Below are 288,358 nucleotides of genomic sequence, written 5' to 3'. Positions count from 1 at the left end.
CTCTAAGAAAGTAGAAAGCATCATTCTTCAGAATTGCTGGAATGACCAAGCCTTCACTCAAGTCCTATAAATGATAGTTTCATCCCCTCATTGGATTTAAGACATAAACACCTATGCAAAGAAAATTTATTCTAATGCCAGGCAGAAAAACATTTCCTAGATTTTCTCTTTCTAACAGTTTTTATTCAACTCACGGAAAGAAAATCTAGCTTTTGATTTATTTATTTTTTTGCCCCCAAAGAAGAGGATTTTGGGAAAAGTTTAATAGCGGGGAATAAGTTGTTCATGCATTTATTTAGATATAAACCCACATGTAACAGTATTGCGTCTTTCACTCCACTTGGTTTCCCACAATTCCACTAAACGTCAAGCAAAAATATCACAAAGGAACTCCTGCCAATGAGCTTTTTCAGTAATGATGCTTCAGTTACTATGCAGGAAGAGTCTCACATGGGAGAAATCGCTAATTTTCTTCTTTTCTTAGAGCACTCACTATTTTGATGGATAATTTCAAACAAATCTGATTTGCACGCAACTCTGAGTAGTAGCAAGTATGATCTCTTTTCCTCTAAACCTGGTCAGTTTTGGAACCTATACCAATTTTATTTAAAGGGGAACTATTTAGACTGTAAGCCGTGTCGATCTATTAAAAAAAATAATGTAATTCAAGTGCCATCTATTTTTTTCTCCATTTGTATCAAACTCATTTAAGAAGGCTTTTCTTCCCTTCCAAAAAAAATCCAAATCAAACCGGATCCATAGTTCTAGATAGTTTCTTTTTATTTACAGTTCATTTGAAGTTTGGCAGCAATACTTAGTACATTAACAGCATGATTTGCATTTCATATTAGAAACTAATCAGTTCTTTCTTTCTTTCTTTCTTTCTTTCTTTCTTTCTTTCTTTCTTTCTTTCTTTCTTTCTTTCTTTCTTTCTTTCTTCTTTCTTTTTCTTTTCTTTCTTTCTTTCTTTCCTTCCTTCCTTCCTTCCTTCCTTCCTTCCTTCTTTCTTTCTTTCTTGTCTCCCTTTTCCTTCCTTTCTTTCTCCTTTTTGTTCATTCTTTCTTTCTTTTTCTTTCTTTCTTTCTTTCTTTCTTTCTTTCTTTCCTTCCTTCCTTCCTTCCTTCTTTCTTTCTTTTTCTTTCTTTCTTTGTCTTCCTTTTCCTTCCTTTCTTTTTTTTCATTCTTTCTTTCTTTTTCTTTCTTTCTTTCTTTGTCTACCTTTTCCTTTCTTTCTTTTTCTTTTTCTTTCTTTCTTTCTTTCTTTCTTTCTTTCTTTCTTTCTTTCTTTCTTTCTTTCTTTCTTTCTTTCTTTCTTTCTTTCTTTCTTTCTTTCCTTTTCTTTTTCTTTCTTTCTTTTTTTCTTTCTTTCTTTCTTTCTTTCTTTTTCTCTTTCTCCCTCTTTCCCTCCCTCCCTCCCCTCCCTCTCTCTTTAAAAAACAAACTCATTTTCTGGGTATGTGAAATCAAATGACTGAAGTGGTCAACCAATACTTGCTAGGCTGCTGCCATCTAGCTGAGCTTTCTGTATATGAATGAGAAAGAAATAGAATGGGTCTGTGTTTATCCCTGAAATGTTCATTTGTTTAACCTTTGGTTGCATGCATATAGATACCGGGAGAATGGAATAAACGTGCAAGCACACGGCGCTCATATAGCAGTGTTTCTCGACCTTGGCAACTTGAAGATGCCTGAGCGTCAAGTCTCAGAATTCCCCAGTCAGAATTTCCAGAATTCCCTACCCCATCCACTGGCAAGGGAATTCTGGGAGTTGAAGTCCACATATCTTCAGCATGGCCGGATTGAGAAACACTAACCCGTGGAATGCAATGCATTCATCTTGTTTGCTGCAGTACAGAATGAATGCCTCAATAAAGGTCTTATTGGAACTTGGTAATATTTTGGTGTTTTTTTGGTCCTGTTCCCTAAGTCGGTTTTCAAAACTGCACACAGGTTCCCAGAGCTCTTTCAGAAGTTGTTACTGAATTATTTGTGAGGGGTCAGAAAGAGGAAAAGACATATATGTAGGATGCAGATATGTTGATTGTTCTTATGCTGCTGACCTTCACTGGCCTTGAACTAGCTAAGCAGGGTAAGAAATGAATAGTGCTATGCTATCCACCCAGCTATTGAAATACTTTGTATTGTTTGAGTATACATGAAAAACATTTGAAAGCCGATCTTCACTCTCAACTTTATTGTCGAAAATTATCTTCCTCTTCCTCTTCTTCTTCCTCCTCCTCTTCCATCCCCTCTTCTTTTTCTTCCTCCTCCTCCTCCTTATCCTCCTTCTCCTTCTCCTCCTCTTTTTCCTCCTCCTTCTCCCTCCTCCTCCTCCTCCTCCTCCTCCTCCTCCTCCTCCTCCTCCTCCTCTCCTCCTCTGCATCTCAACCAACCTTCCATTTTAAAGTCCTAAATTAGATTCTCCTTTTCACTTGTGTTTTATTAGTATATACCAAACATACCTTGTTCAGCCCCAAAGAGAATGAATCTATTGCTCTGGTTTTAAGGCAAGGAGTGAACCAGCCTCCCTGGGTTTATGGGATTATCAATTTCAGCATCAATAAGCTTTTCCAAAAGCAAATGACATGTATGTAAATGTTCTACAATAAACTGTCTCCACCCGTCTCTTGTATTCTTTGGAGGGGAGAGATTGGGGTAAACACAGTGCAGTGATGCTGCGCAATACATTTCTGCTGATGAATGCAGCCAATAATAACATAGTTTTATGTATCATTAATTCTTTTAGCCTCCCAAACAATAAGTTTTTCTGAGTACAGATAATGCAGTAATCACTCACAATTGCCAATAGAATTAGCAGCATTCAGCTGTGTAAAACAACATCTAGACTATGAGTTTTTAGCCTTTAAAAGGCAGCAAAAGGAAATAAATAATTCCCCCCTACTCCTTTAACATTCACATTAAATGCAAAGCTGCATCAAAGCCATGGGTTATTCTGGCCTTTAAACATTGGACAGTGTAACAAGCCAGTTCAAACCACTTTGGTGCAAAATAGCAGAGCTTGTATATTTTCGAACTGCTGCCCCTAATTTTCTACTAAAAAGAATGATAAACATAAACACTCTACTTTGAGAATGATAAACAATATAGTGTAGCTTTCTCCAATTGGGTGCCATCTAATGGTAGATTTCAAAACTCCCACCATTGTGAACAACATGTATCACTTTCACTGACTTCTACATCCTAGATGAACAGATACCTGGTACTAATTTCCAAATAGAGCAAAAGGCAAGTCAGCATTGTTATCAAAGCTTTTCAGCTACTTCAGTTTAGAGCAATATGCACTTGGCCAAGTACGAATCTGCATTCTGATTCAAAGAAGGGCTTTGCTGCAGTAAGACTACTATAATGTGCATTAAGAGAGTTTGCCCCCCCAAAAGGTCTGGATCGGGCAAATCCTTCATGATATTCAACCCAAATCATTTATTGGGGAGAAGAGCATTGCTAACAATAGGGCCACCAATCAATATGTGCCTTAAAGAGTTCTAGGGGTAGGAAAATCTTCTCTAGGAGCCACACTAGATTTCAGAGATTGAATAATGAATTTGATTTCTGAAACTAACACCAGAGACCAGGTAGAAAGATTTTCAAAAGTTAGAGTATCAGTAATTTGCTTACATGAGAGGCCCTGGTCAGGAATAGTAAATAAAAAGGGAACTCCCCGTAAGGAATAAGTGCATAAAAATCCTCTCAAACTGAAGCTGAAAGGGGAAAATCAGATTAGAATACATGTTACTTCGATAAACCTGATGAAATATTCCAGAAGGAAACTGAATTTGTCCTTTTTGCTGAAAATTCCAAATCTGGCCATATTTTGCCTATGAAAGTAGCTTCTTCAGAGGCTATCAGTTTCTTGTAATCACGTGTAATTCTTAACATTTTTTTTTAATGGTAGGGCTCTCTAGGGCTGGTGCAAATAGTCAGAATAACCTCAGGTTTATTTGCTGTTGGTTTCTAGGAATTTTATCTGTAGGAAGTTTATCTTAAAATAAACTTATCTTAAGTTTATCTTAAAAATTTTCTCAGTGAAATTCATACAGATCAGTATATTGAGTCAGAATTTTGTTCAGACCTTGGATACAGAAGGAAATTGAGTTTCTGAGCCTGTTCAGAGTTCAGAAAGATTGATGTTGCCTTAGTGTCTTCCTTGGCCCAATGGAGCCTTTTAGTTTGCCTGACTTTGAGATAAGCTAATCGTCTTTTATCATGTGATACAGATAAACTAGTATCAGATCTGGCTTGGAAATGGACTATGATTGAGGATTGCTATCTCTCTCACATGGACTTAGATGTCTGAAAATAGCCCAGTGTTGTTTCATGTAAACATATGTAATCTAAAACCATGAATATGTAAAAGGATATATAAAGACAGGTTCTTTATCTCCTAAAGTATGGAAGTTACATTTATAGATCAAGAACACCAGTTCTCAGCCTGCTGGATTTCATTTGGGTTCTCTGGAAAGCCAGGGTGGATCATTTATAAAACAATCCTCAGGAATAACACCCAGTTGTACAAAATTGTGTAAGGAGGGCCACATCTTGGCACTTAAATCTCCTGCTAGAATTACATGGTTTTAGGATGATTTGACTTTATCTTTAGCATTGTCTTTTCTAAATTCACCCAAATATTAGGAAAAAAGTGAGAAGGCACGTGGGGTGGCGGATATATTCAATAGAAATATTTCAGAGCATTTAGAATAGAATAACAGAGTTGGAAGCAGTGGTGGGATTCAGATTTTTTTACTACCAGTTCTGTGGGCATGGCTTGGTGGGTGTGGCTTGGTAGGCGTGGCAGGGGAAAGTTACTGCAAAATCCCCCTTCCCACCTCACCCCACTAACCTGCTTTCCAGCTCTGTTCTCCTGTGCAGGGCAACAAAAGAAGACCCAGCCGATCAGCTGGGACTCGGGAGGCAGAGAATAGATGGGGGCAGGGCCAGTCAGGAGTGGGATTTGCCTCTTCTCGGAACTACTCAACATTTCTGCTACCGGTTCTCCAGAACTGGTCAGAACCTGCTGAATACCACCTCTGGTTAGAAGGGACCTTGGAGGTCTTCTAGTCCAACCCCCTGTCTAGGCAGGAAACCCTACACCACTTCAGACAACATCTTTTTAAAAATATCCAGTGCTGGAGCATTCACAACTTCTGGAGGCAAGTTGTTCCACTGATTAATTTCTCTAACTGTCAGGAAATTTCTCCTTAGTTCTAAGTTGCTTCTCTCCTTGATTAATTAATTTTTAAGAAAATTTTACAGCTCAATAATTAGGAGAGTTATCTCCACAAACTAATTCCAGTCCTTGCTAGCCCAACTCTGCCTTGGCAAGTGTAGTCAGTCTTCCTGATGCCCGCTTTTTAGTCTTATATTTCCTTGCAGGAATACACCAGGGTCAAAATTAATCATTTCCTTATTTGTAGTTGCCCCTGTCTCCTGGAGTGCTATGAAGTCAAGATTAGAGAAGAACTTTGCCAGGTCCCCATCTATTAGTTTGTTCCTCCAGCCAGCAATATTCCAAGTCAGTAACTTAATATTAATTATTAATGGTAATATTAGTGAGGGTAATTGGGAGAGTATTGGAATTGGAACATGGGTTTTTCACTCATTCAGCAGCAGTAATATTACCCCACATTTAAAACTACAAAATGCTACTGAATTCCTGGAAGCCTGCCATTCAGCCAAATCAGCCATCATAGAGATAAACCAATTTTACATACCATTCAAAAGAGACAACTAAGAAGGAAACAAAAAGACCAGAATACATCCTCTCTAGCACCTTACCCCCAAATAAGCAAGGATTAACACCTCACAATCAATCAAGCAGAAAACAGTACCCTAATCAAAGAACTACCAGAAAACCATACTCCATCATCCTAGCAGGAAAAGCTACCCTATACTGCATAACAAGGGGCAGATCTCAGGTTCACTATCACTGATGGTGTTACCTAGTCAGGTAATGAAACATCTGGAAGCAAACAACCAAGAGAACACCAAGGATTCCACAAATAGGATAGTAAATAACATCACAAGCTGTAGCAGTGTTAAACCTTGTGCATGTTCAACTAACGGAGAGAAGATCCTCCCTATTGGTCAGAAAAAAATATTGAAGTGAAACTTCCTGAACTCATATAGTCTCCCTCTCGAAGTTAAAACCGTTGACTGTCTGGGTTCTCAATTATTTAAGGAGCCTACACAAATCAAGCGAAGACTTCTAACCAATGTACACTTTGATCTTGGTATACTTTATGTTGCAAGGAAAGTCTTCTAAATTCATTATTATTATTATTATATTTCTATGCAATGGAGATGGAGGATGGGAATATGGTAGAAGACAGAAAACATGAATGTCCATTGAGCCATCTCCCATAAGGGTGAATGAGTAGAAAGAGAAATGCCTCTGTTCTGCTTATTAATGTCTGGACGGCATAAAGCAGACAGAGTAACTCCACAAAGCATCCATACAAAGTCTTTTTATTAGTTCATCAGGCAGCCTATCAACTCACATTTATGATGAGGTTCTTCTTAACGTCCAATCCTCTGCATATCTGAATTGTGGTGTAGAAAGATAATAAAGTCTCAACCCCATGATGATTGAAGCGACTGCATGGTATGGTGGATTCAGGCAAGAGTGAGGGAGCCTCCCCCAACCCAACAAGGGTCAATTTAGTGACCAATCCAGATTACAGATGTGACCACATGACATGGACTACTGTAGAGTTGTAATTGCAGGAATATTCTTATCTGGATGGCAAACCTCAGGTAATCAATGTTTATAAAGCAAATACAACTCAGGCAAACAAAGTCACTAATGTAAAGGAGGATTAGAGAGAGGAAGTAAACATATGTTAGACTTTAACTAGAGATAATTAATTGTGTTAATTACTATGCTAAACAGTAACGAAAGTTAAGCAATAACCAAAGTTAACCAATGTTGGAGGATTACTAAAAATGTGTATAAATGCAAGACTAGACTCCAATAAAGTTCATCATGATTCATTTGATCATGATCAAACACCTCGACTGCCTCGTCATTACAACAGACTACATTTCCCAGGATGCCTTAACTACATTTACCATGATGCATTCCCTTAAGGGGACAGTTTACAATTCCTAACTAACTATCCCAAATCCCATTAACTCTAAACTATCTGGACAGCACAGCCTCAACTGGGCACATAAAATACAAAAAAAGAGGACCAGTCTTTCAGGGCAATTTGCAGAGGTGAATAATTTATTCAAAAGATGACCCCTTTGACCGAACAACGAATATTCTGGGATCAAACTTGTGTCAGAGATTCCTTGATATTCTATCATTTTTATAAGTCCAGATGCATCATTGATCTGCAAATTGCCTATCAGATTCAAATGACTTTCTTCTGTTGCTCTTTGTTAGACAGCATCTCAACTTCTTTCATGAACCGAAGGCATAATTCCTCCTGCCATGGTAAAGCTACACATTGAACTGCCACAGGAAGCCCAACAGCACCTTTGACTGCCTGAAAGAGATCGTGAAAAATCAAAAGCAGTCAGATAGCTCAGGTCCAAAAGGTTCAAGCTTTTTTTTTTTTTTTAATATTGCAAAGTGATCTTGAGCAAGTATCCTTGGAGTACACCTCCTGTCTCGGGTAAGTTTTCAAAGGACTGCAACCCTTAACTTCTCAGATTCTTAGTTGAGATTATTAATAAAACAGTTTGCAACATATGATTCTTTCTCTTGTATGCCTTGGAAGCCAATCATCCCAAAGAGGTAAAATATAAGAGATAAAAGACTTAAGTGCCTACATAGAAAAGTGAAAACCCACACTAACTGTTGACCATCTTTAGTTTGATGACCAGGATAGGTAAACTGTTAACCAAATATTTGCTGCCCCCCGCCCCTCAAATTCAGTAGATTTATTTAAAATGGATTTAAATCATTTTTATTTTTATTTGCCAAGATTTAATCCTGGCCTTGGGAGAAAATATAGAAAAATATCCTTCCCTAAAACATAATGGTTATAATCCTGGATTCTTAGATTAAGCCTTTCTCTCCTTCCAATTCTCAACTTGCTTGGTTTCTCCCCCTTTCGAAAACAAGAAGAGAATTTTCAATCCATATATTTTACAGCTGAAAATAGATTTGCTCCAAAAAAAAAAATCTCTTTAAAGCTTTCCTCTGAAATTGTTCAGGGTAATTGTTCTTTATCTAGATTGATAACATTTTTGCGACTCAGGATCGATATTTTATGCCCGTGATGGCGAACCTATAGCAAGCGTGCCATAGGTGGCACATGGAGCCATTTGTACGGGCATATATTACTTCCAAAACAGAAGTAGACCTTATCTTACCAAAGTTTGGAAATAACAATAATTTGAGCATATTGTCAGACAGTGACTTAATATTGCTGAAAAATACACTGACATAAAGCAGTGATGGCGAACCTTTTTGTTGTGGTGTGCGAGAAGCACACACATGTGTGTGCCGGCACCCACAATGCACCCGCTACCCTGCACATGCGTGCACAACACCCCATCCCTTTTCTGCACACGCATGCGCGCGTCTCCCAGCTGATTTTCGGCCATTTGAGGCCATTTTCACCCTCCTGGAGGCTCAAGAGAAGCCTCTGTACCCTTGGGAGGCCAAAAAACGTGCCTTCCGGAAATACCGGAAGTGCCAGAACAGGCCTGTTTTCGGCCTCCCGAGGCGGCAGAGGCTTTCCTTGAGCCTCCAGGAGGGTGAAAATGGCCTCAAACGGGCCGAAGATCAGCTGGGAGACGCGGGCATGCGCAGTACAGAAAAGGGGATGGGGGTGTTGTGCACGCATGTGCAGGGTGGCGGGGTTCATTGTGGTGCCGGCACACATGTGTGTGTGCTTTCGGCACACCACAACAAAAAGGTTCGCCATCACTGCTTTATGTCAGTGTATTTTTCAGCAATATTAAGTCACTGTCTGACAATATGCTCAAATTATTGTTATTTCCAAACTTCGGTAAGATAAGGTCTACTTCTGTTTTGGAAGTAATATAGTTCATCTACCCAGGCAAGAAAAAAATCTACAATCAGCGTGAATGTTTAGTGGTTGACAAGCGCTGGGAAAAAAACAGAAAATCCAGGCAGTTCAAATGAATATAAAGGCTTGTTGTAAGTTTAACTTGTCAACAAGAATCTGAACAGTCAAAGCAAATTGCTGTCTGATAAGAGTCAATGGAACTCAAGAAGGGCTGGGCTCTTGTGGGAATGAAGAGATTCAAAACTGATGATGCGTTTGACCCACTCCCACCTTCAACTCAGGCAGGTCAATCTTCTACAGTTGTAATATATGGTATTATATCTTTTCATGCCATAATGTCCTCATGTACATTATTTATCCATACTCATCCCTTTTTGGGAAGAATACTTATAAATAAGATGATATTAGATCATACATATTCTTAATTTAAACTCTATTGTTAGCAATTTTGGGTAGTAATAAATTAATTCATTAGAATTTAGTGAAGTTTAATTAACCTTTGAAACTCAACATTAAGAAAACTAAGATCATGGCATCCGGCCTTCTCAAGTTCTGGCAAATAGATGGAGAAGAAATGGAGATAGTGACAGATTTTATTTTCCTGGGCTCCAAGATCTCCGCAGATGGGGACTACAGACAAGAAATTAAAAGATGCTTGCTCCTGGGGAGGAAAGCTATGGCAAAGCCATAACTTTCTAGACAGCATACTAAAAAGCAGAGACATCACCCTGCCAACAAAAGACAAGAAACAAAAGTGCGTATAGTCAAGGGTATGGTTTTCCCAATTGCAATGTATGTCTGTGAAAGTTGTACCATAAGGAAGGCTGTTAGGAATGTAAGTCACCTAACAGTTATTTGGATATAAACCATTTTAATACTGTATCTTTAAGAGCATGCAAAAACTGTAATTGGGTGTGGTTCCGCAAATGGCCATAAGATGGAGCCAGAAACCTGGGTTGTTTACTCTCAGTGAGTTTCTGTTCCTTTCTGTTGGAGAGAGTTGCCTTCCTCCTAATGATTGTTACTGAACGTTGATGTAAGTCTGTTACTGAACTGTTTTTTGATACTGGCCTTTGATATTTGGATTGTCCCTGAACTGAACACTGACTGCCTTACCTGTGAATGACTTGAACTGCTTATCTTGGACTTTGCTTAAACATTTATTGGAAGTAAAAACCTACATTTACTGTACAGTGTATCTGTGTGCTGTTTGTGTGTTATTCTTTACCACTCTCACTACATCTCCGTGTATGCGCTCATTCTCCTAACGGGGAATTACCTCAACAAAGGCTGAGCGCCAAAGAATTGAGGCCTTTGAACTATGGTGCTGGAGAAGACTCCTGCAAGTCCCTTGGACTGCAAGGCGATCAAACCTGTCAGTCCTAGAGAAGATCAACCCTGACTGCTCTTTAGAAGGCCAGATCCTGAAGATGAAACTCAAATACTTTGGCCACCTAATGAGAAGGAAGGACTCACTGCAGAAGAACTTAATGCTGGGAACAATTGAGGGCAAAAGAAGAATGGGATGACAAAGAATGAGGTGGCTGGATGGAATCACTGAAGCAGTCTGTGTGAGTTTAAATGGACTCCAGGAGATGGTAGAGGACAGGAAGGCCTGGAGAAACATTGTCCATGGGGTTGCGAGGGTCAGACATGACTTCTCAACTAACAACAAAACAAGTTAACCTTATTTATTTATACAATGGTAACAGATAATTTTCAAAAACTAATATTAATTTTTTGGTGAAATCAAATGTCTTCATGATCTCAAATATTATCGATCCACAAGCATTTCTGTCATACCTCTCCTGAGTTCATACAAACCTGTTTCAGGATCCTATCCCAGTAGTCACCATAGATTCCCCGGTGCTGTGCCAGCTCTTCTTCATCTGCTTCTGTAACTGTGGTGACAGGTACAACTCCAGCAGGGAAATTCAAACCATTGTACAGCATGGTATTAGAGACAGCAGCTATGAAGGTGAACACAGAGAATAAAGAGTTAGGTGAAATTAGATATCTTCTCCCTTTCCCTTGGATCCCCCTTTCCAAACCCTTCTATCGGCAAAATTCAGTTATGTAATTCTATCTATGGTAGAATTGACCAACTTTCTAAAATTGGTCTGTTCCATTTTTTTCTTGGTTTTGAAAGTGCAATGATGCTAAAGTTAGCTATACTAGTCATGCCATGGACAGAAAATTTCGCCTGAAACCAGATTGGAATCTCTCAGTGAGAATTACATGTAAGCTGTATTCCTATATAAGAATATATAAGAAACTAGGGCGTTCAAAACCTTTGCTAGACCAATACTTGAATTCAGCTCTGCTGTCTGGAATCCGCACTGTATATCAGACATAAATACAACTGAGCGAGTTCAGAAGTATTTTACCAGAAGAGTACTACATTCCTCTGTTCACAACAGAATACCCTATATCATCAGACTTGAGATTTAGGCTTAGACAACCTTGAACTATGCCAGCTAAGATTAGACTTAAGCATAGTACATAAAATCATATGTTACAATGACTTACCAGTTAATGAATACTTCAGCTTTAACCACAACAACACAAGAGCACACAACAGATATAAACTTAATGTAAACCACTCCAAACTTGATTGCAGGAAGTACAATTTCAGCAATAGAGTGGTCAATGTCTGGAACTCACTACATGATTATGTTGTTACCTCCTCTAATCCCCACTCCTTTACCCTCCAACTAACCTCTATTAATCTCATCCCATTCTTTAGAGGTCTGTAAGGGGCGTGCATAAGTGCACAATCGTGCCTACTGTCCCTGTCCTATTGTCCCCAATTATTAGTTCCTATTTCATGTATTTAAACATATGTTTATTCTTATTTCTATTATATTGTAAGCATTTGACAAAATAAATAAATAAAATTATGAAAATTTCTAGAGCATTCTGACCATTAATATTTCTCTACTAAGAGAATAGCAAAACCACCATCTTTCGAAGCAACCCTAGTTCGTCTACCTGTGCAAAATTGTTGGTGGATCCTCCTGAAAGTTGATATTTTTTTAATGTAATGAACAAGTACACATTATGCCACAGTAAGGCTTACCAAGTATTTTTGAAGGATATCCAAGAAAGAAGGCGGGCCCCAGAACTGGGCACAGGACAACATCAAGCTTGTCTTTTTTCCAATGCTCAATAAACTTTTTCTGATAGACCTGAGCCCAAACAGCAATAGTCGTTAAAGTCCTGACAAAATCTAGGCTTGATAAACTGTAGCTGAGTAATTAAAAATGTGTTGAAAGCTAACAAAAGTTGTTGCCAGATAGGAAAAATACAATCAACATGATCTATCTTATTGGAAGGACAGAATAAGATTTGATTTTTAAATTTTATGATCACAACAAATGCTTTTACCATCAATTCATTATGGATCTCCCATAGGTCCTTCACATTCCTGAAAGACAAAAAATATGTAACATGTAAGCCAAACCTTCTTTAAATATAACAGATTGCAATTCTGCTGAATAATCAAGATGATCACATGTGTGTGCCTGAAACAAGACAATTCTGGGGCCATATAGAAGCAAGATAAGAAGAATATTGACACTTTTGAGCTCTGATGTTAGAGAAAACTCTTGAGGATACTGTGCACAGCCAAAAAACCAAGCCAATGTATCATCAAACTAATCAATCCAGAGTTCTCATTAGAGGTACAAATAACCAGGTTCAAATTATCGTATTTCAGACATGTTACAAGAAACCTAACCTTCTGGCAAATGCTATAATGCTGGGAAAAGTGGAGGGAAAAAGAGAAGAGGGTGATCAGATGAATGGTCTTCGTTACAATGACAATGGGTGCAATGTTGGAACTGCTGAAAGACCAAGTTAGGGACAGCTTGCTATGGAGAAAGTCTATCTACATGGCTGCTAGGAACTGAAAATGACTTGATGGCACACAACCAATGAGATAATCACATATTTTATCAATTATGTCACAGTTGGTGGAACATCAAAATCTTATCAAATAAAATCGCTTAATTGCTATTATCAAATGGCACATCACAATGCAAAAAAGTACCTGATTTTTTTAAAAAAAATTAATACTTGGGCACAGTGCATAAGTAATGAACTTAATCATATTAATCCTAAAAACTACACTGTTGAACTGCTATTTTTTTTTTCTTAATGCCAACTCTAAAGATCAATCCCTGTAAGAGATCAAAGGGGCCAAATATAAAGACACCAATTTTTTATAGTGTGTCAGCTAAAAGTCTCATTTTGGTAAATTTGTAGGAATATAATTTCGCCATTACCTCACTCCACACAATGCATCCAGGTGCCCAGCCAGTCGGGGAAACTTAAAAGAAAACAGCATTGAGTGAAAATCTAGATTTATTAGTACTATTGGATTTAGTTTACAAATTATACAGAATTTCAAAAAACGGAATCTCTGATCTGTAAGGTCTGGCGAAGATACACAATGTTATGTCTGTACAGTTGCAATTTCATTTCTAATTTAAAGAGACCATTATGGACAAGTCCTGAGGAGCAGGTATTCCAACCATACAGACCTGCTGGCTATCAGAGCACTAATCAAACTAGTGATATGGGCAAACAAGAGGCCATATAACTGTAGGGTTTCTGCAACAATTCAGAAACAGCCCAGGATTTCTTCAGCCTCATTATTTCTTCATTTGGGCAGATAAGCTGATAACTTGCACTGCAGCTCTGCATGAGAAATGTAGGCCATTTCCCATTAGTGAGAATTTATGCCTCCCTTCTGGTGTCTTACTTCTGTGTCAAGCTATAGCTCCCCACATACATGTCCATCATCCTTGTATGCCAGTCCAGCCGTCTCCCATTCACCCACCCACCCCTTATTAGTATGCAAGGGGGCAAAAATATGCTTCCTTTTTCTTGAACAATTAATCAGTGGAAGATAATCATTGGACAATGATTTGTCTGAAATGGCATAAGAGTTTCCTGCTTGAGCAGCGGGTAAGACTAGAAGTCCTCCAACTCTGTTATTCTGTACGGAGTGGAGATTTTCATCATTCTGGGATACGATACTGCCTGCCTGATTTGCACTCTGTTTCTCAGACGAATGGGTTTTCTGCATGCTCTCATCATTTTGAGGCTTGAGGTGATATAGACAATCATAAGGAGCTTCAAACTGTTTTGAGATAAAGTGGAATGGAAATGATAATGCAGAGATCCTGTGAAGGGCCTATAGCAGGGGTGTCAGACTGGCGGTCCATGGGTCAGACGTGTCCCACACAGGCCATTCCCACCCCAGCTCCGCGAATGGGGAAAACGTCACAAAACATCATGTGATGGCAATGTGAGTTTGACTCCCATGGCCTATAGAGAAATGCCTAAAGTCACAATGCACACAGAAGGGGTGTGGGGTTTGCATTGTAATTTCTCAATTCCATCCGTCTGAACCCTTTGACTCTCCCCCCCGCACCACATACACACCCAATGCTGCTGCTCACAATGCAAATATGTTTAAAGACACTTCTGTTTCAGTTTTTATACCCCCAAAATACAATAATTCTATCACAAATTTGATCCCATACACACCTAAAGATATCTAAGACTCACCCAGATCTTGACGAACTTGGCCAAAACTTTCTTCACCAACGTTGGGATTTTAAGGATTTTCACTTGTTCTTTCAAAGCTGGATCCACTATGTCTTTTTGACTGACAGGCAATAGAGAAGGAAAGCAAGATTGGAAATTCACTCTCTTTTTATATAAATGTATCTACCACAATCATTTAGCAAGAAGTGATGTTGACCATTTTACAGAGGAAATCGGAGACTAAAGCTATCAAGGGCTGTTTTAGAACAGACAAGTGGATCAGCAGTCTTTGCCCTTCTCCCCAACATTTTCTTAAAACATATGAATTTGTCATACTATGTGGAAATTGCATAGTCATGCAAGTACCGATATACTTTCCCCTTAATAAGAAAATGTTAATTCATTGATATCATAAAGCAAATGGTAATGATGATTATTATCACCTCCTGGAAAACAATGGCCTTATGTTAAAATGTTGTTTTAATGAAAACACAGTAATATTGAGCAGTGTCCTTATTTGCTATTCACTCTTTAAATGTTCTTTAGCATCCTCAATAAACTACTTACAACAAGGCCAGCAAACTTGAGCCTCCATCTCCAAAAGCACCTCTCAGATAAATTTCATCCATAAAATAATCCACAGAAGGTGGGTTGAAGGGAACTAGCTGCAAATAACAAAGGGGTTTTCAGTTAAACCTCAAAGGTGCCAAGTAAAAACAAGTCTAGATTAACTATTTTCCTGCATGCTGTTTGTCCACTCAATACAACTTTCTCTATACAAGCATACACACACAAAGGGCTCCTCCCAGTGGTTGTTAGTGCTATTCACCAGATCTTCAGCTGACAAGAAAAGACAACATAAAAACTGCCAGCTGGCTGATCTGTCTTCCTAGCCTGCCACTGTAAGGATGCCAGCAAATGCTGATGTCCAATTAAGAGCAAATTAAGGAAAGGGATTGGTGCTTTCCCTCTGTCAACAAGCCAACAGCTGTTGAGAAAGCACCCACCAGTTACTCTTCCTAATAGACTTGGATCTGGATCAGAGAAAAAGCAAGTATTTTTTTTAAAAAATAGACTAGGAAGAGTCTTCAAACTTGGCAAGTTCAAGACTTGTGGACTTCAGCTCCCAGAATTCCTGAGCTAATATGACTGGAGGAGGAATTCTGGGAGTTGAAATCCACAAATCTTAAAGCTCTCAAGTTTGAAGACCCCTGGACCAGAGGATGTAGTCAACTGTTAGAAGTTGCTCCAGGATTTGCCCAAACTTCTGGCAACGGATTGCAAGGCTGCGAAAAGTGTCAAGAGGAGGAGGGGAAACTGACACCACAAACAACCTAGAGAATAGCTCTCAGGTGTGGCGACAGAATAGAAGAAGACAACTGTATTCTTGCTAGATCTACAGTCCAGAGTGGGCATCAGGTTTCCCAGAGAGTGGATTCCCAAGATAGTGAGAACTGGAAGGGGTGGCAGATCATATCTCCCTTCCTTTCCCACCCCATTCAGTTGGGATGAGGAGAGATGGCTCTTGGCCACATCTGGTTTCTTAGCCCCTGAATCTCCCATTCTGAAAGCTGATATTGCAGGTCTCCAAGGCTTGAAGGGAAGGGCAGGAGAGATAGGGCACCTAAACCAGTGGCCCCCAACCTTTTTTGTGCCATGGCCCGGTACCGGCATCACAAAATGATCCGCGGCCTGGTACCGGCATCAGCACGCATGACAAGGCAAGGCGAGCCAAGCGACCAGCCAGCCAGCCGTCCCCCGCTTCTCCCCGCCACCTTCAACTCCTCCTTTGTACCTTTTTTGTGCTTTTTTGTGCTTTCTTAATCTCCTCTGCCATCGGGATGGCTCTTCGTTCGAAGCGCGCCCCCCCCTTCGATGAAACTAAGGCGCGAGGATTCCTTCAGGACCCAAACGCCGCTTTCCAACCGGAAAACCTCACCTGGAAGCACTTTCTCATCAAAACAAGATGGCGGCGCCCAGCAAACTGGCGGCCCGGTAGAAAATGATCCACGGACCGGTACCGGTCCGGGGCCCGGTGGTTGGGGACCCCTGACCTAAACCACCAGAACTAGTCTGAAAATCAGCTGAGTGGCTGTAAGAGGGAACACTGCACAATAACATGCAGAATATCCCACTTTAGCACGTGATTCCATTGGCAGCTTCCCCCCACACACACACACTCATTTTTAAATATGGGCTTTTGATGTTTTAGCTGCTTTTGAACATGGTTGTTCTACAGAAGGGCAGTAAGGATAGGTGTGGATTTCCTTGCTCCTATGGGAAAACTCCTTCCCCAATCACTTTGCAACTGCCCCCTTCCCACAGGAGCATTCAGCTGTAATATTAGACTTTTTCTAAAACAAGGGTTTAGTGCTCTTATGAAACAGCAATAAACCCCTGGTCAACATCAGCCTGTACAACTGCACCACGAAAGCCTACCAGCCCCACTGCTCAGTTGCTATTCATAATTAATTAGTAAGAGGCCAATTTTGGCCCAACCAAATGAATGGTCAGGAAAGTATACCATTCTGCACACACAACTAAAATGTGTAGTTTCTTGGCTGTTTTAGGGGCTAATTTAAGCTGAATATGACATTACTGTGACTCAGGTGATAAAATGAAGACAGCATCACCAGGATACAGCAGCCACTGGGTCATATTTATGCTGCACCTAGGTGGATGTAACATTCCAAGCCACATTGCCTTCCAATTTGTTCCCCTTCTATATTTCCTTTCGTCTTTATCAAACATCACTAAGGAGCAAAAGACATGTTGCCTTTCACTTAGCCATGCCAAAAGCCATCCCTCCATATAGAAGCTCACTGACTATTCTGTATCAAACTATTTTACATGCAAATAAGTTGTACAGTAAGCAGTAGTAGCAAAGATACACACTGTATGGCCAGCTTCCTGGAGAAGCTTCCTGGTTTTATGCAAAGCCCTTCTCATGCAGGGTGGGAGCAAGAAGTAGCCATCTGTGTCATAATACCCAATCCGTAGAGGTGTAGAGCTTGAATAAATCTAGAGAGGGGAAAAAAAATATCTCGGTTACTAACATTAATGGATTGAGAGCTATATCATCAACTCTGTGATGGCACTTTTGTTAATCACATTGTTGTAATTGTCACATTATTAGTAGAACCTGGCATCCAGAGGCTCACAGAGTTGCATGATCTCTGTTTTGGGTGGTGGGATACTTAGAACAATGGGCAAGACTTTTAAATATGTTTCAGCAAATTAAAAAGCATTGACCATGAGAGTAATTCTCAGGTGGCACTACATTCTTCTTAAATTAGGAAATTTAAGTGAAGTAATTTTAATCTAATTAAATATAATGTAATTTTAATGTAATTTTAATATGCAATTTTTCTGGAAGGTGTTGACAGGGTGATAAGCAAGTTGGCGCATATTACTAGCTTTGATGACAGTGCTCAATTAGCTGTAGTTTTGATTGAAACTTTCTGAAGAAATTTGGAAAATCTCACAATCTTTACAATGAATCCTGCTGTGAGCTAACTTTTTCGTAATGCACGTATACAGTATTAAGGAATTGATTTAATGTGTTTTATTAGCTGCCAGCTTTGTTACTGTGAAAATTAATAATGGAAGATATTGCTCTGGTTGAAGGAGCTTTGAAAAGCATGACAAAGAAGGATATATTTTCTCAAACTGGTGACTATTAGCTATATCAATATTTTTCCCAGGAGAAATTAAACAGACTTGTCCTTCACACACATGTACGTGTGTAGATATATAATCCCAAAATTGTTTTTTTTTTCTTTTTCTTTTTTTAATTTTGTTTTGTTTTGTTTTGGGGAGGTTTATTTTTAGTGTGGATAGGGTCCTATTCTTGTTATACATACATACATACATACATACATACATACATACATACATACATACATACGTGTGTGTGTGTGTGTTTGTGTGTGTGTGTGTATGTATGTATATATATATATGGTATTCAGCTTTGTTCGGGTATTTTCCCACGTCATTATAGTTGTGCTATAACCAAAACCCTAGCCACTATAGAAAACCCCAGCCACAGAATTATCAGAGAAGCCATAGAGATTGAAAAAAGACCTGAAAGCATGAATAGAAGAGATGATTCCACCAGACTGTCAATTATCTGGAAGCCTGCACTCACAAACAAAAAAATCTCCACATCACTTGCCAGGCAAACACCTGGGCACAAACAGATCCCCCCTGATACCTCCAGCTCAAACACACCCCAACCAGGCACCCAGGTGAAACCTAGTTTCCTAACAAATGATAGCCGTCTATTTACTCGGAGCCAAGCTGCACTAAAAGCCTCCAATACAGGAACACAATGTTGCCAGCCAATCAAGACACACAAAAAAGCCACAAAACAGACAGAAGATATTAGAAACACCAATCAAGCAGAACACAGCAAACTCCAAGACCAATAAACACAGACCAAGACTCCCAACCAATCAGGATGAAGAAAAAACCATTCTGGCACAGTAGTAGGCTAGCCCCAAATTTAAAACTGAAACAACTGTAAAAGTCTGACTCACAGACGAACACAATACAGAAGCCTGATGATGGCAGATGAGATTCTGCCGAAACGTTGCTACAACTTTAAAAGCACAACTATAATGATGTGGGAAAATACCTGAACAAAGCTGAATACCATACGTACATACATACATACATACATACATACATACATACATACACACATACACACACACACACACATCTCTCTCCCTTTTTTAAATTTACCTCTTCATTGAATGGCATAGGTGGCACAGTGGGATCCAGCTGGAACATGTAATCACATAAGAGAGCCTTCATACACAGAGCAAGGCTATCCACATCCTTTGCCATTGGTCCTATTGTTCCTAAAACTTGAGAAGATGAATATGTGTATGAAGTAATAGTAGACAGCTAATCCAATTTTGGATTTATTGCTCAAAAGTAAAATACGTGTCAAATTAAGACCATGACTTTGATGGTCATGGCTTTGTTTAAATTGCTCTACATTCATTCCTTCGAGAAAAATCATCTTATATTTCCACATTTCTTGTTAATATTTATATTTCAATTACTATCTACCTAATATCCATTGCTCTTCAGCTCAGTCACTTTTTACATTCATTCAGAATTGATCTCTCACCCCTTTCCCACTTTCCACAAAAAAATGATATTTACTTAACATAAGATGAAAAGGCTCCTTTACTCCAGAAACACTGTAAAACAGAGAAATACACATGTATAGCATACATTCACAAATAGCTTTTTGGAAGACCTTGTCAACTGAATCATCACTCGGTGACAAATATCAAGTGGGTGTTCTTGTACAAGACACATTTGCTTCTATTTGTTTCTATCTGTGTATGTCCTTTGTTTAGACTAGAGCAATGTTTCTCGGACTTGGCAACTTTTAAGATGTGTGGATTTCAACTCTCAGAATTCCCAACTAATGGGTTAATGTCCACTCATCTTGAAGTTTCCAATTTGAGAAACACCATTTAGAGAAATATAAATGGAAGGAGAAAGGAAGGAAGAATCGTTACATACTTGAATTACATGTTATAATATACTTCTAGGGCAAAAACATTATATTTCTGCAACTAAGTTTAGTGCTTGGTTTTCCTTAGAATGAAAGTATTTGCTAGAGAAATTCTCTCTCACATTTACACTGTAGGGTCCTAGCACCCTACAGGATGTTCCTTTCCTAGGTGAAAGTCTAAATCAAGGGTCTTCAAACTTGGCAAGTTTAAGACTTGTGGACTTCAACTCCCAGAATTCCTGAGCTAACATGACCGGGGAGGAGGAATTCTGGGAGTTGAAGTCCACAAATCTTAAAGCTGTCAAGCTTGAAGAAGTCTGGTCTAAATCACAGTACATAATATCATTAGTAAAATTTGTGAGCATTGATCAAGCTATTTCATAATTTCTCCAAGATCACCAATATCTCCAACAGGTTTTTCAACAGAAATTGAATGGCAGGGTTTTTTTAAAGAGATTTTGTAAACACAGCATTCCAACACCAGCAGATTATTCTGTTAGATGATTTCTGAGATCTTTTCCAGCTCTACAGTTCTGCATCTTATCGAAGTGTGATAATCAGTTGCATAGTCTATGATAACTTTAGTACTTACCTCAATCTACCTGCGGTTGGCTTCAGCCCACAGAGACCACAGAAGCTGGAGGGTAGACGGATACTTCCACCCAAATCTGATCCAAATCCCAAAATGGAGCCTCCTCCAGCAATTAGAGCCCCTTCCCCTCCAGATGAGCCCCCTGGAGTTCTCTTATGATCAAAAGGGTTCACAGTCTGCCCAAAAACTACATTGCTGCAGTCATAGCTGAAAGGTGATAGAAATACATAAGATTGTGGGAACAAATATTTAAAATATAGGAAATCTATAATCTTGTTCCTTCTGAAGATAGTTTTTAACTCACTTACAAAAATTAAAAAGTCTTCATCTCAGTAGAACTTCTCTTACTGTATCTGAGGTCCCTAATTCTGATATTCTAAATAATGTTCTACTCTAAAGTAGTCATATATCAAAAAGATTTAGCTGATTTTTCAGATTAACCAGAATATAATATATTTGAAGCAGAAAGCAAAAACCCTAAGGGTATTTGAGTAACTAAGGAGAGAGAAAAGTCTGAAGCCCCACATATCTACAAAAAGACAGCTTTTACAACACAACGTGTTCTGACAGCTGAACGTGAAAGTTTTTGGGTTCTGGTTTATTATTTATTATTACTATGGATACATAATAATGATGGGTACTTCTCTTAGGATCACTTTTAGTTAAGACTTAGATCTAGGCAAGGGACTGAGACATCATCCATAAATGCAATCATTACCGATTATTCAAATATAGCAAGACATGACCAATACAAGCCAAGTAAAACTGTGAACGAATAACAAACAGGTGTGTGTTTTTACAACTGCACAATTAGGAGATAAAGTTTATCAATACATAGCAGTGACCGGTAGCTATAAAAACTATTAGCACAAAAACTTACTTGAATAAAGATTGTGGCACATTGGTGAATACAAATGGATTTGCTCCCTGTTTCTTTAACACCTTGACCAACACACTGTCTTCTTCTTCCACATCAAGAAAATGAGAAAAGCCACATGTTGTCAAATGGCCCTAAAGGTGAAGGAAATATTAAGGAAACAGGTGTAGATCAGCTATTTATCTTAACACTTAATCAGTGGTGGGATTCAACATTTTTTACTACTGGTTCTGTGGACGTGGCTTGGTGGGCATGGCAGGAGAAGGATATTGTAAAATCTCCATTCCCACCCCGTTTCTGGGGGAAGGTTACTGCAAAATCCCATTCCCTCCCTACCCCACTAACCTGCTTTCCAGCTCCATTCTCCTGTGCAGGGCAACAAAAAAAGACCCAACCAATCATCTGGGACTCGGGAGGCAGATAATAGATGGGGATGGGGCCAGTCAGAGGAGGTACCATATATACTCGAGTATAAGCCGAGTTTTTCAGCCCATTTTTTGTGCTGAAAAAATCCCCCTCGGCTTATACTCGAGTCAGATTCCCCTCTGAAAAAAAAAATGGTGTGGAGTCGCTGCCGCCGGAGCAGCCCCAGTCCCGCCGCCTCGGGAAGGAAAGGCAAAGTGCCTTTTGCCTTTCCCTTCCCGGCTGGGGCTGTTGGGAGTGCGCTGCCGCTGCTACGGGAACAGTTTACTGCCATCGCCCTCTAAAGGGGGGCAACCGGACAGGGAATCCGAGGGCAGCGCTCGTTGCGTGCCGGAGGCGACAAGCCCCGCCGGGTGGACGTGTTTGCCCAGAGACCCCAGACGAAGCAGCGGCAAAGCTCCGCTGACATCCGTGGGCAGACAGGCGAACGCGGACCTTTTCCTCCAAGGGCGCCCGGCGCCTTTCTACCCACCCCGCCCGTCTCTTTCAAGCGGCGGCGACTGCAGGGCGGGGGTCATCCTGCGGGGACACCGGTGGGCGCGGAAAGAGGGGCGGGCGGGAGAAGCTCCTCTCCTGCCCCGCCCGGGGGTCTTCCCCTTCTCCTGATACAGGGAGCTCCGTGGCGCTGGGCGGGCGCCAAAGACGACGCCGCTCGGGGCGGTCGGAACCGTCCAGCGCGCCCGATCCAATGCTAGCGCAGCGGCTGCGCGCAGCTTCGCTCCAGCGGCGGCCTTCAAGCCGTGGCCTTTCCCTTCCCGAGGCGACGCGGACTGGGGCCACGCCGCGGCAGCGACTCCCAACAGCCCCAGCCGGGAAGGGAAGGCAGGCGGCAGCGACTCCCAATAGCCCCAGCCGGGAAGGGAAAGGCAGGCGGCAGCGATTCCCAACAGCCCCAGCCGGGAAGGGAAAGGCAGGCGGCAGCGACTCCCAACAGCCCCAGCCGGGAAGGGAAAGGCAGGCGGCAGCGACTCCCAACAGCCCCAGCTGGGAAGAGAAAGGCAGGCGGTAGTGACTCCCAACAGCCCCAGCCGGAAGGGAAAGGCAGGCGGCAGCGACTCCCAACAGCCCCAGCCGGGAAGGGAAAGGCAAAAGCGCTTTGCCTTTCCCTTCCCGAGGCGGCGGGCCTTGGGCCGCTCCGGCGGCAGCGACTCCCAACAGCCCAGCCGGGAAGGGAAAGGCAAAAGTGCTTTGCCTTTCCCTTCCCGAGGCGACATGAGATAGTGAGATCGCTTCCCAAATTAATTATTTTTATTTTTGAAATTTACCAGTAGCTGCTGCATTTCCCACCCTCGGCTTATACTCGAGTCAATAAGGTTTCCCAGTTTTTTGTGTAAAATTAGGTGCCTCGGCTTATATTCGGGTCGACTTATACTCGAGTATATACGGTATTTGCCAGTTCTCTGAATATTCAAAATTTCCGCTATCAGAACTGGTCAGAACCTGCTGAATACCACCTCTGCACCTAATAACAGCTTCTACCATCTTTCTTCTCCTCCTTTTCCTCTTCTGTTAGGATTTTTTAAAATACCCACTTTAAAAAAAACACACAACTTGAGCTTTCTATTTCAGTAACTAAATAAAATATTCGATGTAGTTTCGGTTTTCAACTCATTAAAGTTGAAGGTTTGGATTTTCAACTATTTAAAAAGAGAGCAAAAAATCATACCATTAAAAATCAGCAGCCAGGTGTGGCAATACAATTCTAGAGGCTCTGGATGGAGGCTGCAAAAATAGGACTATCTGGCTTGCTTTTCCAGTAGGCCACGGTCTCCTATCCCTTTCCACTATAAAAGGGCTATATACCATAAGCCAGGGGTCTCCAACCTCAGCAACTTTAAGACTAGTGGACTTCAACTTGAAGAATTCCTCAAGTTGAAGTCCACAAGTCTTCAAGTTGCTAAGGTTGGAGACCCCTGACATAAACAAATATATATCTTAAAAAGGTTTCTAGTGGTCTTCTCTTAGCAGCTGCTTCTTGTCTGCCATTTCTAGAAAACCAATGTATCACAGAAATGGAATCACCTTGTATGCAATGTGGTCCTTGATGCTGACAGGTACCCCATACAATAAACCTTTTTCCTTCTGGTTTTTCAGTTGCTGAAGAAATGGCTCACATTCTGGAATAAAATGGCGCACACAATTCACCTCCTTGGTGACTGTTAAAGCCTTTTTAGGAAAACAGTAGACAGACAAGTGGAGGGATATAATTAGAAGTGGAACAATGTGCTTGCCTCTGTTAATTACTCCCTATTCCTGATCCACAATTCCCAGAAGAAGAAGAAATCTGCCGCTGCATCTGCTGTTTCACTTTCATCAGTATCTTCTGTCGCTTTACTAAGATCAGTCTTTCCCCAAAAAACTATTCTTATAGTAAAAGACAAACCACGCATTCCAAATATTATTGTAATGTTTATTTTTTTTAAAAAATGGTGCAAGTATTTGTTCCCCACCCACCCCTTCCAGGAAGATAGAAGAGGAACAAATGCAAAATGCCATGGCAGCATGATCCCACTAGGGGGTACAAACTGACTTCCAAAAACATTTTACAACAAGTATTATTTTACTGGGTTTTTTTCTAATTTGGGGGGGCTGTTTTTATTCTGTAGAAAAAAATTCAATAAATAATTTTTAAAAATATGTCCGCCAAGACATAAACTTATATATACATGCATGCATACACACACACACGCGCACACACACACACACATTCATTTTTTAACAGGGTTTAATGTTCTGGCAAAACTATGCTTTTTTAAGAACATGCTGTAGATTATCAAGAGATTAAAGAGACTATACTTTGAGATATAATACTAAAATAACTTTTATTGTCCCTTTTTTCCATGAACACATTGGCATTCATAAAAAAAATTCTGATGCCTGTTTTCAAAAGAAATAAATATATAACCACACACATACGTGATATGTAATTATGGAAATTATATACACAAAATAAAATAAACTGGAGCAATATTTAACTAATTCTAGTACAATGTGCATACATATGTGCCTGCACGTATATACATACATACATATACATATACACACCCCATGCATTTTTAGTAGGGAATAAAGTAAAGGTCTGGAAAGTTTTCCAGACAGATGGGCATATTTAAAATTTGTGTGCATTTTTCACCAAATGCTAGCTATAGCCTTTTGTGGCATGTTAGGAAGTATCCATTTTCTATAGTTGTTATATTCAAAACCATTTTGTATCTCCACTTAATTATTTTTCGTTCCTATTTTTTACTATGTATTTTTAATCCCAACTGTATGCCACATTGAGTTGTCTGCAATTAGGAAGTTTCCAAATGAATAGGGAACATTGATCTCCTATATCAACTTTCAGCTTTTTCTTCATTTTCATTATTTCACATTATTTGGATTCAAAAATAAAGACAGGGCAGGAAGACTGAAGGATAGCCAATTGCTGCTGGGCATACTTTTTCCCTCTTAATTTATCTCAGGAGCATCTTCAAATCGTAGACATACAATGCTCAACACTGAGCAGGTAAAACCAGTATAAAATAGGCTAGAAAGAAATAGCCCACATAAAAAAGTATGTAAAATAAATACAATTAAAACTAAATGACATTCGCCAGTATTGGGCAACATAGACAGTGTTTTCTCTCATCAACATGAGGTCCTCCTCTGCCATGTTGAAGTGACAATTTATGCACTGTAGCATATATGAGATGGGCATATTGATGTATGTAAACAATATTTCTTTCTGTATCTATGTTCTTTGTCTCCACATATGTTTACCTTTTCCATGTAGGTGTAGAGGACAACATCTGGAGACAAAGTGTCTTCTTTCAGCTTTTCAACCAGTTCAACCAGAGGTAGAGAAAGGATGTCATCACTTGGTAACCCAGGGTTCTGTAATGAAAGAGCACAGTACAACACTTCCCAGAGATCTGATAGAGCAAATCTGAGAGATGGCAAAGGGATTAATTGGTTGTTGTTGGCAAGCTTCAGTTGGACACTGAAAAACTGAAGAAGCCTCTTCACTTTGAAAAAGGATGAGAAGCAAAACTTTTTCAAAGAAAAAAACCAAGACAGTCCAGTTGCCTTTTGGAAAAGCTCTTTTGAGACAACCATGACCTGGATGATTGAGAATCTTCATAGACATCAGAACTAATTACCTAATTTCATTGACATTGCATTAAAATTATACAAGGTAGATGCTTATTTTACAGATATGCATTGGATTTTTTTCCCCTTACAGCAGAGGCCTCCAATCTTGGCAACTTTTAAGCCTTGATTGGACTTCAACAAGTCTTAAAGTTGCCAAATTTGGGGATCCCTGCTTTACAGTTACCATTGCATGTCATTTTTAGATGGCTCTTGATTCAAGGTTTTCCTAGGTCTTGTCTGACATTTAAAGATCCAGGCTCTGCACCCCTGCTATAGAACATACTGTAGGTGCTGCAAATCATTTGAGACTTTTTTGTTCTACTTGACCCAAACTTTCATTTTGTGTCTGCTAAGATGATAAGCTATAAGTTGTGACAACAGAAAACCACAGACGGATCTCAGCCTTAATGTGGGCAGCAAAGCTGCCACTTAATTCAGTAGTAATCCTTTTGGTTAAAGTTGTATTTAAAAGAAAAGTTCATCCCATGGAAGTTTTCAGATGTCCTTCTCACCCATGTATAGTCATGAAATGAGAGAGAGAGATGGTGACCAAACTCAACCTTAATAACAAGAGCCAAACAACAAGGAAATAGCAGAAATCCGAATTTGGATGTAGTAAATATTAATCTGTAATTATTTACTAAAATTGTATCTTATCCATTAGCTTATTATTCCAACTCCCTGTAAACTCCTGAAGTCTGCAGGAAAAAATATCACATATACATTTAAATACACATGTACATAAACATTATATATAATAAGTAATAAGCAGGGGTGGGATTCTACCAGTTTGCACCTATTTGCTAGAACTGGTTGTTAACATTCTAAGCAGTTCGGAGAACCGGTTGTTAGAAGAAATTACTGGCTTAATCCTGTAAGGAAGGCAGGAAGGAAACATTCTGCTGCTGCTTATAGAAACTGCCTCTCCGTTAACCCTTATTACATTCTTGGCAGGACTAGACTTCCTGTCTCTGGAACTTCTCTGGAGTTTTTCCCCCTCCTTTGCTGGTACTTTGCTTGTGTGAAGTGACCATTCAAGGTTACAATGAACTGAAAAAAGTGACATGACTATTTTTCACACTTACGACTGTTGCAGCATCCCCACAGTCATGAGAGGCCAGGCGAGGAGATGCGTGCCTCGATGTGAGTGATATTGAGTGGGCCACGCCCAGCCAATAACATGACCACCAAGTCACACCCACCAACTAAGCCATGCCCACAGAACTGGTTGTTAAAAAATTTGAATCCCACCCCTGGTAATAAGTACTGTAATAAGTATTTATACAATAATAAGTACTTACACAAGTACAAGTAATACAAGTAATAAGTGCTTATGCAAAAACTTATACCATACAAGAAATAGTTAGGAAACATGTACCTGGCTTTTAAATGTCTGCACTGATTTTTCCATTTCTATAAAGCCACGATCCCTTTGCCTTCTTGTTTCTTCTATTTGTTTTTTAATTCTTTTCTGGCCTAACCATTTCAGTACGAAACAAGCTGCTGTTGAACCACAGATCAGAACCACGGCAGTATGAAGATAGATTTTATCCTGAGGCCAGGATTGCTCCAACCATTCTTGAAGTGTAGTGGAAGCTTCTCGCGGCATTCTGGAACCAAATCTATGGGCAATTTTTGGAGATTCTGAAATGCAGAGGAAAGCTCATACCGTCCCTGTCCTATTGTTTCTCTTATTCTTTTATTTTTCTTATATGTACCCATTTCATGTATTCACAACTATGTATACGCTTATACTTATTATCTTGTAAACAATTGGCAAATCAAATAAATAAATAAAAATAAATAAATAAAAATAAAATAAAATAAAATAAAATGAATCCATTACAAGAAGATATACAGCATTGGCTTCCTCAAGTTCTAACATGTTATAAGGAATGTCCTGTTTATGTTCGATTAAAATATCCCCATCCTTGCAACATTTTAAAGTATTTCAGGAGGATGCAAAATATCTCTCCGCTTTGTTGAGGAGATGCCTCTGGACAAAAGATGTGCCTTTACTGCATATGTATAATTTTAAGCTTAACCTGGAGCTCTGGAACAACCTCTGTGAATAACAATAATTAACAAGAATACCAAGAACAATATGGGTGAACTTTGGTTAGGAAAGCATAGATGTTCAAAAGTAGCCACAAAGAACTTAATAGTCTTCAGATAGAATGACAGGATAAGAAGTATCAATGTGGACAAATGTAGACAAAAAAGCTTCAAACTTTATTAGGACAGGGAAACGCTAATAACTGAAGAGAAAGGACCAGAAATTTAATCTAAAACTGAAATATATCAACCAACTGCTTATTTGGCGGGGAGAGGGGACTCAAAACGGAGACTCCAAAGAAAATCTCACCTAACCCTGAGATGAAAAGATGGTTACAGCTTTTTGGTAAACAATGGTTGTAGAGACCATCAGATTTCTGAGATAACATTCTGTGATCACCGAGCAGACTGTGTTTGACTGCTGGTATCATCCCTTCTAAGATTTTTTTAAAATGTCAAACATTTCATACTAAGGAAGTTGCTTACCTGGATGTTATCAGTCACTGCTTTCTGCCCCGTTTTCACTGCGTTTGTGAGCTCACCTCTTCCTTCGCATTGATCACCTTAAAACATCAAATAGATTGTATGGTTAGGGAGTAGTTAGAGATAAGCATGCTCGGGAGTCTGAATTAGGTCAAGAGTTTTGTCACAGTATGTGATAAAAAAAATCGTAAGATGAATTCAACTGAAATCTGAACTCCAAGGTCCCTTCCAACTCTGTAAAAGGGTAAGTTGTGGAATTAGAAGCTCAACATGGTGACCTGCATAGGTGTGTCCTCTCAGGGATATGACTTATTTAGAAATTGAAATCTGAAGCGATTATCTCTGCTTTTATATTTATTTGATATAATTCACCTATTTTTAGTGGTCATTCACCTAGTAATCTGATCTTTAAGATGTTTATTTTATTTTATTTGGGAAGGCACATCTCACGCATGCGCATGAACACCCCAGTCATCACATGAAAGAACCTGAACGATGCTCTTCGTTGTGATTGTAGAATCTATCATTAGATTCTACAATCATAGATTCTACAAGCATAGCACAAGCAAAATTCTCTGACACTTTATATCTTGTCTTAGAATGTCAAATTTTCAGTGTTTGTTTAAAACAGCCACCCATCTTACACTAAACTCCAGGTGGCTTCCAACCAACGGTTAAAACAGTATCATTGTACAATTAATACAGACATATAACTATTAAAACCACAAATAGTAAAAAAACTGGCACCTTAATTCTTTACTTAAATTAATATTTTATTGTGTTTGAGTGTGCACAATAATTATTCATACATTTCAGGTTTCTTTTCCAATACGCATCACTTTTTATCCCTTTAGTGTTTGGTCATTCACTCACCTTACAGCGCAGGCCTAGTAAGAAGCATGCAGAAAATACATTAGCATTGCTACAGAACCTGCATTATAAAAGCTAATTAACCCTACAAAGCTTCCAAGCCTAGACAAACATGACCAGGTGTAGTACCTGTTCAGGCCAACCTAAAATCAACACAAAGTAAAAAAATAACCAAATGTTCTTCTAAGCCCAATAAAAAGCCACCCACATTACATAATCCATGCTGTGCTAATACCTAACTATTTCAACCCTTGTCTTCTCAATGCCACCTCAACTTTGAAAATGTAGTTCAGCCCTGTGGTAGAAGCTCACCCTTTTTCCCTACACATAACACAGGGAAAAGTAAAAACCACACATTTCAGTTATCTTTTGTAAAGCTAAACACTAGCAAGATTCTTAGATACAACTTTCTTTTTTGAGGTTACCGTTCAGTAGAAGAGTTCAGCTAAGAAGACAGAATACATTGCATTTTTGCTGGCTCAGGTAACTGTGGGCTGGAGCCAATCAAATTTAACACTTCAACCACGCCCAGCTCTCTAAAAGGAGCCTATTGAACCAAGTTTGATAAGGTCATAACTATCAGTTATTCTGCTATCAGTATCTTGCTACATATAACAACACAGGTGTGTGCTTGTGGGGAGCAAGCACTTTGCAATACTGTGAATAGATGGTAGGAAAGCAAGGGAACCATGCTTCTTCCAGCCTGGGCAAAAATCAAAAGAATATTCAGTGAGAAATGTAAAGATTAACTGGAACATGAGCTTTAGGATTGAAGATCATTCACTTCACAGTCTAGCAGCCACAAATTATAATTTTAACTGTTAGCCAGCAGAAAACACAGTTGCCTGGAAGTTAGGAAAATCTGATACTTATAATCTTATTAAGCCACTGGACCTACTGGAGAGGTCCTGCCAGACATGGTATCCTAGTGTTTCTCAACCTTAGCAATTTTAAGATGTCTGGATTTGGACTCCCAGAATTTCTCAGCCACCAAGCTCTGAGAAACATTGCTGAGGTTGAGAAATACTAGGGTAGCCAATCAGAGCTAGGGCTTCTACTAGAAGGATATGAAATGTTTGACGGTGTCTACGCAACCCTTAAGAGCTTAAGGCAACTCAAGTTGGAGAACAGCAGTTTTGAATCGATGTTGGGGTGTGTGCATTGGCAGTGGGCTAGGAACGGGAGGAAGACTTTCAAGAAGAGATTGGACTGCCATTTGTCTTGGGTGTGGGGTTGTACTAGATGACCTACAAGGTCCCTTCCAACTCTGGTTATCTGTTATCTGTTATTTGTTCTGCTCTCAAGAAACAGGGACTTGTACATACTGACAAGGGGCCAAGCAGAATGTATGAATCTGTGCTAAGGCCAAAGTTGGGTTAAACGGTTATGGGAAAGTCTTTTATAGATGCCTGGTTCAAGAAGGTATCATGGGATGAAGCCATAGGCACAGGCCCCAAACCAGAGGTGGTATTCAGCAGGTTCTGACCAGTTCTGGAGAACCGGTAGCAGAAATTTTGAATAGTTTGGAGAATACTACCTATGCCTGGCCCATCCCCGTCTATTCTCTGCTTCCTGAGTCCAAGCTGATCGGCTGTTGCCCTGCACAGGAGAATGGAACTGGAAAGCAGGTTAGTGGGGTGGGGAGGGAACAGGGATTTTACAGTATCCTTCCCCTGCCATGCCCACAAAGCCACATCCACAGAACCAGTAGTAAAAAAATTTGAATCCCACCACTGCCCCAAACCCGTTTGTTTGTACCAAAAAATCTATCAAGAACAAACATAAGGTGGTTCTTTTTTTCTCCCCTTTTGATTGTACAAAGTAGGGAAGGATAATCATGCACTTCCTTTTTTTATGCTCCTTTTTGTCCATTTCCCTTTAGCATACACAGACCAGCCCTTGTCTTGTGTGCATTAAGAAATCAGCCATGATCATTAATGTCCATTATCTAGTTGGGAAATGCGGCATTATTTCACAATGTCAGAAAAATATTTGAAGTTGAGAAAAATATTTCTAGGCATTGTCTTTCTCGGTGTTAAGGCAGTGTGGGTGAAGGAACACTGAAATGAAAATGAATCATCATTCTGCACAGAAGCTTATTGTCTCTCCTTTCAAAGCAACTGTGTTTAATTTTGAGCTTTCAAGTGGCAGGGGGGAGGGGTATTCAAGAGAACAAAATCGGGGATGGAGGACCCTTTGCACCATTAGCTTTTTTAGTTTCAAAACCCTCGGAAGCACTTTAGCAGTGATCCACACATTTGCAATGTATTATTGAAAAAAAAGAGAAAAATTGCTGGTCTGTGACTGGTGGTCGCATCTCCTGCGACAACAAGAATCTCCATTCAAGTGAAAGAAAGAAAAGGAAAAAAAGAAAAAGAAAGGACAAACGTGTGCTTTGCACGCAGCTGACGCTTTACAGAAGAACGGTAGGAAACTGATGAAAAATCTTGTCAGTGGGCTACTGAGGAGGATCTGCCAAGTCGCAAAACCATCATTCCCTTTAGAACAGGGGTGTCAAATTGGATTTCATTGAGGGCTGCATCAGGATTGTGTTTGACCTGAGGGGATTGGGCGGGGCACGGCTGGGGTGGGTGTGACCAGCCCAACATCACTTGTGTCAGGAACACCTGTGGTGGTCCAGGCAGTGCTGATAGGATCCATTGTCTCCAGTGGAGGAAGGCTTGACTAGGAAGAGTGCCTAACCCTTAGTCTCCAGAGGAGCCTTGCCATCTGCTGGTGGCCAAGTGCTAAGGCAGGACTTCCCCCCCTCCCTTTCCTTTTCTTCTTTTTCCTTCCCTCTTCATTCTCCTTTCTTCTTCCTTCCTTTCTTTCCTTCTTTTTCCTTCCTTTCTCTCTTTCCTTCATTTAATTTGTCTTTCCTCTTTCTGTTTTTCCTTTCCTGTCCCTTCTTGGATGCTCAAAGGCAAAACATTTCTCCTTTTGTTATGTTTTGCTTTTAGTTTGTTTTGCTAGCCCTCTCCCCACACCCCCAGCCCAGCATGACCCTCCCGAGCTCCATTTTCACTAGCAGAGGCACTGTGGGCCAGTCATTCTCTGTTTCCATGGCTACCCCACAGGCCGGATCTAAGCACCCCATGGGCCAGATCCGGCCCGTGGGCCTTGAGTTTGACAGCCCTGCCTTAGAAGAACAGAAACTCAGAACAACAGGAAGGAGGAGCTTCTACAGAATTCCAGCCTCTAAAATGAACAAACACACTCAGCTTTCCAACACTGCTGATGTTATCGCTCTCAGAGACATGCAGAGTTGCTTCCAAGCTAGCCAAGAATCCTTGAGAGTGTGTGATAAATTGAGACACTGATATGCATGCCATCTAATTCTGAAGAGTTTCATGTGTATCATTACCCGAGTCTTTGGAGGGGATGACTAATGCTCCTTTCTTCCTCTCTGTTTCCCTCTGGGTTTGTTTGTTTGTTTATTGCCATCTTTGTTCTTTTGTCTTTGCTGTTTGTGTGTTTTGGGTTTTTTTTGCCTTTAGCACTGTTTCATGTTTTTTGTCTTTAAATGTTTTAACATTTGGGAGTCAGGCAGCATGGAAATGTAATAAATTAGTACTCATTATTATTATATGCTTTAAGTTAACAAAATGTCCAATAAACTTCCTCATATTCATACACTTCTTAGTGACTTGCTAAAGAGCAAAAATATGGTCTGTGTATTCCATGATCATCGTAAAGCCAAACTACACTTCCCAAAATGTGGTAACTGTCACCTCTGATCTTCTTTCAATCACAATCCAGGCACACTTAAATGAATCCCCCTTTTTGTGTTCAGTCTTACTATCTGTATTAGAGAAGGGGTCTCCAACCTTGGCAACTTTAAGACTTGTGGAGTTTGCTGGCTGAGGAATTCTGGGAGTTGAAATCCACAAATCTTAAAGTTGCCAAGGTTGGAGACCCCTATATTAGAGAACAATAATGGCACTCTTCCGATTGTCAGGCATGTGTGTGTCTTTATACACACATTAAACAAGTTTTGACATATACATTTATTAAATATATTAAACAAGTTGAACAGCCATAAAGGATTAGAGTTAGCAAACTACATCTATATTTAAGCATATACAGAGTTACCCTTGCAACCTTACCTTTTAAAAAAACCACAGCATTTATGATTTGCTTTTCACCATATTTTTCTTGAATGTTAATTCTAATACTATTTGTTTCAATACCATTCTTTGACACACCACTATTTTCCAAATGCTTCTCCCAGCATTTTCAATTTTCTGTACTTCTTCTTTTATAGCCCACCTCACCAACTTCCAAAGTAATATTTTATAGCCCAAACTTCTTTTATAGCCCACCTCACCAACTTCCAAAGTAATATTTTAATTCCATCTCGAGCTGAGAATCAACCTGCATTTCTCTGTCTACCACTTATTTTTAACCAAGCCTCATTCTCTTTGACTTATATTATTTACAACTGTATTTTCTCTACAGGCACGTGAATCTTTTATATTCATTTTAATATTGTTCTTATATTCATTTTTCCATCCTTCTACAATCTTTTTTTTATTTCATCACATCACCAAATATCCTTTTCCAAGCTTCCTTTAGCATACATCCACAAATGTTTGTGACATTCTATATTATAATTCTTTTCACCATGATTCAGGTAACTCCCAGATGATCCTTCCTTCTGTGTCCTTTCCATTCATTCTTTTGGGAGATTAATCTATCTGGCAATGTTTTTTCACATAGAACTAACACTTTCATTTCAGTTTTGCAAATAATTTTTGAGATTCAAAAATAGTATCAGTTACCACAGTGATATCCTAGATCACTGGTTTTAAATTGTTCCAGATTCATCTGTTCAGGTTTACAGAAAAGGTATTTTTGAATTGCACAATCAACTTATCTCATTCACAGAATTTTATAGTACAGAATTTGCTGACACCATCATTTCCCATGTATAGCTTACTCAAAGTCTCAATAGTTGATGAAGGAATGACAGAATAATTGTATGATACCTTTGATGAGATAGCATAATTCAGAGGTGTCTGTCTGAAAGATCATGTTGTCCATATGCTTTATTTAGCCCTAATTACAAAACATTGCTAGAAATTCTCTACTTTCTAAACTGTATCTTCTAATGTCTCCATATCTTGTCTTGCTGAACATTGGTGAAAACTGAGCTAACCCAGCAATAAACTGCATAAGTCAATAATAAAGTTTATTTAGAAAGGTCAATGTTCCTTGCAGGCTTCTTTCTGACAGGATCATATTTTTCTCTTTCCCCATCTCCCATGGGAAACTCTCTCCACTTCTTTCATGAACCGAAGACACAATTCTTCTTGCCATGGCAAGGCCACACACTGAACTGCTACAGGGAGCCCCACAGCATGTTTCACAGCCTATATGAGAAATGCAAACAATAAGATATTACTCAACATATTCATCAGTCTTCTCGACTGCAAATCAGTCCTTGAACTCAATGTGATTTGAAACTTAGAGGAAAGTGAGGAGAAATACCTTCTTCTATCTAATGGGAGACACTGATTCAGCACCCACTCATCACCATTGTCATTCAAAAGCATGCTTACAAGGGCTAGACTATTAGAGGTTTTGAGATGCACAACACCATCAGAAAATCTTAGAAAGTTTGCTTTCAGACAGTTTGCAGCCAGGGTGTGAAGCAGACTGCTTCCCCCCTGTCGCCCCTCCTTCCCTCTTCCCCAAATTGCACCAAATTGCTAATCCGGACTCCCTCTTTAAAAGGACAGTAACTTTGGACTTTCAATAAGTAGGGAAGTATTGTTATAACTGAACTCCTGTGAAGATTGGAAGCAATTTTATTTCCTGTGATAGAAGCAGAAGTATATTGAAGCCAGGAGCGAATGCTCAATACAAATCTGAGTCCACATAGTAAAAATATAAACTGTTCAAATTGCCAGTGCAAGACTATCGACGTGCCTCTTTCTCTTAAAAGCAACACACTTTGAAAGTGTGTTTAAATTAACTAGGAGGGGGCCAGAAATCCCATTCATCAAGGGAAAACAAAACAAAAAGTTTCCTGTTGCCTCCCAGTGAATTGTTCTGTTTATCTCTGCTGAAGAAGGGGCCAGAGATCCCCCCTTCAGCATCTTGGCATCTTTACTATCTCAAAAACTCAATCTACAAAACAAGAAAGAGAGTGTAAACCCTTGCTCACTGATAGTTTTCAAACAGCCAGGAAAAGAGACTTCCTGCCAGTTTATTAGAGGTTATACATCTATTCTCAGATATCAGCAACAGCTAAGCAAAGCAAAGCAAAGCAATAACCCTTTACTTACTAACTCGCAATACAACTTCATTACTTTCATTATCTCAAAAATCAATTTCTTTAAAATAATTAATTTTTATCAAATGATTAATTGATTTATTGTTTTTATTGATTAGTATGATTGAATGTTTTGGTGCATATAGTGTAATTACTGAATATCTGATTAGTAAAATCAGTGATTTAGTGAATTTAATTGACCAGTATGTTTAGTAATTACTGTAATAAATTAGGCTGTTTGTTGTTTAGCAAAATTATTTGATTAGAGTGATTTGAATAACCAATTGATTGATTGATTGATTTTAGTAATAAGTAACCTTACTTTTGATTTGTTCTCTAACATATCAATTAAAATTTATTAATTACCAACATTCATAAGTAACTGTCTACCTATCACATTAACTAGCTATTGTAATTGATTACTGTACTATTGCCATTGACCATGCCAGCCAAAAACACCAAAACAAAACAAAAGAAAAATATCTCTACCAATGACCTCCTAGACTCCTGCACATGTTTCAAATGTCTTGAAACTATCAATGAAAGTGAAATTTACATCAAATGCCACCTATACGATAATCTAGGCCACCCTGCCTGCTTAAACGCAAACAAAAGCCTAGCTGATACGGTTAAAAATTCAGATACATTATTTTATCTATGTCCATCATGTTCTCCTAAGCTAAACAAACTGAGTGCCCTACCTGACAGAGTTGAAAGCATAGAATCACTCATTCACTCAATAGAAGAACGCTTAGCAACATGTTTTGAAACAACTATACAAGCAAGCCTAATCTCTCTTGGAAAAAAGAATACAGCACAGATGAGTACCTATCAGCTCAAAATCAAATCCCACAACAACCACAACCACTACCTCAACTACAACCACAACTACAACCAAAAATAACCACCAAACCACAGCCACAAACAATTACTATCCCTTCAAATAATTTCACAAATAATATCTCCTTACTCATCAGAGACACCATGGAACGTGAACAGAAATGTCCAAATGCCATCTTATTTGGTCTTGAAGACACCAACGAATCAGACGACATCACCAAAGTTCATGATATCATAAGCAACTCAAATACAACAAAGATCTCTCCTGAAGATATCATTGAAATAACCAGAGATGGCCCTGGGTGCAAATACAATGACGGCTCTGTGGCCTCAAGATTTTGTAGAGTTGTATGCAAAAATGAGTCCAGCAAATGCATATTCATTCATACAATAAATGCCATTGCAAAAACCAATCCCAACCACAAAAAACTATGCTCAAGACCAGACTTATCCATACTGCAAAGAATCCGCTCCTGTGAACTCCGCACAGAACTCAAAAACTGTCTAGACAATGGAGAAAAGGACCTATACGTTGACTACAGAGCTGATTGCATCAAAAGAAAGTCACACAACCCACAACTCCACATCCAACCCCACCCTATCCAATCCAACATCACTCAAAACTAGGCACGCCCGCCCCTAACTACCTCTATTGCAACCACAACTGACCTTAAATGCAAGCTACTCAATGCAAGAAGCCTTGTAAATTATATACCTTAATTTCTCCTCTTATTAAATACGGCTAAATTCGACATTATATTTGTCTGTGAAACATGGCTCAATGCATCTCTCCCTAACTCCATTACCACAGTAAGAGACTATCACGTTTACCAATCGGATTGTGAAATCCGTAGAGGAGGTGGTATTGCTATCTTCTATAAAAACTCCCTACGTCTAAAAAACATCCAAGTTACCCAGGAGCTTGCTATTCCTGAAACCATTGTCTGTGAACTGTCCTTAAATATCACATTTCGGTCCTTACTATGTTACAGAGCCCCTGATTATGACATTGAACATGCAAACAAGCTAAATACACTACTAACATGGGCAGCATCCTGCCCACACGCTTTTATCTTTCTTGGTGACTTCAATCTACCTCATATTAATTGGACCCTTAACAAATGTACAACTGAACCCACACATGCAACCTTCTACAATGCAGTAACAAATCTGGGACTAGAACAACTAGTAACCAACAACACTAGACTTACAACTGCCTTGATCTCATCTTCTGCAATAGTTTGAATTCAATTTATGGAATACAAATTAAAGAACCCTTCCAACGGTGATCACAACATGATTGATTTTTGTCTCTATATACGTCCACACAAAAATCACCACAATGATGTAATCCCCAATTATAACTTCAAAAAAGGCAACTATGATCTTATAAACAACGATCTCTCATCCCTTGATTGGCAATTTCTATTCTCTGGATGCAATACTGTAGAAGACCATTACAACATATTTTTACTTGAAGTCAAAAGAGTCATCAAACTATACGTACTATTAACAACTCCCAAAACCAGAAAAAACAAATTACCCATAACAATAAGGAAGCTTCAATCCAAAAAGAAATCACTTCGGCAGAAAAACAAATCTGGTCACATTGCCAACTTCAAAAGCCGATACAAAAATTTATGCCACCAGATAAAAACTGAATGCACCAATTATCACATTAAACAAGAAGAAAACCTTCTACGCACCAATTCCACCTGTGCTCTCTACAATTTTGTAAACAACAAACTAAAAGACTCAAGGTCCATCCCACCCCTGAAAGGACCTAATGGTAAAGACTGCAACGATGACACTATTAAAGCCAACCTCTTTAACACATTCTTTGGCTCAGTATTTGTAAACAGCAATGGATCATGCCCAGTATTTCCTAGTCGAACCACAGACAACTACAATGATCTAATACATATCGATTTTACAGAAGACAATGTTGAAAAAGCACTACGCAATCTAAAACCATCTCTATCTATTGGACTGGACGGAATATGTGCCTACTTCTTAAAAAAGCTATCCACTGCCATAGCCGAACCTCTAAGCATAATCTTTGAAAAATCTTTCAGGACCAGCTCCTTGACAAAACTATGGTCACAAGCCACAGTCATCCCCATCTTCAAAAAGGGAGACCCCAGCCTAATTGAAAATTACAGACCAATCTCTTTATGATGCGTCATCTGCAAAGTCATGGAATCAATTATTAACCAATCCATCATCCTCCACTTAGAGACAAACAACCTACTCTCTAATAAACAATTTGGTTTCAGGAAAAAACTATCATGTAAGCAACTCTTACACTGCAAAAACTTATGGACTACACAACTCGATCAGGGCAAAGCAATAGACGCAATCTACATAGACTTCTGTAAAGCCTTTGATTCAGTGGTACTTGAGAAACTACTCCTAAAACTAAAATCTTATGGTGTCTCTGGACACCTGCATAACTGGATAGAAGCATTCCTGTCAAACAGACAACAAATGGTCAAAATTGGGAGCGTCCTATCAAATTCAGTATCTGTAAACAGTGGTGTCCCCCAAGGCAGTGTTCTAGGACCAATTCTTTTCATACTCTACATAAATGACCTCTGTAATCATATCAAGAACAACTGTGTTCTCTTCGCTGATGATGTAAAGCTATTCAACACCACAGACAATACTGCTACCCTTCAAAAAAACCTTGACTATGTATCAGAATGGTCAAACAAATGGCAACTTCAAATCTCAACAAATAAATGCTCTGTCTTACATACTGGCAAAAAAAATAAGAAAATAAAATACAGGCTGAATAGTCAAGACCTTGTTGGTGATCCAGCCTCTGTCAAGGATCTTGGAGTACTCATCTCTAATGACCTAAGTGCTAGAGCCCACTGTAACTACATAGCCAAAAAGGCGTTAAGAGTTGTTAACCTAATCTTACGTTGCTTTTTCTCTGGTAATATTACACTAATAACTAGAGCATACAAAACATTTGCTAGACCAATACTCGAATACAGCTCATCAGTCTGGAACCCACATTACGTATCTGATATTAACACAGTTGAGAAAGTCCAGAAATATTTAACAAGAAGAGTTCTCCACTCCTCTACTCGTTGCAGAATACCTTATGCCACCAGACTTGAAATTCTAGACCTAGAAAACTAGAACCTTCGGTCCAATCTAAGTATAGTATATAAAATCATACATTGCAATGTCCTACCTGTCAATGAATACTTCAGCTTTAACCATAACAACACAAGAGCAAACATTAGATACAAACCCAAGGTTAATCGCACCAAACTTGATTGCAGGAAATACAACTTCAGGAACAGAGTGGTCAATGTCTGGAATACTCTACCTGACTCTGTGGTTTCTTCCCCAAACCCCAAAAACTTTAACCTTACATTGTCTACTATTGACCTTACCCGTTTCCTATGAGGTTTGTAGGGGGTGTGCATAAGCGCACCAACGTGCCTACCGTCCCTGTCCTATTGTTTCTTTTATTTTATTTTATTTTTCTTATATGTATCCATGTATTCATAACTATGTTTTTACTTATACCTATTATCTTGTAAACAGTTGACAAAAATAAATAAATAAATAAATAAATAAAATAAATAAGTAACAACAACAGCAACAAACAAGGCAAAGGAACTGGCTGACTGATTATTGCTGCCAACAATGAATGGATGGATGGATGCATCTTTGTTGCAATCATCAACCAGAAAAATAGAAGAAAAGATGTGAATATGGAAACAATTATTTTTTAAATACAGTTTAGTAATCTTTAAATCATTACATCATTTGAGTCTGATAATAAAGTTGTACAGGCCTGAGCTAGAGGTATACCATAAAAAGAGTAACTTCTTCTCCAATGAGCATTTTCCATAGCAAAAAGGGCTCAAATGCAAATGCAGTCTTACAATATTATGGCCAACAATATTGTTATGTCAATGAACTCACCAGAATTCACAGCCTATTCAAAGCTATATTTTTGGCAGATTCAAAGCTTACAGGATCATACAAAGCTATAGCTCAAATTCCCTTAAAGGAGATAAAAGTCCTTTAAAACTCAGCAGGACCTATTTCATTTAAACAGTTTCATGCTCAAATTAGAAAAACTTGCCATGGCCCGATATCTGCAGAGATTCTCAGTCCTCCAGGTCATGGTTGTCCCAAAGGTGCTTTTTCAAGAGGCAACTGGACTTTCTGTTTTTTCTTTGAAGATGTTGCACTTCTTTGAAGATGTTTCACTTCTCATCCAAGAAGCTTCTTAAGCTCTTTTGCTTCTCATCCAAGAGCTGAAGAAACTTCTTGGATGAGAAGCGAAACATCATTGCTATGGCCAACTCGCCGTGGGACAATGAACCATGGGAGAAGAATTACACTAATATCCAAGCAATGAAGAGAAAAAGGAAGGACAGAATTAAATGTGAATGACAAAAATTTAAATATTTATTTATTTATTTTAAATAATTAAATTGAATTGTTAAATTGTCCCACGGCGAGATGGCCATGATGAGTTGCAGCAAGTTGGTTGTGATGAGTTGGCCCACTCTAGAATGAAATAACTGAATTTTTTCCAAGAGACTGTTCCCCAAATTTCTCCAAAGGAAACCAGTCACCAAATTTCACCGGTTTCAGAGGAGCAGCCAAGCAGGATCCATTCTGCTAAAGTTTTGTACTGCAAAGGGAAGATTTTGGTAATATCTTGACTGTCATGTATGGCAATTGCATTTCTTGCTATTAACTAACCTCCTTCATTCTCGTATCCCAGAAGTCTCCATAGTGCCCTTTGTAATGCTTCAGCTCTTCTTCATCTTTTTGTGTAACCGTTGTGACTGGTACAACCCCAGCAGGAAAATTCAAGACATTATATAGATGGGTATAAGTAGTAGCCACTGGAAAAGACACCATATATAAGTTATTTATTTCTAAACAGGATCAGGCCATTGTTTTGTGACTGTAACATATTCGTAGCATAACAGTACAATGCATTCTGCAGCCCACAAATGCTACCCAGTTTCATCCTCCACAAGCCAGGAAGCCAAATGGGGTGGATGCCACCAGCACCATCACAAGATGCTGGCAGTGATGCAGTTGCCCGAGAGGGCGGGAGGTTGTGGCTTTGATGAGAAAATCAGCAAATAAAATATGTTGAATATGTTTTCAAGAGTTGGCCAGCATCATTTGTAGCTTGTCCTGAAAGAGGGAGGATGGAAACATAACGTTTTCAGAAGCATTTTCCTTTTTATTAGAGTTGCAATCCACAACTGCTATATAACTACATGGATATAGTAACAAGAGAGCTATGCTTCAGGGTAATAGCTTTCTGGTGAGGAAATTGGAGCAATTTACAAGTGCAGGAAAAGATCTAGTGCTTGCAGAGAAATAGCATCATCATCTTCTCTTCAGGGATTTTTTTTTTTTTTTTTTGAGGAATAAGGAAATGAGCCTGAAATGTCACGGCTGCCAGATGCTTGTCTTGCATTATTTTATCATTCGATAAATCACCTGAAATGACCAGGGGTGGGATTCAATATTTTTAACAAGTGGTTCTGTGGGCGTGGCTTAGGTGGTGGGTGTGGCTTGGTGGTCATGTGGCTGGGTGGACATGGCTTGGTGGTCATGTTATTGGCTGGGTGTGGCCAACTCAACATCATTCACATCAAAGCATGCATCTCCTCGCCTGGCCTCTCATGACTGTGGGGATGCTGCAACAGTCATAAGTGTGAAAAATGGTCATAAGTTACTTTTTTCCATTGTACCTTTGAATGGTCACTCCACACAAGCAAAGTACCAGCAAAGGAGGGGGAAAAAACTCCAGAGAAGTTCCTGAGACAGGAAGTCTAGTTCTGCCAAGAATGTAATAAGAGTTAACGGAGAGGCAGTTTCTGTAAGCAACACCAGAATGTTTCCTTCCTGCCTTCCTTACAGGATTAGGCCAGTAATTTCTTCTAACAACTGGTTCTCCGAACTGCTTAGAATGTTAACAACAGGTTCTAGCGAATAGGTGCGAACCTGTAGAATCCCATCCTTGGAAATGACTCTAAGAACAGTTGCAAAATTGTTCTTGGTGGATACTTAGGGTTGTGCCACTTGGCAGCCATAAGTTGCTTGAGCCTCAAGGTAAATCCGGTGGAAAAAAGCTAGCTTAGCCTCATCTCTGAAACATAGCCTGTCCCTCCACCTTGGGAATGATCTATTTGGACTACAGTTACCATATGTTCTGACCTATGGGTTCTCTATCTATGCCAGAGTACCAAGTGCTTTCCTTTCTAAGGATAGGTCTCTGTGAAACATACTTTCTATTTATAGACCTTTTGTTGGTTCTATCTTCAATGTGAGACTTTCAACCTTCCCCTATCCCAGTCCGTCCAATGTTTGATGTTCATCATTCATGAATCTAGCATTTTGTTGATCCACTGGTGAACCCAGTTTCAAAAAGAAAGGCCTTGCAGCTCACCAGTGAACTCTAACAAAACTCTAAAGTGTATATTCAGCCCACATCACTGGAGTTATTCAATTGTGGAGTGTGAAGTCCCCACACGTGAATGTTGAACCTGTTTCCCAAATCACTGGTGTCTTTATGTGTGTATATAGGAAGTCAATGCAAGGCCTGGGATGTGCCTTATAGATCTAAGCAGGCTTTGGGGTTATGTAAAGAGGGCTTTCAGAAGCAAGCAGGCAACACAGTAGCTCAGACCTAAGAAGCAGCAACTATAATAAAAGAAAATACACAAAAATGGTGGGAAAAATGTTCTCACTATAATAGTGTCTTATCCAAATGCAATAAAGCACAGCAGATGAACCTCATGGCATCCCTTATGCTGGTAAAGATTAAAAGAACAGCCCTTCTTATGCACAGCAAGAAAAGATGGGTGGAAATTGTCTTCAGAACAGGCTGGGAACAAGGTTCTTACCCTTGAGAAATAGGAAATGGACTATCTGCTCCCAGGAGCAAACAGGAAATAAGGGTGAGCCCCAAAAGTAAGTTTACTCAGCTGCTCTACTTACCAATAGACATCCCTATCAACCAAGGTCATATCTAAGAAAGTAACATATAGCATGTATGTACATATGTATGCATTTTCTGATTTGCCTCATAATCTGAAGAACTAAATTGGTCAGTTCTGAATTGACTGTTGTGCTTCATTATTAATCTATCTACTCTCTTACTGCATTACTGCCAATATTATCTAGAAAGCAGTTCTATTTCCTTTACAGTGTTACCTGCTAGAGTCTGCTTTCTCACTTTTATTTTACTCTGATAGGAAGCTACGTTTGACTATATCTTTTGATCACCCAGCCAATATCCTCCCCTGTGACAGGTTCCTTAATTCATTCTACATGCTTTCCTGTAAAGGAGATTTGAGGGCACAGATGGAAACTGGACTTAATGAGCACCCAGTTCACCATTTTGGGGTGCTCTATATAGAACTATATCTTCCACATACAAGCCTTTTATATTCCCCTGTATCTATCTAATGCTCCTATCCCTTCTTATAGTTTATTTATTTATTTGTGTGTGTGTGTATACACATTGTTTTAACATCTTCTAGTTTTTCATTTTTTAAAAGACTGTGTTGTACCTTCTATGCTTTTAATTGACTGTACTCCACTCTCCTTATGTTTGTATATGACCATAATAAAGATTTGAATTGATTGAAACTTGTTTATTGGCATCTGGGGCCTCATCTAGCAGGGCCCTCCTCCCAATCAACTCAGGAGCTGGAGTGATCAAAAGAATGATGTCAGAGCTTCAGAAACAAGAAGCAGTTGCACACCTTGCAGGACTGTTTTTTTCACACCCCTGGAATCTAACCCTTCTTAGAACAGGCAAAAGAACAAAGGCACACAGAGAAAGTTATAGTGGGGGTAGGATTTGATACCAAATAGTTTGCCAGCGTATCCTAGATTAAAGGCTGGGCCCAAAGCAGGACAAAGCACAACATCCAGCTTCAACTTTCTCCATTCTGCAATGAATTCATCACGGTAAGCCTGGAAAAAAAAGAAAATACAATGGGGGGTGTGTGTGTATAAGAGCATAATGCTAGTAGCAGCACAAAGTGATCAATGTGTTCAATTTCAGCCTCTTTATCCGACTTAGTCCCTATAGCTTCTAAGCACTAGATCAATACTTTTATGGAAATGCCAGAAAAAAAATGCAGAATGGGGATCATGTACCATTGGATATAATCAGCACATTGTAGATACAATACCTTACTCTGAAGGATGACTTCTCCAGCAGCTTCATGTAGGTCAGGGGTATCAAACTCATGGTGTCACATTGTCATCACATGACATATCATGACTTTTTTTCCCTTCGCCAAACTGGGGTGGGCATGGCCAGCATATGATACATCTGGCCCATGAGCCATGAGTTTGTCACCCCTGATGTAGGTATTAAACAATAGGGGCAGCTACTCATCACCAGGGCACAAATAAATAGTTGCTGGATCTCTTTTTCCTTCCTACAGTTGACTGGAACTGTCCACTCAGGAAAAGGAACTACTGCAAAATAATACTTCTAATTCCAAATTTCACAGGCAGTTCAGAAAGGTTACCATGGTTGATGATCTTGAAATCTGTTCAGATGTTGATTGTCGCTAGGAGTACCATTTCCCCAGTCATTTCAATGCCCATCTACTAGCACAACCAAGGCAGTTTTCCTTCCATGCCCAACAACTAATGGAATGGAAATCAGATAACCTAGGTCTAGGACATTCTGCAGGTGATTTCCAACCCTCTTCTCAACAACGTCTCCTGCAAGGGGAGATTGGAGATGGGGCAATAATTGTTAAGGATGCCTGAGTCCAAAGAATGTATCTTAAGAATGGGAACAAACCAGAGCTTCCTTCAAGATTGCAGACAATGTTCTCCCCTATAAAGATAGAGAAGCATTGGCTTCCCTGTAGGATTCTTGCAATTTAGAGTAGAATGTTAAAAAGAAAACCACTGAAGTTTCTAGCTCCCAAAACTAAGGATAACAATTTGATGAGTGCCAAAGAAAGCTTCAGACTTAAGCATGTGCCACAAGCAGCAGTTAGAGACTGAAGGGTCCCTGAGACTTTATCTCTTTAATTTGTTTTCCCCAGGATTTACCTATCTCTGTTTTATCCAGCTAATACCTTTCATCAGTTTACTTTGGGATGAAATATATGTTCTTCCCACCAAATCAGGCCTCACATTCCAACTCTCAAAACAATTAAATTAGAAATATGTAGTCTCTCAAGACCGTTTGCAGGGTCACTTCAAGATTTCAAATGTGGACTCTGATTTAATCAGCAAAGGATTAAATGGCCCTTGGCACAATCTGAAATAATAACTATCAAATGCTGTGAATGATTAACGTGCATCATTTATCCAACTGCATGTTATCTGACACTCCCAGTATCAGAGGGTATTGCCAAATGCAGAGTTAGAAGTCATGCCGAGCCTTGATCTGAACAAATAAATCTCAGAAGCTCAACTAAATCTAAACTTGTGCAAATTAATTTTATGGTAATGCTAAAGAAGCCGACCCCAGTCTTCTACCCCTTTCAGAAGTAGATAGCCTATTTATTGTCTAGGATTATGGGAGTTGTAGTCCCACACATCTAAAGTGGCGAGATTCAAGAAGTCAGTCAACGTTCCTCAACACTGGAAAAACAGAAGGTTAAGATGGAAGACAAGTGCTGATAGATTATTGTATTGAGGGCACGTTATGAGTTAATAAATAGCAACAATGGATAATTATCTGAATGGTCTGGGCAAGCAGATGTTGAAATGTAATAATGCAATAGTAATTGGCATGTTCACTTCCACTTAATTAATCACTTTATACGTGCTTAGGAAAAAGTAGAAAGAGAAAAGCGTGGGACTTTACTGCAAGAAAGCCAATTAGCACTCTGCATGTGATGGAATGTGCAGTTAAATAAAGAGTCAGAGCAATGTTGGCAGTAGCGCTGCAGCTTCTCAGGGACAAGGCAGCACATTCCAGAGAAAGTCCCAAGACAAGAGACTGTGCAGTCCTAAACTGGATATGGGAGGGAAGGAAAAAGTTTGGTGTAGCCACAACCTAGAATCTTCCAGGGTATATCTATCAGGTCAGAAGGTTATAGCTTTAGTCTGGCAAGATTCTGGGTATTAGGTCAAATAAAAAATGTATTTGATTAGATCTCACTGTATTGGCTTTGGGTTTGGGTCTGACAGTATGAGATGAATTATCCAAGGAAGATGCCTGTATTACAAGAAGGGACAGCCAGTTAATTAAATTAGGATCTGGGATTATTGATATGATGGTAACATACTGTATTAAGTTAAATTTAATTAGAATTATCCCTAACGAAGAGGTATGAAATAGCTTTCCACTTGCAAAATAGTATACTTAGCTTAATGAAGTTTTTCTCAGAGTTAATCTAGGATCTTGTCCTTAGAGCTGAAATAAACCTGATCAGGGAAAGAGGAATATATCCTAATATCTTTGGATATTCAAATATAAGTTTTTCCCTATCTGATGAATAATCAGAGAGAGCTTACTGATAAAAAGACAATGTATTTTTATGAAGTTTTCACACACACACACACACAAAATGTGGCAATTTTTCTGTTACAGGTACCTGATGTACATTGTATTGATAAAAAGTGGAAGGCTTAGTTAAGTCCTGAGCTTCAACTTGTCCTATTATGTGGTACAATTGATGTCCCACAGGATATATGTGGTTACTGCCAATTAAATTGGATCCTGGAAATCCCAGTGCATAAGAAGAAATGTAGGACTTTGCGTCTCTGTCTTCTCATTTTTGGCATATTAAGAATAAAACCCACCTATTCACAAATCCTTTAGCCATGAAACTGTTGCTTTGCAAACAAGCTAAGCAATGATTGGAAAAGAAGTTGAGAAACTTCATATAGTGTTTCTCCATTTCACCCAATTAGATCATCATGTTTGACCACTTTAAAACTATCTGGTGACATGTGTTACAGGAAATAAGAATAGTCTCAATTGCATACTGATGTGCCATACAAAAACCATTAAGATGTTTGTTATAACTCTTGAGTTATAGTTGAATTCTAGAACTCTAGAATAATATATGAGGTAACTGTATAGGAAGATTGTGGAAGGTAAGGGGCTTCGCTAACTATTCTCTTCTATTTTTTCTGCTCAGTATTGAAAAGTACACAAATAAACCCAGGGCTGCTTTCATTTAAAAAGAAACAACTCTTTTGTTTGTTCTGGTTGGGAAATATCTGAGAGAGTTAGAACCTTTGGCCAAGTGACATAAACAAGCTGACTCACCATTCGATCCACATTGTTCTTCCAGAGTTTTTTGACTGACCTAGAATTTGCAGAAATCATGAAAATCAACATTAGCATACTAACAGTTGGAAGGGACCACAAAGATAATCTCATTCAACTCTTCATAACAGAAGAAAAAAAAACCCAACCAAATTATCCTGTCCAGCCTATTCATAAAAACACAGACTGCTATTCTTCTATTTCTTCTATTTAGGAAGCTTTTTCTTATAATGAAATGAAATCTAGATAGTTGCAACTTACATCTATCATTTCTGGTCCTAGTCTCCTTGGCAGTGATCATGTTCTCAACAATATATTTCTGTATACCTGAGCAGTGAGATCCTATCTCCCTCGGTCTCCTCTTCTTCAAATTAAGTTTCCCCACCGTCCTTGAATAGTCTTGATCACGTCTTGAAGTTCCTGCATTTTTGTCATCCTCCTCTGAACTTGTGCACCAATTGTTCAACATGTTGTTGCTCTTTGCTTAAGAGGGCAATCTATATTCTCACTGGAAGGGATTTTAATGGTTTGCCCCGTCCCCTAAATTTTGGGCAACAAGGACCAGTTCTGTGGAGAGAGGTTTTTCTGTGGACTGGAGGGAGTTTCATATGCTCTCTACATCCTGCAGATGGGGCTTTGCTTGTTGTGGCATACCATAAACCAGTGCTGGTCCATGGACCAGGGATGGGGACCCCTGCCTTAATCTCACTATAACAGCTCGCTTCTATAATAATTAATATTTAATATTTTAATTTAATTGTATTTAATTTAATAATTAAATACAAAATTGACAGACCTATAGGGAACTAGCCTTTTCATGGTCTTATTGCACAGAAAAAGTAGAAGTTGGGCTCAGCTTACAATCACAAGTGGGACTGGAGATTCCATGGGATTGTTAAGTGAGTCACTCTCAATTTTATGGCCTTTTTTTTTTTTTGCATGGCCATTAAACAAATCATGCAGTTGTTAAGCAAATTCAGCTTCCTTCATTGACTTTGCTTGTTGGAAGTCCCCTGGGATGGTCATAATTGACCAAGGAGTGCTTGGAATCATTGTAAAAGGCCTGCCAGTTAACAAGAGCCCAAGTTTTGATCATGTGATCACAAAGACACTGCAACAGTTGTAAGTGCAAGGACCAGTTATAAATTACCTTTTTCGGTAGTGTTGTAACTTTGAACAGTAGTTAAATTGTCATAAGCCAAGGACTGCCTACAGATAGGTATGAACAGCTATGAGAAGATGAAGCATGATACTCCATTGTTGGCTAAAAAAACAGCAGCAACTGACTGACAGTTCTCTGTGATGCACAGAATATAAACATGTCAATTTTAACAGTGTCTTGATGTCTAAATTAAATCTGAAGAAAATTAGGGCAGCACAAGACAATTTTAACTGGCTTTAGGATTGCTAGGAAAGATTGATTGCCTGAAAGTTGCAATTCCAACCTATTTGAAAGGCGTCAGTGGCAGGACATTGTTATAAAACCTCAAGTAATAATAGTAGATATTCATGATAGTAAGTGGTGGGATTCAATTTTTTTTTACTACCAGTTCTGTGGGTGTGGCTTGATGGGCATGGCAGGGGAAGGATACTGTAAAATCTCCAGTCAGAGGTAGTATTTGCTAGTTCTCTGAACTACTCAAAATTTCCGCTACCGGTTCTCCAGAACTGGTCAGAACCTGCTGAATACCACCTTTGATGATAGTGTTCTTGAAGGCACGATCCATGTTTACTTTTCCACCATAAATGTACAAATGAAATTGAAACTCCTTCAAGCCACTGAAACAAATACCTGAACCCAGTTCCCTAAGAACCTTGGAATGTCTCTCTTTCCACAACATGTTAATTTCCAGCAATGGAGTATCATGCTCCATCTTCTCATAGCTGTTTAGACCTATCTGTAGGCAGTTCTCGACTTGTGATGATTTAACTACAATTTAAAGTTACAACACTATTGAAAAAAGTAATTTACAATTGGTTCCCACACTTACAACCTTTGCAGTTTCCTTGTGGTCACATGATCAAAATTTGTAAATCCAAGCATCCTGATTGTTCCAAATAATTTAAATTAAAATTAAAATATTTTCCTAAGTCCAACTTTTGTGAAATGCAGGACAGTGGCCAATGTAATGCTGATCTCTGCTGGATAGAATGTAGCATGACTATTTTTCAAAGTTTAAATATTCATATTAATAACCGAAAGATAACTTAGAGCAAAGGTACCCTGTCCCATTTTGCTCTTCCTGCCCTATGAATGTCCCAGCTGTAAACCAGTTAAAGCAAATCTCAACTAAACTTGATGCCTTGGCAACAATTTGGAAAATATTGAGTCTAGATCAGTGGTGGGATTCAAATAATTTAATAACTGGTTCTCTGCCCTAATGATTTCTTCCAACAACCAGTTCACCAAACTGCTCAGAAAGTTAACAACCAGTTCTCCCAAAGTGGTGTGAACTGACTGAATCCCACCACTGGTCTAGATCTAAAGTTACCACTTGTGGTCACTGGGCAATTCTCCCACTTCCATTGTTTCTCAAGTTTTCATTTCAGGAATGAAATTTCCTCTGGGAGGGTCTTAGTGGACATACATTTTCACACATACCCATATGTTCTGTCTCACCTTTCTTCTTTCTCAAAAGATGAAAGAGTACAAACTCGCACAAACACAGGCAGGCAAGCTGGCTCGGACTTCACAGAGTTAATTCTTTGGAACTGATAACATCCTTGGCATTCCAACACGGTCTGCCTGCCAAGTCCGAACTGATAACAAGTAAAAAGCTACTTACAGAAAATTACAAGGCAGACCACAAAAATCATTCACAAAGAAAAACCTGAAGTAAGATCAAACTTTGTCCCGTACAAAGTTCCAGCTGATAACACACCCACTTTTATCCCCTGTGGGGTGTGGCTCAATGACTCAGCTCACTCTCTGACCCTCCCACGCCTCCTACATTGCTGCTCACGTTTCTTCCTACGATGCTGCTTAGGATCAAGCCAACATTCTTCCTCTTGACTCCCTGTCAAGGGCTGCTCCGATATGCCTTCCTCCTGATTAATCTCAGGCTGTTCCTCTCGGTTGTCTGATGAAACCTGAGGCATTATCAGGGAGGAAGGCATTGCCAGAGAGGAAGGTCCCTGGGAGGAAGGCATCTCCAGTTCCTCCTCCTCATCTTCCGAGTCCTCTTCCTCTAACAGCACAGGCTCGGGAATCGGAGCCACAACAATTTCATATACTTGTATTTTTTACATATAAGGGTGTATAGGAGGCGTAAGTAGCTTTTTACTTGTTATCAGTTTGGACTTGGCAGGCAGAGCATGTTGGAATGCCAAGGATGTTATCAGTTCCAAAGAATTAACTCTGTGAAGTCCAAGCCAGCTTGCCTGCCTGTGTTTGTGTGAGTTTGTACTCTTTCATCTTTTGAGAAAGAAGAAAGGTGAGACAGAACATGAAATATAGTAATGAAAAAATATAAAATATGCACATGTGCAGGAACAACAACCAGCTTTAAAAATAAAAAATTCTCTTCTTATATTACTAATACTTTTCCTGAATAACTTCTACTACAAATACTGTTATAAAAGGTCTTTCCTACTTGCATAGCAGTACACTACTGCATAGTGAAGTGCATCATGGAGAAACCTAAGTATGTGGTTTTAAGAGGTGACACTGATTGATGGCACACAGTAAATCCAAAGGCTGATATTGTGGGAACAACACCCATTAAAGGAACAAAACACCATAAAGCACTCTTACCCAACTCCAAGGAGGGCACGCAGATGTCTGGAGATTCGTGGGAACTAAAATAAAAACACTGCATTGGAAAACCACATATAGCAAGAGGTTATTCTACAGTATTAAACAAACCTACTGGCCTTTGAGGTTTACTAACTGTTTAGCAATTCTATGGCTCCTTCTCCTTAGTCTGTTTCTTCCTGATCTATTCTCTGGTTGCTGGCTTGGAACTATCTTAGTCAGTCTGTCAACTCATAAAACATTTTGTATACACGTTTTATAGTTGACAACAGAAAGAAGGGGGGGGATTTCAAAGAGCAGACAGCAGTGTGGAATCAAAAGTACATTCCATTCATATTTTCTTCAAAGGCTGAAGCTTCTGCTGCGCAAAAATCTAATTGGAGAGCATGATTGATGACTGTTAGCTATGGGCATTGTTCATTGGATGATATGTGGGGGGGAAGCAGGATCAAGGGTGACAGTGAATTACGTATCTCAGAGTTGGCTGCACCCTGGTAAATGCAGACGTAGAATGTTAACTTCAAATAAATCTTTTTTAGTTTTGGGAGTGTGGCTCGAGGCTCATGATTTAACTGGAGTAAGTACCAGAATCCTGACACAGTAATCTTTCCCCAAAAGACCAGGAGCCATTGGTCTTAGATCAGCCTTGACAATTTGAAGATGGGTGAACTTCAACTCCCAGAATTCTCTAGCCAATGATCTGGCTGGAGAATTCTGGGGGTTGAAATCCACACATCTTCAAGTTGCCAAGGTTGAGAAATACTGCCTTAAATCTTCCATCCATAAATGTACTCTGTTATTCCATGGAACCAATTAACACTCCTTCTAAATGTCTAGAAGGTGGAAGCAAATTAAGTTTACAAGCAGATTGGCTTGCTTCTGCTCTGATTTACTGCCATGTTCATCTTTCATGTGAAGGAAAACAGAGGGACAGCTTTGGAGCAGTCAATGATGATGGAGGGACACTGGCAAGACATCCCATCACTTAAGCCAGAGGAAACAACCCAGGAAATTAGAATGCAAGATAAGAAAGAAGTTTCTGCCATCTGTTCCTTAGCTCCAGTAGAAATCTGCCATTAGTTAGTAAAATGTTCCACCCAGTGGTGGGATTCATTTTTTTTTTTTTACTACCAGTTCTGTGGGCGTGGCTTGGCAGGGGAAGGATACTGTAAAATCTCCAGTCAGAGGTGGTATTTGCCGGTTCTCCAAACTACTCAAAATTTCCACTACCGGTTCTCCAGAATTGGTGAGAACCTGCTGACTATCACCTCTGCTTCCACCCTATTGTACAAATTACTCATCCCTTTCATCTGATTTGCCCATATCTTGTGACATTAGTCAGTCACTTGAAACAGCTGTGCCAAAAAAACGATATCTCCTTTCAGGAAGAAGAGGTACAGGTACTAGTCCTTAACAATCGATGGTCATAGTTGGGAACCAGAATTTCTGGCTGGGGTGTCATGGCTGATTTTATGACCCATTTTTGCCACAGTTGTAAAGCCAATCACTGCAGTTAAAGGAACCACTGAAATCATTAAGCAAACCTTGTTTTCCCCACTGAGTTTGTTCGGAAGCTGGCTGGGAAAGTTGCAAATGGTGATCATATGACTCTGGGATACTGTAAATGTCATAAAATACATGCCAGTTGTCAAACGTCTAAATTATGATAACGTCACAGTAGGGATGCTGCAACAGTCATAGAGATGGGGACCAGTCTTAAGTCACTTTTTTCAGGGCTGTTGCAACTTGGAATGGTCGCTAAATGAATGGTTCTAAGTCAAGAACTACCCGTTCATTCCCCCAGTAAAACCAGTGGGGTTTTAAAAAGTGTTAATTGTAGGTGCCAGCTGGCCTGTCATTTTTCACTGTTAGGCGAAGATTTTTCTCATAGTGGAGTGTCAGGCTGGAACTAATAGGTTCTATAACTGAGGAATTGAATAGAGGAGGGCGAATTCAGGATGATTTAGAACCGCAGAAAAGTTTTGGCAGGAAACAATTAAGATTTGTAGGCGTCCTATTTTCTCTGAGCTCCATTCTGCTTTCGACCCCATCATTTCATAGGGAATTGAATCATCAAAAAGCGACATGTGAAAACCTGAACATGGCTGTATCAGGGTCATTATTCTTAGATTACGATGTTCACCTTGGTTATTCCACTTTATAAAGAAGAGAGCTAGAGCTTGATTTCTGTTAACAAGATTGACTGAAGCAACCGAGCTCAAAATGGAAGTCATTTTGAGATAGCCTACGAAGGAGGCAATCCAATATACATTGGATTGCAATTCAGCTTTGACTTCAAAAAGAAAAGAAACATGATTTTCTCTAAAGATCCAGCCTCATTTCCCCAATTTAAATACAACAATAGCAAATGGATGGAAATGAGGAGGAAAATGCTCGTAAAAGCATTACAGTGAAAGAAGCAATCACATTTTCAGTTGCATATCAAGGGCTCTATTTCCAAGAACTTGAGCAGCCTTGCAGAATTATTCCTGGCAATGAAAAACATCTAAACCTTAGGTAGTTTTGAAACACTGACCAGAATATTAAAACAGTGCCTTTTTTTCTTTTTTTGCATCAGATCATAAAGAGTCCCATTTAACACTCTCATCTTCCTGAACTTTCCTACAAGAGAATCAATGTATTTTACTCATGAATTAAGCACCATGATGTTCAAAGGAAATAACCCTCAAATTAGAACCATTCTTCAGGGGTTACTTCTTCCAGCTGTATTGGTATTACAATTCCCAGAATTCCCAGTCAACTTAAATTCTAATCCCAACTCAAGTGGAAGATGAGAACGGCTGGTATATACAGTAAGTTTCACTTCTAGTCCTTTGGCTTGTCAGATACTTTACTCCTTCTGCATTTGTCAATCTTTTTTTTTATTGAAGTTCAGGAATCACCTTATTCTAGCAGAGAAGATATCAATGTATAATCCATTGGCTGCTTTATAGGCTTATCACATTTAGCCTAATTAAGAGAGCCTACGCTGTATTTTCCTCAGGCTTGCTAGAGGTCTCTGGGAGTTGAAGTCCAATGTATCTGAAGGACATCAATTTGGAAAAAGCTATTTCAGTGTTTCAATTCACTTCAGGCTATTAATTCCGGTCTACATCTATCTGATAGCCTTTGACTTCCCCTTGATCTTACAGGCTAAACATCACAGCAATTGATCTATCAATAGCAGCACCAGGGATTTTTGAATTGCATTTTGAGGGATTAGCCTACGAACTTGGGTAATGAGGTGTGGGATCCATTTTTTAACCGATCTACTTCAGTAGAACCTGGCTGGCATTGCTATAGTGTTTACCTTGAATCTAAATGGGATGATGGTGACCCAAAGTGATGGGGGAAAAAACCCTGAAATGTAACCCAGGAGACAGAAAAAGACACAGAAAAATCCCAGTGACAAGCTAACTTGGTTTGCCCCTCATAGGGAAGGACCAGAAAGAATCCTATACATTCTTACTAGGCTATTGTACACTCCACCTCCATCATTTTTTTGGTTATGGATAAAATGAGACTCATTCTGAAAATTAGTATTGTGTATTTGCGCAGACAGAAAAAAAGTGAGAACTCACCAAAGGCATTAAAAGGAGAGCCAGGAGTCTCTTCAGCAGGTCTGGCATTCTGTAACAACGAATCTGGTTTGTCCAAGTGGAATCCACAAATTCACCATCACTGAAATAGTACAAAGGGAAAGAAAGTTTAGTTTAGTTTAGTTTACTTTATTGTCATTGCACCTCGTACAACTAAATCAAACACCTGTCAGGATTCCGGCAGTTACTCCAATTAAATTATGAGCCTCAAGCCACACTCCCAAAACTAAAGAGGATTTATTTGAAGTTAACATTCTACGTCCGGCATTAACTTGGGCGAAGCCAACTCTGAGATATGTAATTCACTGTCACCCTTGATCCTGCTTTTCCTTCCTCTGGGTGTATCATCCAACGAAAAACCTCCATAGCCAAGAGTCATCAATCATGCTCTCCAATTAGATTTTTTTCACGGCAGAAGCTTCAGCCATCTAATCAGTCTTTGAAGAAAATATGAATGGAATGTACTTTCTATTCCACACTGTTGCCTGCTCTTTGAAACTCCCCTTCTTCTTTCTATTGTCAACTATAAAATGTGTATACAAAATGTTTTATCAGTTGACAACACCATCTTCAGTGTACATTATGACCATGAAAATAAACACAAACACACATCCTTCACACTCCACACATTGAACCGAAAACCCAAAAACCAGATTATTATAGAGAGTATAAGGAGGTAACAGGCCCGTCTTTTGGTATAAGGACACAAATTGGAAGATGGGAAGTTGGGAGGAAAAGAGCTATTCATCTATTAGTTCGGGTTCCCTCACAGGTAGAGTGTTGCACTCATGTCAGAAGCACCAAGATGCCTCCAGGTTGAAAAGATTAACTGGTGACATCATTGTTGTCTGGGGGATGCCCAGTTGGGGGCTCTTTTCATGTCCCTGGCAGGAGCTGAAGCAAAGGATGAGAGCTCACCCCACCCCACAGCAGCACTTGGGTCTCGAATGAGGGCTTGCTAACTTCCAACCCAATGTCCTAATTTAAGAGAAGTCATGTTGAGTAACCTTTGCTGCCACCTGTCACATGATTCTATGAAAAGTCAAATAGAAAAAGGAGAGAAACAAAAGATTCAGGCACTTCCTTTCCAGCAATCAGGTTACCAAATATTCATGGTATTGGACCTCTGTAAGCTTTATTTACTCTGCTCTTTACTGGCACTTGATTTCTAGAAAGGAAACAAAAATAAAAATACGGATTTCTATGAAATTTTAGTATTTAATCACTCACAATTTTTCCAATAATGTGGAACTTCCATCAGCATAGAGGCCTTTGGTAAACAGTTCATCCACCAAAAAATCAATGCGAGGTGGAGTGAATGGTATCAGCTGAGAGAGGAAAGGAAAAAAAATCCATATTTAACAGCACACAATAAACTTATACAAAGAGTTACTCTGCTTTTAAAAGTTGAGCAAACATGAAACTGTTTAGGGCTTACAATGACTTCTTCCCCCAAAATCTGCTAGAAGCCATGCGTTCAACCATAGAATGAATGAAGCCAATTACATATTGGAATACAGCACAGATGCACAGCCTAAAAGGGTCACGTCCTCAAACTATCAGATTGACCTGCAAAAATGTGGATGATTAAGCGGGAAGCAAAAAAGCAAGAGTTCACTTTATCTCTCCGCTGGCGTTTAACAGTCATCTGGACTTTTGCAGCCCAATATAGTGAGGCTCCAAAAGGTGCAATTGTGATTTTTAATATGACTGAAGAGAAAAATGATTGAATATACAGTATGGAAATTATCACACTGGTCAAGTTTGCTTCTAGATGACTCTAAATACAAACCAAGCCAAAACAAATGAGCAATTTCCTTCCATTAGCTGCTTTTGGAATGCCACTGGCAGCATGCCATTCAAATGCCAAGGCTATTGCTGCCACTCTCTTCACCCAAAAAGATCTTTAGTCCTAGTGTAAAGCTTACAGTATGCCCTGCCTCCTGTAGCAGCTTTTTGGTTTCCTGTACAGCTCTTCTCATGCTGGGAGATGGCTCGAAATAACCGTCTCCATCGTAGAATCCAATCCTAAGGGGGCAGGTATTCAAGTAAATCTGAAAAGACACAAATCTTCATTTAGTCCAATCACTAGGACAAGAAGAGAGCTATATATGTTTTTTAAGGCCTAACAGTGTTTCAAATCCAGGTATATAAGGAGCCTGTCTAAGATCTAATAAGCATTCAGAAAGGGCCAATCAGACTTTATAGGTAGTCCTTGGATTACAATGGCAATTGGGACAGGAATGTCCATTGCTAAGCAATGTGGTCATAAAGCATGACATAGGTAGCTTAGTGATAGCAATTCCAGCGAAGACCTTGTAGATCATTAAGTGAGAACCTTACGCAAATTTGACATGGGAGTAGGTGAGAATCCAGATGCACTTGCTTATGCAAGTGGAAACTGCATCCCAGGAAAGCAGGTGAGGCTATCAATAGGCAGGTTGGTGCTATGGTGTATGAGCAGATAGACACTATGGAGTGCAAGATCCAATGCTGCCCGGGAGCTCCTCAGGAGAAAAAGCATCAGAAGCAGAAGTGATTTGAAGCCTCCTGCTGGCTTCCCTATTGACTTTGCTTGTGGGAAGCCAGCAGGAAAGGTTGCAAATTGTGATCGTGTGACCATGGGGTGCTATAACCATTGTTATTATGAGCTAGTTGCCAAGTGCCTGAATCTTGATCATATGACTGCAGGGATACTGTGACAGCCACAATTTCAATAACTGGTCATAACTTCAAATGGTTGGTGAGGACTACCTGTGCATAGACAGAGGCCTGCACCTGTACCTGTATGTAGAAGTCAATAATTTGTTGTCTCCATGAAAGGGATGGGAGTAGCTGTCCCTGCAGCAGCCTGAAGTGGCCAATAGGACTTAGCCAGATCCCATCCTCTGTTCACAGCATTGATGAAGCAACCACAAGCACTGATAGCAATAGCACTTAGACTTATACCGGTATACCACTTCACAATGTTTTCCATCCCTCTCTTAGCAGTTTACAGAGTTCACATATTGCCCCCAACAATCTGGGTCCTCATTTTACCGACCTTGGAAGGATGGAAGGCTGAGTCAACCTTGAGACTGGCAAACTGCAGGCAGCCGGCAGCCAGCAGCAGTAGCCTGCAGTACTGCATTCTGACCACTGCGCCACCATGGCACTATGTGATTGCATTCTTTGCAAAAGTTGTGGGGAGAAGACTATTTTAAATTTGGAAAACTACAGACAACCCTAATCTTAGCTGTGGACTAGGAGAAAGACAAAGGCATAAAGAGATCATATCATATAACAGCTACAAGGAATTATTTGTGTTATGATTAGGGGGATGTGAGGGGGAATCCTTAACATCCCTGCTACTTCTACAAGTAAGTAATATCAAAGCTCATTTCAAATGCACAGGAGAAGAAGTTGTTAATATGAATACCAGTAAGCCTCCATGGGGAGCGTATTCTGTAAGTAGATCTTCACAACCAAATAGCTTAAATTATCCTGGTGGGAACACTTAGAGGAGGACTTCCAAAAATAATTAAAGTGCCTATGCAGTTACATATGGAAAAGGAGATCCTTGAAAAATTCTGGCCCAAACATACTAAGAACTATAATCAGACCCCACCCCTCACTCACACACTCATACACAGAGCCTGATTCATCCCTATATCCAGTTTGATTACCTTGTCATTAAAGGGAAGTGGGGGCACAGCTGGATCCAGACAAAACATCTCATCACACAGTAGGGCTTTCATGCACAAAACCAGGCTATCCACATCTTTTGCCATTGGTCCTGTCACAGAGATGACTGGAACAAAGAGAGAAAGGTCTCTGGTCTTGGTAAAGGAAGACAGAACATGGCTTTGAAGTAGAGTAAAGCCAAATAGATCCCCTGGGAATTGGCTTTCTAATAATGAGAGGATTTTGAACTTATTTAATAATTTACTCAAGTAGTTTGATTTATCCAAATAGTTTTTGAAAAGGAAAAATCACTATTTTTATTCATTTAGTTTCCTTGTCTTGTCATCCCATCCAACTGCACTTTAAAATTGTAAATTACTACATCCTTCTGAAATATATCTATAAATGTAAATGAACCTGAGATCTTATTGTACAACAATAAATCCTAAATCAGTGGGGAAACAAACAAACCAAAAAAAGACATTGCAGTGTGATGGAGGGAAGGAGAAAGCTTGAGTGCAATTTTGGATGGTTGATTGGTTAGCAGAAGACCTAAATATATATTCATCAAGGAACTTTGCCTTTTTCTCCATGAGCTGAATAACAAATACTTTATTAACTATAGATTTGCTCACCTGAGTTCATTCCAGCTACAGGAGTGGTAACACCTTTGACACTGCACAACAGCAAATGAAAAAAAGCAAATTAACTAGAGACAAAGCCAAATGAAAAAGAGACCCTATCATAAAATGCAGGTGATATGGTTAAAAGATACTATTGCTTCCTTTTTAGGAATTTGGACTAAAACTAATATCCCTATCCAAACAGATTTGAGCTTTTAAGACAGAATGGACTTTAGACCTTCCCAACTTGTAATATTTTCAGAGGCCCAGTCCTTTTTCTTTTAATCCAGGAGGGGGGTATTATTACAATTCTTCTCAATCCTGACCTAACCACCATCACCCAAGTCTTTTTCCAAATCCCCAGGAAATTGCTATATCTCCACGCACAAAGATCTACTTAGGTAAAGTAGTACTTCATTAGGGGGATAAAATTACCTTCCAATCACTTTGCTTCCAGACAGAAAGGATGAGGACCATTTGTGATATAAGATTTAAACTTTATATTGAGTCAGGGCTCAGAAGAGTTTATATCCAGTTTTTGGTTTCAGAATTTCTTGTAGGAAAAAATGCATTTAAATGGATTAATACTGTGCAAGATAATATAAGGGTCATTGATTCCAATCCTTTCCTTAAGAAGACTTCCTGGGAGCCCTCAGTATCCCTAATAGAGCTAACGTATCCTGGGCCATTTTTCTATCCCACCATCAATAAAAACCTGGCAAAAAAAGAGATCTAAAATGCCCACTTGATGATCCATGACTCAAGAACTGAGAAATGGAGAGTGAAGAAGTAAAAGAGGTGGTGACATCCATAAGTAGGAGACAGTATCTTCTTTTCCTGTGGGTTAAATGCCTACTATGCCAAGCAGCCAAAGAAATGGACTCCATCTTTCCAGTAAGAAAATACTGTGCATTGCATTTTTAAAAAAATGGAAAACCTCACACTATCCCCAATCTGGGCCATTCCAAATAGGTGGACTTTCAGAATTCCAGCCAATATGACCATTCCTGGAGATTCTAAAAACTGCTGTCCACACCGTTATACATACCCCAACTGGAAAAGAGAGGGGGGATTCTTGACAAGATTTTGAATGAAGCAAATGTTGAGAGTGAGGAAACAGAATTAAATACCAAAACTAACTAAGCAACAGTGAATGGTGAAATATACCCTTGTACACATTCTCTTCTACATATGTTCTATGATTACTTTTGCTTTTTCACACATAAATGTAAATCTGGTTCTTTGGCATACCTATTTTGGGAAAGTTGGGGAGGTATAAAACTGAGTACCTTAATCTCAATTCTGATTTCTCTAAACTTCCTACCCTGGCTGTTCAACTTAGCAGTGGTGACTGTCTCTTGAGGCTGAATCAGTTCTAGGGTTGATTTCCTGCTCCAGAGTAAACAAATCACTAACATTATCTGGTTTGGAATACATATTTGTGGGGTTTTGTAATATTCATCTATATCCTGATCGATGCAACATTTTCCCCCTGAAGTTTTTCAAGTGTTTAGAACATGAAAAGAGATTCATTATATTGCTGTTCTGTGGATGAGGCAGAAAGGCCATGGCTGGAATATGAATGAGCAGGCTGAATGCTTGTGTGGGTGAGATGATGGGAAATAAAAGAATAAATGAGAAAATGAAGGAATAAATAAAAGGAATAGACAGGGACAGAAGGCTATATTCTACTTTTCACTAGATTCATGACCAGTTTACCTGAAGAAACATGGCCTCATCCTTTATTTTAGCAACTCTTAATTCCTAACAAATGCCTTCCTATCTAGTGAGGGTTATATTAATAATCTAGACAGCTAATTTCCTATTGATTGCTGGAATGACAGTCACAACAGAGAACTTGTTTTGAACATGTACTTTTTTTTTGGCATACCATTCACCCTTCACTTGGTTGACAATACATGATATACAGTATTGTCAACTACTTGTGAAAGTTGTGAAGATAGCCAGTTTGGTCTAGTGGTTAAGGCACTAGGTTAGAAACCAGGAGCCTGTGAGTTCTAGACACATGTTAGCCATGAAAGCTGTCACTCTCTCTCAGCCTGACCCATCTCACAGGGTGGCTGTTGTGGGGAAAATAGGACGAGGAATTTTCTATGTACCTTTCCTTGAGTTATTTATAAAAATAACAAATCCAATAAATAAAAATAAAACTTACCTCACCCTATAGCCAGTTGGTTTGAATCCACAGATCCCACAAAAGCCACATGGCACCCGAATACTTGCAGCCACATCTGTCCCAATGCCAAGCACGGATCCTCCCCCTCCAATAAGAGCAGCTTCCCCTCCACTGGAGCCTCCAGAACTTTTCTTGTGGTTGAAAGGGTTCAAGGTTTGTCCAAAGACTGTATTGCCACAGTCAATGCTGCGTAGGAGGGGAAAGGACCCATAAGCAAATCGAAGGCATGCAGAAGGAATCGATTTTGCTTATGGTGGAGCTAAGACAAGAAATCCATGTGGCTCCCACTCTTCTGGAAAGCACTGAAGACATAATCATTTTACCAGGGTTAGGGTTAGGGTTAGGGTTAAGTAGAATGGAACTAAACATCTATAAGAGTTGGTTTTGCCTGACATGATTTTTTTATTTCTTTGAGTGCATCTCTTTTTATTCTTTGTTTCCCTTGTTCTAGCTTTTTACAGTATAAAGTGCCCAGGAATCAGGCTTTTGTTTTAAAAGACCTATTCATAAAACATAAATTAAAATATTCAAATGCAAATTTCCATTGCCTACGCTAGGTGAGAATTTATCATACTCAACATCAAATTGAGGAAGGCTTTTCAAACAGCTGAGCCATGCATGTCTGGAGTGAAATCTAGGACTTTCTGATAATTAAGTGACCAATTTCATTGATGAACAAAAATTTTGCCACTATAGTGGAAAACACCATACAGATTGGGCTAGATGCTACAAATGCTAATTTAAAGAGGCAGTCTGGTCTATATGGGATTTGGGATGCTGATTTTGCTGTCATATCACTCATGAAAAGCAGCCTCCTCTTCATATATTTTTATGCTGGCTGAAGTTTCTGAGAACTGCTATTTAATACATGATGGAGGGCACCAGATTGTACACAAATGTATTAGAACATAGTTTCTCCTTCTTCAGGAAGACAAAAACTGTTTTAATGATAACCAACGAAATATAGCTAAAATCTAGCAATCTTTTTTTTTCTGGAAAAACGGTTATGCAGTTCAAAAAAGGCTAATTTTTACATTTGACTATAGGATATCATTAAAGAGATAGAAGAACCATCAAAATGATGAGCCTATTTTAACAGATTAGAGTCAGTTCTTGCTTTTAAGAACTTAAGAACTACACCTCCTCCCCTCACCCCCCCCAAAATGACCAAATGCCTACTTTAATATGGCTTGTGATGTGTTGGTCTTTACAAATGGAATTGCCCCTTGTTTCTTAAGAACTTTGACAATTACAGAGTCATCATGCTCAGGAGAGTCCAGAAATTTCACCAAGCCAAGTGAATTGGGGTATCCCTTTAAAAAGAGAAATAAAGCAAATGTTGAGGTTTAGAATGAAAAAGCAGAGCAAGAAAACGTAACAAATAGCATATATTCCAAATCAATAGGGAATGCTATGAAATGTCAGTTTGATAAAAGTCTACCATATCTGGGCTGGATATCCTCTCGATGGAAACAGTAGAGTTTCATGTTTCTCGCTGATGTGATCTAGCTATCTTCTGGATTTTTGGACCTCAGACATGGTACCTCTAGGATTCTTCCTTTCCATATACGTGTCCTAATAACTGTTTTTGTTCCCCTGTCATATTCTCACGATACAGGTAGTGTTCAACTTAAAAGCACAATTGAGTGCAAAATTTATGTTGCTAAATTTTGCCCGATTTTACTTTTCTTGACCCAGCTGTTAAGTGAATCACTGTAGATGCTAAATTAAATAATATGGTTATTGGGTAAATCTGGCTTCCCCATTGACTTTGCTGATCAGGAGTTCACAAAAGGTGATCACATGACCTGGGACACTGCAAAAGCCAATAACTATGAGTCAGTGGCCAAGCATCTGATCATGTGACCATGGGGATGCTGCAATGGTCGTAAGTATGAAAAACCATCATAAGTCACTTTTTTTCAGTGCCATTGTAACTTCAAATCAATTGTGAAATGCTACCGGTTCGCCCCAGTTCGGCAGAACAGGTAGTAAAAAAAAAGTTCCAACAATCAGCTGAGACAAGAAAGAAGAGAAAAGCACGGGATTGGACCTCCCACCCACCCCTGCGCTTTCCTGTTCTTTATCCTCTCCACTGATTGGCACAGCAGAACCTCAGCTGGCGTTTGGAAAGTGCCAATCACCGAACCGGTAGGGAAACTGGTAGAATCCCCCCACTGCTTCAAATGGTCATTAAATGAATTGTTGTAAGTCGAAGACTACCTCTACTGTCTTCTGTTCAGATCCAAAGCAGCTTAAAGACATTCCAGTTTTTTCTGCCTCCTTTCAACACAATTTCTTGCTATGGATATTATATGGCATTCTTTGCTTGACCATTAAAGAGATAACCTGGTCAGGAATATGGAGTTTCCATGAGGCTTTTCATGAAAAAGCATTTAAAGACCATATTTTAGACCTGGATTTAGTGCCCTTTTTGAAAGAGTGCTAATCCTATGCTACACAGAAAATCAATTTAACTAGGAAAGATAGCAGGTTCTGCCAAATGTGTGTTATTTTCCTACTAGCAGGTGAGAAGGGAAATAAAGCCAGAATAACCCACCAAGGAGATGCTCCCTCAACGGTAATGTCTCCCCATTAAAAGAAAATAACAGAAATGGCTGAGAGCCTTGATACGTTATTGTAACAAAGGAAGTTACTACGGAAATGATCTGAAATCTGAGGGATGGAAATCAAAACCTGGTGGATGACTGCAAACAAAATTGACACGCTCACCATGATATTATCCTCCACAAGGACCATGACAAGCACCGTTCTATTCAAGTATTTAACCTGACATGAGCAGAACTATGTCAGGCTTGCCCTGTTCAATCTCTGGCAGTCCAATAAATATTCTGATTTTCAGCATGAAAATCTACAGTTGCCTTTTTAAAGTGTACTGGTCCAAATGCATGCTTTACAAGGCTCCTGGATCAGGAGTATTGATCAGGCCAGCATTTCTCAATCTTGACAACTTGAAGCTACTGGTATGTGGACTTCAACTCCCAGAGGTTCACAGTCAGCCTTGCTGGCTGAGGTATCTTGGGAGTTGAAGTCTACACATCTTCAAGTTGCCAAAGCTGAGGAACACTGGATCAGACAATCTTTCCTGATGCATTGGACTTCAGCAAGCACATGTAGCCTAAGGTGCTTATAGAACTTCTGCCAATTTTTGTGCTGAATGCATCAAGATGGAGAACGTAGCTAGGTATGCTGAGATGTTGAGGGGTGGGCTTAATTTGCTGATTTCCCCCCGCCCAACTTTGCCAATCTCATCTGAAGGCATAGAACTTAACCTCATGAAGCATCACCCTCGCCTCCCCAGTAGTTGATGAATAATTTCCCAAAATACCTTGCAAGCAACGTTTTCCTTGATGCTGACAGGGACCCCATACAGTAATCCTTTCTCTGTGTTTTTAATTTCTCGGAGCTGCTCTTCACACTCTGGGAGAAAGTCGGTCACGCAGTTGATCTCCCGGGTTACTGCTAAAGCCTTGGTGCAAAAAGAAGAAAAGCAGAAGAAGGAGGTGATCCAAGGACCATTGTGAATTTTTAGTTGTTCAGAAAAGAAATTCTATGGAAAATGTGCCCTTTTTTCCCCCTGGCTATACTTTGGTATAAGGCATGCAAATTAAATAAGGAATGGACAACCTACAGTTGGCAAGCTGTACAATACATATAACTCAGTTTCATAATATGGTCTTTTTTTGACAGACATCAAAAACTGAGCTACGTTATTTGGGCTGTAAACTGTAGAAAACAGTGGCATGAAAACAGCTGCATATATTTTATTTTAGGTTTAATGCAACAGCCCCTGCTAAAAAGGCTTCCCAGAAGTCCTGCCTTAATAAGTTTTGGAACTTCCCATCCCAACCAGTTTTTTGTTGGTGCTTTCCTTCCTAGAAAGGAAGAAGGAAAGAGGTTCAGCAGGCCAAGAACAGGATGCAAGATCCACCACGTGACTGATCTTTGGAGGGCAAGCAAAGGCTTAGACAAAGCAGAAAAAAAATAAGGCAGAGGAAAAATCCAACACTGTTGAAAAGAAAAAAAAGATACAGTAACCAGAATATAACAATAGCTAAAGCAATGTTTCTCAATTTCAGCAGCTTTTAAGATATGTGGACTTCAACTCCCAGAATTCCCCAGGCAGCCATTTTTGTCTAATATAATCTAACCTGGCTCCCCTGCAAAATTTAGTTTTAGATGCTACACATTTTTATTTTTTTTCCTTCTGTTTTTATCTCAACTTCTTATATACTATTTTTATCACAGATATATCATTTTACAGTATATCCTATGTTTATAATGTCTTTGTGCACTGTCCAGAATAATCAATATTCTAGGTAATATAAACACAATAAATAAATTCCCAGCATTCAAGTGTCTTTTTGATGCACTTATGCCTGTACCTTCCACCTGCCAAGCAGACAACTGCATTCATTCAGTCCTTGATCATCTCTCTAGAAGTCTCAAAGTCACACTGTTCCAAAAATGGAATTCCCTTGTAACTTAGCTGTTGGGAGTGGTAATAAATCTTCCACAGCTGAAAATAACTCCATGGATCACATAAATCAAAGGCCCAAGGCCTAGATTCAGGAGGGGGGGGTAGGAAAAGGATGAAAGTTCCTCTTAACTCTTGAATTGCTGAGTGAAATTTGCTTAATTGGGTGCAGGTTGCACAACTGGAGAGGGATTTGAAGCTGAATTGGGCTGAGCTTCATTTTTAATGTCTGGGTATAAGTGTGGACAAACAAATGCATATGTAAAATATTGCAGAAATTAATTTACTATTGTAAGCTTAGCCAGCTTTCCCTCAGTATTTGTAAATCAAATAAACTGGCTTCTACGTCATCTTCCTGAGTACCCTAATGCCCATGCTACCTTGAGTACCACAGTATCCATGTTCTCTTGACTGCTTCAGTTTCAGGGTCCCAATGCGTTTGAGGATTCTGTTTCCATGGAAAGTCATCTGTGGAGATTTATGCTGTTTTGGTGATAGAAGGCTTTACAAAATATGCACAAAGTTTGAGGGTCAGGCATGGGTTTACAAAAGTCAAGAGTAAGATGTAATGGTAATGGAATAAGTAATCATATATGGAAAAATGTAAGGAAATGTAAAAGGTGTCTTGATGTTGATAACAATGCATATAGCTTTATTTTATGTTTTTAAACTTTGGAATATCAATAAAATATTTTTTTTTAAAAGTCAAGAGTACCAGGTTTCCTGTTTCTCAATAGTTTTCATGAGGAACTGATGATGCCATGTCTTTTTCTACAAAGGGCAAAGTGACTCCTCTGTTTCATATGCAGATTAGCTCCCAGCATAGATTGACTTATAAAGACTTGGCTTAAACTCCTCACACACACACACACACACACACACACACACACACACCCCGTGAGACAAAAGAAGAGGTAATCTTTTGTCCATCATTTATGCCTTCAGGGTCCCTTAAAGCACCATTAGAACAATCAGCTGTGCTTTGTCAGATCTTTATACTGATTGCTTCTAGCTATCACTCACTACTTACAGCTGTCACTTACTATCACTTACAGCAGTGGCCCCCAACCTTTTTTGTGCCAGGGCCCAGTACCGGCATCACAAAATGATCCACAGCCCGGTACCGCCATCAGCACGCATGACAAGGCAAGGCGAGCCGAGCGACCGGCCAGCCAGCCGTCCCCTGCTTCTCTCCGCCACCTTCAACTCCTCCTTTGTACCTTTGTCGATGGGCTTTTGGACGGCTTCGGGACGGTTGCTCAGCTCGCCTTGCCTTGGGTGCTGAAAGAATCCTCGCGCCTTAGTTTCGTTCGAAGCTGCTCTCCCCCTTCGATGAAACTAAGGTGTGAGGATTCCTTCAGGACCCAAACGCCGCTTTCCAACCGGAAAAGCTCACCCGGAAGCACTTTCTCATCAAAACAAGATGGCGGCACCCAGCAAACTGGCGGCCCGGTAGAAAATGTTCCACGGACCGGTACCGGTCCAGGGCCCGGTGGTTGGGGACCCCTGACTTACAGAATGCAGAGTTAAAAGGGATTTAAAAATTTTAACTTATGCCCAAATCAGTAACAATATTTATGGGTGTGACGTGTCAGTGATTTGTATTGACCAAAGGATTTTGATGTTTGCAAGATAGAAAAGCAGGTTTTCTATAAGCAATGGAATTTAACATTCAAAGTCAACCTTACCTTTTCCATGTAGCTGTATAGAACACTTTCTGGAGACAAGGAGCCATCTTTTAACTTTGCAGTTAGTTCCACAAGAGAAAGAGATAGGATTGGAGCAGCCTTTATTCCTGGGTTCTACAGCAAGGAACAAACATACTGCTGACATATTATTGCAAAATAGATATATGTTAGACCAGTGATTTCTAAACTACATTCTGTAGATCAGGGCTGTCAAACTTGCGGCCCGCAAGCCAGATACATCACATGCTGGCCACGCCCATGCCCGGTTTAGCAAAGGGAGGAAAAGTCCCAATATGTCACATAACGTTGCCGTGACAACGCGAGTTTTGACACCCCTGCTGTAGATTATTGATGATGCATGGAGGTTTACCAGCTGACCCATCACCCACATTCCCCACCCATAATCCCCACATTCATTCACTGCCAATCAACTGGCCAGAGCTGCTCAATCTTCTGGATGCACTGCAAAGTTAACTGGCCAGCAAAAATGGTTCAGTGGTTGAAAACTGATTTGTTGAAGCATAACAGTAGCAAAGTAAATGCTAAAATTTAAAAAATGTACAAGAGTCAGCAATTGTTATTAGGGCATGGAGTATATTAAAAATGGAAGCAGTAAATAAATACTTAATTTTGATTTTCCTACAAATTGTATTTTAAAAATATTTTAAAAGGAAGGAAATGGGAAGGAGTGTAAAATTGCAACAATTATGATTCTTATTTGCTGAAAAAATGCGAACTTTCACCTTCTTAAAAATAAAAATGTAGGAGGAGAGCTTAATTGGATGGTTCCCATATTTCCCAAATGTTTATTTTGTGGTCACCCATAGCAGAGAGTTGAAGAAACACTTTGTTCAGTCATTTGTTTCTTTGTTCAGTTTACCTATTTTGAGGCTAACCACAGCAACATTGGTCAGCTTAAAATTTTAAAAAATAGCTTCAAATAGATTTTGGATCAGGATATTCCACCATGGATTAATGTGCAAATTTGCACCATTTATCTGAAAACCCATCTAGCCCTACCAAAGAAATACTTTCTGTTATTTAAGAACAGCCTTAAATTCAATTCTTCATGAGAGACTATGGAGGAAATTAACCACAACATCCATTGATTCTCATCTTCTCTGGTTCATAACTCTATTACATCAAAGTACTACAATGCAGATAAAGACTGTTGTAATGGTGATTTAACCACCACCACCCCTCCTTGTCTTCAGAGGAGACAAACAGAACTATATTCTTGCCTCTTATTGTTCAACATAAATATAAATGGTTGTTTATATAGTAATAAATAACTGTTTGATCTCATGCATTTAACCTTTTTTGAAAAATAGTAGATTCTTAAAGATCTTCATTTTGATATTCTAGTTTATTACTTTTTTTTTTGCAAAACTTCAATTAAGTTTTTTTCCTTTTGTTCAATTATGGTCAATTTTCGGACACTACCTGGACAAATTCCTGCAGTTTTATTGGCAAGGTTTTTCAGAAGTGGTTTGCCAGTGCCTGCTTTTCAGACTGAGAGAAAGGGACTGGCCAAGGTCATCCAGCTGGCTTTGTGCCTAAGGTGGGAGTAGAACTCATGGTTTCTAACCTGATGCCTTAATTACTACACCAATCTAGCTGTCCTCGATTAAAATTGTATTTCAATACATTAATGAATTATGTACATGCACTGTCATAAAGAGGAGTTTTTAAATAGCTTTGTTTCATAACTAATTATCCATCTTGACACAGCAAGGCAAAGATCCAGTTTTGCCTCCATTAGATCTCTGATTTCAGCACTCTACCTCTCCTGCCAAAAAATGAGGACAAGGACATTTTTTTGTGCAGTGTATGGCTTCCCCTACTCAACCCTTCCTTTTATTTCATGATAATACATACAACATTGACAGTATTTTTGTCCCGATCTTGTTATCAGTGTTGATGCTTAAGGCTTTAGACTGAATCCAGGGTGAGAATAAACAGATGAGAAGGATGCTAGGAGTTTGGAACAGGGTCCCTGGGAAAGAGCCAAGGTAAGAGATGATCTCACAAATCTAAGTTGAAAGTTATTGTTCTCCCACCTAAAGATGGCAGGTAAGTAAATGATCTGTTCACAAGAAAGTGTGCTTTCAACTTGTTATATCCAGTAGTTACGCAATTGTAATGGTATGTTGGGAGATAGAAGAAGGGACTTTTCCAAGTTTGTCGAAATGTAATGGCAATTTGCTCCAATGTGCAATTTGCTGTGCAAAAACAATGTGCTCTAACACTGGAGATTTTTAAGAGAGATTGGACAACCATTTGTCTGAAATAGTATAGAGTTTCCTGCTTGAGCAGGGTGTTGGCTAGAAGTCCTCCAAGGTCTCTGTTATTCTGTTAATTTCAGACTTGCTAGATTGTTGTCAGCCTTATGAGGTAATCCAAACATGAAGCACACCTAGAAGTACCTTTATAAGGCTATATTAACATAATCTTGCAAGTGTACTTGCAAGTGTAAAAGTTCTTTCCTTCCCCCTCTCCTTTACAATTCAAGAAACTAGGGAAGATCCCTTCTGATGTGTTTGGCACCCCCCCATTCCTTCTAAGGGGTCAGCTGCCTCTTATTAGACCATTGTCTAGTTTGAGACTCTTCCTTCCGTCTCCCAAGGCTATTCCCACATATCATTACACCAACTGGGATTCACTGACAATGTATAGCATTGGAATCCAGGCACAATGCTGCACCAAATCTTGTTTTCTGTAACCAGTTAAGATGCAGCCGCCTTCATCTCACGTTTGTGAAAATAAAAAGCATATTGCCTCTCATTGTTAGTCCTTCATTTTATGTTTACTCTCCATGCTGCATGTAATCTTATCAGGTTCCAATTTCAGACCCTCCAATTAGGATTTTGCCCCAACAACCAGCAACAGGTCTGCATGATATAAATATCTTGATAAAGAAAATTCCTGTTTATGCTGAAACATAATGAAGGGAACAAGAGTTCTTTCTAAACTAGGGATTGTTCTTCCTGAGTTCTATATTGTATTGTACAGTGAAGGCTTCACTGAAAGTCCTAACTCAGCATGGTATATTCTCTATCTCACTGTCTCTCTGTCTCACTCTCTCTCTCTGTCTCTCTCTCTGTCTCTCTCTCTCTGTCTCTCTCTCTCTCTCTCTCTCTCTCTCTCTCTCTCTCTCTCTCTCTCTCACACACACACACACACACACACACACATTTTGTGAAAGAAGGAAGACAAGAGGCTTGCTCTTTGTTCCCAGGCATACTGACCTCAGCATAATCCTGACATGTGTCAACAGTCATTGGCAAATGTTAAGCTCAAATATCCACTGGTTTTTATGGTGGATGATTTGTTACCCTCCTGCTAAAAAGTGGGCAGAGACAGCTGCGTTGAGAAGGCAGCTTAAATGCCAGGAGAGAAGGCAAAAGAGATCTTATGCCTTCTCCTGCCTCCCTCATGACACAAAGTATGTGTGAACATTAAGAGGCTCCTAGTGTTAAATAGGAAACACAGAGCAACAGGAGCCTTAGCCAAAAGATATGGAAAAGAAATTAACTATAGCACTGTACAAAATTTGCAGCATTGCAACCATTACTTTTAAAGATGAAAATAACTACCTTAAATATGAAATAGATCCTGGCAAGCAAGGTACCATAATACCACTATATATTATAAAATGTATATTAGCTTTTTCTTAAGCAAAACAGAAACCATAATGCAGAGATCATGGTTCAGTGAAATATTCGTGCATATGAATTTGCCTGTTATTTTCTAAAATTAGGAAAAAGAAGGAAATCTTATTTTCTTCAATCAAATGCCACAATACCTGCTGTTTAAACTGCTTTGCTGCCTTCTCCATTCGCTGAAACCCATGTTCTCGCTTGGTCTTGAATTCATCAAGTTTCTTCTGGACCCGTATCTGATTCATCCATTTGAACATCAGAAGGGCAGCCGCTGAGCCACAAAGCAAGCCTGAGACAAGGCGCCTGTCAACTTCAGCCTCTGGAAAGAGCTCCTTAACCTTCTCTAGAGCCATAGTGTGAGGTTTTTTCTCACTGTTCAGAATCCGAAAAGGCTGCTAAGACTGTGTTCCCTGGAGCTAATGGAAACGACAGAGAAAGGAAGTGGGTGGTGATTCTTAAGCCCACCCAGACGCTGTCAAGTCAAAGCAACTGACAGATAGAAGCCTGACGAATAAGGAATAAAGAACTTCCAGAAAAGTATCCCTGTAGAAGAATCTTTCAAGGGACAATTGTTGGCTTAGCTATCACAACATTCCGATGTACTATACAACATGTCACTTTAGCAATATAAGATGATCCATCTGTTCCTTTCTATATTCCACTAAATGTTACTGTGTCATGGCCCAGGGTGGGATACAAAAGCAACAAAGTCCCAAAAACAGGTGAAGTCTCTTTAATTCCTTCAACTTGGCTTCAAAGGTCCAATTATCATTGACTGGAGAAAAAACTCCCCCCAAAACAGTTGCAAAAAGGAAGAAATGCCATTCAAACTGAAATACATATAAATTATAAATAGAAAAAACAACACAAACCACACTGAAGCAATTAATGAGACAAGGCAGGATAAGGGCTTGAAGACATCCACAGATATCAAAATACACACACTGGGAAGGACGCCAGAACTCAGATAAGAACTGAAAGACTAGAATTATTTCACACTTTGCTTCCAGCACTTGGCCATGCGCAGTTTGTCCTTATAAAAAGTCCTCACAGCTGCAGCCCATGAAGGGGATCAGGGCCCTTTCCTCCCTCATAGACCATACCATTCACATTTCTCCCTTATCTGCTCCTCCCTGCGTGCCCTTGGATGAAGAGGGGATGGGCCTTGGTCTTCCTCTGGCTGCCCAGCTGGCCTGTGCCCTTCCCCAGTTTCCTTCACAACCTCCAGAGCCACACTCCCACTCCCTGTCAGCTGTTCCTCCTCTCTTTCAGAGTCAGAATCCAACAGGGGCATGATATACTGCATCCATCCATCCAAATCTGAATGAATAAAAAGTATCTGAAAAAAACAAAGTCATGTCGGCTGTTTGAGGGATACACACACACACACACACACACACACACACACACACAATGTGAACATCTATGCAGTCCTCAGGATGACCAGGAAACTATAATATTTTTTAGTCCTTGCTTTGTTGCAAATGCTTATGTTCTTTCTTCAGTTTGCCTTTCTTGGCATCTAACTTGCCTCTGCAAGAACTTGGAAACAGACAGTGTACTTGTGGCTGTTAATCTCAATCCACTTCATCCAAATCCACTTTAAGTTTTAGTTTCATCACCCCTCATTCCAATAACCAATTGTCACATTTCCAGCTTTGATGATTTTATCCACCACTTGTTCTATCACTCAAAAAAGGAAACATTTATTTCTTTTAAATCTTAGACCTTCTTCATATATCAGGTTGCAATGTCATTCTTTAAAAAAAAAGAAAAGCATTCATACTTGCTAGAAATAATGCCAATTAAAGTTAATGGTACATCCAAATAGGCATATGAAGGATTGCACCACAGTTTCATACTAGCTTAGCTTTTTTCCTTCTTTTCTTTTTGTAAAGAAAATCGAATGAAGGAGAGAAGTGATGCGGCTGAGAAAGCTGGAATTAAGATCCAAATTTATTTCTTTTCAAGAAGAAAGATATGAAAGATATGAAGATATGAAGAAAGATAGTTCTTTCTTTCTGTTTGTCACACACTGTGTCTGCTTTGAGGCCATTACAGCAAAAGCATGCACAAGGGAGAGTATTAAAAAAAACCTTCAATATGGTAGTCGCATCCATGTCATTAAAGCTCCACTTCTTTTATATGTAGAATAGAATTCTTTATTGGCCAAGTGTGATTGGACACACAAGGAATTTGTCTTGGTGTAAATGCTCTTAGTGTACATAAAAGAAAAAATACATTCGTCAAGAGTCAAGAATCATAAGGTAAGACACTTAATGATAGTCATAGGGTGCAATAAGCAATCAAATCATATTAGGAAACAGTCAATAAGAATCATAAGTATACAAGCGACAAAGAATCATAAGTATACAAGCGACAGTCATAGTCACAAGTGGGAGGGGACGGGTGATAAGGAATGATGAGAAGATTAACAGCAATAGTAGTGCAGACTTTGTAATAGTTGAACAGTGTTGAGGGAATTATTTGTTTAGCAGAGTGATGGTTTTCGGGAAAAAACTGTTCTTGTGTCTAGTTGTTGTGCTGTGCAGTGCTCTATAGCGTCATTTTGAGGGAAGGAGTTGAAACAGTTTATGTCCAGGATGTGAGGGGTCTCACATGTATGTGTGTCATACATAGGACATGCTGAGGGGGCACATAACTTTTTTGATCTGTCCTGCATGCCCCTCATTACAGAAAGTGTGCAGTCTCATGAAATGTTGGAAGTAATACATCAAACGTAAATCCTTCTGAATATGTGCAGCTTTTTTTCCACAAGAGAAGAGATCCATAGTTTAGATTTACTTTTGGGCAAAGGTCTGTAATACTGGAAACAGTTCTGAAGCTGTGCAAGGCTACACATTTTTAAAGTAGATAGTTATTTGCATTAAAAAAAAACCATAATAGTTGACTCACTTGCCAGATTACAATCTGTTAAGTAAACCAGAATACAATTCTTGGCTATAGAGCCAACTTTCCTCAAGTCCTTAACCAGTTTAACAGACTACATTTTTATTGAACAATTAATATTCCTACATTTGTTCCTCCTATAAATGCTAGCAAGGATACGATGAAAAAAAATATTGAAGAAATTCCACAAAACAGATCTGAAAAATTCTGGAAGGATTTGTATAAAGATTTAAGTAATTTTTCTCTGAGTAGACAATTCTTAGTTTTTGTGTTTTGGCAAATGACTCCAAAACTAAATGCAAATACCTAAGAAGTACTTGCTATTTTTTTTAAATACTAATTCTGTAGCATTTACATTTAAAGGCAAAAAGATGCCAGTATTTTTACTTTTCTCTCCATGTAGATGTAGTTCTGCCTAAAAGACCAGGTTAACTACAAATCATCATGAAGAAGATATATTCTATGTGATTCCAAAGAGATGACACTGACACTTACTTAGCTGTTTTTCCTGTTTGTTATGGATGTATGATGATTTTCCCAGGAAGGGGGAAAAAAACCTTTAAGGAGACTCATTATTCTTCGTGGTTCTGCATTGTAGCATTTGCTAACAATTACGCTGAAGATAAAATTTATCCAGTATTTGTCAGTATTAAAAATTTATCCAGTATTTGTCAGTACATTTGTTCTTCTAATCTCAGTTTTGAAAATTTCAGTTTCAAGTTGTTGTTTTTCCCCAACAGAAGAGGAAGGCTGAGGGAATATTCACTATCTCTGATATTAGAAATAAACAAAAGGATGCATTTAAGAAATTTGACATGGATAAATCAAGGTTGAAATTGCTTGCCGTATCCCTTGGTAACCATATTTTGTGTTGTGGATTCACTAATCCTCCAGTGAGGAAGAATATCACCAGTTGCCTACATTCCTTTCCCCACCCTAGAATTGAGGTTATATTTCATAAGCTATTTTCCATCTTCCCGCTCTTGTTGTTTTCAGTTCTCCCACTCCTAAATTCTTCTCTCTCCATTAATTAAATTCCATACCCCATTTCACTTATTCTCAGGCCTCAAGGGAAGTTTAATTCATTTCCATATCTGCATGGCTGAGGGATACTGCAGGTTGCAACATAGATAAAACTCTTTCCCTTGTTAAAGGGTTCCATGACCAGCCATGTCTTGGGAACTGTGAAAAAGTACTGGGACTATCAACCAAAGGAGCATATGTATAGGACCACCACTCCCCAAACTATAAAAAAATAATATGAAAAAGCAGAATTTTCAAAATGTCTAGTAAAACCCTCCAATTGTCAAAGAATTAAAGATGCCTCTTGGAAACCTGTGATGCTTTTTGTTTATTCTGCATAAAATGCTGTTTAAAGATTGCTGTATCCTGTTCCTGAAGAAGGCCTTTCCTTTCTGAGGAGTTATCATTACACCTACCAATTTTGGTCATTTTTCATCATTGGCTAATCTTCTGTAGCAATAAGAATACTTGACATTAAAAAAAATGAATGTCTACATATTTGACTTTGTGCTTCCCTTCATGTTCCAACATGCAAAACATTCTTTCAAAATGCTGTGAAAAAGTGGGCATGATTGCATCACTTAGCTGGGGCTTTGTGCTGGTGGGTTTTTTTTTTAAATTCAAAATGGAATCACTGTTATTAGCACTGGATGTAGTCCTTCTATAGATGCCACCTCTCAAAAGTGACCTCAACAGCATGACTTGAAGGGAAGAGTTGCACATGGCTTCTCATGCATTCAATTCTACCTGTGAACACATTGCTAGGATAGGACTATCCATATTCCAAGAAGTGATGAAATCATCTGCAAACAACCCACTGATTTTTTTTAACAAGGCTGGAAAGTATCCATCAGACACTCTATTCAGTTTTAAATACCTTCTCACCCAAGCAGGACCCCTGGTGGTACAATGGCTAAGTGCAGTAATGCAGGCAAACTCTGCCCACAGTTTAGCGTTTGATTCTGAGGGGCCTCAAAGTTGACTTCCATCCTTCAGAACTTGGTAAAACGAGGATCCAGATTGTTGGGGGCAATATGCAAGTAATTCCTATTAAAATTAAGGAAAAAGACCATTGTTCCTGCTAGAGAGGCCTGAGGCAGCAACTTCTCCATCACCAAAATCAGGGCTGGCATCATTTGAGAGGTAGGGATTCTTAACTTGGCTTCAACTTACCAAACTTCTGAAGGAATATTCACAGCAATTACCAGTGAAAGAGTGGTGCTTCCCACCCACCCCCCGCCCTTTTTTTCCCCCTTTTGGGAGAAGGTAGGAGTAGGAGAATGAGGTCTCTTAGGAAAATTATTACCATTTCTCTCTTAAAACAATCACCCCTGTGAAAAACAGACTCAGATCACTTCAATGATATCTGTCCTTTTTGCTGGAGAACTTCAGCTGGGCAATCATAGGATGTGAGGGCTGCAAACAGTCTGTCAACTTCAAACTGAACCTGGCTGCAGCCATCTTTGTGTTCCTCAGTTGCCACACAGAAGGGGAAGGAGGTTGAAATGCATTACTAGACACAACAAAGAGTTTTCTCATGAGAACCAAAATCGTCTCTACCAGCAACAGATAAGGTTGGAGAAGGAGGTCCTAAAGAGCCCTCCAATTAACCCAATTGGCCAATGTGACCTGTGACACTTGGGGATGGGGTTATTTCCTATTTTAATTATACTGAAACCATGGGAAAGGTTTAGATTTGGTTTTCCATTGAAGCTGTGCTGATATGGTGTACTCATTAAAGAAGATCTTTGAGAAAGAGCCAAGCCTCAGAGTTCTGATTTTCTTGGGTTTGTTGGTCAGAGCCTTGACACAGTCTATGAATTGTCCACATTTGCCTAAACCAGACTAGTCCTTTCTCCAATTTTAATCTATCAGTGTCTTTTCAAAGTCCACCAATGTTAGCTGTGGCATTTTTTGCCTCAGTTTCCACATGCAATGTATAATATAGAGAACTTGTGTATTTTGATCCACAATTTCAAACTAAAAATGAGGGTGTTCGTATAGCAATTCTTCTCCCTACCACAATCAAAACAAATCTCTGTGCATAGAAACCTGGTCAAAAATAGTAAAATTCTAGTCTAGTCTTTTCTTGAACATGGTAGTTTTTTCCTGGTGATTTCAAAAGCCAAACAAATGGGGAATATTAAAAAAACAAATGTGCATCCAACAATTATTAAAAATAGTATCATTTGGATACCAACTTGTCATCTAACTAAGCCCTATTGATAAATAGATTTCCTTTGATATATGCTCTTTTTCAATTCTTCAGATGAGTTATATTTAAAAATAATAATAAAGTCAAGCTCAGTTCCCAGTAACTTTGTGAATGCATAGATGTAATTTTCTTGCAACATTATGGAAATGGTTTGTCATTGCCCTTTACCAGAAAATAACTCACTTATAATGTCTCATCTAAATATTAACCAGGCTTTGTTCAACTTAGTTTTTAAGTCTAAATAAGGTCAACCACTTCTGCTATGTGTTAAAGTAAGGTATAATTTACCATACTTTACAAAGAATTTATAACGTGTTCCAGTTCTGACTGTGCCATGTTGAATTGTTTATTATTTTCCTTTTTTTTTTTTTTTTGCAGGAGACTATCCAGTCTGAAGAGAAACCATAAGCCTGGGCTACAGATTATGCTTTCAGTCTGTTCTTGCAGGTGAGGGTCTCTACTTCCTTCATGAACCGAAGGCACAGCTCCTCCTGCCAAGCCAAAGCCACACACTGGACGGCTACAGGGAGACCCACAGCATCCGTGACAGCCTGAAGATAGAGGGACGGTCAGAACAGGAAGAGTCAACTACATGATTTAACTTCCAGAAAGATAGCTTGTTTCTTTCCGCTACCATACAGACCTCTTTCAGCCGTTTATCCCAGGGGTCAGCATAATGACCTTGGTATTGTTTCAGCTCCTCTTCATCGGCCTGGGTGACAATAGTGACTGGCACAACCCCAGCAGGGAAGTTCAGGACATTGTATAAATTGGTATATGAAGTAGCAGCTGAAAAGAGCAGAACAAAAGTTAATCGAAGTTCTACAAATAGTCCAGGAAATATTCTTGTGGCCATGGACAACTACATGGTAATTAGCAACCTGAAATATTTCTAAAGATTAATTTGTTCAAAATTAATGACTAAATATTTAGTCATAAATATCCCCTTTATCATTCCTCTTCTCCAGTCATTGAAACTGAACCAGGTATTACTAAGCTTTGGTCTGGATTTGGGTTTTCCATTTGAAAACTAGATTTTTTTTTTTCCCCTCCAGCCAGACTGGTCCACAGTGAAGTAACTATATTTTAGGTCAGCAGTGCTTTGGGAGAAGATTAAAGCATGACTTGTTATATGCTTCTCAATGCTGAGAAGGAAAATTTAAATCAAGGCTATTTTTTAATTGTCTGGTGTTTCTGGGAGAAATTTTTCAATTTTGATATTTAAATTTTAACATTTAAATATGTAAGTGTAACTTGCAAAGCAATGCAGAGTATAAAGTGCAATAGAAACAACGAGATGGTAATTAGCAACCTGAAATATTTCTAAAGATTAATTTGTTCAAAATTAATGACTAAATATTTTTCTGGACCTTTGCAAGCACTTGGCAAATAGCTTTTTTAAGATGTAAGAGGCAAGATTTTCAGTGTTGTTTTCTGAAACCATAAATAAAAGCCATCAAAAGTAAATGGATATTATACCAAATAGTTTCCCGGGATAGCCTTCATTAAAAGCTGGTCCCAGGACTGGACAGAGGATGACGTCCAATTTCAGCTTCCTCCACTCCGCAATGAATTCTTCACGGTAAGCCTGTAGAGAACATTTTGGCAAGATGGACTAGACAAAACATTTCCTTTAATCTCCTCCAAACTCCCTTTAATTGCCTATGTAGTGAACAATTCTGAAGCAAGCTTTCTTTCATGAATGAAAGTAAATATACCTGTCCCAGGATAATGTTGCGGGATGCAATCTGGATCAATTACCAGGACCAAAGGTTTAGTTTTCCGAGCTTTTGGACTCATCTGGAGCCCATCCTCAGGGAATTTCTCTCTAGCACAATAGCCCAAAGCAGTGGTCCCCAACCACCGGGCCCTGGACCGGTACTGGTCCGTGGATCATTTTGTACCGGGCCGCCTATTTTGCTTGGGCGCCGCCATCTTGTTTCAACGGCGCTTGAGAAAGTGCTTCCAGGTGAGCTTGTCGGTCGTCGGTTGGAAAGCGGCGTTTGGGTGCTGAAGAAATCCTCGCGCCTTAGTTTCGTCGAAGGGGGGGGCGGCTTCGAACGAAGAGCTGTCCCGATGGCGGTGGAGTCTTGTGTTACTCAGGAGGAGATTAAGAAAGAGCCCGAAAAGCCCATCGACCGTGAGAAGGTACAAAGGAGGAGTTGAAGGTGGCGGGGAGAAGCAGGGGATGGCTGGCTGGCCGGTCGCTCGGCTCGCCTTGCCTTGGTCGTGTGTGCTGATGCTGGTACCGGTCCGTGGATCGGTCCATGGATTGTACCGGTCCGTGGTACAAAAAAGGTTGGGGACCACTGGCCCAAAGCACAATAGCCCAAAGCACACACTCTGTTACAGAGAAGTTCCCTGAGGATGGGCTCCAGCACAAGTCCAAAAGCTCAGAAGACTACACCTCTGGTCCCTGTGACCAACCCAGATTGGATCCTTCAAGCTTTCTTTAGACATAGCCCATTTGCTAGAATCTTTATTCTGAAAATAATAATTCTTGTCCGCAAGTCTATTAATTCCCCCAGGCAGTGGAACCAGGCTGTTTGTTTGAGAGCCTTGGCATGTATGTATCTCACAAGTCTTTTGTAGTTTTAATGAGGGGGGCTTAACCTGTGTTTTGTTGTTGCTTTGTTGCTAATGTTTCATATTGTATGCTTCATCACTCGATTTTATTGGATAGATGGGTGGCCTTATAAAATTGATAAATAAATAAATATTGGAGTTACTTGTTTGGGCATTGCATTTCAGTTTCTGTTTATAAAAGCTACTATACTGCGATTTGTTTAGATCTGCTCGGCATATTAGGCCTACATTAAAATCCATTTTGGTGCTGAGAAAATACTTCTAGCATCAAACATTTCTAGTGATCATGGACTAGAACTTTAGTTGACAGCTTAGGCATTAATAGGTAAAGTATTATGGCTCATGGGTGCAATACCAAGATCTCAAACTCACCGCCACTGCTGCATGTTGCTTCCAAAGGTTTTTGGCTGACCTACAAACATTTGAATAATTAATTAACAACTGATCCACGAAGAGTCCCAGTTAAAATGATGATTAAAATATATCTGCATGAGAGGAAATTTATGGGCTGGTTCGGGAGTGTCAAACTCACGTTGCCAGAGCAGCATCACATGATCTTTTTTCCCCATGACTAAAATGGGTGTGGACATGGCCAGCACGTAACACATCTGGCCTATGGGCCAGGAGTTAAATGGTGATTCTGTATCCAAGTGCAATCTAGCTACGAATTTAGGGACATTTTGGTGAACCCTCATTACGTATCTGATATTAGCACAATTGAGAAAGTCCAGAAATATTTCACAAGAAGAGTTCTCCACTCTTCTACTCGTTGCTAGAATACCTTATGCCACCAGACTTGAAATTCTAGAACTAGAAAACCTTGAATTACGCCGCCTTCGGTCTGACTTAAGCATGGTATATAAAATCATACATTGCAATGTCCTACCTGTCAATGAATACTTCAGCTTCAACCATAACAACACAAGAGCACACAATAGATACAAACTCAAAGTAAACCGCACCAAACTTGATTGCAGGAAATACGACTTCAGCAATAGAGTGGTCAATGTCTGGAATACTCTACCCGACTCTGTAGTCTCTTCCCCAAACCCCAAAAACTTTAACCTTAGACTGTCTACCATTGACCTCACCCTTTCCTAAGAGGTCTGTAGGGGCGTGCATAAGCGCACCAACGTGCCTACCGTCCCTGTCCTATTGTTTCTCTATTCTTTTATTTTTCTTATATGTACCCATTTCATGTATTCACAACTATGTATACACTTATACTTATTATCTTGGAAACAATTGACAAATCAAATCAAATAAATAAATAAATAAATAAATAAATTGAGACAATCATTGGATAATCCAAATCACTGACACTATCAATGCCATGATCCCTGTGCTTACTTTTGTAGTTTAGCCAAGTTGTAAAGTACAAATTGCAAAATCTAAAAATATAACCGGGCTTATTGTTTGCACTGTAAATTAACAGATAGTTAACAATTATCCAGATTTTCTGCTGTCCTTTCCGGCTGTGTTAATGCATGGTTTCACCACTGTTAACTACTTGTGTGTTTGAATTATTGAAATGAAAGGTACCATTCCTTATTGAGATATTTTGTTTAACTTTTATAAGAGTCTCTTTTCTCATAATATAGGAAGGACGTTTATTTTAAAATATAACAATCTTATGTAATATAAATGCACTCAACTATTAAGCTTGTCATATTGAAATTTGACCTGGTTTTAAATGGCTGACACTGTTTGGGAATGTTACTGGAAGGGAAAGTGTCAGAAGTCACGCTATGAGTGCTTCCACAGTAATTCAGAAGAGGTGCTTCAGAATGTATGGGAAAATAAGTGCTACACCTCTTTAAAGCACTGATATCATTTTTCAGGTTTCCCTATGAGCCTGAGAAGTGCTCCTATGCATTCTGAAAAGCCTCTTATTTTCAAAGCATAAATATGCCTAATTCATGATGCTTGATATTGCTTTCTTGAAGTCAAGCCATGGTTTATTGATTCTTTAAAAAAAACAAAAACCAGCATATTAAACTGTGACTGGTGGAGCACTTGGGGTCATGGGATTACATCTTTCTACTTCAAGATGATGAGGATGTATATTCTAGATCAGCATTGCTCAACTGGATGCTGCCATATATGTTGGACCCCAGTGTCTAGAAATACAATCAGCAGAAGAGAAACATAGGGGTCGTTCTATAGAGAGTAAGGAAGATGGCCTTACTGGAGATATGCATACCAAGGCAATAGATATGAAGCATTTTTAAGGCCAGAACTTCCAAATAAGGTTCAGAAGTGGTTCACATAGACACCTGCCTGACTGCTAAACTTCTTCCTCTTTCTTAAAGTTCAGTGAACTGCTTCCAAACTTTATTTGGATATTCTGGACTTTTCAAAATGCTTTATCCTGACAATGGAGCCTGCAGATCTCTGTAAAAGTCATCTTCTTTACTCTATACAATTCTTATTTTTATTTGGAATTCTACCATTTATAGCCCAACAGATCTGGAAGACACCAGAGTGGAGAATAGTACTATATGCACTAGATGCTGAAAATAATTTGAAGCTCTTATTCCTTACCCAACTCCACATAATGCATTGAGATCTCTGGCAATCCGGGGGTACTAAGGGAGAAAGACAAGTTTACTGATTTTTATTGCAGGTAATCATGTAAATTATTCCTTAAGGATGAATGAAATTAGCTAGCGAACATCCAACATAGACCCTCTGACTTGAATTAACACATTTGGATTACATGTCCATATCAGCAAATCTCTAACTTAGCAAGTTAAGTTAAGCAAGTTTCACCTTTTTGTCACTACGGGGTAAGAAGTAAGCCAAATACTCACCACTGGTTTTAAAATGAATGCCAAAATCCTTTTCAGTACAGTGGGAATACTGTAGCAGTTAATCTGGGATTTCAAAACTGGATCAACAATGTCCCCTTTGCTGGGAGATGAAAGGAAAAAAACACAAGTCTTTTTTCATAGTACACAAAAGTGCTCTCTATTAACCAATATTACTTAGATGGTAGCTCTTTTGATTAAATTCATAGAAATAAAGAAGTGGTAATTGTGAGCCAGTAACTCATAACTAGTATACAAAATCAGTCACTTTCACTGATTTTATACTATTCAACCTATGAATTCAGGTTCCTGAGAATTACATTTTTCAATTACATGCATCCAAATGAAAATATAGTAAAAGTTTAGACTATTTGTTCCTTAGATGTCCTTTCTATATCAACCTGCACCCTACCTGCATATCCCCTCTTACTGACTGAAACTCATCTCTTTTGAGGATGATTTTGTTTGCTTTATGTTATCACACTGGAATCTTAACATCACCCAGAATGTCATACAATCTCTTACAGCTGTTGTTGTTTATGACGGGAAAGATTATCTTAAATTTAGAATTTTAGAACTGCATGAAACATCATTTTATGTTGCTTTATTTCTTTTTATTGTGTGGTGGGTCTCTACAATAAAGCTCTAGAGTAGACAGTAAAAATACATATGGTTCTAATTTCTTAGTTTGGATGTTAAGATAGGTAAAGTAAGCTTGGTGATAAAGCACAAATTTTATCTGCAAAGTGCAGACAATATTGAAAAAAGTGCCAAGATGTACAACAGTTACAAGATTATGGAAAGATCTGTACCAGACACCTTAAAACAGTGATCCCCAACCTTTTTGACGCCGCGGCCCGGTACCGGCATCAGCTGGGCGCCGCGCCCGGTGCGCATCAGCTGGCGCCGCCATCTTTTTGATGAAAATGTGCTTCCGGTGAGCTTTCTACCCGGAAAAGCTCACCGGAAGCACTTTTTCATGAAAAAAAGATGGCGGCGCCCAGCAAGCCAGCGGCCCGGTAGGAGTTGTTCCACGGACCGGTGGTTGGGGACCCCTGCCTTAAAAGGCATATGGATATGGAAGTCAGTGCTGAGTGAGAGATTATCTACTTCAGTGTTTCCCAACCTAGCAACTTTAAGATCTGTAAACTTCAACTCCTAGAATTCCTGGGCCAGCATGCTGTCTGGGAAATTCTGGGAGTTGAAGTCCACCCATGTTAAAGTTGATAAGGTTGGGGAACACTGATCTAATGTATGATTAGGACAGATCTTAAAAGTTTTAATTTCATGTATTACATCTTTTGAAGCACAACTTTTGTAATTCGATTGTCTTATTACCACATTGGAACTTTTTGCAGGGTTGTGGCAGATTAAAATATAATAAATTTTCAATTAAATATGTTCATTTCAAAATAATGTTTGATCATAAAAACTTGACATTTTATTAAACTATTACTTTTCATTCAGATTTTTTTTCTACATTCAGACTAAGGGTTCTCAAAAAAAACAAAAAAAAACCTAGAAATTCTTATCATACTGAATTTTACATTGTTTTAGCATAGCGGTGCCCAGAATAGTCAGAGTTCAAGCCATGCTCATATTCCAAGATATCTACTTACAATTTAGCCAGTAAAGTTGCAGCTCCATCAGCAAAGATGCCTTTAGTGAAAAGCTCATCCACTACATAGTTAAGTCGAGGGGGGACAAAGGGGATGAGCTGCATAAAAAAGATACATTATAATAGTTGGTTAGTTGTTTTACCACGGACAGAATGATATGAGTGCTGTATACAGATAATTTAACTATCCTCCAGAAGTTTTAAGAACTACCTAAAAATGAATCCTTCTTTATAAAGAGTTGATAAACAGATCTGATAAACAGAAACAGATAATTCATATTATTTCTTCTTATTAAACTTGCTTGCATTAAAATGTGTAATGTAGACCAGGGGTCCCCAACCACCGGTCCGCGGACCGGTACCAGTCCGTGGAACAAGTCCTACCGGGCCGCTGGTTTGCTGGCGCCGCCATTTTTTGATGAAAAAGTGCTTCCGTGAGCTTTTCCGGTAGAAAGCTCACCGGAAGCACTTTTTCATCAAAAAGATGGCGGCGCCCAGCTAATGCCGGTACCGGGCCGCGCCATAAAAAAGGTTGGGGATACCGGGCCGCGGCATAAGAAAGGTTGGGGATCATTGATGTAGACCATCCGTTCGCATCATGATGCCTTCCAGACTGATTGTGAACTATGGTTTTCTAGTCAATATGGCTTTTTAGTCATGGTTTACTAAATAAGCTATGGGCCTATTCATGTTATACTAATTTAGCATATATGCAAGATTTAAATATTGATTTGGAAGTAAAAAAAAATTGAAGACTAGAAATTAATAAAGTATGTAGTGAGAATTAGTACTTTTATCAAGTCAACAATCCCAATGTCATAGTTGTTCACCATATAAAACAAACTTCCAGTTTGGTTTATATTAGGGCCACAACACATTTCTACATAGGAAGCTGTGCATACTCATTAAGACCCTAATATATACAATGTGGCAGAACTGTAGGTTTATACCTTAACACATATGATAACATATATGAATGGTAGGTAGTGATACTGTACAGATACTATGTAGACTATATTACCATGTTTAAAGGTGATTTAATGGCATTTCTTAAAAACTAAACTTTGTCAACTACTAATAGAGCACACATAGAGGGGATGTGGTGGCTCAATGGATAAAACACTGAGCTTGTCGATCAGAAAGGTCGGCAGATCGGCAGGTCAAATCCCTATCACCACGTAACGGAGTGAGCTCCCATTACTTGTCCCAGCTTCTGCCAACCTAGCAGTTCAAAAGCATGTAAAAAATGCAAGGAGAAAAATAGGGACCACTTTGGTGGGAAAGTAACAGCATTCCGGGTGCTTTCGGCATTTAGTCATGCCAGCCACATGACCATGGAGACGTCTTTGGACAGCGCTGGCTCTTCCGCTTTGTAACGGAGATGAGCACTACCCCCTAGAGCTGGAAATGACTAGCACGTATGTGCGAGGGGAACCTTTGCCTTTACCTTAATAGAGCACACAAACATGCACAAATATAAATGCTTATAAATATTGTCTAGTTTATATTTTTGTAGATTTGCAAAAATGCATAGCCAGGAAAGATAAAGATATTACCAGACTGAATAGATTCATTGATATAAATATGCCAATTATATTAAATTAAATTAAGTTGATTGATTTTAGTGGTCTATTTTCAGCATGAATATGCCTGGATCTAAAGCAATGTACTGGGAGCACGGGTATTCAGGCTTCCCATTTTACAGAAAATTGTGAGTAATGTGGGTCACAATGTTTTTCTGAGATATACATAAGGCACAAATGTCAGAAATATTTTAAACTAGAACATAAGTTAAAAAATAATAATAAATGCATATACTGTGTGTCCTGCAGCCTGAAGAAGATTTTTTGTTTCCTGAACAGCCCTTTTCATACTTGGGGAGGGCTGGAAATATCCATCATCTTTACAGTATCCAATCCGAAGGAGATTTGAACTGGTGTAAATCTGGAGAGAAGGAGAAAAGAAAAGGATTTGAAATAGCTATTTCACCGTCCCTAGGCTTGACCTGGCTGAATATTCTTGGATGAAAAGCAAAACATCTTCAAAGAAAAACCAGAAAGTCCAGTTGCCTCTTGAAAAAGAACCTTTGGGACAACCACGATCTGGATGACTACAAATCTCCATAGATACTTAAGAATTCTTTTACTACATTTACTTTACATTTTTAAGTTGTGTTTTAACAAAGGTTCCTAACAGTGTTTTTTCATTTACACAAATATCTTTTTGGACAGTAAGATCAAATATGGATGTTTGAAAGTTATTTTTCTTATAAGATTACAACTTAATTTGCATATATCCCTACATCATGGTTTTGTTTTTTTAACTTTTTAAAGACAAAAAGTTTTTACTTTGCTTTTGTTTTTATACTTAGCTTTTAAAAAAATAAAAATTGTTGGTTCATCATTATTTAAATTTAAAACTTATCTGTGATCATTAAATGATCTTTTTTGAATATCTGAAAAAGTTAAATAAGCTTGGTATCAAAAGTACTTACAGCAGTTGCTGACATAATTTGCCTCAGTGGAATAATTAAAAGCTCTATTGTTAACCAAAACAGAGAGGGATTTCATTACTTTTGAATGAAACAGTCAAGATGCTGGCAAATTTAAACTTGGGTATAATCACATGTTCATGTCTTCGTTTAAGCAAAAGGGGAAAATGTTAACGCAATTGGCCAGCAAAATGCAGGAGTGATGCTTGTGTAAGGCTGAGGAACAAGTATAATCCAAGTATAATCCATAATCCAATATCACACAGAAACTTAAAAATTATCAAGGGACAAGACAGAGATTTGGTCTCTGATTTGGCCTATGAAGGCCAAAACAAAGCAGGAGACAAGAATACAAGTTCACAATGCACAAGGGTAATGCAAAAGTTGCTTCCAACAATGGAAGGCCGTCTCTTGTGTAATTTAAATCCTTTCCCCACTTAGCCGATACAGGCTAAGCCTGTTCAGTAGTAGCTAATAATGAGACACTGAGTTTGCCTGCAGAGTCTGTACTTTACTTATAAGATACCTACTGTGCTGGGTGCAGGACCCTCAGACTAAGGGGCTCTGTGCTGCCTCACAGGAGCTGGCTTTGAGGCCATGACATATATGCTCTTAGTGGGAAACCATTTGCAAAAAGGGAATTCATTTATTATTGGATGAAATGGCTTTATCTATGGTGTTCAGTCTTTCTGATGTTCCCCTTCTTGGTTGCCCTCATTCATTCATTCATTCATTCACTTTTCACATTTGTATTACCTCTTCCCTGAATGGCATGGGTGGTACTGAAGGATCCAGGTGGAATAACTCATCACATAAGAGAGCTTTCATGCACAGAGCCAGACTATCCACATCTCTTGCCATTGGACCAATTGTTGCTGTCACTATAAAGGAAATATGATCTCCAGTGAAATGGTTTGAATGAAACAAATCCGGAAAAAGGTCCTTGCTGGTGACTAGGCATCCATCAATAACAGGCTAGATGGATAAATAATTTGACCAGATGTAATTCCCAAGGTTAACTTAATGGAGTCAGAAGTACAATTAATAGAAAGATATATTGGATTTCAGATTATTTATTTACTATATTTCTCTATTTCCTGTAGAATTGTATCCCACAGCAGTTTATAATTTTAAAAATAATAATAAAAGTAATACATTAAATTAACATAAAATAGAAGTGACCACACAGATCAAAAACAATAAAGGTGATCTCTCAAATATCCTGGTGCTATTTGTTTGGAACCTTGTATGTTATAAACAGAGTTTTGAACCTGGCTTGATAATTAATTGGCAGCCAATCAAATTGCTTCAACAGGGGGGAAAAATCAGTAATCTTCCCAGTGCATTCCCATCAGCTTCAGCCTCCAGACCAGTGGTGGGATTCAATTTATTTTACTACTGGTTCTGTGGGTGTGACTTGGTGGGTGTGGTGTGGTTTGGTGGGCATGGCTTGGTGGGTGTGGCAGGGGAATGTTAATGCAACATCTCCATTCTCACCCCATTCCAGGGGAAGGATACTGTAAAATCCCCATTCTCTCCCCACCTCCTAACCTGCTTTCCAGCTCCGTTCTCCTGTACAGGGCAACAAAAGAAGACCCAGCTGATCAGCTGGGACTCGGGAGGCAGAGAATAGATGGGGGTGGGGCCAATCAGAGGTGGTACTTGCTGGTTCTCCGAAGTACTCAAGATTTTCACTACCAGTTCTCCGAACTACTCAAAATTTCTGCTACCAGTTCTCCAGCACTGGTCAGAACCTGTTGAATACCACCTTTGCTCCAGACCAAGTGCAAGTTAATCTCTCATAAAGCACATTAAAGATATCTAACTGTAAGGTTACTATTGCATGAGTAACATAGCTGATTTGTTTCTATCCAGAAAAAGATGTGCAGTAATTGACTACCAGTTAAAGGTTCTCCTGGCCATAGAAGTCATTTGAGTCTGCAGTGATAATTATTATACTAAAAGTGCCACCAAATTCCATCTCTGTTCTTTCTGTCATCTTTAAAACAAAATTCCCAGACACCATAACTGGAAACGTCAAACTTCAGTCTGAGTTTATTGGCTCTCATAAATTCATTAGAAGCAATGCTATTAATTATCTTTCTTTAATGGCAGAAACCCAGTGATTTGATCCATTTTATCACTGAGAGATGTAACCAGGGTTTGACTGGAGCCTAAACAAGTTAATATAATGCATATGAAGCTATTTTAAAGAAGACACAGAAATTCCCAATAGTGCAGATTGTAGTCACTAAGTGTTTGTTGTTGCAAAACTAATTTTTGTCCATTTTGCACCAGTTGCTCTATGTCTGTCTGGACATAATTCAGAGTGTTGATTTTGACCATTCATGTCCTAAAAGCTTAGGAAAGCTTATAGTCGTATTGTTTGCTCACTTTGTAGACATGGCAGATTAACTCCAATAAGGCCTTTCAAAGGTCTTTGAAAACTCACTTCTTTTACATAACTTTTAATTAAGTAATTAACTGATTTAATTTATTTAATTAATAATTTAAAGAAGTTGTAATATTATTACATTTTGTAAGAATATGTAGATATTTGTCCATGCCCCATCTTGGTAGATTTTTTTCAACTAGAAAGGTCATGTATACATATTTAAATAATTCAATTTTTGGATAACTACTTATTACTTCAGAACAAATCGTGAGAGGGTTAGAAGCATCAGGCTAGAAACAAGGAAAGTTCCAATGCTGCCTTAAATACAGATATCAGTTGAATGACTTTGGGGTATTTTCTCTCTCAGAAGAAGGTAAGCAAATTCTAAAAATAAGCCCAAGAAAACTCATGGACTTCTCTAAGCAATTGGCAGGAGTCAAGGTTGACTTAAAAGTACCAAAACAAAAACAGAACCCACCCTTATTACTCACCTGACTTCATGCCTGCCACTGGACTAGCAAGACCCAGAGTGCTGGAAAATATATAAACAAGAAAAAATAATAAAGTGCTTGCTAGCAACACCGAAATAATCTATTCCTGAATTTTAAAGAAAGTTTCAAGAAAGGAGCTGAACTTCAGATAACAATTAAAGCTAATATAATCAAAACAACAAATGTGTTCATAACGAGGATTATAATTAAGGCAGCCCCAACTACAGGATGTGTATTCATCAGAATATTTATAAACAAAAAAGCCACTTGTGAATACAACTGCAAAAAAGCAATTTGGGAATGCATATTTTCATTTCTGCAGAAATGAAATGTTTCCTAAGAATGCTTTTAAACATGCGATCCAATCAATATTAGCATTCAGACATTGGGTTGTTTATCGGCCCCAAGAAGAATGTAGAACTGACCTTAACCGAGAGCCTGTTGGTTTGAGTCCACAAAGTCCACAGAAGCTGGAGGGCAGGCGAATGCTTCCAGCAACATCTGTCCCAAACCCCAAGAGGGATCCACCTCCTGCAATCAGTGCCCCTTCTCCTCCAGAAGACCCACCAGGACTTTTCTTGTGGTTCAAAGGATTCCTCGTTTGACCAAAGATTAAGTTACTGCAATCGTAGCTGACCAAAACAGAAAGTAGATTGGCAGTTAAACTTTTTATATCAGCATTGGGCCAGGATGATTAAGGGACTGGAGACTGAAACATATGAAGAACAGTTACAGGAACTGGGCATGGCTAGTCTAGTGAAGAGAAGGACCAGGGGAGACATGATAGCAGTCTTCCCATATTTGAGGGGCTGCCACAGGGAGGAAGGGATCAAGCTATTTTCTAAAGCGCCTGTAGGCCAGACAAGGAATAATGGATGGAAACTGAACAAGGAGAGATTTAACTTGGAAATAAGGAGAAACTTTCTGACAGTGAGAACAATCAACCAATGGAACAGCTTGCCCTCGGAAGTTGTGGGAGCACCATCACTTGCGACTTTCAAGAAGAGATTGGACTCCCATCTGTCAGAAATGTTGTAGGGGTTTGAACTAGATGGCCTACAAGGTCCCTTCCAACTCTGATTATCTGTTATCTGTTAAAGAGAGGTTGAGGAGAAAACTATATAATAACCAATCAAATAACAACTTGCACATTAGCACTGCAAATAGTGAGTGAGGACAGATACCAAATATGACACAAAGATTGGAATCTGGTGCCATACCAATGTTTTGAGACTACAAGTCCCAGAATTCTCAGGAAAAACAGTGACTGGGGATTATGGAATTGACAATCCCAGTTGTGGAATAGACAATATCCAGGCCTGATCCATGCTGAAACTGAGGTGATAGAATATTGAGATAGCAAAATTTAATGCTGTAAGTAGGGCCTGTCATTTTGAATGTTCCCTCAAATTAACTTACAGCCTCCTTGTTTCTGGTGCAGTAATAAATATTTTTCTTATTTGTTTTAAACTTTCTGCGAAAGAATCTTTTATGCTTGCTTAGTCTTTCTTCCATTAACCCACCACCCTAGATTCCTAGGTTATTAGTATTAATCAAGAAATTTCTAAAATAGAGGAAAAAAATACTTTATCATGCTCTGAGGAATATTAGTTTTCACAAATGGAATTGCTCCTTGTTTCTTCAAGACTTTTACTATCACGCTGTCATCAGCCTCTACTTTGTCAAGATATTGCACCAAGCCACAGGTAGAGATGTGTCCCTTGGGGAGAGAGAAAACACAACTTGCTTGATATAATGTTATGTTAGAGTATCTATATTATATATAACAAATGTGCTGATACATTATGCAGAACTTCAAGTTATGAGAACTTGTCCAGGAACAGGCTTTATTGATCAAATACCCCCCAAACCACAAGCAGCTATTTTCTCCTAATGCAAAGACAGTTAAAGCTGAAGAGAAAGAACTATACAAAAGCACCATATATGGAAAGTTCTCTTCTAAAGTCCTTTGCTAAGGTATCAGTTTTCATCTAATAGTTAGATTCCAACACCCTATGACATCTCCACCTTATGCAGAGTGCTATGCTATGCTGTGAAGAGAGCTATGCTTTTATGTAATGACAAATGACTTGTCACTAGTCATACATTTCTCATAAAAATAGCCTACTGTGCTTTAGAACCTGCATGCCTATCAGAACATAGAGACATCTGGCAAGCTCCATGACCAGCTGCTATTCCTTGCTTAGATACTTACGTTGGTATATATTGTGCGTGTGGATATTTTAAGAAGTATCCCATATATACATAAGAGCACAAACAACGTGCTAACTTTTATTGGGACACCCATCTTCATGTAAGGCTGGGGAGGTAGGAAGAGTGGAAGAATTGTGGAATTTAAACCTTAGGAAACATATATCTCTCAATCAAACATTAACTGCATGAGACTTCCTTCTTATCTGCAATGGAAGTACATCTAATGAAATGGTTTAACTTCATTTAATTGGTATTAAAGCTTTTGTTTTCATTTAATTGATATTAAAACTTTTATCTTCATTTAATTGATACTAAAGCTTCTGTCATAATATGTTTGTTTTTAAAGTGCTACAAATGTTTTATTGTTTTCCTGTAAAAGAATAACATGGCTGCTGTCTTGGAATAGTTGCATAGAAATGAAACAGGAAACTCAATTTCAGCCTTCAACATTTCTTTAACCTCTGTAGCAACTGGATTTTAGCTAAAGATGAGGAAATATTTTAAGCTACACCCCCTTCTTGATAGTTCTGACACTTTTTCAGCAGCAAGTATTTCAAAAGGTAAAGGATGATGAACCTTGTATCCAATCTGATCCTTAATGCTGACAGGAATTCCATACAACAAGCCTTTCTCTTTTTGCTTCTTCAGGTCCTGGACCTGTTCCTCACATCCATGAAGAAAATCTGTCACACAGTTCACCTCCTGGGTTACTTCAAGAGCCTGGTCCAGAGGGGGAAAGCATGACTTATTAAATAAATCAATGTTAAGCTGGAGTCAAACTTTGTATTCAGGAAAATCCAGGTGTTGATCCAGAGGACAGACGCAGTGATAGGATTAAAAAAATTTTACTACCTTTCTGTGGGCACGGCTTGGTGGGTGTGGCAGGAAAAGGATACTGCAAAAATCCCCATTCCCTCCCCACCCTACTAACCTGCTTTCCAGCTCCGTTCTCCTGTGCAAGGCAACAAAAAAAGACCCAGCTGATCAGCTGGGACTTGGGAGGCAGAGAATAGATGGGGGTGGGGCCAGTCAAAGGAAGTATTTGCCGGTTCTCCAAACTACTCAGAATTTCCGCTACCGGTTCTCTAGAACTGGTCAGAACATGCTGAATACCACCTCTGGACTGATGGATGTGTTTGTATGTTTGTGGGAGGGAGGAAGCATAAGTTAAAAACAGTGATAGGTGCTATGAATTACATGTAGCAAGATGCTACAGTAGCATCTAAATTTAGTTAAAAATTGACTATGGCCTTGGAAGAGAGGAAGAAGAGCCCCTACAAAGATAATTATCAGATAAGAGGAATTCGAGTCCAGGCCAAGAAAATACTGTAACCTGAGAATATGTCTCAGAAAAGACACCCCTAATTCACATCAAGATAAAGTGAAGGAGGAGAAAACACATTCAGACTTGCAAGATTTTGCTGTTACAATAAAAGTAATTCTGACCCATATGGCATTGGTTTAGAATTCTGGTCACCTTTTTCAACAGACATTGACTATCAATGAAATTGGAATGCATTACTGTCTCTCTTGAATCTACCAAAGTAAGCTAAGTAGCACCTGCTTAGATCTATATCTTGTTATCAGTTTGTTAGGCATATATTAATATAGGCAAACAATTTTCTTGTGGCTGATAGAAGTCATTGATTGTTAGATTGACTTTCTAGGGACCCCAGTGAATATAGCCAATGATCATTGCATGCTATTTTGGTGCTTTGGAGAAAGGTAAAGGGCTGAAAAAAAAGTGATCTGATTCCCCTTAAAATGCACCAGTGAAAAAAAACAATTGAGAAGCGGAATGTTGGCTTTAAAAAGTGAACCATGTTTCTTACATTTCTGTCTTAAGGCCTCGATTTTAACCTTCAAATTCTCTCCAAGTCTCAAACATTGCAAAAACATCTCCAAGTTCCCAAATGCCGATATTCTGGGGGCTGCAAAAAGGTTCTGGCAAGATTGTCCACCTTTGTGCTAACAACAGATCTAGAACAATGTTCTGCAATGAGTAGTGAAAACTATTGTCCTAAATAGTTATTTTAAAAAGTGAGATTGTTATTGGCACAAAGATGGTATGATTTGGCATTACCCACAATGGAGGAGTGGTTGATGAAAATAATGAAACTTTCTGAGATGGTCCAACTGACTTCTTTGATGAGAGAATAGTTTTCTTGTTGACTGAAAACCCTGTATGGAGTTTTTGCATAAAACAGAAAAATATGAATGTATGATTTATGGTTTTGCTAATGATACAGGTTATAGAAAGAAGAGTCCTGTTGAGCTCCTTAGAGCTAAATTTATAATTGTACTTATAACTGTTGTAAGGAAGATTAGAAACTACTTTTTTGTATTTTGTTTTCTGGTCTTTTTTTACTTTTTTCTTGCATGTTCAGCATGCTTTCAAGTTTTGTCTTTTTCTTTTCTTCTTCTTACTTTCTATTGGTTTGTATTAGATTTTATCTTTCTTTTAAAAACTTTTTTAAAAATCTCTACATATGTAAGCCTGGAAATATTCCAATAGCCCCTGTTGCACTTACCTTTTTAATATAGGTATACAGGACACTCTCTGAAGAAAGTTTTTCCTCCCTGAGTTTTTCTGCCAGTTCTGTTAGTGTCAGAGAGAGGATAAATTCAGATTGGATTCCAGGATTCTGCAAGTAGAGACGGCCATGTCATAAAGGAAAAGCAGGGGAACAGCCCTAGTTATGTCACAACTTATGTCACAAGCCAGAACAAAAAATATACTGCTATAGTTCTTCATAACAAATCAAGAACACAAACTTAAAGAACAGAATTAAAACCCACAGATTATATACAATATAACTGAATGCAGTTCAGAAAAGAATTCTTGGGATGTCAATTGAAAACTTTATTCCTTAATGACAGACAAATGGCAACTTCAAATCTCAACAAATAAATGCTCTGTCTTACATATTGGCAAAAAATATATATCAGAAAATAAAATACAAGCTGAATAGTCAAGACCTTGTTGATGATCCAAACTCTTTCAAGGATCTTGGAGTACTCATCTCTAATGATCTAACTGCTAGAGCCCACTGTAACTACATAGCCAAAAAGGCATTAAGAGTTGTTAACCTAATCCTATGTAGCTTTTTCTCTGGTAATATCACACTACTAACTAGAGCATACAAAACATTTGCTAGACCAATACTTGAATACAGCTCATCAGTCTGGAACCTGCATTACATATCTGATATTAATATAGTTGAGAAAGTCCAGAAGTATTTCACAAGAAGAGTTCTCCACTCCTCTACTCGTTGCAGAATACCTTTTGCCACCAGACTTGAAATTTTAGACCTAGAAAACCTAGAACTATGCTGCCTTCGGTCTGATCTAAGTATAGTACATAAAATTATATATTGCAATGTCCTACCTGTCAATGAATACTTCAGCTTCAACCATGACAATACAAGAGCACACAATAGATACAAACTCAAGATAAACTGCACCAAACTTGATTGCAGGAAATACGACTTCAGCAACAGAGTGGTCAATGTCTGGAATACTCTACCTGACTCTGTGGTTTCTTCCTCAAACCCCCAAAACTTTAACCTTAGACTGTCTACTATTGACCTCACCCCTTTCCTAAGAGGTCTGTAGGAGGCGTGCATAAGCGCACCAATGTGCCTACTGTCCTTGTCCTATTTTTTTTTTTCTTATATGTATCCATTTCATGTATTCATAACTATGTTTATACTTGTACCTGAAAATAAAAAAATAAAAAATAAATTAATCCACTTTTCAGCCTCAACCTCTACTTTTGCCCAGGTCTCCATCACATTGCAAAGTTTCATGCTTTTTAACAAGAGCGTTATTTTAAAATGTGAGCTACCTTGACTAGTTTTAGGTACTTTGCTTTTTGGATTTGGGTTTCAAAGTCCAAGGAAATATAATCTGTGCTTTGCATTATGTTGTTGCTTATCATGAAGTATGCCTGTTAAAGCATTGGCTTTAGTTGCTACAATGATTCAACAGAAAGCCATTTATAAATTCACATGCTTTTACTACAAGCACAATTGCTCTTGTTCATTTAACCCAGCAAACAGAAAACATAATAGCTTCCTTATCCTGGCTTATCTAAAGTCCTTGGTTGTTTTTTTTAGTATCTGTTTTCTGTTTATTCATAAACATTTTGAATACAGTGTATTGTCAGGGCATATCATTTACAGAAAAGCAAAGAAAGAACAAACAGGAATATTAACACATATACTAATAACAATAATAATAGCGTAACAGAATAGTTTTAACTAGATTTCTCTTTGTATTAGCTTATTTGTAATTCTGTATCCTACACATTTTGTAATGAGGTCTCCTCTTTCCTGTTCTCTTTTTTTAAAAAAACAAACAAACCCTGTTGTGTCCGGCGCAAGGAAGGAGACTCGGAGCCAGTGACTCAGTTCAGCTCATTTATTGGTCCCGAGATCGGCTAGCTGGAAAGGGGAAAAGCGGCGCTTTTTATTCTTTGGCGCGGCAGCAATGGCATGCTTTGAATCTCCCGCGATTAGTTTCCACCAATCGCGGGAGATTCGCGGCGGGCCAATCAGTGCGGCTCACTCGGCCAATCAGCTCGCCGCGCGTCTTGACCAATCGCTGCGCAGCATTTACGAGTATGTAAATGACTGTACAGAACACCCCTCCCCTCTTGGTATGGTCCTACGTAATGTAGTCCCGTAAGTAGGCGGGGCTTCGTATTTGTCTACTTGACCTGCGCAGGTTAGTTGGTGCTTTGTTCTCGGCCGGTTCGGTCGGGTTCTGTGTTGCTCTCTGTCTCGTCGATGGAACCGTCTGGAAGGGTGAGCCGGGCCTTTCGTCGCAGCTCCCTCCCGGTCTACCCGGGCTGGTTGAGTTGCGGTTGTTGCCGCTCCCGCCTGGTCTTTCTGGGCTGGTTGAGCTGGCTTGGCTGCTCCTTCCTGGTGAGGTTTCGAGCTGGCTGTTTGTTGGTGAGTATTCCCAGTTTCTTTCTGGTGTGGGTTGGTTCTTGGGGTCTTCCCTCCCCTCTTGGTTTGTGTTGGGGGTCCCCTTCTTTTTCTGGGTATGTGTTTGTGTCTGTTTGCGTGTCGGTTGTGTTTCCCATGGTTGTTCTTGACCTTAATTGGTCGATGTGTCGCTTCCATGCTCGTCCGTCGGTTGTTTGTAAACGGTACGAGCGGGGATCTGTCACTTGGGTTACGGTTGCTAGTATCCAAAGTGGGTCCCCGGTAAGGTTCCTTGCGTATACTGTGTCGCCTGGTTTAAATGTTCGGTCTTTGCTCGAAGAGTTTGGGGGATTTTCTGGGTTGTATGTGGGGTGCAGTCTGTCTAGTGGGGACCTTAATTTTCTCCCCATTAATAGTTCTGCCGGGCTTTTGTTAGTTGTTGTGTTCGGGGTTATGTGTTGTATCAGGAGCATTTTATTTATTTTTTCTTGGATTTCCCCGTTTTCTATTTTCTGGATTGTTTTTTTTTTTGTAAATTGAACCATCCATTCCACCCTCCCATTCGCCGCCGGATGTGCCGGCGCTGTCAACGCGTGTCGTATCCCCCGCTCCGCTAGGAATTTTTCGAATTCCAGCGAGGTAAATTGGGGCCCGTTGTCAGATACGAGGACGTCTGGGAGGCCGTGGGTTGCGAATAGTTTGCTGAGTTCTTTGGTGACGGCCTCCGTGGTGGTAGTTTTCATGTTGCCTACCTCCAACCAGTTGGAGTAAGCGTCTACCGTGATGAGGAAGGTGTGCCCTTTTGTGGGCCCAGCAAAATCTATGTGAATCCTGGACCATAGTCCCCTGGGGGTTTCCCATTCCAGGATTGGGGCAGCAGGAGGGCTGGGTCTGTTTTCCTGGCATCTGTTACACGCTGCCACCCAGGCCTCGATTTGTTTGTCCATCCCTGGCCACCAGGCGTAACTCCTGGCTAAGGCCTTTGTTCTAACGATGCCTGGGTGCCCCTCATGCAACAATTCCAAAACCTTTCCCTGTAGTTTTTCCGGAATAACAACCCGGTCCCCCCAAAGTAAACACCCTTTTTGCACTGACAGTTCCGTTTGTCAGTTTCAGAATGTCCTGAAGGTCTCGTTGTCATCTTTTTCGGGCCACCCCTTCTCTACCCAATGCAATACCCGCGCCAGACGTTTGTCTTTATTAGTTTCACGGGCAATGTCTGACGGGGTTATGGGTAGATCGGGCAGAGTCTCTATGCTGAGGGTGGTCATCGTGGGTGCTGGGTCAGTGTCGAAGTCTGGTAGCGGCGTGCGGCTCAGGGCGTCTGCGTGGGAGATGGTCTTACCGGGTCGGTGTGTGAGCCGGTAGCTGTAGGCGGCAAGGAATTCGGACCACCTTGTCATTCTAGGGGATAGAATGTTCGGGGTGGCCCTGTTCCCTGCCAGGATTCCCAGCAGCGGCCTGTGGTCGGTGATGATGGTGAAAGCTCGGCCGTAGATGTACTCGTGGAATCTTTTGACAGCGGCAACGATGGCCAGGGCCTCTTTGTCCAGCTGACTGTAGTTCCTTTCCGGTTTGGTGAGGGTTCGTGAGAAGAAAGCGATGGGTGCTTCCTTTCCGTCGGGGAGAGTGTGGCTGAGGACGGCTCCGACGCCAAAGGGTGATGCGTTGCATGTGACAGCTAGCGGCAGGGTCTCGTTGTATTGGATGAGGACGGCATCCGAGGTGAGCAGGTCCTTGGTTTTGTTGAAGGCGGCTTCCTTGCGTTTCCCCCAAGTCCACAAAGCCGCCTTGTCCAGGAGCCTATGCAAAGGCTCCGCCGCGGTCACCTTCTGGGGCAGGAAAACATTGTAAAAATTAAGCAGTCCTAGAAACGCCTGTAGCTCCGTTTTATTCTTCGGCCTGGGGGCTTCCTTGATCGCTCTGATTTTTTCCTCGGTTGGGTGAATTCCGTGCCAATCTAGGAGGTACCCCAGGAATTCGACCCTTTCGGTGTGTAACTGCCATTTTTCTTTTTTAACCTTCAGTCCCGCATTTTTGAATTTTGTTAGGACCTCCCTCAGGCGACCCTCTAGCTCTTTTTGGTTGGGTGCTGATACCAATACGTCGTCGAAGTAGGGCACCACCCCCTTGATGCCTTGCAGGAGTCTCCCCATGAGGCTCTGGAATATTCCAGGGGCCACGCTGACTCCAAACTGGAGCCTCTTACAATGGAAGCCCCCCCGGTGGGTTACTATGGTTTGCGCTTCGGCCGTTTCTGCGTCGACCAGTAGCTGCTGATAGGCTTGTGCCAGGTCGAGCTTCGCAAAGACCTTGCCTCCCCCCAGCGAGTGCAGGAGATGCTGCACTACTGGGACGGGGTAGGCGCTTTGTTGCAAGGCACAATTGAGGGTGGCTTTATAGTCCCCACAGATCCTTAACGATCCATCGGGCTTGACCAGGGTGACTATGGGGGTCTCCCACCGGGCATGGTCGATTGGCTCAAGGACCCCTTGTTTGACGAGTTTGTCTATTTGTTCATCGATTTTTGGCCGGAGTGCAAACGGTACTCGCCGTGGTTTTAGGCGGATGGGGGGAACGCTGGGGTCTAGGCTGAATGAGATAGGGGGCCCTCGTTACTTGCCTAGGATGCCCTCGAACACTTCCTGGAAGTCTCTCGCGAGCTGCTCTTCCCAGTCGGCCTCCCCGACGTGGTCGATTCCCGTCACCTCGATCCCGAGCGGTGCGAACCACTGCAGTCCCAAAAGGCTAAGGCGGTCTCGGTCCACAATCGTCAGGGGAAGCCTTGCTGTTCGCCCCTTGAAAGTCACCTCGAATTGGCCTGTTCCGACTACCGGTATACGATTCCCTTGGTAGTCCTTGAGGATCAGGCTCTGGCTTTCCAGCCCCTTCCTGTGGATGGCGGGCACCAGGCGCTTTATTTCCCGCCATGCAACCATGGAGAGGTAGGACCCGGAGTCCACCTCCATTTTGCATGTCTCGCCCTCGATGCCCACCTCCACATATACTTTTCGGGCGTCTGTGCTGGAGGAGTGGCCGATGACGACCGTCTGGTGGGTTTCCTCTCTCCGCCGGTTCCCGCCGTCTCGTCGGCCCCGTCCATCTCGGCTCCATCGGCTCTCAGCTTGGCGGTCTCTGGGCCTGGGGGGGTGCCGTCTCGTCTCCGGTTGCTGTCGTCTTGTCGCCGGGGGCTGTAGTTCTTCTTGAGTCGACAGACTTGGGCGATGTGGCCTCTTTTGTCGCAGTGCCGGCATATTGCATCGAAGAATCTGCTCGAGGGTGGTCGCCTCCACACCCGGCGCACGGTTGCCCCAACTTACGACTCCGTCGATCGCGCCGGTCCCGGTCCGCCTGGAGTCGATGCATGTTCTCTTCCCCGTCGGTGGTGTCAGAGGCAGAGTCGAGGTCGCCATGGTGTGTTGTGGTGTCTCGGCGGCTTGCTTCGGAGCGCGTCTCAGTTGCAGTGCCTGCCTCGGCGGTCGCGCTTCGGTCCCCGCCGTCGGATCTCCGCATTCGGGCCGCTGACTTCCTGGTGGCCTCGGCTGCGGTGGTGTCTGCGAGGACGTCGGCGAGGGCGATGTCGCCTTTTGCCATCAATCGGCTCTGGAGGACTGGGTCTCTGAGTCCCAGGACGACGCGGTCTCGGAGAGCCTCGTCCATGTCCGTAAAACCACACATGCCTCTGAGATTTCGCAGGGCGGCCACGAAATCTCCGATGCTCTCGCCCGCTCGCTGGTCTCGACGATAGAAGTCGTGCCGCCGGATGAGAGTGGGCACGTCGGGGGCATAGTGGTTTCGGAGTAATGGTGCGAGGTCGTCCCAGTCCATTGTCTTGAAGTCCTCTGGTTTCGCGAGGGCTTTAGCCATTTGGAACACTGCGGGCCCGCAGTGCGTGAGGAAAACAGCCCTTTTCTTCTGCCCGTTTGCATCCTTCAGGTTGCTACTTTCGAGGAACATCAGGAATCGGTCGGTATACGATTTCCAATCCTCAGTAGCCGGGTTAAAAGGTGCGGGCGGTGCGATGCTGGCCATCTCGTCGGTCTCGTTTCCTCCGGACACGTGTATGATGGGGATCAGGCTTGGGATCCCATCCTCGTTGCCAGTGTTGTATCCGGTGCAAGGAAGGAGACTCGGAGCCAGTGACTCAGTTCAGCTCATTTATTGGTCCCAAGATCGGCTAGCTGGAAAGGGGAAAAGCGGCGGCTTTTATTCTTTGGCCGCGGCGGCCGCGGCCAATGGCACCACTTTGAATCTCCCGCGATTAGTTTCCACCAATCGCGGGAGATTCGCGGCGGGCCAATCAGTGCGGCTCACTCGGCCAATCAGCTCGCCGCGCGTCTTGACCAATCGCCGCGCAGCGTTTACGAGTATGTAAATGACTGTACAGAACAAACCCAGTTCTCTTTCCATCATCTGTATAAATTCTTTGTCTTTTATTATGGATTGATTTAAACTCCATTTTACTCTTCTCTTTTGACCCTTCCAACTGATTTTGACTGGATTGTGATCGGCCCATTGTCCTTGACAGAGGCAATATAGGGATTGTTACTCCTTTGTAAGAATATAGATATACATATGAAACCTTGGTTGAGATTCAATTTATTTTGAGGTTGACGATGACCAAAATGAATCAAGCCTAGAAAACATTTACTAGCTTCTTAGAAACCACTGAATTTTTTTCTCAGATACTTACTCCATCGTTCTTCTAGGAGCTCAAGGTAGGTAGAACCCTATTTCAAATTTTCCTCACAATAAAAATTTCATGAAATGGGCTGTGTTAAGACAAAATGACTGGCCCAGAGTCACCCAGTGTTCTTCCATTGCTGACTTAGCCCTGGATCTTCCTGATCCTAGCCCACTTTATCACCCTGGCTCTCCTCCTAGGCTGGTCTCCAGAAAAGTTGTAGAACTATATATCTGATCAGATATAGGTGACTGTTCTTGGAAACAAAGTGTTCTCTCTCTCTCTCTCTCTCTCTCTCTGTGTGTGTGTGTGTGTGTGTGTGTGTGTGTGTGTGTGTGTGTGTGTTGTGAGAGAGAGAGACAGACAGACAGACAGTGAGACAGAGAGGCAAAATTAATTCTGTTGTAACTTAAATGCTTTGCAGATACTGATTCCTCTTTGAAATTATGATCTGAAAAGCCCACATACCCCATATGTTATAACTACTCAGTGACACACACACACAGAGAGAGAGAGAGAGAGAGAAATTGTGCATAAGCGCACAATCATGCCTACCGTCCCTATCCTATTGTCCCCAATTATTAGTTCCTATTTCTTATTTTTAAACTTATGTTTATTCTTATTTCTATTATATTGTAAGCATTTGACAAAATAAATAAAATAAAATAAATAAATAAAAATTCACATATAATTTCTGTACTTTATAATCATTACGGATGCAAAAATTAAAATTAAAAATAGCTTCCATGCTGCATTTTAGCTATTTCAAAGCAAATGAAGAGTGCACAATAAATACTACAGGGTTTGCCCATACAGAAAGTAGTGGATATGTGTTTTTTTAAAATTTAAGCTGTACATAAGGTTTCATCGATCCTCCCTTCCCATAAAATTACAGAAAGTATGACATGACAAAATTTAAGAAAAGATGCAACCTATCATTGGTAGTGACCCATACTTTGTAAAACAAGAAGGTCCATAAATTAGCAAAGCTGACCTAAGTTTCATCATTCACACTTGAGAATAATTCAAAGGTCTTTATAAAAGCAGCAACATTGACATTTGGAAGACCCTCCACAATACACAAACACCATCCTTCCCACCCCAAGAAGAACACACCTTCTGTTTAAGCTTCCAAGCCACTTTTTCCATTTGTTCCAGGCTGCCATTTCGCCAGCGTTGGGCTTCTTTCATTTTCCTCTGGATCTCTCTACGTATCACCCATTTCCATAACACAACCACTGTGACTGAGCCACAGGCAACAGCAAGTGCAATAGGTGGGTTGATTCCATCTTTGAGCAGAATGTCTCGTAGCTTCTCCTGCATCACGGTGAATCTTTCTCTGTGTCTTTGTAAGTATGGTCCTGTAGATAATGACAAGAGGTTGTATTGTTAAAGCATTGGCTATTAAACTATCTCAAGTTACTGGAGACCTCACAGTTGTACCTTGGACTCCTCCCAAGGTGTATTTAAAGGATGATTTATTTAAAGTGTTAGATAATCTTAATTAAGGCTTCAACTGATATCTTCAGAACAGCCTATTGGGTTCCCAAACTCAGCAGCTATAGCAAAAGTCTTTTTTTTTCTTGTTTTAGTAGAAAACCTAGTAGCAGCTGCCGTTCAGGTAGTTTTGATCTGTATATATGTGTGGCACATTCATGCAGTGTGAATCCACTCTTCCATTTATGTTCTGGGATTTGTGAGCTGGGGTAATCAGTTACTTGGATTATAGAGAGATTGGTAGTTGCCAGCAGCAAAATCAAAACGTTGCTCTGCCTTCACTGGAAAGCCTAAAGACTGGTGGTGCTTAGCATTTCAAAGCTTCAAATAAAATAGATAGTAAACTGAGAACACTAATCAAAGAGGTTGTTATATACTCACACCAGAGGTGGTATTCAGCAGATTCTAACCAGTTCTGGAGAACTGGTAGCGGAAATTTTAAGTAGTTCAAAGAACCAGCAAATACCAGCTCTGACTGGAGATTTTATAGTAACCTTTCCCTGCCACACCCACAGAACCAGTAGTAAAAAAAATTTGAATCCCACCACTGGCTCATACCCTTGTTTCTTGAACAGGAGATATGTATGGAGAAATAGCCCTTTCAGCCCTTTCTTTACTATCTTTGACTCACCACATTATGGATTTGGGACCTCAGGGACCACCAAACTCATAATTTTAAATCCCGGGGAACAGTGATGGGATTCAATTTTTTTTACTACCGGTTCAGTGGATGTGGCTTGATGGGCGTCGCAGGGGAAGTATACTGTAAAATTGCCAGTCACAGGTGGTATTTGCTGGTTCTCTGAACTACTCAAAATTTCCACTACCATTTCTCCAGAACTGGTCAGAACCTGCTGAATACCACCTCTGCCGAGGACTACTAATATGAATTTTGACTGACAGTGGCTTGCTGACGTTGGTGAGAGAGAGAGGGAGAAGGAGAGATCTGATATAACCTCTCTCTCTCCCTTTCTCTCTCTCTCTCTCTCTCTCTCTGTGTGTGTGTCACACACACACACACACACAAACACACAAAGGCAGGGATGGGATTCAACCATTTCTGTGGGCATGGCCTAATTTGTGGGTGTGGCTTGGTGGTCATGTGACTGGCTGGGGATGGCTTGTATGTAAATATTATAAATATTTATGTAAATATTGAATTTTTTATAAAAAAGAGCAACTTTTACCCAAAATCAGGCAAAGCAGGCAGGCAGATTGAGTTGCTCACAGAATCACAGATTCACTCAGAAATCTATCTTTCTGCCATCGGCTACCTGAGTCTGTCACATAAAATTTGCTTGCAAGCAAACTCATAAAATTAACTCACAACACGCAATGTATGTAAATATTGAATTTTTTTTATAAAAAAGAGCAACTTTTACCCGAAATCAGGCAAAGCAGGCAGGCAGATTAAGTTGCTCACAGAATCACAGATTCATTCAGAGATCTATCTTTCTGCCATCGGCTACCTGAGTCTGCACTGCTAATCTAGATCTCCCGGCACAGCAGAACAGCTGATGGTCAAGGGGGGAAAAAAGGGAAAATAGCAACTTAACAGGCAAGTTTGCCAGGTAAGTGGGTGGGGAGGGTTCCCACGGGCCATGTGGGTGGTACAGCCTTGTGTTCCCATGCAGCCTGGATTAATTGCTTGGGGTGGGGATGCTCTGGGGGTGACATTTCTCTGCGGACCACCAAAATTTTCTCATGGACCACCAGTGGGCCGCAGCCCACAGGTTGGCAACCACTGATTTGGGAGTACAGTATAACAGTTTACATTTTAATCATTGATGTCAACACTTCAAGGAGACCCCTGGAGCCATTTTCACCCCCTCCCCTTTAATTCAAAATGGCATTTACTAATTTCATTTATTTTTATGACACAACTCTACTGAGATTGTATTTGGTCTGTAGACTTATTCTCTCTCTGTCTGTCTCTGTCTCTTTGTCTCTCTCTCTCTCCCTCCCTCTCTCTCTCTCTCCCTCCCTCCCGCTTTATCTCTCTCTCTCTCACACACACACACACACACTTTTAATTAAGGATTTTAATTACAATAGAAAAATCTGATACAAATTAAAGGGAAGATAGAACAGGAGAACAGAAAGTGCAAAAGTGAAGAAAAAAAATAAAAAATAGAAAAGAAAAATAGAAAGAACATACGTAAAGAAATTACTTTCAACCTTCATCACAAGTATAAATGTTGTAACTTTTTATCCTCTCTTAGTTTACAACCAATGTTCTCATCTTCCTATACCCAATCCCTTATCTATAGACAAATCCATAAAGTTTCATCTTTTCAGTCCTAATGTCAACAGAAAGTTCATTAAGGTTGACCAAATATAACTGCATATCTTATTTTAATATTGATCAAATAAACCCACTTTACACCCCTTCCTTTTACTTCTAAGTCTTAAATTTAAAACAATCCAAGTGCCATAGAATTTGTTTTTTTAGTTTGTTCTTTCTCATAAGAGTCTTCAAAGCTTTAAAAAGCTTCTTTTGTAAACTCCATACAAAAAGTTATCCAATAGATGAGATAGTGTATGCAGCTTGACAATGCAGAGTGTCAAATCACCATTCACAAATCAAATCAAAACTGTATTACACTCAAAGACTAGTACAAAATCACCTAAGAATGGTAGGATTTTAATCTCCATATAAGAAATAAGAGTCTTTATATGGATAGTCCTTGACTTACAACCACAATTGAGACTGGAACTTCTGTTGCTAAATGATATGGCTGCTAAGTGAATTGTGCCTGATACTCCCACATTTTGCTATGGTACCACATGATAATCAAACATGGCTTTCCTTATCAAGTTTGCTTGTCAGAAACCTCCTGACAAGGTCATAAATGGTGATCAGGTGACCCTGGGACACTGCAACCATTATAAATACATACTGATTTCAAAGCCCCTGAATTTTGATCACTTGACTTTGGGAATGCTGCTACAATCATAGGTGCAAGACCATTTGCAAAATCACTTTTTCCACTGCCATGATAATTTTGAATGATCATTAAATGAATGGGCGTAAATTGAGGACCGCAAGTCTGTATCAGAAATTGTGGTCAAATATATAGCAACAGTATGTATATTTTAAGTTCTATATAGTATAGGCTAGACACAGTTCTCTTTTGTGATTTTAACATTGCGCCTTTTAACATTATCTGCCTTTCCATTTTGTCGTTGCTTAAAAGCTTAACATGAGATTCCTAACAGTTGTTCGTGTTGAGAATAGTTACTGACAGCGGTAGCCTATGCCAAGATGAAAGAATTCTTACAGCTTACATACTTGCAATTGCAAATTAACCTTCTCCAATGTACCATGTGAAAATATCATCTAGATTTGTTTGAACTTACTTCTTTTTCAGTTCAGCATTATCTTGGGTTCCTAGCTTTGTAATTGGCAGCAACTGCTGGTTCGACATTAGATTTTAGGTCTCAAAAATATCCTACAAAAATCTCCTGCATATTTGTATATTGGTTGGCTTTACCCTCAGAAACCACTGGGCAATGATTCAAGGTGATATTGTTGTATTGCCCTTGGCAAAGATTGTGAACCTTTAGTCAGGCAAATGTAAATGCAGGTTGCTAAGAAGCTATTCTGGGCCTTAAAAGTAATTTCAGAGGGTGATGCCAGCCATGAACACAAGTTCAAAAAAATCCACTTATGATTGTTTAAATCAGGGGTGTCCAACCTTGGCAACTTTAAGACTTGTGGACTTCAACTCCCAGAATTCCTCAGCCAGCTTTGCTGGCTGAGGAATTCTGGGAGTTGAAGTCCACAAGTCTTAAAGTTGCCAAGGTTGGACACCCCTGGTTGAAATTGATCACAAGTTTGCTCTTGCTCTCCATTCAAGTCTGCATTTCAGCACCAAGGTAATAAAAACTCTGGAACTTCTGCCTTAACCAGTTTGCTTCAAAGGAGTGTATCAAATCTTTACATGCCATGTCCAATTCATCTACTAAGGTGCTAAATTATATAATGCTTATTTTTATAATTGCTTTATAACTGAATAACAGAATATCAGAGCTGGAAGGGACCTTGGAGGTCTTCTAATCCACAGGTCGCCAACCTTTTGGACCTCAGGGACCACCAAACTCATAATTTTAAATACCGCGGACCACTAATATGAATCCAGCATGTCGTTCACTGAAGCGCCTGAACTCCCACTGATGGGATGGGTCCTTCAGGCACTTAGCTTGGCTTCCTATTTGTGCAACCTTAAATACTCAGTCATTTGGACCCGTTTCCCACAGAAAACAAAACACCGGGATCTCTCTTCTCTTTTTCTCTCTCACTCTTTCCCTCTCTCTCTCTTTCCCTCCCCCCTCTTTCTCCCTCTTTCTCTTTCTCTCTTTCCCTCCCTCTTTCTCTCTTTCCTTCCCTCTCTTGCTGTCAGCCTTCAAGATCTTCCTCCTTTCCTTTGCTTCTTTCTGGCTGCCATGAGTAACGGGGGGGGGTGGGGGGGTGGAAAGTGTTGAAAGAGTTAATAACTGATATTGTATAACCTGGGGTTTCTCATTCCTGCTTAGCTTTCTCTTCTCTGCGCAACTGCAACCCTTTATCTGAGTAAGCCAAGGTCAACTAATCATCACCACCTGGAGATGTCCGCATGATGTAGTTCACAACTTTTAATTGGAAGAATCGTTTGAACTGTTGGGGGGGGGAACATTTCACTCCCTTGATATATGTGATGTGCGTGCCTAATTACCCAGATTCAGAATTTTCTTGTTGTTACCAGTAACTTCCAGTAAAAGACATCTTTTCTCTAATTACAAGAGTCTAAGTATTTCTTTCCTGGATTTAGAACGGAGCAGCAGCTGACATTTGCTTTCTCACTTTCTCCCTCTTTCTCTCTCTCTCTTTCCCCTCTCTCTCTGTCCCCGGAGATGGGGGTGGGGGAAAGAAACCTCTGAACTGATGCTGGGTGGTTGGAATCTTATGTCCGGAGGCCGACGAATCATGTGCTGAAGACCAGATGGCTGGCAGGGAGGTGGGGCAACAGGGGTGATACCGGTGGCGGATGGACTGATATGTGCAGGAGATCGCAGCATCGGAGCCCTTCCTGGGTGTTCCCTGGCCTGCGAGAGAGTGGGGATGGGGGCAAAGGACCCTCTGAACTGGTGTTACCTCCTGCCTCCGAGGAGGTCAAGTGGCTGGCTGCCAGCGATGCCCTCAGGTAAAGATGTTACGAGGGAGAAGCTTGACCCCTCCCCTCAGGAGCCACAAAGCGGTCACCGCTCCTCTGGCACCCACCAAACCTCCTCCTTCCCGCTGGGCGTGTGAGCGCTTCTGGCAAGTAGGAAGAGAAGCACGGTGGGAGGAGGCTTGGCGGCTCCTGAGGGGAGGGGTTGAGACTCCCCTTCACAACATCTTCACCTGAGGGCATTGCTGGCAGCTGCTTCCTGAGGCTCAGGAGATCTGCACTCTTCCCGCTGCTGCTCATCCTCCTTGATGTGCTGAGGCAGGAGGCAGCAACCACGACACAGGTTTTCTAGGGAGATTGCAGGATTGCCCCACCTCCCTGCCAGCCATCTGGTCTTTAGCATGTGGTTCGTCAGCCTCCGGACATCAGATTCTCACCACCCAGCACCAGTTCAAAGGTTCCTTTCCCCCCCACCCCCTTGCAGGCCAGGAAACACACGGGAAGGGCTCCGATGCCACGATCTCCCACATGCTATCCTCCCTCCTCACGCGCATCAGTCCATCCACTGCCGGTATCACCCATCGCAGACCCAGATGCGCTGTGGCCCACCAGTTGGCAACCACTGTTCCAATCTAACCCCCTGCTGTGATGACCCAGAGTATCTCAGAAATATAACAAAAACCAAAATGTAAATAAAAGTCCTTTAATGCCTTCAACTTGGCTTCCCTGTTTAATTGTTCACAGTGGGGGATTAAACTATTTTCAAAATAACATTTCAAAGACAAGAAACACAGTTCAAATTCAAAGAGCCGATAATGAACCAAAAACCAAAAACAAACCTCACTGAATAAAGTTCCTCGACAGACCAGGATAGATAATTGCCAACTTCAGGAAGATAACCAAGTACAGTCTGTTGGAAGAATGCCAACCAAGATGAACCTTCTTTAGGAATAAAACACTAATTTGCCTCCAGCGTCTGTTAGCACACAGGTCCAAACTCTTATGCAAATCTCACACCTGCAACCCATGAAGAGGATCATGGCCCTGTCCTCCCAGTAGACGTTTTACCCTGATCCTCTCCTCTTGCGTGCCCTAGGATGGATAGGAGATGGGCCTGGATCCTCCTCTGACTGCTCAGCTGGCCTCTGCCCTTCCCCAGCCTCCTCCACCATCTCTGGAGCCACACTTCCACTCCGTTGGCTGTTCCTCCTCTTCCTCAGAGTCAGTCTCCACCAGGGGCATGACACCTCCTCACACAGGAAACTCTATACCATTTTGGACAAATAGCTATTCAATTTCTTCTTGAGTGAGGTTTCTAATGAGGTTTTCACTTAACTTCTGGTGGCAAGCTATTCCACTGGTTTATTGTTCTAATTCTCAGGAAAATTCTCCTTAGTTCAAGGTTGCTTCTCTCCTTCATTAGTTTCTATCCATTGCTTCTTATCCTCTCTTCAGGTGCTTTGGATAATAGGTTGACCCCCTCTTCTTTATGGCAATCCCTTAGAAAAACTGTGGTATAGTATTATATCTAATGCTCCCAAAAAGTTGGGAGATTCAGATAAAGACTTCTTAGTGTATTATGCAATGGCACACTATCAATTGAGAAGGATCAATGAAAAAATGTGATTTTTTTAGTAGTACTACAAATTCTTTTGGGATGTAATATTGGCAAAAGTACCATGCATTGCAACAGTTCGTCCAGTGATAATGCTGGCATTATGGGGAAATGTCAAGGCCTGCATGGAAGGAAGGGAGGATAGATATTATTTGGATGATTTGTCTTGGAAACAATGCATATAGTGTGGATTTATATGTTCAAATGGATCTCAAAGACAGGACCTGTTGTGGGTCTGTTTGTGCCCAGGTGTTTGCCTGGCTTGTGGTGTGGATCCACAAAACTTGATCCACTTGATCCACAAAAACACACTGAGACATAATAGAGACCCAGAAGATGAACAGACCTATGGAACAGCTGTCCTGCCCTACATAAGAGGTACTACAGACAAAATTAGTAAGATACTACATAGACATCACATCAAGACTGCCTTCAAAACAGACAGAAAAATAGCAGCCATCCTTAGAAACCCCAAAGATAAAATTGACTTGGAAAACCAAGGCATATACGAAGTCCCCTGTGCATCATGCCCGGCCACATACATTGGACAGACCAATAGAAGAATAAGTACCCGCCTGGAGGAACACAAAAATGCAGTCAAAAAGCTGGAACACACTTCTTCACTAGTCCAACACATGGAAGCCACAGGTCATAGCATCAACTTCAATGGCACCAAAACCCTAGCCACTATAGAAAACCCCAGCCACAGAATCATCAGAGAAGCCATAGAGATTGAAAAAAGACCAGAAAGCATGAATAGAAGAGATGATTCCACCAGACTGTCAATCATTTGGAAGCCTGCACTCACAAACAAAAAAATCTCCACACCACAAGCCAGGCAAACACCTGGGCACAAACAGATCCCCCTCATACCTCCAGCTCAAACACACCCCAACCAGACACCCAGATGAAACCTAGCTTCCTAACTAACGATAGCCGTCCATTTACCCGGAGCCAAGCTGCACTAAAGGCCTCCAATAAAGTAACACAATGTTGCCAGCCAATCAAGATACAAAAAGAGCCAAAAACAGACAGAAGATATTAGAAACACCAATCAAGCAGAACACAGCAAACTCCAAGACCAATAAACACAGACCAAGACTCCCAACCAATCAGGATGAAGAAAAAACCATTCTGGCACAGCAATAGGCTGCCCCAAATTTAAATCTGAAACCACTGTAAAAGTCTGACTCACAGATGAACACTATACAGAAGCCTGATGATGGCAGATGAGATTCTGCCGAAACATTGCTACAACTTTAAAAGCACAACTACTATGACGTGGGAAAATACCCGAACAAAGCTGAATGCCATACATGTAAGTACCCGCGAAAACTTAAGAATATATATATATACACACACATATATACTTGTTAACTGGGAGGAAACGTTATTGTTGTATAAACACTGGACATATCTTTTCTCTATATGGAAATAAATAGAGGCTCTGGAGAATTAAAACTGAGGAAATATAAAGGGACAGATGACAGATATTTGAAATTGCAATAAAAGCCATGTCATTGTTTCACAAAAAGTTATAATTCCAAAAAAAGAATGTTGTATTAGCAGCAATCGTATCAAACTGAGCGAATACATTTAGCTGAATTATAGTGAGCTTTAGGAAGCTAAAAACTGGTCCTGCAAAAAGAATGTGTGGACTTCAGCCTGTCTGAATCGATGCCAAGAGTTATTCATTTTCAAACTTAAAACCACTTGAAACTACTTGAAGATTAATATATTGCTAAGTTGTTGGATACCTGACAAACATACTCTCACCTCTGCTCAGGGAAGATTAGGGAAATTTTATTTTTAATAATACATTGCATTGGAATATCATACCCAAGTACACAATCAGATGTCTGACTTTTCTTTTCATTCATGTACGTAATTGCCAGGGAAAACCAATTCTTCAAATGTTTCCCACCTGCTCCATCCACAGACACTCTGATTCCAAAAGTAAGTTAAAGACTTTCTAATTTTAATTATTTTAGACCTGGTAATTTTTTTATATCTATTGGGCTGGAATGGCACTGAATATTTTAATGTAAAGTATTTAAAGGTGTGAAGCTCAACCCTATAATCATTGTTCCCCTTACATTTTCTCAACATATTCATCCATAGTAACCTCCCTTGGTTGTATAAACTAAATCAGTTCCCAGAGTCCATGGCTAGTACAGAAGAATTCCATTCTGCTTGCTGTGGTATCATATCATTGTTTCCTTGATTTTTCTCTGGTTAGCGTCTCCACTTCTTTCATGAACCGGAGACACAATTCTTCTTGCCATGGCAAAGCCACACACTGGATAGCCACAGGGAGTCCCACAGACTCTTTCACTGCCTACAAAGACAGAATAAAGAAAGCAGCTTTTTATATCAAATGTCAAATAGATAGTCACTTAATGACCGTCTGAAGTTACAACAGGCCTCCTGAAAGCTATTTACAGCCTGCTTTTGAACTTACAGCTGTTGCAGCACCCCTACAGACCTTAGCAGGGACACTACAGCACTTTCCCATCTCTCTTTCTCTCCCTCTCCCTCCCTTCTCTGTTGTGGTTAGCCGGCAGCAGGTGTGCAGACGGCTGAGAAGAGCGAGGACTCAAATGAGGGGCCAGGACCATTAGGGAGTGGACTGCTGCCTTCAGAGATTGTAGGGGCTGGCAGCAGTGATGTGGAGGTTCTCGAGGAGCCTGTGCCAAGTGCACGTGCACGCAGGATTGCTCGGAGGAAAGAGCAGCTGCAACAGTACGGGCGACTCGGGAATAAGGCTGCAAGGTAATGGCCTCTCTTTCAAGAAGATAAAAGCCAGCTGTGAAATTAACCTTCTTTGCAGAAGGCAAAGACATTTTGAACTCAGCCTCATGGACATTACAGTTGGTATTTGAAGACTCTTGTAAACTATTTCTTATCTGTTGTTTTTTGTCAGATTTGAAAAAACTTGGCAAGGCTCTTTCTGTTCTGACTCAGCCGGGTTCCCAGAGAGTAAACATAGACAAACTCAGTAACTCAAACTTTCACAGCTTTAATCTACAAATAAACTTCTTTGTAGATAAAAGATGGCTTGCAGCCAATTAGCCCAACCAGAAAAGCCTTGACAGAATTCTTCAGATAAGCCAGTATCTCTACACACAATGCTGGATCCTTAGAGCTTCTTAGAACGTTTTTTGCCTTCTACAGAGCAATAACCCTTTGAAACCAGGCTTATATTCCCTGGAGGGAGGGGCCATTAATTAGCATTCTTACTCCCGAGTCGCCTATGCTGCTCTTCTATGAATCATCCTGCACTCACTCGCACTTAGCACAGGCTCCTCAGGAACTGCGGCCGGCTAACCACAACACTTTCTTGTCGGAGCTTATTAGTTGGAAGCAGCCTTTTATCTGTGAAGAAACAGGATTTTTAGCTGAAACTTAAACAGATTATACTGCTGCCTTTGTCTTGTGTTTGCTTTCTTGGAATCAGGTTTGGGTCAGAACACTCTCCCATCTTCCCACACGCCTTTTAAAGATCTTGGAGCCTCATGCTGGGGAAAGAGGACAAGCCACATGGCTGCCCTTCAGAAGGAAATACCATTTTCACCTTTCCCACAATTCCTTGCGGTCACACAAAGGTGGTGTCTCAGGGTTGGAGAAGGCCAGGGCAGATCTCTAAGGCTCTTCACTATATCTAAAGCTCACCGTGCTCCATTTCATAACTTGCCTTTTTGTTTAACAGCTGCATCAGAGAGATCAGGGTGGGGGTTAAATGAGGCCATCTCGCTTCATGGCCATCATGACATGAGACCATATTGGACAGGCTCCACTATGGTCATATCTCGAGGATTACTTGTAAATGCTGCTGGGCAATGTCATGAGGCAATTCCATACCTCTGCAAAGAGTTTGTCCCCCAAATCATTGAAGTGTCCTTTGAAACTCTTTAGCTCCTCTTCATCCTCCTTTGTCACTGTTGTAACTGGTACTATTCCAGCAGGGAAGTCCAAGTAGTTATATAATATGGTATTACCAATGACCTCTGTACAGACAAAAAACAGAAGGGAAATTAAAGGGCTACTCAGCTCTCTTGAGCAAATTGCAGTGATTAACAGCACAAGGAAGACAGTACTTCATAATTCTAATCATACAGATCTCCTCCCCAATCTACATATGAGAAAATTATTTGGAAAAACTGAAGCCGATCTCAAGCAACTAACAACAGACACAGGTGGTTTCATGTTTACAGCTTTATGTTGACTTTAACTTGCCTCTCTTTAAAAAGACATTCAAAAACAGTTTTATACTGGAGGCTATAGGGATGCTGATGATCATCTGACTACCCAGAGACTCTACTGTTAAATTAGATTCCCAAAGTCTGAAGTCTCTTTAAGAAGAATTTTAGAAATATTGTTTGCCCTGTCACAAAGATTGTAGTTATGTATTCTCAAAAGAATGATGTGTACTGGTTTGTGAAGGCTGACTGAACGAAAGCTGCCATCCATCAGCCTTTAAATTGTCTCTTAACTGATGGAAAAGCAAGATCGAACATTATGATTCCATAAGGAATGATTTGGCCATCCCTAGATGAAGGTTTTTGTTTAAGTGACATTTTAAAAAGCAGCTATATATTTGACTCTTATGAATTGTTACTGAGATAAGATGCTTAACATCAACATGTAACATGCTATGTGAACTCTTTTGCTCATAAGCCAGGATAGAACTATGCTTGGAATGTGGCAAGATCCATAACAGGAGTATATTAGGGTTGTGCAGTGCTTCAGATTCAAAAGTGCAAGCTCTTTGGAAGAAGGCGGGGCCTCTTTGCTGACGGACCGTAGATCGTGACTCTCTGCGGCTATGGTCCGTGCTCTTTCATTGGAGAGCCCCGATCATTACGATTAGGGGATGAAGCTGCCTTGGAGGGGCAGCGGAGTAAGGGGAAGCCGCAAGCCAGGTTGAGGGGAGCCGCATCTCCCCTTCTGGGCTTGGTCTTTTTCCCCCCGAAGACGACTGCAGCGGTGGTTTAAAATGGCCACCCTGAAGAGGAGGACTCAGCTGGATTAAGCTTTGTACAGGAGGGAAGAAAGAGGTGGATAACATCTGAACCAGGACAATTGGGCGATACAACTAAACAAAAGTACCCCGGGATTAAGGTAACATGGAATTTTTAAGAAAAGAAAAGTGAGCGGCGAAATTACAAAGGGACAGGAAAAAAAATAAGAAAATATTCTTGACAGCTAAGCGGGGCTTTGAACCAGGAAAGGAAGAAGCTGGAACTAAAGATTTAACTAAATTAGACTAAAATATTTTGGCAATAAACAGGCACAAAATAAAGTTGGACTTAAGATTATCAAAAAAAAAAAAAAAAAGAATCTCAGAAAGTGAAAGCAGAACCAGAATAAAGAAAAAAGCAAGGAAAGACTGACTGTGGGATTGATTGATGTTTTTGGTAAAGACCCTGGGCTGGAATAATTGAGAACTTTAGAAAATTGAAAGAAGAAAGAAGGAAAGTAAAAGTGTTTTTTGGTGGACTTTAACGATCATAAAATACAAGAGTGTGTAATGATGATATCTCTGGGAATTAAAAATGGAACTTAAAAATATGAGAAAATTACTACAGGAAAGAGGCGAATCACTTTGTTCTGTGTTAGAAAAAATGGAAATGGCGATTGAAGAACAAGAAGAAAGAAATTCAGAGGAGGAGTCGACTCAAGGAGAAGACATCTTAAATAGACAATTAACACAAAGAACGCTACAAAGAAGTGGGGAAAGAAGGAAGGTTAAAAAGTTGAGACTTAAGAAGGCAATCAAAAGGGGGAATACCTGTGAAGTCGGGAAAGACAGAAAGACCCAGCAGAAAAGGGGAAAGGAAGATATTAAGAGAGGGATATAAACTGGAATGAGAAAAGATATGGGGAAAAGAGGGGGAGGAGAAGCAGTAAGAAACAGGTGCATGAAATAAAGAAATACAGAAACAGCAAAATGTTGAAAAGAAATTGTATTTTCAGAGATAATGGTTGATGAATTAAAAAGGGTATTCTGCAGGGTGACAAGAGGTAATAAAAATATTTCTGCAATTAAAAATATTTAGAAAATAGGGTAATAACTCTTATTAAAGATTAAGGGGGGAAAATATGCTGCGGAATCCAAATGAAAAGATGTAATGATTATTATTGCAACTTCTTAAAAATAATGGTTTATTGGGAATCAAGATGAGAGAATAAAGGTATATTTTAACCATTGAGGTGTCACACTCAAAGCAGTAAAAGGGGGAAACCTATACTTTAGTGTTAAAACTTGTATTAATTTAGAATTTATAAAAAGAATGTGTAATGGAAAGGGAATATGACAGACTAAAGAACCAACTAAATTAATAAGTTAATATAGACTATTAAAAGCAAGGAGAGCCATTGGCAACCATTATTATTTATTATTATTATTATTATTTATTATTATTTATTATTTATTATTATTATTATTATTATTATTATTATTATTATTATTATTATTATTATTATTATTATTATGCAAACACATATTGTTTATCTTTATATTTAAAATAAATATTAAAGGATTATATTTGAAATAATTGAAATGAAACAAAAAGATGTTTCAATTGAGATTATTGAAAGAGACTAGAATTAATGTATTTGTTTCTCTCCTTACTGAAAATTTGGAATGGAAAAGGTAATAATAGAATTAAGTATGCATATATGAACGTATAATTGCTGTCATATTTGTATGTAAAGGTGATGACCCGGAAATATGTTGTCCGCTAAAAAGAGATTTTTGTTTTTAATGTGAAAAACTGAATAAAATTTGTTAAAAAATAAAGCGCAAGCTCTTTAAAGCAGCCACCCCTTTTCCTAGGGACAGTACAGCCATAGAAAAGATGCATTTGGTCCAAAGAATTGCAAACAAGCACCATATTTGTTCCCCCCTGCCTTATCCCATGAATTTTTTTGCCCAACCTCAAAGCACATCATAGTCCTAGGATTTACTCAAATCTTGTTGAATAGGAGTAGGACGCTCCATGGGGATCTAAACAATACCAACAAGCTTTATAAAACTTGGTTTTCCAAGTTTTTTTTTTTTAAATTACCTTGTACTTTTCCAGCAAACCCGCTCTTAAAAGCAGGACCTATAGCAGGACATAGTAGCACATCCAGTTCCAGTCTTTTCCATTGTTCAGTGAATTCTCTGCAATATTCCTAATGATAAGAGATCAATTTACATATCAGAGCTATCTTTATTTTTCAATGTATAACCTTGGTATCCAGAAATACAGTGGCATATGGCAGGGGCAAGAAGGCAGATAGCGCAGCAAAGGTGGACTTCTGAGTTGCTATTCTCTTTGAGCAACTATTTTATGAATGAACAACATGAATCCCAGTCTCCTGGGAATGAAGCATGAATGTATTTTTCTTCTTCCAGCTCTTGAATCAGACTGTTTTAAAATGTAATCCTTAGATCTGAGCTGTTAATTAAGGATCTTAGAAGCAAAAATCCTACCTCACCCCAGGCTTCCCTTCTGAAAATACTCAAGAGTCAAAGGCTGCTCTTTTTCTTCCCATTCTTCCCAGTGAAAGGACAGTCCCTACACATTGCACTGGGCCACTGGGTAGAGAATCCCTTCTTCTTAAGTATTATCAATAACTCATCAGTGGATTTCCCTACAAGAAATCCTAAATTTAATAAAGAAGGAAACAACCTTGGTGTGAAACCCCAGAGAGATGAGTTTACTAGATGGCCTGACTTGCAATACAATAGTATTTTATGCTTTTTAAAAACAACAACAAAAAAGAATATTTTCCTGATTTAATGTTCAACTAGGAAACATATGTTACCAAATATGTATTTATCCAATACATTATTGACAATGCTAAACTGTACAAGTAGTGATTGTCTAATGACTGCTCTGTTTAGCAACTATTCAAAATAGCAACACCACTGAAAAAGTAAATTTATGATTGGGTCTGTTGGAAAAAGACAACTGGACTGTGATAAAGTCTCAATTTATATCAAAGAAATCTTGAATGATAAAGTCTCAATTTATAGCCAAGCCTTACATGGCAAACCGTTAGAATGTTGACTAAGTAAGACTCACATGTTAAGGAAGTATTGTAATCTGTCATTAGCAAAATATATCTGCAACATAATCACTTTTAAGGCTATTTTGGACAAATGTGTCTGGGACATTAGAAATGGGAAACTGAAAGTAGCAGATGGCAGATTTCATGTCATGACCCTGTCGGAGTCTGAATCCAAGGAGGAAGCCGAACAACTGACAGGGAGTGGGAGTGTGGCTCCGTTGGCTGTGGAGGGAATGGGAAGGGAAAAGTCTGGCTGGGCAGAGCAGGGAAGAGGTAGAACAAGGGAGAGGTAGAACAAGGGAGAGGGAATTCAGAGGAAGACCCAGGCCCACCTTCTCTTCATCCTAGGTCACGCAGGGAGGAATGGAGAAAAGAGCAATGTGGGCCGCATGGCTTACGGGTGAGGAAAGGGCCCTGATTCACTTCATGAGCCACAGCTGGGAACACAGTTTATAAGAAAAACAGGCTGCGTGCGACAGGCTGCTGGGAGCAAACGTGACTTTATCTTGTGCTATTGTTGCTTATCTGTGTTCCTGGTGTCTTCGCAACGTGTGAGTTTTGTGGTGCCTTCAAGTCTGAAATTCTTGCTCCTGCCATTCCAAACTAATTACTTCAGTTTGGCTTGATTGGACTTTAAGTTACAGTTTGTGTTGACCATGTTTTGGACTTAATTTTCTGCAGTCAAAAGGCTGTTCCTGGGAGAGTTTTTCTCCAGCCAGAAGGTAACCTGGACATTGGGGACAAAGTTGGAGATAATAAAGGGACTCTTATTGATTATCTGACTGTGTTGCCTTTGTGCCATGCCCCAGGTCATCACATTTCAGATGTATACGTTAGAATGTGCTGAGGAAAGGATATCAGCAGAAAAAGGGAAGTTATCTCGGTAATATTCCATACTACTGAAAGGAAGACAGAAAAAGGTATAAAAGAAAGGGGCAAATCTCAACCCGGGGTCACTGGTAGCTGCTCCTTGCTGGACCTAGCTATTATCCTTGGACCTCATTGCAATGGGTTATTGATGTAAGTAACGTTGTGTGTATTGATAGCTAATCATGTTCAAATTGCTCATGAAATAAACCTTTGATTCTAAAGTAAAATTTGTTTACTTGTATGATTGTTGCCTATTTTATTTGTCTCATTTTATGACAGTTCCTTGTACTTATAGCTGTTGCAGTGTCTCCAAGGTCACACGATCAAAATTCAGGTGCTTGGCAAACTGGCAGGCATTTATGACAGCCACAGTGTCCTGTGGTCACATGATTCCCATTTGTGCACTTCACATTTCACACAAGCAGAGTCAATGGGGCAGCCAGCAGTAAAATTGCAAGTCACAGCCATGTGATGTCTCATGTTAACCACCTGTGGTGATTCACTTATCAACCATAATAGGGATGATATAAGTCCAGCACAGCTATATGAAGTTTTGCTTAACTACTATGCCATTTAACGATAGTTTCTGGTCCCAGTAGTAAAGTGAAGACTATCTGTCTTTCTGTCACAGAAAATTTCATTGAGCAACAGTGTAACTACAGGAAAAATAGACAAGTCTGTGTAGCGGTAAGCAGGACATGAGAAATGGACAAGTTACAATCCCATCTTATATTTCAGCTTCTGCTCTTGCCCTGCAAAAAATATTCTGCAGGCACCACAAACCTTTGTACGCAAGCATCTGATATTCAACTTAAAACAATTATTTAAAGGACAGAATTGTTTCCCACATAGGTACTGTCAGAGCTGTTCTTCATTTTGAAATATCCACAAAGGGAGCATTCGTAACGAGGCCATCTTTTACTGATTTGGCATCCTCCGAATATATTGGATTTTAGTTTCCAACACCCCTATTCAAAAATGGCCAAAGGCTAGAGAGAAAGGGGTGGTATAGAAGTCTAACACAACTGGGAGGCATCAGACTATAGAAGAATGACCTCAAGACTTACTGGGTTTTGCGACTATGCAGTAGTTTTTAGTGAATGTTTTAAATCTATGGTCTGAAGCTGAAAAAGACCATGCTATTTTCTCGAATGCCTCAGAAACTATTTACACGTACAAGATTTTTATGCCATTTGCAAAGATTCCAAAAGAAAATTTACCTCAATTTCCAAGTGACATTTCCAGAGTTCTTTTATAGACCTAAAAAGTCAAAGAAAATAAATGAACTGCAGATGAATGGAATCGGCTGCCTATGTTCATAACTTTCCCCAACCTGGTGCTATACAGCTATGCTGACTTAATTCCTCTGAGCAGAATGGAATTGAAAGTCTAACTGGGCACAAGACTAGACAAACAATTTTGTGTATTAATGGCAGTAAAGTTATCACATTAATTTTGGCAAAATAAACCAATGGTTGCTGAGATCATTAATACGGAGATCAAGAAATATTTGTAAAAAGCATCATTAGAAAGAAAATGTAATTAAAAAAATCTCTTCTGGTAAACATAAATCTTCCGTGTGTGTGTGTGTGTAATTTTTTTTTTATTATTAGCCAAAATCAGTTCCTCCTGTAATTTGAAATTAGAAGGGGAATGACTGGAAAAAGTCATACTAAGAATGAATTAAGCAATATTCCCAACCCACAATGCTCTCCTTCAGCTCATATTTAGCCTATAAAGTCAAAAGGATGGTATTTGAAAGAAACAATATTCCAAAAAATATATGAAAGTTAAAAAAAAAAAAACATTTTAGGAAATGTCAAAGGAACCATGTATCTGATCCAAAACAGGTGCTGACTAGAATTGTTGGCTTCAACAGTTTATTATGGGTGGTAAAATTAATGGAATTGGATGATGGCAAAACTAACTAGTTTGAGTAAAGAAAATACTTTGTCTAGCTTTGTTTCCACATGGAAACAACTTTTGGACTTTTTGCTTGAGAGTGAAAGAAATGCTATATTAATTTTGGGATTTGATAATTAGAATTGTTTATGGAAATTATATAGTGCTTTACTGAATTTAAAATCAAAAGATTAATTAATTTTATATTTGTAACTGTATTGAAGAAAATTATTCTATTTTTATTTTCTTTCTCTTCCTTTTTCCTTTATCCCTTGTACTTTGCCCCTCCCTATTTTATTTCTAATTTTGTGTGTGTGTGTGTGTGTGTGTGTGTAATTCTTTGTAGAAATTTAATAAAGCACAATTAAAACAGTATATTATGGAGTCTTTATAATTTGAAGAACATGTTACTAGTATTCACTATAGCAGAGCATAATTAAAATGAATACACAGAAAACTACTGAAAAAGCAGGGTTAGTAAAATGAGCACTCCTGCAAGATTTTTCATGTTCCAAGTGCTAAACAATAGATTCAAAATAATGTTATTCTGTGACACCCCCTTTACAAGATTTAAGAAATGAAATGTAGTTTTAATTTTGGGATAGATGGGAGCAATCCATTCTAACATAGTCTCTAACACTGGTACTCTACCGTTATTACTGTAGTTCTTTGGGATCACATGCAAAACTCAACTCATAGATCCTTGTTTCAAACTACTGCTGGAAAACCTTACTTCAGATGCAATCATTTCTGCTTGGTTAAAAGCATACTGATCACTAATTTCATCCAAACAGGAACTATAAAATCAGGTAGCAAAAAATCAACCTGCTTATTACAAAGGCAATATTAAGAGATGAAGGCCTTAATCTCCCACCAAAAATATTTACCTTTCTTTAAAGTTGCTCAAAGCTCTTGACTGACGAATACTCTAAGGAAAAATAAATGGAAAATGCCATTTTGGGGGTTGATGTAAAAATAAGTGGTACAGACTTTTCAATATTATACTTCACCAAAAATTTAGAATGAAACACAACTAGCCCAAGAAGCAAAATCTACTTCTTGAGCCTTCCCTGGCTGGAGAACAACAGTCCCAACCCATTTGGAAGATATGGGCTCAGTTGTTTCAGCGTAGCCTGATATACCCTACATCATTTTAATATATAGTTATTGTATTAATTATGAGAATGCCAAAGCTGGAATATTCACAGTTGGTTTAGGGCAGGGGTCAGCAACCTGTGGCTCTGGAGCTGCATGTGGCTCTTTCATCCCTCTGCTGTGACTCCCTGTTGCTGATCGGCTCCACAATTGATAGGGCTTTTGGTTAAGGCAGGTAGAGGAAAAAGAACGTTGCGCTAGGAAGACACTCTATGGTGGGGAAACTGCCATAGAGTCTGGTCAGTTCCAGAACTGAACAAGGAGCTTCCAGTTAGGACCTTTGTGGCTCTTTAAGTGTTTAAGGTTGCCGACCCCTGATGTGACTAGTTGACAACTCTGTCATCCAAAATGTGGAGCAGGGAACTAGTGGATCAGCTATACCGAACTTAATTCTTACTAATAGGGATGAAATGTTTGAGGGAGTGAAAGTTATAGGAATTTTGTGCGAGAGTGCCATGTTACATTAGAACACACCAATAACACAGGCACAGATAACTGAATATAGGTTGGGAAACCCTGTTCCAGATTAAAAAAAGATAGTAAGAGATATTACTTACTTTGGGTCTTATAATCCAGGATAGGACTCTTCGCATCCAATAAGGAGTCTTTAGTAACAGCATGGTAATCCTTAGATATGGATCTACAGGTTCGTCTTCACTGAAAGGCAACCCAGACAATCAAAGCACATACATAAAATGCTACGATAATTTTCAAAATGGAAGTTATATTCAAACTTCAAGCATCAGCTATCACTACTGGCGTGTCTGTTTGCCATGTTCTGATTAACAATTCTGATTAATCTGTAAAAACCAAGAGAAAAATCCTACTAAATCAGGCGTATAGGTAGTCCTTGAGTCAAAACTGTTTGTTTAACAACAGTCTGGAATTACAAATGGTTTTGAAAAGGGTGCTTTATGGTCAATAAAGCTCTTCCAGCAATCACAAAATGTTGCACTGTCACCCTGCAATCTCATGATCATAATCTGTGTGCTTGGTAGAAGTGGAATTTATGTTGAATCTTACTTCTCTCCATTGTGAAAGCTATCCATTTATTCTAACCTTCATCCTAAACTATTTTTTAACCAATTACTCATTTATAGAAGGACCTCTTATTTCATTACCCCTAAATTTCCTGAACGGTTTTCAACGAAGCACTTTTATCAATCATAATATCCTACTGTTCTGTCAGATCCTAGTATAAATATAAGTTATAGAAGCTCAGTTCATCTATCACACTAACCCAAAATCAAACAAACTACTATATATTATGGGTTAAAAGGATGTGTAAATCCATCCAATCTCTATTAAATACCCAATCAACATGTTTGGTGGTGCTCTCCAAATCATTTTAGAGAGATAACAAGGGCAAGCCTTTTCTACAGAAAGAAACCCCTATCCAATCATTCTTCAACAATGTTTTCACTTCTGTACATTAATCATAACAACTATATTTCCATTTTTCTATGCAAGATAGACATTTAAATTAGCTCACTGTTAATTTTGACAGCTCCCAGGATCCATTTCCCCAACCAAAAAGGTTATTGCAATTATCTTCCAACCCCAGCTAAAAAAATGACTTCAATTACAAGCCACATAAAGTTGTCACACACTGAAATTAATTAAAGACTCATACTTCTTACTGGTTTCATGTCATTCTACTTTTAAAAGGCACATTCTAACAACTGATGTAATAGTTGGCCTGGGAAAAGATCCAGATTCTGGGTGGATTCACTTTGAACCACAGAAACTCACTGGCTCAAATAGGGACCAATCACTACTCCTGCTCAGCCCAACTTATCTCACAGGACTGTTGTTGGGCAGCAGAATGCGGGAGGAGCACTGTATATGTCACCTTGGAAACATGGAAGAGAAGTGGTATTCAGGTAGTCCTTGACTTACGGTCACAACTGAGCCCAAAATTTACACTGCTAAGCAAGATAGTTACGTGAATTTTGCGTTATTTTACTAACTTTCTTGCTGCAGTGGTTAAGTTAGTAATATGGTTGTTCAGTGAATCTGGCTTTTCTACTGACTTTGTTTGACAGAAGGTTGCAAAAGGTGATCAGATGACCACAGGACACTGCAATTGTGATAAACACATGCCAGCTGCCAAGCGTCCAAATTTTGATCATGTGACTACAGGGACGCTGCAAAGGTGGCCTACTTTCCTTGTATGATTGATTGATTACTTATTGTATCCTAAGACTATCCTTAAGTGTCATACCTTATGATTCTCGACACCTGACGAATGTATCTTTTCTTTTATGTATACTGAGAGTATTTACACCGAGACAAATTCCTTGTGTGTCCAATCACACTTGGCCAAAAAAAAGAATTCAATTCAATTCAATTCAAAGTGTGAAAAATGGTCCATTAGTCATTTATTTTCAGTGCCATTGTAACTTCAAACAGCCACTAAACGAGAGGTTGTAAGTTGAGGACCACTTGTATGTATCTAATAAATAAATAAAATGTTGCCAAAGACTTCCACCTACTGCACTCCTCTCTCTAGGCATCCATATTCTGGCATTCATTCAGATTTGTGTATACTTTTCTCTTATACTGGCGGCAATATTCCATTTGAGATTTCATTGCCCAATTTAAATCTCTCGCCTACATTGATGTGTTGCCCTGATACATTACTTTGGATTCTTGTATGACATTTATGTATCTTGTGCCCAGATTTTAATTTTAACCTGACAACAATCCTGGAATATTGGAACTAGAGGCACTAAATATTGAAATTTAAGATTAAATGGAGATTTGAAGCTGAATTTTCTCTATTTAAACACTGTAGTATGCTATTCTGTCTGTATTACTGCAGAAAGCTGTCTATTTATATATTTACATCCCTTCACCTAAATACATACATACAGGCAGGCAGGCAGGCATCATTTACCAATTGCCTGGTATAGCAATTGTTTGAAGTTACAAGAGTGAAAAAAGAAACCCACTTTTTGAACACTCTTCACAGTTACTATCATTGCAGGGACAGACGGTCTTGTGATCATCATTCACTGATGTACAACTGGCTTCCAACAAGCAGAATTAATAGATAAAGCAGGAGTAAAATTGCAAGTCAACATCACATGTCTCCCTCAATGATTGCCGTGTAACAAACGCAAAGAGACATCATACGCTCATCACGGTAATGTGATTTTTCCATTTAGCAATGGTGGCACTTAGTGATGGAATTGCCAGTTACAACTGTGGTCACTAAGTGAGGACTACCTGTAGTATCTTAGATCTATAATAAAAATAAAGCTTCCAGCAGAGTTAGGGATGTTGTTGTGTTTGAAACTGGGGGGAGGGGGTGTGAGCTAGAATATTCAAACAGCTGAAATTCACTACTCCCAAATGTTTCATTCATAGCAGCTTTCAGCATTACAGAAATTAAAGCCCTGTTTCTCCACCTATCAAAAATAATTGGAAACAGAAGAGAAAAAAGGAGAGGGGATCACATCCACAAAATAAGCCTTCTACTTCTCTTATTTCCTCACATAAACACTTCAGACTATAGAAAATGCAATACTTACAAAGACTGCAGTAAAGTGGCACCAGCATCACCAAAAAGTGATGCAGTAACTAAGTGGTTCATAAAATGGGCCATGTGCTGCGGCTCAAAGGGGACCAACTAAAAAGAAATGAAAGAACATTTACAATAAAAATAATGGGGGAAATACCGTATTTTTCGGAGTATAAAATGCTCTGGAATATAAGATGCACCTTAGTTTTGGGGGAGGAAAATAAAGGGGGGAAAAATTCTGCCTCTGCCTACCAGCATCCATTGGTATTCATCTGGCTAGCGTCCTGTCAGTGTGAGAGTTGAAGGCTGTTTGGAAACTGAAACAGTATTTGCTGTGTGAGCAAGGAGACAGCAAGGAGCCTGAGTGTGGCTTAGCTTAACTGTTCTGTATTAAAGCTGCATGCTGCTCTGAAACTAAAACTGAAACTCCTCTCCTCTGCTTGTGTTTTGCTTGTATTTAACCATGCTGGAAAACCTGCTTTTGGTATTGTATATTTACTTCATGTGTTATATATAAAGAGAAGTTATTGAATCCTGCTGAATCAGTTACTTGTGTGTGCTTTCTGGATGTGATTGCTGCTGCAAACTCTGACATGTCCTTGCAGCAAATAGCGAACAGCCAAGTCAGCTTCAGCCTATTATTGCAGCCTGATTCACAGAAGCAGCTGATTGGCGGGTGGATCGGCCTCCAGGGATTGCCATAGACCATCGCCGCCTCTGTTACGAACTAAGCAAACTCATTTGACAATAACTATGCTAGCTTGCTTCAGCAGCAGGCTTGTAATCCTACACTTCGGATTGGCCCACGGATAAGCGAATCATGATTGGCCAATTCTGGCTGATCTGATTGGCTGAAAACGGGCCGTCTCTGATTGGACGCTTTTAGAGCGGTTAGTTCAATTTCATTGGTTGTTGTGACAGCAGCCAGCTCTATAAAAGAGCTGCTGCTGCCCTAATCGTTGCTCTGTTCTGAAGTCACTATTAAAAAGAGTTGAACTGAGTCACTATCGATGTCTCGTCTCCGTTATTGCGCCCACTCCTCCAAACATAACAGCCTCCATGCCTCGTGTTTTTGGCCTCTGTGCCTCGCATTTTGGGCCTAGTGGGTGGGACTATATTTGGTGTATAAGATGCGCCCAAATTTTCATACTCTTGTGGGGGGGGGGGAGTGCATCTTATATTCCAAAAAATAAGGTATCTATAGCCAGAAACATGACTGAGAAAAAAAAAAATCCAATTCTCTAAATCAATGTTTTTTTCAAACTTGGCTATTTTAAGATGTGTAAAATTCCCTAGCATTCTAACAATGGGAGTTGTTCTATGCCTCTTAAAGTTGCCAAGTTCAAAAACATTGCTCTAAATTAACAAAATGATAAAAAAATGCATTCATTTGCATGTGATTCAATCTTACACTTGGGAAAAGGCTCACACAACTCTACTAAAAGTCAATGCAAATGGCAGTCTTGTGTAACTAACTACCAACCTGAGGGCCATCCCTAATATAAAGGCTCTCCTGCATTAAGCAAATCCAATCAATTTTTAAAAACTCTGTGTGGTGGACACCAAAACTAGCATATTAATTAATTAATAAGCAAATTACAGGGATGAAGGCAAAGTGATCCAGAATACAGTAATTAAATTCTAAAAAGCAAAATCAGCCCAGCTGCTTTTGGCATGAAACTCCAGCCTTTATTGGCAACAGGTAGTGCAGTGGAATTAGTAGGGAGGGAGGGAAAGCCCAGATTTACACTTAGGTGGAGTTTTGTTCTCTCTTTCTCTACTGTTGCACCCTCCACATAAATCTCTTATACCTACTAATGTTGCCTTCTGAAATAGACAACCCCTTGGTACGACATATACCTGCCTCTCCCCTAATAAGTATACATACCACATGGCCATTCATTTCCAGAAGCTTCTTGGTTTCCAGCACAGCTCGTGTCATGGAAGGGCTTGGCATACTATAGGAATTAGTCACATGATACCCTATTCTGAGGGGACCAGAGCTGGTATAAACCTAGAGCAACAGAAGAACAAGAGAAATTTTCCAAATAATTAATCATACGGTAGTAGATGCCTTAAAAGCAGGATACCACACTGGATAAATAAATGAGCACTAGATTAGCTACAGAAACATCCATTTCTCAATCACTCAAGTTCTTTATCTGCTGGCAAAAATATAGTCCACTGGCTTAACTCCAGAGGTTAGCAGCCAAGGGTGCTTAAGCCAATAAATTTCTTTAGCCAACAGTTCTGAAGCACAGGACCAAATCATGAAATGTTTTCCCAGGACATCAGTGCCTGAGCACACTAACACAGGTTCAAAGGGTAAAAAAAAAAACCAAAATAGTCCTTTAAATATCCTTTTCCCTGTGGGCAAACATACAGTGTGTTTTCGCAGCTGAGAGATGGTGCAGTTCACTATTATTTTCCTGAAGCTGAGAGACCAAAGGGACAGGCTGGATTGAATTTTGAGAGATAATCCTCAACATACGATGATAATTGAGCTCGGAATTATGGTCTTAATCATATGCTGGTTGTTAAGCGAGTCATCATGTGACCGCACTCAATTTTTACCATTTTTCTTTTGCAGTTGTTGGTGAAGAGAATCCAATTTGCTGGAAGTAATGTCGAGTTCCAGCAAAAAAATAATAATAATTGTAAACTGTAATCATGTGACTGCGGGACACTCAAAATGACCACACAGTAAATATGGGCCAAGCAAACAAAATGAAAATACATGAGCATGGGAGGGGGAGGAAGGCTGCCACTCAGTCACAAGTGCTATTTGGAGGTCCATTGTAATTTTGAATGGTTTCGAAGCAACAGATTTTAAGTCAAGGACAAGCTGTACACTTAGCCTGTGTATAGCCTACTTGATGTCTCTTTCTACCTGGTTTCTTTCCCAAGTATTACCAATGCTTATTTATTTTAAAATAATCACTTCTCTCAATGAAATGCAAAAAGGAGAGCAGTCTTCATTCCTCAGTGTTTATATATAATTTCTACTATCAATCACAAGTAAAATGGCATGATGTTCATTTTCTGGAGATCTGCTTATACCTGGAGTCCTCAAACTTGGCAACTTTAAGACTTGTGGACTTCAACTCCCAGAATTCTCCAGCCAGCATAGCTGGCTGGAGAATTCTGGAAGTTCAAGTCCACAAGTCTTAAAGTTGCCAAGCTTGGGGACCTCTGGCTTATACGTAGAAACAGCCCATGTTGTTAGTAGATTCCGAAAGGCAAAATGGAGGCCTTTTCTTGATGATACCTTTGTCTTGTCAGCCCTTTAATTCATATGAGGGGTTATTTTTCTGAGGTGATGCCATTACCACAGGAGCCCAGGCAAAGCCACAGCTTCTTTAAGGGAGTGGCAATGGCTGTGGCAAGGACACCCATGTTTTCTTCACAAAACCTGTTCTTCTTGGTTTGAAATTCTGTGCATGATCTTACTTGCTCGTTGAAAGAAAGAGGTGGCACCGTGGGATCCAGTTGGAACATTTTCTTGCACAAGACAGCTTTCAGGCAAAGAGCAAGGCTGTCAACATCCCGTGCCATTGGTCCCAAGCCAACAAAAGCTGAAAGAAATAAACAAGTAAACAGAAGGCATTTAAAGAGTAGCCTGTTAGGAGTTGGGAAAATTCTGAGAGGAAGGTTTCAACCACTGAAGCTCACCAAAAAGTGATTAACTCCTCAAGACCCAACTCATTCCCTACTTTTCAGAATGGATGACCTCCATTTGAACTCTTCATAACACCATAAAAGCAACTTTTCAATACAATAGTATCAGAAAACCGCTGCCTAGCATACGGCTCTTTCTCCTGTCTCCCAAGGTCAATTCCACATACAGAAGAATAATCCAATCTCACATATGCTATGGTACATTTGATATCCCTCAACAGTTATGAAGATCTCAGGCTGGCGAGAGAAAATGCTGTCGGCATGGCCCAATACTGGACAAATGTCATTCAGTTTTAATTCTATTTATTCTACATACTTTTTACATGTGCTTCATTCCTATGACCTATTGTATACCTATTTTATTTGCAGAGCATTGAATGTTACATGTCTCGAATTTGTAGGTACTTCTGACATGAATAAAGAACCATTAAACCAGCGTCATTGATCACACTTCTATATTATCTCTGGAGCAGACCGGGAGACCTTGATCTCTCGATGGCTTTGATCATGGTATCCTTTTAGAACAACTTTGAGGGCTGGGAGTGGAGGATACCCAGTGTTGTAGTGGCTCCCCTCCTTTCTCCAGATCCAATTCCAGTAGTCGTCAGGATGGGACAGATCTAGCCACAAATCCTGACTTCATGAAGCTTTCTGGATGAGATCATCTACCGTCAGGGAATTAAGTGTCATCTAGTGTCATCGCTAGTGCCATTGTCATCTAGTGTCATCTAGTGCCATTGCTAAGCAAGGCAGTTGTTAAGAGAGTTTTACCCCATTTTACGACCTTTTTGCCACAGTTGTTAAGCATATCATTGCAATTAAGTGAATGGTCCACCACAACAACCAGTGACTCACTTATTGACTGTCATAAAATCAAATCTTGCCATGGAGTGGGTTTAACCTGTGACTGGAATGACTTATGACCAAAATTTGGGTCTCAATTATGGTCACTAGTTAAGGACTTCCCTGTAATCCTTTGTTAGTCATCCAGAAGTCACAATTTGCAAGTTGGGCAGCCATATAAATCAATTAAATAAATAAAAAAATACCTTGGACCAGTGATGGCTAACCTTTTCCATGTCGCGTGCCAAAAGCACGCTGTGTGCCTGCATCCATGCAGCGCAGGGGTGGGATTCTACCAGTTCACACCTATTCGCTATTCGCAGTTCGGAGAACCGGTTGTTAGAAGAAATTACTGGCCTAATCCTGTAAGGAAGGCAGGAAGGAAACATTCTGGTGTTGCTTACAGAAACTGCCCCTCCGTTAACCCTTATTACGTTCTTGGCAGGGCTAGACTTCCTGTCTCAGGAACCTCTCTGGAGTTTTCTTTCCCTCATTTGCTGGTACTTTGCTTGTGTGGAGTGACCATTCAAAGTTACAATGGACCTGAAAAAAGTGACTTATGACCGTTTTTCACACTTACGACTGTTGCAGCATCCCCACAGTCATGAGAGGCCAGGCCAGGAGATGCGTGCCTTGATGTGATTATTGAGTTGGCCACACCCAGCCAATAACATGACCACCAAGCCATGTCCACCCAGTCACATGACCACCAAGCCACGCCCACCATCTAAGCCACGCCCACAGAACCAGTTAAAATTTGAATCCCACCCCTGTGCGCGCAACCCACCCCACCCCCTCTACACATGCGTGCGTATCCCCACACTGCACACCTCTGCGCATGCATGTGCGTCTTTCCCACGCATGCACGGCAGATACCCAATAATCACCTGGCTAGCGGTGGGAGGGTCCACGCACATGCACAGTGGGGCTCTTCCGGGCGACCTCTTGCACGCTGGCAGAAATGGCTGTACGTGCCATTTCCAGCACATGTGCCATAGGTTCGCCATAATGGCCCTAGACTAGGAAACAACTACCGTAGCTACATTCTCAAACCCTTTTCCGGTAAGTTCTTGTTACAATACCCCATTGCTAGTTTCAAAAACTTTTTCTTTTTAAAGAGTAAATGACAATAAAACATTCAGGTAATAGAGCATGGTTGTTACTGGCATTAAGTCATTAAGCTGAGTTCATACTTTTTGAAAAACTGCCAGCTGTACTGTAATTTACTTTGTAAATTGATGAAACTGTTTTTTGAAGAGAACAAGAATGTCAAAGAATAACTTTTCCACTTGAAACAAACTTCCCTTTTATCTAATCAATAATGGTATATTACCTCCTTTCTGACCAGCCACGGATGGAACAATTCCTTTTTTGCTAGAGAAACATCAAAAGAGTAGTTTTAGCAAAGCTGTCAAGATTCCCAATTTTCAATATCAATTCCTCTTTCTTTACATTCTAAAGGGGAACTCATTTCAGCACTTAACACAGATGACATGTTGAGAACGTTTCTGGTTTACCCAGTTGAACAGGGTTAGTTCATACGAACTGAAATAGCCAAGTTTCCAGCCAAGCCTATTAGACTAGCAATAGCACTTAGACTTACCTCACTAATTAAAACATAACCGATAAACATTTCAAGTTCACAACATTTTGCTTAGGGTACAGCAGGGTAAAACAGATGTTAAACAGAATTCAGTTGAAGTGGACATAAGATTGCAAATGTAAAAAGCAATTCAACAAAGGTTGAATGAACAAGATTTTACCTAGTCTGTGATCTGATTAATGTTTGCTGTTTGAATTAATTATTAGTTCTCCCATTCTTGGCAACTCTGATATACAGGTATAATCAGATCAGGAATCTGAGAGAAATAACCCACATATTTTAAACTCTGTATTTTAAGGGTTAGGGTTTGTATACAACCTAATTCTGTTGCTAGTGGTTTTTAAACCACAAATTCCGCAAAAGGCACTTGGGATACGAATGCTGCCTGCTATATCTGTCCCAATGCCCAGAATGGATCCTCCACTTTTAATAAGAGCTCCTTCCCCGCCTGACGATCCACCAGGGCTTTTAGTGGGATTCAAAGGATTCACTGTTGACCCAAAGATTGGATTACTGCAGTCATAACTGAAAAGATAAAGAATATTGTCAGCAAATCGTTTTGGAATAGTTCCAAATATTTTCCTAATAGTTCTTCCAGGTAGTGATTTAAGTATATGATTCAATTAGTCTTTTTACAAAATTATACTGTATCCCTTGCTTAATCTTAATCTGAAACAATGGTATTTACACTTTGCCTCTTAATAAGGATATTTTTCCCGTTTTTTCTCACAATCATTTAAAAAAAAAAACCACATTTCTTGAATTATGAAGAGGAAATGGTCATTATCATGAGCAACTATTAAGTCCTGAACAGCATTGTAAAGAGTTCAACTCTTCTACTTCTACTATTAAAAAAAATATGCTTCCTTAAGCTTTAACAATGATCACTTACACAGTGCTGCCCAAAGGTATGATGGTAGAGATAAGGGGTACTATTATCTGGGTAAAAATAACAGTCCTTTGGTCAATTTGAATCACCCACTTCAGTATCATACAGTACAGTCTAGTCAGTTGATGACAAACAAATTTATGCACAGCCAGTCATACCTATTTGCTTTGTCCTTGTTTTATCACCACCAACAGCCTCCATTTCAGTGCAAGAAGTGCAAACATGCAATCAATCTTTAAAATGTGTGCTAGGTGGACTGCAGTGCCTTGAACAATTGAATGCAGCTTACCCATTAGCCATTAGCCTCTTTGGAAACAGATTTGTGAGAAGCAAAGAAAGCTGTTGGGAGTGTTGAGGATAAAAATAAAGAATGCAGGGGAGGAAGGAGTATAAAAAAACAGGTGGGAAAGGAGAGGGGTAGACCGCAGAAATGGGAAATTTTTGAAGCAACCAGAGCAAAAAGTTGAGAACAGAGATGGTGTGTGTGCAAATGTGATAAAAGCCGAGAGATTAAGGAGAAAATATGGAGAGATGGGATGGGGATTCTACTAGGAATTTGAAGAAGCAAGTGGAGGCATTAAAAAGACCTCAATAAGGAAGGCATGGATCAGAAGAGGAAAATGACAAGAAAGTTAAGGAGAACAAGCTTCTTTCATTGGTCCACATGAACTGAAACAATTAACAGAACCTTTAAAGAAAGTGAGTCCCAGCAGTAAAGGGCGAAAAAAGAAAATGTAAGCTCAGACACACACCCCTTTAGTCAATTTCTAGAGATGTCCCCCTGATTTGGTAAATGCATGGGTCTTGACTGACAATATGGGGGTGGGCGGGAATATTGAAATTCTCCCATTTTGTTTTAACCCACAATGATGCTAAGCAAACTGTTGGATACCGGAGCTGAAATTTCTCTTATTAAATGTTTTTCTTTAGGTAAGCAAATCTCCATTGCAGACCTGTCTGACTCACAGATCTCTGACTGGCAGGATTCAAGCCCATCACAACCAATGTGGAACCCATATTAGTGTACAGGCCCCCTGGAAGCCCCCAGAAATAATACCCATTTCCAAAGGCTACTGAAACAGGGATCACAAAGATTACTAGCAACTTAAGCTGTTTTAATAGTCCCCTCTGGCCAATTTTAAAAAGAGATGGGAGAATTTACAGGCTAGAGATGTATTCATCCCAACCTCATTTTGTGGCATCTGCTGTCTAGGGCAGGGGTCCCCAACCACCGGGCCGTGGACCGGTACCGGTCCGTGGAACATTTCCTACCGGGCCGCCGGTTTGCTGGGCGCCGCCATCTTGTTTGACGAGAAAGTGCTTCCGGTGAGCTTTTCCGGTTGGAAAGCGGCGTTTGTCCTGAAGGAATCCTCGCGCCTTAGTTTCATTGAAGGGGGCTTCGAACGAAACTAAGGCGTGAGGATTCTTTCAGCACCCAAGGCAAGGCGAGCCGAGCGACCGTCCCAAGCGAAAGCCCATCGACAAAGGTGGAGTTGAAGGTGGCGGGGAGAAGCGGGGGACGGCTGGCTGGCCGGTCGCTCAGCTCGCCTTGCCTTGTCATGCGTGCTGATGCCAGTACCGGGCCGCAGATCATTTTGTGATGCCGGTACCGGGCCGTGGCACAAAAAAGGTTGGGGGCCACTGGTCTAGGGGATGCCTAGGGGAGGAATATGTAAGATGAGGCTGAAGCTGTCTTATCTAAAGGTGAAGCAGGGTGGACAAAAAGCCAGGAATCTTGTCCAAAAGATCTCTTTGGGAGACGGACAAGAAAGAATGAAATTGTTATAAAGTAATAAAAGAATATCACCTGAACCAGGCAAAACAAGTTGAGCCTCACTACATGGAAATGCTCCTCTCCCCTGAGCCCAAGTGCCATCAACAGGTACCAGGCTTGTAAATCAACAAGGCAAAAGTGGCTGCCAATTTGTGAATCAACAAAGGACTTATCGGGACAAAGGTGGCCCTGAAGCCCACCCACTCTTTGCCTTTGGATCCAAGATTTGGTGGCTTCCATCCCTCCAGCTAGAGCCTGGCAGCCTAGTTGAGAAGGACATGGGTAGGTGTAGGTGTAGCTGTGTAGGACTGCATGAGAGAGAAAGGGCAAACATATTGCTACTAAGAAAGTTTTACTTTTATTTTAAATTCACTGGGTCTCACTGTATTCCAAATAACCTGTTGTGCTTCAATGCTCATGTATGAACGTGACTTGAATATAGCTGTTGATCAGGACTGTGTGAGTGAGTGACCATAAGCCAAACCCAGGAGCGCATGTGGCAGCTTACTTGGTTAGCAGCAGAGGAAGAAGATGGCAAAGGTCAGCCAGGGGGTCAGGAGCCCAAAAGGGAGGGGGAAGACAGGGAAGGTGAGAAAGAGTTGAAACTCCTGGAACTGTAAATGCAGGTGAGCTGCCAAACGCCTGAACTTTGATTACAAGACCACAAGAGCACAGCAACAGCTGTAACTTCAAATGATTTTCTTAGTGGGAAACCCCTTCCTTCAGTGCCGCTGTAAATTCAAATGATTGCTTGAATCAATAGTCTTAAGTCAAGGATTACCTGTATATAAAAACCAAAACAAAAAACAATGGCAAAAATAATAATAATAATACATGATTTACTTCAACAGCGATTGGGGAATATTTGTTTTTACAAATGGAATTGCTCCTTGATGTTTCAACACCTGCACTATAACAGCGTCTTCTGCTGCTGGCTGGAAGAGACGCTTTGTAAAGCCCAAAGTACTGTCATAGCCCTGTGGTGAGGAAAAACGATAGAAAGATGAAAAGGAAATTTGAGTTCCCCATAGAAACATCAGATATCATTCAGTGATGCTGGGTTTAAGATGTTAAAAAACAGCAACAAATTGGCAATATATTTATTAGTTCCCCTGTGGAACATTTAAGATTATTATTATACAGAAGGTCTAAGGATAAATTCTTGATAAAAAATTCCTCCCTGAAATCCTGAACAGCAAAAGAACTGCCCAGAGAAAACTAGATCAATTAACAGTATACCATAACTGAATTTTACAACATCACGCTGAGCCAGTTTGGTTTTGATGTGATAGGGTTATATGATGCAAGACACTGTGGTTTTTAAACCATGGCTTCCAATTTAAATTATATGTCTCCACCCATTTCATGAAACCACAAGCTTTTAGGGATGGCAGATAAACAGCATGGTGGGGGGAGAAAACATGGGGCTTTGTTCTAACATATGACATTGGCTGCAAGGCCGCTATACAAAAGTGGAAAGAGAAACACATACCCACAATTGAAGATTAGTCTTTGGAATTAATGGAACTAGCTAGATTGAGAACTTGACTTCTTTAATTAGGAAAAATAACTTGACTAACTTTCTTGCAACTTGGAGGCCACCGTTAGATTTCTTACAAGACAAGGAGAAAAATCAGATTTTGACCTTGGGTTTTGAGGACGAGATTTCATTTGACTAGAAAAATATTGAGAATTCTTAATTTTATTCATATTTGTCAGTTTATTATAAGTTAGAAAAAAAATTAAGTGAAGAATATATTATGACTATTGTATTTTTTGTATGTTGAATATTAATTTTATAAGCCATTTTAAGTATTGGTATTATTCATTAGAGAGGGGCTATTGTATTATTATTTCTTTACTGGAAAAAGTCAAGAGGTCACTTATGTTATATATTTGTTTTATGGATTTTTGTTATTTTTAACTTGTTCTATTATCCCCCCTTTTATATTAGTTTGTATTTTAATGCTTTTTTTAAAAAAAATCTTTTTTTAAAAAAATCACAATTAAGCAAAACATTATGTAATACAATATGGTAACACAGTTGGTATCAGATAACTTTGTTTTAGCAGACAACAATCAATGTTAAGATTGCTGTGAAATATGCCTTAGCATAAGATAAATTTTATTTTGGTTATCACAGATCTAAACACATTTTCCTGCACATTTTTAAGATACAGCTGGTTTCCCACACAACATGGATTTTTGCTTATTTATTTGACTTAAAAGCTGCCTAAACTTTCAAGGTAACACTCACAAATTTAAACCCGCCCCTCCAAAGCCATACAAGAAACCAACAATCGGAATTAAAAACAACAACTTGTGCATTACAGTGTGCAGGCTCACATATCACCCTGCTCCAGGCCTTGTTACAAAGGGTTTAAACTGGACACAGTCACCTTAGAGGAGAAATGGGCAACATAAAAATGTAACAAATAAATAAATAAAATAAAGATTTTGTAAAAGAGAGCAGGGTTCAGCATTAAGTGACTTGAGCTATTAGATACAGGCAGATGAAAAGGTGATCTCATATTAACTAACATGTATACCAGGGGCGTCAAACTGGCGGCCCGGTGGGCCAGATGCATCACATGTGGGCCACGCACACCCCAGCTTTGCGAAGGGAAAAAACATCGCGATATGTCACTTGATGGCAACATGAGACAGCATGTTTGACACTTGTAATGTGTAGGCACCTGCTAGAAGCAATTCAAACCCAAAGCCAAGATGCTCTTTATTATATAATGTAATACAAGTTGCACATCCACCTGTTTTTTAGCCACAAAAGAGCTCTGCACATTCACCCAAGGCCCACCCCAGCTATACCTTGCAGTTAATGGAATCCTTTATGCTGATGGGAACTCCATAGAGCAAGCCCTTTTCCCCTTCGCTGTTCATATGCCGAAGCTGGGATTCATTCTCTGCTATGTAATCAGTTATGCAATTGACAACTGCAGTCACTTTCAGGGCCTAGAAAAAGCAGGGAAAGACAGTCTCTTTATTTCTCATGTAAAGCCTACCTTTGCAAAGAGGAGAGAAAAAAAAGGAAACTTGAAGGCAAGTCTATTTGGGCTACTAAACTACCTCATGTCTAAAAATAATTGCTTCCTCTACCTCTTTATTTTCTCCTACGAGTGGTATTACCCTTTTATTTTTCTCAAAAAGATAACTAAATCTCTTCTACATGGGAATTATTGTTCAATGTCAACAATTCTCATATCTAAAGATCTATTCGCCATGGGTGAATAGGTGGCAATATAAATTCAATAAACAAACAAACAAGCAAACAAATAAATGGTAAGACTGGATGGAGACAGCCCCAATGTAGAAGCTAAGTAGGTTCTGAATATTCCTGGGTAAAACTTTTAACCCAGCAGATATATATCAGTCCCAGAGGGTAAAAATAAATAAATAAAGACTATGATTCTTGCTTCACACTTCTCTCTTATGGTCAAGAGGCTGAGGAAAAATTGACTGAATGACTCTTTGAATCAGAGTCAGCTCTTAGTGCTTAATAGCTGGTTTTGGTAACAATATGGAATATTACTACTGTCTTCTTCTAAGGCACGGGTGTCGAACTCAAGGCCCGGGGTCCGGATCCAGTCCGTAGGGTGCTTAGATCTGGCCCGTGGGGCTGCCCTGGAAACAGAGAAGGACCAACCCGCCATGCATTTGCCAGAGAAAATGGAACTCAGGAAGCGGCCCTCCTGCGCTCAGTTTTCGCTGGCAGAAGGTTGCAGGAGGCCGTCACAGCTGAAAATGGAGCTCAGGAGCCCGTTTTCTCTGGCAGAACGCTCGGGCCAACACAAGTGGTGATGTTGAGCAGGCCACGCTCCCCCCAGCCCTCCCCAATGTCAAACAAAACCTGGATGCGGCCCTCAATGAAATTGAGTTTGATATCCCTGTTCTAGGGTATTTTTTCAACTTGCCAAACTAGCTTACAGCCCTAGGTTTTCCTGTTGGTCTCAAATACTAAATAAATACTAAACACTAAAACCAATTTTCACTCAGCTGAAGGACAGGTAGGTCCTATTGCTTCTTTGGATCTATTTCTGGTATAGGCCAATTTGTTCTTCCTTACTAGACGTTTCACTTCTATGTATTTATTATCAAATTATTTCTCGATTCATAGATTTAAGACTTGAAAAGATTATCTGATGTTGGCTTTTTGGGGAATCAAACTATATACACCTACCTTGGAGTATTAACCGCTGAACTCAATGGGTGGTTTTTTTTCCTGAATAATTAGTTGGAGAATCTGTTTATGAAGTTTCTTGCTACACTGACAAAATGCTTTCTATGCAAGAGAGATGAAATTTGCTAACACTATTGAGACTCTTATAACAGCAACAGGAAAGAAGATGCCATAGGAATATGTGACCCACAAGAAAAATGCAGATTCTTAAAACAATTTTCAAATCTACTTTAAAAAAAATGTTTATGGATCCTCAGGAAAAATTCAGCTTGAATCATAATAATCCTACCCTACACATATTTCTCATTTTTGTTAGCTTAGGGAATGATGCCTCACCTTATCCACATAGGTGTAGAAAACACTCTCAGGTGTGAGTGAACCATCCCCAAGTTGCTGACAGAGTTCAGGCAAACTCAGTGATAAAATAGGTTCTGGTTGATGATTTGGATTCTGAAAGAGAAAAAAATTCCCATATATAATAAAACACTGCTTCTTTTAGATACACCTATAATCTAAACATTTAGCATTTTTGCAATATAGCTGAAGGCTAGTCTAGTATAAACTAATCAGTCCTATAATTGATGCTCTGATCCATATTAAAAACAATGCTAAGCAGAGTCAACCTTATACATATAAAATCTGTGTTTCAGAAAAAATATTAATGTGACTCTTGCTCAGCCACATTTTTGAAAGTGATTAAACACAGGATAATTAGAAAAGTATTAATATATTACCATCAGCTTATCTATATGTTACTAAATCTCTTGTTATGGACTTGGGCGAAATGATGCACCATAGAGCAACTATTTTTGAAACATGGTATCTCAAATGAGTTAACTTACAGAATGTATCCAAAATCTAGGACCCATGATTCCCGAGGTATTAAAAATTGGGGAAGCTGTAATTGCTTACTGGTTGCTGGTGCAGTCACATGATCTTCATTTTCAATGTTCCATGACAGTTTCCCAGCCAGTCTCACAATCCTTTGCTCCCTCTCTCACCCAGCAGCAACTGCTTACTGTCTATTGGTAAGGGAGGGGAAAGGGAAAGGGACTCCATTTGTTTGATCCTGTGACTGTGGGGATTAAGGAGGTTTAAGGCGGCTCCATTTGTTTGGGGAATGTTTATAAAGATTCTCAGTCATCCAGGGCATGGTTGTCCCAAAGATTCTTTTTTTTCAAAAGACAACTGGATTTTGTTTTTCCTTGAAGATGTTTCATTTCTCATCCATGAAGCTTCTTCTCATCCAAGAAGATGGTTCTTAGATGAAAAGTGAAACATCTTCAAGGAAAAACAAAGTCCAGTTGCCTTTTGGGGAAAAAAAAAAACATCTTTGGGACATTTGTGGAGCTTCTACAGGTTCACAAGAACAATACCTGCTTTGCAGGCTGGCTCTGTCAGAAAGCCAATCCTATACTGGGCCCAGTACCTCTCTCAGAAGCTGCTAAGAATGGAAAAGTATGTTGGCCTCTGCTAGGTGAGAAAGAAGCTGGAGGCTTGCAAGCTCTAGCCGGCTACAACCAGTTGATCTGCCTTGGGAGGATGACTGGCTGCAGGGGCTCAGTGGGATAGGATGGGTGGGTGAATGATTGCAAGGGTGCTATAGCATCTATAACTTTAAAGCCAGGTCACAAGTAGCTTTGGGGGGCATTTGTCATAACTTCGAACAGTCGCTAAATGTCCTGTCTAAGAAAAAGTAAATACAGCAAATGTATCAAGAAATGGAGTCAATGATGATTACATGGATAAATATTCAGAGTAAAAATACATTTAAATAGTTCCATCAATAAAATCTACCCAGAATTATTAAGTGCAAGCTAATGGTTTTGGAGTTCTATAGCCAGCAAACCTACACATTTTCTTCCTCTCCTCCTGCCTGGAGCTAGATTATCATTTTGGAAGTTCCTCAAGACCTGGGAGTCCCAAGGAACCAGAGTCATGCTTTGATGGCTCCATTATGGTTGATCTTTTTACTCTCTCCATGCGGTTCATACAGTTCACATTTTTATATAGTGTTTTTCATGTTTACCATGACTTTCATATTTTTTTATAATGATTGGCTTTTATATTTGTTTTATTCATTTACTCATTCACCTAGACTTGCTTCCTGTGAGATGGGCAGCAGCCATAGAAGCATGATTAACGTATTTGTTAGAAGTAAATTTTACTTAATTCAATGGGATATACTTCTGGGAATATACATGTGGTTTCAACTTTTGATTGGGAGCTGCCCAGTTTTTTTAGAAGATGGGTGACTATATAAATGTTTAAATAAATCAATATGCTAGATTACACTGTTGAACGGGTTAACACAAGTCACTTCACAAGGGTTGCTTTCGGATTTCATTTTAATTATGAAGATGAAAACAGACAAATCCTTGACTGTGTGATGAAATACACAAGCGTGAGCAAGTTTCTAATTATGCATCCCGTGACTAATCAGCTAAACCAGAGGTCGCCAACCAGTGGGCCTTGAGAAAAATTTTGGTGGGCCAGAGAAATCTCACCCCAAGAGCACCCCCACAAAGCAATTAATCCAGGTTGCGCAGAAACACAAGGCTGCGCTGCCCACATGGCCCACAGGAACGCTCCCTACCCACTCACTCCTTACCCGGTAAACTTGCCTGCTAAATTGCTATTTTTCCTTTTTCCGACAATCATCTGTTCTGCTGTGCCGGGAGATTTAGATTACCTAGGAAGCAGGAAATGGTTGGATTTCTTGCTTTCTAGCTAGTCTTTAGATCTTTGGCTCTGCCTCCTTTAGGACTGAAGGTTTGCTTGCAAGCAAATTCAGTGCAGACTCACAGCAAGCAAATTTGAGACACTGAGCTAGCCGATGGCAGATAGATAGATTACTGAATGATTCTGTGAGCAACTCAATCTGCCTGCTTTGCCTGATTTTCGGTAAAAGTTGCTCTTTTTTAAATAAAAAATTCAATATTTACATGCATGGTGTGCTGTGAGTTAATTTTGTGAGTTTCTTGCTAGCAAATTTTATGACTTTATGTGACAGATTGAGTTAGCTAATGGCAGATAGATTTCTGAATGAATCTGTGATTCTGTGAGCAACTCAATCTGCCTGCCTGCTTTGCCTGATTTTGGGTAAAAGTTGCTCTTTTTTTGTAAAAAAAAATCAATATTTATATAAATATTTATAATATTTACATACAAGCCATTCCCAGCCAGTCACATGACCAAGCCACATCCACAAATTAGACCACGCCCACAGAACCGGTTAGTGGTCCCTGGGATCTAAAATTATGAGTTTGGTGGTCCCTGAGGTCCAAAAGGTTGGTGACCCCTGGGCTAAACCACAAAATAGAACTGTTTTATTAGACAAGGCCATTCTAATATATTTATTTTAATCTCATTTTAAGCATTGTTACCCACCCACCCGGTCATCAGTTTGAAATATGTGCCCATATAAATTGAACAAAAAATAAAAATGTACTTGTCAACCACGTGCATATCAAAACCTCCTAACTTCTCCACCTCACCTGCCTTTAATATTGTGATCTCCAGTAACACAGAATGTCAAACTGAATTCAGAGAGCAGACTTTAAATCTCCAGAATCCAGATACAATACTCGACTTCTCTTTCAGTTATTCGCTGCCCTCCGGGAGTCTTGCTAAAATAGTCTATATAGCATAAAGCCGCGGAGTGGCACACAAACCTGCTGACCCAGGTGGTTTTGTGTTAAATCTATTTGCCCTACTGAACCTTCCTGTGAGAAACAGAAATTGGAATTTGATCGAATCACGTTCGAATCTGATTGACTTATTATTTCAAGTCTGCACCGGTTGCATCAACCAGGATAGCCATCTTATTTCCAGATAGACGTGTTTTTTTTTTTTCCTTAAACGTGGAATGAAAAAAACAAACAAACCAAGGAGCTACGTTCCTTTAGAAAAGACTGCAAGCTTAGAAGGAAAGTAAACCTTTGGATAGATTGAAGTCTATCCCCATTTCGAAGCTTATCTCTCTTGCCTCTCCTACGGCTTTGAGCGTGGGGATGGTTCGCTCATTGCACAGACCTTCTCAAGCCAGCAGATCTGGGGGACACACACACACACACACAAAACAACCCACGGCTTCTTCCCTGACCTGTTCTTGGAAGCGCTGAACGGCTCTTTCCATTTGCTGGAAGGCGCCCTCCCGCCGGCTCCTGGCCTTCGCTATCTTGTCCTGGACCTGCCGCCTCCTCCGCCATTTCAGCAGCAGGAGAGTCGCTACCGAGCAACCCAGGAAAGTAGAAACAAGAGCAGCTACGCTCATGGCCATCGCCGAGAAGGAGAGGGGGTGGAAGTCCGCGGCTCTGCGGTCGCGTTTTGTACTCCGACTCCTCCCACTCGGCTCTGGGCAAAGATGTGAAGCGAAGGGCTTTTGTAATCGGACTCCGGCCCTCAGCAAAAGACGCCAAGGCTTCTTCGCAAGAGTTTCGTTCGGGATTCCACCCGAAGCGGCGTGTGTGTATTTTATTTTTTTCTTCATTTTGTCCCGACGCCTTTTCTTCTCGGAAATTAACATGTTAGTCACGCCCGTTCTTATGGCGAAAAACATGGTTTATGCAACACGGATAGTCCTCGACGTACCGTCACAATTGAGGGCAACGTTTCTGCACCGAAGTGAGACGTTTGTTAAGTGAATGTGGCCCCATTTCTACGACCTTTCTTGCCACCGTTGTTAAGTGAATCACTGCAGTTGTTAAGTTAGCAACACAAGTTAAATGAATCTTGGCTTCTCAGGTCACAAAAAGAAATCACAACACCCCTCCCCCAGGATACCCCAACCATCATAAATATGAGTCAATTGACAACCATCCAAATTTTGATCACATGACTATAGGGATGCTGCAATGGTTGTTAAGTGTGAAAGTGTTAAATCACTTTTTTCAGTGGCGTAACTTTGGTCACTAAATGAACTGTTGTAAGTTGAGGACTACTTGTACAGCTATTTCAGAAAATTTCACTATCCCTAGTTTGATAAAGGACCCACTTTTTCAAGCATCCAAAAATTGTAGGCGGGAACCTTCAGTTTCTTTCCTAACACAGCTGAATTATGATGACCAAATCCAGCTCCAACAACTGGAAAATCCATAAGAATTCAACTGGAGGTGGACGGGGAAGATTTATGATAGGGATGCTGATGTAGTCACAACTTTCCTAACATGTTTGCTCCCATCACCACTAGAACATTCTAAAAAGAAAGATTAAAAGTTTCCAGGTTTTCCATTTCATAACATTTCCAGATCTTTTTTTTTTTTTTAATGCTATGCTTATTAATGTTGAATGTGAGGCTGAAAAAAATAAAATCAATCACCGGGAGGCAGCAGAATTAGTAGTGTCTGTATCTGATGATATCTTAACTTTATTATGGGTTATCTGATAACTATAGGAATTTGGCCCCAATTATATGATCCAATGCTCTAGAGTACATTGCACTTTTAATATCAGATGGTAGATCACGCAGCCTGTTCTAAAGTTCTTTCAGTTCAATTATGAAGAAATCGTCTTTCCTGCAGTAGCCTAATCTTACCAGTTTCCTAAATTGACAAATATGGTTAGGGAGCTACAAAGAGAGAAAGTACATCGGTATTTAACTGTAGAATTAAACCTGCATAGCATAGAATAGCACAGACTTTCATATAAGTTCCTTAGAAAACAGACAGGCTCTTCACAACTTCTGAATGGGCTCTAAAACATTAGTGTGGAACAAGCATATATTTATACAGACAAGAAAGCAATTGGAAAAGAGTACCTATATAAACAGTAAGGCTGTGCAAGTCTTCCAATTCAAAAGCATAAAAATATTATTTGGGGGCACTGTGAATGTAGCACATTTTCCACTCTTTTAAGCCAAATAGAGCATTTCCAGATGTATCTGGCTGACTTCCTCAGCCATCATGCAATCACATTTTTTTTTAAAAAAAAATCAAATTTAGGAAGTGGCAGACAAGGCTTATGCCTGACCTCCACATGCTCTGTAATATGTTTTTACTTTTTTATCTGAAGCCCTGCACAATCCTAGTGATTAGCAATACAGCAGGGCACCTTCAAGAAGCTTTATGATGATTTATTCACCAAGGAGCAAAATTCCTTAATAAACCATGATCATCCACTGTAGGTTAAACTGGCATTAACCTATACTTATTTACCAGTTGAACTTCTTGAACTCAATAGGAGGTTGGGATTGATTTGTATATTCAATATATATAAAATAATACAATAAAGTGCTTTAACAAAGGCTATGTCTTTACCAAAATGGATTTTTTTTTTTTTTTAAAAAAAAGTACCTTAGGAGGGGTTTCATATTCTCTCTTCAATATATCCAGGTACAGCTGGAAATATTATCTGAAACCTTGAAGAGTACTACTTCTCAGTGCTGACCATTGATAGCCAATTGTGACCTTATTTATACATTTTGCTAAGCCATTGCTTTCCTTTAATCACTCTTTATGATGCATAAACCAGAGCAAAATAAAGCTTTTTATATTTCCTTGGAATATACAAAATATCCATGCTAGACATTCTTATTCAGAAGCCTCCACATCCCAATTTAAGGATTAGATTCCACATTAAACCAGGATTTTTCAGCAAACTTTCCATAAAGTATGAGTTTCACTGTACCAGAAGCCAAGACAACTTGATTATCAATGACAGCAAAGATACATTTTATTTTCCTTAGGTTTCCAGATCTGAAACATTGTTTCTGTTTCATGGAATTGTAACCATACAATCACTGTACATCAACAAACCAGATATTTGTTGGGAAGACTCCAGAAACATAGCATTCTTCCTTAAAATTATCCACTTGCCCTCTATGCTTGTTGATAGTAAGGAAAATTGATAAGATTACTTTATTTGGACTGCAAAATCCTGCCGAGCAGTAGGTGGCAGCAAAAATACAAATAAATAAACAAAAAACCCTTCCAAACATGCAAATTATAAATTAAGCCCATATCAAATTCAAATGATTAGCTCTGAGAAGCAATAGTTTAATCAATGGATATTTAGAAAATGGTAGTATAGGCAAGTCATTGACTTGCGACCAAAACCGCGCCCAAAATTTCCAGTGCTGAGCAAGGCCGTTGAATGAGTTTTCACCCCATTTTACAACCTTTCTGGTCAGTTAAGTGAATCACTGTTGTTGTTACCAACATGGTTGTTGAGTGACTTTTCCATTGACTTTGCTTGTCAGATGTCGCAAACGGTGATCACATGACCCCAGGACACTGCAACCATCATAAACACGTGCCAGTTGCCAAGTGTCCGAATTTTGTGACTACAGGGATTCTGCAACAGTCATAAGTGAGAAAAATGGTCATGTTGTTTTTTTCAGTGCTGTTGTAACTTTGAACAGCCACTAAATGAATGGTTGTAAATTGAGGCCTACCTTTCATACACTGTATATTTGATTATAGAGACAATGGGTGCACCACTGGAAAAACTAGAAAGGTTAGATTGGGAACCTTCTGGAGAATATGTTGGCACCAACTTGATGCAGATAATTGATCACTTTCCCAATATTTATTTTTCATATTGTGTTTGACATTTATGTTTAACGTTTTAAATGTGAAATGTATCTGTCATGCCCCTGATGGAGACTGACTCTGACCAGTCAGAGAAGGACCCAGGCCCGTCCCCTATCCATCCTAGGGCACGCAGGGAGGAGAGGATCAGGGTAAAACGTGGTCTACTCGGGAGGAGAGGACCAGGCTAAAATGTGGTCTACTCGGGAGGAGAGGGCCATGATCCTCTTCATGGGTTGCAGGTGTGAGATCTGCATAAGAGTTTGGACCTGCATGCTAACAGCTGGAGACAATTAGTGGTTTATTTCTAAAGAAGGTTTATCTTGGTTGGCGTTCTTCCAACAGACTGTCCCTGGTTATCTTCCTGAAATGGGCAATTACCTATCCTGGTCTGTTGTGGAACTTTATTCAATGCAGTTTGTTTTTGGTTTTTGCTTCATTATCGGCTCTTTGAATTTGAACTGTGTTTCTTTCCTTTGAAATGTTATTTTGAAAATAGTTTAATCCCCCACTGTGAACAATTAAACAGTGAAGCCAAGTCGAAGGCATTAAAGGACTTTTAGTTACGTTTTGGGTTTTGTTATATTTCTGATATACTCTGGGTCATTACAGTATCATACTATTATTTATGAAAACCTGATTCCCCAGACATCCAACAAAATGAAGTTGAGTAAGAAAGATAAGGCTTCACTTAGGCAAGAAAAACCAAACTCACGGGTATCGAATAGGTGGCACCTGCCTCAACAACAGTAACAGTTAAGATGGATCTAGGAGTTCTAGTGGACCATTGTTTAAGTATGAGCCAGCAATGTGCTAAAGCTGCCAAAAAAGCCAATGCAATCCTAAGCTGCATCAACAGAGGGGTAACATCAAATTCCCATGAAGTGTTAGTATTGCTTTATACTTCACTGATAAGACCATACTTGGTCTCCAGCTTTGGTCACCACAATACAAAAAAAGTTGTTGAGACTTTTGAGAGTGCAGAGAAGAGCAGCAAAGATGATTAGGGGACTGGAAACTAAACCATACAATGAATGATTGCGAGAACTGGGAATGTCTAGTCTAATGAAGAGGACTAAGGCTGACATGATAGCAGTCTTCCAATATTTGAGGGGCATGTCACAGAGAAGAGGGGTTCAACCTATTCTCTAAAGCACCTGAGGGCAAAACAAGAAATAATAGATGAATGTCCTAATTGTGCTTTTCAAAACGCAACTGGACTTTCTTGGGTTTGTTTTTTTTAATCTTTGAAAACATTTCACTTTTCATCCAAGAAGCTTCTTCAGTTCTGGAGTTCAATTCCATTCTGTTCAATTCAGGAAATGAAGAAGGTTCTTGAATGAGAAGCAAAACATTTTCAAATTTAAAAAAAAAAACACAAGGAAATAGTTGCCTCTTCAAAACACCTTTGGGACAACCATGACCCGGATGATTGAGCATCTCCATAGACATTTTAACAGCTGAAAGCTTATCAAAGAGACATCCATCATAAAATTAAGGAGAAACTTTCTCTCAGCGAGAAGAGTGGAAGAAGAGCTTGCCTCCAAAAGTTGTAAGTGCTCCATCACTAGAACTTTTATCAAAGAGACTGGACAGTCATTTGTTCAGAATGGTGTAGGGTCTCCTGCTTAAGCAGAGAATTGGACCAGAAGACCTCTAAAGTCCCTTCCAACTCTGTTATTCTGTCATTCTAATACACCTGGCAGAAATGTCTCTAATATAACCATTCCCAGTCTGGCAATCTCCACAGGACCAGGGGTTCACAACTCCCAAATTCAAAGATAGGATATGATGGTATAAAGTTTTCTGAAATTTGAAGCCCTCATACATCTGGATACTGCTCAGCTGGATTTTCTCTAATGTGTACAGTATACATTAGAGACTGTGATACAAGCACACAATTATTTATATAATTAGATGTATGTAAATATATAATTAGATGTATGTAAATGCAACTACTTCTTCTTCTTCTATTATTATTATTATTATTATTATTATTATTATTATTATTATTATTATTATTATTATTATTGCATGTAAACGGAATTTCATTCTGGTAAGACTACCCATGCAGATAAGTACTTCCTTGCAAAGAACAGGCATTGAATGACATGTAAAGGGCCCAGGCCTGTAACCTACAAAACAAAATATCTCTAGCTTTTTGTAAATTCAATTACATCTTTTGAAGAGATGTTTAATAATACACGGGAAATCCCTTTCTTCCTTTTTCACTTTCTTTCTTCAATCTAATTCATTCTGTGCAATTTGCAAAAATACATGGGTCCAAAGTTAGCTGTGAGGTGGGGCAGGATTAGTTCTCCAAGCCTACAATTTGAATAGAAAGAAAATGTGTTCTGGAACAGTCTCCGAAAATGGCTCAAGTCCTCTACTCTCACACTGATGCTGTGCTGGATATTTAGTAACTCCACTGCTCTCTCAACCACATACTCATTTTGGAGCTCAGACAGAGTGCATGTGGAATACACCACCTCTCCTCCTGGCTTAGCAGCAAGTACTCCAGCTCTGGAAAAAAGCAAGCAAGAAATTATTGTGTGGGATTTCTTTCAACTGTATTGAGGCACTTATTCAACAGAGGGAAGCATACAGCATATGCCAGCGCAAGAATGCACACTATATTTTGGGCCCTAGATATACACAGAATCAATTCTTTCTCTGCCTTGTTAATTGGTTATTAATTTACCGAGTTCCTAGAAATAACGCTTATAGGCACCGATCGACCCAGACACTTCCCGTGGAATCCTATCTGTCACACTTGCCTTTTTTGATTTGTGACTAGGTACACCAGCGTTCAACAATTTTGTGAATGTGAAACCTTATGCCAGCCCCACCTCATTTTCTCAAAACTCAAATCTGGCCTCCAACCAAAGAGAATAAAATCCTTGCCAGCTGTATTGTTTTCCCCTAGCCATCACATAATGAAAAAGCATAATTGAGTATTGTGGAATTTTCAAAGAATTTAGTTCAAGATTGAAGAATCCTGGCTATAAGAATATTAATGTAGTTGAAATTACAGATTCATAATGTTTTAGTTGTTTGGTCATTCTATCACTTCAAGCTCTTTGTCAATAGATAATAAATCACCAGGACTGTTTACTGCCTTTGATTTTTTTGAAGCTTGGGGTCTTCTTCAATGACCTTGCCTTACATTATATATCTCAAATATTTAATGTATAGCTTAATTATTATTTCTTCTATTGTAATTAATAATCTGATTTTACTTTATCTACTATTGATTCCTCTTGCCAAGGAAGGTATTCCGAACAACCTTCTCCAGCACCACAATTCAAAAACATAGATTTTTTTTTTGTTCTGCATTTATGACAGTCTAGAATAAAATAGCATTCTTTATTGGCCAAGTGTGATTGGACACACAAGGAATTTGTCTTGGTGCATAGCTTTGTCTAACTTTCACAGTTAACTTATGATTGGGAAGACTAGCCTTGATAACATGCATCATGGTTGACAGGGTCTCTATAAATATATATCTTGATTTGCCATAGTATTTTCTCCTAGGTAGCAGACATCTTTTTTTCCTTATGGTTACAAAAACCATCACTCTGCAGTTTGGACCCTAGGAAAATAATGTGTGTTACTACTTCTCTGCCTATTGGCAATGGGTTGACACTAACAGTTGACACAATTTTAGAATGTTGGTTTAAAAAAAAAGCCACTAAGCATCAGACTGGGTTTTTTATTCCAATCTTTCATCTTAAACGCATGATTTAGTCTTCCTCACTTCTAGCCACTAATGTAATATGATGAGCATATCTGGGGTTATTTATATTTATTCCAATAACTTTAATTTCAACTTCTGTTCTATTCTGGGAGCAATTCATTGGTTTATGAAAGTAAATCCTCTGAGCTTAAGCTGTTTGATATATCTTGGAACTGGAACACCACAAATTGTTCCCTGTTGGTAGACTTTACTTCTGGAAATTGCAACATCATCTTTGGAATTCCATGGCCCAGAGCAGGAAAGGAACAAAACATTTTTTAGCTGTCTGGAACATTTTTTTCTTAAATCATTTGTAGACAACACATCAAAATCACTCACATGAGCAGTTGCAGCTGGAGCATTGGCAACATCTGACGTTCCCCTTTTCTTGCATATGTGAATATATTGTTATCTTCTTCCAAGACTGACTTTCGATCATTTGTGCATGGCACGTCAACAAGTACCTAAATGGAACCAAACAAATATTCCCTCTGGTAAAATTCTCCACAGATTTCCTTCCATTAACGACATTATGTTAGACTTTTAATTCTATTCCCTTGCACAGTGGAAAGTCAAGCAAAGTTTTGAAGCTACTATTCCACCACTGTAGAAACTAATATATATACCGTATTTGCCGGCGTATAAGACGACTTTTTTGCCCTGAAAAACATGCCTCCAAGTGGGGGGTCGTCTTATACGCCGGCAATCATACGTTGTTGTCACTCGGTGCAAGAGCGACGGGGCGGAGCTCCGCAACTTGCGAAGCCCCTTCAAGCCCAGCCAGAGTCTCTCTTCCTCCTCCTCCCCCCACCCACCCACCCACCCTCCGCCCAGCTCGGGCGCTTGCGAGCCAATCTGGAGGTGGGGTGGGGGTGGAGCGGGAGGGTCTCTGGCGGGGCTGCTTTGCCCAGCCAGCCCCGAGCCGCGTAATGGCCCGGGGGTGGGGGAGAAGAAGGTGGTGGGAGTGGACTGTGGCGCCCCTCCTTCTGGGCAGCGGGGTGGGGCCGGCAATTTGCTCCTCCCGCTTCTCCCTCCCTCTTTGAAAGACCGGGAGGGCTGTGCTTGGGGCGGAGGGGGTGTTCTCGGGAAGTTCCTGATGGGATCCCGCTGGGCAGGGCCACCCGGCTCCCGAGCTGCTTTCCAGGGTCCCCTTGGGAAGAAAAGGGTCCGGTGGGCGGTGGAAGAAGGCGAGGACCTCCTCCCGCCCCCTGTCCCGTCCCGTCCCTCCTCTTGTCCCTCCTCCTCCCCGCTTAGAGAAAGATCCGCCTCCCGGCACCGAGCTGCCACCCAGCGCCGCATCTCCTGGCCAGCGCGCGCTGCGACTTGGGAACCGGCCAAGCGACTTTAAAACCGAGCGGAGGCCAGAGATAGCCGAGATTACCCTCACACACACACACACACACACACACAGAGAGAGAGAGAGAGAGAGAGAGAGAGAGAGAGAGAGATGACAGCTGTCCATCCCCCACCCTTGGAGTCCCGATGGCGCTTATGCAGGGGCTGCTTAAGGGAGGAGGCCTTTCACTTTTCCCCGGGAGGGGGCAGGCGCGTCACTTTCACTTGCATGCCTCCAAGTGGGGGGGTCATCTTAAACGGCGAGTATATAACAAACTCTATATTTTGAGTGGAAATGTTGGGGGCTCGTCTTATATGCCCAGTCGTCTTATACGCCGGCAAATATGGTGTGTGTGTGTGTGTGTGTGTGTGTGTGTGTGTGTGAAATATATATATTTCTTCCTTTGTTTTAGAGATTGAAAAGACAGGTTGTCAAGTTGGAATGGTTGGAAACTAATCAAAGAAAGAAGCAGCCTGGAATTAAGGAGAAACTTCCTAATAGTAAGGATAATTAATCAATGGAATTAGCTTGCCTTCAGAAATCGTGGGCACTCTATCACTGAAGGATTTTAAGAAGAGACTAGAAAAGCTACTTGTCTGAAATGGTATAGGATCTCCTGCTTGAGCAGGCAGTTGGACTAAAAGACCGCCAAAGTACTTTCCAGCTCATTTCATTCTATTCTATTCTATTCTATTCTATTCTATTCTATTCTGTTCTGTTCTGCTCTGTTCTGCTCTGCTCTGTTGTTTTGGAAAAAGTATGACAGGAATACTGACCATCTCTTGCAATTCTAGTTACAGCAGTAACTATTCTTAGATCCAATGTATGTAAGCAAATGCTCAAAACTCATTATGGTGCTATGGCTGCTGTGCTAGACCAAGACTGGGAAACCAAGGTTCACATTTCTAGTCTGCTACAAAAGCTTTCTGAATAAATTTGGAACAACCACCCCTGGTTCGTGGACTAGTACAGTCCATGGCCCCTTGAGAACCAGCCATGCAAGCGGCGGGCAAGCTTGTGAAGCTTCATTCATAAGGCAGCAGAGGTACATCCACAAACCACCCCCTCCCTCCTGAGGCCAGTCCGCAGAGCCAGAAAGGCTCTGCTGCTTTAAATGACAAAACCAACCAAGCAAATTCTATTCTGACAGAGCACTTCTTGAGCTAACCCAATGTTACGCCCTGTAGGGCTTTAAAGATACCGTCCAGCATTTGAATTCAGTGCCGAAGCTGACTGATAACCAATACCGTAAACTTAAAGTAGGTATTGCTTCAAACTGGAGGGATTGGTTCTGCTGCTGCATTTGAGGATATTACAATAGTTTCACAGGGAACTAAATCAAGACATGAGTTACAGGTAGTACTTGACTTACAACAGTCCATTTAGTGACCTTTCAAAGTTACAACAGCACTGAAAAAAGTGACTTATGACCATTTTTCACCTTATGGCGATTATAGCATCCCCATGGTCACATGATCAAAATTCAGATGCTTGGCAACTGACTCCCATTTATGATGGTTGCCGTGTCCCGGGGTCATGTGATACACTTTTGCAACTTTCTGACAAGCAGAGTCAATGCAGAAGCCAGTTTCACTTAACAACTGTGTTATTAATTTAACAAGTGCAGAGATTCACTTAACAAACGTGGCAGGAAGAGTTGTAAAAAGGGGCAATACTCACTTAGCTAATTTCTCACTTAGCAATATACATGTTGGGCTCAATTGTGGACATAAGGACCTCCTGTGGTGATTGCAGGGCATAAATCATCAAGGATAGATGATCAAGGATTATATTACAACATTCTTCAATGGATATTGTTAATTTTAAGATTAAAAACTCAAAAAACTGCTGTATCAATCTTGGTTATAAACTCCCTGTACTGCTGCTTACAGGGATAATTCTAGAGATAATCTAGTAAAGGGGCAAGGACTAGAAAGAAATGAAGAAATGAAATGAAAAAAAAAATCTTAATAGTTCTATTTGGCAAATGGAATCCCAGATTCTGATTTATTAAAAAAAATAAAGGTGTTTCAATTTCCAATAGCAAGAGTTAGAATAATTCTTACCTTATCATAAGTACCAGTTTCTGTATGACACCAGTTTCTTCCATCCAATGAAGTAACCCGCACTGTATTTTGGATTTCTTTGGGAAGATAGCTGCGAAGGACATTACGTAGCCGGACTGTGCGAGACATAGAGAGATCATTGGCTGTCAGCTCACCTATTTCAAGAAGAAAGAAGCTTCAACCAAGGGCACCATATCTCAGACTCTTTCAAAAACAAGATCGAAGTCTATACAGAAATGAAGCCTATCTTGCTATATGATGCGTGTGACCTCTGCCAAGTATCTATAGATCATTAGTAAATCATGTTACTTACAACAATACCTGGTCTGTAAAAGTGCCAGTGTCTTTCCACCTGGGGCTGCACAAAGGTCAAGGACTATGTTTCCAGGCTGTACATTGAGAGCCAAAACAGGTAAAATTGAGGCAGCATCCAGGAGATAGTAACCAAGAATTCCTATGATGTCTGGTCTACAAGTCAAAGAAATATATTAAGTGGAAATATACAAGAACCATTGCAAATGCATACTTATTAGCCCCAATTGGTTGAATATTCCTGTTGTAACTTGATTTGTTTATACAAGTTATTATTTCTGAAGATTTGTAAAGTATATGCTATGTTTTATTTACAAAAGTCCCAGGTAAATGTTAGAGAGCTGCTGTTGCTGAGATAAATGGACCAGAATATAAGTCAGGTTTCAAAGTAATTTACTTTTTTAGAAGTAACCCAGTATTTTAAGAATTTAAGGTATGTACTATATATATGCAATTGTATCTTGAAAAACAGTTTTATGCCACCTTTTTGTTTTGTATTTAAGTTTTTTCTGCTTGATTTTATACAAATCAAGTATAAGAATAAAAGGCCCTCCAAATATTAATAGATCAGCTTCCATCATATCTGATTACTGTCTATACTGGTTGGGGCAGAGAAGGGATAAATACATTCAAAAAGCATGTTCTTTTGTATTCTGAAAGATCAACACCTAATTTATTTTATTACATTAAAAAAACTCTTTGAAGCAAAACAGAAAGCTTAAGAAGAGCAGAAAATTGCTATTTCAGGAAAATTGTATAAGCATTCTAAAAATCCAAAAATTCATACCTAGCTTGACGAAAACGACTGATGTCTCCTTTGGGGAATGTGTAACATTTGATGTCATGATTGACATTAAGAAAATGCTGTTCTTGAGTCTTTGAAAGTTCCGTCTGAATTTGGGGAGATGAAGTTGGCACACTGTCATCTTCTTCAATGGAGGAATCTAAGTCCTCGGTGACTTTCTGAGATTCTTGGACAAAATCTACTGCACTCATATCTTCCAGACTCTGAATGACTTGTTCTACATCAGAGAAATTGTTGACTAGGGCCCCATATTTTTGCATTGACAGGAGACTGATGCGAATTGAGGGCCAGAGGCTGCCAAACTGTTCTCCATAATTCATGTCAAAGACCTGGAGAGCCACTCTGGTACTAGTTGTCCGAGTATCAGTGGCTGCCTATATACAACAATTAAAAAAAAATCATCCAATGGAAACATTTTATAGTTGTCACTGATAATGAAGCATAATTTTCAAACTGGGATTGTCTATTGAGTTCTCCCTCATGCACATACAGTAGACATATTTCAACATGCAATGCTCCACGATTGATAAATGTGAATGAAAACTGTAATCATGAAGCTAAGCCCACATCATTATTTTCTACTTACTTTGAACTAAGAAAAATCCAGATTATAAATTCCACGCATTCCCTCTTTATATGCAAGAACCCCTAGAAGAGGTTTTCTTCAGCAAGAAAGTATGTATGGGTAACTCTCAACTTACAACAGTTTGTTTAGTGACTGTTCAAGTTACAACTCGTGACTTATGACTGTTTTTCACACTTTATGATCACTGCAGCATCGCCATGGTTATGTGATCAAAATTCAGAGGCTTGGCAACTGTCTCATATTTACGATGGTTGTAGTGTCCTAAGATCATGTGACCACCTTTTGCAAGACAATGGGGAAACCAGATTGACTTAACTGTGTTATTATATGAAAATCTACAGTGATCCACTTAACTGTGGGAAGAAAGGTCATAAAATGGGGCAAAATTCACTTAACAAATGTTTTGCTCAGCCACAGAAATTTTGGGCTCAATTGTAGTCATAAATCAAGGACTATCTGAATTCAAGAGTCAAGTTCAGTCAGCTGGGTTAAACTATGTGTTAAATGAATATGTTTTAATAGCAACAATTGTGGAAATGATTTGTCACATTACATTCCACATATCTAAATCAAAACTCTTATTCCAAGATACACATCTCCTTTAATAAAGAATATCAATAAAAAGCCAAATTAAGATTGCTGATAAAAGACTATAATCTGGCTTTAAACACCACACATCTCAGTCTATTTAAATAAAATGATATAGGCTAGTTTTGTAACTTGATCCTAAAATTCCTTGGGACTTCCAAAAAATCATGCGTAGGGCTGGGCTTCAGGAGATACATTTGTTTAGACAGAATAATCAGCAAAACTACTCAGTCATCCTACTGTAATTTCAATGTAAAACCATCTCTCTCTTTTGGAAAAGCAGTTTTCCTTTAAATCATCAGGAGGAAGGACATGGTCCAGTATCTTAAGAAACGGAAAGCTTGAGATTAGCCTATAGTGGGTTTTTTCTACCTTGGCCACTTCTTAAGATATGTGGACTTGAACTCCCACCATTCCCTAGCTAGCCATGCAGGAGAATGCTGTGAATTGAAATTCACAGATCTTAAAGTGGCCAGGATTGAGAATCTAATACGACCAGGGACGGGTTAATTCTAATAAAGAGGGGAAAGAAAGGGTGGGAAGAGTCTCTCAGAGAAGACCGGGGAGACACCAGAAATCAGGTCGAGATAGTTCCGTGGGGTTACGAAGGGCTTGCCCTCCAATGGGGCTGGCATGTTGGGGAGACGGGGCGGGGAGACAGCGAACACAGGTGTGCGCGGGTGGCGCCCCGCTATCCCTCCTTCTCACCCACCCATTTCTTCTTGTAATGACGATGCCGGCGGGGCCCCGAGGGGTAAAAAAAGGCGTTCCGCAAATACCGCAGGAGTAACCGCTTCCCGTTTGCCTGGTGTGCAACCGCCATGCTCGACGACGGTATCATGAGCCGGCGGAGGGACGGTCCACCAACAACCCCTTCCCCCTCTGCCGTGAGTCACGCCGTTTTAAGCTCCCCTGGCTGATGTCGACGTGCAAAATCGTTCCGTCGCACGTAGGAGTAACAAAACCGGAAACCGAGCAGCTTGACATTTGGAAGGACAAGCGTCGAGTGGTTTTTTTAATGTGTTATGTTATTGGCAGCATGTCGGTGGGGAAGCCCAGAAAATTACACGCCTTCTTCCCACGGAGCTTCGTTTAGGGAAAGGAGTTACGTTTTATTCGGGTCGGTGAATGGCTGCTTAAGAATGCCTCGGCAGATCCAAAGACAAAATGCGTTTTTCCGGAACCCTTTCCCAAATGTCAGGCTCTTAGCAATTGTGTATTTATAAGTTAAGTGGACAAATTAGTTTCAACGCATAAATGGAGTATTGGCCATAAGACCATCTGTTTTTAGCTGATAATTACTATGTCGACCAAGATTTTCAGTAAGTCAGTTTAAGGTGTTTTCTGCCCCTTTCATCCATCTCTACTTTTGACCATTTTAGGGCTTTTTGCAAACTGTTGCAATTTCTGTGCATTGACAAAGGAGGTGATGCTATGTACATGGCAGAGACCAATCAAATAACAGGAAACGTCCCCCCCTAACATTTTCCTAGAAGTGGGGGGTCCACTTCCCCCTCCCATCCTCTCTCGGATTTTGAGCAGGAATTGACCAGCCTGCTTGTCTCCACAGACTGACATCAAGGAGACTATATGCAGGTAGCTTTTTTTTCCTTATTAAAATTTCCTCCCATTTGTGCCCAGATGTGGAGGTTGTATATTGCCTTGACAACATGCTCCCTCCCCAACACACACACTTGCGAGCATCAGTAACAGAGGAATACCAGATACTAAGAGGGTGCTCTATTTAGCAAACACTTTCCTGTCTCTTTAGTCTTTGGGATAGACTTTCAACCAACAAAATGATTGAAAAAGCTTTCCCTTCTCTAAGGCATCTTGACCTCATGTTAGTTGCTTTTCTAGCAGCAGTTTCCTCTTATTTTCTCTACATTTTCTGGATTCTTAAAATCTGAAAAATTCAGGAAATCTCTCTCTCTCCACACATACACAGTTAAAATTCTCCGTGATTTAAAATCTGAATATGCCATAATTTTAAACAAGGATGTGTAGTTATCACAACTGTTTTATTTTTTACAGTAAATGTTTAATGTGGAAATGTACAGAAACTATTAACACTGCAAATCGTCCACAGAATACAGAAGTACTACGATGTAGTAATAAAAAAAAAGGATCAATCTGTCACAGAAGCAGGTCACGTCTGTAAAGTGTTCATTGGATATTAAGTTGACATGATTGAATAAACATTTATTTCAGTTTGGAGAAGAGTTTGTGAGCTACCTGTAAACCAAGAAATGAACAAATGAAAACAAGAATTTAAGCAAAAAATATATTCTACTTCTTGCACAATATATTCTTACAGTTTACTTACAGAAGTTTATTTTATTTACAAACTGCTGATCCATAATTTTTCTAAAGACTAAGGGACAACAAAGTTTGACAATCATAACTTCATTTGATTCATATAATTATTATTTTACACAACTTTATATATAAAAGTCATGCTAAAATCAACTTACACAATGGTCTCTAGCTTCCAGGAAATCAAAGAGCTCCTCTGTACACTCTTCCAGTGTTTGAGATCTGGAGGATACTCGAGAATTACACTGCTCTAAACGTTCCATAGCTTTTGCACATTCTTCTATTTTTTCACACTCTTCCCTAACAATTGTTAAAGGATCCTGGAAGAAAAAGCATCACATACATAATTAATGCTCTTCTAAAGACATTACCAAATGAGTGAATCCAACTTACTCTTAAAGTTAGCATACCAAAGTCTATAATTATCAGGAGAGTTGATAATCATAAGAAACTTAAAAACTCTGGATTATAAATTGTAGCCATTCAGGGATGTATTATTTTTCCTCAAAGACTGTAACATCCAGGACATTTTGAATTTCTTTTTTAAAACACAGAATTTTGGTCCTTTCCCTACAAGAGCTAGCCATGTTTGGCAACTACTTTTCTGCCTTGTACTCAAGATGTTGGTGGTATCGTGCTGAAACCCATACTAGCAGTTTAAAGTCTACCGTTGTAGTTTAATTAAAGTAATGCCTTCTTTCCTAAGCAGCTAATAAGCCAGTTTTACCACTGTTTTGTCACTGGAATTGTGAGATGAATCCTAGTTAGAATCAGCTTAAAACTTAAATGGGGAATTTAACTGGTGCTGTCCCATCCGTAGTGGGCACTGTCCTTGAGGGCTATTCTATTTTGGTGCAAAGAGTATGGCTCTTTTGAAACAAGCTCTTCCAATATATCTATTGGTCTCTGAGCTGTTCCCCTTGTTTGTAGAGAGAAATCAGCAGCTGGGGTGGAGGCTGCATGGTAAAGCAGAACAGAGCGGGTCAGTTTCATGACATAGTCTCCCCACTGCATCTGTCAGTTCTGTTTGGGCTGCTTTTGACCACAGGTTTAGTGCACTTCTGTTCTATGTACCATAGAAGAATATGCTATCACAGTCACCTGTTCTAATCCTGACAGGTAATCTCAGGCTGAAAAATAGGTAAATAAAATGAATTCTGACGAATTGCTAAACCCCCAAATCTGTCTGTCAAAAATATTGCCAATTATGTTATGACAGGTGAATGGATATCCTGTTGACGGCATTGTTGAGGTGGCTTGAAGATAGGACTTTTCTGCAAAGAAATTGGGACACTACTCTTCAACTACACTCAGAGCAAAGGCAACTGATATTTCCGGTAGTAATAGGGAACAACAAAATCTGTATTGGTTGGGGTTCTGCTAACTCTCAAACAAAAGAGCAGTTTAACTGAGCCAGGAAAAGTTTTACAGTTTGGAAGCAAAGTCCATATTTAGTTTGTCCATCTTTACTCTTACTATAGGAATCCTAACATTCAAAAGAAATAATATATTAAAACAAGGTTGGGATATTCTAAATACAATAGTTCAGAATACTTTATTAAACAAAAATCAGATACAAAGATGGAATAGTAAGACATTCACTACATAACCACCAATTAGACACAGCATTTATCAGAATTGATCTGCCCAATTTCTATATTATCTTTTTGTTCCTGAATTATTGGTTTTAGTAAAAAGAACACATGCTATTGAGCAAATAAGTACATCAGATAGAAAGTTTGTTTTAGTTTCATTAAAGCAGCATAGAAAAGATGCCATAAGATTCTGCTAATATTCAAAATCAGACATTTCATTGCAGTATCACAAACACACTTGTTGTGATCAAGAAAAATAATTAATTTGTTGAAATTTACTTGTGAACCCAATAATCATTCCCACCACTATATACATTTCTACCATTTTTAAAATTTTCATCCAGACAGAATACTATAGATTCTTTTAAAACAACATTGTTGATTGAAATGTTATGAATTACTTCTTTTGCTCAATTATCCATAAAGTTACATACCACAAGTTCTTCTTCCTCCTCCTCCTCCTCCTGTACCGGGAAAAAAAGAATCATAATGGATTCATTAATATTCTCATATCTACATTGTATGAAATACATTGAATTAGAAAAAAAAATCAAAGACCAATTTCAATTACAGATAGTGCTTGACTTATAGCCATTTATTTAGTGACAGTTCAAAGATACCACAGCACTGAAAAAAAGTGGCTTATGACCATGTTTCACATTTAATCATTGCAGCATCCCCATGGTCAGGTGTTCAAAATTTGGACACTTGGCAACTGGCATGTATTTATGATGGTTGCAGTGTCCCAGGATCATATGATCACCTTTTGCGACCTTCTGACAAGCAAGTTCAATGGGGGAAGCCAGATTCATTTAATTGTGTTACTAACTTAACAACTGCAGTGATTCACTTAACAACTGTGGCAAGGAAAGTCATAAAATGGGGCAAAACTCACTTAACTGTCTTGCTTAGTAACAGAAATTTTGGGCTCACTTCTATGGTAGCCGTAAGTCAAGGATTATTTGTACTTAATTTCTTTTATGTAGCCTCTTTCATATGGCATCCTTTCAACATTTATTATTATCCTTTCAGCATTTATTATTTTATTTTGAAAGCACAGAAATATATATAGCATAAAAGGCAAGGAAAAACACAAAAATAATTAAAAAAAGAAAGTGGCAGAGAAGACCTAGAAACTATGTTACAAATAGAACTCCAAAAACTTTCAGCATTGATGAAAAGACTTCTTTGTCCCTTTATCAAAAAATATATGATGAAAACAGGTATTAATAATTCACTGCTAAAAAAAGAGTTGTAGAATTCTCCTTCCAATGTTTTATAATTCTTTCTGCCAGTCCTCAGGACTGAAATATCCACATAGAATTAATATTTAAAGCAATTTTTTTAAAAAAATTAAGCCAATCAGTCCTGGACTGGAATAGTAAGATTACTGTACTAGCCATGGAATATTACCAATTTCAGCCCATCATAAATAAATATTAATAATGTAGAACTCTTTACAAAAAGAGGGATGATCATAAAAGGTATGCATACCAGTGTCATATGCAGTAAGGTTTTTTTTAACTTATATTTTTACAAGATAAGAAAAGAAAAATATACAATTAACTTCTAGAACTGATAAAAGCTTAATTCATGGGAATAAAGAACAGAAGGGGATGTTATAAGCAAAAAAACAGAAGCCCCAGAGACATTCAAATAACACGCACAGACGTATTATTTAGTGTTTATATAATGGCCAATATTTTACACCTTAAAAAGAATAAGGAAGCGCAGCCCACCATATATAACTACACGGGTTTATTTTTCAACCAACACAAGCACTGGGATGGGAGTTGTAGTCTTCCAGATCTGCAAGGCAACCAGATGGCGAAATTTGCAGCAATAAAAAAATTATGTCGCTAACCACGGTTTTTCGAAATTCACACAAAGCACGTTACAGAGTATATCAATTGGTTAGTGATTATTATTTTTCCTGCGGCTCTGCTACTCGGGCTATATTATAAATACGCGTGCCTTCATACACATTCAAACGAAGGTCCATTATGTTACAGGTGTACTGGCACGTGTAAATGAATATACGACTCTAGTGGTAGCCACTGAATGACCTTCCGATGAAATTAAAAGCTCAGATCAAGAAAACTAGCAGGCCCAAAAATGAAACGATGCGGGGTCTGGGAAGCGAAGAACATGCAATTTTAAGATGTGAGAATAACCCCATTTCCGATGTCTCACTGTGGCGCGGCTCACCTCAGGGTCGTCGCGGCGGCCCTCAATTGCCTTTTCGTCCTCCCTACCCATTTCAGCAAGTCTTCCTCAACCCCGATTTAGCTCCGGAGAAGGACGCGCGAGGGTCATCCGCATGTCAGCGGAAATCCCGCCTATCCCCAGCAAACCTTCCGATGGGAGGTTTTTCATTCCAGCCGACCTTCTTAAGATGGCTCCTTGCTTCTCCCGACCATCATGTTCCCGTCGCAGCGTGCGAGCCATGTCGGGAGGACTATTTCCATCGCATGACGCTGGGGGGCGCTCGATCTAGTCAGAATGGCAGCATCACACGTCCGCCTAACAATGAGTGACCTCCCAAGATGGCGTCATTCCGGCGGTGTGTGGTTTCTGTGTTTGTTTTTTAAACACAGTGGACCCGCCGCCCGAAGAATATGGAGATCAAATCTGGGGAAGAAGTCGGCAGGGAGAATCCCCTCCGCCTGTTTGAGCTAAGTGGGGCGGTAGTCAGCTCCGTCATGGGACAAGTTGAAAAAGAAGTTTGGGGTAAGATGGAAGAGGGGCTCAGCGTATTTCTCTCCTCGTTGTGACCCACAGCCAAACAGATCTCTGCTATGAAATGGAGAATCTGTTGCCTAGTTGAAAGGGATCGGTAAGGGTGTTGAGATGCCCTTAAAAAGTTTCTTCAGCATGCACAATAATAAGCAATATACAGAGATGCTCCAACCACAATCGGGCAGGAAAATCCTGCAATCCTTCAAATATAGTACAATAAAGGAATAAATCTTGCTGGATAAGATGGGGAAGGATTCCAGAGTAAATTAGCAGGCAAACAGTGACAATATAAATGTCAGTTGTCATTACTGGCACATTGTCCCATAGGGTGGAAATCCCTATCCACTGAATTGGGTGATTTGGTTAGACTGGAAATCTAAAACCATATTTAGACAGGAGTTATAGTAATGAGATATTTTCAGATTCAGAGCTCCTAGCATCATGAGACAAAATGCAATGGATAAATCTTTCCTTTAAACCCTTTTCCTTGTTAAAAATAATATAAGAAGGAATGGAAACAATTAGAGGTTTATTTGAAAGAAATATACTGTTGTCTAAGTGATACAGAATAATAGAGAATAATGGAAGTAAAGATAAAATTATAATGTACTAGTATAATAGTTATATTCTAAGATTTACATTCACATGGTAGAAGAAAAGGTCCTGAAACATGTTAAAATGAATATGATTTGGTGGTTGCCTATACAATTTATTTATTTTTATTTTTATTTATTTATTTGATTTGCCAATTGTTTACAAGATAATAAGTATAAGTGTATACATAGTTGTGAATACATGAAATGGGTACATATAAGAAAAATAAAAGAAGAATAAGAGAAACAATAGGACAGGGACGGTAGGCACGTTGGTGCGCTTATGCACGCCCCTACAGACCTCTTAGGAAAGGGGTGAGGTCAATAGTAGACAGTCTAAGGTTAAAGTTTTTGGGGTTTGGGGAAGAAACTACAGAGTCGGGTAGAGTATTCCAGACATTGACCACTCTATATATGTGTGCATGTATGAGTGTATGTGTAAGTAAACTGGAGTAGGAGCAGCGTATCTGCTCTCTGGAGTTTCAGTCCTTCAAGCAATATCTAAATATCTTTGCACCCTCTGGTGCAAAGTAAACAATCTTATTTTTAATATAAATAAGACGAAGGAATTCATAGTGGATTACAGGAAGAGCAGTTCGGATATCCAGCCATTGTACATCGATGGTGTTTTGGTAGAACAGGTGGCAGAATGTAAGTTTCTAGGTATCACCCTGAAACAAGATCTAACATGGGCAAATATTTTAGCCCTAGAAAAAAAGGCTCATCAACGACTGTATTTTTTAAGACTTTTACGATCACAACAACTGCCAGAGAGTCTGTTGGTTGCCTTCTATCGAAGCTCTATAGAGAGCATTTTATCCTATTGCCTTTGTGTGTGGTTTAGGAGTTGTACAGAGGCGGAGAAAAGGGCACTCCAAAGAGTGATAAAAAGGGCACAAAAGATCAGCAGATGTTCTCTTCCCTCACTGGAGGATTTGTATAACATGGGATGTAGAAGGAAGATACAAAAGATCTTGAGAGACCCTTCACATCCAGGCCACTCGTTGTTTGAGATCCTACCATCAGGAAGACGATATAGAGTGCTGAAAGCTAGGACAAGTAGATTTAAACATAGCTTTTACCCAAGTGCTGTGATCAGGTTAAATGCAGAGTTATGAATCTGGTGGTCTTAACATATATATATCCTGGTTGTATAGTTTTTAACTGTTAATTGTTTTAATTTGTTTTACATTGTTATTTGTATATGTCCTTTGGTGTTGTTCAGTTGTATGTTGTGAAAGAGCACTTTATTTCGTTGTTCTCAGGTTCTGAGTACAATGACAATAAATTTATCTTTATCTTTATAAATATGCTTGTACCAATTCATTTAAACCACTTTCTTTGTCACTAAAATGCATTTTTATATTGCTTTCTCCCCACCAAAGAACTTCCAGGTCCTATACTCCAGGGTATCTTGCCTCTGCTGAACATATATTATCTGGAAAGAATTGAAGAGACTGCTGTGAAAAAAGGTCAGTTACAATGATTTCATATGGGAAGGAAGGTAACAAGGAAGGCCAAATGGTAACTAATAATAACCCTCGGAAATATACTTTTCACTTTCATGCATGGCAGAACTATTTTATTGATTAGCAGACATTTGTACTTATTATTTCTCCATTTTCCCAACATATCCAAAGTTGGATAATATATTTCTGGTTCTTAATAAAATGGACATGTATATCAGCCAGACACCAACTAAACCAGGATGAGATACTCACTTTTTGTAAAAGTTACAGTTTGTGCAAAATCATTTCATCAGAAGTTTTGAGCACAAACAATACTTTAAGAATCAGAATGTTATGAGTAGTTGCTTTCCTATAATCAGAACCATATTCAAATATATGGCTGCAAGGCCTCCATTGGCTAGTTATTAAAAACTTATATTTACCCTGTCTTAAGGGTTTACTCTGACCTCCTTTCATATGCTACAATTATATTTTATTACTACGTAGATATGATTGCTGAAACAATCATTGCAGAAGACCTTAGGTTTTTCCATGGGGATGAGGAATCTGGAATGTGTAGATATTTCAGAATTCAGTTCTGAATATCTCTGGCTAGACAATGTGTGTCTGCCTTCAGAATATTATTGACTTCTGCGATTGCCTGGATGAGTTCATGTAGTTTTCATGACAAAATCATTAGAAATTGTTTATGCTGCTTTCTTCCTAAGGCTGAGGGAAAGCCTGCCAGCTCTGTGTCTAAGGCAGGGCTTGAACTCTCAGCCTCATGATTTCTGGGCTAGTGCTGACTTCAGGTTGCAAGGCTTCGGCGGCAGCAGGAATCCGCTTCTCTGTGGGTCCCTGCTGCGCTCGCCGCTGAGGTACCCCTGATCCAACTGGATTTGGGGGTTGTCGTTGCCCCGAAGAGGCAGCGGAAGACAGAGGAGATCCGGGCAGGGGTCTGGGGATATCGCACCCCCCTTCCCCAGCCGGCTAGACTCCTTTTTCCTGAGGCAGTGGAGCGGCTGTCAGAAATGGCAGCCACAAAGGAATCTTCAACCGGATAAGACTGTGCAGGAGGAAGACAGAAGGAGAAGTTTTCTTGGCTGAACCGGGACATTAAGTTACTTTTAAAACACCCTGGAAACCTGACTTTTGGATTGATACATTTGTTTCCAAAAGAAGTTGTTACGGGCGGCGAAAGTGCTGAAGGAAAGTTCACTCCCCTTCCTTACGGAGAAAGCAAATGAGCACAGAAAAACCTGCTTCTTTAAGGTAAAAACAAGCTCTTTGTTATAAGTGGGAAGGAGAGGACTAAAAAAAAATCTTTAAAAACTTGTTGGAGGAGACGCTTTGAAGATTATAAGACCAACAACTAATTGTAATACGGCTTTTAAAATATATTTGGGATTTTGCCCCAGGAGGAAAAGTTGCAAAGAGAAGAAGAGGAAATAATTTCGGTCTGTTTGGATTGTTTGATAACTTTGACATTTGCAAATTACTTTAAGACTAAAAACATCTGGGTTGTTCTTAAAAATTTACAATGGCACCATCTGTGGATCAACTAAAAATGGAATATGAAAAATTAAAAGAAAGAGAACAAAATGGCAAGAATTCATTGGGAGCTGTCTTCCACTTTTTAGAAATGGCGGTTTCTATGTACCAGCAAATACTTGAGGAAGAAGGAGAAGGAGAAGAAGAAGAAGAAAAGGAAGCCATTTTTAATGGTCAAAAAAGTTCGATTAAGAAAGAAAATAGGAAGAGAGGAAGGAAAAATGAGAATTTAAGATTCAATAAAACAACCAAGAAAAAGAAAAATAAGGTGAAAAAAAGGTACAATGTTAGAAAGCAATTGAAAAGAGAATTACAACAGAGAGGGGAAGCTAAAAAGGTGGAGGTTAGGAGAGGGGGGGGCAAAAAGATCAGACTGGAGAAGAAAGGGAGGGAAAAAGGGAAAAAAAGCCACGGTCTGAAACAAGATATCTTTTTTAGAGATAAAAGATAAAGGACAGTATATAATTTAAGTAAGATTCTGCAAGAGTACATAAGATAGTATTGTAGTATTTGCATTTGAAATGGTCTATTGGAATATTATAAGATTTAACAAAATATTAAAATATTAAAATGTTTTATAATGATAGATTTCAATATTTAATAAAATATCAAAGAGAATGTGTAAAATGATTAATGCTTAGTTATACTATTAATTAGAATTAGAATTAGAATGGTAATTATATACTTAACTATATTATAAGTTTATTATTCTTTTTTTTCAAAATGCAATATGTAGAATCTAAGCAGAATCAGGATAGAAATTATGTATTATTTTAAGTGTTACTTTAGGGAAAGGCGTCACACCTTAAAAGTGATTACAGGGGAAATTCTTTGCTAAAGAGAAGAGATAAATAGATGATTGGAAAAGAACGGACAAAAGATACAAACAATGATTTTGAAATAAGATGAAATAAAGAAAATATAATTAAGAGAGTGAAAAGAAGGGAGAAGTTATATAGAAAATATAGAATGGTTAATAAGATATGAATGGTATATAAGGTGAGCATGAACCTGATTTAGGTCTGTAAAAAAAGATGTAACCCGGGGCTAAGCCACTTTTCAAAAGAAGTTTTATGTTTTATGTTTTGTGTTTTGGTTAGCTATGTTTTGATTGTGAATTAATAAAACCTTGGAAGAATAAAACTAAAGGGAGAGAAATTTGGAAAAGACATGTATAAATGATAATTAAGGAGGTTTTATCTTTTTATGTCTTGTTTTATGTTTTGTATTTTGTGTGTTTATGCTTGATTGAGAATTAATAAAACCTTGATAGAAAGAAATATAATTGAATAAAAGTGAAGGGAGAAACAATGAGAAATTTGGAAAAGATATAAAAACTTATATTTACCCTGTCTTAAGGGTTTACTCTGACCTCCTTTCATATGCTACAATTATATTTTATTACTACGTAGATATGATTGCTGAAACAATCATTGCAGAAGACCTTAGGTTTTTCCATGGGGATGAGGAATCTGGAATGTGTAGATATTTCAGAATTCAGTTCTGAATATCTCTGGCTAGACAATGTGTGTCTGCCTTCAGAATATTATTGACTTTTGCGATTGCCTGGATGAGTTCATGTAGTTTTCATGACAAAATTATTAGAAATTGTTTATGCTGCTTTCTTCCTAAGGCTGAGGGAAAGCCTGCCAGCTCTAGTGCTGCTTGAGTTATTAAGCTAAAACATATGAAATGCATCAGTTTGCCTATCTTTTTCTTAAGTGTGTTTTCTATAGATAATGAAAATAGGAGTTCAACATATCTGAATGGCAGCCAGTTAAGCATGTGATATACAATATTAAATATCAAATGATATAATAAAATAAGGAATATATGCAACTTTACAGCTTAAATGTTGAAGCAATATTTTAACACATTTTGGTGATTTCCTGTTTTGAGATAGATGCTTTTAACATCTATGGATTTTTAAAAGATATTTGTGTGTGTGTGTGTATGCGCGTGCATGCATAAATAATGTTACATTACAATTTTATGCATGTCTGGTCTGTTAAGACGTAAAACCCTTTGAGATCAATGGGATTTACTCTCAGATAAGTATATATAGGTCCAATCTTCATTTGTTTCAAAACACTATCAATAGATGCACAATTGTTTTTGTAAAACTAATGACAGTTATTAACATAATAGTTACTTTAAATGTGCTATATATTTCTGTAGGACTCTCAACTGAACCAATATGGTGCAAGCTATGGTTTGACATCATGAAAACAAGACCTTCTAGATTAGAGGTGGGTTAAAGATATAAACTGCAAAATTGATATAGCAAATGGGACTATGCTCTTACCTTCCTGGTTAACTTCACAGAATCTCCTGTACAGGGATCTCCCATAGCTGCTTTTGTTAAATTTTGCACTTCAGTCCTTCTGTACTTTTCAGATATTTGCTATGTTTTAACTTCCTCTTCTGTATATTGTCACAGAAATAGTAATTTCCAAATACTGTATTTGTTTATTGTCCAATGCCTGTCCCGTTAACCACACAATAGCAGAAAAAGGAATATAAACATTCAATCAAATGTGGTGCCTAACCAGCAAACAGGCTGAGTGAAGGACAAAGTTACCAAAACTCCCATGCTAAAGAATATGCAAATATAACTGCATCAAGGTTTCTATGGTGACATCAGGCTATCTTCAGAAGTAACATTTTTACGATTGACCTTTAGATTTCAAGGCTCCCCATAACTGTCATAAACTCAATTTTTTTTTATTTAGAGTTAACCTAATGCCATTTTTAAATTCTCTAACAATATTCTTTATATACTGCTATCATCCAGAGCCTTAGTTTCACTCCTGAGACCTCAGATAGCAGCATATAAATTAATCACGTTTCTTCCTCAAAGATGCAAACTTTGCAGTGGAATGCAGCTGATCTTTGAAAGGCAGGAGCTAAGAAAAAATAGTAAAACAAAAAAAACAAGAGCTTGTCCTAAATTATAATCACCATAATTGCAACAAGGAATCAATTATGTCTGTGGCAGACAAAATCTTTTTGGACATAAAATTTTAACGCTAGTTAGGGGCAAAAAAAAAAAGGAACAAGAGCCAAATCAATATGTCTGAACTAAATTCTAAGCTAAGAGTATATACTATCTTTGAAAGCGGGTTTTCCTCCCTTCTTTTCATATTTAGATCTAACAACCTTTTTCTTACACATCCTGGTAGACTTTCAGATATTCCGAGCCACATTCCCAAATAGGATAGAGGCCTTCCCAATTCTGCATCTGTCTAAAGATGACTTTGAAACTTCCTTCCACTCAGTCTTTTCACACAGGGTCCATTTTCCCAGTTAACTGCTCTGGCCCCAACGTTCCACAGGGTTTCCTTCAGTTGGTTATTGTTCTCCAGGGGCATCTTATCTACTCTGTTTGTTTATTCATACCTACCTACATATAATCTATATGGCCCCCCCATCTATTTGTTCTCCAGGAATGATGATACCATATCTACTTCATTCATTCATTTATACCAGGGGTGTCCAACCTTGGCAACTTTAAGACTTGTGGACTTCAACTCCCAGAATTCCTCAGCCAGCAAAGCTGGCTGAGGAATTCTGGGAGTTGAAGTCCACAAGTCTTAAAGTTGCCAAGGTTGGACACCCCTGATTTATACAATATATAAGGCTGTCCATCTCCTGAATGGTGCACAAAGATTAAAAACAATCACTACCATTTAACCACAAACTGAACTCCTGAGGCAAAAATTACAACCCAACAGGGCAGAGCCCACCTAGCTATATGGCTCAAACATTAAAGTTAGGTCTTTAATGCGATGTGTAATAAGGGAACAAGGCACTTCTGGGATCAAACCAGTCCCTTCTCTGAGGTTCTTCAGTTCTGAGCTATCCCATGCCTCTGGGTGAGCCGCAACTGAAACACTAGGTCCCTTTGCTGCCACCTCCTCTTTTCTATAAATCTGTTTCTTTCTTCTACACCAACTCTCTAGGGCAGTGATGGCTAACCTATGACACGCGTGTCACTTGTGACACGCCGAGGCACTTTGACTGACACGCCTGTTGGTGTGGGGAAAACCTGCACGTTTAGAGGCTGCCTGTGCTCTGCTCCAATCCCTGCTCCCTGCTTGTTGCGTGGAGTCGTGGTGTCACCGCTGCCGCAAGATCTTTGCAGCAGAGAACCAGTTTTAACCGCCATAAACTGAGGTTTGTCAGTTTCATTACCTCAGGAACGCTACAGGAGGAAAGGAGATCCATGAGGTTCACAGCCCTGTAAGGTGGCCTTCCGATCCCCACATCCTGCACCTGCAGCCCTGAGACCAGGGAGACGAGTTTCACAGCCCTGTGTGATCACCCCAGCCCAGTCCGTCATAAACCAAATTATTGATATTTCTTGAAGTGACACACGACCCGAGGAAGGCTACACTTTTTCCCGATTTTCGACACACCAAGCTGAAAAGGTTAGCCATCACTGCTCTAGGGAACCAAGAGAGGATTGTAAGGCAAATGTAGAGCCCATCCTGGGTCTGGCTAAATATTGAAAGGGAAAGCCAACAAAAACCATTGCTCAGCCAAGCTGAGGTGGGTGATAGAAGGCAACTGATCAGTCCCAGGATTTAAGCAAAACAACTTTATGAGAGCCCGTTCGGTGTCGGGGTGCCCGGAAACCAGGAGACCGTATGTTCTAGGCCTGCTTCAGACATGAAAGCCAACTGCTGATTCTGGGCCAGTCACTGTCTCTCAGCCCAACCCACCTCCCAGTTGTTGTTGAGAAAATAAGCAGGAGTAGTAGGCATGTTCGCAGCCTGGAGTTATACAGGTAGTCCTAGACGTACAGCCACAATCAAGCCCAAGATTTATGTTGATAAGCGAAAAAATTTTTGAGTGAGTTATGCTCCATTTTATGACTTTTCTTGCCACATTTTGTTCGGTGAATCACTGCAGTTGTTAAATTAGTAAAACACCGTTGTTAAGTGAATCTGGCTTCCCCATTGACTTTTGCTTGTCAGAAGGTCACAAAAGGGGATCATGGGAGCTCAGGACATTGCAACCGTCATAAATATGAACCAGTTGTCAAGCATCCGAATGTAAATCACATGACCATGGGGATGCTGCCACGGTCGTAAGTCCGAAAAATGGTCAGAAGTCACTTTCTTCAGTAACTTCAAATGGTCATTAAATAAGCTGTTATAACTTGAAGACTACCTGTATAATTTATATATACATGTGTGTGTGTGTATGCAAATAAACAAACAAACAAATAGAAAAGAAGAGAATACAAATATAACAATAAATTTCAATCTTGCCTGACCCTCATCCAAGACTCATCCAACTCCCTCACAAAAGGCACCAAAATTCTTCCCAAAATTGACAGTTCCTCCTTCTATTCCTCCTATTGGCTGTCACAGGTCAGGTGACTTGGCCTATAGATCATTGCTCTGCCCTGCAAATGCCTTATGAAAAACGAACAGGCCAAAACCATTCCAATGTTCTTGTGCACTCTATAAAGTTACAGTAGACTGCTAGGCAAAATAATTTGAACCAATTTAAATAAAAAAAAATGTACTTTCTGAACTGGTATCACTCAGTCCTATCCCCCCCGCCCTCCGAATAATATTTTAACAACATCTGCAAGATTATCTACATCCAGCTGCCCCTTGAGAACTTAAAATAATCTGCAGCAGTTAAAATCAATTTTTGAAAATAAAGATGAGCAGAACAATATCCGGATAAAATCAGCATGGGATTCTGGGTTCTTCATAGCATTTTAAAATTGCCAAAGAAGAAAGTGGGCATACTTCTCCTGCAAGGGCATTTCAAAAGGGTGGGATCACCAATCTGACTAGCCAACTTATCGCAATATATCCTAAGCAAACCTTTAAATTCTAAAATTTAATCTAATCAATTGTTCAAGTATGAACCCTAAAATACACCTCTGAAACAAGTTTGAAGTACACATTTCTAGAGTATACTTAGATATCAACAGCTTGTATTTATTTCCATATGATTGCAGAATATCAAGTGTTGGAGGAAGAAGTTCCTTGAAACTTTCTTCTCAAATGTGCTGCGTGGGATCTTGGATGTGTCATCGCATCAACGCTTGAGTGATCCTTATTTTTTGCCCCTGCTGTATACTTCACAGCACATATCTGAGCTTACTATTTACAATATGCTTGAGGGTATCTCAGAACTGATGGCTGAACACAATCGTTGTGTCCTTGAAAACCTGGCTGTCTCACTTAGAACTCTGACCTTCCGTCACCTCCTTTCCTCCAATCTGTCTACTAGACATCAGTTGAGTTTATTCCTTCATCGCCTAATTCATCACGGGGCAGTGAACTACTTATCTATGTACTCATGGCCTGATCCTGACCCAGCACTTCTAGCTCTCATTCTGAAAATGAGTGCTGGGATTTGGAATCCTGGTAGGACTTTAATGAATGCAGAATTTTGCCATCTGTGTAGAGAGAAATTGAGTGTACAGAGCCAAAAGCTGGATCAGGAATGTAGGCCTCCTTTGGGTTCAGACCAATTGTTTTCTACAGCAGCATCTGGCCAATTTAGCGATAATGAGCTGAGGAATATGAAAATCTTTCCCAGTGTGCCTCAAGAATTTCCTCTAGGCTTTGAAGATGCTGGAGAGTTATTCAGAACCAGCAATAAAAGCTTTAGTGAACCACCAGACTGCCAATTGGGTAGTAGTTCCTACAAAAGTCATAGGCCGCACAATGCTAGCTCAAAAGATTGTGATGCTGAAGTAGCATCTGTTAGCTTTTCCTCAGCAAATCCATCTCAAGGCAGCCTTCCTTTGGGAAAATCTCCGCAGAGGCGCAAAGCTGTAATAAAGAAGCACAGCATCCATAAAAAAACTAGCAATATCACCAGTGAGATGGAAGACCTGTATGACTTTGTCTTCACAATTGCAAAGGAAGAGGAGGAGATAGCATTCTACCACAAAATAAGGAATGTTGGCAAGGAAGAACATTGTGATAATGAATCCTCTCTCCCAGCAGAGGCTTCCAGCGTTACTGATACGGTTTCCTTAGGGGGAACTCGAACTATTGGGCTCACTCCTCTGAAGGCAATTAGCCATTTTCGAAGTGTATCCACATTGGAAATATTCTCTGTCCCACTGACCAAGAATACATGCCAGATGCTTGGGAACCTGTTGAGCTCTTGGATAGCTTTAGAAAAACTTATTCTTACTTTAAATGGTAAGTAATAAGCCAAAATCTTTGCCTGTAAATGTTAATCCTTTGTGTAGAAACTTCACAGACAGAAGTGGATAAACGGCAACCCCTTGGACTCATTAGAGGTCTGTTGCTATCCATTCTGTTCAGTCAGGATGTAATTTTTAATGTTTGACATCTGAATGGCCACAACTTCTTTTTTATGTGTTTTGCAATGTTCAAATATGAAAAACATTTGCTTTTAGAAAAGGAAGCACTGCTAGAGAAAATAAGAATACTCCTACTGAACAGGCCAAAAGCTTTCTTAATTGTTATTTTTTTTTCATAGTGGCAAACTAGGTAACTCTTGAGATACTTGATGGCAGGTTGGCAAAGATACGGGTAGTCCTCAACTTATGACCACAATTGAGCCATAAATTATTGTTGCTAAGTGAGACAGTTATTAAGTGAGTTTTGCCCCATTTTATGACCTTTCTTGCCCCAGTGAATCGCTGCATTTATTAAGTTAATAACCTGGTTGTTAAGTGAATCCGGTTTTCCCATTGGCTTTTCAGAAAGTTACAAAAGGTGCTCCGATGACTCTGGGACATTGCAACCATCATAAATATGAACCATTTGCCAAGCATCTGAATTTTGATCATGTGACCATGAGATGGTGCAATGGTCATAAGTGTGAAAAACAGTCAAATCACTTTTTTGAATTCCATTGTAACTTTGAACAGTCATTAAACAAATGGTTGTAAGTCTAGGGCTACTTGTATATCTGCCATTGTTCTCCAGCAACTGATATTTGGAATTCTACGGTACTACCACCAACCAAGAGGTAATATTCTGTTAACACAGAAAGGTCCAATAGGCCCTCTTTCAAGTTACCAATTTGTACCTGAGATTTGACCTGGTAAAAAAGCAGCAGTTGGGTAATTTGGACAGTATTCGATTTTGATCTGACTGCATACATTAAAAAAATGTTAAATTTTAAAAAATAAAGCCCAAATTCAAATACTCTATCAGATTTAGAGATTGCCTTGAATGTTGAGAGCAAATCTAAAATGCCCATTGTGCATAAACAAAAATATCTTAATGCAAACTTCAAAACAAAGTTTTCCATCTGCAATCTCATGTATCCTTACCATTTTAGAATATTTTAACCAAGATTCTTTGTCTTAATCCATATCTAAATACCAGGTGAATGAATTCTGATTCATGGACATACCATAAAAGCCACATGTATTATGACTCGGGAAACCCTGTTTGGTGTAGTGGTTAAGGAGCAGACTAGAAACCAGGAGACTGGAAGTTCGAGTCCTACCTGAGGCACAAAGTCAGCTGGTGACCTTGGGTCAATCACTCACTCTCTCAGCCTAGGAAGCCGGCAATGGCAAACCATTTCTGAAAATGTTGCCAAGAAGCCACAGGGTCTTATCCAGACAGTCACAAGGAGTCAACATTGACTCAGAGGCGCACATGCGCGCGCGCGCACACACACACACACACACACACACACACGACTTGGAGAAATTAAAGCAAATTTGACAAATTTTAAGAGTATATAATGTTGTACTCACTGACAAAACCTGCAATATTACATATACAAATGCAACTAATATTTGATTACTGGAGAAAAAAGCCAATTCTATTTCTGAGCTCTTCAGATATAATATAGTGTGGAAGACTAGAGCAAGTTTGATAGCCTATTCTGCCAATGTCTCAGAATATTGTATACTTATTTAAACCAAGTAGTAATTTTGCTATGCATGCATATTTTCAATTTCTCTTTTTTTCCTTTTAAAATTGTGCTTCAGGCTTAGGCTCTGGTATTTTCAGCATCCTTTCTGGGCTCCGAATTCTTTCTCAACACAACGATTATTGCCTCCGTGTGGTACGCATCAGTGATATGTTTGCTCATATTCCATGTATGAATCTTGTCCATTCTCTTTTGAGTGTTGTACCATTGCTTCAGATGCTTCTGGTCAGCTTTGATCTCAAAACTGCAGCCGAGTGGAATAGACTGGAAGAAGACATGGGCTCATCATCCTTAGTAGAAGAAATTCCAGGTACAATATAGATCTTCAGCTTCAACTAAACCACAGTAGCAGTGGTGGGATTCAAGTTTTTTTTACTACCAGTTCTTGGGCATGGCAGGGGAAGGATACTGTAAAATCTCTAGTCAGAGGTGGTATTTGGCAGTTCTCCTAAATACTCAAAATTTCAGCTACCGGTTCTCCAGAATTGGTCGGAACCTGCTGAATACCACCTCTGCACAGCAGGTTTCGTTTTAAACATGAGAATAATTAAGTCATATTTATTAGCTGCTCTATTTCAAATAATTCTTTGATTCTGGTTTGCCATCTTGCTAAAAGTCTTTTCTTGATAAAATGGGTGGATCCAACACTCATCAGTAGAGCATGTGCTTGTGTGCTGAAGATTTCAAATTCAGTCTCAAACTGAATATATATCTGCTTGTAAATATGTGTATATACAGTATATTCATCAAGGTTACCCCGAATTCAGAAATGGTTGCAGAATGAAACAAAAATTAAAGTGATTTGATCATAAGTTAGCAACCATTTAATTCATTTTGACAAGTAAGATTATTACATAACAAAAATATTTGTATTAATTCTGTTGAGAAATTGAAGTTTTTCAGTTTTCAAGAAATGCACAGAAGTTTCTTGTTATAGATAATGCCTGTACTTTAGGAAAAATATGGTATTTATGAATTCAGTGTATATGGAAAGTTGGAGTGAGCCTTCCCTTGCCCCTGACACTGTTCAGGCCATATAGTAGGAAGTGAGCTGCTATGACTGCTTCTTTTTCTGACACAGATTCCTTAACTGAGTTCTTCCTGATCAGTTAAACTATGATTTGCTTTGAATTCGCATGTTATAGACTGAGGAATTCCTCCAAATCGGTATCACAAACTAGGTTGATCTCAAGTTTGTAATTTTTGTTCAAACCATATTTGCCAGCTTCAATCTGTAAATAGTTCTCTTTTACTATATTGACTTTTCCCACCTAGTTACTTACTTGGAGCAGCTTGAGATCAGGTTTCCCAGAGAACCACTTCAAACAAGTCTTCTGGTGCCTGTACTGAAAGCTTCAGGGTCTCTCCAGAGTCTTTCTCTAGACAGCGTTGCAATTTCCTGTCCTCAAGAATTTTGGCTCCTCCTGCAAGCCCTCAAAGGTATGAGTGTAAGTTATTCACTTGCAATAAGCTAAAAAGTAACAGTGCTGTACACATTTAACAGGAATATTAACATCTTAAGCACTTTGTCAGCAGCGTAACCATGGCCAAAATTAAGCTATAAAAGATACTTGAAAAAAAATATTGGAACCACCTGCTTGTTACACATTACCGAAGAGGAAAGTTTTAATCAGTGAAAAATGTCAAGACTTAAGTTCTTATTTATCTTGGTAGAATATAACCCAAACCTGAAGAAACTAAGTTTTCATGATGTCAACCTTTCTGAACATTCAAAAGAAGTCCTCCTTATTCTACAGAGTCCAACTCTTCAAGGTACTAATAATTGCATTATTTTTTCCTATTCCAATTCTATAGCCGCTGTTGCATGTAATAAAAAAAATAATGGTGTTTTTGGAGACTTATCATTTATGTATGGGATAGCCTAAGTCATAAATTTGGCTAAGGTACTGAATTTGTTCATTTAAAGAAGATTCCCCCCAACTATTATCAGGGAAATAAAAAATTAGCAGGAATGAGTGAAGGCCTAATATCACTTCCCCCTGCTCTGTCTGCATGAATGGAAGCTGCTACTTCACGACAGCTGACATCCTTATGGAAGGGAAAAAAAATGACAAACAGCAGCTTCCCAGCCTCCTTTGTTCCTGGTGACAAACCCAGCTTCCCTGTGTCATATGCTATTGGCATACAAAGTTAATAGTCTAACAAGTTGTTTTTGTTGAACAAGTACAGTCGTTATTTAATATATCTTTCCGGCTTTTGTCCATTGTCCATTCAATTAGACTGACTTCACCTAATGAATCAAAGGAAGAAGGAACACCTACATTAAATTTAGGTTTTGGTTTTCCCACAGAAATCAGTTTTTCATTTTGTCGACTCTTTGAAAACTGTACAGCTGAGCTTCTGACTGAAATGATTACTGCCATGAAGAAGAACTCATCGTTAACAACCCTCAAAGTCCCTGGAAATAGGCTGGGTATGTAGTGGGAAATGTAGCAACTTTCTTGGAGTGCTTTCTTCCCTTTGTGGAGAATGAGCTAAGGCTCTGGCTCCTCTCAGATTTAGCTCTGGCTGTAAATTCCTGCCTGTGGTGATTCAGATGAGAACCTAGTAATAATTGTATACACCGTGTTGCCGGCGTATAAGACGACTTTTTGCCCTGAAAAACATGCCTCCAATTGGGGGTCGTCTTATATGCCAGGTCGCCTTATCGCCCGCAAATAGTAATTGGGAAGCACTGCGGCTGCCCGCGGCTGTTTGCCTTTTCAGAATCTAGACTTATGGTTCCAAGGTGCTTTCTTTCAAAAGGCAACTGGGCTTTCTTATTTTGCTAGTTTAACTTTTCATCCAAGAAACTTCTTCAGTTCTGACTGAATGGTGGAGGCTTGCAGTCATCTGGTCGTTAGCACTCTTTATGAGAGCCACTGAGGCCACTTGGAGGTTTATCTGTGTCCTGAGAGTCACATGAAACCTGTAGTCTGCATTTTTTTTCCTGGAAATTCATTCATACTCCTGCACTATTTGAAGGGTGGTCATCCCAAATTGCATAACTAAATGTCTATGGAGATTCTCAGTTGTGCAGGTGGACCACTGTATAATTTGAGAATATCCATAGACAAACCTAGCCTATTCTGTATTTCCTACTACTGGCTAAATTGTTCAGTGTACCTAGATTCCAACATGTTTGATTTATTTTATTGCTAATTTTGCAATAATTAGAGCAATTAGAGCAACTAAGTTTAGAAAGGGATGCACATATCTACAATTACAACTTTTGTGCTTGTAGCAAAATAAAATAAGGACTGATTGACTGACAATTATTCTATTTTTAAAAAGGAACAAAATTCTCAGGTAATCCTGTACAAGCAATAAGCAAGTAGCTGTGGGGAGCAGTTTTATCTTTGATGTGGTCAGTGTCTGCTTTGCTAGAGGTTTAGGATTCTTGTTTTAGTTTTGTTTTAAACATGAAAGCATTTCAAAGGGATTATGGCTCGATATTACAAGAACCGTTACATGTCAATTAAGGTTGTACAAAGACCAATTAATCCAGTGTTTCTCAACCTTGCTTAATTAAGATGTATGGACTTCCAAGTCCCAGAATTCTAGCATAGTTGGACCCATTTTTAAACCTCCTGACCGATATCAATTTCTGTGTCACAGTTCATTAATTTAAAATATTGCTAAACCACCTATCACGCCATGGGTCATTAGGAAGTGCATTTCATTTACAATTTGAAATGCAATAATGTACCAATAAAAATGATATGTTAAAGTTTTGTATATATTACCAACTATATACAAACTACCAAAAGTATTTGAGAAGTTCCACCATAAAATGTCAAATATTAAATATAAATGTTTTCAGTATGTATCTAAATTGAAATAAATCAACTCAAGCACTGCTGAAAACATATAATTTATGTTAGCATTTGACATTTATTTCCTTTTTCCCTTAGTGGAAAACTTTGGTTAAAAAATATAATTTATAAATAAACTTCCTGTTTGACACTCACATGATTACTATTATAGTGGAAAATAAAGCTCGACCTGCTCATTTTCTTTTTTAGTACAATTGTTGAAGGTACTTAATTCCTATAGCATAGTGAAGGACAGTTGGTCCCTAGAAGTTCAGCCAATTACTAAAGATTCTTTTTTAATGATTTCTTAGTGAGTTTTGTTCTTAAAAATATTTGTTAATTTACTCTGTATCCTTGGAGTGAGAAAAAAACCTTATAAATGGAAAGTAAATGGAAATTTCTTTCCAGGCAGTCATTTTTCTACCACTTTTCATATTCTTCCCCATTGGGAATCTTCATTAATGGATCTGTTTATATAATATGAAATGTACAAAATATTTCATCAGAGAATAGAATCTAGAAACATCCCAGAAGACGCTTGTCTGAAGGTTAATTTTTTATCCATGAAAAGGCATTTGGCATATTCCTATTATTTAGACTGTGTTCTACCGCATCCCCCTCGTACTTTGCTTTAAATTACATTTCCCCCTATTATTAGGGAATCATAGATTGATTGCACTGGCTGACATTTTTGCTGGAGATTCATCCTCTTCTATCAGTCATCTGGATGTAAGGTATGTATGTAAACAGAAGTAACTTCATGCAGTCCTATGTCAAAAAAGATAGCAATGAAATTAGTCTGAGAAGCAATGCTTTTTTCATTCAATTTTTCCCTTCCAGTAGCTGGTAGCTTCGATAGCTTTTTGCATTCAATAGCTAGCATCAATTTGCACAAAGAAATAACTGCAATTTCAGTCTGTGGATATGGTTGCAGTCATATTTCAGCACTTGACTGCTTCAAAACTCATCAAATTCAGTATCTGACCTGCTTTAAAGCAGAAATTACAACATGCAAGGAAGAACTTGCTGATGATGGCTGTCTCATGAGACTCTATTTCTTCCGGCTGAAATAGCAGGCCATGTGGTAAGGCACATGATTTTCTTGGTACCCATCAGTTTTAGTATTCAGCACATCTTCCAGAATGGAATACCGATGAGGACCGAGGTACCACTGTATTCCAACTTGTTTCCCTCCCAGTTGTTGGTCCTGATGCTCCTGAACCTCCAATTGCAATGCTGGGAAAGAACTGCCAAGCAGAAGGCGCCATCTTGCTGCCTTGGCTTAGGTTTGCTTAGCATCATCACTCTGTGGACTGAGCAGGAACTCTTGTCAATCTTGCTCAGTCTGCGCTGTAGTGACACCCAAGTGACTCTTGCTGCTGCGAAGCCAAAGGCAACGAGCTTATTATGCAGGATGCCTCTTGAGTCATGAGCCTAGAATTTTATGTTAAGTAGAATTATTATTTATATGTAATTTTTTAATGATATGCAGATGATTCTCTTACAGGGAACACAGGTTTTGCCATAAAGTCTTTAGGAACGAAGTCATGAACATATGCCAATGTCAAAAAAATATGCTTTCTTATATAATTGTGGATGGTAATCATTCAATTTTTATTCAGGAAAAAAGCTCGCTAACTACTTTGATGAATATTTCATGTTCTAAGTCATAAATTGCAATGAGGTACAGTAATACTATGTTATTTTCAATTCTAGCTCCAACTGTATTAAGCCTGATGGGCTTCTGGAATTTACCAAAAAGCTGGAAAGTTACACAGATGAACGCAGAGAATGTATCAAACTTACCAAACTCTGCCTCTATCAGAATTGGCTGGAGCAAGATGCTGTCACTGCTCAAGAAGCCCTTTCAAGACTAAAAGCTATATGTCATATAGTTAGTGATGCATGGGATTCATCACAGGCCTTTGCTGACTACATCAGCGTGATGTAAGAAGCACTGTAATGGAGAGTGTCTTCTAATAAATCTGCTTAACATTTTTTTATTGGGATGTTATTGGGGTATTTAAGCACCAGTTCTAAACAGGATTTCCCATATTGTTTTGTTTGTGTTCAGTTTTTTCTGATCTCTGTTTAGCATGAAGGATACAGTAAATGTTAGCGGAAATGTCTCATTTCCAAAATAACTTTTATAAAGTCAGTAAAGTATGAGATTAACAATTACTTTGAATCAAGATTTAACAACTCCATAATGGAAAACTTATTAGCTTAAAATTGAAACCTATCTTGTCTGCATATGGAAATATCTAGATCAGATCAAACTATTCTACCAAATGCACCACACAGTTTATGTTGCTCACATATTTTGTATTATAACGAGAATTTAAATGATACTTCTGCTTTCTGAAGTATGTTTACTATTTATGCAGACCTTATTGTTAAATAAAAAATATTATAGTGATAATCCTATTATTTGAATTAACTGCATATTGTTGGGCAATCTGAATATCCATCATTTTTTTTAATCCATGTCCTAGAAAATATCATTTCAAGCATCTCCTTGTAAAGATTTTTAATTTTTCAATATAACAACAGTAATTTGGTGAGTCCATTCTATCATAAATACAATGCTTTGGGATTCTTTTCTGGGTCATCAGTCTTTCCATACAAAGATTTCACAAACATTTATCTTTCTCAATATATGAAAATGGTTAAATAAAGAAAATGCTTTCCTGTCTTTGTAAAATAAAGACCTTAGTCTACCAGACATTACTATTATATTACAGCAAAAACAATTTTATGTACACATGTACACCATTTTGTTAGTTTCATCTCATATCCATACTGACATATGAAATACTGTACGTTTATTGCTTCTTGTGATATACTGTATATACTCAGTTGGAACAATATTCTTTCCCTTTATTTTACTTATTTATTTGTTGTAAAATATGACAATTTTTGATTTTAAAATTAAAGATGATCCTGACCTAAAAATTGTTCCTGTAATAGGTTTAAAACTGGATGATGCAATATTAGTCTGCAGCAAATACATTTTAAAAACTGATGTCACAATGATATGTGATAATGATTCTACTTTGAGCTTTTTCTCTGAAAGTGGTATTTGTTATCGATTTGGTGTTAAATAGTCCATCTGCCTAGCATAGACTTCACGATGGCAAGGCATTCTAGAGGTGAAAGATTATTAGTATCTCTTCTAGAATATTCTATACACATTTAGCAGATTGACAGTAAAAGCTCAAACATACTTTTTCAGAAAAAGAATATTTATGATGGTTGGTTGTAACCAAATATTTCAGCAAAGTATTTGTGAAGATAGTCTATAATATTTATGCAGATTGAGATGAAAAAAACATCCAATCCTAATGTTGCTGATATGGAGGTATCAAAAAATTCATCTTTTAAAGAAAGAGCTTATTGATCCAATGATTATGGTATCCCTCGTTGTTCTTCATGTGATTGATGATAGAAGGTGAAAGTGACTGCAGCATCCCAGGCAGTCTTCAGGACATTGTCCTTGAGGCCACGTTTCTCAGCACAGTGATGCCACTGAGATACATCAGAAGTGCAGTCAGATCCCTCCGGAGGAGGTCTGACTTGATGGCCGTTCACACAGCGACGACATTTGATCCTGTAATAAAAAGTGAATTTGTATTCACCACAGTTACAAGCCATGATTTCATGCTATTGTATTTGAGCTACAGGATTTGGTGTTTGGCAGATTTCCCATGCTAGGAACAATATAAATTAGGATTATTTAAATCAGGGGTCCCCAACCACCGGTCCGCGGAACAAGTCCTACCGGGCCGCTGGTTTGCTGGGCGCCGCCATCTTTTTTTGATGAAAAAGTGCTTCGGTGAGCTTTTCCGGGTAGAAAGCCATTTCTACCCGAAAAAGCTCACAGCATAACCCGCCATCTTTTTGATGAAAAAGTGCTTCTGGTGAGGTCACCGGAAGCACTTTTCATCAAAAAGATGGCGCCCAGCTGATGCCGGTACCGGGCCGCGGCATAAGAAAGGTTGGGGATCACTGATTTAAATGGATTTTTGTAGCAATAACTTCAGGTGGTGTGAATACAAAATAATCCTCTCTTTCAAAAGCCAACTATGGCTTTTGTATCTATGGCACCAACAAAACCAATATGTTCAATCAGTCAAAATCCACCAATTGCAAACCTTTATTATGTATGTAAAATATGTAAAATAGTAGACCATCAAACACTGTTTTTAAGATGGTTCAGTATACATTAAAATTCTCTACCCTTTAATTTTGTATAGCTGATTGGTACACAAGTATTGCCCCAACCAACCCAATTACCTTAATATTTATGCAGACTGAAAATTTCCCAGTCCTAGTCTACCTGAACTGTATATTACAAAACTTAGAATAAAAAAATAAAATAAAATATTGGCATCCGCAAATGTGGGTCTCTACATATTTGCTAACTGCAACACTGGCTGATTGTCAGAAACCTGCTCTTATCACTAATATTCAGACAGACTTAATATCTACATACAGCTTCCCTTAGTCTTTTTTTTCTAAAACAATACCAACATTTCCATCTATGTCTCCTAATTTTTGTCTACATGATTTAGCTATCTAAGCCCTTGTGAGACCTACTTGTCATGGGTATCACTTGTAGTGGTCTCATTGAGTGTGAATAGCTCTTTCAGTTCCCCCAGAGAGAAGTGTCTTTCCACATCTTGTTCTTCATCTACTACACAGCTGCTAAGTGCCTTCTTGTGTGTCTGTCGCTGGAAGATCTTTTCTTCAATTGTCCCTGTCTACAAAATAAAAATATATCTGGTGACAAGTTGTTGTGAGACCTGTTTGACTCTTAAAATCACTACACATTCCTTAACATGATTTTAACAATCTAGTTAGCTTCAGCGGAAGCTATCAGTCAAAGTTGACATTAGCAATTCTCTTTTTTCTTCTTCTTCCCAAACACATACAACAAAACTTTGGTCGATTCATAACAGATAGGATGTTCTGCAAATACTTTATTTAAATCTTGCTTTTGTCTGCCTAGAAGTCAGATCTTTAACATGTGAAGAAAAATAGCTTCTAAATACAGTCTTGTTACCCAAAAGTAGGCTGCTAGCAGGCCAGGATGGTGTTATTTTAGATGTATACATGCCTATACGTTTGGAGTATATGTGCAAAGAATTCTGAAAGTTGCAATCCCAGCCCTCATTTGGGTAGGGCTGATGTAACTAGCTAGATAAGGCCTTGGCAAAAGGCAAGATACACCCCTTATTATAAAAACTGTTGAAAGATTAGATCAGACTCCTAGAAAAAGATCGTGTTTTAATACATTGAAGGATAAGTTTACACTTTCCTTTCTTAAGCTACTAGTGTGAAACACTAATCATTCTGGGGGTTCTATTTGGTGAGATTCAAGAATGCTTACATAATTTACCTATGTTACCTTCTTTTGGACATGTTTGTTACGACAAGCAATTCTAGCACAATATCAACTTAGATGCTATAGTGCTGGGATGTCAAACTTGCAGCCATGATGTATCGTGACTTTTTTCCCCTTGGCTAAACCAGGTGTGGGTGTGGCCAGCATGTGACACATCCAGCCCTCAGGCCGCGAGTTTGGCAGCCCTGATATAATGAGTTGGGTGGTATATAAATTTGATGAATAATATTATATAAATGATAAGACATCTGCTACAAAGTTGTTTCTTCCCGGCAAAAAACTCAGGGTTTCATTTCATATGCTCCACAAGATACTAATGTCAACAGTGAGTTACATAGGTCAATCTTACTGAAAGTAATCGATAGATATAGCACGTTTTCTTTTGGCCATCTCTCCACACTCGAGCCATAGCTTGTTCATCATTGGCTGGATTCCAATCAGGATCAAACATCACAAGTCTGTTTGCTCCAATCAGATTTAAGCCACATCCCCCAGCTTTGCTACTTAGCATGAAAATGAATTCAGGACTCTATGAAACCAGGAAAAAAAAAAAAAACATTATCAAGCATGGGTCACAGTTAAATACATTATCTGTAGAACAGCAAATTTCAAAGTCACAAAATCGTATTGCTCCATGGGTGTATGCCTCTACAATGGTCCAAGCATGAAATTACCAAGAGATGAGTAAACAATTCAAGGTGCAGGCCCACCTGCCACTATGATAGCAACAATCTCCTCTAATTCTTAACAGAATTTCTGGTACTGCAATTAGGACTGTAATAATTGAAGCACACACTTTTATACAGGGGTGATGACTTTTTGCAAAGCACATTAAAACAAGTGTATTAACATATTACTGCTTTGTAGCTACATCCCTATGTCAAACTGAAAAACATCGCTTGCCAGTTAAAGACCGGGGCTTTTGTACTAAAAGCCTCCATGAACCTGATATTAGAAACTTCACTTACAGAAAGATTGTTGAAACGCTCCACTATCTTTGCTCTCTTTTTAATGGACATGGTACCATCCAGACGGACATACAAATACCTGATACAAAACAAGACATGAAACTTAATATATCTTATTGAAATAAAAATGAGTTTATCCCCTAATGAGTTTATCCCCTCCTCTCTCTCTCCATGATGCTTTTGTTGATTTCCCCATCGTTTCCCTTCCAATATATAAATTAGCCTCAGTCATTATACCTCCTACTTCTGCAGAGTTTCTCAAAAAGGTCCAGGGTCTGTGTGTAATTGGACACCAGGACTACTTTATCATCACTAGTGCTTCTAGTAACTGCCAGAATGTAGTCCAAAACCAGCATCTTTCCTGGAAGGAAACAAAATGAGTGTACGCATATTTTCCATAGGGCTGAGAAATCACCTGCTCCTGCAGACAGAGTACAGATTGATCTTGCCGTGATATTTACCTGAGAGCTGAGGCTCTAGAGACTTAATATGATAGCCAGATGGAAACAACTGCAGAGCTCCCACAAACCCTTCTTCCTCTTCTACACACTTTTCGTAGATCAAGGCAGGGTCTGCAGAAGAATTCAGGAGTCACTGAAACTGCTAAGCACCCCATTCAATGAGATAGAATCCTTTTAAGCTAGCCTTAAAACAACGGGGGAACCTCCATGCAATACTATGCCTTCTCTTAACAGATACGATCAGAACAAGGCACAATGAATAGGTTAACATACAATACTAAAATGTACAAAAGTGGGTTGCCTCTCTTTGAGAGAGATTGAGTAATTTTTTTACTTATCTAGATTCAGTGCTTTTGACCAGTTCCACACTGGCTAACAGTCCAAGCGTTACCAGTTATAAATCTACAACAGCCTTCCTCTAATGACTTCTAATGCTTTGATTTCTGCTGTAATTCCAAACTATCCAGACCTTTTTTTTTTTTTTTTTAAAAAAGAAGCATGTTTGACTCAGATTTTTAATGCATAAGCAGATTATGCAACTTATGAAGGCTGCTGAAGTAATGATGACATCAGACACAGTTATCCATAATGCAGATTAATTTTAAAATACAAATTTAGGCTCTATAAAATAGCTGCTAGAATATAGGTTAGAACTGCAGGGGAGCACGTTCCTTACTATAGCTATTTTTAATCCAGTAACATCATTTTCATTGCCTTCTACTACATATGTTTAATTTTGGACCCAAAATAATTATTTCAAGAATAAACAAATTTCAGTAATAAAGAATATATATATATATAGCTCTGGATTGAAGTGTTGGCTTCTTGTTGTTTGCTGAATTTGTTTTCTTGCAAATGTTTCATTACCAGATTTGGTATCATCACCAGTGCAAGAGAGAGGGGTTTGCTAGCTGTATATATATGCTAGCTTGCCCTACCAATCTTGGTGGGGATTTAGCTTCCTCCTGGGTGATTTTTTGATTAGAATATTGTTTGTCTGGAGCCATTTGTATGAATGCTAGGGAAGATGTATCCTAGACATCCTTGATTTGGGGTTGTATCTTTTAAGTGATATGTAGATGAGGCATATCTCTATATGTCTATTGCTGCTTGATTGGTCTCAATGGCAAACTTCCATAAATGTGTAGATTTGGTTTAATCTAAAACATTAACCATTTCCCAGTTGAAATCGTGATTCAATTTGTCTATTTGTTGAGGATTTCCATCATGTCTTCTGCCAGCCAGAAGACCTCCAAGGTCCTTTCCAGCTGTTATTCTGCTCTATTTGAATGATGGTTACATTCTGCCTGTCTGTCTTATATAGTAGCTGTTACATACACACATGGTATGTTGTAGATGACTCTTGTTTTTCTTCTTCTTTGGTATCTGGGTGTTTAAGTTTGCTTAAGATGTTTTGAAGGGATTTTGTTGGTCTGCAGGAAAACAAACAACCTCAGAAAATATCAAGAACCCAATAAACTGGTTTTGTAAATTTGTTTCCATGGAAATTGAAGTACCCAAAGTCACATACATAAGAGCAAAATCAGAGCACCAGAATTATGATCCTTGAAAGTTTTAGAGGCAAGAAGTATAGCTTGGAACAATTGCTCTGCACGGCCACTGCTCTAAAGAATGTGTCTTTGCACTCAAGACACTATTAATGTTTACCTTCTTGCTCACTATGCAAGTACAAACTCTTCAAATTTATATTCCAAAGCCTTCAAGGACAGATAGTTTCCTTGTTACTAATTTTGTCATATTCCAGGAATACGGGCCTGAGATGGGAATGGGAGGTTGCATAAATACACATAGACGTGATTGTCAGAATTACTTACGATTACAAAGCTTCTTCAGAGATGTGATTGACGAGAGAGACGAAACGTTCATCTTCCCTTCTTTCAGATCTTCTGCAGGCTTTGCTTGCATCAGAAAGTATTTGTATAACTCTGCTTGAAGGGGAGTTGGCCTGATGCAGAAGAGAAAAATAAATATTAGATCATTTTAAAGATAAGTCATGTCATATCTACAATAACATGACTTGAGTTTCAAGGGAAATATGATACATGATTAATTCAGCTCTAAATCTATCAGACTTTTTTTTTTTTTTACTATCCAAATCTAAATACTAAAAATATTTGCTAGTATTTGCTGCCCAAATGCTAGAAACTCAGTAGGGGAGAGGAACTTAGCTCTCAGTTGACTTTGGTTGGAAATCAGATAAGGCTTCCAGAATCCTATTTGCTCAGTTCTAGAACCTTAATGAAATGAATTCTACTTGTAACAAATATTCTCAACATTGCATCCATTTTGACTGTCTCATGAGGACTCTCATACAATGCCTATTTTTTCTGGGCACAGAGTATAGTTCTAAAGAAAAAAATAGTTTGCAATGTCCAAACAGTTTTATTTTCTATGAATATGGAAGGAAATTCTACAGGTATAGAAACTCCACGGGAAACCTATGGAGTTCAGAGCAACACTTTAAAACAAAGGATGGTGGTAAATGATGTTTTGCGGCATGTCAGTTTCCTGTTTAACTGGCTTTCTGAATTAATCTTATAAAAAGTTAATATGAGACATAAAGCCTTGTGGGTACCAAGAGTACTTTAGAAGGAACACACTGGGCACCCGAAGTTGAATTTATACTTCAAGAAAACACAATGAAGTCAGTAAATTAGTTAGCCAAATGATAGGCTCTTTGGTTTCAGCAGAGCTGTTCCAAGGATGAACAAGTCCAGATCAAATCCACTATATCTCATTTGTCTCAGTGTTCATAGTTACCACCCCGTCATTCATGACCACATGAGAAAATGTAGAGGCAGAATGGATATGAGATGAATGTTTCATGTTTAAAGTAGAACAGTTTTTTTAACTGATATAACTGCTTAACCATTGGGGAAAACATACTGCTTACACTCACTCTCTTGCAGTTTTTCCCAGTAGCTCATTTTGCTTCATATGGAAGAAAACGTCTATTAGATTTCAAGTCTAATCATTCTAAATATAATATTCACGGTAGCTTTGATTATGCTAATTCTGCAGAAATTATTGAAAGATTAACCAGACCTTATCAACCGCAAACTGTGACTGTTTTGCCAAAGTAGCATCAAATGTAGCATATAATACCAACCATATTTAATAACTGTACTTTGGTTGAGCTATACATTTAGCTTAAATTCTGTGCACCAATGAATCCCTCTTCTTTTTCCATTAAGCAAGAAACTTGTTTTATTATACATCTTGGCCTTTAATTTTATACCTGCAACACACCACCTGCTCAATTTTCACTGGCAAGTATTTGGAGAGAATATCTGAAGTTCTTCTTATTAGACATCTAGAAAGGAAAGACAAAGATAACCTTAATATTGTTAACACCATGGCCTAATCTCTTGACTAGATTTCACCAATACTTCTTCCTAATGCTAGTAGAAAGACCTTCATCCAGAATACTTAGCAATATTTTCAGGATTCCTTTTCTGGTAAATACATTGGATTTTCACAGAAGAATAAATGCTTTTCTCGATTGAATCTTGCTAACCAGCCACCATCAAATCAACTTTCTTGCTGCTTTGACCAAATATTCAAAAAAGAAAGTAAGAAAGGGCAACACAATACACGCAGTACAGGTATTCCTCGAATTACAACCTGTTGTGTAAGAACCATTCAGTTACAGTGGCCTCGGAAAGAGTTGCTTTTAGAGCCTGTAAAACACACCTGGCCATTATAAAGCATTGTGTTGTCCTCAGCATTTCGGGGGGTTAGCAACTGGCTCACATTAAAAGTTGTCAAGCACCCAAGAATCAGCTCTACTCCTGCAGCCCCACAAAGGATGCCCCTCCATACACAGAGAAGAAGTAAATCCTTTGGCAAGCTGCAGGAACGGAGCTGAAATCTTTTGAGATTTCAACTGTTTCTGTAGCCAGAATATTTTTCCTCTATGCATGGGTGGGAGCTGAATTTCTTTGATGAGCTACAGGAATATTTGGGAGTGACCGACTGCTGTATGGAACTGAAATCTTCCCAATAGGCAGCCCTTTTGCTTTGTCCACTTAACAACCACAACCGGGAATGCTGGGATCAGGACTATGCTTGTTAAGCAAAGCAGCCACATGGACAACTTGGTTAATGAGTGCTCTGCTTAATGAACGAGACTCCAGTCCCAACTGTGGTCCTAAGTCAAGGACTACCTGTATACCTGACTACTATGATATGATTACAGAAATAAAAAAAGTAGGACTATTAGTTCTGCCTTGCAAAATGGGACGTCTAGGTGGCAGAAGGATGATACAGAAAGCTCTAATTCTGTGCTGTCATGTACTGTATTTTTCCAACCCAGAACTGGTACTTGAAGCATACAGAGAAATTATATAATGGTGATTTAAAGAGGATCACTGAATGAGCTGAAGACTTTCTAAAGTAACAAGCATCTCGCACAGAATCAGATGGAAAAGAAAGGATCCTTACAGGGATAAAAGGATGCTCAACTTTACCTGTTAACAATGCTAATCAGCTCTTTCAGTCTCTCTTCTCCTTTTTGCCTTCCAGCCTCATTGGCATCTGCATCCCTGCCTTTTAAAATGGGGATTTCAAAGTGCCTTTTAAACTCCTGGGCTGTTCCTGTACAAAAAACAGATACATTTCGGAGTTAAGGCTCTCGCTGCCTCAGAAGAGTGAGGAAAATTTTCAGGGACGCCTCGCATCCCAGTCAGCACTTCTCTTCACTCTCCTGCCATCGGGTAGGAGATATAGAAGCATAGCCAGCCGCACCAACAGGCTGGAGAACAGTTTCTACCCGTGGGGCTGTCAAGACTTCTGAACGGAAAATAACTTCATGTCAACATAGTATGACAGACTTGCGGAGCCGATGTGTTGTGCAACAAGGTCACATAGTGTCATAAGATTGGGACTGGGTTAGGGACTTCTGTCCTCACTGTGAGTTGTGTGTGTGTGTGGGGGGGGTGCACGAAGGGAGGCTCAGCCAATCTCATTGTACACATGTACTCTTAACAATAAAGGTAATAATTATTATCTGCTGTCCTAAAAATGCTTATCCCCTTCTGCTTTTCTTATTATATGAAAATATTTTTTAAACCTTTGGTTGAAAAAAAGAGCAGACCTAACCTTTGTTACCTAACGCTTCTGACATCAAAATCATTACTGACACCATCTTCATAATTATTGAGCTCCTTACAGAATACATTTTGGAGTTTAATGTACTTTACTGAATGTGTTATTCTGGGTCAGGGAAGCAATAATTAGCCATCCCAACCTAGGGCAGCTAATTAACCCGCAAGCCTTCAAATAAGGCTCCTCCATTATCAGCTTTGGTAGAAACCCTGTGTAGGTAATGCAGATGGAGCTTTGCTTTGACCTCTCTGTGCTTTTATAACTGAAAAAGGACTACGGTAACCAAAGTAGAATCAGCCATTTTGATGCAGGAGCAGGACCTGGCAAAATAAGATTATGTATTACATCCACACAAGCAGTGGTTCAATTGCAGTTTTGTAGCCAAACTCTGCCCACAGCCTGAAGTTCGATCCTGATAAGGCTCAAGGTTGACTCAGCCTTCCATCCTTCTGAGGTTGATAAAAGAAGGACCCAGATTGTTGTAAACTGCCCAAAGGGTGCTGTAAAGCACTATGGGGAGGTATATTAGCCTAAATGCTATTGCTATGTTCCTACAAAAAGAAAGCATTCCCCGCAGGACTAATTAGTAAATGCTGTCTCCATGTCTTATCCTGCAATGATTGACTTTCTCTGTGTGAGAGGAGGTTGGGGGGAATTGTTCCCCCTTCTTGCACAGAGAAAATATATGATGCAATGAAGGTTTCCACCTAATGAATGAGACTTTCATTTAAGCTCTCCACTATCTGCTATTCACCCTAACATATAAATTCCCATCCCAATATACATTCCCAATATACATATATAAATAAAATTTATTTATATATAGGTTTTCTGTCTGTCATTCTTTCCCTATGGCTAGCCAAGACTATTTAATTTAAACTGAGATTGCCAAGTTAGGGCCTTTAATTTAGACGATAGTTTTATTAAGAAGTCCCCACCTAGAATGCCTGTGTTGACAAAATGTACTAGACTGAAATATTCAAGGAGATCATTTTGAATGGGGGTGCCAGAGATGAGAACCCGACGTGGCGTATTCAAGCTGTTGAGAGCCTGGTATGTTTGGTTATCTGAATTTTTCAACCGGTGCCCCTGAAAAAAAAATATTGAAGAGAAAAAAGATCATCATGCATGGACAGAAAAAATAAGTGTGTTTTTTTAAAGACCAGTTAATGCAAGAAAATTATCTCAGTTCGATGATGCAAAAAGATAGGTAATATATTAGATGCACAAATGCTCACAGTTCAAGGTGACAAGCTGTATCATTTGTAATGTGTGTGATTAAATTAAAGCTATATTTAATATTTATTAGTTATTGATTACTCTGCTGCTAGAGTTCTGTGTAGATACATACCCTTCTACCATCAATATTAAAATACATTAAATCCTCTTGGTGCCACCATTGCTCAGGTTATATATATGAGAAAACATATGCACAATTGTTTTCTTCTGACCTCTAGTGAATATGCAAAACATATGCATGTTTGGCAGGCAAAAGATCCCATGTTCAAATCCATGGAGTAATAATTTTCACTGATCCTATCCACCTTAGCAACAGAATCATCAGTTTAAGTCAGATACTATTAGTTTAAATGAGTCAATTAGTCCTGAAAATATTTAATAGTCATATTTCATTTCTTTCAAAATTATAGAATTGGATTTACGCTATATTTAATCAAGGAAGAAAGTCGGCAATGTGATAACTACTTCATGTCACCTTTCATTTTTAAAACCTATCACAAACAGTTAACTTTTCCTTGACTGGAATTGAGAAATCATGTTCTGAAGTCTACTTTAGAAGGAAGAAAAGCAATAACCCCGTATAGTCATATTGCCAACAGCATTGATCTTTTCTTGAAACAGGATTTAATTCTCAACACAATGGGCCAGCTGCCTGGATCTGTCTTTTCTTTCTGTTCCTTCAGTAAAAAGGTTCCAGCCAAGCCTATTGTATTCACCTGGTTAAGCAGAGCCTACTGTTTTGTCTCCTGCTAATAAAAAATGGGCAGAAGCACAAATGAATTGAATAAGGCCATGTTTTGGGAGACAAAGCTAGCAAAAGAGACAGAAGAGCTATGGCAGATTGTACCAATGAAAGTTGCCAATGGGCCCAATTTCATTATAGTGGGACAAAACACTGAAAGAGGCTTGGATGATCAGATCGGTCATCCATTGGGGTAGTTATTTTGTAAAGCTTTGATTTGATGGTGAGTTTGGATTTTCCTTAGAAACCCAAGCTCCTATGAATACAAAATTGTGCCTGTATCCATTATATCTATTTTTTCGTATAATTCTCTCATGGGGGTGGGGGGAGGGAGGCTAGAATAGATCATTAAATTATTTTTCGGGTGACAGCTTTTTCTGTCCTTGTGTTTTATATTTTTACCTGCTACACAGTTATCTGCCACAACTTACCAATCTACTAGACACCTTAGTTATTTAAGTTATACACAGGATTAAGAAATAGCTGGCTAGTAGGGACAGGAATTGGAATTCAATCTGCGGAAAGACACAACAACAATATCAGAAGTGCTGATGATAACTACTGTGACAGCTGGAATTGGGAAAGCCTTAAGGAAACTTATGGTGAATATGGAAAAGTAAAAAAAAAAAGAATATTAAAATAAACCACACCACCACCTCCTAACCCTACGTCAATAGGCATTGTGAATCCAATGCAAATAGAAGGAGTAGTAGACAAATGTTATCTTCCTATGTTTAAAAGTTCTCAGTGATGGTGATTGCAGTTAAGAAATAAAGAAACTACTTTATTTCTGCTACTATGACAGATTGAGGCAAAACAAGGTTTTACGAGTTGTGGCTAAGAAAACCCATTCCCTTATTGCTGATGTTTAGGTTTTTTCTAAAAAAACATGGCTATTCCAAAGAACTCGTTACCTCATCACATATGACCAACCCAACACTCCCTTTCTTGAGAGCTTCTGCGTGGAGACGGAAAGTTTCATAGGAAATTATCAGGATGGGGGATGGGATTCTACGGCCTCGTTGGTTCACAAATCCAACTATCAGGAAAAAAATAAAAATAGCAAAGGAATAAAGATTTAAAAATGTATTTAAAGGCAAGGATAATTTAATAAATACAAAGGGAAGAACTGAAAGGAAACTTGCATCCAGGCATTAGAATTTCTTAAAATGAGTAATTTATCCTCCAAAGGTAACAGGCTTTTACACTTTCCATCCCTGCTCTTCAATAAATCTACTTTCTGATATTCCCCAACTTCTGTATTGCTTTGGATCTGAAAAGTACTGTGTAGCATTATTCAAAGTAACTTAACAGTCTATTGATAAGTCAGGACACAGCTCCAGCCTATCAACCTGTCCTTAATTTACCACGTACTATTATATCTCTGCCTCTTCGTACTTTGGTTTAAAATCAGATTTTGCCGTTCTCAGAATAAATCCATGAATATCAATATACTTAAAGTCTCATTTACTTCAGTGGGATTTCTTTAATCAATTTGAAGAGTGCACCAGCTAATATACCTTTTCCTATAGCCTCTGTTCTTTCTTAATTCATAATTGCAAAAGTTTGCTTATTAGACCTTTTAACTTAACCACAGCAATCATCCTCAGCAGAGTCTGCTAAAAAAACACACCCTATCACTATATGGCTTAGTCTAAAACTTATTGGCAGTTCAGTTAAAGCACTCCCCTTGCTTCCCAACAGCTGCATATTGTGTAGCATTTATACCTAGCTTATTATTGATGTCCTCTTTAGAGCCTCCATCAATAGCCAGTGGCTGGATTCTTCCTCCAAGCCATTTGCCCACTTCATTGTACCAGTTTTTCACTAGGCTGGAAGGCGCAACCACGATTGCCTTGTCAATTTCAGGCTTGCAGTCCGGACTTTGGCGCAAAAGTGTCCAAATCAATGTGATACATTGCAAGGTCTTCCCTAGACCCATCTCATCTGCCATGATGCAGCCATGACTTCCAGGGATCCGACGGCTCGTGACACATTCCCACAGGAACTTCACTCCCTGTATGAAATTGCTTGAGTTCAATTTAAGTAAGTATGCAGAATATTTAAAATTACATCGAGTTATCTAACTAAATTGTAGTGCCCAATATCTAACCACTTACAGGAGCAATGGGCAATTCCACCTGGTAGAAATCATGTACTTAGCCAGGAGATTATTGTTAGTGGAATTCAAAATTACAGTATTCAAAAGATCTCAAACTTTCAAGAATTGGCATTGGTGTAAAACAGTGGCCAATTAATAATGTATGGATTACAGCACGGGTGTCAAACTCGATCATGTCATGGGTCGGATGATGACGTATCATGATGTTTTTTGCCTTTGCGGAGCCGGGTGGGCGTGGCCTGTGTGTCACCTTTCCAGACCATGAACTGCCAGCTTGACATGCCCGGACTACAACATCAGTGAATTGTTTTACTTTATTCCAAGCAGAAATAAATCAAGATGGCAAACTAAAGAAAAATTATCATAGTACAATTGCTAGCTACACTTCATCTTGCAATAGTTTGCAGAAAAACTGCCATGCCATTTTTTTTCTGCAGGATAGACTAATATAGATAAGACCTAAACCTATGGCCACATTCAAGACTGGAACTTCCATTACTAAGCAAGGCAATTGTTAAGCGAGCTGTACCCAATTATATGGCCTTTTTCGTGACAGTCATTAAGTGATCTGGCTCCCCCCATTGCTTGTCAGAAGCCCTCTGGGAAGGCTGCAAATGGTGATCTCATGACCCTGTGATGCTGCAACCATCCTACATACCTGCCGGTTGCCAAGTGCCCACATTTTTATCACATGAGCACAGGAACAAAACAAGGATTGGAAGTGTGAGGACCAATTGTAAGTCACTTTTTTCAACACACTGTAACTTTCAATGGTTGAGGTCTACCCGTATATACCGTGTTTCTCATATAATAAGGCCGGGTCTTATTTTTTTTTGAGCCCCGAAAAAATGGCTAGGCCGTCTTTTGGGGTGACTTAATTCCCCACCTTGCATCTTTGGGCGGGCAGGCAGCGATGGCTTGGATGTTGACCTCGGCATTGGTGGGGCACTTCATATCGGGGTCAACGCAGGCAGCACCATATCTGGTGTGCAACAAAGTACTTCCTAACGGCAAGCCCTCCCACCATTCCCCCCATTTACGCATGTTTTAATATAGGCCTTAATTTGGGGGAGGGGCTTAATTTCATTTCATGCCTATAAAACATGCTGGGACTTCCTATTGGGGAGGCCATATTGTTGGAGAAACAGGGTACTTGATTAGGCACTGTAATAGGTAAAGGACCCCTTTCCTCAAGAAAAGTAGGCTTTTATTACCATTACAGCAGTGACAATTACCACAATCGAGCTCCTAGCACTTTCACTTACAGATCAAATTTCATTTACCGCTTTAGCGCGGGGAGTGGGGGAGGAAAAGGTATGGGAAATCTCCAAGTTTGATTCTGGGTTGACAGAGGAACTCAAATGGTTTAGTCATAATGAAAACTGTTTGACACCCCCCTCCCTCCCTGCACAAGACTGGAAGGCAGAAAGACATAGGAAACTATGCAACAATCCCTACCCACCTCAGTGTTTCAAGTTTGATAGATATTGTATAAATATCAATAACTGCATAAGCTTAGTTATTATCTGTTTATTTGTATTGTTTTTTGAAAAATATGCCTGTTTTCAATAATATTAAAACAAGACATAATAAGGCGAGTACTGCTGATGTATATCTTAAAATTAGGAAATAAATGTGTCTCTGTCTATTTATATTTGTATATTGTATACATTTTCATAGTTAAATAAAAAAAATTAAAAGTAAAAAATGAAGATTTTGAAAAAAAGAATTGATATTGTCATGCTTCTCAGAATAAAGGCTTCCCCAGGACAAGCAGAGCAGTTGGAACTTATTTATGTAGCATGAGGCCAGATATTCCTCAGGTTTGTGGTTTTACAGAAATTTACAAGGTCTTTAATGGCTGACTATACTGTACTACTTACTGCTATAGTTAGCTTCCCGCTGTACTCACCTCTCTTTGATGAGGTCGTAAAACACGGCTAAGACAAGGATCTACCACAACATGAACAGGCGTTTTATCCCTTCAAGAAGCAAACAGAGCACAGATCTAAGGAAATATAAACCTTAAAAGAGATATTCTGGGGAATATCTTCAAGGGATGTGGGGATGACTGCTGCCAATGTATTAACCTTGTATAACACAGTTTTACTCTGTTCTCCAGAATTCACTGGAAGCAATCCAGTTCAAAGCTAATAGAAAACTTAAAGAAGCTTAGCATGCATTCAGAAGCTGTTTTAAATTATTTCATTCCCAAAGTACACGTGATTCAGAAATCAAAGACCGAACATATTGTGTATCACAATTGGTAAACAACGATTACTAACAAAGTCACTGATCAATTTCATCAGTAGGTTTTTAGCATATATTGGTGCTTCTTTGAATCCATCAACTAATCTTGAATTTGTCTTTATTTATTTGTTAAATTTATTTAGTGTCTGTATCTCACCATGGGGCTATTCTAAGCAGTTTACAAAAATAAAAACTGAGAAATGAAAAGTGTAAAACATGATGGTAATAAAGTAACAGAACAATAGAACAAACAATGAAAAGGAAAACAATAATACAATGATATGAGAATAAAAGATAGGGGGGGAGGAGATGGAGTTTGCTATAAATCTAGTAGCCACTTCCAGGGGTACTCCTCCATTGGGTTCCCAGGCCAACTGGTTTGAGCCAAGTCTCCGGGCTGTTATGGAAGGATAGGAGGGTGGAGACAGATCTCACTTTGGAGGTTAGGATATTCCAAAGGGCAGGCATTATGGCAGAGTTCTTTGACTGATGGGATGCGCAGTAGGCTGTCTCTGCCAGCACGAATTGGGTGGATTTTTCCTAGCAAGATGAGTTGGTTCATCAGGTACCTATACCATTATGAGCTTTAAAGGTCATAACCAACACCTTCAACTGCACCCAGAAGAATACTGGTACCCAGTGCAGTTCACAGAGCAGAGGTATAATATGGGCCATTCTAGGAGCCCCTAAGAGTGCTCTTGCTGCTATATTTTGAACCATCTGAAGCTTCTGAATGGATTTCAGGTGTAGCCCCATGTAGAGCATATTTCAGTAGTCCAAACAAGAGATGACCAGGGCTTGGGTCATCAGGGAGTCATGATCCAGGAAGGGTCTCAGCTGGCGCACAACTTAAAGTGATTGAAAAGTACTAACAAGTCAAGTGTGAAAACTTACTTGTCTACTTTCAGTTGATCATGAGCACTCAAAGGTGGTGGTTCATATAGAACCAGAGCCCCTTCTTCAAAAGGGTCGTGGAGAGCATGCCTAACTCCTGAACGTTTGATGCCCAATGCTCTCAATCCCAGGGGGCCTGAAAGATTATTCAAAGAAAGCAGTTAACCTAACCATTTCATTTTCAATATATGCAATCAAAACTGAGATTTCAACAATATGTGGACTTCACTTTCAATGAAATTGAGCTCTACATGAGAAATGTCATCACACCTGTTTTCTGGAACAAGGTCCTCCCTGAAATCTAAGTGGCTCCCAACCTGATGGCGTTCTAGAATACTTAAAATACCCAATTGTTTCTCCAGGCCTTAAGCTGGGATGACTAGGGCCCCTTGCTGGATGTGGTTAGCATGTGTTTACGTATATTTTGGTACTGTGGGGTTAGATTGTTAAGTGTGGTCCGTTGCATTTAATCTTTGTATACAGGGTTGGTGTGGAGTCAGATGACACTAAAACTGAAAAAGACTAAATAAACAAATGAACTTCATTTTACAAACAGGACACTGTATCATTTTCATTAGGCTACTGACATTTTCATGTGGCCATGTAAGTAGAGAGTAGAACTTGAAGTCCATTCTGTATCTCATGGATATCTACCTACAACCACTTCAATTGAAAGAGGGGACTAGCATTAATTAACCATTTAAGTCTCTTTGACGTGCATGTTTATCACTGATGAAAATCCAAGGGAATGGCTAATGCTTGATTTACTTGTGAATTTTAGGCTGATTTCTCAAATAGTTCTATTTATATAAATGAAACAATAGGTGGCGGATTATGCTAGGAATCCCTTTTGTTTTGCTAATGTTATAGACATGTGAATTAATGATTTAAAACTCAAAAAAGGAATATTGTAATGAATATGTGTCTTAGAAGACACATAAACAGCTTTGCAAAGAAACTTGGGAAGCAATTCAAAACCCAGAGTTTAAACACCAAAAAATTAGTATAATTATATCTTGGAAGGTTTCTAGAAGGAGAGAGTTGCAAAAAAAAAATTAATATCAAAGCATAACAGAATACAGAGCATCAAGATGGGAAAATTCTAAATAGGACTTTGCTTACACAATCTGTCTCAGAAAATAAATATATGAAAACTGATTAATTTATAATTTGGTTATGTTTGAAGTTAAACAAGTTCATGTTTTGTTTATTAGATTTTTATCCTGCCTTTATTACTTTATAAGTACCTCAAAGGAATGGACATGCATAATAATCTTTCTTCCTCCTTCTTTTCCCCACATCAACAACTCTGTGAAGTGAGTGGAGAGAGAACGACCTGCCGAAAGCCATCCAGATGGGTTTCATGCTTAAAGTGGACAAAGTTAGAACTCAGTTTCCTAGTTTCTAGTCTGGTGCTCTATCCATTTGATCAAACTGGGTTGTTGGTTTTTTTGGGGGGTGGAGGGGTGGCAATTTGACATCATTTTTTTTGCTTTCATTATTCCTATGTATACAGTGTATTGATAATCTACCAGTAACACTAATGCTTTTTGACAATAGCTTTCTTTTCTTTTCTTTTCTGTTACAAATATAACAAATATACATTTTGGTTAAGAGCAAGACTTATAAATGAATTACTATGTATATGAGCCACGGTGTTGCAGTGGTTAGAGTGAAGTACTGCAGGTTACTTCTGCTGACTGCAATTTGGCAGTTCAAATCTCACCAGGCTCAAGGTTGACTCAGCTTTCCATCCTTCTGAGGTGGGTAAAATGAGGACCCAGATTGTTGGGGGCAATGTGCTGACTCTGTGAACTGCTTAGAGAGGGCTGTATAAAGCACTGTAGAGAGGTATATAAGTCTAAGTGCTATTGCTATTTAAAATCCCAGAGGAGTATGGCAATCTAGTTCAAGTCAAACAGCAATTTGTCCACATCAGTGATTTTTGTAGACTTTTAAAAAAAATATTTAAAGAGATTAGAGATGTAAGAATTGATGTAAAAAAAGAAAAGAAAAACATTACCTGTATAATTTGGAATAGGAACCTTGAAAGGTTTTGATAAAATGCTGCGGATAAATGCCTCCTAGAATTTAAAGTGATAGTCATTAAACTATCATTTAAGCTATCAGTAAGTAAACTTAGAAAACATTGCACTGACACCACTATATTTATGTCGAGGTAAATACATTTAAGATTGAAGAGACATTGTGTTATTAATTATAGTGTGAAGTTTGAACAGATCTGCTATAAGTGATTTATGTCTCATTCTGAGATTTAAACAGTCTAAATCTTTTATCATAATATATAATATATTCTAAGATACAAAATTAAAAAGCAACTTAGATCTCCTGTCATACAAGAAATATGTGAATTTATCCTATGATGCAGTTTCTCTTTTACCAGAGTCATTAATGAAAGAGATATGATCCAATATGAATAAAAGAATTGTGCAAATCTTAAGAAAGCATAAATGTCACTTACATGTTTATTACCATCAAGGCAGTGAATTCGATTGGTTAACTGAGTCAAAGGTTTTCGGAAAGGAGATAAATAACATTCCTGGATATCAGTCTTGGTATTATGTTTCTGTCTCTTTGAAGTCTAGAGTGGATCAGACAAATTGCATCAAGATTTGGCTGTCTGCAATGAAGCGTAACACTTGAGAAGCTACCTATGAACTCTTGTTTTTTAGCAATATATAAAGCATTCCAATAAACAACTACAATAGAAAATGATTATTATCACTACTACTACTTACTGGAACTTCATAAGCACTGTATTCACTGTCAAGAAATCCATAAAGATCTAGTTGTAAAACTTCTTTGTTCACAGACCAGCCATATCAGAATTTGTTATCTGACTGCTCCATAGTCAGATCTGAGCAGATCTGACATATCACTCATCCATAGAGTACTTTCACAGGGAGGACTACTAACATTTAGAGAGTTCAATAAAAGGAAAGGATAAAGCAACTGATTAGAGTCAAATCCTCCTTGGAAATTTCACATTGGCTTATTTGAATGCCCTAACAGAAGAGAAGCAGAATTTAAATGAATTAATTAAGAAAGGATACTTACTGCTTCAGGATACCAGTCCTCATCCTCTCCAGAGCCATCACCTCCAGGTTTTCTCTTGGCCAGCTGACTGGGAGCTAAACTTCTCCTCTACAGAAACAATTAAATCTGTTTATTCTGTAGAATACATTGACCATAATTCAGAAACATATGAATACATTTATGAAGTAACTGGGCTATACCTCAGTCATAGAGCACATTTCTTATCATCATCATCTAACAATACTAGTCTAACAATGGGCAGCAGATGGCACCCATGGCTCATAGGGCCTCTGCACACTATGGATCAATTACATCCGTTTCTGAATCAGAAGCCTAGCTCACAATCACTTATGTCTTAGACACCTATGTTTGGACTTTTGCATTGCACCGTACATGGGGTCGCCTTTGAACACTACCCAGAAACTTCAACTGTCCAAAGCACAAAACCAAAGATAATTTTGGGCACACCTCACTATGCCTAACTATCATAACTCTTGTGAGCTGTATAGGCTCCCAATAGACTCCTGGGTGCAATTCAATGTGCTGCTAATCACCTGTAAAGCCCTACATGGCAGAGGAACAGGTTACTTGTGGGACTGTCTCTCCCAGTCATCTCTGCCACCCAGGAGGTGGCACAAAATGGGTAAGCGCCAGCTTTTCCTATTTCAAACAATGCCACCTAATGGGACCCAAGGAGGCATGGCTTCTCAGTAGTTGCATCTGTCCTTTGGAACTAACTCCCCCTCCAGGTTCAGATGCCAACACCCTCTTGGCCGAAAGTCCTATGGACCAGGTTTAGATAATAGATGATCTGCAATGTACCTACATGATTTTATCTCCAACCTCAATTGCGTTTTCTTTATGTTTTTGCTTTTGGGAGGTGGGGGATGGTAGCGGTTCATTATTAATTATTTTCTCCCTTTTGTACACTGCCCAAAGTCACACATTCTGAGCGGGGTGGCTTTAGAAAGTTTTAATAAATAAATAAATAAATAAATTTTTTTAAAAATCTTGAGAGCTCCTTTCCCTGGGAAAACCCTTACCATGTTCTCCCTGCAGAGCTATGTCCCATCTGCTCACAGCTTTAGGGACAGGGAAAGAAGACGCGTTGCACCGGCGGCATTTTAGAGTCGCGGGAAAGGAAATCCGTGCAGGGCAGGCGAGAAAGGAAACGACCCTCCGTAGCCCCGGGACAGAGAGAAACGCTCCAGAGGAATTGCGGACAGCTCTGGAAGGAGCAGGAACTGCTGCTAGCAGCTCCTTAAGCTACAATGGAAAGGTGGAGAGGTCCGACCGCGGCGATTAAAAGCGAAGCGTCCGGCGACAGTTCTCCGGCGAAGAGGAAAAAGAGGAGTCGGACGGTAGACTACGAAGACGATCCCGCCAAGTCTCCCAGCAACCAGGCTCGAGAAGCGAGACAGCTAACCGAACGCGCCGGCTCCTTTTTTTTTTTTTTTTCCCCTGGTTGGATTTGCCGCGCAAAGGGGTCCGGGCCTTTGGCCCGCCCCCTCAGCTGAACCTAGGCACGGCCGATCGCACGCCGATCAGATAGCTTGCATCGATTAGCTCTAGGTTCTTTCCAGGCGGACAGGATCGGCTCTTTTCAACTGGTTCCGAGCGTGGAAATAAAGGAAGGAAAACGAGCCAGCCACATTTTTACCAGCAACATTAAAGCTAGCCTGGCTTCCAGACTACAGTTAAGACCAGTGTTTTGCAAACTTGGCAACTTTGTAGATGCTATACGTGAAATAAAAATAAATAAACTCCCGGAATTCCAGCTGAGAATTAAACATGTTTGCCAAACATTTTATTTATTTATTTTTATGTATTTATTTGATTTGTCAGTCGCTTACAAGATAATAGGTATAAGTTTAAACACAGTTATGGATACATGAAATGGATACATATAAGAAAAAGAAAAAATAAACAATAGGACAGAGACGGTAGGCACGTTGGTGCGCTTATGCACGCCCCCTACAGACCTCTTAGGAAAGGGGTGAGGTCAATAGTAGACAGTCTAAAGTTAAAGTTTTTGGGGTTTGGGGAAGAAACCACAGAGTATTCCAGACATTGACCACTCTGTTGCTGAAGTCGTATTTCCTGCAATCAAGTTTGTTGCAACCTTGAGTTTGTATCTATTGTGTGCTCTTGTATTGTTATGGTTGAAGCTGAAGTATTCATTGACAGGTAGGACATTGCAATATATAATTTTATGTACTATACTTAGATCAGACTGAAGGCGGCGTAGTTCTAGATTTTCTAGGTGTAGAATTTCAAGTCTGGTAGCATAAGGTATTCTGCAAGGATTAGAAGAGTGAAGAACTCTTCTTGTGAAATATTTCTGGACTTTCTCAACTGTGTTAATATCAGATACATAATGTGGGTTCCAGACTGATGAGCTGTATTCAAGTATTGGTCTAGCAAATGTTTTGTATGCTCTAGTTAGTAGTGTGATATTACCGGAGAAAAAGCTACATAGGATTAGGTTAACAACTCTTAATGCCTTTTTGGCTATGTAGTTACAGTGGGCTCTAGCACTTAGATCATTAGAGATGAGTACTCCAATGTCCTTGACAGAGTTTGGATCATCAACAAGGTCTTGACTATTCAGCCTGTATTTTATTTTCTGATTTTTTTTGCCAATATGTAAGACAGAGCATTATTCGGATTGAAAGGCTTGAGAGCTTCCTCAGTTAGGAACTGTAGGCTGGTCATCCTGGAGATATCATCTTTCGTAAGGTTATTGTGAGACTAATGCAATAAAAAGTCATACTTGGATGGGAAGATCAGAATTTGTTTACAGTCCTGGAGAGTATAGCCGGTTTGGTGCAATGGTTAAGGCACTGGGATAGAAACTGGGAGACTGTGAGCTCTAGTCCCATGTAGGCTCAAAGGGATTGGGTCATCTTGGGCCAGTCCATTGATTGCCCTAGGAAGCAGGCAGTGGCAAACGATTTCTGAAATGTTGCAGAGACAACTTCAGGGACTTTTCCAGACAATCACCGGGAGTGAAAAATTGACTTGAAGCACCGGACACCAGATGCCCTTTGAGGTTCAGTACATGAGTGGAAACTCAAAAGCAAAATGTAAAAAAAACTGTAATAGAAAAAAGTGTGGTGGCAATTGGTAGACTCTGTGTTCCTTTTAGTGGTGAGCTGACAGGATCCTAAAAGAAGGAAACCCTCAAGCTCTCAACACATTGAAAATGCTTCACTAGTGAATTCCATGTTTTATATAGACTATCTTCTCCCACATGTGCAATATCAGTGATCTCCTAATAGGAACAATTGTACTTTATTTTTAAAAAATGATAACAGGTTATAAGGTATCAAAAAGCATAATGTAATACAATAATGAAAGAATTAATAGGGAATCATTTATAGGCTTATTGTAGCAGTTTTAGCTACAATACTAACTAGCTTTTTGTAGTTGGCTTTCTTTGGCTACTACACTGCTAAAAATAAATAAAGAGAACACTTAAACAACACAATGTAACTCCAAGTCAATCACACTTCTGTGAAATCAAACTGTCCACTTAGGTAGCAACACTGATTGACAATCAATTTCACATGCTGTGCAAATGGAATAGACAACAGGTGGAAAGCATAGGCAGTTAGCAAGACATAACCAATAAAGGAGTGGTTCTGCAGGTGGTGACCACAGACCACTTCTCAGTTCCTATACTTTCTGGCTGATGGTTTGGTCACTTTTGAATGCTGGCGGTGCTTTCACTCCAGTGGTAGCATGAGACGGAGTCTACAACCCACACAAGTGGCTCAGGTAGTGCAGCTCATCCAGGATGGCACATCAATGCGAGCTGTGGCAAGAAGGTTTGCTGTGTCTGTCAGTGTTGTGTCCAGAGCATGGAGGCGCAACCAGGAGACAGGCCAGTACATCAGAAGACGTGGAGGAGGCCATAGGAGGGCAACAACCCAGCATCAGGACCGCTACCTCCGCCTTTGTGCAAGGAGGGACAGGAGGAGCACTGCCAGAGCCCTGCAAAATGACCTCCAGCGGGCCACAAATGTGCATGTGGCTGCTGAAACGGTCAGAAACAGACTCCATGAGTGTGGTATGAGGGCCCGACGTCCACAGGTGGGGGTTGTGTTTACAGCCCATTCAGGACGTTTGGCATTTTCCAGAGAACAAGATTGGCAAATTCGCCACTGGCACCCTGTGCTCTTCACAGATGAAAGCAGGTTCACGCTGAGCACATGTGACAGATGTGACAGGGTCTGGAGATGCCATGGAGAACGTTCTGCTGCCTGCAACATCCTCCAGCATGACCAGTTTGGCAGTGGGTCAGTAATGGTGTGGGGTGGTATTTCTTTAGGGGGCCGCACAGCCCTCCATGTGCTCACCAGAGGTAGCCTGACTGCCATTAGGTACCGAGATGAGATCCTCAGACCCCTTGTGAGACCATATGCTGGTACAGTTGGCCCTGGGTTCCTCCTAATGCAAGACAATGCTAGACCCCATTGTGGCTGGAGTGTGTCAGCAGTTCCTGCAAGACAAAGGCATTGATGCTATGGACTGGCCCGCCCGTTTCCCCAGACCTGAATCCAATTGAGCACATCTGGGACATCATGTCTCGCTCCATCCACCAACTCCACATTGCACCACAGACTGTCCAGGAGTTGGGGGATGCTTTAGTCCAGGTGTGGGAGGAGATACCTCAGGAGACCATCCGCCACCTCATCAGGAGCATGCCCAGGCATTGCAGGGAGGTCATACAGGCACGTGGAGGCCACACACACTACTGAGCTTCATTTTGACTTGTTTTAAGGACATTACATCAAAGTTGGATCAGCCTGTAGTGTTTTTTTCCATTTTAATTTTGTATGTAACTCCAAATCCAGACCTTCATGGGTTGTTAAATTTGATTTCCATTGATAATTTTTGTGTGATTTTGTTGTCAGCACATTCAACTATGTAATGAACAAAGTATTTAATAAGAATATTTCATTCATTCAGATCTAGGATGTCTTATTTTGTTGTTCCCTTTATTTTTTTGAGCAGTGTGTTATAATTTTGCATAACCAAATGCCATTAGGTGTTTGAAGGGGAAAATGAGGTAAAATAATTAATATAAATACAAACACTTTGGGGGAAAACTTAACACCAAATAATAAAGATATGACTAAGCTGGGAGAAATCAGTATGGCTTCTACAAAATAAAGTATTTTCTGTAATTGCCTCTTCTCCCCCACCCTTCAAGTCAGTGTTGACTCCTGACAATTGCTTGCAGTTTTCTTGGCAGTTTTCAGAAGCAGTTTGCCATTGCCTGCTTCTAGGGCTGAGAGAGAATGACTGACCCTTGGGCACTAGCTGGCTTTGTGCCTAAGGTGGTAAACAGAACTCCTGAACTCTCCGTTTCTAGCCTGGTGCTTACCCACTACAGTACATCAAACTGGCTCTTTACATGGTCCTTCCAAAGAGCTAAAAAGCTTCTGATCAAAGCCTATTTTTTTGTATTGAACACAGCACATGGAGGATAACAGGAGTATAAATCAATATTTCAACAATACTCATCTAAGCATTGATCATAGTCTTCCTACAAATCTTTTCTCTCAACCTGAGGAGACTGGTTGCCCTCCAGATACTAATACACCAAACACTGAAAAGGATTAATACCTTCTTTTTTCATTTAGATCAGGGGTGTCCAACCTTGGCAATTTTAAGACTTGTGGACTTCAACTCCCAGAGTTCCTCAGCCAGCTTTGCTGGCTGAGGAACTCTGGGAGTTGAAGTCCACAAGTCTTAAAGTTGCCAAGGTTGGACACCCTTGATCTAGATAGTCCTGACTTGTAATGAATTTGGAAAAATCCACTTCAAGAAGATAAAGGGTTAAAGGAAAATCATCTGATCTCTCTATGCAGGTAATAGGTGGAAAAAAGAAGGGAAAAAACACAAAGGAGCTAATCCGAAGGGTGGGCTTCTTAGGTGGGTATTTATAAGAGGAGGGGACTCCATCATGTCTTTCTCTTTTGGGGTGTGTTTTTCTCCTCATAGGCTGACTGAAAATCAGGTAAGGGCAAAGCTAGCAGCAACTAGCCTGGAATCTAATACACTGGAACAAAGTATTAGAATTGATGAAGCTATACTACACTATATTGTACACAATAACTTCTATTCAATTTACTAGATTGAGGTCAGAGGTACAGTATGTGAATTTGTTCTGGTTTGTGTGAGATTCCGAGTGGAGAGAGCAATTGATGGGGATTAGACTTTTCAGAAAACCCTTGTTTATTCTCTCCTTTTTTTTCTTCCTGACTTTCTTTTATATTTCTAACTTTGACTATATCTCATAAAATTTTAGAATTCTTAATCAGCGATGCTCATTGCAGGAAGAGGTATCTCTATTGTATCTTTTGTTAGCCAACCCACTTTACATTTTTCTCATTATCCTCAGACTGTGATCCCAATGGTTTTCAATCCTCATTCCTTAACACTTTTTCAAGAATTTGTTTTTGAAACTCCTTCCATTAGCAATGAAGTAATAAAACATAAATGCACACATATATTTATTTTACAAGTTCATTATGAATTTTTAGATTCCTAGTTGCAGATTTTAGTATTGATTACTTTTGTGAGCATTACATTGCTCACAAAATTGATAAATGACTCAAAGTCAAAAGCATATTTTGTTCTCCTTCCAGCATGTTTGCAAAATCTATTTAATTAAAATAAATCCAGACTTAAAACACAACTGAGCATTGCATTTCACACACACCTGAATTCTAATATTGACAGCCACTCAGGAATGCTTCATTAATTCTGTGTAATTATATCTGACAGTGTCCATTGGAGTCTCTGTTTACACAGTTAGTCTCACAGCTGCCATTTTGAGGAAGAATTACATTTTTTATTTTATTTAATGTTAGGCTGGTGGTCTTTTGTGCCTTACTGGCAACTCTTTGCACTCCAAGGCAGAATAATAATGCACACATCTGCAAGTAATAAAGCAGGCTATTTATCAACTGATCTAGAGACAGTGGGCTGGATCCAGACTGACTGCTTCATCAGTGGAAGAAATAATTACATTTGTAGGAAAAATCTACACTCCAGAAAAGGGTGTTCTGGAAGGGAGACATTTTTCACTGATTTCCCCTTGCAGTCCTCCATATTACCTCTATAACACTGGGGAATTCCTAAGTGTTCTAGAATAGATTTTGGGAAGCTACAGGAATAAATAAAAAGCAGCCCTTTCTACAATTAATCAAATCTTTATTATGGTCATGGACCAGCATGAGGGTGGGGTACAGTCAATTAAAAAAACAAAAACGGTACATCAGAATCTAAAATAATGTTTAAAAGCTAAAAGATATATAAGTATATATTATTTTATAATAAAATATAAAAATGAGTCTGAAAAGAATCTAAAAGGGTAGGAGCATTAGATGGATGCAGGGGAGCGTAAAGGTTAATATATCTACCAAATTACAAAGCACTCTACTATGATGAATTAGTTGCTCATTTAGGTCTAGTTTATGGCACAGGTCATTATCTGATGGTTTTTAAGAATTGCTACACAGAACCTAACAACATTATATAATTGTATACCTCCACACTGCTTTCATATATCTTTCACTACAATTGCAGATGTTAAGTCTGGATCCAGTGTGATCTAACTGTTGAAATTTGCTTTGTAAATATCAAGACCCATTCCTGAGGTTCAAAACAGCTAAGAAAGAGAAAGTCATACTTTAGTTCATGAGGAGGATTTAGTATTTCAAAAAAAGGAGGCTGTATAGCAACCCTTTGCAAGGCTTATAGACAAGCAAATCCAATGGATGAATAATAATAGCCAGAAGCAACAACAACAAAAATCAGTAAAATTTCTTTGCTAGTAGAACTCAGTTTTTAAGCCCTTTAAGGTGAAACATGCTCTGAGTGTTCAGATACAGAGATTTTGTAGAACAGGAGACAGAATAGTGGCTCCTTAATGGGCAGAAAAAAAATCCATCTATGCTCTATGAGAAGTCAAAAAGAAAAATCATAGTAATTGATGACTCACTACTATGAGGACTTTTACATATACTGACTGTGCTCAATGGCTTCTGAAATGTACATTCTGCCAAGAGCAGACAAGGGCATGGCAGAGCAACTTCCCAGAGTTATCAAAGTCCATCCATTCCCTCTGAGATATATGAAACCAACTACAGCTGTCTCACCACATATTTTGAAAACCACACAATGTCAAGACCTTGGGATTTGGGTTCTATTTTCATACAACCTTCCCATCCTGAAAGACAGTTGAAATGAGGAACAACAATATAACAAGACTCACTACATAAATAACGTTGATGTAAGAGATTTGGTTTCTGGGTTCATGATCTATGAAGATGATGAACTGCTGCCACAAGATGGGTTGTATATCACAACGACTGGTAAAATGTGTTTGGTCAATCCTTGGTTGAAGGAAGTCATTTGTTCAAAAGAAAGAGTAGTTTATAAGGAAAAAGTTTCATTGTTTTGTGGAAAATGCTCATTCTGCTTAGAAAAGTAATTGAATAAACTTGGCATTGGTTCAGAGAGCATTTAAGTTAAAATAAATGGAGGGCTGAATAAAAGCAATTATGTTGTTGGTTCTATCACTGTCTTTTCAACCAAGGAGAAGGAATTCTCCAAAAACAAACTGCAGCCTTTCAACAAAAGGCAAAGCTGAAGTGATGAGAGATTTTAATTACTCCAATATATACTGGGAGAGAAACACATATTACTTCCAGGAAATTCCTGATTTCTTTTAAAGATAGCTGAATCCTCTTGAAATCTTTGTTTCAGAGAATGGAAAAAGACACAAGAGGATTCAGCTATCTTTGACTTGGTAATAATTGATAGAAAATACTTAGAATTATTTTTAGAATAGTGAATAGTGAAATTTAACAGACTAGAGTACAGTTACTCACTTAGCAAACAAAAATCACACTCAAAGGTAATAGTACTTGAAAAAACCATGGGAGTTTCAAGCTTCTCGTCTAGGCTCAAGCTGTAAATATGTCACACTTCAAAGTAGGCCAGACTTGGAAACCCATGTAATGCAGGTCAGTGATACTTTTATTATAATTTTGCAAGTCTGAAAGCACTTTCCTGCTCCTTGCTTTATCTTTATGCGAACTAGGCAGGAGCTTGTCTGAGACATTAACACACATTATTTTCTTGGCACAGACTCAGACCAGAGTCTGTGATTTGACTATTGTTCTTCCCCCTGTCCTTCAAGACCATTCCCTCTGTTCTCTTCAAAAACCATTCATTCAGCTAGATTTGAAGCTTGATTGCAGACAAGAATTAAGACCTAAAACAAAATGTGATTTGCATGCTGCAGTGTAAAGAAAAAATATATCTGCTCCAGAATTTAAATTCCATGCTTTTTCTTTCTAATATTCCAAGTTAATGGATTATTGGCTAATCTCTTGCAGCCTTTGGGAGTCAGCTGAGAAATATATAAAGAAACTTCCTGAGCAAAAATTTCACCCTACTCATTTATTTCTACTGTTCTCTAGATTGATATATATTCTGGGGACCTGTTTTTTTTTTAATCCAATTAAAAGGAGTAGCTCTGGTCTTCCTATGAGAAAAAAAGAAAAACAGTACCTGGAGCAGTATCTTCCTTGTTTAAAATCCCATCTGAAAACAGAATATTTTTATATATTCTTTTTTTAAAATTTTTATTGGTTTTTAAAACAAACATAAACAAACAAAACAAAAACATCAAGCCATCTTCCATATATATACATACAGTGTGCTGGTTGGTTAATATTTTTATATTTTCTTTGAACTCTTTTATGCCTGAACTTTTGGAAGAGAGATTTTGCCTCTTCCACAAAAGTTTGTGTAACAGTTCTCTCTAAGTGCGCAGCAGTTGGTTCTTGCCTGATTTATAGCCCTTGTTGTTATTGATATCTGAATATGAGTCAGCAGTGTGATATGCCTACAAAAGACAATTGCAATTTTAGATGGCATCAATACAAATACAATTTCTAATTCCAGGGAAGCAATTGTTTTGATCAGGCCTTACCTTGAGTATTAGGTACAGTTCTGAACACAATCATTTAAGAAGGGTTCAGAGAAATTAGAACTGGTTAAAGCTATGCCTCATGAAAAGATATTGTAGGTGTGGGTCAGGTTTTGCCTTGAGAAAAGAGAACTTAATGATAGCACTTTTCAAAGGCTTGAAAGGATGTCACATTAGAAAGTCCTCTCTTGTCTCAGGCTGCAGGATGTGGAATAATGGATTTAATTTTCAGGAAAGCAGAATCAGACTGAATGTTAGAAACAGGTTCCTCACAATTAAGAGCAGTTTGACAGAAGAATCAATTACCCTGAACATTGGTGGACTTTCTTGCAATGAGCTGAAGTGGAGGATACAGAGCCATCACTCTGGAATGTTTTGGTTTGGATTTCTGCACTGAGTAGGGGGTTGAACTTCATGGCCTACTCTAAAATTCGAACTGTAAAATTCAACATAGGTTAGTGAAATGTTTTAAATGCTTTATTGTATCCTAGGAACTGTGGTGGTGCGGTGGTTAGAATGTAGTATTGCAGGTTAAGTCCTGACTGGCTCAAGGTTGACTCAGCCTTCCATCCTTCCGAGGTCGGTAAAATGAGGACACAGATTGTTGAGGACAATATGCTGATTCTGTGAACCACTTAGAGAGTGCAATAGAGCACTATGAAGCAGTATGTAAGTCTAAGTATTACTGCTATTGCTACTGCTATCCCATGATACACACATCCCCTCCTTTATTCCTCTTTTATAGGCCAGATCATGTAACTCAAGAGTAAAGTAGTTGTTTGCACACTAGTCCTGGCAATTGCCAGGACATGGCCCTATATTTTCTTGGCAAGATTTCAGAAGTGGTTTGTCATTGCCTACTTCCTAGTACTGAGAAAAAAATAGCTGGTGCAAGGTTGCCCAGCTGGCTTTGTGCTAAATATACAACTAGAACTCACAGTCTCCCAGTTTCTAGCCTGATGCCTACATCAGGTACAGAAACTGGCTATCTTATTTCCTCTGATATTTTTTCAGAAAATCTCGAGGATGAAATATATCAGCTTTGGCTTAATTTCATGTCCATCAAAGTTTTGAGATTATTCTGAGAAATGATGACTTTGATAACCCGCTCAGGGTTTGAACCAGTTACTTTTCAGGTGTAACAAAAACTGTCAACATTTTATTACTCCCATCACTGAGATCTTCAATTTCATCATTCTGTTCTTGCTGAAAATGTAAGTATTGGGGTGTGAATGTCTGGGTGGAATGACATTGTCACTTATAAAATATAATATATCTTAATCACAGAATATGAGTGAGGAATACTTTTAAAAACTCTGTCATCCACATACTTAAATCAAATATAGATGATAATGTACTGTAGTGTAGTTTTTAGATATTCTCATTTCATAGAAAAACATTTTGAAGCTAGTTTGAGATATTAAATCCAATCAACTGGAAAATGTTTGAACATTGCTTGCCCTTTTTTTATATGAAAATCAAACAATAAAGGCTGCATATATTTTAACAAATATATTAGATGAGCATAGGGTTTTTTTTTTCCTACTGGAGGCTACTGTCATTTGACTGTCATTTACTGCTGTTGTCAAACAAAAACAAAAAACACCCAGAAGCACAGTTACAAGATCCCTGCCTATTTCTTTAATTTCTTATATATTCAAGCAGAAACCAAGATATTGTTCTCAGTCAGCTAAATGGATCTCAGCTCACTGATGAACAACAGGATTTTGCTATTTCATATCTTTTGCTGTTATGTAACAGAAAATCCCATTAACTCAGTATGTTCTTTCAAATAAGTTCATCATCTCATCTTCCTTCTTTAATGAGGCTGGAATAAAAGCTTCCTACAAGCTGAAGGATTGATTGAGGAAGAGTAAGTTGCTTGTTATGAATCTAAACCCAATATCCTTGACAGCAATGCCTTTCTCCTGATTCACAGCACACAACAGAAGGATGGAATAAGGTTCCAATGCCAAACCTCATTATCCAAGGCTGGAGTTCTGTCCGTGACCTTGAAGGAGACAAAGCATCCTGTCAGACAACAGGAATGCTGTTTTACCACCACCTTATCAGGTACTTAGGAGCAACACAAGGAAGCAACAATCAACAACCTAATAGCCATCCATCAGCACCCTAATTAACAACTAAAAGATATACACAAGCAGGCACCATATAAATACAACATGTAGAATATGTGCCCAGTGCACATATTCTGGAGTGGGAGAAGTTCCCTAATGATGCTTTCCAGCACGAGCCCAAAAAGTTTGGAAGAACAAACCTTTGATCCCAGTGACCGACTCAGATTGGACCCTGTAACATCCTGGGACACATACATTTGTATTCATCCATGAGACAAACAAGCTTTTGTTCCCCAAGGCATTTCCTTAGGGACCAAAGGATTGCCTCTACATATGTTACTTTAGACTAAGAAGGTGGGCCAGACTAAAAAAGCCAATGCCATGTGGGTCAGAACTACTTTTATTATCCCAAAGTGCTTTTTTCAAAAAGTAACTGGACTTTCTTGATTTTTGCTTGAAGATGTTTCGCTTCTCATCCAAGAAACTTCTTCAGTTTTGAATGAATGGTGGAGAATGGAAGCCTCTCTTATCTAACCATTGCCTTAGTAGTGGCTCTTCCTCCTATCCTTCCAAGACCATTCCCTATAGTCTCTATAGTTACACTTGAGCATGTGAATCAATGGACATGTGAACTGTGCTACTTACTGTCTTCATGTGAATTTAATTCTTAGTCTTGCCTCTATAATTTCCTTGACTAGTGACTGGAAGAATATTTTCTTCCTAGAAAGATGACACATTTTCTTTTCCTTCATTGCTGATAAAGTCTGTTGGCACTCATGTCTTCTCTTTTCACAGCATGAGCCTATAATTCAAGAAGTTGGAGCACTGTTTAATTCAGTCTTCCTGCATCCTGATCTGCAGATTAGCCCTTTAATAAAAGAAAGCTGGGCACCTATTCCTCCACAGGAGCTACTTAGCTGCCTGATTTCTCTTACAGTAATTTCTGAAATATAAAAGAACTGAATGGAAAAACACATACACTTCTTTATTTTCTCTACAGTTGCTGAAAATGTATATAAGTATTCGAAAAGATTCATATTTCTCTCTGTAACAGACAGAATTATAGTGAAAGGGCATTTTGACATGAATCAATCTAACCTTTGCTCTTTGCATCTGTTAAAGAAGTTGCTTGTACTATTTTGCTTAGGATGGAAATCATTTGTTAGGAATTCATTCTGTAAGAGAATTGTATACTTTTCTAGCTGATTTCTTGCCTCTGCAATTTGCTTTTGAGCTAGACACATCCTTGGATACAATTCCCAGAAACATCCTGCTCCATAGATAAGGGGGGGGGCTACATAGGAGCATGAACACACAAGGACAAGGGTAAAATAAAATAACAAAGTATGGACAGAGCACAGAAAAAGAACACTCCATGGATAAATAAGGGGAGGCATGGGCAAGACATTGCCCACATTAATAACGAACCGTTGTCTCTGACTGGATCAACTTTGTTTCTGTCAGTGTATTCTATCTTACATATTGGCAAAAAAATAATAATCAGAAAATAAAATACAAGCTGAATAGTCAAGACCTTGTTGATAATCCAAATCCAAACTCTGTCAAGGACCTTGGAGTTCTCACCTCTAATGATCTAAGTGCTAGAGCCCACTGTAACTACATAGCCAAGAAGGCACTAAGAGTTGTTAACCTAATCCTACGTAGCTTTTTCTCCGGCAATATCACACTACTAACTAGAGCAAATACAAAACATTTGCTAGACCAATACTTGAATACAGCTCATCAGTCTGGAACCCGCATTATGTATCTGATATTAACACAGTTGAGAAAGTCCAGAACTATTTCACAAGAAGAGTTCTCCACTCCTCTACTCGTTGCAGAATACCTTATGCCACCAGACTTGAAATTCTAGACCTAGAAAATCTAGAACTACGCCGCCTTTGGTCCGATATAAGTATAGTATATAAAATTATACATTGCAATGTCCTACCTGTCAATAAATACTTCAGCTTCAACCATAACAATACAGGAGCAAACAATAGATACAAACTCAAAGTAAACCGCACCAAACTTGACTGCAGGAAATACGACTTCAGCAACACAGTGGTCAATGTCTGGAATACTCTACCTGACTCTGTGGTTTCTTCCCCAAACCCCAAAAACTTTAACCTTAGACTGTCTACTATTGACCTCACCCCTTTCCTAAGAGGTCTGTAGGGGGCATGCATAAGTGCACCAACGTGCCTACCGTCTCTGTCCTATTGTTTCTTTTTTATTTTTCTTATATGCATCCATTTCATGTATCCATAACTATGTTTATACTTATACCTGTTATCTTATAATTGCTTGACAAAATAAATAAAATAAAATAAAATGTATATAATACTCTGAGCCACTCTCGCAGTGTGTGGCTATTCCTTACGTGTATTTTGTCTGTATGTTTTGGACATATATTCACCCAGACTTTTTGCTTTGGCCAAAGAATAAAAAAGCTGTTATTTTTGCAAGCCTAGTCTTGAGTCTCACTCTTTGGCATCTCTGGGATCTTACAATAGCAATAAACAGAATTGGCGGATTTAGTAAACTAAAATATTCAGTAAACTGAACAGAACCATGATATTGCAGGGCTGTCAGTTTCCTTTGTAGATTTTGTGTACTGGGCTTCATATCTGCTTTTCAGGACAGTAGGAAGCACATAAGGAAAAAACATGTTAGACAAATATTGGGAAAACCAGTCACAAAAGATAAGTGAGGTCATATAGCTTATACCTTCCCCTAAAGAAGACATGAATATGCCCCACTAACTTTTTAAATGCAGTGTATTCTTCTTTTGTTTCCTCCTCAGTCCACCCATAAGGCAGCTGAAAGTCACTTTTTTACTGATTCATTATTAAAAGAAGAAAGTTCCCTCTTCATATGACACAGTTTTTGCTATGGGTATTGTAAAGTTCAGATATAACTTAAGATCACACTGTGCCAAAAATGAACTTAAGCAGAGGCTTTGAAGAACAAAATCTAACTTTTATTGACCAATAAAAGGGTAAGACCTCTCCTCTCATACACACAGATATGTGAGGAAAGTTACAAAGCATATAGGTGAAAGTAACTCTTCTTATACCTTAAGATTCTTTCAGAAATAGAGTAATTGCATTGGAAAACACTCTAAGTTAGATTTACATCTTTCCTGCAAAAAGACAAATGTCCTTCTGGCACTTGTTTATCTTTCAAAATCCTTTCTCCTATTGGTGTATATTGCTCATTTAGAGGGCTATTAACAGCATATTTCAAAAGGTGTATATTGCTCCAGATGTAGGAAGTTCATTCCCAGGGAGTACGTTCCATTCAGATTGATGTAGATGGGATAATCATGTGTCTTCATATGAGAGAGATATAACTAATTGCAGGCTAGTTTTACAACACAAAGGTTAGAGAAATATTTTCCACAACAGCAAGATAAGAAATGCCTATAGAGATAAATACTTCTATATATATAGGAAAACAACTGCCTAACATCAAGATAAGACATGCCTATAGAGTAACTCTCTACTCTCTATATATATTTTTTATTTCTTTCCTTTATTTATTACCCTAACAGTATAATCTAGCATGCCTCATTGCCAATGCGGTTGCTGACAGGGGTGGGAGTGGAATCTGCCCAGTTGCTATTGGGAACATTAGGTTGCCAAGGGCATATTCCCTCCAAATTTTTGAACATTGCCATTTATGGTCCTTCTGACTTGAATTACAGGAGAGATTGGGCATCTGGCTTCTTGAGAGAATGTTGGCTCTGTTCTTTAAAGAAGGATAGTCTAAGCTACTAAAGAGAATTGATGATATTGTCAGTTGGGTGCGCTACATGTTTTTGCTGTTGTCTTTATGAAGAAAGTGGCCATAATTCTTATATTCTTGTGGAGGAACACGTGCCATTCTGTGTGCTCCATTCCATATTCTTGTTACCCACAGGTTATTTCTAGGGACTGCTACTTATGAGGACACAAGTAGATTCACTGCCAGCCCTGCCATTCTCTTGTGGCATTAGTCAAGGATAAATCTTGTTCGTTACCAGTTTCTTCCTCCACTTTCACCCCATTTTCTTCCTCTGTACCCATGACCAGGCTGACTAAATTTATCATCCAAGCATTTCCTATATGTAATCCCAGCCGCCCCATATTATTGTGACTTATTGCTATCTACCAGCATTTGGTGAGGGTAGAAATCAAGCTGGAGGAATCCATTTGCTTGTTTGGCTTTGAACACTAAGGACAGTACCAGTCACTAGTTTGTTTTTATACTGGCATACTTTCTGTCAGTTCAAGAACGAAAGCTTGTTCCTGACTTACAATCACAATTGAGCCCAAAATTTCTGTTGCTAAGTTGTTCAGTAAGTTTTGTCCCATTTTATGACCTTTTTTTTGCTACAATTGCTAAGGGAATAACTGCAGTTGTTAAATGAATTGTGCAGCAAATCTGCCTCCCCCCAATTAACAACTGCAATGATTCACTTAACAAATGTGGCAAGAAAAGTCGTAAAATAGGGCAAAAGTCACTTAACCATTTTCTCACTTAGCAACATAAATCTTGGGCTTAATTGTGACTCCAGACAGTGAACATGCCTACTACTCCTGCCTATTTTCTCAATTAGGCTAACAGACAGTGACTGGACCAGAATACACCAGTTGGCTCTCATGCCTGAAGCAGGCCTAGAACATATAGTCTACAGTTTGGGGTGAATTGTGGTCATAAGTCAAAGACTACCTGTATGGACCAAACTACAAAATATGGCCTTGAGGCTGTCAACAAGTGATCAAAGGGCAATAACTACAGTTGACATTTTGCACAAGTCAAAGTTTACTATCCCAGATTTAAGTATACTTTATTACTAATCTTGTATAGAAATGGTTCCTGAGAACCGCAAAAAGTTATTAATCTGGATCGTGATGATCAATGCAAAAGTACTATGAATTACTGTGCTATGGATTCAGCTTACAAAAGGATTCTCAAGGTTTTCTACAATCATAAGCAATCCTTTTAATATTTCTAATATAATCGACAGGAAAGGCCATCAAAATAAAAAGAAGTCTTAATTACATAAACATCAAGTCAAATTTGTCAGAATAAATATATCTTGACCCAAGAAAATCAATTATAGAACTTGGTTAAATTCTACTGGGAAACATTAAAAGCAGGTAACATTCTGATATTTTATCTTGCCATTACACATTTTATTGACAATAAATGAGGAACTTAAATTGAACCAGAAGAAAATCAATGCAAATGAACAGGATTAAGGTAATAAGGATCCAAGAACAAACACTGAGAAACAATTTAGTGTTTTCCTTTTGCAATAACTTCTGTATTTGGAACTGGGCAGTCTTAATATACAGCATATACAGAAATGTAATTTGGAAGTGATCATAGCAGATGTAATAATGGCCAAATCTTCCTTTTTGCAGAAAGACATACAACTAGATTACAGCCAAAGCTGCAGAATAGCATTTGTTCACATTTATGGGATAACGAAGCAACAAATAAAATAGAATAGAGCCCTCATAACAGATCAGAGCAAAATATGTCATGTTTTTTTGTTAATTTCAGGACCAAGAGGAGTAAACTATAATAATACCTTTATCATGCAACACAATTTAAATATCAAGATCAAAATATATATATGTGTATATAGGGGACACTGAGTGCCAGGACAGTAGCATCCCTTTAATTCCAATATCCTTTCCCCCGCCTCCCCCATGAGTGGGTGTAATGTATGGTGAGGAGGGAACACTCTGCTTGAAGAATAGATTGGGAGGTGGTGTGGAAGGAAAGGGGGTTCAGGGGCCATGGCTACTATGAAGCTGAACCTTGAAGCTGACCTGACTGAAGCCATCTTGGAGCTTCAGTGTTGCCACACTGGAGCTGAGGGATAGGGAGAGGGGATTAGAGATAGCTGGGGTGTTGTAGCCAAAATAAACCATTCTCACACCTGGTCAGAGGAAGAAGGAATGGTGTCACCAGGCAACCAGACAGGTCCTTGATTGGACCATGTGACTGATTGGGGAGAGGGAAATTTTTTTTACATTTAATTAGGTGAAAACCATGGGAAACTTCAATGTCGGTTTTCACCAGCCTGTGCCAATATGACATATCAAATCAAGCTATACTTTGAAGAATCTAACCTGCCTCAGAGTTTTGCTTGCTATGGGGATATTACCCTGACATCATCAAGAGCCTGACCTACAGTGATGGTCCACATTTTGGATCTGCTTTTCCTGTTGGGGCAGTAGAAGAGAAGAAAATTTGTGTAACTCTGGGTTTCTGTCGGAAGAATGGCTTGCAAATGAAAAGAAAGGATATGTTAAACAGGGTTTTACAAATGAAATGCCTTATTATTATAGGCAGTTAATTTTGATGAATGCTTATTAATTCAATCCATATGTGTTTGGTGTTAGGAATGTTAGTCACCTAATAGTTGGACTGGAAAATATATAAACCAGGATAGACATTTTAATACTGTCTCTTTAAGAGAATGCTAAAACTGTAATTGGGTGTGGTTCCTCAAACAGCCATAAGATGGAGCCAGAAACCTGGCTTGTTTCTGTTCTGGTGTTTCTGGAGAGTGTTGCTGTTCCTCCATTTTTCCATTTTTCCATTTTTCCATTTTTCCATTTTCTTGGATTTGATGTAAGACTGTTACTGAACTGTTTTTGATACTGGACTTTGTTATTGGATTATCCCTGGACTGAAAACTGACTGCTTTAACCGTGAATGACATGGACTGTTTTGTTGAACTTTGCTTAACTGTTTTACTGGAAGTAAAACCTACATTTTACTATACAGTGTGGCTGTGTGCTGTGTATGTATTATTCTTCACTACTCTCACTATGTCTCCCTGTGTGCGCTCATTCTCTTAACGGGGAATTACCTCAACATTTGGCATCGCTTTGACCTTTATTAGGACCATGGCTGGTTGCAGATTGTCTCCATCCATCTTGATGTCTCACACATCTCACTATACATCCATACACACAGAAACACATTTGTGTGCAATTAGTGGGTTATCTTTCAAGTAAATACAACATTGCTTCCACAGATCCTGTCTATGATCCATGAAAATATATGCAATTTTAAATTAGTCTTTGAAGTACTTGCAAGCCTATTTGTTGCTTTTGTTGGAAATGGCTAACACATCAACACTGCTAGGATCTTCTGAAGATCCATCTGCTACTGGAAGAATCAGTTCTTTGGCTCTTCCTATTGTCAAAAGAAGGGGGAAAAGGAGAAAATAAACATTAAGGAGCACTAAGGAAGACATTCTTTTCAAATTGATCCTCCAAATTTTATATAGTCCAAGGATATCTTTTGTATTCTATAAATTGTTATTATTAACCTATGGAGATGTCAGAGTATGAGGAACTTGATTGATAAGTATTCTTCGTGATTCGACCAAATAACTTGTGTTTAATGGTTTAATCTGTGGATGAAACTGCTGCTTCCTAGGATAATCTGTAAATTGTTCATCTAGCATGATTAAAAAAAAAAATCAGAAGGCCATGATTTCACTTGGCTGATGTACCATACCATTTCCTTTGAGAAAAGGGTTGAAAATGATTCACTGGAGGGAAACAATATCATTTTCCTCTTTCAAACCATTCATTTGACTACAATTGCTATTCAATATCAAGACCATTCATTTCCCTGCTCATTATTTTCCCCTCTGAACTTTCAGTGGCAAAGACTGAAAGTACTACAGCATGATGAAGATCTGAACACTCAGTCAATAGCTGTTAAAAACGGCCCCATAATGTTGGTTGATCTCCTGCACATTGATTCAGAAGTAAGAGTCATTGTTCAGCTTGTCGATCTGCAGGACTCTGGCATAGCACAAGTTCCAGTATAACAAAAGCCCACATTCTGATTCAAGTATGCATCTTTTAGATAATGGAAAAATGGATGCTGGGAAATAATAAACATCTGTCCAGTCATTGCAGCTCTTGCAGCCTCAAACCACCGATCACCTGAAAGGCATCACTGGAAACCCTAGAGCTGTATGCAGTGCCTTAAAATCTTGAATGTTATTCAGGGGTGAGATTCTAATGGTTCAGACCGGTTCTATAGAACTGCTTGTTACATTGCTGTCCAGTTTGGAGACCCAGCAAATCATGTCCCTGGCTGGCCCCTCCCCTCTCCACCCGGCCCTCCCCACCCAGTCAGTCCTTATCACACATGCACGACATCACATTCTCCCCCACTTACCCTGTCCCACTCAGTTACTCCTTACGGTATTTCTTTTTCCTTTTTACCCTCCTGATGATCAGCTGTTCCAACAATCAGCTGGAAAAAAAACCCGACACTCCATTTTTGGCCTTCTGGGCTTCAGGGAAGCCTTCTGGGAGCCAAAAAGCCCCCCAGGAGGTTTCCCTGAGGCCCAGGAGGCCAAAAAACAGAGCACGGGGGTGCTGCAAAAAAGAAGAAGCCATGCCCACCCAGTCACATGGCCACTCCCACGTAGCCACGCCCACAGAACCTGTAGTAAAAATATTTGTATCTCACTCCTGATGTTATGCCTATATTATCCATTAGGCCACTGTTTCTCAACCTTGACAATTTAAAGATGTGTGGACTTCAATTCCCAGAATTCCCCAGGTAATACATTAAAATGTATACCTCCTAAAATTAAATGTATATTATATTTACTACTGCATTATACAGAGAGAGGGAGAGAGAGGGATGGAGAGAGAGAGAGAGAGAGAGACAGAGACAGAGACAGAGACAGAGAGCACACATAATAGTGCCCTAAACCACCAGATTACTACTGCAATGATTGTAAGCAAAAATAAATGTGCCAAGAACCTACAAAGGCCTTAATGGAGCCCTGCTGGATACAAACCTCAGAATTCCTCCAAAAATACTGGCAAATTATAATTTTTAATGTGATTCTAAGAAAGAAATTATTAAACATATAAGAGAGGAATGGATGTGTTGACTGTATTTAATCAATACATAATCAAAGTTAATGTAAATCAATTTGTCTTTCTTTCCTTGAATATTCTTGAGAACTTACCTCCTCCCCAACCCCAGTGTATTATTTCAAACCAAGTTTAGTTCATAGTTAAAGTAGGTAGCACACTCTTACTATATAGCAGGGGCAATCTACTGCATTTAATAAGCATTATGCTCAGATTTTAGACCAGGGACACTTGTAGGATATGATAATGTGTCATGCCCCTGTTGGAATTTGATTCCGAGGGAGAGGTCAAGCAGCTGACAGGGAGTGGAAGTGTGGCTCCGGTGGCTGTGGAAGAAACTGGGGAAGGGCACAGCAGGGGAGAAGTAGAGCAAGGCAGAGGGATTTCAGAGGAAGATCCAAGCCACCCCCTCTTCATCCTAGGGCATGCAGGGAGGAACTGAGAAGAGAGCAATGTGAGTTGTGTGGCTTATGGGGGAGGAAAGGGCAAGCTACGCACAGCAAAGTTGTTGGAAGCAAACCATGAGTTATCTTTGTTGCGGCTTATCTGGGTTCCTGCCATCTTCCCAACTGTGTGTGTTTTGTTGGCCTTTGAAGTCTGCAATTGCTTATCCTGCCCTGTCCAGTGAATTGCTGCAGCATGGTTTGTATGGATTTTTATTTACAGTTTATATGTACTTTGTTTTTGGACTGAATTTCCTCCACTTAAAGACTGTTCTTGGGAGAGCTTTTTCTCCAGCAGAAGGTAACTGGACATTGGGGGCAAAGTTGGAGGCATTAAAGGGACTTTTCTTGCTTATGTGACTGTGTTGCCTTTGTGCCATGCCAAGGGGGTAACGTCGGCGTTTATAAAAATTTTGGGGGGTAAAAGGTAAAAAAGTTCCCTGACCCCTGCCCCAGGCCATCACATAATGTGAGAGTATTTGAAATGGCACTGAATATAGGAATGCATTTTGAGTATATCAATATATTGCATATACTACCTGCTTGGGATAATGGAGATCGGTTCTGGTGAAAATTGAGTAATATTGTGAAGCAATATGATGCAGCAGGAAATAATTTTCCTTAGATGGTATGAATGGCTGGCTACGAGAAATTAAGAGAGAACAGAAAAAGTGACTGGGCAATTCAAAGGTAGAAGAATGAATGAGAATGTTGCCTGTTTGGTGAGTATCTACCATATTTAGAAAAAAAGTCTGTTCAAGTATGTTCATACATTATTCATATACACATGTGGCAAAGGAATGGATGTAAATCTAAAAGCACACTTGATTTGATTTTTTTAAATGAAAAGTTGAGCTAACAGAAATAAAGCAGATACAGGGTACAGAGAGGTTCTCAATGTGAGACACGCCATTTTTTTTTTTGGTAGTGTCAAGAGTGGGTCTTGAAGAAAAAGAAGGACATGAACAAAGGTGTGTTTTTTGGGGGGAGTAAAAGAAACAAAAGCAGAAAAATTGTAGGAAGAGAGACTATGAGTTAAGTATGAAAAGTAGTAGAAGATGGACTACTGCTAACCGTGTGCATGGCAAGTAAACATAAAGAAAGGAGATGTGCAAGCTGCTTGAAATAGCGGTATATATGTATGAATATTACAAAATAATACAGAAGTGTCTGATGGAATGTTGATAGCAAAAGATAAAAGGAGAAGCTGCACTAGTCTCTTTCTGAATCTGGACTATCATCACTGGAGTTCTCCTGCCCCTGTTTTCCCAAATCCCCATGCATCATTCGGCCAGGGTGTAGAGAGCGACTGAGGGTGTGTGTGTTTATTTTATTTTATTTTTAATTTATTTTGATTTGTCAATCACTTACAAGATAACAGGTATTTAGATTAGATTCAACTTTATTGTCATTGCCATGGATACAGGCAACGAAATGCAGTTAGCATCCAACCAGAGTACAAAACAACAGTAAAATATAAATATATGTATGCAAATATGCAAGGCATCTATGAATATGTCAATGGAAAACACAACAAAATGTATGTACATGAGTGCACAAAGATAAGTGTGACTGCACATATATGAACATATACAACTGTACAAAATGTTTATGGACACATTGAATATAAATACAAATGCACCGAGAATTATACAAAATACATCATATATTATCAAGGAAAGCATCAGCGTATGTGTGGGGACAAACAAAGTGAGGAGTTCAGCAAGGAAACTGTTGTGTGGTAAAAGCTGTTCCCTAGCCTGCTGGTCTTAGACTGCAGGCACCTGAACCTCCTCCCAGATGGAAGAAGAGTAAACAGTTTGTGGGCTGGATGGAAGGGGTCCTTAACGATGCTGTGGACTTTACGCAGACATCGTTTCCTCTGAATGTCCACAATGGCAGGAAGTGGAATCCCTATAATGTGTTGGGTGGTTTTTACCACCCTCTGTAATAACTTTTTTTTCTTTTATAGTGCAATTTCCATACCAAACTGAGATACAGCTAGTTAAGATGCTCTCAACTGTGCAGCGGTAGAAATTAGTCAGAAAGGCAGCTGAGGAGAGGTGATTCTTCCTCGGTGATCTCAGGATGAAGAGGCGCTGGTGAGCTTTCTTAATCAGACTAGTGGTGTTAACCTGCCAGGACAAGTTCTCAGAGAGGTGGATCTCCAGGAACTTGAAGCTGGTGACAGGTATAAGTATAAACATAGTTTTGAATACATGAGATGGATACATATAAGAAAAATAAAAAAGAAACAATAGGACAGGGATGGTAGGTACAATTGGTACGCTTATGCACGCCCCCTACAGGCCTCTTAGGAAGGGGGTAAGGTCAATAGTAGACAGTCTAAGGTTAAAGTTTTTGGGGTTTGGGGAAGAAACCTCAGAGTCAGGTAGAGTATTCCAGACATTGACCACTCTGTTGCTGAAGTCGTATTTTCTGCAATCAAGTTTGGTGCGATTAACCTTGAGTTTGTATCTATTATTTGCTCTTGTGTTGTTATGGTTGAAGCTGAAGTGTGTGTGTGTGTGTGTTTGTGTGGGTGAGAGAGAGAGAGAATGTAATGCTTAATCAAGTGTAATTAATAAACTCTCTGTGTTCCTTTGAGCATTTTATTTCTGCACTAGATCCCTGAACTCCTGCATTTTATCGTGTAAGTGTATCAACTAATAAGTTCCTTCCCATCCTAAGCCCTGCAATAAGTTCCTTCCCAGTAAGAAACTTCCCAATAAGTTTCTTCCCATCCCGCCCCTCAACCATTCTTACCTAAGTGGCTTGTAAAAGGTGTGACTGCACTTATGCTTCAACAAGGTGGTTGAAAGGGGAAAAGAATGTGTGAACTTTAAACAGAAGTGTTCGCGAAAAGAGTCGTTGATCCAAAGTCACCTGCTGAGTTTCCTTGGCTGAGGATGGAGTTCACTCCCAATACCTTATCTGCTACACCATACTGGTTGATGCTCTACATAATAAATACTCCTTAGACTCAAGCTTGAGATTCCATTTGAGTCTAGTGCGCATTTGAGATCTTCCTGTACTTCTGCCCCTTCCTCAATTTAGAAACCTTCAGCTGGTCATTCACACCTTAGTCACCTCACAACTGGATGGTTGTAACATGTGCACTTGATCTTAGACAAAAGGCCAAAAACAATACCCACTCTATGTACATAGATAGAGCTGCTTTTGAAAACTGTCCAGAAGTTGCACCTGGTTCAAAATGCAGTGGCAGGCGGTGGTAATGAGTGTTTTATTTTTGTTTATGTGTCATCACAGCTTTGTGAGTGCATTGGTTACAAATCAGATTCCGGATGCAATTTAAGGTGCTGCTTCTCACCTAAAAAGCAATTTTGGGGTTATTACTGTGGGTATATCTGAGCATTGTTTTTTGTAGTCTTTTAAATTTGTTACCCCACCTCCCGACTCCTGAGTCTTTTTGGAATCAGGCCATCTCAAAATCTAATAAATATATAGGACATTATGATGACATAGCCATTGTCATGCGGAGACTGACTCTGAGGGAGAGGAAGAACAGCCGACAGGGAGTGGAAGTGTGGCTCCGGAGGTTGTGAAGGAGGCTGGGAAAGGGCAGAGGCCAGCTGAGCAGTCAGTGGAGGACCCAGGCCCATCCCCTATCCATCCTAGGGACACAGGGAGGAGAGGATAAGGGAGAGACGTGGTCTCCTCGGGAGGAGAGGGCCTTGATCTTCTTCATGGGCTGCAGGTGTGACAACTGAATAAGAATTTGGACCTGCGTACTGGCAAACGCTGGAAACAAATCATGTAAATATCTCTAGTTTATAGTTCCTCTCTGAGTTTGGCATCCTTCCCAGTGTGTGTTATCTGTGGACATCCTCCAGCCCTTATCTTGCCTGGTTTGTGTTGCTTTTTTCCTTCTTTGTGTAACTGTTTGTGTGGGAGTTTTTTTGTCTTCTGTCAAAGATATTCGGAGCTTGGAAGCAAACTGAAGGAATAAAAGAGGCATCACCTGTTTTCTGTGACTGTGTTTGTTTTGTATCCCACCCTGGGTCATCACAGCCATATAGCCCTACAGTGTATCATGTGTCAGCTTGCACCATGCAGCAAGACCATTTCCTCTCCATTATTTCCTCTCTGGAACTTACCATTAATCTTCCCTAATGATAATAACAGAATGACAGAGCTGGAAGGGACCTTGGAGGTCTTCTAGTCCAACCCTGAGGTCAGGCAGGAAACTCTATACCAGCAGTCACCAATTGGTGGGCTGCCACCCACTGGTGAGCCATGAGAAAATTTTGGTGGGCCGCAGAGAAATCTCACCCCAAGAGCACCCGCCCAAAGCAATTAATCCAGGCTGTGCAGAAACATAAGTGCCTGTGTCGTCCACATGGTCCACGGGAATCCTCCCTGCCCACTCACTCCTTACCCGGTAAACTTGCCTGCTAAATTTCTATTTTTCCTTTTTCCGACCATCATCTGTTTTCTGTGCCAGGAGATTTAGATTAGCTAGGAAGCAGAAAATGGTTGGATTTCTTGCTTTCCAGCTAGTCTTTAGATCTTCGGCTCTGCTTTTAAGTACAGCCGGACCTCCCTTAGGACTGAAGGTTTGCTTGCAAGCAAATTGCAGACTCACGGCAAGCAAATTTGAGAGACTGAGCTAGCCGATGGCAGATAGATAGATAGATAGATAGATAGATAGATAGATAGATAGATAGATAGATAGATGATAGATCATTGAATGATTCTGTGAGCAACTCAAATCTGCCTGCTTTGCCTGATTTTGGGTAAAAGTTGCTCTTTTTTATTAAAAACTTCAATATGTACATGCATGGTGTGTTGTGAGTTAATTTTGTGAGTTTGCTTGCAAGCAAATTTTATGTGACAGACTGAGCTAGCCAATGGCAGATAGATAGATCCCTGAATGAATCTGTGATTCTGTGAGCAACTCAATCTGCCTGCCTGCTTTACCTGATTTGGGGTAAAAGTTGCTCTTTTTTTAATAAAAAAATTCTATACTTATATAAATATTTATAATATTTACTTACAAGCCATGCCCAGCCAGTCACATGACCACCAAACCACACCCACAAATTAGGCCACACCCACAGAACCAGTTAGTGGTCCCTGGGATTTAAAATTATGAGTTTGGTGGTCCCTGAGGTCCAAAAGGTTGGCGACCCCAGTGGTGGCTAACCTTTTTGGGCTCCTGTGCCAAAAATTGTGCACGTGCTTATATGCTCGTGCTCATGTGCCAGCACCCAGAAGGCAATGCGTGCACCCCTCTATGCCCCCTATGCATGCACACGCAATCCCCACCACTCATCCCCCCACCACCACCTTACCTGTACTGTGCCTCACAGCTGATTTTCGGCCAGTTTGAGGCCTTTTTCGGCCTCCCAAACACTTGAGGAAGACTTCTGCAGGCTTCTGCAAGCTTTGCAGGCCGAAAGCTAGCCCCATTTCATCACTTTCTGTTTTTCCGAAAATACCGAAAGTGACGAAATGGGGCTAGTTTTCAGCCTGCAAAGCTTGCAGAAGCCCGCAGAAGTCTTCCTCAAGCCTTTGGGAGGCCGAAAAAGGCCTCAAACCAGCCGAAAATCAGCTGTGAGGCGCACACATGCACAGTGAGGTAAGTTTGCCTGCAGCTTTCATGCCGGCACAAATGGCTTTGTGTGCCACCTGTGGCATGCGTGCCATAGGTTCGCCATCACGGCTCTATACGATTTCAGATAAACGGTTGCCTGATCTCTTCTTAAAAACTTCCAGTGTTGGAGCATCCACAACTTCTGGAGGCAAGTTGTTCCACTGATTAATTGTTCTAACTATCATGAAATTTCTTCTTAGTTCTAGATTGCTTCTCTCCTTGATAAGTTTCCATCCATTGCTTCTTGCCTTGCCCTCAGGTGCTTTAGGGAATCGCTTGACTCTCTCTTCTTTGTGGCAACCATTAGATATTGGAACACTGCTATCATGTCACCTCCTTCCTTCTTTTCATTAAACTAGACATATCCAATCCCTACAACCATTCTTCATATGTTTTAGCCTCCAGTCCCCTAATCATCACTGTTGCTCTTCTCTGCACTCTTTCTAGAGTCTCAACATCTATTTTATATTGTGGCAACCAAAACTGGATGCAGTATTCCAAGTGTGGTCTTACCATTATAGAGCAGTACTAACACTTTGCATGATCTTGATTCTATCCCTCTTTTAATGCAGTATTTACTTTTTGGGCAGCTGCAGCACACTGCCGGCTCATATTTAAGTGATTGTCTATTAGGACTCCAAGATCCCTCTCATAATTATTATGACTGAGCCTATACTATACATATGCATTTGGTTTTTCACTACTGAATTTCATTTTGTGTAACCCACATTTTCCTACCTTATCAAGTAGTATGTTTTGGTGTACTTTGTCAAATGCCTTCCTGAAGTCAAGTAAGCTATATCCATAGCATCTCTCTGGTCGAATAATTTTGTCACTTTGTTAAAGAATGCAATAAGATTTGTCTGGCATGATCTGTTTTTGACAAACAGATGTTGGCTTTTGGTTATGATTTTGTTTATCTATAGGTGTTCGCAAATTCATTGTTTGATTATCTTTTCCAGAAACCTCCCAGGTATTGATGTAAGGCAGATAGGTCTATAGTTTCCTGGATCCATTCCCCCCACCCCTTATTGAAGATGGGAACTACATCAGCTCTTTTCCAGAATACAAGAAGTGGGGGATTGCATCCCATTGCATTTGAGAGTCCTGATAATTTGCTTCTTCACAGTTCTTATGATTAATCAGAGCTCCCTCCTGGAAGCCTGATTGTTATTCTTCAAACTTCTTTGGGAAAAAATGATTCTCAGAAATTAAATGTATAAACAACATTTTCCCCCTAGTGAGAATTCAGTCTAATTCTTAAGAGTGCTTCACAGGCAATCAGAAGAGATGGACAGTAGAATTTTCAAAATAACCAGCTCCAGATGACAGAGTAAAAACACGGTAGACATTAAGGTTATTGAAGAAATTGGATGAAGCTTTTGGAAAGTGGTATGGCATCAATCTTCTTTTTTTCCCTCAGTCCCAATTTGCAGTATTTCAAATTGTACTATTTGTACACAGCTAATACACAGAAGCTGATATTTAAAAAAATCAAATTACATGCGGCTTAATTTTCTTGGTCCAAATATTTAAGAAGTTTCTTAAACGTACTGTGCTTCCAGTTTGTATATTTTGTCTTCCCAGTAGTTAATATGACCTACAACGGGGTCTGTTGTCCAGGATCGCACCCTCCATTCTGGAATCAATGCTGATCTTTTAAAAAAATCTTGCAACTCAGTTTTCAGTTTCCAAATAAACCTGTAAGTGGTTTGAACTCAGGTGAAATGAGCTGCCTTCATCATAAGCCCTAGTGGATTTATTTTAGATTTCAAGTGTCACACTTTTACCTATATTTATAACATTACTCCATTGGTTATGAAATAGTCATAATCTCACTACATGCTTTAAAATGCAATGTTTTCTCACATATATCTAACATCCGGTTCTTGAACCTAGTTGTGAATCCTCTCCTCTACTGTCATCGCAAAACAACAGTAAGAGCTCCCACCATCCTTATCATTACATTATAGCAAAAAGATGAGTGGCGATTTTCTTAATAAAATACGAACAATTTCAGCAGGGAGGTTGCATTCCTCTCAGTGCAGAGAAAGTAAGACTAATTCAAATAGGAAAATGTGGAGAGAAGATACACAATGAAATGTATATCTCCCCTGCCCCCACAGCCTCACCCCCTACTCAGTCAATTCTTCTCTTTGTAAGCTAGCACATTAGGAAGAAAGTTCTATTTGTACTTCTCACTGCTATTCTGTTGTGCGTTTTTTTTTCCTCATTACAATTGCTTCCTCAAGTGGATTGGCCTGATTTCATGGAGAATCCTCCTGCCAATAAGTCTGAGGGATGCACAATAGAGGCAATTTTCAGACAAATTGGGATAATTTCATTATACCATTTAGTCACTGGGTGGCACAGGGCAGTCATATCTCACTGGAGCCTGAAGTTTCCTGTTACTGTTCTCCATTTTGGAGCAAATAAAATTCTTGCCTAGCTTTCTGACTGATGTCTCCTTTATATTTTTTTGTCACTACAATCCATGTGGTATGCAGCTTATAAATGTCTGGGGAGCAAGAGCACAACATTAATTGAAACTAACATTATAATATGTATCAGTGATGGCTAACCTTTTTGGCACAGAATGCTCAAAGCGCATGTGCATGCACATCCCCAAGATGCAACATGTGCACGTCCTCCGTGCATGTGCACCAACCCTGTGCATCCCCCCTGCATTGCACCCTGCCTCCTGCGCATGAGTGGCAGAGACCCAGAAAACAAACTGGTTGGCAGGAGGTGCACGCGCACATGCGCAACACAGCTGAGCTGGGGTGATGTCTCGTGTGCCCACTGAGAGGGCTCTGTGTGCCACCTCAGGCGTGCATGCCACAGGTTCGCCATCACAGATACTGTGCTGGTTAAACAGTATATAGTTAGTTTGGGAATGAGAGCTGTCCCCTTAAGGGAGTGCCTCATGGGAAATGTAGTTAATGCCTCATGGGAGATGTAGTTCATGTCATGTGGTCACATCTGTAATCCTGATTGGTCACTGAATTGACCTTTAGTTGGGTTGTGGGGAGTTTTGGTCATTCTTACCTGAACCCAGCAATGTGCTGGAGTCTTTCTTTGCTATATCATTATGGGATGAAGATAACTATCTTTTCACACTATGAAGACAACAATGCAAAGATTGGACATTAGATGAATTTCAACATAACTGTGAGTTATACCCACGGGTGGGATACGACAGGGTTAACTACCGGTTCGGGATTTACGAGCTTCCCTGCCCGCTGTGAGCCGCACGCCTGTTAATTGTCATTAGCACTCATTAGCACGCTGTGAGAGAATCAGCCTTTGAAACAGCCCTCTTTTCTTGTTTTTTTAACTGCAGCTGTACCTCGTTCTCGCAGCTGAAGTTGAAAAAAAATCAGAAATAAAGATCAGGTAAGAGCCCGGGTGGGCAGGTGGGCAAAACATCAGCAGACATAGAACCCGTTCTATGTCTGCTGCTCTTCAAGCTACCGGTTCTGCAGAGGTGGACAGAACTGGTAGAAACCCATCCCTGGTTATACCTTGAGGATGCCTGATATAATCCAATAAAGAAACTTTGTATGGAAGCTTACCATCCCAAGTAATCTTCCCTAAATTCCTTTGGCTGGAGAAGTCCTTGGCAGTCTTCCAAAAGCTGCCTGCCATAACAGAATGACAGAGCTGGAAGGGACCTTGGAGGTCTTCTAGTCCAACCCTGAGGTCAGGCAGGAAACTCTATACCAGCGGTCACCAACTGGTGGGCCGCTACCCACTGGTGAGCCATGAGAAAATTTTGGTGGGCCGCAGAGAAATCTCACCCCAAGAGCACCCGCCCAAAGCAATTAATCCAGGCTGTGCAGAAACATAAGTGCCTGTGTTGTCCACATGGCCCGCGGGAATCCTCCCTGCCCACTCACTCCTTACCCGGTAAACTTGCCTGCTAAATTTCTATTTTTCCTTTTTCCGACCATCATCTGTTTTCTGTGCCAGGAGATTTAGATTAGCTAGGAAGCAGAAAATGGTTGGATTTCTTGCTTTCCAGCTAGTCTTTAGATCTTCGGCTCTGCTTTTAAGTACAGCTGGACCTCTCTTAGGACTGAAGGTTTGCTTGCAAGCAAATTCAGTGCAGACTCACAGCAAGCAAATTTGAGAGACTGAGCTAGCCGATGGCAGATAGCTAGCTAGCTAGCTAGCTAGCTAGCTAGCTAGCTAGATAGATAGATAGATAGATAGATAGATAGATAGATAGATAGATAGATAGCTAGATAGATAGATAGATAGATAGATAGATAGATAGATAGATAGATAGATAGATAGATAGATAGATAGATAGATAGATAGATGATAGATCATTGAATGATTCTGTGAGCAACTTAATCTGCCCGCTTTGCCTGATTTTGGGTAAAAGTTGCTCTTTTTTATTAAAGAATTCAATATGTACATGCATGGTGTGTTGTGAGTTAATTTTGTGAGTTTGCTTGCAAGCAAATTTTATGTGACAGACTGAGCTAGCCAATGGCAGATAGATAGATCTCTGAATGAATCTGTGATTCTGTGAGCAACTCAATCTGCCTGCCTGCTTTACCTGATTTGGGGTAAAAGTTGCTCTTTTTTAATAAAAATTCTATACTTATATAAATATTTATAATATTTACTTACAAGCCATGCCCAGCCAGTCACATGACCACCAAACCACACCCACAATTTAGGCCACACCCACAGAACCAGTTAGTGGTCCCTGGGATTTAAAATTATGAGTTTGGTGGTCCCTGAGGTCCAAAAGGTTGGCGACCCCAGTGGTGGCTAACCTTTTGGGCTCCTGTGCCAAAAATTGTGCACGTGCTTATATGCTCGTGCTCATGTGCCAGCACCCAGAAGGCAATGCGTGCACCCCCTATGCCCCCTATGCATGCACACGCAATCCCCACCACTCATCCCCCACCACCACCTTACCTGTACTGTGCCTCACAGCTGATTTTCGGCCAGTTTGAGGCCTTTTCGCCTCCCAAACACTTGAGGAAGACTTCTGCAGGCTTCTGCAAGCTTTGCAGGCGAAACTAGCCCCATTTCATCACTTTCTGTTTTCCGAAAATACCGAAAGTGACGAAATGGGGCTAGTTTTCGCCTGCAAAGCTTGCAGAAGCCCGCAGAAGTCTTCCTCAAGCCTTTGGGAGGCTGAAAAGGCCTCAAACCAGCCAAAAATCAGCTGTGAGGCACCACATGCACATTGAGGTAAGTTTGCCTGTAGCTTTCATGTCGGCAAAAATGGCTCTGTGTGCCACCTGTGACACGCGTGCCATAGGTTCGTCATCACGGCTCTATACGATTTCAGATAAATGGTTGCCTGGTCTCTTCTTAAAAACTTCCAGTGTTGGAGCATCCACAACTTCTGGAGGCAAGTTGTTCCACTGATTAATTGTTCTAACTATCATGAAATTTCTTCTTAGTTCTTGGTTGCTTCTCTCCTTGATAAGTTTCCATCCATTGCTTCTTGCCTTGCCCTCAGGTGCTTTAGGGAATCACTTGACTCTCTCTTCTTTGTGTCAACCATTAGATATTGGAACACTGCTATCATGTCACCTCCTTCCTTCTTTTCATTAAACTAGACATATCCAATCCCTACAACCATTCTTCATATGTTTTAGCCTCCAGTCCCCTAATCATCACTGTTGCTCTTCTCTGCACTCTTTCTAGAGTCTCAACATCTATTTTATATTGTGGCAACCAAAACTGGATGCAGTATTCCAAGTGTGGTCTTACCATTATAGAGCAGTACTAACACTTTGCATGATCTTGATTCTATCCCTCTTTTAATGCAGTATTTACTTTTTGGGCAGCTGCAGCACACTGCCGGCTCATATTTAAGTGATTGTCTATTAGGACTCCAAGATCCCTCTCATAATTATTATGACTGAGCCTATACTATACATATGCATTTGGTTTTTCACTACTGAATTTCATTTTGTGTAACCCACATTTTCCTACCTTATCAAGTAGTATGTTTTGGTGTACTTTGTCAAATGCCTTCCTGAAGTCAAGTAAGCTATATCCATAGCATCTCTCTGGTCGAATAATTTTGTCACTTTGTTAAAGAATGCAATAAGATTTGTCTGGCATGATCTGTTTTTGACAAACGGATGTTGGCTTTTGGTTATGATTTTGTTTATCTATAGGTGTTCTCAGATTCATTGTTTGATTATCTTTTCCAGAAACCTCCCAGGTATTGATGTAAGGCAGATAGGTCTGTAGTTTCCTGGATCCATTCCCCCCACGCCTTATTGAAGATGGGAACTACATCAGCTCTTTTCCAGAATACAAGAAGTGGGGAATTGCATCCCATTGCATTTGAGAGTCCTGATAATTTGCTTCTTCACAGTTCTTATGATTAATCAGAGCTCCCTCCTGGAAGCCTGATTGTTATTCTTCAAACTTCTTTGGGAAAAAATGATTCTCAGAAATTAAATGTATAAACAACATTTTCCCCTTAGTGAGAATTCAGTCTAATTCTTAAGAGTGCTTCACAGGCAATCAGAAGAGATGGACAGTAGAATTTTCAAAATAACCAGCTCCAGATGACAGAGTAAAATCACGGTAGACATTAAGATTATTGAAGAAATTGGATGAAGCTTTTGGAAAGTGGTATGGCATCAATCTTTTTTTCCCTCAGTCCCAATTTGCAGTATTTCAAATTGTACTATTTGTACACAGCTAATACACAGAAGCTGATATTTAAAAAAATTAAATTACATGCGGCTTAATTTTCTTGGTCCAAATATTTAAGAAGTTTCTTAAACGTACTGTGCTTCCAGTTTGTATATTTTGTCTTCCCAGTAGTTAATATGACCTACAACGGGGTCTGTTGTCCAGGATCGCACCCTCCATTCTGGAATCAATGCTGATCTTTTTTTAAAAAATCTTGCAACTCAGTCTTCAGTTTCCAAATAAACCTGTAAGTGGTTTGAACTCAAGTGAAATGAGCTGCCTTCATCATAAGCCCTAGTGGATTTATTTTAGATTTCAAGTGTCACACTTTTACCTATATTTATAACATTACTCCATTGGTTATGAAATAGTCATAATCTCACTACATGCTTTAAAATGCAATGTTTTCTCACATATATCTAACATCCGGTTCTTGAACCTAGTTGTGAATCCTCTCCTCTACTGTCATCGCAAAACAACAGTAAGAGCTCCCACCATCCTTATCATTACATTATAGCAAAAAAGATGAGTGGCAATTTTCTTAATAAAATACGAACAATTTCAGCAGGGAGGTTGCTTTCCCTCTCAGTGCAGAGAAAGGAAGACTAATTCAAATAGGAAAATGTGGAGAGAAGATACACAATGAAATGTATATCTCCCCTGCCCCCCACAGCCTCACCCCCTACTCAGTCAATTCTTCTCTTTGTAAGCTAGCACATTAGGAAGAAAGTTCCATTTGTACTTCTCACTGCTATTCTGTTGTGCGTTTTTTTTCCTCATTACAATTGCTTCCTCAAGTGGATTGGCCTGATTTCATGGAGAATCCTCCTGCCAATAAGTCTGAGGGATGCACAATAGAGGCAATTTTCAGACAAATTGGGATAATTTCATTATACCATTTAGTCACTGGGTGGCACAGGGCAGTCATATCTCACTGGAGCCTGAAGTTTCCTGTTACTGTTCTCCATTTTGGAGCAAATAAAATTCTTGCCTAGCTTTCTGACTGATGTCTCCTTTATATTTTTTTGTCACTACAATCCATGTGGTATGCAGCTTATAAATGTCTGGGGAGCAAGAGCACAACATTAATTGAAACTAACATTATAATATGTATCAGTGAGGGCTAACCTTTTCAGCACAGAATGCTCAAAGCGCATGTGCATGCACACCCCCAAGATGCAACATGTGCACGTCCTCCGTGCATGTGCACCAACCCTGTGCATCCCCCCTACATTGCACCCTGCCTCCTGCGCATGAGTGGCAGAGACCCAGAAAACAAACTGGTTGGCAGGAGGTGCACGCGCACATGCGCAACACAGCTGAGCTGGGGTGATGTCTCGTGTGCCCACTGAGAGGGCTCTGTGTGCCACCTCAGGCGCGCATGCCACAGGTTCGCCATCACAGATATTGTGCTGGTTAAACAGTATATAGTTAGTTTGGGAATGAGAGCTGTCCCCTTAAGGGAGTGCCTCATGGGAAATGTAGTTAATGCCTCATGGGAGATGTAGTTCATGTCATGTGGTCACATCTGTAATCCTGATTGGTCACTGAATTGACCTTTAGTTGGGTTGTGGGGAGTTTTGGTCATTCTTACCTGAACCCAGCAATGTGCTGGAGTCTTCCTTTGCTATATCATTATGGGATGAAGATAACTATCTTTTCACACTATGAAGACAACAATGCAAAGATTGGACATTAGATGAATTTCAACATAACTGTGAGTTATACCCAGGGGTGGGATACGACAGGGTTAACTACCGGTTCGGGATTTACGAGCTTCCCTGCCCGCTGTGAGCCGCACGCCTGTTAATTGTCATTAGCACTCATTAGCACGCTGTGAGAGAATCAGCCTTTGAAACAGCCCTCTTTTCTTGTTTTTTTAACTGCAGCTGTGCCTCGTTCGGCAGCTGAAGTTGAAAAAAAATCAGGAAATAAAGATCAGGTAAGAGCCCGGGTGGGCAGGTGGGCAAAAACATCAGCAGACATAGAACCGGTTCTATGTCTGCTGCTCTTCAGAGCTACCGGTTCTGCAGAGATGGACAGAACTGGTAGAAACCCATCCCTGGTTATACCTTGAGGATGCCTGATATAATCCAATAAAGAAACTTTGTATGGAAGCCTTTGAAGTGTTAGCTCCTTATCCCAAGTATTTTGGGAAGATAAATATTGCCTGGGACAAGATAGATATATGTTCTGTCTCACCTGTGACCACGAGGTGAGAGTCCAAGTTTCCAAAGGAGTATAAATAAACAGACAGGACCAGGAACGACAGAGTTAAATTCCTTTGGCTGGAGAAGTCCTTGGCAGTCTTCCAAAAGCTGCCTGCCAAGTCCGATAACAAAACAAGACCATAAATCAAAGGCAAACGCCGCACAGAGAATTTGTCAAAGCTTCTAACCCAAATAAACAAGTTGTCCTGAACAAGGATTCAGAGCTAACACGCCCCCTTTTATTTTCTGAGGGGCGTGTCAGTCTCTCATCTCAGTCCCTGATTTGACATTTCCTTTTACATTGCATTTCACGTCTATGTCTACGTCTTTGCCTTGCATCAAACCAACATTCCTCAGTTTGATCCTCAGCCAGAGGCTCCGCTACGCTCTCCTGATTAACTGCCGACACCTGAGGCACAACCAGGGAGGAAGGTCCTAGGGAGGAAGATGATTCCGAATCCTCCAGCAAAGCAGGCTCAAACCTCAGAGTCAAATCCTCCTCTTCCTCCTGGCTCAAGTCTGTGTCCTCCAGCAAAGCAGGCTCAAACCTCGAGGCCAAATCCCTCTCTTCCTCATTGCTTAAGTCTGTATCTTCTAACAAGGCAGGCTCAGACCTCCGAGTCACAACAGATATATATGATCCATTGGTCAGGAAATTTTGGCTGGCAGGGTCCAGGAGAAGTACCTTTCCTGCTGTGGCTCCTGCCCTTTGGACTCTGTGCCCTCGAAAGTCAGATCTGCACAGACCCTTTTGGCTTTCTGAAAGGACCTGAAAAATTGGCTCTGCCAACTGGCTGGGAGCCCAGATGGGGATGCATCATTTTAGAGGTGGGTTAATAGACTAGATGACTCCCCTCCCCCTCCCATGTGCATCTTGTTCCATTCCTTCTCATCTTTAAACCAATGTAATGTTATTGTTTATTCTTTGAATGTCTTTATTGGTTTTTAAAGATTGTAAGCCACCTAAAGTCACCTCCAGAATTGAATAAGTTGAATAAATAAATAAAATTATGTTTATACCATGTCCCTACCAGGGCACAGCTCAACCGAATCAAAATTAACCAATAAAGATTAGTCACAATAAAAACAAAAAAAACCACATAAACAAATATATATGCGTGCACACACACACAAAACACACACACACACATATAAGCAATATATACCCTAATATATTCAACGTTACAAATGTACCATTATAAAATGAGCCATTTGAGTTTCCTGAGCTAAAAGGTGTTACCACAAAACAATCTTATCATCTAACTTTAACTGCCATTTTCAACATCCTCTACACCCAGGAGAATCATCATGGGACATATTGCAACTTAGCTAAAATGGGGTTGGGCGTGGCCAGCGGGTGATGCATCCGGCCCATGAGCTGCGAGTTTGATACCCCTCCTCTCCAATGTAAGGTATCCGTTATAGCTGTAATTTTATTCTATGAAAACAATATGAATTAAACATTGAAATATTCATAGCAAAACCTTGTTTTTCTTCATTAGCAAACTGCAAGCCTAAACTATTTTTGTTATGTTCAAACAAACAAACAAACAGAAGCTTAGTTTTGGAGGCTTAAAAGGAACTGTGTTCTTTAACTTTGCATTTTTCTCTTTGCATGAAAAACATAGCTATTCTAACCACCAATGGACTATTAAGATGGATGGCAACTATGCTTCAAAGTACTTGTGTTGTACATTACTACCTGGGGAAAGATTGGCGTTTGAAACTTTCATTATGCTATTAGGAACCTACTTCCATCAGCATAAAAAGCCTTGCTCTAGGTTCCATCATCCCTGGAAGCCCCTGAAAAAGCTGTTTGCTTGATGAAATAGCCAGGTATGGGATGCTCTTCTAAGCCAATTATGAGCTATTTGCAGTTTTCTTATTACATTATATACCCTTTTATCATGTAATGATCCATATCATTGGCTTTTATGTAATGACCTTAATTTGAACAGGACACAAATAGAAGCAAGACCTAAGAGCTATGCCAGACAGATTCATACGAATGCTCTGCCAAACCTAGATTCATGTATTGAAACTGTAGATGGTGTTCTTCATACCTGCTGAAATCATCTGATGTAAATCAGACATGTCCTTGATGTGACAGATGAAGGTGGCCCACAGATAAAACTTATGAATCACCGATTTCCATTGCTAAATGCAGTGCTTCCATATATTTTTATAATGTTTTGGTGTTGCCTTGTTTTCTGATTGAACTACTTTATGCCTGACCTACTTCTTAAAACAAAAACAATTAGGTTTTTCAGAGGAATGTTTGAGGCCTATTTCAAAAGTCAGTAAGTGATCCTTTGGATTACAGTGGTGGGATTCAAAAATTTTTACTACTGGTTCTGTGGGGGTGGCTTGGTGGGCATGGTGTGACTTGGTGGGCGTGGCAGGGGAAGGATACTGCAAAATCCCATTCCCTCCCCACCCCACTAACCTGCTTTCCAGCTCCATTCTCCTGTGCAGGGCAACAAAAGAAGACACAGCCAATCAGCTGGGACTCAGGAGGCAGAGAATAGATGGGGGTGGGCCAGTCAGAGGTGGTGTTTGCTGGTTCTGTGAACTACTCAAAATTTCCGCTACTGGTTCTCCAAAACTGGTCAGAACCTGCTGAATACCACCTCTGCTTTGGAACACAACCAGGCCACATTAAGATGATCAGAGCTCATTGCACTAAGCAAGCAGCTTCTTGTATTCACACATGCACTCTTCTCAGTCCAAAAAGCTTTAAATTCTCCTTGTCACCTGAAGAAGAAAAGTACGGTTCAACAGGGGTGGAATTCAATTTTTTTAACAACCGGTTCTATGGGCGTGGCTAAGTTGGTGGGCGTGGCTTGGTGGTCATGTTATTGGCTGGGTGTGGCCAACTCAATATCACTCACATCGAGGCAGGCATCTCCTCGCCTGGCCTCTCATGACTGTGGGGATGCTGCAACGGTCGTAAGTGTGAAAAATGGTCATAAGTCACTTTTTTCAGTGCCATTGTAACTTTGAATGGTCACTCCATATAAGCAAAGTACCAGCAAAGGAGGGGGAAAAAACTCCAGAGATGTTCCTGAGACAGGAAGTCTAGTCCTGCCAAGAATGTAATAAGGGTTAATGGAGAGGCAGTTTCTGTAAGCAACACCAGAATGTTTCCTTCCTGCCTTCCTTACAGGATTAGGCCAGTAATTTCTTCTAATAACCAGTTCTCCGAACAGCTTAGAATGTTAACAACCGGTTCTAGCGAATAGGTGCGAACTGGTAGAATCCCACCCCTGGTTATCAACCAGCAAAAAAAATGTGAAGTAGTATAATCCATGTTTGGAAGCCAGCTTAATATTGGGAGTTTGTTCCAATGCTTCCACTTCAGTCATGTGATCTTCCCTATCAAGATCCAGATTTAATCACAGTTTGAAAAGAAATGAAGGGACTAAATTCACAAGTAAAAGGTTTTATTAACTCAGCTGAACTCAGGATTAAAGCAGTTTAGTTACATGCAGATTTATTCCCTTCATTTAATGTCTCTCCCTCTATTTGTGGAAAAGAGAAGCAATAATACACTATGGAATATTGTGATATGTTGTATTTTTCTACTTGTTAGCCTACATCTGAAATCCCATTGCAAAATATGGAAGACAATGTGGAATGGAAATGAATTGTGACTGCCGCTTTACTTTTTTCCCCTGAGTGATGGATGGATTGATTGATGGATTGATTCCTTCATCTTTCATTCTGTTTTTTGTACTAGTGACTCCATAAATATTCAAAGAGATTTACAGCAAACCTGATTGTCTCCCACAAAGTCACCTTTCCTACTTGTGAAGGGCCACTGTAGTATAATTGCATCATTTGCATCTAGCCACTAACTGCAACAAGAAGTGGAAAGACATCTGTTCGAAGTATAAAGGAATCCACCTTTCGCTTTTATATATATATAGATTAGCAACCCAGTGAGACACAGATTTCTAGATTAGGCAGCACAAAAAGCATTTAAGTCCAGTTTGCTGGTTGTACACATTCATTTTAAACTTAAGTTATTAAATGGTCTAAGAAGAAAGGAGTGATCTGCATTGCAAAAGGGAGAGTCATCTGTTATCCTTCTCAGCATGATATGATTGTTAATAGTAATTGTAATAATCTATGGTTACAGACAATTAACCAGCATACTGTCTGGGAAGTATCTCATATGTCTTTAAAACCATTATTTAGACTGCAGTGATAATTTCCTTTTAAAGTGGCTTTTAATGCTGACTGCACTTATACGTCTCCTACTCTTTACCTTAATCATTAATGGGGCACAGAAACCAAGAGAGAGCTAATGGTACCTTTGGCTTGAAGTGTCATCCATTAACAATGCAATCAATTAATGAATTTTATTCTCAGGTCATGAAGAATAGGTATTAATCAAACCCTGCGGTAGAGAGAGATAATGTCTTCACATCATAATCAGAATGGATAAAGGGATATAAAGAGAGCCATCTTTAATTCAAGTCAAATCCATGCCAGGGGAATGCAAGAGTCCCCCAACCCCACCATTGATCCTTGGCACTTGGCCAGTTTCCTGATCCATTTACATAATTTTTCTTTTTCTTTCTAGAGTAATGTAATTCCGTGAGAGAAAAAGAGAGAGTTTGTTCTATTGCTCGAACAAAGCAGACTTGAGACCGGAGTTGAATTCAGCTCTTTATTCAATAACCAAGTAACTTCAACTAAAGTCGAGCCGCAGCAGCCCTTTTTATAGCGGCTGCTCGCAGCTAGCAACCAATGGCATTTATTTAAACTTCCCACCGCTTAGGCGGCCAATCAGGTTTTGTTGTTATCGACCAATCGCCCAGCGATGGTATCTGTCCAATAGGAATGCAGTATTACAAGTCTGTAAAACAAGTACACTACAGAGTTGTTCCCAATTTCTAACATAATTTATGTTCAAGTAATCCGGGATGAATATTGCCCCTTTTCCTTTTACTAACAGGACAAAGTCAGTCATTAAACATTAAATAGCGGGGGGCATAAGAATTCAATTTAAAAATTCCTCTTCCTCCACATTCTTACCATATGCAAGAGAGCTTTTCTTTTTCACCTTCACCTTCTAGTTACGAAATCAAAAACAGTGGTCAAGTGATCATGCAACATTGTTTGACCTATAATTGGTTTACATTACTCTCATAACCAGGCCTTGTCTTAGAGCAGGTAACCAATGCTTGCTCATAACCCTTTTCTGGCTATTAGGCTAGCAGAACCCCAAGACACAGCATAACTTGCTAAAGAAAAGTGGTAATCTCTCCTGGCCATGTAGTGATATATAACCTGAGAGCTTCACCTGAAAATGCCTCCTCTGACATGACATCGACAGTCTCAATCCAATCTATTTCACAGGACTGTTATGGAGGTAAAAAGAAGAAAACCTCGGGTATCGTATAATCTACCTTAAGCTCTTTATGGAAAAGGTGGGATAGAAACATGATGATGACGATGAATGCTCTGCACAAAATCTTAGCTATTTCACAGAGGGGGAAAAAAGCTGTTTGTACCCTGCAGGGAGTCAAAGCTTTTGGCAACTGGATAAGTGACTGAGAATCTGTATCTCCTTTTGCCCAACTTCCTGCAAGCACCCACAAAACTGGTTCAAACAATTCTATTACTTGTACAGGGTATAGAGGGTTTTTGATGACACAGGAACTCTTCACCCTGTCTTCTGTACATCTAAAAAGCGCAGCATTCATACAAAATACAGCACCGTAACCTTCATTTTGTTGCTTGTTTAAAAAGAAGCCCTACTCCTATATACCTGCTGGTCAGCTGCTCTCTAGGCCCTGAAAAGATATGACACGGTATTTAAATCCTGATTGAAGTTTCCTTCAGCTTCAAGACTGTTCTTTGTTAGACGCTGAAATATATCTACCAGCAGCACTTTGAAGGAGGTTTTCTGTGCCTTCCTTGACGGGGCCTAAATCCAGGAGATAAATGTTTCACTCAGGAGATTGACAGATTTCTTATCAGCCTTTGGCCATGCACTTTCTATTTCCCTCAGTTATGTTGAATCAAAATGCATTGAGTCTAAGATTAGGGAGTTTCAGTGAAATAGCTATCCTCCCTTTTTTTATACTGAAGAATAAATGTAACAAAATCTGACAGGAATATAATGGTAAAGGTGGCTTCAGCACTGAGAGGCCACAGTTAATTTTTTTATTATTATTATTTCAGAAAAAGGTGTGTTTCTGAAGTGATTAGAACCCAATATATCTATATATTCGTTTGTGCGTGCAGCAAAAATAATGGACGAAGACTTTTTTTTGTCATACTTGATTCATATTTTCCAAGATTCCATGGTAGGTGGGAAAAATGCAGTCAACATCTATTGTTCTTGTACTTTCTAGCCAGAGCTATTTATTGTCTTTTCATCATATTATAATTTAGCCTAATTGTGCACACTCAAAAAGAGCCTACAATTATTGGACAAGCTTGAGATCCTTGCTGTGATTAACAGGTTTTCCATCACCACCCTTCCTCAGCTTCGAATAGCTAATTCTTCAATTTAGACTTAAGAAATTCCTCTGCTTTTCGTGGACATTTGCAATGCTCGACAAGCAGAAAGACTAGAGAATGTAATGCCTTGTACATTGTTTGTCTTGCTTACCATTGATGTGAAGCTAAACCTTGATACAACTAAAAAAAAATATGTCAACTGTATATGAAAAAATGGAATGGATTTCTAGATGGTGTTTAACATAATCACTATATCAATTTATTCAATTTTCACACACACACATACACCCAATGGGCATCTCTATTATTTCATACATATTAACTGAAGTTTTATGCTTCAAATTTGTCTAGGTAAGAATTGGTTTCTGTGAGAAGTTTATTTCAAGAATTTATAACATAAAAGCAAGGTCAGGAGGTTGGCAATTTGGACCCTATAACATGGAGTGGAGAGGGTTTAATCCTTTGCATCATATTATTCCCCCCAATGTAATCTCTTTGGAAATGAGGAATTAACTACCAAAGGAAGCCTATACTGAAATATTTTATTCCAAGGTGCATATTTAAGGGAAATAACTTTCAAGCAGGTGATGTTTTCATTGCCTGCATCATGGAAATTAAGAAGTGCTATACATTATATTGTTCCTACATGTGCAGCATAACAACATGCCTGTCATGCAACCATGGAAACATATTCCCATGATTTTGCATACTATTCATAGGAGAGGCTATGTACATTCCCTCTTTCAGTTTCCACTGAAGGCTTTATCATCACAGAATTTATCAGTCCCCCTCCAATTAATCACCTCCTTACCTTGAAAGGTGAGTTTTGGCTGCTATTTATTCTCTCCCAGTTCTCAAACTTTTTTGTAGTTCCTTCTCATCCTTGATCACCTTTTAAGACTGTGCATGTTTTGAAAATGCTACAGAAAAAGTATCCCGCTATTTGGTGCAAGTCTGAAAAGAGGAGGAGGAGAGGAGGAGGAAGAGGAGGTGGAAGAAGAGGAGGAGAAGGGGGAGGAGATGGAGGAGGGGGAAGAGGAGGGGGAGGGGAAGAGCAGGGGAGGGGAAAGAGGAGGGGGAAGAAGAGAAGGGGAAAGAGGAGGAAGAGGAAGAGGAGGAAGGAGAGGAAAGAGGGGGAAGAGGAAGAGGAGGTGGAGGAAGAGGAGGAGAAGGGGGAGGAGATGGAGGAGGGAGAAGAGGAGGGGGAGGGGAAGAGCAGGGGGAGGGGAAAGAGGAGGAGGAAGAAGAGAAGGGGAAAGAGGAGGAAGAGGAAGAGGGGGAAGGAGAGGGAAGAGGGGGAAGAGGAAGAGGAGGTGGAGGAAGAGGAGGAGAAGGGGAGGAGATGGAGGAGGGAGAAGAGGAGGGGAGGGGAAGGAGGAGGGGAGGGGAAGAGGAGGAGGAAGAAGAGAAGGGGAACGAGGAGGAAGAGGAAAGAGGGGGAAGAGGAAGAGGAGGTGGAGGAAGAGGAGGAGAAGGGGAGGAGATGGAGGAGGGGAAGAGGAGGGGAGGGGAAGAGGAGGGGAGGGGAAGAGGAGGAGGAAGAAGAGAAGGGGAAAGAGGAGGAAGAGGAAGAGGGGAAGGAGAGGGGAGAGGGGGAAGAGGAAGAGGAGGTGGAGGAAGAGGAGGAGAAGGGGGAGGAGATGGAGGAGGGAGAAGAGGAGGGGGAGGGGAAGAGCAGGGGAGGGGAAAGAGGAGGAGGAAGAAGAGAAGGGGAAAGAGGAGGGAGAGGAAGAGGAGGAAGGAGAGGAAAGAGGGGAAGAGGAAGAGGAGGAGGAGGAGGAAGAGGAGGAGAAGGGGGAGGAGATGGAGGAGGGAGAAGAGGAGGGGGAGGGGAAGAGCAGGGGGAGGGGAAAGAGGAGGAGGAAGAAGAGAAGGGGAAAGAGGAGGAAGAGGAAGAGGGGGAAGGAGAGGGAAGAGGGGGAAGAGGAAGAGGAGGTGGAGGAAGAGGAGGAGAAGGGGAGGAGATGGAGGAGGGAGAAGAGGAGGGGGAGGGGAAGAGGAGGGGAGGGGAAAGAGGAGGAGGAAGAAGAGAAGGGGAACGAGGAGGAAGAGGAAAGAGGGGGAAGAGGAAGAGGAGGTGGAGGAAGAGGAGGAGAAGGGGAGGAGATGGAGGAGGGGGAAGAGGAGGGGAGGGGAAGAGCAGGGGAGGGGAAAGAGGAGGAGGAAGAAGAGAAGGGGAAAGAGGAGGGAGAGGAAGAGGGGAAGGAGAGGGAAGAGGGGGAAGAGGAAGAGGAGGGGGAGGAAGAGGAGGAGAAGGGGGAGGAGATGGAGGAGGGAGAAGAAGAGGAGGAGGAAGAGAAAGAGGAGGAGAGGAAAGAGGGGGAGCTACAAATCCAGCCCTTAAGGTCATTCTAGCACTTATGGTAGCAACAACTTTCCTCCAGGCCTGGGAAGAGGCACTGCACTTTGATTATGAGAGGTTTGGTTTTCATAGTTGCCTAATGGATGTGTTTTTCACACAAACAGACAAACCAAATGGTGAAGAGAGATGCTGAGTGATTCTGCATGTTCCACACTTTCAAGGGCATGGGAGGAGTGTGTGTGTGTGTGTGGGGGGGAAATACATTGTTAATACCATCATCATAACCACCTGTTCAAAGGCCCAAACCTTTTACATGTGCGACACAACGGATGTAAAAAAAAAAAGGGGGGGGGGCTGGCACTTCCATCATGTGGTCATAGCCACCATTATGACCGTCTCCCTTCTGATACCCCTGAATACCTGCCTACAAATCACAAAGTTAGTACAAAGAAAATAAAAGTCTAAGCTCAGTTGTCCCTGTTGGATGAGAGAATAAATGCTTGAAGGTTATTAAAACAGAGACTTTTGGGACTTGGGGGCTGCCGGCTTCAGATGTGATTTTCTACTTTAATACATTACCTGAGACTCAAGAAACTCTTTCCAGCTGAAGAACTCCGGCAGACAGAGCAGCAGTGTGTAACCTACTTGGGTATTTCCTCTGGCATGCTGCCATTCCTCATCATGTCTCCGGGACTATTTATAGAGCCTTCCACATTAATGTCAAAGAAGCTGTTCACAGAGCCAGCTATTGCCAAGTTAAGTGCGTTCTGAATTTCTAGTCAGTAGGCAACTACCTGGCAAAAAGCTGAAGGTAAGAAGATTGTGGTGGGAGGCCAGGAAGGAGACTTCTGCCCAAAGTACATATAACACCACTAGCACATTCCAGCTTTATTGTCTAGAGAAAACCTACACTATGAGAGCGAGAGCCTATTTTAAAATGTTCTCAGATTTCCAAATAAATGAATAAATAGAAAGAATGATCAGTGCTGGGGTTTGATTCATCACATTTCTGTTCTATCAGTCATTGAGTCACCAGCTGGTTTGCAAAATCACCACATGTAAAATCAGCTGGAGCAATTGAGAGACACCTTTGAAATGCCTGCTCACAGAAATGCATTTTCAAGGCTTTCTCAAAGGGCACTAATGTTATTAGTCCTTTTAATTCACTAAAGGGGATGTGTTAAAACTTGAGAGGCAGTTACTAAGAGCTGGTTCCTTGCTTCTCTATGCTAAAATGTAATTCCACACACTCTTGCCTCATCTTCCTCTTCTAAATAAACATTTTACATTTCAAACACTTTAATATGACATCGTTAAAACTCCTGTATAATAAATTCTGATTAAACAAGAACAGTAATTTCAAATATAAAGTGGAACGTGGCAGTCTTTACACTAACAGAGCTAAAAATTAATTTAAGTGGTGTACAAAACAAGAGACTCAGTATAAACATCATCAAGTACCTAGAGGAAACGTCAGTTTTAAATCAGTAGAAGATAAATGTTCATATTTGGACACACAATGCAAAACCTCCATTATGGTCAATGAATCCAGAAGACAAATTCATCCTAGGATTCTACTTCGTAATCTGCCTAAATAATAATAAACCTCTTAACTCTAAACCTCTAAACAGTCTTGCTTTTGGTGGCCTGCCATTTTGAGTTCCCAAAATACACACAAACAGAACAGTTATCATAATGGTATATATTGCTTCATTCCTAATTACAGGTATTCGAATGGCATGATAATTGGCTATTCCTTTATCAAATTGGTCTCACCTACTTGGTGTTGTTTAACTGATCTACACCAAGAATGGAGAAGAATTAGTTTCAATCTTTATATGGATTATGATGATAGTGTTTGTAGACTGTTTAATTAAAAGTACTGAAGAAATAAGATAGCCCTTCCTAAAACCTATCAGTCAGCACCAGGGTGGCGTAATGTTTAGAATGCAGCATTGAAGGCTAAACTCTGCCAACTGCCATGAGTTCAGTCCTAACCAACTCAAGTTTGACTCAGCCTTCCATCCTTCTGAGATCAGTAAAATAAAGAGCCAGATTATTGTGGGCAATATGCTCTCTAAACAACTTAGAGAGGGATGTAAAGCACTATGAAGCAGCATATAAATTCTATTGCTATTTCAGAAATGTTGATAAAGTAAAGCTGATTTGTCCTTATAAACAAACAGCATCTGCTACCTTGCCAACAACTGAAAGATCAACATTCTAAAGTAACTAGTGATAAGACAGCTGTGAAGTTAGGCAATAAAATCTCCCTGAAACAATAAACTGACCTCGGATGGACCCCAGATTCCCCCAGTGATTCTCCGAGAATGGGACTGTTGTTTGCACAGGCCATGTCTATAGAAAAGGCTGCCAGTTCTTTCTGGTTGGGCTCTTGTCCTTTGTCCTTGTCCACAAATAGGTTGGGCTCTTGTCCACAAATAGGTAGCTCCAGTGAGAGGGGACAAAAATGCTGATCTGATCTGGGTGATCAGATGCAAAAGAAATTAGTCTCCCCCACCCCTTCTGTTGAATATGCATCTTGAATTGCTACTTTGAAAATGGACTCGATGACCAGGAGTTTGATCCAGATTATTCATATACTCTTAAACGGATGAAATACATTCCTGATATTTCTATGCTTCTGAAGTCAGCTAAAAATTTCAGGAACTTTAAATTAACAAGAATTAAATTATTCAATCCATAAATTATTCAATTATTATACTTTCAATCCAGCAGAACTTTGCTGTCATTTAATACAAATATATTGCTGCAACCATAATTCTTATAATTGGGTTAAGGCACTACTGACATTTTGTAAAAGAAAAGACTCAAAGGCTGTTAAAGGTTGCAATCCTATCTTCTACAAATTGTATTTTTTTTAATAAAAGACTCATTGCATTAATTAGTAGCCAATTAAAATACCTACATGCCAATTACTGCTTTAATGTGTATTCTGAAATTATTTGACTATAAAATAACCCTTTAGTCCAGGGGTCCCCAATCCATGGTCCATGGACCAGCACTGGGCCGTGGTATGCCAGCAACTTGGCCTTGCAAACAAGTGAAGCCCCATCAACAGTATGCAGCAGAGGTGGTATTCAGCAGGTTCTGACCAGTTCTGGAGAACCGGTAGCAGAAATTTTGAGTAGTTTGGAAAACTGGCAAATACCACCTCTGACTGGAGATTTTATAGTATCCTTCCCCTGCCATGCCCATCAAGCCACGCCCACAGAACCAATAGTAAAACAAATTGAATCCCACCACTGGTATGCAGGCCGCACACAAAAACCACACCTCCTCTGGTCCACGGAGAAACCTTTCTCCCTGGATCTGGTCCCTGGTGCCCAGATCCAGGTTGGGGGCCACTGCTTTAGTCCAATCTGATTTTATTGTCTCCACACATTACCAGGTGCTCCTACAAGGTTTTGGAAGATACAGCCATAATCCATAATTGGCATTAATGGGGAGGGAGATGGAATTAAACCAATTATAGAAAATGTTAAGCACTTTTTATGGATGACAATCTGGATTTACACAAAACATTTCAGTAGGTTTGCTACACTCTTAGGATTAGGGATAAACTAAGAATAATTTATTCTCACATTGCCGCTATAAGAACAGACCAGAATTGTATTTAGCATGTTCATAAAGGAGGCAATTTAAAAGAATATAATTCTGATTCACATAACCGTGATTTTAGGTTGCCACAATCTGTAGCCAAACCTCTCAGTTCCATTATGGTTTATAATCTAGTATAGGGGTTTTCAAACTTCACAGCTTTAAGACTTGTGAACTTCAACTCCCAGAATTCCTCCTCCAGTCATTTTAGCTCAGGAATTCTGGGAGTAGAAGTCCACAAGTCTTAAACTTGCCAAGTTTGAAGACTCTTGATCTAGTACATTACTCAAACCTCTGGGTATATCCCCTGCACAGTAAGGGTATTTTGATCTCTCTTTTTTTCCTCAACCAAGAAAGGAAATCCAGAAGTATAAAATAGGAGTCAAAATGATGCCAACATAATGGATTCATTGACCTGCTCAGGAAATACCACAAGGATAACTCTAGAGAGAAGAGATGCTAGGAATGCATTGATTTACATAACACTAAAGCTTTTGTTATAATAGAATGTCACAGTCTTCCTACCCAGATTTATGCTCTGGTTGCAGTTTTGATGGACAGCGTACTATCAAATATCAGAAGGATAATTTTGTGAGGAAATAAGGACTGCAAGAGGCTCATTTGGGTCAACATTTAATTTTTAGTAACCAAATTCTAATCCACAGTATTCAGTAGGACTTAACTTCAGTTATGAATAAATAGAATTGGAACTATGATTTTGGATATATGCCAAATAGCAGTAGAAATCTCTGTATTTTATAGAATAGGACTGATGGGTGGTAAATATCTGGATATTAAAGAGAGGACCTAATAAATGGTTTGATGTTGAACAAAATTGGAGTTCTATTTGTTACTTCATCTTAAACTACATTTGTTTCACCTGTTACTTACTTACCTTGGTAAAATAAACATTGTGTTTTCCAACATGTAGTCTCTCAATATCAGGGTCCTCTGCAGATCTTGTGGTATGTAGTAGCAAAAGTAGTGTTAAAGAATAACCATACAAATAAACAAGAAGAACAAGAGAACTCACAAGACATTGGTAATATAAACTTATCCTTTGAAATGAATTCTTCAGCAAGGCTATGTGTGCTATCCTTTGGATCACTGCAAGTAAGAAATCCAATTTGCTTTAGGCCACTGAGCTGCAGGGTTTATTTTATTTTCCATCTCACTGAAGTTGAACTGTGGCATCAAAATGGAATGTCTCACAGCTAAGTTCTAGCCTGTTTCAGTATGTTGTTATTAAGGGATATTTTTTTTAAAAAAAAAGTCCAACAGCTACAAATATGGAAATGGTAATATATGCATTTTTATAGTGGATAACTCATGAATTAATTAACAATTTGTCATATATTTAATGTATATGATAGATTAGCCCAACATTTCCAGACAGTTTGTCCCCCCAGCTAGTCTGATCTGAGCTATAATACAAAACACCTGGAAGGCACAAGGCGGGCAAAGATAGGTGTAGGAGTTGCTAAAACCACCTAAGATTGTGCAGAATTGCCAGCATAAAGCACATGAATTTGTAGTGCAATTAACTGCATGAAATAGGAGAGTAAGTAGCCTTTCTATCAACAACACCCCATTAGGACTGGATATGTATGTCATACCCATGCATTGTCATTGCACTACAGGATGAAGGGGGGATTGTCCAACTCCTCCCTCCCTGGCATGAATACAATTACAGACATTCAGAGATATGAATCAGCCAATATGTAGAATGCCAAGATGGAGGTAAATGTCACTATGTCCAGTGGTGGTATTCTACTGGTTCGGCCTAGTTCTGTCAAGGCGGTAGCGGCGATGAGCAGCAGAGACCAAACCAGTTCTCTTCGACACTCTGCTGTTGGGCCCACCCGCCTGCTGGGACTCCCATTCTAACCTTTAGGTCCTGCTTTGTGCGGCACAGCAATTTGTGTGGCACAGCAATTGCCACACGGCAGGGAGAGAGGGCAGGATTGCAGGAGGTGAGTTGGAAAGCCTCTGTGCCTGCACAAAGTGCAAGTTTGGCGTGCGCGCAAAGCGTGCCCACCAAGCCACATCCACTGAACTGGTGGTAACAAAATTTGAAATGTACCACTGACTACGTCCCATGCATTTCAAAAATGAAGAATTGTATGCCAATGTGTACTGTAAGTCAGCCATTCTCCTGATGAGAACTGCAACTATGGGTGCTGTGTGCTCCTAGGTACAGAGTTTTGAAAAATAGGCTCCTTTATCCCCTAAATTCTCAGAATCAATATGTCCATAAACCACTAAAGCGACATCATAAATGAGGAAACAGAAGGAACTCCCCAATTGCAATCAATGTACTTCTTCTCTCAAACGGTATGACAACCTCTGTTGTTATAAGGCAACTGGACTTTCTTGTTTTTTTCTTTTGAAAATGTTTCACTTCTCATCCAAAAAGCTGCTTCAGTTCTGATTGAATGGTGGGGAATAGAAGGATTTAAATTGTTTGCAGTCATCTGGTTGTAGGCACTCTGAAGGTTGGTCATTAGCGCTCTGAGAGTCATTGAGGCTATTTGAGGGTTTATCTGTATCCTCACAGTCACCTGAATCAGAGTGCAAATAACAATTGCAATAGCGCTTAGACTTATATACCACTTCATAGTGCTTTACAGCTCTCTCTAAGCAGCTTACAGCATAATATTGTCTCCAGTAATCTGGGTCCTCATTTTACTGACCTCAAAAGGATGGAAGACTGAGCCAACCTTGAGCCGGTGAGGATCAAACCCCTGGCAGTGGGCAGAATTAGCCTGCAATACTGCATTTTAATCACTGTGCCACCACAGCTCAGTATGGATGTGGAGCCTTCTTAGGACTGCTCAGATAAAACAAGGTATGCCAATATATATATATATATGAATTAGGTCCATTTCTTTATTTGCAGCTTTTCTGTGAGATTGCCTCTTTCAATTATATAACTGTAAGCAACCATAAAGGAGAATATTTGTAGCTCAGGGTTGAAATGAGGGGTCCTTGGTGCTCTCTGAGCTTGCTTGTTTTCGTTTTTCATCACTAGCACTGATGATGTTACCTAGCTTGGGTAATGAAACATCTGCAAGAAAACAAGCAAGCTCAGTACGCAAGCAACATTCGATTTAAACATGCAAACAGAAGGCGTAGCTTTGATTTCAATGCCTTCAGAGTCTCTTTTCCTCGTGGGCATCAGAGACAGAGAGAGTCTTTGCCAGAGCAATGTTTATGCCAATGTTTCTTTAGGGATCTTGAATCGTCTTGGAACCTGCATCTTTTCCACAGACCCAGACTGTTTAATTCCATCCTTGATTACTAGATATCTTCCTTTTCTCACATGCTATTCTGGGTGTGTTTCTTGTCTGGACTACCTCACAAGGCTGACATCAGTTTTGCAAGTTTGAAAGTACATTTATTCCTGTCACCTTTGTAGCCCAAAAAACTGTGTGTGTGTGTGTGTGTTGGGGTCCTTCTAAGACTTTTCCCTTCCCACATTCCTGCTAAGTGCTAAGCTACTTCTTATATGACCTCTGACCTGGTGTGGCTCTTCTCCCTCTCTCCCAAGGTCAGTTCCACATTCCATTATATACTCTGAGTTCAATTCCAATAGTTTTAATTATTTGCCATTTGCTTAGTCCATTTCTATTCATCTTCTTTTATGAAAAACTATGAATGTAGGATATGCCTTATTTGTTTTTTTCTCCAGTTCTTTCCCAGCTCTATTCTGGGAGGTTACCACAACAAGTATCATTCATTTGTCCGGGGATCACATGATTGGATGACTGTTTATCTTCTCTGTTCTATCACAATCTCCATTTCTGCCACAGAATGCTGTGAGATAATTAGTTATTTAGTCATGCACATCTTTGGTCTATCATTCGTATGCATGGGAACATAGAGGGAGGGGAGATTAAAGGAGATTATTTATGACTTGTCCACAAAGTCTGATTCTCCCCATCGGACAGCAATTAGCAGAAAATTTGGCTTCCTATCAGCTATTTCACAAATTAACATACTGTGACTCTCTTCCTGACTTTTAATCCCTCTCCTTCCCAGCAGCAAAATACTCGTTTCTCCTGGCACATAATCCTATCCCCACTGACAGCCAGGCCTGTGATATTCATCCCAGCGCTTATTCTCATAGACATATTTCAAAGCCAGCCTTGCTAGTTAAAAACACAGCACAAAAAAGGAAGGAAATGTATTTGACACTGTAGTGCCTTGACACCCCAGACACCATGCCAGAAAAACCATCAGGAAAAGGTGTGAAAGGGAAAACAGTGTCAAGAGGATGGTTTGGAAGGTGTCTCATGTGTCTCCAGTTCACACAGATATGACCATACTGGGATACAATAATTGTTCACGGTCCGTCCTCCCCACGTTGCTAATGGCTATGTCTGAATTATCCCAAAGTTATATCTTGTCTGCCATTATTTCCCCATTTCTTTTACCTGATAAATTCCAGTCCTCTTGGACCTAAGCAACTTTAAACTGCAGCTTCTCCCTTTATTTCTTGTATCTTAAATTCACCGAGGCTAAGAGATTGATAGAGAAAAGCCCACAGATACTGAATACCAGAATGAAAGAAGTCTCATTCCAAAATTTACTCAAGAACAGTTTAACTATTTTAGGTGGGAGCCAATTAATTACATCAATTTATTGATCAGCCCATTTTAACAAAGTTCTTCTTCAGAGCCAGATACAGGAGCTTACTTTTACCACTTTTATATGGAAAAATTATTAAAGTTGTCAGCTAGTTTCCCTTGTTATGGTTGAGTTGATTCCATCCTCCACCTGCTGTTACACGCCTCTTTATGTAATGACATCTGAAGAAGACTAATTTTGCCTTTGTTGTTATATATTCCAGGTCGGGGGGGGGGGGAAATCTTACATTAAATTTCTCCCATTATATATAATGCAGTAAAGTTTTGCACAGCAGCTATGAATGTGTGCAAACAACCAAATTCTGGTCTATATGAATAATCAGTGTGAATGAATAGCCTACATGAATAATAAAATGCTCCATCAATCCTTGGTCATGTATGTGCAAATAATTAAAGATTACTTATTATTATAGATTATTCAATTTTATGGTGTAATTTATTTCCTAATTGTTAATTTATTGCACTGTAGGCTCTATCTGGTTTTAGATTTCACTGACTGTTAATTTTAAGGGTTTTTTGATTTTCCTAAGCAATTTTAAAATTTAATGTCTAGGCTTAGTGTTAATAGAGTACAATGTTGCATCTTTTTACTTATGGACCTTATACCTCATGGTGAATTTTGTTATATCTTTTTTCAAGCTGACCAAGCATAGGTGACCTGAGAAACCAAGGTGGTCTGCAGTCAATGGTGCCTTTCTTCTTTCTCTAATTTTGAGTGAACATCTTCAATGTTCTGTCTGGTGATGGAGATGATTTCATAGCAGTGCTTTCAAGGCTTGTCTCACCAGCATTTCACCAACTTCTATTTTCTACTGCTGTCATTCTCCCAGCCTTCTCACATCAGTATTATCCTGAAAAAATAGCTGCTGGTCTAAAAGAAAATAAATTTGTCCTGCCCATCAGATAGTCCATGAGTAAAACCCAGCCATCTGCTTTCCTCTCTCTTTAAGAGACAAAATTAATGTGCCATTCTTCTTCAAATTTTAAAGATTGATGTGGCTAAGAGGTTAATACATGAACCAAATGAATATATGGAAATTATGTGTGTGTGTGAGAGAGAGAGAGAGAGTATGCACAGAAGAAAGTTCTGAAGACAGCTCTCTTATGCAAAGTACAGTGATGAACTACTATATTAGAATTCACATTAAACATTAAACCAGTTTGTTATACACTTTATTAATATATGTCATCAACCTATGGATCTCAGTAAGAATCATCTAAGGACAGATATGTTATTCCAGCAAACATGAACTGCCAGCAGGAATAAATGACCATTGAGGTTTCTTCTTCTAGAACTCTGTGTATTATGCAATCACTTTATTGTATGGATAGACATTGGAAGCAGGGAACTGATGGCCATCTTTCTCTTATTGAATTGATTATCATCTTTTTCTTATATAGTATTTCTTCTGCTCCACTTCCTCCTCTTCAAAGTTTTTCCTGATGTTTAGTTTACATTCAAGCATGAATCCCATCTGGGGAATGGGGAATGGATTAGGTACAAAATATCATGGGATAAGTTACTTGTAAAGAAAGTTATGGGGCTAGTTGCTAAAGAAAGGTTATGTGTGACTTCCTGCCAGTGATGTATTAGGGAAGAAGGGAAGAATATCCCAAAAGATGAAGATGGTGGCTTTGATCACATGAGTTCTTGATTTTTCTGACTCCTTGGGGACGCTTCTACTTCCACTTAAGTTCTCTATTGCATGATCCCTGTTCTGCATTATCTCTGTGAGGCTATCAGAGATATGTGTTAATAGAAGTTTACTAGGTAATTAATCAATTAATAATTGATTAATTATTAATTTATTCAAATGATTAAGTAATTAATTAATAGGGGATGCAGTGGCTCAGTGGCTAAGACGCTGAGCTTGTTGATCAGATAGGTCGGCAGTTCAGCGGTTCGAATCCCTAGCAACCGCATAATCGAGTGAGCTCCAGTTACTTGTCCCAGCTTCTGCCAACCTAGCAGTTTGAAAGCACGTAAAAATGCAAGTAGAAAAATAGGGACCACTTTGGTGGGAAGGTAACAATATTCCGTGCGCCTTCGGCATTCAGTCATGTCAGCCACATGACCACGGAGACGTCTTTGGACAGCGCTGGCTCTTTGGCTTTGTAGCAGAGATAAGCACCACCCCCTAGAGCCAGAAATGACTAGCACATATGTGTGAGAGGAACCTTTACCTTTAGGTGATTAATAGTTCTGCCCTTAAGACTTATACACTGCTACCATATCTGGTAAAATTTGGTTTTATCACTCCAGAGCATTCTTTTTTTAAAAAAATTGACTTTGGAAACATGTCTATGCTCCTAAAAACAATTGATTTCCCCAGCAAAAGCTTTTGTGGCAGACAAACAAGTTGGAGTAAAATATGTTCAGTAGGGATAGACACAAAAATTGCTGGAAAGGAAAACCATTCTGTCTGACTGTAATAGGGCCAATTAAATATGGTAAGGCTGTTTTGGACTGCAAATGTGAATGGCTTCAGGACTTCTACTATGAAGCAGATGCACACATGCAACGTTGCCTTTAATTATCATCACTAACCTTTTCCAGACTGGATTGTTTATTCAAAGAAGAACAATCAGCATCTTAATCATTTTATGAAGAAGCATTGCAGTGCCTGATCTTTTGTACTTAATCGTCTATTTCTCTCTCTACGACTTATGAAATGCTTAATTAATCATTATGATTCAGGGTTTTTTTGAAAAAAAATTGCCCATGACAACAAGTGATATGCAGAGACATAAACAAACCCTTGAAAAGGCTTTCCAAAATTGAAGATAAGGCACAGACCAACAAATATTACCAAGTCAGGAACATATCAGGCTCCTTAAATATACATAGTAAATATTTATATTTAAGATGCATTTCTATATATCTCTAATGTAGAGGTTTCAGCTGAAAAAATTGTCATTACCAGACAAAATGAAAGATTATGCATAATCATGACTACATCTGTCCTTGTTCACTGTCATACCTGCTAGGTGTGAAAGACCAGATCCACACAGTTCAAATAAGCTGATTTATTGCTTATTGATATATTGCTAAAAGCCTTTGCACAGGAATCTTCTCAATTAACAGTCAGCACCTAGTTAAAGTCAGATAAGAGTCAACAGCACTCAAGGGAGTTTGGACTTAATTCCTTTCTGACTATGTAGGGATTCGAGGCTGGTCCCTCTTTTCAGTCTGCCCCCAGATTCCTTCTCCCAATGCTAGGAATGATCCTGATGATCCATGATTATTTTCTGTTAGAAAGAGATTTTACCAGGTTCATTTCCAAGCTGGGAATAAAAAATTCAGGCAGCTGTTTGAACCAGAGGTAAAGTTTATAACTGAGAGCGCAATGTTATTATCTTTAAAGCCCTTCCTGACTTAGGGCCAGGTTATCACCTTCTCCCAGTCTTCTATTCATCCAATTAGATATCCAGAAGGTTGGGCATGTTACAGGTCCCATCAGCTAAATAATGTCAGTTAGCGGGGACCAAGAGATGTGTCTTCTTTGCTGTAACCTCTGCCCTCTGAAACATTCTCCTTTCAGGATGATCCGAACCCTGCTGACTTTCTTTAAGACCATGAAGACTTGCTTGAGTTAAGGGTCCCAATAACAGAGTTGGAAGGGACCTTGAGGTCTTCTAGTCCAATCCCCTGCTTAGGCAGGAAACCCTATACCCTTTCAGACAAATGGTTATCCAATCTCTTCTTTAAAACTTCCAGTGTTGGAGTATTCACAACTTCTGGAGGCAAGTTGTTCCACTGATTAATTGTTCTGTCAGGAAATTTCTCCTTAATTCTAAGTTGCGTCTGTTAGGAATGTAAGTCACCTAACAGCTATTTGGGTTGGACAATATATAAACCAGGATAGACATTTTAATATTGCCTCTTTAAGAGAATCCTAAAAGTGTAATTGGGTGTGGTTTCTCAAACAGCCATAAGATGGAGCCAGAAACCTGGGTTGTCTTAGTCTTAGTCTCAGAAGTGAGTGAGTCTCTGTTTCCTTCTGTTGGAGAATATTGCCATTCCTCCTAATTGACTGATATTCCTGGATTTGATGTAAGTCTGATACTGAACTGTTTTTGACACTGGACTTTGTTATTGGATTATCCCTGGACTTTGTTATTGGATTATCCCTGGACTAAAAACTGATCTTACCTGTGAATGATTTTGGACTGTGTTTGAACTCTGCTTAAAAGTTTCCGGAAGTAAAAACCTACATTTACTGTACAGTGTAACTGTGTGCTGTGTATGTATTATTCAAACACTTTTCTCAAATACATCTCCCTGTATGCGCTCATTCTCCTAACGGGGAATTACCTCAACAGCGTCTCTCCTTAATTCGTTTTCACGCATTGTTTCTTGTCCTACCCTCAGGTGCTTTGGAGAATAGCTTGACTCCCTCTTCTTTGTGACAGCCTCTGAGATATTGGAACACTGCTAATATGTCACCCCAGTCCTTCTTTTCATCAAACTAGACATACCCAGTTCCAGCAACCCTTCTTTATATGTTTTAGCCTCCAGTCCCCTAATCCTCTTTGTTCTTCTTCTCTGTACTTTTTCTAGAGTCTCAACTTCTTTTTTACACCCTGGTAACCAAAACTGGATGCAGTATTCCAAATGTGGCCTTACCAAGGCATTATGAAGTAGCATTAACATTTCACATGATCTTGATTCTATCCCTCTGTTTATGCAACCTAAAACTGTATTGGCTTTTTTGGCAGCTGCAGCACACTGCTGGATCATATTTAAATGATTGTCCACTAGACTCCAAGATCCCTCTCACAGTTACTACTATTGAGCAAGGTACCACTATATACCATTTCTATTAACATTTATGGTTACAGTTCCATTTGGTGCTATATATAATTATTTTGCAATGTTTTACTTGTTTTATTTGTTTTCAATGTGTTTTATGTTCTGTGATGTATGCTGCTCAGAATCACTTATTAAGAGAGGTGGCTATAGAAATCAAATAAATAAACAGCCAAGTTACAATATGAACCCACCCATGGCTTGCCTTTCTGCATCCAATTACTCCTAAAGTCTATTGATGGTCCCAGTTCCCTTTTGAACTGGATCCCTAGTTTGTTCCTGGGAAAGATTTGATTGTTTGACAAAGTCAGTTCTAGATCCTTTATATCAGCCAAATTTGCCAATTTGCTGGTTTTCTATAGTAGCAAAATTTGGAATGAATATTAATAAAGCATCTACCAATCAAGGTCACTCACAAGACCTTATCAGAACTGGCATAGGGAAAGAAAAATGAATATTCATATTATCAAAAAGGAGTAGTGCTTATATTGGTATGTGACATGTGAAATGAACTATCAGATATTTTATTTGTCTTTTACTTTAACTATGTGAAAGACAAGTTTCCTTGTCATTTCCTTTCCCTTTCCTTGTTTAGTAATATATATGGAGTGCACTTGAAGTATAACATCTCTGTTTACTCTTCCCTTGCATTCTCAATTTTTTTCTGATATGGCTGCCGGTCAGAATGGCATCGTGAGAGAAAGGAGTCATGAATATTGTCTCCTGTGCATTTCTATACTGTGGAATTTAATAAGTATGTTCTAATATTTCCAAAGGTCAATTACAATCATATTACTCAAGCATCACTTTACTGTGTGATTAGAAAACCAGTTAGAAACAGAGCTAACAGGCATTTATTCAACAACCATGCAAAGTATGGCTGGTTGCCCAAATTAAAAAAAAAAGTTACAAAGGCAGGTTGCTGCTTATGTACTTAGCTATGATCTTCTGCAAACCTTCTTGAGATTAAGATTCATTAAAAACAGTAGGATGTGCATTTTCTGAAGAGCAAGATGAGGATCAGTTTAGCCCATAATCTAATACATTTCATCTTGGGACTAGGTCTGGAAAAGATGCAATAAGTATTTATATAAGTCAGGGGCTTAAATCTGGCCCACAGGGCCACTCTGGAAACAGCAAAGGACCAACATACAGTGCCTCTGCCAGTGAAAACAGGCTCCCAATCTCCATTTTCAGCTGAGATGGCCTCCCTCAACCCTCTGCCAGTGAAAACGGAGCTTGAGAGCGCCACATGTGGCCCTCCTGAGCTCCATTTTCGCTGGCAGAGGGTTGCAGGAGGTGTTCCTAGCTGAAAACGGAGATTGGGAGCCTGTTTTTGCTGGTGAAGCACTCGGGCCATGTGATGTCAGGCTGGCCATGCCCACCCTGGCCCCCTGAAGTCAAATAAAACCCTGATACATCCCTCAATGAAATCGAGTTTGACACCCCTGATGTAAGTGAATCTATACTATGACTTCCAAGCTGATTAGCCATAAGGGCAGGGTGGAAGCTTCCCTCTAAAATATGCAACTATTCTCCAATGTTAAAGGTGGAGATGCTCTTCAGTGTTTTGTGATTTGTCCAAATTCTTCAGTGTTTAGAGTGAAAAGGTGTAAAAAAACAAACCATGGAAGTACCTTGATCTTCTTGAAATTTCTTAAACTTCATACACAGTGAACATACACAGTGAAATGGTTGTAGTATTCCATTTCAAATGGTTCCACATATTCTTTTGTTTTTCTCCAAACTTCTGACATATCACCAGTTCTTCAGACGTTTTGAAAAATTAAAGCCAGTGTTTCTGAGATAAATTCTTCTAGTCCCTGCAGTATCCTAGGATATAATTCACTTGGCTCAAAAGGTATCAGTTAACATAGCAAACTGTTCTCTTACCAAACCTTTACTCATCCTGAATTGTGTTCCTCTCTTTTCCTCAAATATGTTAGAAAAAGCTTTCTCTCTTCTAATACCACTGTTACCTCACTGTAGCAGTCTTGATTAGAATCATGGGAGCAGGAAAGTAAATTAAAATGATTTTCTCCCCAGAAATAGCTAATTGAGGTGAGAATGCCATGATTTGCTATCAAAAAAATTGTTGTGGGAGGAGGCTTTAGATTTGTGTCCCCTGTTCTCCCTGCTCCCATCCCTCAAGGATGTCTGAAGACAAAAAAAATCTGACGATGATTGCTGCTTGAAAGAGAACAACTTCAATCATCAAGGCAGGTAGAATAGATGAGTGGACCCACCTTCAAGAACAAATGTGAACTGAATTATAAGAAAGTACCTTGTTTTTCCTTTATTGATATACCATGATAGGGAAAGATTATCATGTTACGAACTAAGCAAACACATTGGTTTTGAATCCTAATAGTTTTACTTCCACAGCAGGCTCGTAATCCTGCACTTCTGATTGGCCCGCAGTTAGCAGATTGTGATTGGTTGTCTCTGACTAATCTGATTGGCTGACAGCGGGTCGCCGCTGATTGGACGCTTCCAGCGCGGCAAACTTAAATCATTGGACATTGTGACAGCAGCCAGCTCTATAAAAGGAGCTGCTGCTGCCCAAGCGCCCCGTTCCTTTTCTGAAGTCACTAATAAAGAGTTGAGTCACTATTCGATGCCTCGTCTCCGTTCCTTGCGCCCACTCCTCCAGATCTAACATATCAGGTGGAAAGATTTCTTCTTTTCTATACAACTATCTGTCAATGATCCTAAATGTGTTTACTTTAAGAGAAAACCATTGACATCAACAGAGTTAGCATTGTAGTAAATTCTTGTAAGGATTCAACTTTCAAAACTCAGGAACTGATTTTAATAATGTGATTTATAGTCATCTTATATCCATTTATCTATTTACCTACCGTCCCTGTCCTATTGATTCTTTTTATTTTTCTTATATGTAACCATTTCATGTATTCATAACTATGTTTATACTTATACGTATTATCTTGTAAGTGATTGACAAATCAAATAAATAAATAAAATAAAATATTTCCTGCTATCTAGTTGTCTAATTTAGAATTCCTGTTTGCAAGACAGGGATAATCATACTCATTTAATTGTGCTGTGTGCTTAATAGCAGAGCATTTAAGAGCATTTGGGTGTCAAATTTGCTTCGTTTTCCCAGTGGACACAGCAACATCAACTCCGGATGCTTTCTGTCCATTAATTTCCCAGGAGGAATGAATGGTAGCTATAAAGAAAATAAGAAATATGTTAAAATTATGAAAACCTATCAGAAAATAACAAGATTGGGAATGTGAAGCTCATAAGAACTTAGAAAGCCATGAATGATAATGAAAATGGCTTCTATCAGTTACTTGTGACAATAACCAGAAAGATTAAAACAACCACAATCTCTCTTGCAGCAAAGAAATCCAAGAAAAAGATAACTTTTCATGAATATAAACATGTGGAACTCTGTATAATTTGCTACTTACTGTTATGTTTTGATCTTTTGTTAGCACTGAAATTAGAGGAAGACCTACCAGCTGACTTTCTAATCACTATTAAGTAATGATTCCAGTTTACCATCTAGCCTCCCTCTGCCCACATATGAGCACGTAAAATGTATTTAGGGGAAAGATTTCTGAGCTGGTAAAAATATACACTCAAACACAGATGTCAAATTAAGAGAAATGATTGAACATAGAGATGGAGTTACAAGAAGCTAAAGGAAAGACAGATCTCAAGAACAGTAAGATGAATCTCCTATCCAATTATAGAGGTTCATCCAGGTTGTTCAGCATATGATGATTTCTTTAAAGGGAATTATAAGGAATGGGGGAATGGAACTCATGAGGCGATCACTGTGGTGATATGGATATAGTACAATTTCAGGAACAAGGTTTTCACACATAAAATGTAGTAGATCTAACACTATAAAAATAGCACAAAGAGAAAGTGAGGTATTGACATCGCTCATTCCAAGAAAGGTAAAATACAAATTATAAAAGATTTCCAACATGTTTCTTGTAGACACAACTTTCTGGTAGGAATGTCTGCATGGTAGATTGCGAGGACATTATTTAATTGGATTTGTTAAAAGATAGCGCTTTTTTTTTTTTGTTCTCAGGCCATTCATTTGACATATTCACATATTTATGCTGCATTCATCATAGAGTTCATTATTTTCTCAAGCCTGTCCTAGGAATATTTCATAAGGGAAAAGAAAAGAATGGTACCATTTATTGATATGCTAGACTGCAAGTTGATAGCAAAATCATTAATGTGGATGCTGTTTCAGCAAGGGCTACAGGCTACAATTGTGAGAATAAATAAAATGCACAATGAGATAAAGCAGGTCACTCACCTCATCCAACCCTCTGGTAAAGAACAAGGACTAATTAAGATTCCAGATACAGGACATAGAATATTTCCTACTGTGGAGTTTCTTTTGACTATATTCCTACATTTTGAATAGCCACCTGATTCCCTTCCCGCCAGTGGTGGAATTCAAATTTTTTTTACTACCGGTTCTATGAGTGTGGTAGGTGGGTGTGGCTAGGTGGGCATGGCCAGGTGACTGGGGAGTCAAAAATATATTTTTTCTTTCGCAGAACCCTTCCCCCGTGCCCCATTTTTGGCCTAGTGGGCCTTAGGGAAGCCTCCTGGGAGCGAAAATGGGGTGCACAGCTCCCCCATGCCTCATTTTTGGCCTACTGGGCCTCAGGGAAGCCTCCTGGGCACTGAAAAAGAAGCATTTTGAAGTCTTCCAAGGTAAGTACAACAGCGGGGGGGATCAGCTGTGCCGTGCAATTTAGATTAGCTAGAAAGCAAGAAATCCGATGATTTCCTGCTTTCTAGCTAATCTAAATCACGGGCATAGCTGTTCATCGCTCAGCTGATAATCGGAAATACCGGTTTAGCCAAACCGGTAGCATTTTTTTTTACTACCAGTTTGCCCGAACCAGTAGCATTTTTTACTACTGGTTCGGGTGAACTGGGCTGAACCGGCAGCATTTCACCTCTACTTCCCACTCTGCCTTCCAACACACATTACCTATCCTTTTTGATATGTACAATTTTGTTTTTGTTTTTAAATCAAATATCATATTTAAAAGAAGAGAACAAATAACCTGAACTTCCAATAGCTACAAACCACATCTCTACCCAACAACCACAACCCAATCCAAAACCCAATCCACAAATAAACACAACCCAGACAAATATTGATATCCCAATCCTCATCAGAGAAGCTGTTGAGCGTGAACGGAAACGTCCAAACGCCATCTTATTTGGTCTAGAGGTCACCAATAACAATGATGACATCACAACTGGCCGAAACATCATCAGGGATTATCAAGCATCAACCATCTCCGCTGATGAAATACTTGACATTTCACGCATTGGCCGAGAGCTCAATAACAGTGACGGCTCTGTAGCCCCACGCCTGTGCAGAGTCATTTGCAAAAATGAAACAAGCAAACGTAAATTCATTTATACTATAAACTCACTCGCCAAAACCAACACCAACCATAAGAACCTCCGTTGCCGCCCTGACCTAACCATACAGCAACGTGCCCGCTCCCGTGTACTCCGCATTGAACTCAAAAACCGTCTAGACAATGGAGAGAAGGACCTGTACATTGACTACCATGCTGACTGTATCAAAAGTAAGCCACGCAACCCAATACTCAGCTTTTACCCTCAACCACAACCCTACCTCAACCGATCCACCATCACCCAAGACTAGGCACGCACGCCCCAACTACCTCAATTCCAACTACTGCCGGCCTTAAATGCAAACTACTCAATGCAAGAAGCCTCGTGAATAAAATACCTGAATTTCTCATCCTCCTAAATATGGCTAACTTTGACATTATATTTGTCTGTGAAACATGGCTCAATGCATCTCTCCCCGACTCCATTACCACAGTAAGAGACTATCATGTTTACCGATCAGATCGTGAAAATCGTCGAGGAGGTGGTGTTGCTATCTTCTATAAAAATCCTTACATCTAAAAATATCCAAGTTACCCAGGAGCTTGCTCTTCCTGAGACCATCATCTGTGAACTATCCTTAAATATCACAATTCGATTCTTACTATGTTACAGAGCACCTGATTATGACATCGAACATGTAAACAAGCTAAATACATTACTAACATGGGCTGCATCCTGCCCATACCCTTTTATCTTTCTTGGTGATTTCAATCTACCTCATATTGACTGGACCCTAAATGATTGTACAACTGAAATCATACACACAACCTTCTACAATGCTATTACAAATCTGGGACTGGAACAACTAGTAACCAACAACACTAGACTAAACAACTGCCTCGATCTCATCTTCTGCAATAGTTTGAATTTAATTTACGGAATACAAACTAAAGAACCCTTTTCCAGTAGTGACCACAATATGATTGACTTTTGTCTCAACATACGTCCACACAAAAATCACCACAATGATGTAATTCCCAATTGTAACTTCAAAAAAGGCAACTATGATCTTATACACAACGATCTCTCATCCCTTGATTGGCAATCTCTATTCACTGGGTGCAATACTGTTGAAGACCATTACAACATATTTTTACTTGAAGTCAAAAGAGTCATCAAACTATATGTACCAACAACAACTCCCAAAACAAAACAAAAAAGCAGATTACCCATATCAATAAGGAAACTTCAATCCAAAAAGAGATCACTCTGGCGGAAAAACAAATCTGGTCACGTTGCCAATTTCAAAAACCGATACAAAAATTTATGCCACCAGATAAAGACCGAATGCACCAATTATCACATTAAACAAGAGGAAAACCTTCTAAGCACTAATTCCACCCGTGCTTTTTACAATTTGTAAACAACAAACTAAAAGACTCAAGGTCCATCCCTCCCTTGATAGGACCTGATGGTAAAGACTGCAACGACACCATTAAAGCCAACATCTTTAACACATTCTTCGGCTCAGTATTTGTAAACAGCAATGGATCATGCCCAGTATTTCCTAGCCGTACCACAGATAACAACAATGATCTAATACATATCGATTTCACAGAAGACAATGTTGAAAAAGCACTACGCAACCTAAAACCATCTCTATCTATTGGACCGGATGGAATATGTGCCTACTTCTTAAGAAAGCTATCCACTGCCATAGCCAAACCTCTAAGAATAATCTTTGAAAAATCTTTCAGAACCAGCTCCTTGCCTAACCTATGGTCACAAGCCACAGTCATCCCCATCTTCAAAAAGGGAGACCCAAGCCTAGTTGAAAATTACAGGCCAATCTCCTTATGCTGCGTCACCTGTAAAGTCATGGAATCAATTATTAACCAATCCATCATCCTTCACTTAGAGACAAATAACCTACTCTCCAATAAACAATTTGGTTTCAGAAAAAAACTATCCTGCAATTTGGTTTCAGAAAAAAACTATCCTGCAACTCTTACACTGCAAAAACATATGGACGACACAACTCGACCAGGGCAAAGCAATAGACGCAATCTACATAGACTTCTGTAAAGCCTTTGATTCAGTGGTACACGACAAACTACTCCTAAAAATAAAATCCTATGGTATCTCTGGACAACTGAATAACTGGATAGAAGCATTCCTGTCAAACAGACAACAAATGGTCAAAATCGGGAGCGTACTATCAAATCCAGTACCTGTCAATAGTGGTGTTCCCCAAGGCAGTGTTCTAGGACCAACTCTCTTCATACTCTACATAAACGACCTCTGTGATCATATTAAGAGCAATTGCGTTCTCTTAGCTGATGATGTAAAGCTGTTCAATACCACAGACAATACTGCTACCCTACAAAAAGATCTTGACTATGTATCAGAGTGGTCAAACAAATGGCAACTTCAAATCTCAACAAATAAATGCTCTGTCTTACATATTGGCAAAAAAATCAGAAAATAAAATACAAGCTGAATAGTCAAGATCTTGTTGATGACTCAAGCTCTGTAAAGGACCTTGGAATACTCACCTCTAATGATCTAAGTGCTAGAGCCCACTGCAACTACATAGCCAAAAAGGCATTAAGAGTTGTTAACCTAATCCTACGTAGCTTTTTCTCTGGTAATATCACACTACTAACCAGAGCATACAAAACATTTGCTAGACCAATACTCGAATACAGTTCATCAGTCTGGAACCCACACTACGTATCTGATATTAGCACAATTGAGAAAGTCCAGAAATATTTCACAAGAAGAGTTCTCCACTCCTCTACTCGTTGTAGAATACCTTATGCCACCAGACTTGAAATTCTAGAACTTGAAAACCTTGAATTACGCCGTCTTCGGTCTGACTTAAGCATGGTATATAAAATCATACATTGCAATGTCCTACCTGTCAATGAATACTTCAGCTTCAACCATAACAACACAAGAGCACACAATAGATACAAACTCAAAGTAAACCGCACCAAACTTGATTGCAGGAAATACGACTTCAGCAATAGAGTGGTCAATGTCTGGAATACTCTACCCGACTCTGTAGTTTCTCCCCAAACCCCAAAAACTTTAACCTTAGACTGTCTACTATTGACCTCACCCCTTTCCTAAGAGGCCTGTAGGGGGCGTGCATAAGCGCACCAACGTGCCTACCGTCCCTGTCCTATTGTTTCTCTTATTCTTTTATTTTTCTTATATGTACCCATTTCATGTATTCACAACTATGTATACATTTATACTTATTATCTTGTAAACAATTGGCAAATCAAATAAATAAATAAATAAAATAAATAATTAAAACATGTATAAGTAAGGAAAGCCAAACTTTTTCCAAACAGGATTTAATTCTGATAGGCTAACTATTAGATGGTGAAGATGGGATTTAGAAAACTGATACTGTAAAAGAACCACAATATTAACTGTCTGATGAAACCACCAATTTAATTTATCGTCTAGCTACAACTAAGTAAGATATATTGAAGTATTTTTGTAGTGGCAGCTGAGCAGATCTAATCAGCTGTAATTTTCACATCATTTTTCTCTTGACAGAACTGAGGCTACTTACTAGGGACACAGTGGCTCATCTCAATGCAGTCACATCTTTCAATTGCACACGAGATTTTTAAGGAACAAACTTTAACAATTAAACAGTAACAACTCAAATGGAGTATTCATACATGCCCAATGTTTGTGGGAACAACCTGGTCTTCAAGGGTCTCTTAAAGCAGAGGTCTCCAACCCTAGCAACTTTAAGACTTGTGGACTTCAACTCCCAGCTTTGCTGGCTGAGGAATTCTGGGAGTTGAAGTCCACAAGTCTTAAAGTTGCCAAGATTGGAGATCCCTGTCATAAAGGGTAGCAGTCTCAATGTCTTTTTAAAAAGCCACTGCAAAATATATATTTACCTATATAATCATCATTCTCCACCTAACAAATCAATAAACAGAAGCCTGCCTGTCTGTTTGCCTGCTTGCTTGCTTTCCTCCCAAAACCGCCTGTCTCAAGAATATCTTTTTTCTTTTATATCTTACCTATATTATGAGAAACTTTATTGATATCTTTCTTTCTGTATTGAATTAGTGCACAGATTAACTGGTTTGGCTTCTTTGGGACAATTTAATTAAGAGACCATTAATTTAGAACTTCTTCTTGACAAGTCTCTATCTTTTTTGCAACTTCAAGGACATGGAAATGTAGATCATATCAAGGTCATGGCTCAGGGCAGGTCACTTCTTCTGGTCTGACTTTGAAATAACTTATTTAGATTTGCAGAAAAGAACTTTAATTTCTTCTACACCAATAATTCACTTTACAACCCATTCAGCAGTGCTGAAAAAAAAAAAGGTTATAGAGCAAGGCAACTCCAGTCAGCAGAATGAACAGAAGGTTCCCTAAAGGCAGCAGAGTTTAACATAATTTGAAAGATGTGAAATAGCTCATATGGTCATAGAAAAGCAGTCATATATTTGTAAGTGATACGATAAGACCACATGAGACCAAGGACTTCCGGTTTGAAGGGCTTCGGCGACAGACAGAAATCCGCGATTGTGCGCGGTTTCTGTCTGGGCTCGCCGCTAGAGCACTCCGAGCCAGCTGGTTTTGGGGCTAAGCCACCCCGTAGAGGTGGTGAAGAGGGGGGGAGACTGCCAGCAGGGTTGAGGAGAGCTGCATCTCTCCTCCTCAGCTGGCCATTACTCCCTTTCCCGAAGGCGGTTGCAGCGGTGGTCAGAAATGGCCACCACAAAGGAGAACTCGACCGGAAAAGAATGTGCAGGAGGAAGATAAGAAGTGAAAGTTTTGGCTGACCGGGTTAAATTGTAAAAGCAACAACTAAGGTACCCTGGAATTTAAACTTACAAAAAATGACATCGCTCCCAAAGAAGAGTTGGAAGCAGCGAAGGAAAGTGAAAAGGGAAAGGTTTGGCTTTTTTCTTCTTCTCTCTCCTTCCCTATACTGACAACTAAGAGACTTAAATAAGAAATCAGAAAAATCCGCTTTGACATCAATAGGCAATTAAGCTGAAAATAAAACAAAATGCCAAAGGGATAATAAAGATTTCTGGACATTAAATTTTTTCTTTTTCATAGGCAGGAAGGGAGAGAAAAAGAATAAGGGCAGGATCTGGAAGAGGGAGGAGACTGCCTGAATTAAAAAGAATCTACAGTAAAACTTCAACAAGACTTTTAAAAGATACATTTTAACTGAAACTTTGCAACTAAATAGTAACCCCAGGAAGAGAAAGCGAAAAAAAAAAGAGCAAAAAAGAAACAGCTTCCGTGTATTTGGATTATTTGGTGATCTTTGGATTTTTGGTTATTATATTTGAATGACTAAAATCAATTGGGTGGTTGTTTAAAAATTTATACAATGGCACCACTTCTGGATGAATTGAAAATGGAACTTAAAAAATACAAAGAAGATGCACAAGAAGGGAAGGGTTCTTTTGGCTTCGTTTTTCAATTCTTAGAAATGGAGATTTGGAACTATGAGAAACAACAAGAAACGACTGCAAAACAAGAAGACTGGGACAAAGAAGAAGCCATCTTTAATGAACAAGTAATTTTATGTGGGGAAGAAAAAGGAAAGGGGGGAAAGAGAATGGAGAATTTAAGACTTAAAAAAAACAACCAAAGAAAAGAAAAATAATTCGAAAAATAAGTATAATACTGGAAAGCAACAGAAAAGGGGAATACAGAAGAGAGAAATAGAGGCAGAGAGACAAGAGGGTAAAAAGGGGAGAGAGAAGAAGAGAGGGAAGAAGGAAAGGAAAAGAAGTTACAAAGGACCGGAGCAAGATATAGAGAAACAGGACCTATTTAGAGATAATGCGTGAAAATCTAACTGAAAAAGGGATTCTGTAAAGGCACATAAGATTGTATTGTTATATTAGTAATAGAAATAACTTTAGAAAATTGGAAACAACGTATGATTAAAATGAGGGATAAAATAGTTAGTGTAATTTAGTGAAATGTTTGTGAATAAAATAAGTGAAATAAAATAAATGAGAAAATTGAATTAGTAAGGAACGGGAACATTTTAATTAGTTAATGTTTTATAAAATATAAGTGAAGGGGGGGAATTAACTATGGAAAGCTTATAATTGTTCCCATAGAAGTATGATATTTAATTGAAAAGTAATGTTAAAGATGTTAAGACTTTAATGAATATTAATATTAATGATAGAATTGAATTGGAATGGAATGTTGTTTTAATTATATATATTTATAAATATTTTCTTTTTTTAAGAATACAGTGTGTATTTTAAGAATGTACCAAGCAGAATCCGAATGGAAGTTTTGTATTATACTGAATGTTACAACTTTAGGGAAAAGATATAAAGGCGTCATACTCCAATCAGTAACTACAGGAGAAATGTTGTTTAATGAGAAAAGATAATAGATAATTGAAACAGGACAGACAAAAAATATAAATACAATGATTTGAATTGAGATGAGATAATTAAAATAAAATTGAGAAAATTAAAAGAGGGGAGAAGCTATGCAGAAAATGTAAAATAGTAATAAGATATGGAATAGAATATAAAAATGAGCATGAACCTGAATTTGTTTCTGTACGAAGAAATGCAACCTGGGATTACGCTACTTTCAAAAAAGATGTTTTATTTGTATTTTTCTTCTCTTTGTGAAAACTCAAATAAAATTTACAAAAAAAAAAAAAAAAAAAAAGACCACATGAGACCATTACATTCAGAATCAAGTTATGTAACTGCTCATCTGTCCATTCCAAATTGAAGGATTTTTAGGATTTGGTTAAGTAGTTGAATTTCTGTTCATTTATCTTCATAAAAGCTGTAATTGGATATTAATCCCTCTGTGGGTATTTTCCTGTGATACAAATGTAAAGATTTTCTGGAAATCAACCACCCTCACTTTATTATCCAGGACGAGACAATAGGGAAATGGAACTTAACCAAATAGATCAGAAGTCCACTAGAAAGAGAAGGAACTGAACAACTGGAAGAGGTAAAATTGAAAAGAATAGGAGATATGCTTTACAATAATCCCAGGATTGGAAGATTCAAATAATAAGGTAAAGCCTGAAAATAGGAACTGCAACTGACCAATTTATCCCTCTAGAAGTTAAAGACGGTCTGTATAGGAGAGACAATGTATGTATATAGTGCTTTATCCACAATTCTAATAAACTATTGACTGAACTGAATAGAATTCTAGCTAGGCAATGTACAGCAAATGTATTTAGCTATAGAAACATATATATATATATATATATATATATATATATATATATATATATATATATATATATATACATACATACATACATACATACATACATACATACATATACGTGTATGGTATTCAGCTTTGTTCGGGTATTTTCCCACATCATTGTAGTTGTGCTTTTAAAGTTAAAGTCTGACTCACAGATGAACACAATACAGAAGCCTGATGATGGCAGATGAGATTCTGCCGAAACGTTGCTACAACTTTAAAAGCACAACTACAATGATGTGGGAAAATACCCGAACAAAGCTGAATACCATACATATACATATACATATACATATACATATACATATACATATACATATACATATACATATACATATACATATACATATATATACTGTGTTTCTCATAAAATAAGGCCGGGTCTTATATTTTTTTGAGCCCCGAAAAAACGGCTAGGCCGTCTTTTCGGGAGTGATTTAATTCCCCCCCGCTTGCATCCTCATCTAGAGCGCCCCGCGGGCAGCCTCGCCACCAGCCTCTCCTAACGGGTGATCATGGCGAAGCGCAGAGAGCTCCCTACTCCCACCAAACACCTTTGCTGCAGTCCCAAGACCTTTGGCATCTGCCGCTGTTGCTTTCCCTTCTGCCCATTCCTCTGCCACTTTTGGAGCTGCCGCTTCCGTGTTTGGAGTGCCGCTGCCATTTGGAGTGCCACCACCATTTGGAGCACCACCATCAGGTTTGGAGCTGCCACTTCCGCATTTGGAGCTGCTGCCGTGTTTGGAGTGGCGGCGGCGCTCCAAATGGCGGTGGTGCTTCAAACAGCGGCAGTGCTCCAAACGTGGAAGCAGCAGCTCCAAACGCGGCGGCAGCTCCAAATGCGGACATGGCAACTGCAAACAGCGGCAGTGCTCCAAACAGTGGTGGGGTTCCAAATGCGGAAGCGGCAGCTCCAAATGCGGCGGCAGCTCCAAATGCAGAAGCGGCAGATCCAAACAGCAGCAGTGCTCCAAACAGCAGCAGTGCTCCAAACAGCGGCAGCGCTCCAAACGTGGAAGTGGCAGCTCCAAACGCAGCGGCAGCTCCAAATGCAGAAGCGGCAGCTCCAAATGCGGCGGCAGCTCCAAATGCGGAAGCGGCAGCTCCAAACAGCAGCGGTGCTCCAAACAGCAGTGGTGCTCCAAATGTGGAAGTGGCAGCTCCAAATGCAGTGGCCGCATGGGCAGAAGGGAAATCAACAGCGGCGGGCGCTGAAGGTCTTGGGTCTGCCACAAAGGTGCTTGGCAGGAGTATGGAGCTCTCCGCGCTCTGCCATGATCGCCCATTAGGAGCAGCTGGTGGCGAAGAATTGCTGCCCATGGGGCACTCCTAACGGCAAGTCCCCCCGCCCTTCCCCCCATTTTCAATGTTTTAAAATAGGCCTAAATTTGGGGGGACGGACTTAATTTGATTTTATGCCTAGAAAACATGCTGGGTCTTCCTATTGGGGGAAGTCGTATTGTTGGAGAAACACGGTATATATATGTGGATCTTTGGTTATTCGGGTTTTCTCCCACGTAATATTGGAAGTATCTTGGCAACGTTTCGACGAAATCTCATTCGTCATCTTCAGGCTTGTGTCTTCAACTTTGTAATGTGTATATATATATATATATATATATATATATATATATATATATATATATATATATATATATATATATATATATATATATATGTATGGTGTTCGGCTTGGTTCGGGTATTTTCCCACATCATTGTAGTTGTTCTTTTAAAGTTGTAGCAACGTTTCAGCAGAATCTCATCTGCCATCATCAGGCTTCTGTATTGTGTCCGTCTGTGAGTCAGACTTTTACAGTGGTTTCAGATTTGAATTTGGGGCAGCCTATTGCTGTGCCAGAATGGTTTTTTCTTCATCCTGATTGGTTGGGAGTCTTGGTCTGTGTTTATTGGTCTCGGAGTTTGCTGTGTTCTGCTTGATTGGTGTCTCTAATATCTTCTGTCTGTTTTTTGGCTCTTTTTGTATCTTGATTGGCTGGCAGCATTGTGTTGCTTTAATGGAGGCCTTTAGTGCAGCTTGGCTTCGGGTAAATGGACTAAAGCTGCACTAAAGGCCTCCATTAAAGCAACACAATGCTGCCAGCCAATCAAGATACAAAAAGAGCCAAAAAACAGACAGAAGATATTAGAGACACCAATCAAGCAGAACACAGCAAACTCCGAGACCAATAAACACAGACCAAGACTCCCAACCAAACAGGATGAAGAAAAAACCATTCTGGCACAGCAATAGGCTGCCCCAAATTCAAATCTGAAACCACTGTAAAAGTCTGACTCACAGACGGACACAATACAGAAGCCTGATGATGGCAGATGAGATTCTGCTGAAACGTTGCTACAACTTTAAAAGAACAACTACAATGACGTGGGAAAATACCCAACCAAGCCAACACCATACATGTAGTACCGCGAAAACTTAAGAAAACATATATATATATATATATATATATATATATATATATATATATATATATATATATATATATATATATATATATTATGTATATATTCTTACGTTTTCATGGGTACTTACATGTATGGCATTCAGCTTAGTTCGGGTATTTTCCACGTCATTGTAGTTGTGCTTTTAAAGTTGTAGCAACATTTCGGCAGAATCTCATCTGCCATCATCAGGCTTGTATAGTGCTCATCTGTGAGTCAGACTTTTATAGTGGTTTCAGATTTAAATTTGGGGCAGCCTATTGCTTACTTCTAAGCCTACTTCTGGCACAGCAATAGGCTGCCCCAAGTTTAAATCTGAAACCACTATAAAAGTCTGACTCACAGATGAACACTATACAGAAGCCTGATGATGGCAGATGAGATTCTGCCAAACGTTGCTACAACTTTAAAAGCACAACTACAATGACGTGGAAAATACCCGAACTAAGCTGAATGCCATACATGTAAGTAGCCGCGAAAACTTAAGAAAACAAATATCAAACCTCTACGGGGAGGAAATAAACAGCCAGATCAAAACCTACGAGAAACTGGAAATTAAAAGAGCAGGAATACTATGTGATCTCCAATTCTGGCACAGCAATAGGCTGCCCCAAATTTAAATCTGAAACCACAGATCTTGATGTACCTATATTCATCATAATGAATCCCTAAAATAATCCAATAAAAATATCCAGAACATCTCAAATCAGATTAATAAATAAATGTTGGAAGGGATGGAGGAGACAGTCAAAGAGACACTGAATAGAATAGAATAGAATTCTTTATTGGCCAAGGGTGATTGGACACACAAGGAATTTGTCTTGGTGCAAATGGTCTCAGTATACATAAAAGAAAAGATACATTCGTCAAGAGTCAAGAATCATCAGGTACAACACTTAATGATAGTCATAGGGTACAATAAGCAATCACAGGATCTACATTTCAAATGGAACCACTAAATGTTGTCTCTGTTGACGTTGTCCTGTGGATCAGTATTTCCTTGGATATCCAAATGGTGCTAACCTTTTGCAAGCTGTGAAAGATCTGGATGTTCACACAGGCATTTGAGTCAGCAGCTTAAGTGAGCCTTATTGGCTGATTGATTTGTTTAGCGACTAAGGAGGATGGGTTTTCAATACCTGGCATATGTTAAAAAATAGTTGTCATGTTGATTTCTTTAAACTATGTTATTTGTTGTTTTAATCTTTATGCATGCCCCTTACAGACCTCTTAGGAATGGGGTGAGGTCAATAGTGGTTAGTTTGAGGTTAAAGGAGTGGGGGTTAGAGTCAGGTAGTGCATTCCAGGCATTGACCACTTTGTTGCTGAAGTCATACTTTCTGCAATCAAGTTTACGTTGAGTTTGTATCTGTTGTGTGCTCTTGTATTGTTGCAGTTGAAGCTAAAGTAGTCATTGACTTGGTAGGACATTGTAGCAGATAATTTTGTGTACTACACTTAAGTCCATCTGTACGCAGCGTAGTTCTAGGTTGTCCAAGCCCAAAATTTCAAGTCTGTTGATATGGGGTATTCTGTTGCGAACAGAGGAGTGTAGTACTCTTCTTGTGAAATACTTCTGGACTCACTCAATTGTATTAATGTCTGATATACAGTGCGGATTCCAGACAGATGAGCTGTATTCGACTATTGCTCTAGCAAAGGTTTTGTATGCCCTTGTTAGCAATTCAATATTACTGGAGGAGAAGCTTCGTAAGATTAGATTTACAACTCTTAATGCCTTTTTGGCAATGCTCTTACAATGAGCTCTGGTGCTTAGGTTGTCTGATATGAGTACTTCAAGGTCCTTGACAGAGTGAGGGTCGTCAACAAGGTCATATCTGCCCAGCTTGTATTTAGTATACTGATATTTTTTTTACCAATGTGTACGACAAGAGTTGGTCGAGATTCGGAGTTACCAATTGTTTGACCATTCAGACACATCTTGCTGCTGTTCCCAATTGGCCAACGGTGATCATCTCTGATGGTAGCTTCAGTCTGCCAAACATTAGGGTTTGATTTGCTAATCTTTTTAGATAGATACTATGTCTGGGATGTGCCTGAATTGAGGATGGAAGACTTTAGGATTAATTCTCTCCTTCAGTTTCACTCCCTGCTCCTCTCCATTCCTTAGCCTTACAAGAGTCTAACTGGGTGAGCAAATAATGCAAAATTTGCACATCTATGCCTCAGTTGTTGTTTATACTCTTGTTCATTATGAGTACAAGGAAATGAATGTTTTCTCCCTTGTTTGACTTTTGATTAAATCCCTAACCTGTTATTAATTTGGCTGGTTTCTTCACTCACTAAACAGCTTTTGGGAAAGACACTATATTGTGACAACTAATTAAGTATTCCTACTTCCCTGGAAAAGGTGACTTTGATTCGACATTGGCCTCTTCTGTACACAGTCAACAGCAAACTGGTTTAACAAATACTGACTTGCTTTTCATGAAAGTCACCTATTTTCTCACTCTGGGCTGATCTTTGATGTGCAAATATGCACAATAATATAAGCTCTCACAATAGTGGAGTCACCTCAAGCTATGAGTAAGTGAGGGGGATCATAGAACAATTTATTTTAAAACATTTTAACCTTGCTCTGTAGCCAAGAAACACTCCAGGAACAGATTGACAAAGACCTAAAGTTGTTCCTTGTTGCCAGTTGGCTTTGAGTTCAAATTGAAATTCTGTTTTTTAAAACCCTTTATAGAACAGCAAAGCATAGGTCAGACAATGTTTTTTAGCTTTCTCTGAGTTTTGACCATTTTTTTCCTAGCTGAAGGATAATTAATGTTCAGTAGTTAGTCCATATGGCACTATTATCACCATCCATTTTCTTAATGTAGCCTTCAAGAATTCTATCATACCCCTTTAAAAAAATACACCCTGGAGACATATGTTATTTATAACACAATCGAGGACAGTTTTGGCATATCCCAAAGCTGGTAAAAAAAGAGTAGAAAATAATACAGTGTTTAGGTTTAAGATTTGCTTATTTAAAGATAATCAGCATCCAATCATTATTGGGTATAGTGAAATTCACTTTATCTGAATATAACCCTGATTCAGTCTTCTATAAACAATAGAGCAAAGGTGTTAAGTCCCTTGTATTTTTAAATATTCAAATAGCAGTTGCAGATTTTAATCTTAAACACACATAATAGGTCCCATGAAAAATCACTATGTTTAGGTGAACATGCTCTGGTAAAAATCAACCTTAAGGCTGATTAACATACACTTTATATACCATGCTTATTTGCATACTGGATAATAATTGTGCTATCATATCTGTTCATGCTGATTACATTTACATGTTTCCTGCCCATTTACTTTGGGGAGAGGGTACAGTTTTGCTTCTAGCATTTCACATCATGTCTCTGAAATTATCCCCGTTTTATTATGTGATATCATACCATTATGTTACTGATTGTATTTCAGGTATATTGCTCCAAGACAGAGGTCCCCAAACTTGGCAACTTTAAGACTTGTGGACTTTAACTCCCAGAATAGAAGTCCACAAGTCTTAAAGTTGCCAAGTTTGGGGACCCCTGCTCCAAGATCTTGGATTGTTAGGCTGGATGGCTGAGCTGTGAAATAACCCATGCAACCATTTAGTGCAATATCCATAACTTGGTAAATAGGAATGGACCTATGTAAATTAAACTGAAACATAATAATTAGTGTATCAGATTTCAATGGCTCATTAATCTTTGCTATGGTGAAAATTAAATGAGCTTGAAAGTAAAGCTAAAATTAACAAGCCTTCCGAAATACAGATCAGTTTTGAAATATAAATTCAAATAATTCAATTTAACTATGTATTTTGCAGGTTAGACTCAAATGTTGCAAGATATAATGAATTCATACAGATTAGTCAGACCAGGATTGTGAGCCTGAAATAGGCCAGCTATCTTAGAATTTTGTAACAATTCCCCAACACTAGACATGGCAAACAAGCCAACATACATTCCTCCAGAGATGAGAGTAACCCAATCCCTATTAGGATTTTTAGTTTTTTACAGAAATAACATATGTGGGATATAGTATTTTATATTTTGATAGTTCTAAGTTTTAACCCAATTACTATATATGGGACATAAGCAGCTCTGAATCACTTGGGTTAGCATGTAAGCATGAGAAGGCAGTCCTCATTTAGCAACCAAAGTGGGACCTGCAACTCTGCTACTAAGGGCCACAGAAGCTAAGCAGAAAATCACATGACTACAAAGGGCATACAACCTCACTTCCCTTTCAGTTTTTAAACAAAACCCTACAATTAATCACATGACTATGACTTAAGATTTTACTTCCATTTCCACTATTAACTCTGCTTATTGCAAACATCTTGCAAATAATTTCAAGATGCTGCAACAGTCATAAATGTGGGGACTGGTCACAAAACTTTCTTGTATCTCATCATATCTTCAAAGGACTATTTGTAAAATAAATAAATAAGAACGAAAGCAAAAGGTCTGAAAGTATTTGCAGAAGATGATTGTTAAAGTGTTCTTTATCACTTAACAATCTGCCACCTAAGTCTATTATCATAGGAATTCAGGATACCATTCTGTGTACTTTAACATAACTATGATATCTTATACTTCATAAGGTAAATGTGCTGTTGTACTTTTACATGTGATTTTGCTCATTCCCCCAGATGGCCTTTGGTAAAGCCCCATTGTTTCTTCAAGCACTTGGCTCCACAAACTCATATTTCTCTAGTAATCAAAAACGTGCCCTTCCTGCACTAAGTTCTCTCTGATTAGCCTTGATTAGCTGCTAGGTGCCTTACAACTTCAGCAAAGCCTGATTGAGAAATATTATTTCTTCCTTCTGTTCTTCAGTATTTTCTTCCTTTTATCTGGACTGAAAAGTGAAACTGATGTGCATTTCACTGATGAAGAATCAAATCACGGCTTAGGTTAAAAACTATATCAAAGGGCCTGTGAGAGACTGTGCTACACTGGAATTTGATTTAACTTTTTCTCCAGAACTGCCATCAGTCTGCTTCTATTGGTTTCTATGATGCATTCTGTTTACCTATCTGATCATTATAATAGATATTACAAAATAACAGAGTTGGAAAGGAATTTGGAGGTCTTCTATCCCTCCACAAGCAGGAAACCCTATCTCCAGTGTTGGAGCATTCACAACTTCTGGAGGCAAGTTGTTCTAGTGATTATTTGTTCTAACTGTCAGGAAACGTATCCTTAATTTTAGGTTGCCTCTCTCCTTGATTAGTTTCCATCCAGTGCTTCTTGTCCTGCCTTCAGGTTGCTTTGGAGAATAGGTTGAACTTGATCCCTTTTTGGTTTTTGGCAGCCCTTAGATATCGGAACACTGCTATCATATCACCCTTAATCCCTCTGTTAATTACACTAGACATACCCAATTCTGATAACCATTTTTCATATGTTTTAGCCAGAGGTGGTATTCAGCAGGTTCTGACCAGTTCTGGAGAACCAGTAGTGGAAATTTTGAGTAGTTCGGAGAACCGGCAAATACCACTCTGACTGGAGATTTTACAATATCCTTCCCCTGCCTCACCCACCAAGCCATGCCCACAGAACGGGTAGTAAAAATTGTTTGAATCCTACCACTAGTTTTAGCCTTCAGTTATGGCGACCAAAACTTTACCAATATTAGGCTCTTGGTTTGAACTCCAAGCTTGGCAATGTGGATGCAAACGTTACATCACCATTCAGGGAGATATTGTCAGTGCACTTTGAATTGTGGATTGAGATGTATCATTATTTGATTTGTGTGATTATCTGGAAGCTTCCCTGCTAAACCAGAGCTATTTTTTCCCCTAATATAGTAGTATTGGACTAAGCACTGAAGATACAGAGCTATTTTTTCCCCTAATACAGTATTATCTCCTTGAACCAAGCATTGATACACCCGATATATCACAACCCAACTGCATTTGCAAGCTTCCCTTTCACCATATTTTTCTAGTGCCTGTTTCTTTTAATAATGGTGCACATGGAAGTGTAAAACTGAACGTTTCTAAATTTTCCACAGGCATGATTTGTAAAGGCTACAAACAGAATAGGGAACTGTTAGTGTTTGGGGATTAACCCCTAGCAGAGTATTGCAGCAGTAGTCAAGCCAGGCAGCCAAACGAAAGCGGAAGGGCCCCAGAGTATACACACACTGAACACAAACACTTCTTTGTAGTTTAAATAGTTTTTAATCCATTTAGAGTTTAAAGCATTGTCATTCAGTCCATTAAGTCATTCACAGTATTTCCATCCAGTAAGACTCACTAGTATAGTCCAAGTTAAGAGTCCTTGCAATATCTTTATCAGCCGATAAAGATATCTTCTCCTCTCCGGTGCCTCTCTCCAGAGGAACAAACGCTGGATATTCAGCAAGAAGTTCAAACAGTAGAACAGTAGAATTACGCGAGTAAATCAGCAAACAGTAGCAGACAGGAACATCTCAGTCACAGGCACAGTCACAGTAACACAGAGGCAGTCGCAGTAAGACACAGTTAGTCGCAGTAAGCTTTCCAGCTTCTAATGCTTCCTTATATTGTAACTTCTAACCGCACCCTTAATCGGCTAATTGCCTGCAGCATTGTGCTTAAAGTGATAAGCACTTAAACCATGATATCTAAGTTTTATATATTTATTCACCCAAACCATATTTGGTATCAATGTTATACCTAACAGGAACAATATCTGTCAGGAAGAAAAGGAAGCCAAAGGTCATCATCCAGCAATCTTTCATTTCAGGTTCATTTTCTTTCAAATGAAAATAACTAACATCTTCAGGGTTTATCGAAATGAAGTCATCAGTGATGCAGATTGTTTTTAATTAACTGGGACACCAAGAAAGCCCAGAGGGGTACAGTTAATCTTTGCAGTAATGATGTTCTGTTGTATGGATGGTCAACTGCAAAAATTTAGAATTTCTGTATCTTTAAATGTTGGTGAGGGGAGGAAATGTCAACATGTACAGTCAGTGTTTGTTGGGTCAGTTCTGCATAACTGCATAATTTTAACTAAATGCAGTTGACTAAATGCAGTTTCTGACTTGAACCGTGGAATAATTATCCTGAACCTATCTATTTGTGACCAGGTATCCGATCTTCAAAGTACACCAAACAAGGAAATCAAAGTTATGAATGCTAATACTACCTTTATAATAAAGTTACGGTAACTGAATCTTGCAAGTCTGAGTACACTTTCCCCATTCCTACCTTTATCTTTGTAAAACCTAGGGAGGGTCCTTGTCTGAGATGCCTTTTCAAATTACATTTCTGTCCAGACTCAAATTTCTTTTATCTGACCATTGTCATAGTTGAAGTTCTTCCTTCTGTTCCTCAGGTTTATTCCTTCTTCCCATTATACCAGTAAAATCCTAACATTGGTTATTTCCAATCCCATTTTACTGTTTATCTAGTTACTGCTCATTAGTACTCACACTAAGTTGATTCATTATATAATTAATCTTTTATTATTGTAGTTCAGCTGATTATTTATTCAGCTCTTTATCATGATCTCCAATTCTATTTGTACATCTCTGCCTTTTTTCAACAGATAGAATGATGGCTATTACCCCAATTCTGAAGCACCAATGTGATCTGTTCAAAGTTATTTGAACTTCCTACAAAGATAAAAAGGAGGAAATCATTTGCACTTGAAACCACCTAACTGTTCTTTTTTTAAAAAAACAAACAAACATTTAAATAGGCTTTCATCAACTGATTGAATCAGTTGGATTATTGCAATGTACATGGGGCTGTTTTTGAAAACAGTCCAGAAATTTCATCAGGTTCAAAATGGAGTAGCTATTGCTTATAGGAACCTGCCAGTAGAAACAAATTATGTCAGTACTTCACCATCTTCCTGGCTGCCAGTCCATTTCCAAGCTCAATTTAAAGAGCTGGTTTTAAAGCATCCAATGACTTGAAGCTAAGTTATGTGGAAAAGCACTTTCTACCATACATACCTAGCCAGATCTCAGGAACTGCTATTCAGAACCTCCTTCAATTTCCCTAGTCAAAGAAGCTGAGGGCCTTTTCTTTGATGGCAATCCATTTACAGAATATTCTTTCAAAAAAAGCTCACCTAGGACCTACATTAGCATAATTTTGGCACCAGGTGAAGACTTTTAATATTAAGTCTTCTGGATAATATTTAATCATATTTATATTCAATATTTTAATCATATTTATATTAGATATATTTTTACCATCTTGCTGTTGCCTAATTTCTGTGGTGGTTTTATTTTCTATTTTATTTATTTAATTATATTATTAATATTAATAATAAAATATTAATTATTGTGCATGCTTTAAACTGGGAGTTTGGCAATTTGAGCAGGTTCATGTAAAAAAAACTAAATTAAAAAAAATAAATAAGAGTAGAGCAAATCTATGTTTAAAATATTTTGTGCAATCTTCATTCCTTCATCTTAGAAAAGTTTGTCTTAATGTAAAATCTTATTAAAATCTAAAAGAGGTGGGAGTAGTTTAACCAATTTTTTTTAAAAAAAATCAAAAGCTAATAAGCAAAAGATTTATTTTTCTTGGAACTCCAAATGTACAACTTCACATTGCTTCATTATTATTTCTCACGTAATTTAGGAAGCAAAGATTAAGCTATCCCTATTTCAATTATCCCTCACATTGATTCCTCAAACATAAACCAAGATGACAGCTTTCTTACAAAATCTAGATTAATATTCCTGAGGGAAGGCTACTGAATCATACCAGAGGGTTCTATACTTCTTTCAATTGTGTTATGTCAATTATACAGTTAACACAGTCATCTCTCTGCTACTGCATTGTAGTTAAGCTGTATATCCACTGATCCTGTACTGCCTTCACAGAGATAGGGATAATCGTGTCCTTTCCTCTGAAGATAAAAAACTCATTCTGTGTCACTTGCAGCAGGGAAATTGTTTTGAAACCTATAGCTCCGTTTCCACTCAGCAGATAAAGAAGTTTTGAATTATGTGTCGTATTTCATACAGAACTCATTCCTGTCAGCAACCCTCCCATATTTCCGTAAGGGCCTAAAGACGTGACTGTGCCAGTTGGCTTGGGGCTCCAGTGAATAGGGATCAGCACAATGGGGGTGGTTGATTATGTAATAACAGACAACACCTCCCACCTCCCCCCATGTTCCCCATGTGTCTTTGGCTGTAAGATTCAATTTTAACATTTTATGTTTTAATTAAGATGAAACCGTAAGCTGCCCAGAATTACCTTATGGTAAGATGGATGGCCAGCAAATTTTATTTATAAACAAGCAAATGTACACGCAGTGTAAAAAGCACTATTATCTTACACAGCTTTCTGCATCTTACTATTTTATGCAGCCCCTAAATCAGTGCTTCTCACCCTTCGTAGGATGAGATGTGTAGGCTTCAACTCCCAGAATGCTGGCTGGGGAATTCTGAGAGTTGAAGTCCATACATCTTTCTTTCTTTCTTTCTTTCTTTCTTTCTTTCTTTCTTTCTTTCTTTCTTTCTTTCTTTCTTTCTTTCTTTCTTTGTCAAACATGTACAAAATAATAAGTATAGGTGTGAACATAAACATGAACAAAGGAAGTAAATACAGATGAATGGAGACAGTAAGACAGGGACGGTAGGCACGCTGGTGCGCTTATGCACGCCCCCTTTAAGGACCTCTTAAGAATGGGGTGAGGTCCATGGTAGACAGTTTGAGATTGAAGCTGTGAGGGTTTGAGGTAGAGCGTTCCAGGCATTGACCACTCTATTACTGAAGTCATATTTTCTGCAACTGAGTTTGAAGCTTACCTTGAGTTTACCTTGAGTTTGTATTGATTGTTTGCCCGTGTATTATTGTGGTTGAAGCTGAAGAAGTCGTTGACAGGCAAGACATTATAGCCGACAATTTTGTGTACTAAGCTTAGAACGGACTGCAGGCGGCACAGTTCCAGATTGTCCAAGCCCAACATTTCAAGCCTTGAAGCATAGGGAATTCTATTGTGAGTAGAATTATAAAGCTGCCAAGGTAGAGAAACATAGCCCTAGCTTGAATTTCCCTTTTAAAAGCAGAGCATTATTCCATGGCTGAAATAATGAAATATCAAAGAGGTAGGAGGGAGCACTCATCATAGACAATAGGAAATTCAAGACAATGTGGGAGTGCAGCAACAGTAAATAAGCAGCAGATGAAGAGATTTATAGCTGGCATCATTCTCCTATAAAGTTTTATTCTCCTATAAAGTTCTCAGACACAGAAAGTGTCTTGCAGCAGTTCAATTTTTGATCTGGTCATCAACTCAAGTTTTTTATTCTCAGATTGAAGAGAGATAGTAGAAGATTTTAAGATGGCATGAGTGACTAGTCATTATACATCAACTCCAACACACCTGCAAATTCCTTGAGTAAGGCATCTTAAAGAGGATTATTAGTGTATCACTATCTAATCCTCTCCTATCTTTGCCCTCCAAATGTGATAGGGCCAGAAGTGTCTTCTCAAAGGAGAGGCTTCACCCAGATCTAGTTCTAATGATTGTGAAGGTTCCAAGTAATAAACCCAAACTAATAAGCACTCCAAGACTTTCAGCTTTCTCAAATGACTGTTTTATTGAATACATCATTTTGGCATGAATGAAAATAAAACCAGCCTTAAGTATTTCCTGTGGTTTCAGTCTAATTAAAGAAAAGATAATTCCTTCCCTCACAGTCATCAGGTCACATTGTCCAATTAGGTGTTCTGGCACCTCCTCCTTCTGGCAACTTCCCTCAGTCTCTGGCCTGCACCTGTTGAAATGACCGTGGTTCCCATGAGATGGGCTGTTGAGATGGGCTGTCTGGGCTGACATTTCAGACTTCCCTGCTCTGACACTGTGTGGCAATCTGAGAAATGGAAAGATGGCTGCATCAGGCCTGAACCATTTCAAAGTTGACAATGATCCTAATAGGGAAATTATGAATGATGTCATATTTTTTCTAGCCAATGGAGGTAGAAGAATCCAAGGAGATATGATGTGAAAGAACAAAAACAGAACATTGAATAACAGAGCTGGAAGGGACCTTGGAGTTCATCTAGTCCAACTCACTGCATAAGAAAGAAAGGTGAGACTACAAAAGAAAATCAGACATAGTGGAGAATAACTAAAAATATGAAAGAAGAGAATAACTAGTGACGAGTATCAAAAATGAATCCCCGTTATCTGGGGTTAGTTCAGAATTGGATTTTTGAAGATGCATTGTAAACGTTTTTACAAAATGGCTGCCATTGAGAACAGCAGTCTCCTATTTGCAAAAGGCTTCCTATTATAGATGTGGCAAGTCACATAGCAACTGTAATTTGGTTTTGGGGCTGTTATTATCATTCAGCAAACATTAGATGGAAGTGAGAAAAAGAGATCTTTCCTGTACAGATTCCTAGTTCATCTGAATGCTTACTAAAACTGTGTCCACTATGTCCACCTGTGTGTGTGTGTGTGTGTGTGTGTGTGTGTGTGTGTTTCTTTTGCTGATAAGGCAACCCAAATACCTTGATGCTAGTAATCATAGACTAATTCTGCAATTGCTAAAGAAAAATTGGAAGGAGGATGGGTTAGTCACAGTTTTTGGTTTTGGTTTTTCTTAGTCTTGATGGATTCCTAACTTATCCTCACCAGAATGGAGAAGTATCTATGTGATTTCATTTATAGCAAAAATAAACAAATGAAATTTACATTACACATGTACATTAGAGTACACATGCATTTGCTACTGATGCATTTAAAATGCCTAATTATTTCCCCTTTCTTATCTTCATTTATTAATTCTAGTGATAAGCTGAAGTACTGGTGTGTATTGCAGAAGTTACTGTATCTGATGTTTCAAATAAATCCCACTCTACTCATTAACACAGGTAGAGTTTCTGATGAATACAGAGTTGATTAGTATATAATTTATGGCATTCATCAGCATATGATTTTTATTTTTTGGAACAACAAAGTGAGTGAATTTAGATTGCATACAAGCTATTTCTCATGGAAGGTTTTCTATGTCTGTGTTGTTCCTACATTTCACATACATAATTGCCATAATTTCTATTCCTTGGTCCATAGTGGGAAAGAATACTTCAAGTTAGGTTTTTTTAAAAAAAAATTGCATCAACCAGGATTACAATACTGAATGTTTTGCTAAATGCTTCAGAAGTTACTATTAACACATATGAGATAAACACAAATATATGTGCTATTACATTGTATAGTTTCCCCCCACTAAGTATTAAAATACTGATTGAATCAGGCAATGTTACTATTATGAAATCATCACAATTTTAAATCTAAACTGGTGTCTATTTTTTTTAAGAAACCCAAATGTTTACTCATTGGATACTCAACATGAAAAATCAAGATTACATTTCTTAGCTACAAGAAATAAACCACTGGAGAGAGGGAGCTTTATTAAGTTCTAGTATGGACAAAATTCTCTGAGCTAAGATTTCACACCAAGAAGCCCAATACTTATTTAAATAATAGGCATATTGATTTTTTTTAAAAAGAAATTTAACCAATTCCATAACAGAGCTAATTTATGGGATATTGGAGAGCAGCTTACTTGGTAAAAGTCCTCAAGAAGAGGTTGGTAAGTCAACTCTTGTGGGAATTATGAATTTCATGAACTGAGGTGAGAATTGGTCAATGTCCCTTCAAGCCTTAATAAAAAGGTAATTTGTATTGTTGGGCATGGAAATATCCAGGGGTTCTTCTTAACCTAAATTTTAAAAAATAAGAACATGTAATAACTCTGAAGCCTATCATTTTACAATTAGTGAAATTCTGCACTAATCTGTAGTTTTTTTTAATTCTTGTCCCAACATCAAAATTAGGTCATTAAGCTAACAGATATCACTAGAGAAGAATGTCAAAAGTGTCAGAGCATAGTCTTTTTGGAAATAATGAATGAGCACCTCATAACTTGTGTGAACTGTTAAGTCTGGTAGATCAGTCCCGGGTAGATCGGTCCCGGGTAGATCGGGTTGCATAGAGACGCGAGACTCAAAGTGCACATTCAGCTCTTTATTGAAGAATATACAGTTCTGTCCAGGACCTGCGAGCCGCTTGGCTTTATTCAGCTGGCTGGTGGCTTGGCGGCCAATGGCAGCGCTTTGAATTTCCCGCGATCGGCTTGGCCAATCGCGTAGATTCTTAGCGCACCAATCACAGCCGTTTAGTTAACCAATCGGGTTGCGGTCCGCGTGGACCAATCAGAACTCAGGAAATTTGGAGAATGCTAATATAGAACATGAACCTATAGCCAAACCTTTCCTACCTGGCTATTTTCCTACCTTACAGCTCCTTCCCATTCTCTTTGGTAGCATCTCCAGCATCATTTGGTTGGGAATATGTTTGTACATATGGAGGTGACATCTAATTTTGTCTTGCTTAACCAATGATGCTACTTTCTTTCATACATTCATAGCATTCAGTATTTTTTCAAAGCATCTATTTTTCAATGCATTAATTTTTACATATGGAACATATATTGACTTCCCTTCCACCTCTAATTTGCAGCCACATATTATAAAAGAACTTGACCAAATTATTTTGTCTGAACTGGGACTTCCTAACAGTCTAATTTTGCTCCCTATCCCTTGGGCAAAAAGTGACAACTTCCCACTGTTTGTTAAAATCAGTTTTAGAGTTGATTCCCATCTGATAATCAAATATGGGGCCTTTCTTTGAAGGTAATGAATTTTTTTTAAAAGGAACCCTGTTATTTATTTGCTTTTGTATATACAAATAAGAATATTTCTGTTCTTATTTCTATATTCGATTAGTAGCAGACCACTACTAATGGGAGAAAGAGATGGGAGAGAATGTATAATTTTTAATGTGGTGCATTTTTTTCCAGGCATTTATTCTAATAAGCAGAATTTCACGCTTCTCTCCTTAGAAACATGGCTAATACTGCAGCATGTATGACACACCTGCAGTCCTATTTACCAAAGCTTCAGTGCATTCAACGGAACTTGCAGGGATTATAGTGCAAAGCAGTCACCCCTCATTTTTTGTAATTCAGCCATTAACAATATATTTTTATTGTCAATCCTAAAGAAGTGTCATTAAAGGAGAAAGGGTCTGAAATGAACTATTATTTGACATTTAACATTCAAAATGCAAAATGTTAAATATATACAAGCTTATACTGATGTGAAGAGACTGCTATATGTTTTGGGCTCTTATATAAATAACTTTTCAGGACTAGTCACTCCAAAGATGCCCTGATTCATTTCAATGTCTCAGATGAGCATCTCTCCTGAAGATATCACTGAAATAACCAGAGATGCCCTTGAGTTCAAATACAATGATGGCTCGGTGGCCCCAAGATTTTGTAGAGTTGTATGCAAAAATGAGTCCAGCAAATGCATATTCATTCATACAATAAACGCCATTGCAAAAACCAATCCCAACCACAAAAAACTTCGCTCAAGACCAGACTTATCCATACTGCAAAGAAACCACTCCCGTGAACTCCGCACAGAACTCAAAAACTGTCTAGACAATGGAGAGA

General features: G+C 39.4%; 8 protein-coding genes across 12 annotated transcripts; 1 reads left to right on the top strand and 7 right to left on the bottom strand.

Moving 5' to 3' along the window:
- Nucleotides 1-7,221: 7,221 nt before the first annotated feature.
- On the bottom strand, nt 7,222-30,026 carry LOC113410989 (vitamin D3 hydroxylase-associated protein-like). 4 transcript variants are annotated; one of them, XM_087960208.1, is made up of 17 exons: nt 29,954-30,026; nt 28,662-28,738; nt 27,499-27,764; nt 25,749-25,862; nt 24,009-24,152; nt 21,567-21,697; nt 20,687-20,893; nt 19,734-19,771; nt 19,305-19,429; nt 17,454-17,579; nt 15,126-15,223; nt 14,580-14,679; nt 13,289-13,332; nt 12,390-12,429; nt 12,082-12,190; nt 10,827-10,972; nt 7,222-7,508 (listed from the first exon to the last, which is right to left on the bottom strand). In XM_087960208.1, exons 3-17 carry the CDS (start codon nt 27,727-27,729, stop codon nt 7,374-7,376), a joined length of 1,788 nt encoding a protein of 595 aa, XP_087816334.1. In that variant the 5' UTR covers nt 27,730-27,764; nt 28,662-28,738; nt 29,954-30,026; the 3' UTR covers nt 7,222-7,373. The 4 variants fall into 4 exon arrangements, with proteins under 4 accessions (XP_087816334.1, XP_087816336.1, XP_087816333.1 ...); XM_087960210.1 differs by having other exon boundaries at nt 27,499-27,742; XM_087960207.1 differs by lacking the exon at nt 29,954-30,026 and adding an exon at nt 29,532-29,667.
- Nucleotides 30,027-33,520: 3,494 nt separating this feature from the next.
- Nucleotides 33,521-72,210, bottom strand: LOC113410988 (vitamin D3 hydroxylase-associated protein-like). Its single transcript, XM_026665804.2, has 16 exons — nt 71,739-72,210; nt 67,934-68,047; nt 65,097-65,237; nt 62,927-63,060; nt 61,727-61,933; nt 59,563-59,603; nt 58,930-59,054; nt 57,193-57,318; nt 56,495-56,592; nt 55,247-55,346; nt 51,666-51,709; nt 47,912-47,951; nt 44,523-44,631; nt 41,386-41,531; nt 33,851-34,900; nt 33,521-33,797 (listed from the first exon to the last, which is right to left on the bottom strand). The coding sequence occupies exons 1-15, from the start codon at nt 71,946-71,948 to the stop codon at nt 34,766-34,768; spliced, it is 1,770 nt and encodes a 589-aa protein (XP_026521589.2). The 5' UTR covers nt 71,949-72,210; the 3' UTR covers nt 33,521-33,797; nt 33,851-34,765.
- A 5,857-nt stretch (nt 72,211-78,067) lies between these two features.
- On the bottom strand, nt 78,068-103,806 carry LOC113410905 (vitamin D3 hydroxylase-associated protein-like). Its single transcript, XM_087960206.1, has 15 exons — nt 103,080-103,806; nt 94,880-94,993; nt 92,925-93,068; nt 91,721-91,854; nt 90,560-90,766; nt 90,135-90,175; nt 88,005-88,129; nt 86,576-86,701; nt 84,759-84,856; nt 83,143-83,242; nt 82,874-82,917; nt 80,702-80,741; nt 79,223-79,331; nt 78,387-78,532; nt 78,068-78,294 (listed from the first exon to the last, which is right to left on the bottom strand). The coding sequence occupies exons 1-15, from the start codon at nt 103,284-103,286 to the stop codon at nt 78,166-78,168; spliced, it is 1,764 nt and encodes a 587-aa protein (XP_087816332.1). The 5' UTR covers nt 103,287-103,806; the 3' UTR covers nt 78,068-78,165.
- Nucleotides 103,807-112,007: 8,201 nt separating this feature from the next.
- Nucleotides 112,008-143,074, bottom strand: LOC113410987 (fatty-acid amide hydrolase 1-like). Its single transcript, XM_026665803.2, has 15 exons — nt 142,827-143,074; nt 139,058-139,171; nt 137,353-137,496; nt 135,370-135,503; nt 132,182-132,388; nt 131,594-131,634; nt 129,190-129,314; nt 127,628-127,753; nt 125,750-125,847; nt 122,771-122,870; nt 121,946-121,986; nt 120,377-120,416; nt 117,296-117,404; nt 114,087-114,232; nt 112,008-112,563 (listed from the first exon to the last, which is right to left on the bottom strand). The coding sequence occupies exons 1-15, from the start codon at nt 143,001-143,003 to the stop codon at nt 112,435-112,437; spliced, it is 1,731 nt and encodes a 576-aa protein (XP_026521588.2). The 5' UTR covers nt 143,004-143,074; the 3' UTR covers nt 112,008-112,434.
- A 4,973-nt stretch (nt 143,075-148,047) lies between these two features.
- On the bottom strand, nt 148,048-156,575 carry NSUN4 (NOP2/Sun RNA methyltransferase 4). 2 transcript variants are annotated; one of them, XM_026665802.2, is made up of 6 exons: nt 156,392-156,575; nt 154,488-154,879; nt 153,702-153,856; nt 153,389-153,543; nt 150,326-150,450; nt 148,048-148,773 (listed from the first exon to the last, which is right to left on the bottom strand). In XM_026665802.2, the coding sequence occupies exons 1-6, from the start codon at nt 156,518-156,520 to the stop codon at nt 148,497-148,499; spliced, it is 1,233 nt and encodes a 410-aa protein (XP_026521587.2). In that variant the 5' UTR covers nt 156,521-156,575; the 3' UTR covers nt 148,048-148,496. The 2 variants fall into 2 exon arrangements, with proteins under 2 accessions (XP_026521587.2, XP_087816331.1); XM_087960205.1 differs by having other exon boundaries at nt 156,459-156,547.
- Nucleotides 156,576-157,681: 1,106 nt separating this feature from the next.
- UQCRH (ubiquinol-cytochrome c reductase hinge protein) lies at nt 157,682-162,024 on the bottom strand. Its single transcript, XM_026665800.2, has 4 exons — nt 161,799-162,024; nt 160,025-160,054; nt 158,154-158,315; nt 157,682-157,914 (listed from the first exon to the last, which is right to left on the bottom strand). Exons 1-4 carry the CDS (start codon nt 161,847-161,849, stop codon nt 157,882-157,884), a joined length of 276 nt encoding a protein of 91 aa, XP_026521585.1. The 5' UTR covers nt 161,850-162,024; the 3' UTR covers nt 157,682-157,881.
- A 37-nt stretch (nt 162,025-162,061) lies between these two features.
- Nucleotides 162,062-181,595, top strand: LRRC41 (leucine rich repeat containing 41). Its single transcript, XM_087960203.1, has 10 exons — nt 162,062-162,320; nt 164,308-164,394; nt 168,100-168,170; nt 171,905-173,105; nt 174,884-175,135; nt 176,101-176,265; nt 176,500-176,598; nt 177,137-177,259; nt 179,299-179,374; nt 180,357-181,595. The coding sequence occupies exons 1-10, from the start codon at nt 162,209-162,211 to the stop codon at nt 180,589-180,591; spliced, it is 2,421 nt and encodes an 806-aa protein (XP_087816329.1). The 5' UTR covers nt 162,062-162,208; the 3' UTR covers nt 180,592-181,595.
- Nucleotides 181,596-181,699: 104 nt separating this feature from the next.
- RAD54L (RAD54 like) lies at nt 181,700-202,374 on the bottom strand. Its single transcript, XM_026665797.2, has 18 exons — nt 201,951-202,374; nt 200,929-201,015; nt 200,333-200,452; nt 199,874-199,934; nt 197,851-197,986; nt 196,619-196,688; nt 194,313-194,601; nt 193,499-193,623; nt 191,542-191,692; nt 189,967-190,093; nt 188,736-188,810; nt 187,312-187,442; nt 185,477-185,587; nt 185,253-185,376; nt 185,016-185,094; nt 184,397-184,576; nt 183,240-183,403; nt 181,700-182,250 (listed from the first exon to the last, which is right to left on the bottom strand). The coding sequence occupies exons 1-18, from the start codon at nt 201,951-201,953 to the stop codon at nt 182,049-182,051; spliced, it is 2,235 nt and encodes a 744-aa protein (XP_026521582.1). The 5' UTR covers nt 201,954-202,374; the 3' UTR covers nt 181,700-182,048.
- Between the last annotated feature and the right edge of the window lie 85,984 nt (nt 202,375-288,358).

The sequence above is a fragment of the Notechis scutatus genome, chromosome 3, assembly GCF_049901735.1.
Source record: "Notechis scutatus isolate UNSWTSFEM ecotype Mainland chromosome 3, rNotScu1.2, whole genome shotgun sequence".
In the NCBI taxonomy this organism is placed as follows: Eukaryota; Metazoa; Chordata; class Lepidosauria; order Squamata; family Elapidae; genus Notechis; species Notechis scutatus.
This window is presented reverse-complemented; position numbering and strand designations above follow the sequence as displayed.

Bases quoted from the DNA above. Each gene is read 5' to 3' on its own strand.
- LRRC41 (XM_087960203.1), top strand. From the start codon at position 162,209: ATGGAGATCAAATCTGGGGAAGAAGTCGGCAGGGAGAATCCCCTCCGC. The intron at 164,395-168,099 runs GTCAGTTACAAT...ATATTTCTGTAG, and splicing joins AGAGACTGCTGTGAAAAAAG to GACTCTCAACTGAACCAATA. The intron at 176,599-177,136 runs GTACTAATAATT...GTTTTCCCACAG, and splicing joins ACAGAGTCCAACTCTTCAAG to AAATCAGTTTTTCATTTTGT.
- LOC113410989 (XM_087960208.1), bottom strand. From the start codon at position 27,729: ATGCCGCGAGAAGCTTCCACTACACTTCAAGAATGGTTGGAGCAATCC. The intron at 21,698-24,008 runs GTGATTCCATTT...CTTCACCTTTAG, and splicing joins AGGACCACATTGCATACAAG to GGCCATTTGACAACATGTGG. The intron at 14,680-15,125 runs GTAAGTAGTTTA...ATTGCCTGTCAG, and splicing joins TCAAGTTTGCTGGCCTTGTT to TCAAAAAGACATAGTGGATC.
- LOC113410988 (XM_026665804.2), bottom strand. From the start codon at position 71,948: ATGGCTCTAGAGAAGGTTAAGGAGCTCTTTCCAGAGGCTGAAGTTGAC. The intron at 44,632-47,911 runs GTGAGTCAGCTT...TTTTTTTTCCAG, and splicing joins AGAACAATGTGGATCGAATG to GCTTACCGTGATGAATTCAT. The intron at 34,901-41,385 runs GTTAGTTAATAG...TTTCTCATATAG, and splicing joins GGGATACGAGAATGAAGGAG to GCTGTGAAACATGCTGTGGG.
- LOC113410987 (XM_026665803.2), bottom strand. From the start codon at position 143,003: ATGGCCATGAGCGTAGCTGCTCTTGTTTCTACTTTCCTGGGTTGCTCG. The intron at 131,635-132,181 runs GTTGTATACAAA...ATGTTTCTCTAG, and splicing joins ACCACTAGCAACAGAATTAG to CAAAAAAGGAATTGTTCCAT. The intron at 112,564-114,086 runs GTATGGAATTGC...CTGTCTTTGTAG, and splicing joins GGGACAAACTCTTTGCAGAG to GCAGTGAAAGAGTCTGTGGG.
- UQCRH (XM_026665800.2), bottom strand. From the start codon at position 161,849: ATGGGTAGGGAGGACGAAAAGGCAATTGAGGGCCGCCGCGACGACCCT. The intron at 158,316-160,024 runs GTATGTAACTTT...TTTTTCTTCCAG, and splicing joins AGGAGGAAGAAGAACTTGTG to GATCCTTTAACAATTGTTAG. The intron at 157,915-158,153 runs GTAAGTTGATTT...CTTGGTTTACAG, and splicing joins TGGAAGCTAGAGACCATTGT to GTAGCTCACAAACTCTTCTC.
- LOC113410905 (XM_087960206.1), bottom strand. From the start codon at position 103,286: ATGCAGGAGAAGCTACGAGACATTCTGCTCAAAGATGGAATCAACCCA. The intron at 93,069-94,879 runs GTAAGTGCAACA...CCTCTGGACCAG, and splicing joins TGTATACCTATATTAAAAAG to GCTCTTGAAGTAACCCAGGA. The intron at 80,742-82,873 runs GTAAGGAATAAG...AAATGTTTGTAG, and splicing joins AATGCATTATGTGGAGTTGG to GTCAGCCAAAAACCTTTGGA.
- RAD54L (XM_026665797.2), bottom strand. The intron at 197,987-199,873 runs GTAATGTTTTTC...ATAATCTTTCAG, and splicing joins TCCTATTCCAAATTATACAG to GCCCCCTGGGATTGAGAGCA. The intron at 183,404-184,396 runs GTAAGATTGACC...TTTATTTTGTAG, and splicing joins ATATCTATCGATTACTTTCA to ACAGGGACAATTGAAGAAAA.
- NSUN4 (XM_026665802.2), bottom strand. From the start codon at position 156,520: ATGATACCGTCGTCGAGCATGGCGGTTGCACACCAGGCAAACGGGAAG. The intron at 150,451-153,388 runs GTAAGAATTATT...GGTTCCATTTAG, and splicing joins AAACTGGTACTTATGATAAG to GTACTTGTTGACGTGCCATG. The intron at 148,774-150,325 runs GTGAGTGATTTT...GCTTTTTTCCAG, and splicing joins CTCCAGCTGCAACTGCTCAT to AGCTGGAGTACTTGCTGCTA.